This window comes from Alligator mississippiensis, chromosome 1 (genome assembly GCF_030867095.1).
Source record: "Alligator mississippiensis isolate rAllMis1 chromosome 1, rAllMis1, whole genome shotgun sequence".
Classification (NCBI taxonomy): Eukaryota; Metazoa; Chordata; order Crocodylia; family Alligatoridae; genus Alligator; species Alligator mississippiensis.
Window position 1 is genome coordinate 238,746,608 of NC_081824.1, and position 276,061 is coordinate 239,022,668.

General features: G+C 45.9%; 2 protein-coding genes and 1 long non-coding RNA gene across 3 annotated transcripts; 2 read left to right on the plus strand and 1 right to left on the minus strand.

Moving 5' to 3' along the window:
- The first annotated feature begins 19,004 nt into the window (after nucleotides 1–19,004).
- MAN1A2 (mannosidase alpha class 1A member 2) lies at nucleotides 19,005–218,676 on the plus strand. Its single transcript, XM_059720326.1, has 14 exons — nucleotides 19,005–19,664; nucleotides 54,890–55,145; nucleotides 90,051–90,147; nucleotides 128,294–128,412; nucleotides 129,072–129,152; nucleotides 146,358–146,452; nucleotides 155,444–155,567; nucleotides 155,987–156,080; nucleotides 168,237–168,352; nucleotides 171,050–171,269; nucleotides 185,958–186,130; nucleotides 209,169–209,284; nucleotides 214,069–214,842; nucleotides 216,529–218,676. Exons 1-13 carry the CDS (start codon nucleotides 19,357–19,359, stop codon nucleotides 214,199–214,201), a joined length of 1,932 nt encoding a protein of 643 aa, XP_059576309.1. The 5' UTR covers nucleotides 19,005–19,356; the 3' UTR covers nucleotides 214,202–214,842; nucleotides 216,529–218,676.
- Nucleotides 218,677–240,419: 21,743 nt separating this feature from the next.
- LOC132250119 (uncharacterized) lies at nucleotides 240,420–254,383 on the plus strand. The gene is made up of 2 exons (XR_009461689.1): nucleotides 240,420–240,564; nucleotides 252,978–254,383. It is a non-coding gene; the product is annotated as an uncharacterized LOC132250119 (long non-coding RNA).
- Nucleotides 254,384–260,978: 6,595 nt separating this feature from the next.
- Nucleotides 260,979–275,088, minus strand: HSD3B1 (hydroxy-delta-5-steroid dehydrogenase, 3 beta- and steroid delta-isomerase 1). Its single transcript, XM_006275551.4, has 4 exons — nucleotides 274,980–275,088; nucleotides 274,487–274,709; nucleotides 266,146–266,310; nucleotides 260,979–261,939 (listed from the first exon to the last, which is right to left on the minus strand). The coding sequence occupies exons 2-4, from the start codon at nucleotides 274,638–274,640 to the stop codon at nucleotides 261,125–261,127; spliced, it is 1,134 nt and encodes a 377-aa protein (XP_006275613.1). The 5' UTR covers nucleotides 274,641–274,709; nucleotides 274,980–275,088; the 3' UTR covers nucleotides 260,979–261,124.
- Between the last annotated feature and the right edge of the window lie 973 nt (nucleotides 275,089–276,061).

Sequence of the window (276,061 nt, forward strand, 5' to 3'; positions counted from 1 at the left end):
CAATAGCAAAAAAACCCTCACCCGGTACCTTATTTCCGTCTTTAGGACTCTTGTCAGAGGCAGCAAAACAATACAGATAAGAGCTCCAGAAACTCCTGTCTGCTACGCTGTGCTCACTGTCTGTCCTCACCCCACTGTGAGCACACAGGATAAAGAATGTTAAGGCATTCCCCATTCTCATACTTATGAGTTCATTGGAGCGGGCACCCTGCATCCAACAGAACGCTTCCTCTTTCTGACTTCAAATTCCCCTTGTTGCAGACCAAGTTTAAATTCTCTCACGAGTGCTGACTGCTCAGTTATGGCTGGTTTGCTTTAAAGTTTGATCTTCAGGAAAGCTTCTGTTTAGCTTGTTATTATGAGGAAAACAGGCCTATTAAAATAAGGCCTGTTGTATATAAGCTTCAGTTTTCTTGATCTGAAAACTTTATTTGCTTAGTCAGTCAGTCAAGGGGTGAACTTTATCCAGCTAGGATAAATAACATGATTCTTCCTTTCCCAATTCTGTGCTGGTGAACGTCACCAAGAATAAATTAAGAAATGCTGAGAGAATAAAAATATGGCTGCCTGGGTGGGAAGTATGAATGATGTAAGAGATGGTAACAATGATTAAGTTATTGGTCACACTAAGACCATAAAGGAAATGAAAAGGAATGAAAGGCTTTTGCACTCTTTTTCCCACGTGGATACATGGAGGTAGAAACTGCATCTATTAGGTCATTTTTGTTATTGATCTCATAACTACATGAAGAGTACTCTAAGCATATACACAGTATTATAAGATTAGGATTGCTAGTAAAAGTAGGAGATTTGTAGAATGTTATAGACCAGTCTGAGGTCAAAGTACTCTCCTTAACCTGAACACATCCACATTATCAGGATGTGGACTTCTCCTGGGCCTCCACAATACCAGAAATAGCTGATGCTTTTGCTGTCCTGAGACTGGCCCAAAGGAGGGAGAGAACCAGTATCCTACAGGCCAGGCCAGTAGAGATGCCTGCCTATTCCTTATTGGTTTCTACTTTATACTCTTTGAGGTATGAATTTGAGATTGTGTGTGACCAGGTTTAGGAGGGTCACTGGGTATAAGTGATAGCATGCATATGTTTTAATTCTTAGCAAACACTACTTTGAATCATCCCATGTCATTCCTGGATTATTCAAGTGTGTTTGTGCAGGTGTGACCTACCAAAAATAGTATAACAGGGAGCCTTGGGCTCCTGTTTCTTTAATGGGAGAAATGGCTGCAGATAGAACCCAGACAGCGCTAGCCACAAGAAGGAAGATAGTAAAGAAACACTGCAGCCTAGGCAGGAAGCTGCCCTTTCAAGTGAAAGGGCGCACCTGCAATCAGTTAGGAAAAATGCCTAGGGGGAGTTGGCTGCAAGGGAATAGACAGCTAAGGAAATAGGCCCGTTTGATGGAGCCTAGCTCCTGCAGAAGAGGGGCTGCTAGGGTGTAAATCATAAACTGCCATGACAACCAGTTAATTTATTCATTAATTGGATTTAAATTAAATTGCAAGCCTGATTTAATCATTGCATTGTTCAATTTTAGGTTGTTTAGTAAATATTATATTTTATTTTTATTAGTATTTTAATTTAAATATGCTTGATTATTACTTTGCAATAAATCCTATTAAAACATACAAAACAAAATGTTCCTTTCAAAATAGCAATAAGGGTCACTAAGCCTAGAAGATCAGAGGTTACCACAGTGAGCTGTGTTTTCTCTCAATTTTCTATTTGAAAAAGTACTGTTTAGTTTTTTATTAGCCCAGTGTCTGATTTAGTAGCCCCTCATGAAATTATTGAAACTCAGTTCTATATCCATTCCTGCAAGTGAGATCAGCCCAGGAAAAATGTGTGAAGTAGCTCAGACTGAAAAGGAGAAGTAGCCTGCTATGAATGAAAAAGGGGAAGTTCTTATCTTTGATCTGACAAACAGACAGGGAGCTATAATTTGTTTTAACTCTAGCTTCCTGAGAAAACAGCAATAACAATAATTTCCTAAGTTATATTGTTTAAAAATTAATTGGAGGTACTTCAAAATGTTTCCTAAACAAGTCCAGCATAACCTAAGAGTTTTGCTCACTTGGTTTTTGCCTTGAAGTTAGTCTTGAGCTACAGGTTAATGAAAGCAGGGGAGCTGTCACTGCCCGTGAGAGATTTCAAAGACCTGCCATCCAGTGACAAGATGGAAAACTGCTAGAAACTGCACCTGCGATATTCAAGTTGTGAGTGATGGACTTCTTTTCGTTACCTTTCTATCTAGCATTATAATTTGCATCCAGTGCTCCAAAACTGTATAGGATTTAGTTTTCAGTTTACTCAGACCCGTGATCATGAGTCAGGCATCCTGTTTGCAGTGACGTACTACTTCTTTATACCATGTGAATTAGACTCAGTAATAGTGGGATTCAGTCCATCCAGTGGGGAGAGATGATATTACTCATTGACAGAACACCCTCATCCAGCCTGTTACCTTTATACAACTGGTACTCTAATGCACATGGGCAACTGCCGGCAGTTCTGCTGCCAATGTAGCACCGGCAGAGCCAATTTGGGGGGGGAACAAGCCGGAGCACTTGTTGTTGGCGGGGGCACCAGCACTCTCGGGAGGGGGGGGCTAGGCCCGCCCCATATGTCACCTGTGCTTATGTGGATTTTGTTGTTATCTTGCTTATGATTCTGTATTGTTGAATCAGATGTATGTTGAGAAGCAGTGGACAGAAAAATTCACTTCACATTCATGAGGTAACCCATCAATATACACCCCTGCATCCAATTCTTTAGGAAAATTTTGTGCTGGATTGCCTTAATGTTTTCTGCTTGCAGAGCTTAAGTCCATTTTAAAGTCCACTTGTTGCTGACCTGTCCTTCTGATACTTTACTGTGTACTGTTGTTCATCTTTCAAATTCGAAGATGACCATGACATCACTGGTTGGTTTGGTTTCTGTGAACACGTGAGTGGCTGATGAGGCCAATTTGTGCTTTGAACTGTCCATGGTGCACTGAGCAAGAGATGCTGCTTCGGCTTGCTTGATCAATAGTGGATATGCTGTTGTTGCAAGACTTATGCAGTTTGCGATTTGGCTCTGGCTCAGCAGTTCTCCTCCATTCATAGACTGTAGCTCCAGTATGAATGAGGCATCGCCAGGTGAAACAATCATGAGCAAGATCTTTCCAAGACTTCGGGTCAATGTTGGAACTTTTTCAAGGGTGACTTGAGGGAATCCTTGAAATGTTTCTTCTGGCCCCCCTGAGAGTGCTTTCCCTTCTTTAGCTGGCCACAGAAAATATTCTTTGGCAATCAGTCATCTAACATCCTGGTGACATGGTGTGCCTACCTCTGCTCTATTATATGCTCCTGCGTTGCCTTCGCCCCAGCAGTTGATCTTGCTTGCCAGGGACCCACGTGGAGACCCCAGAGAGTACCTCGGCTGTCTTCAGGGAGACCCCCTAACTTTCCTGCCACGACTTTGAATGGTTCTTCAGTAGAGGGGGTCCCCTTTAAGGGTGCCTCCAGGGCCATCACGCATTTTGGCGGGCATTCACGGGGCTCCAACCTCCCCTACACCCTGGCCAAGCGCCCCCCTTTTGAGACGGGCCTCCAAGTCTATTCACGGCTAGCCCCCACTGGTGTCTTCCCTGGTCTCTGCATTGCCTCTCGACGGCGACCACCTTGGGTCCTGGCCAAACTCCAGTGGGAGTGTCTGGAGACCCTTGGGTTTCGGGCTTGTCTTCTCCAGTGCCCTTAGCCTTAAGTGTCTGCTGGCAGTAGCTCCCAGTGCGTTCTCGCGCAGCCCCTCTCTCCCCTTTCACGGGGTCCTAGCCACCCTCGCCTGATGCTAAGGACTCCGCTAATCTACCCTCACAAAGGGGACTGAGATAGATGAGCCCTAAAGGGGACCACTGCCAGTGCCTTGATCCTAAACCCCTTTTCCCTGAAACACCCGACGTGAAGCAAAATGAATAAAACCACCACTGACTACTGGTGAGGTGTGACAGAAAAGAAAGGAGGGAGGAAGGACACTGAAAGAAATGGAACATCCACCGTGAGAGCTCTGTACACCCTTAGCCCCCAACACCCTTAGACTAGAGCACCCTCTGGGTCGGGACCCATGCTTTCACCCCAGCCGGGGTCCCTCTCTCTCTTTCTTTCTCTCCAAGCTCTGCCTCTACTCGGGGTTGCGGCCCTGTTGCTTATGATTAGGGCTGTCCTGCCGGCTCTCCCAGGGGTCGCTACAGGTCCCTCTGCTGGCTCCTTCAATTCCCGCCGGGCTTCTCCGGCTCGGGGTTCCCCGCCGCTCCTGCTGCTGCCTCTGTGGCTACCACAGCCGGCCTCCTTGCCAGCTTCTCTGCCGGCGTCTTCAATCCCTGCTGGTCCTCGGCTTGGGGATCCTCTGCAGCTCCCACTGCTTCTGCCGCTGCAGCAGCCACTGCTGCTGCCTTTGCCAGCCTCTCTGCTGGTGTCTTCGATCCCTGCCAGTCTTCCCCGGCTCGGGGATCCCCTGCAGCTTCCGCTGCTTCCACTGCTGCTGCCAACACCGCCGCTACCATCGCCACCAGCTGCCGGATGCCTTCTGCCCAGTGGTTCCCCGCCGGTTCTCCGGTCCTCGGCGTCCCTCTAGCGCCTTCGGAGCTGCTCTTTATCTCCGCTGTGTGGCATCTCCTCCTGATGTCACCCAGTCCCAGCTGGATATAGGCACAGCTAATGAACCGTGCAGGCGGTTTCCCACCACACGTTTCCTCATTCCTCCCGGCCCCTACAACAGGTATGTTGGGGTTTTCTTTTCTTTTTACTTTGGGCTGGGGTTTGCCTGTGAATGCGGCTTCCCCCTTTCCTGGTCCTGTGCCCCTGGGACTCATGGCCTGCCCATCTCATCTATAATTTAATCAACAGAGTGTGGATACTTGGAATGCCTGTCCATGTGAGAACCCCAGTGTCTGGGACATTGTTTTACCATTTTATACTCATCGGTTTCCTCAGACAGCCCATGTGAAAGTGGTTCAGCTTCATAGCATGGCTTCTATACACTGTCCAGGTTTTGCATGCATGCTTCAGGACTGGAAATACAGTAGCTTTGTAGACCTTCAGTTTTGTTTGTTGACTGATGCCTCTGCACTCCCACACATTTGCATGTAGTCTGCCAAAGGCCACGTCTGCTTTGGCAATTCTGGCATTGGTTTCATAATTGATGTGAACTGCACATGACTAAGTACTGCTGAGATACGTGAACTTGCCTGCTGCCTGGAAGGTTTGGCCATTCACTATAATGGTAGGCTCTACACAAGGCTTTCCTGGTGCAGGCTGATATATCACTTCTGTCTTACTGTTGATTGTGAGACCAAAGCTGTCACAAGCTGAAGAGAAGTGGTCCATACTCCGCTGTATGTCAGACTCAGATTTGGCATTCAGGGGACAGTCATAAGCAAACAGAAGACCACAAACAGAGCCTTTTGTCTCTTCAAATTGAAGACCTTGCCATCAGTCCAGTATCTGATACTGATCCCAGTGTCAGTCACAAAAAGCATCTGTAAGCATGGTAGACAACATCATACTGAAGAGGGTTGTGGCCAACACACCACCATGCTTGACTCCACTGGTGACTGGGAATGGTTCAGATGACTCACTGTCATCCACAATGCAAGCGAGCATGCCAAACCATTGTGATGAATTTCTCTGGGCAACAGACTTTTCCCATGATCTTCCAAAGGCCCTCCCGACTGACTGTATCAAATGCTTTTTCAGGTCAATGAAAGTCATGTACAGGTTGGAGTTCTGTTCCTGGCATTTTCTCCTGAAGCTGATGAGCTGCAGACACCATGTCTATAGTCATATGTCCTCTCTCAGGCAGAAGCCTTTGTTCAATGTGTTGCACAAGGTGATTCAGCAGAATTCTGGTGAGGATTTTGCCAGCAAGGAAATTACATGATAGTTGTTGCAGGATTATCTATTGCTTTTCTGCTTGTACAAGTGGACAATGGATGCATCCTTGTACTCCTGGGGCATAGTTAGTTCCTTGAGTCCACATTGACTGGAAGAGTTTAGTCCGTTTCAGAGCCATGTGCAAGCCTCTGGCCTTGTAGACCTCATCTGTTCTAGGTGCTTTGCTATCTGATAGCAGATTGATTGCTTTCACAGTCTCAATTGCGTTGGAGGATCAGCAAGAGATATGTTAATGTCTACCTGAGGGAGCTGATCAATTGCCTCCTCACTAATAGATGATTGTTGATTTGGGGATGTTGTTAAAGTGTTCTGCCCATCTTTGCAGTATCTTTTTCTTTGTAAATAAGCAGTGTGGTGCCACTAGCACTCAGTATTGGAGATGTTTCTGATAACTGTGGCCTGTAGATTGCCCTCAGAGCATCATAGAAGTTCTTCATATCATTCCTATCTGCATAGGACTGAACCTCCTCTGCCTTGTTGCTCAGCCATGAGTCTTGCATCTGAGTTTGCATTACACGATCCTCTTGATGTTGTTGAAAACTGCCTTCTTAGATGTTGAGGTGCTGTCTTTTAGACAGGCCTTATGGAGCCAATGTTTCTCATTCAGTAGTCTCCCTATGTCAGTATAGTTTTCATCAAACCAATCTTGATTTTTGTGTGTGGTGGGACCAAGGATATTAGAGGCAGCTGAGTCTCTGAAGGATGCCCAATTTTCCTCAATTTTATTGGGGTTTACATCAATTGTTCCTAGTTGGCTGTGTAGTTCTCCAACAAATACCCATTTCACATTCTCCTGTTTCAGTTTGGAGACATCAAGCCTTTTGCGTGCTTCTTTGTTTTGTGGTTGTCTACTAGGATATTCATCTTGGAGAATATAATCCTGTGGTTAGTCCAGCATTCTGCACTTCTTATGGCCTTTGTCACTCTGACTTTCTGTCTGTCTCTTCTCCTGATGATGATGCAATCAGTGAGATGCCCATGCTTGGAGCATGGGTGCATCCAGGACATCTTGTTGCAGTTTGGCAGTCAGAAAACTCTATTGGTGATGAGGCCATGTTCAGCGCATTTCCTCAGCAGAAGGAGCCCATTGCTCTTGCACTTCCCAAGGCCATTTTTACAAGGATGCCTGGGCCATGTCTGGTGATCTGTGCCAACTCTAGCATTCAAGGATGATGAGCTTGTCTGCCTTCGGCTCTTCTGTTATAAGAGACTCTAGGTCTTTGGTGGTGAGTGCTGTCATTTTGTCTTTTTGTGTGATTTTTTTTCAACTGCTATAGTGGGATCCCCCATCATCTGTGGTATGCTGACCAGGGTTAAGGTGAAACAGACAATGTTTAGGGCCCTTTTTCTAGCCCCTTCTTCATGCTACAGAGGTGACCAGTGTGATCCTAAATAGGGCTGTCTGTTCACCCAGGGGGCTGCTGAATTCCACTGCTGCTTTGCTTCACTGAAAAGTGACCCTGTTCCCTGAGCCTCCTGTATGCAGGTCTCCAGCTACAGCTCCCAGCATATCCACACCCACTTCTTTGTTGCTCACCCATTGCCACAGGATTTAAGTGCATCTATGGGGGCATGTAGATGTCATGACTTGTGCGAGTTGGATTTAAGTGAGTGAAAGTTGCACAATCACCCCCACTCTGTCATCCAGGCCTGTCTGAATCCAGTGGCATGACAGCATCAAGATGGAATGGATGGCGATCATGTCCTGCTGTACCCGAACTTATTCCTCACACCGTCCACACAGCTCTTGCCATTGGCCTTCACAGGCAGGAAGATGAGCATATCTGCTCGGCCACCTGATCTGCCAGAGAGCACTTTCCAGAGGGAGCCAGGTGTACCTGTGTATTCTGATCAACCATCTGGCCCTGCTCTTATTTTTATTTCAAGGTCAGCTCCTCTAGCCTTTCCTCACCAAGGGGTAACCTGCACCATAGTGGGAGCTGGGGTTTTTGGGTGCCCTCTCTAGTAGCAATTTAACCACTGTGTGGTGGTTCATTACAAAAAATGTTTCTCACTTGATTAACAGAAATGCAAAACTCTAGATCTCTTAATTCAGAGATGAAACCTTTTATTGGACCAACTAAGAAATTGCAAAAAAATTATCTTTTTCTGCAAGCTTTCAGGCACACGCACCCTTCCTCAGGTTCAGGGAAAATTAAAGATGGTAAAAAGTCCCCATAGATAGCAAGTAAAGTTAATTTTTCCACGGAGGAAGCTGAAGGTGGAAGTCTGTTCCTTTGGGTCCATGACAGTGCCTTTGTGACTTGCTCTTTGATGTGCAGATAAGGAAGGATTCCTTCCCTGGTGGTGTCATCTCTGAACCAAGAGTTCTAGTTTTGCATTTCTTTTTGTCTCAGACCAACATGGCTACCAAATACATCCCTCTTACTTGATTAAGTACTTATTTTATAGACATTAGGGCTGGAAGGGACCACAGAAGAACATTGAGTGCAGCCCCCTGCCCCATGGGCAGGAAGTCAGCTAGGATCAAAGGATCCCAGGAAGATAAGCATTCAAACATTTCTTGCACCACCTCTGGAGGCAGTCTATTCCAGGCCTTGTGGGCTTGGACAGTAAAGTTTTTCCTTATGTCCATCCTAAAACGGTCTTGGAGGAGTTTGTGATCATTGGACTTTGTCATCCCTTGGGGCACGCTGGTGAACAGGCGTTCCCCCAGATCCTGATGCACACCCCTTATGTACTTAAGCACAGATGCTTAAGCATAACCCAATATACTGTGAGCAGTGCTTTTTCACACCAGCCATACTGGAAACCCAGACTCTGTGCTTCTCCCTTACCATACCAGCCTTGTCTCCTATCTCACCGTCTGCTCCTTGAGGTCTTAACTTTCTCTGTAGCTCTACCCTCATTTTCTAGTTATCAACTGCAACCATCTCAGACTACAACCTGAAATCTGGGCTTCAGACTGGCAGTATTACCTCTGATTTGGGCCTTCCACCCTAGGGCTAGTCATACAAGCTGGTCAGAGCTGGTTTGAAACCTCCAGTAGGGCCTAACTCTCCACTCACTCTCTGTCACTGGAGTGGTTGGCTGGGGTCAGCTGACCCTCTACTTCTTCTATATAAACCTCCAACCTGGAACAGGAAGAATCTGATTAACAGGGCAACCTGATCCTAGACTGTTTTGCTGGTCATTTTGGCTTGCCATCTGACTCCACCTTTGCTTGATCTCCTGACTTCTCAAGCTGGTTTGCTTTCTGATTCTGTTTTCTCACTGGTCTTCCAGCTTCCTACCTCAGCTTGTTCCTAGAACCTGCTCTCTTCCTGGTTTCCTGACCTGGCTTGTCTCTGCATTCTGCTCACTTCTCCCAACTCTGGTTGGCACCTTGATCCCCAAGTGGCTTCAGATCCAGCTGCCTATGTTCCAGTGTGACAGTTCACTCAGACCACCCCATTCTGTGAAAAAGGTAGTGCATGGAGCCCAACCTCCTGCCAGTGCCCTTGGACCCATCTGACTTGAATGTCACAACTTGGGGAGAACCACAGTTCAGGCAAGACTGGCTGAATCAGCTTATTTCTGCCCATCAAGTATTGGAAGTCCAGGTGCAGCAGTTTCTGGCTGAAAACAAATCCCTCCAGTCCCAGGTAGCATACCATCAGGAGACCAGTGCTGGTATGAAGAGGCATGCCAGCTTTGCAGTGGGATTGCTGTGCTCCAGGCCCATTCCATGGAGCCTTTCACACCCCTTCTGTGACCTGAAAGATGTGGTGGGAACTGACAGCACTTCAGGGAGTTCCTTATTCAATGCTACTTTTTGTTCCTAGCCTAAGCTGGAACCTAGTGCAGAGACCTGGAGGAGGTGAGCCTTATCATCAGGCTCTTGATGGGTGACACCCTGAATTAGGCTGCTCTGCTGGTGCAGAATAATAGCCCTGTTCTTCAGGATTGGGAGATGTTCCTCTGAGAATTCTCTTCTGTGTTCACTGATCCCCACTAGCCTGGGGATCAGAGGCTGTGTTGAAGAACCTTTCTTTACCAGGGAAAAGTTTCTGTTCCCACCTCTGCTTCTCTTTTTTGCCACTACATGACAGATGACCATTGGTGGCCCAGCATTACCAATTCCAGTGGGGGCTGTGAGAAGAAGTAAAAGATTGACTTATACAAGTGGAACCATCCATAGGTTTCATTGCCAGATCCACAAAGGTGTTGAACCCTATGGAAAAAAGAGGTATTCTCTACCCCGTTAGGGTGTCTATTATACTGTGGTCATGGCCAACATCACACATATTGATTGTAGGTGCTACCACCTTAGCCTAGAGGAACGGGAGCAAGGCCACCAATGAGATCACTCAATGAGCCTCTAGTCAGGGGGAAAGCCAGGAATGTTTGCTATGTTTCCAGCTACTGTCAGCAGCACTGCTGGGAACCCAGGATAGCTGCCTGCCTGTGATTGAAGCAGGGGTTCCAACTCAGCCTCCAGAGGACAGACCCAGCCTGCCTCAAAGATATGATGACATATCTGAGAATAAGAATACAGAGGTCCTTCTCCTAAACTGGGATTATGCCTGCCCTACGGACCTACAGTTGGGGAAAAATGCCAGTAGGATGCATCTACACCATATTGGAGCCTGAACTTCTTGTCCTCCAAGAATATCTGCAGAAAAGCCTGGCCTGGGGATTCATAAGAAATTCCACCTCGCTTCATGGAGCCCCTGTTTCTATTTGTCAAGAAGGATGGGAACCTTTGCCTCTGGGTCAACTATCAGGCTCAGAACCAGGTCACCATCTGCAACCAGTAGTCCTTCAGAGTTGCTTGAATAGTTAAAAGCTGCCCACATGTTCAGCAACCTTGACTTCCAGGGAGCATATGCCTGGTGTGAATCAGGTCAGAATTGAAACCCCTCTTCTAGATATTGTACCTGAAGTTCCTGTACTGTATTTAGTTATGCCTTTTGGGCTCACCAATGCTCCAGCCACATTTCAGCACTTTATCAGTGATGTGCTGTGAGATTTTTTTTGATCAGTGTGTGATTGGTTACCTGGGTGACATTCTAATTTTCTCAGAGGACCTGACCAACATCTATCACATGTCCAGGTGGTGCTGGAAAGGTTGTACCTTTTTGCAAAGCTGGAGAAGTATGCCTTTGACTAAGTCAACACCAAATTTCTAGGCTTAATTTTATCTCCAAAAGGCTTGAAAATGGACCCCTCAAAGGCACAGGACATCTGAGTGTGGAACATGCAATAGAATGTGAAGGAAGTCCAGAGATTCTACCTGTGATTCACTGCCAACTTTGCCCAGACAGTGGCCCCTCTTACAACACTCTACACAACAACATTCAATTTTACTAGGCTGCGGAAGCTCAGAGAGCCTTTGGATACCTGAAGCATACTTTCACCTTTGCCCCTATGTTAACCCATTCAGATCTAGCCTTGCCATTTGTGGTGAAAACTGATACCTACAGCCTGCAATAGATATGGTGCTTTCACAATAGCAGGGTCTGGAAGAGGCCCTGCATCTCTGTTCTCTCTTTTCCCACAAACTCATGTCAGCAGAACAAAATGACAAGATCCTGGACCATCAACTCCTGGCGTGAGTGGTTTCGGGGGGGTGGGGGCGGGGGTGGTGGCAGCACTATCTTATAGGGGACAGGTACAGGTTTTTATGGTACAGGTTCTCATCGACCTGGAAACATAAGAATCTGGAGGGTTTTGGTAAGGCTAAGGTATTTGACCAGGGACAGCTTCAGTAGGCACTCTTCTCCTGCTCTGACTTCCAAGTAGTCTACCAGCCCAAGCCTAGGAATGGGAAAATGGATGCCCTCTCCCATAAGGCTGAGTATGATACAGACTCATCACAAAAACCATCTGAACCCAGTCCCGTTTTAAGGCCTTGCAATGTCATTGTCACTGTGTTTTGGCCAGATCTGCTCTCTTTCTTCCATGCAGCCACACAGGAGGAAATACCCCCAGAAGAAAAGACTACCTCTTCACACAACCACTGCATCGGGTCCAGGATGGGGTCATATTTACCTGGGGTAAGATCTAAGTTTTCCCAGGTCTGCTAGGTCCATTGTCCTTTGCTTAAGTCACAGCTGCCCATTAGAGGCCACCCTGGAACTGAAGAAACCTACCAGTAAATCTCCTCCTACTTCTGGTAGACACAGCTGCTCAAGATGGTGCAGGCCTTTGTCCGCTCTTGCAATGTGTGGGCCCCACACCAAGAAACTCCTCTTACCAACCCTCAGAAGTTGCACAGACTCCTCCAACTGCTTCCTACCCTGCCTCAGCGGTGATTCACAATTTCCCTGGACTTCATTATAGAGCTACCAGTCTTGAATCATTAATCTATGATCCTGACAGTAATGCACCAACTCACTAAAATGGCCCACTTTTGCTATGCATGGGCCTTCCCTCAGCAAAGGTACTGCTGTGCTGTGATTGCACTATGTGGTTTACCTCTACAGAATTCCAGATTGCATAATATCTGACCATGGGTCCCAACTTATCTCCCAGTTCTGGACTGAAGTCCTGAGGTCTCAGACTTCTGAGGTCCCTTCCAGCCCTAACTTTCTATGATTCTACACCTACTGGTAGTCTGTGCCCATCTCATATCAGTCTACCATCCCCAGACAAATGGTTATGCTGAAAGAACCAACCAGGCTTTGGAACAGTACCTCTGGTATTACCGAATTTTCCAATGGGACAACTGATTTCCACTTTAAGGGCTCAAGAGCTCACCTATAGTAACTCCAAATGTGCCTTGACTGGGCAAAACCCATTCATCACCAACAATGGGTTTTACCCCCAAGAACAGCCCACCAACTCCAACTACTCAACTGTACCCACCTACTCCAACAATCCTGTGGCCACAGACTAGGTGCACTATATGCATAAAGGCCCTGGAGGAATTAAAGCACCATACGGAGAAGGCAAGAGAGGCCTATAAGCAACAGGCAAACTAGCACAACAGCCACAACCTAACCTATTTTTAGGAACAAAAAGTGTGGTTAACATCCAAACACCTCGACACAGACCAGCTGTCACGGAAGCTAGACCACTGCTACCTCAACCACTTCCACATAACCCATGCAATCAATCCAGTAGCCTCTGAGCTACACCTGGACACTGCAGATCCAGCTTGTATTTCACATGTCAGTACCCAAGCTGGAGGCAGAGTTGTATTGCTACTCAGCACATCCATTGGTGGCAGATAGCATTTTTCCTCCAGCTGGTGAACTGTTAAGATCATTTGAGTTGTGCCGCTTGACGCCCCAAACTCATACTGAGATTCCGGAAGGAGCTCTTCAGCAAATTTGAGAATGCTCATCAGCAGCAGAGTCTCAGTTGAAAAGGGTTTCAAAATGCTTCTTCCAATGGGCACTAGTTGCTCCCCTTTCCTTGATCAGGTCTCCTCCAGCTTTGGGTCTCAAGGAGGTTGGTCCTTGAGTGGTCAGACTGTAGATGGCTTTGGTGGCATTGAAAAAAACTGTACACTTGGTGGATGTCAGTGAGATGTAGAACCTCCTTTGCCTTGTCTTCCCACCATTTGTTTTTCATATTGTGGGTGCTCCTTTGGACCTCTGCCTTGGCTTGTTGGTAATTCAGTTTATTTTACCTAGAGTTGACTTTGTTCTGCCAAATACAAAAGGCCTTGTGCTTGTGGGCGATCTCCTTGTCACTCTCATCAAACCAGTCTTGATGTTTACTGGTACAGAGTCCAAGTGTCTCTTTGCAGGCACTGATAAGTGTGGACTTGAAAGCACCCAAGCACTGCTGACATTCTCCCATTGTTGTTGACTGGAATTCCTGTTTTGAGGCACTGGTGGAAGAGGTCTCACTTAATTGGGTCCCAGAGTCCTTCTATGTTGATTTTCCATTGGTATTGCTTCTGCTCCAGCCATCATTTGGGAGCCAGTTTGAATGACATACCCAATTAGATGAATTGGTAACCAGTCCAGCAATCATCAGTTCCTAACGTAGCTAGGGACATCTTTGTGATCCCAGGAATGAACAATGATGTAGTCCAATGGTTTTCAACCTGTTGTCCATGGAAGAGGGAAGGCCAGGCATCACCATCTCCATCAGCCTTATCCTACTTATGTCTCTATTATCAATGGGCTTGTTGGCTACAAAGGACCAACTCACAGGTTCATCATAAAATTCTAGTTTATTAGACAGATGCAAAAGTCAGATCATAAACCTTGGGCTGATCCCCTTAAACACACACATATTCATGCATACACACAAACTCACAATAGCTAGTTATGAACACTAAGCACCAATGTTCAAGATATACCTATCCCCAAGTGCTGGAGTCCGCCATCAGTGGTCGAGGCTTCTTTCAGTCTGATGTTGCTTCAGAAGGGGGTCACCGGCTGGTCCTTCTGGCTGGGCAGGCAAGGTGCTGGTCAGGTCAGAAAGGGCATCATTGGGGGTCATTCTTCACTGCCTTTTATCCCTCTCTGGCAGACTTTGGTGTCTCGCCAATTTTTGGGCTTACCCAGTCCAGGGGTCATTGACCTCGTGGGACATCCCCCTTGGTGGTTGCTGGATGGCAGCTATCAACCCCAGGGCTCACATCCCAAGGTATGTGCAGCTTGGGAGTCCCCTGATAAAGTTTGATTAATTCACTGCTGTGATTAGTTCAAACCAGGGCTTCTGTACCTTTAACAGTGAAGTTTCAGGGAGTTCCTGGCTCTGTATTGAACCTTTCCTTTCCTTTGCCTGTGGTTTCTAGGTGTTAATTGATGCTCATTAGCTTGTTATCCTGTCTAGCTACTGTGTTATGCAATCAATCAAGATTCATTCATGGACCTGCTCCATACACAGAAGCTGCAGTTTGATTCCCGCCCTTGATAACATTGTTACATGGTACAATTTACTTTTAAAAATTTAAAGTACATTTGTTACAAAGTTAAAAATCATAGAATATAAAACATAAAAGGGTGAAATGCCAGGGCACATACAACAAATCAACCAAATACAATGAGGGGGATGGGACATACCGATGCAGAATAGTAGTTTATATCCATAAAAGCATCTACAAACTATATTTTTATTACAAGTACACCTTATATTCTATAGAAATAATACTAATATAATAAAAGAAGAGGAGGGAGGAAGGAAGAAGAGGTAGAAAAGAGAAAGCATCCCCAAAAGGGGGCAAACACTGCAAAAGGGTCTTTTTGCCATATGGAGGGGCTTCACATTGGAGGGGGTGGAGGGGGGAGGCAAAAAATGGTTTCTTGCTATAGGCTAAGCCTTACCCCTTCCTGGGTCTCAGTTTTTTTTTGGCCAGAGAGTCTCCCCCTTTGTTCCTGGATTTTTTTTCCCCATCTCTGGTCAGCAGTCCTGTTTTAGTCACACCAGGGCCTCAAACCCTCTAGGTCAACCAGACAGTGGGTTAACCCCCTAAACTATGCCAGCAGGTTCTTTTTCTCTACTGCCCTATTGGAGCCAAGGCCTCAGATCAAGTATACTTTACTCTCTGTTAGAGAGATGCCTGTTCATCATACCTTCTTTCTTGCCACTCGGGTGCCTCCCCCACACCTCCCTCTTGCATGCACAGTCGGTTTTGGCTCCCAGGCTTGGCTTTTCCTTTCCATAACAAGCTCTCTGTTTGGGCCCACTCTTTATACTTGCTAGTCATCCAACCCTGGTGCCACAGACTGGCATAGGAGTCTTTAATCCCTTGATTGCAGTATGACAGGGGTGAGTCCACAGCTTGTCACTAGTTGTTTCTCCTTACATTCCATCTCTGACTTTTCACTCCTTCCGGCCCTAGAGGTTCTAGTTTAAAGGGACCTCACCACTTGGTTAAGTGTCTCAGTCTTTTCCCAGTGACAGGGTTACAACCATTGTTACAAGCTGATTTTCCATTTCCCCACTATAAACCTCTGGCCCTACTTAGCAAGTGTCCAGGCAAGAGGGCAACCTGAGTCTAAACCAGGTTCTCAACTTTCTTTGTACCAGGACCTTTGTAAACATTAATGGCCACTTCCGACCCAGTGTCCCCCACTCCTGATCCGCTGCCCTCCACTCCGCGGCCCCAGCCCCCCACCCCGTGTGTGGGGTAGGGGGTGGGTATGAGAGGCAGGGAGGGTGTATGAAGCATGAAGGCCCCCAAGGAGCCCTTCACAGACTGGAACTCTGACAGCCTGCAAAGGAAAAGTCAGTTTCCCACATTTCTCTCCTTTAAAGGAGAATCTGTTTTTAAACATTTGTTCACGACTCTTTCATATATTCTTGCAACCTACATTGGGGTCATGCCCATGGGTCTAGACTACTTTGCTGCTCCCTCTGGCTTGTGTTTCGACTCTGCTCTCTGGGCTTATTTCTGGACCCTGATCTCAGATGGACCTCCTCCCTTCCTGACCTGGGTTGACCCTGGATTGTGCTCATTCCTCCCAACCCTGGTTGGACCTCAATTCCCCAAGTAGCCTCAGACCAAACTGCCCACCTCTTGGCATGACATTCAGATGAGCAAACTCTTAACTGCTGACTATCTGCAGCTGGGTCTCAGCCCTCTGTAGGCTAAATACTTCCTTACATACCCACGGAAACCTAACTAGATTTTGCTAACTGGGTGTTTTCACTATTAAGTTTACTTTTAGTACAGTTAAATATCAACCAAATCCTTCTGATGAGCCTTCTCTGATGGTGACTGACCTATGCCATCATCTACATACTAAGATAAGCTGGGTGGGGAAAAACGTTAAAGGGCTCTTTCATATAGGAGTGAAAAACAGCTCGGGGTAGTTGCCTACCAGCTCTTGGGAGGGGGTGGGGGGGTGGGGGGAAGAGGAGTGGAGAGGGGAGGGCAGGTTCCCTGATAATCACACTAGGGCTAGAGATACTGATCTCCAGGGATCCTGGTTTTCCCTGATAAAAAATTGCAAATTCTCTGATAAAACCTCCAACATCCATGATTAAAATTAAAAGCCTCCTACAGCCCCCCTGGTGCCCCTCACTCCCCTAGCTCTGCTCATGCCCCTCACTGCCCCCTCAGCAGCCCCCCAGCCCAACCGGTGCCCCTCACTCCCCCCCACAGTCCTCCAGCCTTGCTTGTGCTCTTTGCCCCCCACCCACAGTCTCTGTCCCCCAGCCCTGCTGGAGAGGGCCCCCAGCTGCCAGGGCTATGGGGTCAGGGACCCAGGTCCACAGCTCAGCAGAAGGCAGTGGCTGCTGCAGCAGAAGCACAGATGGCTCAGGTGGGAGCGAGGCTGGCTCCTGGTTGCAGTGCACACTCCTAGGGGCTGGTGGGAACCTGCGCTCCTCAAATCTGTGTACAGGGTGGTGCAGGAGGGGTATGTGCTATGGGCTCGCCACCCTGCTGCCCTCCCCTTGGGCCTCCACAACACAGTGTGCGAGACCCAGCATGGCAGGGCCCAGTGGGGCTGTGCAGGAAAGCTGCTTGCTTCCGCAAGCTCTGCGATGCCCTGGTGACACTTCCCCTGCAGGTGGAAGTAGCAGTGATGGGCATAACCCTGCGCTGCTCTGGTGCACCCAGACAAAGTGTGGACAGGGTAGCACGGAGCTTGCAGCAGCAAGCAACTTTCCTGCGCCACCCTGTTGGGTCACATATGCTATGCTGTGGAGGCCCTGGAGAAAGGCAGTAGGGCAGGGAGCACGAGTCCGCACCTGCCCTGCCCTAACCCTGCGCGTAGATCTGGGGGGCACAATTCCCCCCTGCCCTCTGGGAATGCACACGTCTGAGGATGGGGCCAGCTCCCCATGGCAAAGCCCAACCTGCGGTATGTGGACCAGGAGCTGCATGCTATTAGCTCAAGCCAGTTCCACGTTTCTGTGTGCAGCTTCCCTGAAGGGCCAATAGTGTGCTGCCACTGTTGGGCCCCAGCTCAAGTCTGGGTTCGTGCCCGGTATGCAAAGGCCAATAAAGATACCAGGGGTGAAAGTATAAAGAAGATTTATTGCTAGCAAAAAAAGGTGCAAGCGGAATAATTTCACATAACAAGCACACAGATTTCTAATTCTAAGCAACTTTTATACAGGGGTTTTGGACCTTCATAAGCATCCTTGTTTGCTAATTGGCTATAAAGGAGTGACGCAAGGAGTTCTTTACTGAGCACGTCTCTATACCTGTGTTTTAGCTATGTATCTCATTAACATACACGTTTCGTTAGCATACTTTTTCCCCACCTTGGGGCGTGATTTTTAGTATTTTAATGAGCTCTTTGACCTAGTACTCTGATTCTGCTTTTGTTTTCAAGCCTCCTTTATCTAAGACTGTCTCCTTATCATTGCAGATGGGCATTTGTCACATAACAGAGACTTTTGCTTAGACTTTGCATAGTAGTTTCTAGGTCACTCCTTACACCACCACAATGTGGTGCTCCAGTGTTCAAGGGCAAAACCCCTCTTTAAAAACCAACCTCCCAAGTCCAACCAAAAAATCCCCCAACAACACACACCAAGCCAAACCCCCAGAATCCAGCCTTTCTCCCCACACAACGCAACATAACACACCACACACAATGCAAACTATGTAAGATTCTTTAAACAGATATCTTTTATTAGACCAACGGAGTAGTATGTCTAAGAAACGAAACCACATCCACACAGATGCAGCCAAAACCAGAACAACGCAAACTATGCATCTTCAGCGCAGGATCGCAGGCAGCCAGTCCCTGCGGTGCAAAACGCCTTCCCTGAGGCTGGCGAGGGCCAGAGCAAGGCCCCAGCAGAGGTTCTGGCTGTGCTACAGCCCTGGCTGGGGTCTTCCCCAGGAGACGTGTGGGTTAATTACAGCGCAAGCGCCTCTCCATCCTGCAGCTGGGCCGAAGCAGTCGCTTCTCTGAGCGCTCCTTGCTGCGCCCGGGGCTCTCAGACCCGCCTAGGCCGGGCCAGGCCCGGAGCCGCGGAGGGAGCGCAACTCGGGCCTCCGCTCCTCTACGAGTCACGTGGCAGCGCCAACCGCGCGCGGCGGTAATGACGAGACCGAGCACCGCCGCGCGTGCGCAGGGTCACGTCAGACAGAGGAGCGATGTCACGTCGGAGCACGGGTCCCGCCCCCGGCGCTGGGTGGGGCGTTTATGGCAGCGGCTTCCTATAGCCTCGCTGACGCCTGCGCGCGTGCGCACGCGCTCTGGGCTCTAGGGCAGGATCTGGAGCGGGGCCGCCGTAGCCATTACCGGCTCTGCTCGGCGCCGCGGAGGAATGAGCCGCAGCCTGCCGCGACCTGCGGGGCGGGGCGGGAGCCGCAGGCTGAGCCCGCGTCTGTGTCTGCGCCTGCGCCGGGGCCGGAGCCGGAGCCGGAGCCGCAGCGGAGCGCCCTGAGCGGCGCCGCCCGGGCCCGCGGCCCGGCCCGGCCCGGCCGGCTGGCATGCTGAGCGCCGGGCCCGGGGCGGAGCAAGCCGCGCGCGCCGGGGGCTGAGCGCTGCGGCCGGGCCGGGGCCGCGGGGCCCGTGCGTGACGGGGCGATGACCACGCCGGCGCTGCTGCCCCTGTCCGGGCGGAGGATCCCGGCCTTGAACGTGGGCACCGCCTCCTTCCCGCACCACAGGGCCACGCTGCGGCTGTCCGAGAAATTCATCCTGCTCCTGATCCTCAGTGCCTTCATCACCCTCTGCTTCGGGGCATTCTTCTTCCTGCCCGACTCTTCCAAACACAAACGCTTTGATCTGGGGTTAGAGGACGTGTTGATTCCTCACGTGGATACCAGCAATGGGGGCAAAAACCTCGGAGGCTACTTGATCCACGGGCAAGGACATGACGAGCACCGGCACAGGTAGATGTGCAAGGTTTGGTCTTGCCGGGCCTGAGGCTGCTGTTGCTTAGGCGCTGGGAGCTGGGCACAGCAGCCCGGTTGGGTCCAGCAGAGTCCCTGTAAGCGGCTGGCCTGTGTGTGGGCCCTAGCTCTTCCCTCTTGCTGTTTGTAGCAATGTGTAGCCCTGTCCACATGGAGGATCTCACTGTTTTCAAGGGAAGAGTTGGGGTAGCTTACCAGTTGCCAAACCAATAGATGCCTTCATGAAAGACATAAGGGCCTTTGGATGGGCCCACAAATAGAAGGTTGCAGCCTTTGCTGTTCTCACCACTATCAAATGTCCATAGTCCCGTTCCCCCCCCCCCTGTGCCCTTTTCTCATTTTTTCTGCTTTCCCTCCATTCCCCTTGGTTACTATGCATCATGGTTTCCCATGGATTTCAGAGCCCTGTCCATCATGATTCTACCACCTTGAATCTCACAGCCTAATCCATACTTCTGTGCTTCATGGATTTTTACTTTCTCTTTGCTTAGCATCGGTAAAGGGAGTGAAGTTGCTGCAGCTTTGGGAGTAAACTCAGTTGGCAGTGACTGGCTCTGTAGCAGTGGTTACTAATGGAAGGTGGCTAGCAGTGAAGTGTGGGGACTGAACTCTTAGAGCGCTGCTGCTGCTGCTTCTTGTTCTAGGTGGCCTTTATGGATCACTTGCAGCACCCAGCCTCCCCTGGTGCTGTGCTGGGTCAGATTAAGCTGGCCTCAGACTTGATTGTAATAGGAAAACTAGGCTTCTTATGATCTCTGTTTTACTTGAAATAAATCGGATGAACAGATTTCTTTGGTGTATGATTAAACATGTACTGATATATGGCCCATGAATATTAGAAGTGAAGCTTTCTCCGCTGTTGGAGATATGTGCAATACAAAAAGTGTGGCTGATAGAATCTTCTCCTCAGTATTGTGAAAATTAATAATAATAATAATAATAATAATAATATTCAAATAATATTTTTTGTGTGCTGACAGTGACTTGTTTCTCTGTGAACATTGCAAAATATTTGCCTCTGTACCATGAGAATTTTTTTAAAGTAGTGTTGCTGGATTTTTTTTCTTTACGAGATGACATTTTGTTCTGCTGCCTTTGTGGTGTATAAAAGCAACTTGAATGCCATGAATTGGATATTTTTTCAAATATTATTTCTTTAAAACTATCAGCAATTTAAAACCTAGTCTTTTATGTTTCTCTGCTGCAACCTGCCTGGAAAGGCATATTGTGGCATCTCATTCATTAATTGAAAGGGTGCTGAATATTTAATGAAGACTTCCTTTGTCTCAGATGTTAATTGGCCATTGTAGTTGCATTTTAAACCAAAATTAGGTTTAGACATTCTTGATGATAATCCATGTCCAGTAATTGCCTTTCCTTTTTTGCAAAACAACAGGATACTGAAACTCACAAGTTCTATAACCTTTTTTTGGTGACCTTGTAGTCACTGTAGTGATCTAGTACAAACAAAACCTGAAGTTTTAAAATGGAAAGCAAGCAAGACACAGAGGTCACAGTGGGGAGAGTGGGGAAAAAATTTGGAATTTTGAATGTGCATGGTGTGGTACAGTAGGTGGGCCATGCAGATGAATATGAGCTTGCTGATACCAGGTGCTAAACATTTTGAAGTGATTGTTCTGTGGCATTTGGAACTTACTGACCTAGGTTTTATTCCATTTCTGTATGTGTATAGGATCTTATTTTTATTACAGTGAAGACACTTCAGCCTTTGATTTCAGTATTGTAGAATCATAGAAAGTTAGGGTTGGAAGGGACTACAGGAGGTCATCTGGACCAACCCCTGCTCAAAGCAGGATCATCTCCAGCTAGATCATCGCAGCCAAAGCTTTGGTCTTAAAAATCTCCAAGGATGGAGTGGTATCAAAAAGGGGCTTTCAGTAGCTGTGCACACCTTGATTTTGCTTACCTGTAGAAAGATGCAACTTTTTAATTCTGTTCAGAGGAGAAGTCAGTTTGTTTATGTAGGCTTTGTCTATCCTAGAGGAACTTGCATGTTTACCTTTCAGTTCTTTGGCTTATCTTGCATCTGTAGTTGAAAGTGCTCCCATGCCTTTGTTTGGGTTATGCTTTTGAGTATAGATGGGGTCATCATTCTTGCCAATTTCAACAATGCACTGTTTTCCCCTATACCACTAACTACTGAAGTTGGCTGTATGCACAGATTGGCCATTTGATCCAGCTGGTGGATATGGGGCTTTGACAGCATTTGATGACAGGGAGCTTTGGCAGCAGATGCTGGGGAAAAAAACACCAGCAGTGAGCTCTCTCCCTTTGTTGTCCACCCACCTCTGACTTGAACATCTGACCCCAGCAGTCTTTCCTGCCCTAGTGCAGGGTGGCTGAACCCGATGATCTGTAAGGTCCTTTCTGGACCCAACAACTATGAAACAGGGGCAGTCTGGCTCACAGCCTTAAAATGTTGCTGATTGCTGACTCAATTGGTTCCTTTTATAGCATATTTTGGAGGAATTAATCTTATAAATACACTGTTACCTAGTCTGGGGATGATGTGGTCATTGGTCTCTAGCTGAAGTTACAAACAGTAGTTAATTGTTATTGATTTGCTGACATTTGGGGTGCATCACCTGAAGCTGCAGGTGGTGCGATGAAGAGATGAACAGTCCTGCATAGGCAATTCTGGGTTGAATTATTGTCCCAATTTGGGGTGGAAAGGCTTTTTTTTTTTAATACTGAAAAGAGGTGATACTGAAAAGACCAACCCAAGCATTACTTTGGAAGTTTGTCTGTTACACGACCCTCCTGTGTGTCATATCTGCTCAGGAGGAAGTCTGTTACAGCCCCAAGTTTTTTTTTTTTCAGCTCAACTGTAGAACGAACTGTCTTCAGTTGAAGACACATCCAGTTTAAGTTCTGATTGGTTGGATAAAACTGTAGTTTTTATATGTACTAGGAAACATCTAATTTGTGTGACATGCTGACAGCTGGCAATAACAATACAAATGAAAGACTCAGTTTTTAGTGGCTTCTCTTTCTGTGTATTTATAGATGGGAATTCCTGCTGCTTTTCCCCTTTATTGCTCATAAAAGTCAGCACCTTTATTTATCAAGTTCATACTGTAATTGTTGCGTTAGTCATTGAATAACTATTGGTCAGCAGTCAAACCCTCTGCCTGTTATGGCCTGAAAGCACTTGCTCTGCCATCTTGGTGAATGTTTGGTTAAAATGAATAATGTATGTGCGTGGTTTTTAAATAGTCTCAGGATTCATCTATTTAGTTTATTTGGGGATAAAAGCATTTAAGTAGTCATGCTAAAATTGTGGGCAGAATTGGCTAGGAACAAAGTAAGGATGGAGACAATGCTAGTTCCTGTATTATTCCATGGAAATAGTGTCCCCTCCTCCTCCTTGTCCAGCACCCACCACAGGTTACCTAAAGTAATTGCCATTCCTGTCCTACAGGAGATGGAGCTTATTTTTGTGGCTTGGTGTTGCAGTGTTGGAGCCTACCTTAATACAGAGGTCTGGAAAATTTACTTCATTTCTAGATTTTTCAGCCACTGTAATTTATCCCAGCCCTTGATAACCTGGTCCGTCCATTTTGTGATTTAGTTTCTGTATCCACAATCAGCACTGTGGTGGTGAATGTAATCCTTAAGCACTGGAGGGAGTTGAGTTGCCATCTGCAGATATGGAGGGGTCATAAATATTGTGATGAATGTACTTCTGTCTCTGGATCTTTTGAGATGCTTCTACTAAACACCTCATGACTTCATTTCATAAGTTCTAGAAGAAAGTTTTATTTCTTTGCTTGACTGGAAAACCAGTTTTTCTGGCTTCCATTTTGGGAAGGGTCCTAGGAAGTGAAGTATATGGAGACATGGAAAATTTGATTTCTCTTGGACTCTCCAAAGAAGGCCTTTCAAAATGAGTAGCATGGGCAGGGCATGTAGAACGCACAGGGCAGGCATTAGCAGCCCTAGGCGCTGATTTAGAGTCCCTCCCCGTCCACTGTACTCTGTCTAGTGCACTGAAATTGTTGGTTTTGCTTCGGTTTTAAAATCTCTCATAATCTATTGGTTCAGGAAGTTGTATTGGAGGACTGAGTACCTTGAGGGTTGTTGCAACTAGACTGCTTGACTGGGCTCTGCAGAAGCTTGTGCAGTTGTTGGGTAGCCTGCTTGATGCAAAAATGCAGTTTGTCACTTTATCTACTTTACTTTCTGGGTTACCTTCTAGCTTGTACAGTGGAAGTCTTGGAATCAATATAGTGTTACGTTTTTAAGATCTTTGATGTCTTGTTTTCAGAGCATACAAAGGATTGTTTATTTAAAAATCTTACTTTTTAATGTTTTGATAACATTTCTTTTGCTTAAAGTTTCATAAAAATAGGCTTTTATAAAATCTATACTTTTTCCTTATTAGTTTTCTTTAAGTTTTGTATTTTGGACGCTAGTCTGTCTCATATGGAGTATATTTCAACTTAAAAACAAAATGTATCAGTGTATTTACTCAGTCCTCTTGGCCACTTTTGTTTTTCTTTTTATCTATTCTAAATCACAGTCATAGAGAAGTAGGGCTGGAAGGGACCTCCAGCGGTCATGTAGTCCAACCTTCTGCATGAGGCAGGATCGTCCCTAGCCAAACCATCCATTACAAAACATAATTTAAACTCTACATGACTTCCATCAATCCTGATCCAGCATAGACCTGACACCCTAACCTACCACAAGTAAAGCAGTCCTCCCATGTTTTGTGTCATCTGCAACTTGTTCAAGAAACTTTCTGTGCCAGGATCCAAATTGTTTATAAACATGTTGAACAGTACGGAGCCCAGGACAGGCCCCTGTGGGACTCCACTTGAAACCTCTCACTGTTCTGACATGAATTGGTTAATATTTACCCTTTGCTTGCGGCTATTGAGCCTGCTATCTATCTACCTTATACTAATTTATATAGCCCACATATCTCTAATTTCTCTATTGGAAGGTCTTGGGGCACTTTGTCAAAAGCCTTACTGAAGTCCAGATACACTATGCATGTTTTTCATCTACCCAAGTAGTTAGTAGGGCTGTGCAAAATTTTGATGAGTTTTTAATTTCAAAGCTATTTTGAGGTTGAAACAGCAAAATCAAAATGAAACAAAAGGCTTTGAAATTAAATGAGGGGACTCGAAACATTTTGAAAGTTTGAAAGCAACTCAGTGGTGGGAGGTGGGGGAGAGCCAGGGCTGCTCTCTCCACGGGGCTGAGTCTGGCAGTGAGAGGTGGGGGAGAGCCACTGGCCAGGGCTGTGCTCTGAGCGGCTCCACCACTGGCTCTCCCACTGCAATGTGGGGCTGCTGGGCTGACCTCTGTGGGGCTGGCGTTCAGTGCAGCCTGGTGGCGGGAGGTGGGAAGAGCCTGGGCTGCACTCTGACCAGCTCTGACAGACTCACAGAGCTCAACCTGCCCTCCTAGCACTGCCGGACTCCTCCTAGGGGACAGGCCCCCAGCTCTGCACGCGGGATGACAGGAGGCTGCTGCTTCTGCCAGGGGTGAACGGCAGCTCCAGATGCATGAGGCTGCTGGAGTGCTTCAAACAGTTTGTTTATGGTGGTATCTTAAAATGACTTGCATTATTATTAAATATCCGTTATCAGATTGGCATCGGCTGATATATCTGTGGTTAATAATTGGCTATTGGTATTGGCCAAGGAAATCTTTATCAGTGCACTTTAGTTTTCACCTTCCTTGCTTTAACTATTTTATAGAACAGATTTCACTTAGTACAGCTGAGAATAGGAACGTTACTTGTACACAGCGTGAATGAAGTCCAGTGAGGCAGCACTGTTCTTAAATGTCTTCTGGTCTTAACCTGGAGTCTTTTTTTCTGGCATAAAAAGAAAACATACAGCTAAGGGCTTTCTTGCAGAAGACAACTGGCTCTTCCTCAAGAATGTTAGATTCCCAGGATGAATATTTCTCTCCTCTCAATCTAATTTGAATGGCTGTATGCTTTTGTCAGGTGTTGAGGATCATCAGTATACCACAATCCTTTGCTTTCTCTACTTCCCTCCAAGGGAGAGGGAGGGAGAACTGTGGCTTCCTAATAGCCTGCCCAGGGGCAAGCTGTTTACTGGTTTCCTTGTTGAGCCTGCCCTCTTTCTAGGCTGGGGAGGGGGCAGGCAGTCAATTAATGAGTTCCCCTAAGGGTGTGGTTGGCCCAGGGTCAGGCACCTCATGCTCCTTGGCTGGAGAGCTTACCTGTTTAGTTCTCTTGCCAATGGTCTGGAACACGTGTATGCTTCAGTTTCTGGGCTGTTTTTTTCTAGTGGTTTGAATTTCAGAGAAATTCTTACCATTAGAAATGAATACCTGTCCGTGTCCAGTGTGAGCTTATGTTGAGCTTTTGTGCCACTACTGCTCCTAAATCTCTCTTTTTTTTTTTATTCACTGACTGACCCAATCTCCTTAGTGCCTCCCTTCCCTCAGCCAAAATAAGTCAGGTAAGTGGCAGCAATATCACGGCATACTCTAAAGAGTCCTTACTCTGAAATTGGGAAAAAACCAAAAGACTTTGACATGGTAAGGCACTTTCCCACTGATTTTGTTTTAAGATCTTTGCATACTGTAGAGGTGGTTGGCAGTGTAAACACTAAGACTCAGAACAGCTCTAAAACTGCTGCAAGCCATTACTTGTTCACAGTATGAGTGAAGTCCAGTGAGGCACTATACTTGGGTAGGTGTTAAATAGATGAAACTCAGATTTTTTTGGCTTAAAAATGGTGAATCGAGCTTGTGCTCTGGCATAAATTACATTTTTAAATTCAAATTTAAAACTGTTTAGTCAGTTCGGCTGCTTACAGATGGTTTTTGTTTTTGTTTTTTTTGTTTGTTTGTTTTTTTTAAAGCCCCTGCCACTTTACTTTAAACTACATGTGCCCTGTGCTGAGCCTAGCGCATGCCCAGAAGAAGCATCATGTTAGCTGGACCCAGCTTACCCAGTCTGTATAGATCAGGTACTTGAGCAGGGCTTTTTTTGGTGCTTTCATCTAATAGTTGATTGAATCAACTTTAGATAAAAGCACCAAAAAGCCCCACTGAAGCGCCTGATTTATACAGATGCTGCAGATTCAGGTTGAACTAATGCTCTGCTGCTTTGGATAAAGCTAGTCGTGTCCCGTTTCCCCCCCCCCCCCCCAGTCAGCATCCTTTAATGATATGAGCTAATGAACAAAATGAGATGTGAGGAAAATGATATTTATAAAAATTACATATGATGAAAGCAGTTTGCCATAGAAACTCCTGCACATTTAAAGTTATATTTAATTAAACCTGGTTTTTCTAAGTGTGCTTATAGCAGCTGAATTGAATTCAATACTAGTGTCTTTGGAAGCTAGAGTATAAGATTAAGCTAATTTTCATCCAAAGTTAGTACTATTCTATGGGACCTACGTCACTTATGCCAAGATCCTATTCTGCCTTCTATGGGTGCATCCAGACCAGCATGCCTCTTGCAGCGTCTCAGACCCCTTTGAGATGCTGCAAGAGACATGTGCAGGAACAAAAAAATGTTCTCTGTGCTGCAAATTTGCAGCCCGGGGAAAAATTAAACCCCTGGAGGTCAAACAATACCCTGGGGGGGGAAAAAGTGGGGTAGGGCATGGTCCTGGATTGTGCCCCGAGGCAACCAGAGGGTTGGTTCTCCACAGAGACACTTTGGTAGCTTGCCAGAGCATCTCTGTGGTTGGCCCTTTCCCCAATGCTGAAACAGCTGCCTGCCTGTGCAGGGCAGACAGCAGTGCAAGCTGCAGGGACCTGAACCTGGTTTCATGCCAGGCAAGTAGGGGGTTGGGGGGCTGGAGGAGGGGGGAGAGGAGACCATGAGGGAGGCCCCACCTGGCCCCAGCCCCCATTTGTTTCCCCAACTCCCTGTTCATTCACCCCATTCCCCCTTGCCCCCCGCCTGCTGTTTGTTCCCCCAGCCCCTCCCATACTCATAGGTAGTAGCAGCAGCCTCCCAAGGCTGGAGATGAGCAGGGGAATGAGCGGGAGGCTGGAGACAAGCCCCTGGAGAGGAGCTGGAGACTTCCTGTGCTTCCTGCTTATCTCTGGCATTGTTCAGAGATATCTGAGGAACTTTAGTGTCTCACATGCATTTTCAAAAGTGAGTGAATGCAAGTGACATAACACTTAGTGTGCTAGACTTTCAATGAGACCTTGATTCCTAAATCACATGGGTACTTTTGATTTATTTCTTTTCTTTTCTTTTTTTGTAAGACTGGCCACTATTTTAGGGTTGGAGATAAAATAGACTCAAAAAAACTTTTAGGCACCAGGGACAAAGGACCCAATCCAGTTCTTGTTGAAGACAAGGGTAGGACTCCCACTGATTTTCAGTGGAAGCAGGATCAGGCTCCTATGTGAATTCAAGTAACAACTCCAATATTAAAATATTCTATTTGGATTCGATTTTAAGTTGCATGAAATATGCTTGGGAGGCTGGAGATGAGCAGGGGAAGAAGCAGGAGGCTGCTGACGAACCCCTGCAGTTGAGCTGGAGACTTCCCCTGCTCTCTCCAGCCTCCTGCTCATTCTTGTGCTCTCTCCAGTCTCCTACTCATTCTCCTGCTCATCTCCAGCCTCCCAAGGCTGGAGACAAGCAGGGGGCTGGGACCCTGCAGGCAGGGTAGTCCATGTGCTGTGTGGGGGGACTCTGCCCTGTGTAAGGCAGGGAACCTACCCTTCCTAAGCAGCCCCCACACCCACAGTTTCCCCCACATTCCCCCACCCCCATTCCCACCATTCTCCTGCAAACCCCATATCCCCCCATCAGACACCCACCATGTGATAAGGAAACCAAAAGTAAACATATAGATATTCAGGATTTATTTTATTATGATGCTAGAGACACTGTAGGCTTCCAGATTTCTTTAATATTGTAAATATAGCAATAAAACATTGCTCATCTGATCAATCTCTCTCTCTTTTGTTCTAATTGTGGAAGAATGTGGATTTTGGGGTATTTTAAAAAGTGACTGCTTCAGCAGTCTAGCTGACACAAAGGACTAGTGTCCCCAGATACCAAGTGGCTGGGCCTCTGAAGCTCCTGAGGCCAAGTAGCCCTAAGCTGCTGGCCAGGGCAGATTTTTATACTGCTGGGGCCAGCACAGGTGCTGGCTCCAGGCTCTTGCACTCCCTGGCTACAGATCTGGGAGGAGCCAGGCAGGGTTGTTTTGCCCCAAGTGGCACAATTTGCTCCATAACAAAGTGCATGTCCAGGCACGTGCGCTGAGGCAAAAAGCCCCAGCTCAAATTTTTACCACTTCTATTTTAGCTGCTGCAAGCGCATGTACCCTATATGTTTAAACTCATGCAGCTGCAGGGAATTCTTTTGCATGCCAGCTAGTTGGGATGGAGTACAGGTGGGATAGCAGATATTTTGTGAGAATAGATCTGAGTGTTTAGTTGTTAGTTATGCCTGTCAGAAACCTCTAAGTCCATAGGAGGATAAAAAAATATAATTGGGAACTGTATAATGCTTAAAGCAGTCATTCTTCAAACTGGAAACACAGGTAGAGCTCTTGGATTCGCATTGATGGCTGCAGTAGATGCTTTCATTTTACGTTTAACTAATTAGACCCAAGTGCATGCTAACAAGGTAAATCATGCATTTGCTTTGAGCAATAACCTAATTAGTGGTTATTGAATATGGTAGATTCAAGTATCTTTAAAATTGTCATTTTTGAGCTCTTAACTGATTTCTCCCCCTCCTGCCCCACCCTTGGAAACGTATGTTTTAGGTTAGGATACAAAGTCATTTCTAGCTCACCTGTTAAACTCCAAATAAGTAGTGTCAAAAGTAAGTCACATATAAGGATGGGTGTGAAATGTACTGGTGGGTCACATTCCAAGACTGATTACAACTTCAGTGTTGTCATGTAGTTATTCTTTTTGTGATGCAAGGAAAAGGCCTGTAATGTTTAAAAATGCTCCCTTTTGGTGTGTGTTGTTTGTTGTTTTTTTTTAAAGAAATTCTGATCTTTCTTTAATTCATTCTTGCCAAAAAATCTCTGTGTTCAGCTGGAAAGATAGTATGTTTGGCATCACAGATGCAAGAAAACCTGAGTAAAGATTACCTCTCCTTTGACCCTTCGACTTGCTGTGCTCTGCTGTTTACACCTATGTCATTACTTACGGTGCTGGATCATCACTGCATGTTATCCAGCCTGTGACCCACTCTGGGACTTGTGGCTGCAGTACCTGGGTGAGTCCTGTGCTGGGGGTTGGGCGGTCACTGCCAAGGTCACCTTCACTTTCCCTGGGATCCGCGCCTGGCCAAGGAGGGGCCTGGGGCCAGCCTGGGCCCGTGTGGCTGTGAAGCCATCCGGTGCTGGGTGCAGCACCCCTAGGGCTGATGCCCACCTGTGCCTGGCCACAGAGCCCCAGCAACCTGTGGGTGGGCAGGCCCAGCCCTGGGGATCCCTGGCTGCCGCCTGCCTTGCAGGGGTGGCTATGGCAGAAAGAAAGTGGTGGCAGTGAGTACCCCCAAACTTCCTGCACCCTCTGTGCTGCTCCCCAGGTAGGTGGGGCGCTGCAGCAGGATGCTACCATCTGGCAGGGGACACATGGTGCTCACACAACCTCAGAGAGGGGCAAGAGCACCAGCCTGTCTTGGAGCTTGGGTGGCCCTGGGGTGGGGGAGAGCAGGGTTGGTGCCTTGCCTCCTGGCAGGACGGCTGTGTGCGGGGCTCCCAGGCAGAGCTCCGAGTTCCACGGAGAAAGGCCTCCTCCCTTCTGTTCAGCAGTTTAAGTCGGGAGGCAAGTGCCTCATGTGGGGAGGGGCCCAGAAATAGCTGTTGCTGCAGCTGGCAGTTGGGTGCTCCAGCCAACACTGCTCTGTGCACTGTCCTGGTCCCAGCTGCCCTGCTGCGCCTCCATTGTGCTAGGACAGGGGTAGGCAAAATACGGCCCATGGGCCAGATGTGGCTCATAAGGCCATTCTGTTTGGTCCGCAGGGCCCCCTAAAAATGTAGAAAATTAATTTCTCTGCCCTTGGTTCCTGTCAAAAATGACAGGAACCTAGGGCAGTAGGACCCAGGAGAAGCCCAGCAGGCTCCAACAACAACTGGGCCTGCCCCTCCCACCTCTCCAGCCAGAAACCCCAGCTGGGGCTTCTGGCCTGGGAGCATGTGGCTGCCCCTGCGCTGCAACTGCAGGTAAGCTTGGGGGAGTGGGGGGGACCCCGGGCAGGGAAGGAACGCAGAGTGGGGTATGGGGAAGCAGCTTCTTCCCCACCCTGTGGCTGGTGTCCCGTGCTGCAGCTGCTCGCAGCGCGCCTGTGGCTGCCTGTGCCTGCTCCGGATAGCCCTGTGCGGGCTGTGAACGGCTGCAGCAGGGAGCACTGGCCACGGGGTGGGGGAGGGGCTGCTTTTCCCCCCTGTGCTCAGCTTTTTCCTGGGCTCCTTCCCTGCACGGAGAAAAGCGGCCCCTTGCCTGCCCCATGGCCAGTGCTCTTTGCTGCAGGCGCTCGCAGCCCATGTAGGGCTGTCTGGAGCAGGCACAGGAAGCCCCAAGCTGGCTGCAGCACAGGGCACCAGGCATGGGGCGGGTGAGGGGCTGCTCCCTGCCCCCCCTGTGCTCAGCACCACCTTGTAACCCAGCCCCACTGCCAGGCTGGCAGCAGGGCCGGGTTACAAGCTGGTGCTGAGAGTGGGGAAGAGCGGCCCCTCATTTGCTGTGTGGCCAGTGCCTTGCGCTGCAGCTGCTTGCAGCCCACCTGGGACTGCCTGTACCTGCTCCGGACAGCCCCATGCAGGCTGTGAGCACCTGCACCAGGGAGTGCTTGCCATGGGGTGGGCGAAGGACTGCTTTTCCCTGCGCTCAGCACCAGCTTATTCCCTGCCGGTGAGCAGGGGATTGGGGCTGTGCGCTGCCCCCCACCTGTACCGTGGGGCGGGGGGGCTCTGGGTGTGAGTGGGCGGGGAGCCCAAGACATTGGGACATGGGTCCCAAGATGATGACCAGGGGGCAGGGCACCTGTCAAGCGGTGGGGCTACCCATATAGCCCTTGACAGCTTGCCAAAACTGTGTAAGTGGCCTTCCACCCGAAATAATTGCCCGCCCCTGTGCTAGGACCATGCTGGTTCCTACACTGCCTCCATCCCTACTGACATCCTGCCCTAGCTTGCTCTCCTCTGTTTGCTCACCACGCTTGTCAACACAGAGTTATGGGGGGCTCTGGCAGTTGCTGTCTCTTGGCCTTTCATCCCAGCGTGAGGAATTATTTATACAGTCGGAATCAACATGGTCTATAGTAATATTGAATAGTTGATTTAAATAAAATTAAACAGTTGATTTAAATATGGTGTTTATGGTGACTTTTATAAAAAGTTGGGTATCAGGCCATTGGTCAGGAATGTAACCCCCTACTATAATGTTGTTTCTGTGGGAAAACCGGATTCGACTTGCATCGTTTCGACCTACAGTGCCTTTTCCAGGGACATAACCCACTGTAAGTGCGAAGACTGCTTGTAAATGTATCCTTAAAAATATATCCTTTTTTTCTAATAATCCTTCCCGAAAGTTAAGGGTTGATAGCTTCTAATGATTGTTTGGGTGCTTGAAGATCTTCCTCTGCTCTTCCAAGTACCTAATATTACTTGGGTAAAACAGTAGCCGTGGTGGGTAGGGGAAGGAAACTAAATATTTATAGCCTCCTTTACTCATGGTAAACGCTCTGGCATTAATTTCTCTTGCTTCCTGTTTTCAAAATGAAGCAAATGGACCAGTTATTGGATCTTTAAATAAAACATTCCAGAAAGATCTCATGCATGTGTCATTCCTCTGAGTTTGCAGTTCAAAATACTGCTCTGTACAATCCCCATGCCTTCTGAAAGGGGATGCATTCCTTTTCCAGCCTGTGTTTTGAATTGGGGACTTTTTATTTTGGTTTCCCTAAATCATTCGTCAGAGCACCTGAAGAACTGTTGCATTTATGGAAAGTGGTTTACTTGTAGTCACTTAGAATAGCATCTGGTTTGTCACATTACAGTTAGCTCAGTCTAATGTAACAAAGAAAAATGTGGCTTGATGTACTGGTATCGATTTGGCAAGATGTCTGAATCGTTGTATTCTATTAAATATGTGACATTTTGAGTGATAATACAGGAATGTTTGCATGGAGAACTCATGGCACTGAATTATGGTGGAATTTATATTTGAATCCTAGGAGGTCAAATTTTGATTTTTAAGTTATTTTATGCATCCCCATTCCAGGTCTTCTTCCTCCCCCCCCCCCCCCCCTGCATAGGGTTGTCCACTTTTTTGGTGGCTTGGGACCATGTGCCTGATGGGCCACACACCATGGGGGCCATGGGTCCCCTAGGCTGCACTGGGCCAGTGGGTGGGTCCCCCTGTCCTCCCTTTTTTCCTAACCCATTCCACTGCACATACTGGCAGGTGGTCCCCCACCATGCTGTATCGTGAATGTGGGTGGGCCACTAGGCCTGTGCGAATAGGGAAGTATTCGATTTGGATTCGGTGGACAGTGATTCATTTAGGAGATTCAGATCACTGTCCCGAATCGATTCAGCCAAAGCGGCTTTGGAAGATTTGGCACTGGTTCAGAGATTTGCCGTAGACTATAATGGCGAGTCACTGAAATACCTATAACTTTGTCTTTTTTTGGCAGATTTGGATGAAAACAGCAGGAATGGTAGCCCCTTCTGAGGGCATGAGGCCTGCCAAGTTTCAAGGAGATAGGTGCTGGGGTTTCTGGGAAACTGCACCTCAAGGTGCTGACAGGCAAAACTTGTGATGTGACTGTGTGTGCGTTAAGGCGCAGTGGGTGAAAACTGCAGGGACGGTGGCCCCTGTTCTCACCCTCACAGCTCTACTGCAACCAGTAAGCCTCAGGCCTCTCAAAGAACTTACAGATATGGGCTTTCCCCAGCCAGGACTGTGCAGTAGTTGGAGAGTATATCAGATGCCTTCTGCTCTTACCTGCCTTTCACCTGGCATTTCCTGGGGCTGAGGCTCACGCCACCAGCAGTCCCACCAGGCTTCCCTACCCAGGCAGGGTGCATGCCCAGGACCTGGGGCCTCCTCCTTCCCATATAGCCCTAGCCCTTATACCTCCAAGCTCTTCCTGGCACGGGAGCTCAGCAGGGAGATGTTCTTCCCCTGCTGGCTGGTGAGAAACTAAACTACCGCTTCCAGCTCTGAGAGTGGGGCATTAAATGGCCGCCTTCATTAGCACCTGTCCTGCCACATACATAGCCCCTCGTGCAGGCATGAGGGAGGCATGCCAGGTTTCAGGCAGAGTAGTGTAGGGGTTTCTCTGAAACTGCACCTCAAACTGCTGAAAGCAACTCTTGTGTCATGTGTGTGTTAAGGGGTGTAGGTTGTAGTCATGTTGGTCTAAGGACATAGCCCAGACAAGGTTGTTAGGGTCAGTCTGATATCTTTTATTAGACCGACTGAATAGTTGGAGAAATTCTTTGCGTGCTTTTGGGTTTAAAAAACCTTTGTCAGGCTGAGGAAGCATCTAGTTGGTGTGTGTGCTGTTCCTGAATGGAAGGAACAGTAAAGAAGCCAGAGGCTGGCATGCAATGTAGGCAAGAAAGCTAGTCAGTGAAAATGGAAATAGAGGCATCTGGGGATGAGAGACAGGCTAGTGGGGGAGGGAGATGTAGCAGGTAAAAGTAGAGAGGTACGTGCTGCTACCTGGGGAGTCAGATGTCAGGCAGGTTGTAGGGTGTCATAAACCCAATTTCTATATTGAGTCCATGAGTTTCTGTATCTAGTAGGATGATGAAATGAAGTTCATAGGCCCATCTGTGAAAAGCGGCTTGCTTTAAGATAGGTCGGCTTTGGTTTTTTTTGGACCTTGCATATATTGATAGTATCATTCAGAGAGATGCCAGCCACTCCTTTCCCACAGAATTCCTTAGTAACTGAGTCTGTTTACACTGCATCAACATCCATGAGGCACTTTTTCAGAAACTGGGTTATCCTGGATTTTTTTTTTTAAAAAAAAAACAAAACTGTTTCCCAAATGTTTGTAAATTGGGAATGCAATTTTAGCACATGTTGGAAGTACAATGTAGGTTAAATAACATATGCTTAAAAACACTTGAAGTCTTACCTAAATGTTACTAATGTAGAGAGGTTTTTTGTAATTACTTTCTGGCATTTACATTATATATATTTTGCATTTTGTACTTTAATCAGTTTGGATCATGAAAGTGAATAATTTCCTTTTTTTCTGTAGACTGTAAGACTTTTGAACATAAACCCTACAATTTTTGCCTGAAGTACCTGAGGTTCTTCTCTTATCTTCTTCCATGTTATCATATTTTGTTTTGCATACCAAGCACCCCCAAATAAGAAGCACTTTGTTTGGGGAAGGCAGGCTGAAAGAGAGAAGACTTTTTTTACTTTTTTCCTCAGTCATGGCTGAAACTAACTGCATGGAGCAGCTTGATGACTATTCTAGGTGAAAGCTAGTTTCAATACTTTTGCATCCACTGCCAAATTAGCAGCAGCTTTTGGCTGCTTAGCGAGAAGCTACTGCTATTTCCAGCAGTGGCTGTAAGAGGGTTGAAGCTAACTCTGATGGAGCAGAGTGCACTTGGACCCTTTCTCTCTGAGGTCAGGGAAGGAAACAATCCCGTGGCCGTTATCGTCTCTGTGCGTCAATTCTAGCACAAAAATCAGCTTCCCCCTTTTAGACGGTCCAATTTTGGCTGGCTGATTTTTTTGGAAGGGGGGAAGGCAGCTGTAGGCTGAAAGTAAATGCAGCATTTCTCGCTTGTTCAGTAGCATTTATTGGTGATTTATGCGACATAATGAATGCCCAAGAAGCATCTTTTATCTTAATATAGTTGTTATCCTCTTATTTCTGCAGAGCTGTTCCTGTTGAGGCTTTGCTTAGCACCCTCACCTATTTATTGAAGTATGGCTGATTCCCTTTGTGTGAAATATGCTCTGTGGTATTAATACTTCAATACTTGACTGAAAATTCTTTAGAATCCTGGGGCAGACTGGCTTAGCAGCCTTGTATTCTGGGGAAAACCACACTGTCAGTGTGTGTGTGAATTACAATGCTCTAGAAGTGGGGGGGGGGGGGGGGGAGTAGGTAACCTTTTGGTATTGGTTGTCATAGTGCTTGTAGGGCTCCCCTTGGCTGCTGTATCTCTTGGATGCTCTATTTTGTCCTAATGCATGGGAGTGAGCACTCTTAAGCTTCCCTTGGCCTAAGTGGGCTTCAGGACTCTTATTTTCCATGATGACATGACATGATGCCTAGGAGCACACAGACATGTTGTTTCCTTTCATGAAAATGGTTTCTCCCATCCCCAATTACCTTAGGCACGAAAAGCTAGTTCTGTACCCGTAATACATTAGAACTTGCATGCCCTGTCCAAAGCATCCAACCATGCTCTGGATTTGATGCTCTTAATTTACAGTTTAATTCTACAGTAGGGATATCAAAGATACATCCAGAGAGTCCCATCATTCAACCTTCAGTGCTGCCTCTGGGTCCAGGGGTTGACCCACACTTCACAAACAGTGCATGCTGGACAGGACCAGTGCTGCTGCTCATGGTGCCCACCCCAGCTGATCCAGGATCTGTACTGCTCATAGCGCTGATCCCAGAGCAGGTGCTGCATACACTGGATGTGGCATATGGGGAGAGGGAGAGAGGTGAGATGTCTGTGGACCTTATCTGACCTGTGGGACCAGCCTTGTCCATTCACTCAGTCTGTGGACCAGCATTGCACCACTCATCTGGCCTGCAGACCCAGATGTGCCTGACATCTCTGCTCTACAGTAATGGTTCTCAACCTCACTAAACTCGAGATTCGTCAGAAAATGTTCTCAGCTTTCACTTGTTTTTTTTTTTTACCCCTTGAAAAACACTAGAGCAATTCTTCTATTGCAAACAACTCGGACCACAATAGGTTGGAATGTTTTCAACATTATGAATTACTGTTTGGAATCTTTGTGTTTTTCTTGTTAATCGTGTCACTTTTATATGCCTAATTGTGCGGTGCCATATGGCACCCTTGAAAGGATATCCCTTTTGGAGAATCACTGCTCTGCATCATGAGTATTCTAAAGCAAATTATCCTTTAATAATGAGAAATTTGTGGACCTCAAAAAATAATGAACCCAACATACCTTTTTTTTGCTTCAGCCTCCTAGCAGTTCAGGAACTTTTGGAGAGCTTGGGTCAGTATCTTTTGGGGAATCCAGAATTCTTCTCCTTCAGCTCATAACTGTCCTGCAAATTCTGTGGTCTCTCTTGGCTCCAAATCAATGTCATGAACTCGGTTATTCCTGTATCAAGATGATACTTTTTCAGGAGCATTGCTCAACACAAATATTGCTTATGTTAAGGCTTCTGCTAAACCAGCACTGTCCAACTGGCAGCCGGTGGGCTGCCTGTGGTCCCTGGAGGGTTAGCATGCAGCCCGCAGGTTCCTGCTAGCCCACCATTCCCCAGCAATTGCTTCTGCCATGGCAGCTGGGTTGTTCAGGCTTCTCCTTCCTCTTTCAGTTTTTGCTTCCTGCCCCTGCTTCTGGGGATGAGGCTGCAAACAGAAGGGGACCCAGGTGCCTGGCTGATCTTCATGTATGTTGGGGGAATGTGGGAAGGATCGAGACGACCACCACCAAGAAGCAGTGACAGATGGTGGTGGTGATGGTGGTTGGGAATTTCCTTCTCCAGGGAATGGAGGGATCCGTTTACTGACCAGACCTATTGTCCTGAGAGGTCTGCTGCTTTCCTGGAGACTGAATCCAAGATATCACGGAGGGGTTACCAGGACTCATCTGGCCCTCTGACTGCTACCCCATGATGCTCATCCATGTGGACACCAGTGATACTGCCAGGGAGGCCCTGAGTGTATCAAAAGTGACTACAGGGCTCTGGATGCCAGACTGAAGGGGATGGGTGATCAAGTGGTGTTCTTTTCAATCCTTCCAGTCAAGGGAAAGGGCTCGGGTAGGATCAATGCCTGGTTGCACAGGTGTTGTTGCTAGCAGGGCTTTGGCTTCTTTGACCATGGGATGATGTTCCAAGAAGAAGGATTGCTAAGAAGAGATGAGATCCACCTGACGAAGAGAGGGAAGAGCATGTTTGCAGACAATTTCTCTAACCTAGTGAGGAGGGCTTTAAACTAGGTTCACTGCGAGAGAGAGAGAGAGAGACCAAAGCCCTGAGGTAAGTGGGGAAGTGGGTGACCTGGAGGAAGAGCAAGCAGGAGAGTGGGGAACAGGGTAAGTGCTCTCATTCTTCTTGAGAAAACAGGAGAACCATCTAGTTAGCTCAGGTGCCTGTACACAAATGTAAGGAGCCTGTAAGCAGGAAGAATTGGAAGTTCTTGCACAGTCAGTGAATTATAACATGATTGGAATAACAGAGACTTGGTGGGATAGCTCGTATGAGTGGAGAACTGTCATGGATGGGTATAAGGAGCAGGAGTTGCACTTTATGTAAAAGAGCCATATGATTCTTCAGAGCTCCAGTATGAAACTGGAGATTGACCCTAACCCAGAGACTTTTGACAGGCCTGAAGAGAGAGCAACAAGGGTGATGTCGTGGTGGGGGTCTGCTATAGACCACCAGACTAGGGGAAGTGGTAGATCAGGCTTTCTTCAAACAGCTAGTGGAAGTTTCCAGATCACATGGGAGACTTCAGTCACCCTGACATGCTGGGAGGTCAATACAGCAGTGCACAGGCAATCCAGGAAGTTTTTGGAGAGTGTTGGGGTCAACTTCCTGGTGCAAGTGCTGGAGCGGCTGACTAGGAGCTAAGCTCTTCTTGACCTGGTGCTCACAAACTGAAGAATTGGTGGGGGATGTACTAGTAGATGGCAACTTGGGCAGCAGCGACCACAAGATGATTGAGTTCAGGATCCTGAAGGAAGGAAGGATGGAGAGCAGGAGAGTAAGGCTCGCCCCTTCCATGACAAACTCCAAAGCTCCAGGCTTTCTGCCCCCTGGGGCTTCAGTTGAACCTTAGTTGTGGGGGACTCATTCCTCCCCTATCATGTCCCACTCTCACCAATATCTTAAATCAAACCTTACAGTTTAATGGACGAGAACCCCATAAACTCTTGCAAGTCCCCTCATTTCAAAAAGAAGTCTGTCATTCCTGCAGGAACAGAATTTCTGCCCACTGCTGTCAGAAACCCCAAAATCACTTGAGATAAGAAGCCAAATTGGGTTTATTGCATAAGACAGAAAAATATAGGAAATGGCTTGTTAAAGTATAGAGACAAGTATACAGAAATAAGAACAAAAGTACCTTCTAATGGGAAGCAGCTTCCAGATGCTTTCTTCAGTCCAAACACCTAGTAGCCCACTCAACTCCAGAGTGATCCTCACAGCCTTGTACTGTCCAAGTCCCCTATTTCAGCCTAAGATTCAGGTAATCTTTTCCCTCCAAAGGCCTTTCTAAATCCCCAAGCCTGTATAACATTTTTCCTCCTTTCAGTTTCCAAAAACATTCTGTGTTTGCTTGCAATTGCTTCAGGGATCTTCCCAGTTACCTGATAAGCGTACTAAAGGAGTCCGTTTTGATATGGACTCAGGAATTGTTAAGTGTAAAGCCCCTAATCTTTAAGTCTGCACTTGAGCTGAATATAAACAAAACACTTATTTATTGGGCTCCCCAAACTACCAAAACATTTTATACAGTATACTACAGGGGTATGCAACCCCCAGCACAGGTGCCAGATCATGGCATGCAAAGGCATTTTGCTTTGCATGCACACCTCGGGGCAGAAGGAGCTGGGCCTACACTGCCACAGGGATCAGACCCTCTCAATTCCCAGAGTGTCTGCCCCTTGCATACCAACATCTTACAAGTTGAGGTGGCAGGTGTTTTTGGGACTCTACCCAAAAATGCTGTCAACCCTGAGATACCAACATATAAATGATAAAAATGACTAATCATTATGAGCTCTTGATAAGAGATCAAACATGATGGTAGTCAAACTAATTTGGGGGATACTTGTTAAATGACCAGCTGCATATGGGCAACCTGTGATGAGTACCTTTCACCAATTACAGCCAATGAGACTGCAATATTTTTTTTTCCGGTTTAGATCAGGTCACTGGCATCCATGCTTTTATAACCTTGAGACTAAAATACTTCAAATGCACTACACTATTTCACAACAGCTGGGCCAAGTGGTCCTCCAGGTATCTGGCCACGGAAGGATCATCTTGATCATAGATTTTTACTCTTCACCAAATCTTTAAGCAATTTGGTATCATTACCAATAAGTTGAGTTGTTACCTGGTCCCTCATTTTCTAGTTATGCATGCCATGTATTGGAACGTTTTAATACAAAGTTGGAAGAACAGTTCAGTTAATATGCATATCAAAGCAATTTTGGGTCAATCATCTCTGTTGAAAATAAGATCTAGCTGCAATCTTGCACTCCAAGCCAAATATGTTGTTTCATTGATTTGTATATTGGCATTATTTTCCATATGCTACACTTAATTTCTCCTAACATCTTGTCTGCTTTTTCAGACTGAAGCTACATGTTGAACAGAGGTTTCATTGAGTTGTTTCTAGTGAAACATCACTGAATTGATATGTTCCATTATTTTGTACTAGCCAATTGCCCGTCAAGAATGATGGGTGGGGCAGACGGCATTGGAAACCCATGCCCTGCTTTTGTCTGGGACTGCTCCCCTCTTCCCTCCTTCTGCTTTGGGTCTGGACCCGTTTCCTACCCCCTCCCTGCTGCAGCAGTGGGGGGAGGGGAGGAACAGGTCTGGGCCCGATGTGGGGAAGGACTGGGCCCAAGGGTGGGGAGAAGCCAGGCCACCACGGTGGGGGGGAGGGGAGCAGTGGGCTTAGGGTTAATGTGGGGGAGGAGGCCTGTTCCACCCTTTCCCTCAGCTGTGGCTGCGTCCGGCCGGGTCTGCTGTCGTCCCCCCCTGTATTGGGCCTGGGCCCACTCCTCCCCTTCCCCCACTGCCAGTGTCACCACTGTGGCATGCCTGCTCTTCCCCCCTGTGCCAGGCCCACTGCTTCCCCCCCATGGTGCACCTGCTACCCCCCCCCCTCCCCCCCCCCCCCCCCACCCCCCCGTGTCGGGCCTGCTTCTCTCCCAACCACTGCCAGGTCGGCTCTGCAGGCAGCAACGACAGAAGCGGGGAGGGGCAGGCCAAGGCCAGCGCTGGTGGCCTCACCCCCCTGTGGTGTCCCAACTCTGCTCCCATCCCATGCAGCTGCCCTCTGCCACCTCCAAGGAGCAAGGGGGTGGAGGGGGGCACGGCTCCATTGCAGTCGCTTCCAGGGAGCAGGGCGGCAGCAGGGTGAGGCCAGTTGTGCTAGCCTCGATCCCTGCTCTGTGCCCTGTGTCCTTGCCATCAAGGCGGTATGTTGCCACCTGTCCGAACGCTTCTTCACACTCTGATTGGCTGTTTGTCAGCCAATCAGAGCGCAAATAAACCGTTGTAGACAGACAGACAGACAAAGGATTTTATAATATAGAATTTATTGACATTGAGTTTCCTTGTTATTATTGGTCATTTACATAGCTTGTTTATGGGTCTGTGGAGTTCTTTAGAGTCCTGAGAGAGAGAGAGAGAGAGATTATTAAAAAAAAAAAAAAAAAAGTCTTAGTCCACATGTCTGTCTGTAATGCTCTTGGGTGTGGCTTCTGGCGGGGCCTGGCTCCAGCCAGTGCTGCGCGTGGGGCGAATTGCCTGTCAAGAATGACAGAGGGAGGGTGGGGGGGAATGATGATAGGGACATAGTGCTGCCATAATGGAGGGGATGGAGCACCTCTCCTCCGCACTCCCTGGCTCTGCTCCTTGGAGGCGGTGGTGGCTTGGTGCTGGCCTTGCCCCTCCCTTTCATCTCTGCTATCATGGTGTTACTCCATTTCTGCTGTCCTTCTTGATGGGTAGTTCACTAGTACTCTAATAACTTTTGTTGCCAGCAACTTTCCTTGTCTTGTTGCTGCTTTTCTCTCCTCTCCAAATCACTAATAAATTCATTAAACAGTATGTGAAACTCTTTGGTAGTTAATCTTTTGCCATGTCGTTTGCATTGTTTTTTCTGTATGTTGTTCTGTCTCCAAGCCAGTTTTTAATTCAAGATAATACTTAATTTTCATACCATGATTACTTTACTGTATTTACTTGAATAGAAGAAAACCCTGATTATAAGATGACCCCCAATAATTAGATTTTATGTATGGAAAATGTATAAATTTGTTAAAATTATCCAGGTATAGAATCTAATTATTTGATGTTTGCCTTGCATATGTCTCCCTCCTACTAGTACATCAGGGAAAGTAAATCTGGAGGATAAGGTAGCCCCTCTGCTCTGTTCTTCCTGCATCTCTCTCCTCTGGCAATCCCTTCCCTCTCTCTTTACTGTCTGACCCTGTTCTCCCTGAGCATATGGAAGAGAGGAGCAAGTCTAGTTTAAAAAAAAAAAAAAAAAGCTGTATTCTGTCTGTCTGGAGCACTCTGGTTGTCTTGACAACCAATTATAATGCTTACTGAAACAACCAATCAGAGTACTCTGGAGCATGCCTACTTCTTTCATAGCCTGGGTGTCAGAGGTCGGTGGGTTCTGAGCTGCAGAGGGTCCCAATGCTTCCCTCTGCGGAGGTGGCACACCTCTGGGTAGGGGGTGCAATTCTGTCCCTGGCTGCAGCCCATACTGCCACACCTGCAGGGGGACTTCCCCCTGGTACCAGCGCTGCACATGAGGGGAGGCATGAGGGTGATGCCACTGTGAATCCTTCAGCTTAGTGGCAGTCCTGTGCCCAGCTCCTCCACAGCGCCAGCCCCTGCAGCCCAGTCTAGCTCAGCCCTGTCAGCATGGCGTGCTAGGAGCCATAAAACCGCCCAGCAGCAGTGCCTGCGCGCTGCTGCTCAGGGCAGTGAGTGCTGCTGCTGGGGTGTGTGAGCTCCGGTGGCGGGGTGGGTGGTGAGGGCACAAGCAGGGCTGAGGGGTTGTGGGGGCTGGGGAGTGAGTGGCACGAGGAGGGTCATGGGGTTGTTGGGGGGGAGTGAGGGGCATGAGCATGGCCGGGGGGAAGTGAAGGCCACAGGGTTGGTGGGGGTGAAGTGAGGGGTACGAGGAGGACCACAGGGTTGGGGGGGGGGGTGAGGAGAGTGAGGGCTGCGAGCAGGGTCAGGGGATTGCGGGGAGTGAGGGGTACGAGCAGGGCCTGGGAGCACAATGCTGTTATACTATAATAGTAGATATTCCTATGTCTGTGTTTGCACATGGATAGCTTCGTGTAGCCTTTTTGAGGGTGAGAAGTTTTGGTTTTGTTAAAGTATTTGGTCAAAGGATAACTAAAAAAATACTGTATTTAAAGAAATACTTTTGCAATAAAAATTTAATTGCAAATGTTTTGTTGGTTTCAACTAGCTTGAAAACAATAACTTTAAAATGAAACATGACTAGCAATTTGCATATAGTACCCATATAGATTTCATAGACATTAGGGGTGGAAGGGACCTCGGAAGATCATCGAGTCCAGCCCCCTGCCCAAAGGGCAGGAAGTCAGCTGGGGTCATAGGATCCCAGCAAGATAAGCATCCAGTTTGTTCCTGAAGGTGTTCAATGTAGGCGCTTGAACCACCTCCGATGGCAGGCTGTTCCAGACCTTGGGGGCTTGGACAGTAAAGAAATTCTTCCTTATGTCCAGCCTGAAATGATCTTGCAGTAGTTTATGACCATTTGACCTATACTTAGTTCTTCCAGAATAGATGGATTTTTTTTTTTGAAACTGATGCACTGCTGCAAGTTTTAGCACAGGCACTGCACAAACATACTTCTGAGCAGTACTTTAGCACCTACGTATGATATACAAACAATTTTTTCTTTCTTTTTAATTTTTTTGGCAAAAAAATGTGTTTCTAGGTATATAAATTGTGTGTGTATGCGCGTGTGTGTACACGTACACCTCCCCACCTTTCCCTTCCCTCCCCTCCCCTTCCCTTAACACTCCTGTTTTGTGACCGATATGGTTCACCTGAAAAGTCCATAACAAACATCTACAGTTAATCACAAGCATCACCATTAGAATAACCCTACCTGTGCGCTTGTTGCTGTCTCCCTTACCCATTACAATCACTCCAAGCTGCCTCTGCCCCCTCCCCCCCCCAACTTCCCTAGCCCTTAGTCCATATAGTCTTCGTTGTCCTGTTCCTCCTTGCCATTCTCATTGTTCTCCCCCTCCTCATCACTGTCATTGTCCTCCTCCCCATCGTCACCTTCTCTTGGGGTTTTGTTCCTGAGCAATCTGTGCCGTTCTTTCCTCTTCCGTGTGTCTTCTGCCTTATTCTTCCCTTCATCTCCTTCCATCTTCTTATAGTACAGCTGTAGCTCACTCACTCAAAGCATTTCAAAAGTCAACCCCACAGTTCGGCACTGGTCTGACTTTACCTTATGGAGGGTAGGGCCACACTGATCATATGCACCAGGCTGAGAGAGGGAACAACAGAGGTATTTGAGTGAACTGTTTGGGGCCCTATTTGGTGATGTTTACCAGGCCTTGAAGGCTGGTGAAGAAACAGGAATCATTGGAAATGGGAAAGGAAGGCACAGCTCAGCTGTGAGAGTGAAGAGGAAATCAAAATATATTCCATGTACTGGTTTACTATTACTTGAACAAGAGTTGGCAGTGAGGGGGATTGTGCTTAATAGGCACTATCGTATATCTTATTAGAGGGGTTCCACTAACCTATTTTTACCTGGTAGGGGTGCAGTACCATGAAGTGGTTTTCCTGTGGAGGTCAGATCACCTTGAATGGTATCTTGTAGTGAAATGTGGAGATCTGTCCAATGTGCTGAACACACTCTCCCCTATGAGAGTCTACTATAGCCTCCCAGTGGGAGGATTTTGGCTACATGCGTATTTTATGGAGTTGGGGGATTTCTCCCTAAGTTGGCAGGCTTTTTTGGTCTCTTGGCTAATAGTAAGTGAGACTCAAGGGCATCTGAACCCTAAGACCTCTGGGGTTGGGGCCTGCATGTAGGGTGCTTGCCATGAATTTGGGAGTATCTGAAGCCCCAGGCTGAAGTGTCTGGGGGGGAAGATGCTTGCTGGTAGTAACACCACACAGATCTGAATGACTGGGCTCTGGATGGAATTCGGAACTAATTTGACTGATTCGGTTCGAGAGAGAGAATTAAAGAAAAAAAAGAGGTAGGTTCCCACCAGTATGTTTGCCCAATGTGGGCTGTGTATTTTTATAGTTGTGCTCAGTGCTGATTGCATTTAATCACCTTCATAGTTGGTTTCCATGCTGAGCACATGCTTCTTTTGGTAGCAGTTTAATGATAGACCCTGTATTAAGTGAGGTTTCCTTTTATGTGATTATAAGCCAAGGGGCCCTTTTCCCCTTCCATTTGGGGGAAAAACCCAATTTGGTATTTGAGTAAATATGGTCTTTTCTTTAGTAGCTTTACTTGTGGGACCTTGTCAAAAGCCTTTTAGAAGTCTAAATATGTTGTCCAACAGTTTTCTTTTATTCCTTACTTCCACTCAACTGAAGAATTCTGAAATTAATAAAGCATGATTTTTTTGCTTTGCAGAATGGTCTTGGTTAGATCCTGTGATGCCAGGCCTTCTAGGTTCTGTTCTGTATTTGTGTACCACTTCAACCAGTTTGCTAAATGCAGAATTTTAGGGTGTCCAACCCTGTAATTCCAGCAGCCAGCCTCAAGCCATTTCTAAAAATCAGGGAGTGCAGACACATGATTTCTTTTACTACAGAGTAAAAATGGAGTGGACACAGAATGCACAGCTGTAGTATATAGTAAATCACTTGAGTCCACTTGAAAAAGTTCATACCAATCTTAACCGCATGGGAAATAAACTATGTAGAAGGTGTTGAGTCCATTTCTTCTTGGGATAGCAGCTTGTGAGATACAAACTGACTCTCCCAGTATCTGCAAATGGGTACTGTAGTAAATTTACTACAGAGAAAAATTTAGAGTGAACTATTTCATAGTCATCCTGTCATATGATGTTCATGCCTAGAACTAGACTGTGTAGGGAAACATTTTTTTTCCAGGATGTTTTCCTTTTTTAATGTTTAAGGTGCAGCTGCTCCAAAAAAGTTCCTGCTGTTTATGCCTATCTAAGCTATTCCTTTTTAGAACCGCTGCATCCATGTTTTTGCAAGATAAGTGCACTACGTTATGGGGAAATAACCCGTAGTGTAGTCTTCCACTGTGTGTCTTTTTGCTTTGTAGAATGTTTCTTGTACTGCACTGTGGAATACTAAATGGTACCTACAGAAATACTGAGTTCAAATCCTTCTGAGTTCTTTCTCTGAAATCCTTTATAGAGGGACCCACTTAAATCACAGTTTCACAATTTTCATGGAAACTGTGAAATATGGTGGTTTCTGTGATCATCACAAAAAATGGCATTTCCTGCAACTTGGTGCCAAATTGCCCCCCAAAAATAAAAGCTTACCAGGATAAAAAGAGAGTGCAGCAATCCCTCCAGCCATAGAGCATGTGGTTTGAGAGCACCAATGAGAGGCTGAGCTAGTGAAGTAGACTTGGTGAAGGCATCAGTCAGGAAAGCAAAACGGTTTTAGCATCATCTTTTGAGAAGCCGGAAGCAATATACAGCAGTGAGTGCTGCAGTCTGAATATGATGAGAAATTCAGGAAGAAATTCAGGAAAGCTAAATACACTTCAGCTCAGGATCGTGTAAGGCAGTTCCCTGTAGGAACCTTGCATGCAGATGGTGGTAAATTGTTTTGTTCATCATGCACCGTGACTCTGGATATGTCGAGGAAAAACAGCATGGATTGGCATTTAGAATCTGAATTGCATATAAAGTGAAAGGCTGCTGCAGAGGCTGAAGGTTGGAGCAAGAAACAAGCAACTATGTCCTTGATCTTTAAAAGAACCACTGAAAGCAGTTTGATAAGAGAGGCTACTTTCGTGCTAGTGGAGAGATTCATGGCTGCCAACTTTCCTCTGGAGAAAATTGATAACCCTAAATTAAGAGACTACTTGAACAAACATGTGCTGGCAGTTTCCCACATGCAAGATTATCTACCAGGCACAATTGCTTTGCATGTTCAGTCTACAAAATACAGATTGGCAGAATATAAATTAATCTAGACTGTAGCAGATGAAGCAACAGATGCCCAAGATAACTTCTGCACCTTTTATTTGTATCTGAGAGGTTTTGCTTCTCAGTCTATCAGCAGTGATGGGTAGAGCCGCGAGGATCCCTCAACCAATCAGCGGTGAGGGAGGGCTCACCTCAAAAAGACTGCAGAGTTGGCTGTGCCACAAATGGCTCAGGAAAATCCTTTTATCTTGCTATGATTTAGGTAGGTCCCTACCTGTATAATAGTTTTGTGAGCCAGTGCCATTTTCAAATTATTTGTGCAATGTGGGGGAGCACTTTTAAGCACCTTGATCCTGGCAAGTCTTTAATGTGAAGGGGTTGATATATATGTATTCATAGCTGTGTGGCTGACTAGTGTAGGATGACTTAAGGAGCAGTCATGATTTTGTTTCAGTGACACAGTGCTACTTGAGGAGATACTTGAGTGTATTTATACGTTCAGCCTTCCTAGAATGGTTTTAAATCCGTGGTGCCCAACTCTGTGACTTGAAATAGTGGCGCAGGGCCAATCCAACACATAGGACCACATCATCTGACCCATGGTAAGATAAGCAGTGGTAGCATTAATTGCTACAGGAACTGTGGCAGTGCTGCCACCACTCCTCTGCCACCAAATTGCTAGACCCATGAGGAGCCCTCTGGGTTAGATAACAGAGCTTCCTGGGGCATATCTTTGTAACTGTGGCTGAAATCAACATGCTGATTCTTCAGGGTTTGGGAAGTTAGCACGGACTAGTAGGACAGAATAATGATGTAGAACTGAAATGACTTCCTGGGGCCAGTTTCCTAGCAATTTGAACAGTTTGCTCTGGAAGTCTAATGGTTAAACATCAATATGAATTTTGCTAGCTGGAACCTCCCCACTCCCTTGGAATAGCAAGTGTTTCTAATGAAGCATAGTTTTGTTAGTAACTTGGCTACTTCATACTTGAACAGCTTTAGAATTTGTAGTGTATACCATCCATCCAGGTTTGGTGTTTTAATGATTTTTAAATTGCTCCATCAGCAATTTTCTTATCTCAGTCTGAGAATCTCTTTTTTATTTCAGAGAACAGTGAAGACTTGTGTAAGGAAATCATGTAAGAAATGTCTGTGCTGCACAGTAGGCGTATCTATGTTAGTATAAATTTAGCCAACCCATGTAACAGCAGTGTGCACTGAAGTCTGTAGTGTAGTGTTTTTATTGCTGTTGTTGGTAGATAGGCATATACAAGCCATCTTTTAATGTCTGCTACAAAACATTCCGTTGCAGTGTAGATGTATCTTTAGCTTCTTGTCATTGTCTTAAATTGTTTTCTTATGATCCAGAGGACCCACTGATTCTTTTCCAGACTTGCTTATTCTGACATACTCAAAACAATTATTTGATTTATCTAATATAGGGGTGGCCCAATGGAGATTTTTTTGGGCCGATACTGATGGCTGATTTTTAATGAGCCATATTGGCTGATAACAGTCCATTTGCTGATATGCAGCCGGGCAGCTTGGAGAGCAGTGTCTGGCTGGTAAGTCTGTTGTGGGAGAAGGGACGAGGGAGGAGGGGAGGGGCAAGGGGGGGCAGATCGAGGTCCCTGTGGAGAGGGAAGGAGTGGGGCTGGGGTAGGGGCTGCACAGCTGCGGTGGAGTGTGGGTCGGAGCTGTGAGTGGCTCGTCTGGGAGGCATGGGGGCATGGCTCCCACAGTTATGCACACCCCAGGAGGGCATGGGGGATGTGTGTCCCCGGATCTGTGTGTGGGGTGAGGGTGGGCTGCTGCTGTGGACTGGGGCTGCGGTAACACTGAGCTCTTCCCAGTGGGGGGCTGGGCTGGGCTGTGCTGCGCTCGGGACAGGTGGCAGCAGTGCTGGCAGGAGGGCTACGGGGGTTGGGGTAGCTACAGCCACTCCAAAATTCTCTGTAGCCTCCCACAGCACCCCCTCACAGTGCTCCTGCCTCCTGCCCAGAGTGCAGCCCTGGCCCAACTGTGCACCCCTCCCCGCCTCCGCCCACCGGGAAGAAGCCAGCTCTGCCCCTGGCCCCAGCCCATCTTCACCCCACGTGCAAATCTGGGGGCACATGCCCCTCCCCCCCATGCCCTCCCAGGGTGCGTGCAGTGACAGGAACTGCCTGCCCCCCGAGACGAGCTGCTCACGGCTCTGTCCCATGCCCCAGCCCCACTACTTACCTCACTGTGGGGGCCTCGATCTGCCCTCCCCGCCTTCCCTCACAACAGACTTACCAGCTGGACTCAGCTGCGCTCCATACTGTCGGGCTGCTCTCCTGGCCCCCTGCATGCTGCACTGCAACTGCGCGTTTGCACAGGGCACTTATCAGCAACACTATCGGCTACATCAACTAGATGAAGTTCAACACTAAGAAGTGTAAAGTGCTCCATCTGGAGACAAACAGTCCCCAACATACTTACAGGCTCGGTGGCACCATACTGACTAATACCATGACTGAAAGGGACCTATGGGTAATAATAGACCACAGTATGATATGAGCCATCAATGCGATGCTGTAGCCAGCAGGGCAAACGATACTCTGGCATGCATCAACTGATGCATCTCAAGCAAAACCAAGGAAGTGATTCTTCCGCTTTACTCGGCACTGCTGAGACCGCAGCTGGAGTATTGTGTCCAGTTCTGGGCACTGCGCTTCAAGGATGTGGGAAAGCTTGAGCAAGTTCAGAGAAGAGCCATATGATCAGACTTGCAAGGCAAGCCATATGAGGAAAGGCTGAGGGACTTGGGTCTCTTCAGCCTAAAAAAGAAAAGGCTGAGAGTGGACTTGGTAGCAGCTTACTGCTGTATCAGGGGCTTGGCAAACAATTATTTACCAGGGCAGCCTTGGGGAAAACCAGGAGTAATGACCATAAATGCCTGGAAGACTGTTTCAGGCTTAACGCTGGGAAAAACTTCTTCACAGCTAGGGTGTCCAGAGTGTGTACTAGGCTCCCTCCAGAGGTGGTACAATCACCTACCCTGGAAACTTCAAGAGGAGACTGGATGGTCACCTCGCTGGGGTGACCTGACCCCAGTTGTTTTTCCTGCCTAGTGCAGAGGGGCTGGACACGATCTTGCAAGGTCCCTTGAAAAAAAGCCGATTGCTAATACTGTCAATTTTCCTTATATTGGTGCTGATCCGATATGGGACTATGTATCAGTGCACCTCTAATCTAATAAGCTCTTTGAAATCCATTTTGACCTTCTAATTTCTCACCTACTTAATGCCTAACAGTAACTTGTTTGGATTCATAATTAGCTTTCAAAATTTGAATGTTTTTGTTGCTTGTGATATATTGCTGTCATATATACAGATTTACTTGGTTTGGTCTGTAATACATATGTATTCCAAGACTTGTAGCTAGGACTCAACTGAATTCATGGTGGAAATAGCATGCACTGTGGCTTCTTTAATATTCCATGTTCCCCTGCGTATCCTCCCCCCGCCCCCCCCCCCCCCAACTGATTGGAGCTTGCTCCTGATCAGCAGGGAAGCCAAAATGACTGTTTTAAACATGGCACCATTTTTGTCTCTCCGCTAGTCAGAAGGAAGCAGCAGGGTTGCCAGGGCCCTTGATCAATTAGCGGTGGGAGGCAAAAACAGTGCCATGTTTAAAAATGCAGTCTTTACCTTCCTGCCAATTAACAGCAAGGCACAAGAGGGACCCCGCCACCAATCAGTGGCCAGAGGGGACACATGGGAACTTGCAAGATTAAAGGAACCACAGTGCATTCCGTTTCCACCATGAATTTGGTAAGGTTCTACTCATAGGTATACCTTTTGCAAAATATGTTTGAACCGGGGCAAGGTGTAAGCTTTTCAAAGATCAGTTTGTTCATGCCAAGTTTTCAGCAGATAAATAAAGCAACGATTCAATTGATGTTGACCATAATTTTTCCATGAAAGTAGGTCTGGGATCTGGGCTGTTAAGGGCAATGCTGGATCAAAATCTGTGCATTTTAGCTGAGAAGAGAGCTTCTCATGATTATGCTCACAGACTTAGACAATGTAGAAAAGGAAGCTACCCGATTCAAATATTCAGGGGACTAAACCAGATGTGTTTAGTCCACTGGAAGACAATGGAAAGGGGAATGTGACATCTAGAGGCATGACTGGAAACTAAAATGGTAAAGACTGGATGAGCCAGTGTGGTGGAGGTGCCAAGACTAGAAAAACGAAATCAAGGAAAGGGGACTGGGCCTGCTTATGTGAAGAGTTGAGTATAACAGGTTAGGAGACAATAGACAAGAGAGCCTGCACCCAATCCTTCCAGGGACTGGATTGGAACTCCAGTATTCCTTAGTGTCACCCATAGTTCTTCTACTGATGGCTGTGAAAATCTCTTAAGTGTTCTACTCCTACCGTCCTCAGTGCTGGCCTATGCTGAGAGTAACAACTTACTAATGGTATCAAGTATTCTGTTGGCTCAAATGAGAAGTCATCTGGCAACTGTCATAATCCCAATATTACACTTTGTACTTATACTCCAAGGTCAGTGCATTACCATGTTCTTTTCTCTAGCTAAATTCTCTGTGTGCCCCTTCTTATGATGGAGACATCAGTGCTACTTTTTCCATTACAGAAAGGACACCACTGGATGTTTTTATGTAGCTTTCTGTTCTGTTCCCCCAAAACAGTTTCTCTGGTGGTTGACAGAGTATCTGATAACTATTTAGTACTTCTGGCTTAATTGAGTGCATCCTTTTTTCTGTATCCTTTCAGTCACAAATCACTAGTTCACTTAGATTTGGTTTCTGTTCTCTCCTTATTATAGTCTCCCTCTTCACTGATAGTTTTTCTGGCCTCTCATGTAATGACTTCCCAAAGTTAGTTGTTCAAGGAATTTCATGACTGTAGCTTGCAAGAAAATGGAATTTGTACTTTCAGGACCACACCAGAAGCTTCTGTTCTGAGACAATTTCCCTTCTGCCAAAGAGTAGTTGATTGATCATCAATATCCATAGCCTGGTAAAGTCACTTATTTAAGTGGAAGGAACTATACTGAAACTCCCTTGCTGTAGATATATTTGTTGGGTCTATTGAGATCAATTCCATTTGCAACTTGAAAGCTTTATTAGGCTATGCAATAGCAAAGACTTATTTAGATTAGTAAAGACAATGCCTGCATAGCCTTCGGTTCAGGGGGAAAACGGGTCCACTGGCCAAGCTTCTATGTTCCCCTGGGGAGATGAGCTTCAAGAAACTTCAAATTTAAAAGTCCAAAAGTAGAAGTCCAAATTTCCCTCCAGCCTATGCCCAGTATCTACAGATGGCTGGTCCCAATATTTTAATGAATGATCTATGATTGGTTTTATTTACATTTATTTGTTTCAGTGCGACTTTCAGAACTGGATTTAACTAGATTTCTTATGGACCTGGACGATGTCAATTAGTTGAGATTTATGTTCTTGGAAAAGCAGGGAGGATTCCTTATCTCCTTACCATTTCTGTTTTTGAATGCTGTTAACACTGGTTTGTTATGTCTTTAGTTTATGGTTTGACAAGATGGCTTTGTTTTTACAACTTGCCTAGGCATTTTAACAAAAATACACCTGTTATAGCCTTCAATAAAAAAGCATTCAATGCATCATTTGGTTACACCAGTTACTATTTCTAATTATTTTAAGACAAAGCTACAATATTGAATATTTGGGTTATTTGATGTGTGGTTCTTCCTTATAGTGATTCTTTCTAGGCCTTGTATTCTATTTGATTGTGCCCATTAAAACATGAATGGCTTTCTTTTTGCTTTGCTGGCCAAGCTATCTGTTGCATATGTGAAAGTTTGTGCTATGGTCACTCAGACATAGGTTTCCAAGGCCCTTTGCCTTAGCTACATTTCTGCATCTTAGGCCTAAGCCTTTCAAAAATGGACAATGCCAGCAACAGCACATAGTATTGCCTTATGAGCCATGTGACACTTGAACATGTGATGGCCATATACTGTGGTTACTTGAGAACAGCTTAATTATGCACTTCATAACACTTAGGAAAGAAATGAAAAAATATTTAAAATGTCAGATAACTAAAATTGTGTAAATCCACAAAAATGGACAAGGGATATATTTAACCAATGACAAACTCATGATTGTGATGTGACCTAGTTGTAGTTGAATGATTTATAGGGTGTTTCTGTAGAAAAACCAAACAAAGCTTTTGAGTCTAAAGCCTAGTGGTTAGGCCATTCTCCTGGAAAGTGGGAGGCTGAGGTCTGAACCCAGGTCTCCTGCTTCCTGGGTGGCATTCCTAAAGTCATTGAGGGGTTTATGTTCCTTATGCAGTGAATGGGAAAAGTTAGGCAGCCCAGGCTCCAACCACTCGGCTACTATATAAAAGGTGGGTGATTGATATAAACTATCTTTTTAAAAGTAGCAGGGGTGTAGGCTGTAGCCGTGTTGGTCTAAGGACATGGGCAGACAAGGTTCCTTGGGTGAATCTGATATCTTTTATTAGACCAACCCAAATGGTTGGAGAATAGTTATTAAGCAAGCTTTCGGGTTCAAAAACCCTTCATCAGGCTAAGGAAGTTTCAGCAGTCGGTGTGTGCTCTTCCTGGATGGAATGAAAAGTAAAGAAGCCAGGGGCTGGACTAGGGAGTCAGTTGTCAGGCAGATTATAACGTGTCATAAATCCAATGTCTATATTTAGTCCATGATTTTTAGTATCCAGGAGGTTGATGAAGTGGAGTTCATAGGCTCGTGTCTGGGAAGTGTTGTGTAAGTTTCCTTTGAGGATCAGGACTGAGAGATTGGAGAGAGAGAGTGGTTTTCTTGTGAGAAATGTGCCCCCACCAGTAATTGGGTATTTCTGTCTTTGATAGATTTCTGGTGTGCGTTCATTTCCTTTCCATATTCCCTGCATGCATCTGTACTTACTCTCCTACTCAATCTTTCCAGTGCTGCAGAGGTTGAGCGGTCATGTCGGAGAGCAAGAAGCGGTTTGAGTCTAATGGAGAGAACATGAAACAAAACAGGGCTTGAACTGAAGGGACTGGAGTAGAAGACAGAAGAGTGTACCTTTGGTCAGGATACCAATAATGTCCCATTTTGGTTGGGGTAGAGAGAAAAGGCATGCTGTGGGTGGAAGATATGGATAAGGATATTGAGAGAAGCTAAACCACGTTAGAATGGCAAAGGTTGGGTGAAGACTTTTTACTTGGGCTTTTTTATGGTTGTGTCAATAAGGTTACTTAAGCATATATACCAACTCATGAGCATTAGTGTGGGGCTTTTGGAGTAAAGGTGGGATATTCACAAAGCTCATTTTTGTAAACACTGGCTTTTTGGGTTGTATAGATTTCAGAGTTTTGCCTTCTGCTATTAAACTGTGGCATGGATTAAATCACTTCATTAATTTGATGACAACTAATTTTGGGAGTTTCAAAATGTTATCCAAATATAGCTTTGCAGCTTTCAAAATGTTGCAGTTAGCAGCCTTTGATGTATCTTGAGCAGTGACTCCTCAAATTAAGCTGAAACATGAAGACAGGACTTTTAGCTTTTGAAGCTATAGCCCCCTATTAATGATGTAAGTGACTGCAACCTGTTACATTGCATGTAGAAGAGGAGCAGCATTTTAACTCTGCAAAGGTTGCCAGCACTGCTGTTGTATGGGGCAAAACATGGGGATCAGCCCTCCATTTTTTAAAAATAGATTATTGCCAAATGTAGCATTTTGTGGTGAATGGGAGTGAGAGTTGCATTTATGCAACCATGGTGAAGTACAAGACTGGGGTCTTTTCTCTCGAAACTTTTGAGCAGATAGGCAATTGTACTGGCATGGGTTATAGGTTATTCATCATTGCCTCAGAAAGGTGAATACTGTTATGTTTCATGTACAAATAAAACACTGAGGCAAAATTGAGTTTTGCTTTTAAATTTGAAACAAACTATTGTATTATGAGTTTGGGAGCTGGGATGAAATTCTATACTCTCATGCTTTCTGTGGAATTGAATTTGAGGGTGTGGATTGCCCTTTGATAAACTAGCACAGAATGTGGCCTCTGCTCTCAAGTTGGGAGGGCAGGGGGAGGGGGTAACAGTTGCCATTTCTTTTAAGAAAGCAGCCCCCTGACAAGCGTTTTTTTTTCTTTAGAGAAGAGGAGGAACGTCTGAGAAATAAAATCCAAGCTGACCATGAAAAAGCTTTGGAGGAGGCAAAAGAGAAGTTAAAGAAATCTCGAGATGAAATTCAAGCTGAGATTCAGACTGAAAAGAACAAAGTAGCCCAAGAGATGAAAAAGAAAGATGACAAGCCACTGCCACCTGTACCTCTACCAAATCTCATAGGGATAAATGGTGGAGAACCAGTAGATCTTGACATCCGAGAGAAGAGGAACAAAATTAAGGAGGTAATGGGCATAGCATGGTACTATTGGTGGTTGACTATGATGAGAGTTGCTTTATTTATATCTTCTGTTCGTGGTTTTATAACCATTTTGTGTAAGATTACATCTTGAAAATGAATATGGCCAACTTAAAAGCCTACTTGAAAATAAGCCCATGTAAGGTACTCAGAACTCTGGTTTGCAGTCAGAAATAACATGGGAATATGGATATCGTATTGGACTTTTCCTGCATTGAGTGTTCAGTTCTTTAGGTTTTCTTACTCTCTAAATCAAAAAGTTGCTATAGCATTCAATACCAGACAAATGGGATGTGTCTGTTTAGTCATATATGTTTTTAAATATCTAACATAATATCAAAGGATAAGAGCAAAAATGTTGCTGGACTTGAGAAGACCGGTGGCTTCTTTCGTCCAGTGTCCTGTATCTGTCAGTGGCCAGGACCATGCATTTGAGAAAAATATTCAAGGAGCTGTAAATTGTTGTGGACTAGCCTGTCCATCAGGGAAGTGTTTTCTTAGTATCCTTTATTTAGTGCTTGGCTTCTCCCCTGGAGTTTTTAAAATACTGTTCAGTAAAACAGACACAGATCAACAATATCTAATATAAATATGAATTTGATTTAATCACAGTATATTAATTATGTAACAGTATATTTAACCATACTTTGATTAAATCAAACTAATATTTATATAGATATTGTTGATCTGTGTGTTACTAAACAGTATTTCAGTCTTATCAGGTCCAGCAACACTTTTGTATCCATATGCACACATTTTGTCTAATTTTTCTTCCTAATCAGTTTGTTTTGGTTTTGAGAAATAACTCCTTTTAGCATACCAAGCATGTGTTGATGGTTAAGATTTATAGTTTACTTATAATGAATATACTTGAGTCATAACCATTCGTTTTTAAACAGTCATCAACCTTCCATCCATTGAGGTGTTTTTCTTTATTTGGTATAACAAGATCCAGAACAGTTACCTGCAATACTTTGTGAGGTAGAGGGGCATAATTTTTAGAAACTCCAACAGCATAAATCTCCCACACACAAGTTTGCAATTGCAGTTTCCCCCCTTTGTTAGATAAGGGGTTATGGAGCAACTTAAGGCTGTCCAACTTGCAAGTGGCCAGGGGTTACAAGTTGGTTGGTCAGGTTACCCCTGGGCACTTCTTGCACCTTCCCCCTATCTCACCGCTGCACTGCATTGAACTATGCCATGCACGGGTCCTCCCCCTGCACAGTGCTGCGCATGTGGGACAAGAAACCCTGGCCTTCTCCCCAGCTTCCTGCACTGTGGGCTACGTTGCTATGTCTTGTGCCATGCAAGGCCCATGACAGAGTGGAGGGAGAGGCAACCTGGAATCCTCAGCTGCTACTGCATGCAGAGCAATGGGAGAGCGAGCAGCTGGGTTGGAGTCTGGGAGCATCCTGTGCCTGGGTATTGTTAGCATTTTTTATTCAAATTGGATCTACATCCTGAGGTTCTGAGTTAGTAATTTTAAAATGAATAATGGTATCTAATGTTTATTCTTACTTTTTTCACTTTATGCTTCCTTCCCATATTATAACCATTTTATCTTGTAATTTTCCCAAGACATTTCAGTAATGTCAGTTTTATCAACTTTCTTCTGATCAGTGAAAACTTCCAATTTCTGTTGCTTGCTACTCAGACTCCTACTGTTTTTATATATAAGCATTAACAAAATTTCCTCTCTTCACATTGTTATTTCAGGCTGTGATGTTTCTAACACTTAGCTTTATTTTACACTCTGTTTTCTCATTGGTGCTCTCCTTTGCCTGTGTTATTTTAATACTTTGGGCTTTTCTTGACAGTTTCTGATCTTGAAGAAATGCCCCATTATTTCTTAGATTCAGGCTGTCTTGTTGGTATGACCCCTAGTTAAGGTGGCCTTACTGCTACTTTTCAGCACGGGGATGCTGATACATGTGTTGATCTGGATGCTTTAGCACTGCTCTAATTAAAGTTTCTCTCCCCACCACTCTCCTTCCTAGTCCTGGAGCATGTGTATAAACACCCAGTGGCAGCAAATGGAGAGCACATATCAAACTTATACAGCAGAGAAGGGCAAAAAGAGGAGAAGCATGCTGGGAAAAGCTGTTCCTATTAAGTGGCATGCCACTAAATACAGGTGACTATCTAAGGCTCATCTCCTCAAATGGAGACTACTTTGGAAAAGTTTAGGTGGACACTTGTATAATGTCTGTAAGTGCTACTCATTTGAAATAAAACAAACTTTAACAGTACCTCCAAAAAATTTTGTGATTTTTAGAAAGTAGTTAAAACATTAAAAAAAATTATTTTCCAAGTAGTGTTACCTTTTTATTAATATATAAGCATTTACAGATGTGTTGGGTGGGAACTGGGTATTAAAGGGATTTAGAAACTACTTTGACCCACTGACAGTTGATTTGAAAAAAATATATAAGACTACAGTTGAAAAAGGTATATTGGTATATATACACTATAGACGTCTTCTGGCATAGCTTTGTTTGTTGGAGGGAGGAAGGAAGTGAAGAGGAGTGTGTTGGTCAAAGCCCTTAATGAAGATGCAGTTATACTTACAAAACTGGTTAAAATTTATTTTACTGGTATAACTTGTTCTGTGCTTTGGGGATAATTTTAATAGTGGTATTGAAGTGCAGCTTGACTGGTATAGTTGTCTGCACCCTAAGTATGTGTTACAGAAGCAGAATATCAATATTGCTGTACTGGTAAATAATTTCTAACAGCCTAAATCTCAGAACAAAACATTTTCTTAACCAAGAGTATTAAAAATAAAAAAAAGAAAGTAAACGTGTACTCCAATTATCAATACAGTCTGTATTCAAAATTTAAGGCAGAGAGGGAGAAGGTATATATGTTTCTGTTCTCATGATTATACAGTGCACTGAAGATACAAGTTCCGGGTAGTGTTCGTCCCCAAAATCTTTGTGGTAGCCTGAACAAACATTCTAATTTCACAATTAAATACCAGAAAAGAATAAGCATATACACTTTAATTCACTATTAAAATAAAGGAAAAGAAAGCTTTGCATCTCGTTTCCACCTTTGTGTTCATAAAATCATGCAATTTAATATGTGTAATCTGTTTCAGTTTAAAGCATTTCACACAATGTTTTTTCCATTGTAGATATGTCTGCAGTGGCACTCAACGTATGGCCTGAGGGGTAGATCAGTGGGAAGACTTCCTTCTCTCCACAGCTGCAGCTAGCAGGCAGTTGTGGCCTTTAGTGCTTCTAGGTCACAATCACCCAGGTTGCTGCTTTAAAACAGCGATGCTTAGCCACTGGCTTGCTGGCCAGATCCAGCCTGCAAGGCTCCCCAGGGGTCTGGAAATCTGGTGGCGGAGGCATGGTAGCAGCATTAATTGCTGCTTCTCTGCTGTCAGATTTCCAGACCTCGAAGGAGCCCTGTGGGTGGTAGGATAATGTGGCCCTGTGTGCTAGATCACTGGTGGGCAGTGGGGCCAGTGTGCAGAGTTACTCCACAGTGAGATCTAGCATGTGGGGTCAGTCCAACTTGCGGCCAGATGGTCTGAAAGTTGAGCATCACTGACCTAATCCATTGAATGAACTATGATATAAGTTAAATAAGGGTCTGCACTGGTCTCTTAAGACACCTACAACAGCAGATTTTATGGATCAAGAAGTTTATGGGTAGTAATACCTCTTCCCCTTTAGCTTTTTGCTGTACTGAGTTCTCAAAATGAAAGTTTTCCACGTCTTATCTGTCAGAGATGGTGAAGGAGGAAAATCCCCACTAGATCAGAAATACTAGATTATAAAGCTACAGACCACTTCAAAGCAGTAACTGATTCAAGGAGCTAATCTTTCTAAATTGTTAAACAGTGAAACCAAATGCATTGTAGCATTGCCACATATTGCACTCATTTCAATGCCAAAGCTCCCATCTCCACCTCAACCAACACAGAATTATTCTCAAAGGACACTTATACATGTGCGCCGGGGGGGTGTGCTTTATTTACAGTGGCTCTGAGTGCCACTGATCATGGGAAGCCAGGCATAGCATAATGAAAAAACAGCAGAAGGGTGGGCAGAGTGAATTATCTTATTGTGTAGTTGTGGGTAAGGTTAGACAAGCTTTCAAATGCAAGACATTCTTTCTCAGGCCCTGAAGAATGCTGATTACTGGGAGATCAGAGCCTATCAAAGGTAATAGGGTCATTCTCACCTTTCTTTTTCATACTGTGGAAATAATTCAGGAGCTGGATAAAATATAATGTACCATGAACCTGGTATTTGTGTTTTAGTTCTTGGTTTTTAGTGTCCAGTTAGCTTATGAATTCACAGCACCTCCCCTCTGCTATTTTTTTTCACTATCCTGTGCTTAGCTTCCTGTGATCAGGGAGACCTGGTGAAGAATGTCCTGTATTTGAAAGCTTGTCTAACTTTATCCCAACTACATAGTTGGCCCAGTAAAATATACCACCTTAAGAAGTCCTTACCTCTTATCACATTATTGAAGTTATTGGAACATACTTCTGAGGTAATAATTATAGTCATTTTATAGGTGGGAAACTGAGGCACAGAGGACCTGTTCTTACAGCTCTGTCTGGATGTTTTCTCCCCTCTGCTCTGGGTTTCTCTGCCCTCTGGTGCTGAAGTTTTATTCCCTCACATCTAGCACCTCTCAAATTCTCTGCTTTAGTCTCACTCTCCATGCCCTCTGTGTTTTAATTTCTTCAACCCTTTACTTTTTTTTATTTAGTGTTGCTTTTTAATTTCCATTCTGTATTTCGTGTTTCCCTTTTCAAATAATCCTTTTCTAATAAAACACTACAGAAAGAATAAAAGAGAGATCAGTCTTTCTTTTCTGTGGTTCCTATCTCATTCATGAAACCCTTTCTAACTGTTGCAGCAGGTGAGGTAAAGGTCTGATAGCCCCCTGGCAGATGTTACAATTGAGATGCAATTACCCTTTTAATTTCACCATAAATAGTAACCCTGCCACATATTGCAGGAATTAATGGGGCAAGAAACAGGAAACCAGCCACAAAAATATTCCATAAAATATATGTAATATTTGTCAGGCTTCAGGCTTGCAGTTGAATGTGTGGCAGGGTACCCAGAGCTGGCTCAAGATTCCAATGTAGTCCTGGCTTTGGGACCACCAGGGTCACACCAAACTGCTGCTGGCCAGTGTGTGCCAATTTGCTTTGGCACCCTCTACCTGGGAACTGCACACGGAGGTCAAATTGACCTGGTAGGTGCTGGCCAGGCATGGACCGGACCATCCCTGGGTTTCTGGCCAGCATGTGCTGAGTCACTCTGAGCTGCTGCCTCAGGGTGGGTGCTAGTGGGGTCCCTTTCTGTGCGGTGGGTTGCTTCCGCACCCACTGCTTGAGCACTGTGCTGGACAGAAACACTGCACACTGCAGGGACGGTGGTGCCTGCCAGGTCATTTTGAGCTGCGTGCGTGGTTTCTAGCCAGAAGGTATGGACCTAAGTCGATGCATGCTGGCAGGCAGCAACTTGGGAGTGACCCTGCACCAGCAGGACAGGAGCCCTTCATGCAGCTCGAAATAAGGCAGCAGGCACCAACAAGGCAAGAACCATTCATGCTGAGGGGAGCCCAGCACCCTATGCTGGCTGGCTTTGTGCTAGGTGCCTGACTGCGATGCCTCTTCACTAACCTTGCCGTTGTCTGTGCGTTTTCTGATTCAAGGTTAGTTGTACGGACTGTAAGATGAGACTTGCTTCTCCCCCCACCCATGTTGACTGGGAGGAAAAAAAAATCTTACCTTATAATTGAGTATATTTACCAATTCTGAATTAGTGTCACATGACAAATAGTGGCAGTGAAGACGTGATTTCTTTTTTTTTAAGTTCTTGGTGCAGAGTATGTTGTTCTGCATTTGGTTTGAAGTTCATGTTGAGATTTTCTTGAATATATTTTATTTTTACTGTCCATTGCTTTCTGTGTTGATGTTTTGAAGGAACTGCTCAGTTTTTTTTTTTTTCTTGACCAAGAGCCATATTACGGACTTCTAATATAGACTGAGCAATACATGATCCTTACTACAATGTGTACGGATGCAATTGATAGATATTAGTGATCCAAGCACGCATTACATCAGCCACCTGGATTGAAATGGGGTATTGCATGCAAAGGTTTGTCCTATCAGGCTCCACGTGAGGTTTTAACTTTTAATGGTCAAGCTTGGAAGACCTGCCAGTGGCCTAGCAGGAGACAGGAAAAATAATTTTTTTGGCTAGGAGTATGTGAGAAAACACTGGATTACTGGAATTTGTAGGAACAGACTTTGTTTACTTACTTAAAAATATGTCCCCTGTGTGGGAGCGAGGAGGATACAAATTTTTTGTAGGTAGGATAAAACATATGGGAAGGGTGTCTGTGTATCAGATTTAATAACAAACCTGTGCAGGGCTTTCTAACATAGGTCTCATTTTAATGAGGTTTTGCATTGCATTATTTTTTGTACAGCACGCTGCAGGGTATATATTAGTATATAAAGGATTTATTGATTATTTAAACTGTTTGTCATAACACGTTATTTTTTGTCCACTGAAGGAGTACTGTGCTCTTGTATAGGATCTTTTTTTTTAAGCCAAAGCTTTTCAAAGCCTTTTAACTAACATTATCCCTGTTTTATATGTAGGAAAGCTCTTATGTATATACTTGCCCTAGGGCCTAGGCCATGCAAAAAGCAAAGAATGGAATATGCATCTCCTGATTCTGTCCTTGACTAATTGCTGTGCTTACTGCTTTCAAAATTCTGTAGTCTTCCAAGCTATTAGAGTGATAAGATTAGCTGCTTGTTATCATAGCTATGCTTTATCTGTTTTCTTTTTTCTTTTTTGAATTTGATTGATAAAAGCTTTTCAACTCAATGTTTGAGACTTTAGGATTATTTTGCCACTCCTACAGATGAAAGCATTACTTTTCCCAGTTTAAAAATGTTTACATGCCCACTCCCTCACCTGCTGATCGCACCATTGCTTACCTTCCCTTTGCAATCCCAACTCTGGTTGGGGTCTTGGTCTGGCCGTGGGCAGGGAGCACATGCTGCCTCTGACCTCAGCTTGGCCATGTAGTGGTGGCAGCAGCTGTAGCCCCGGCTGAGGCTCAAGCTATCATTGCCATAACAGCTGTGTTGGGACTGGAGGCAGCATGTGCTCTGTGCTCCCTGCCCCTGCATAGAGTAGGGCATCAGCTGGACCTAGAGTTGCAAGATGGGTAAGGTAAGCAGTGACACTTGAGGGGTCGTGGGAGCAGAGACTGAAGGGACAGGGGTTGGAGTAGGAAGGGGGGAAGTGGCTCTGACTCCACAGTTGGAGTCCCTGCTCCCCGTCCTCTGGCTTGTACTCGAATCTAACATGGGTGGCTTTTTTCCCCACATTGAATGAGGGAAAAAAACTGTCTTGGATTCAAGTAAATATGATAAGCATATTTTGAATGTTCCAAATAGCTGAAAAATAAATAATTACCGTATTTACCTGAATTTAAGACAACATTGTATTTAACCTCCCCCCAATAATTATACTGTATACATGGAAAATTATGAATTTCTTATAACTTTCCATGTACAGAATGTATTTAATAGAAGGTGTCTTAAATTTGCCCCTGATGCCCCCTTTCCCCCTGCTGCTCTGGTAGGGAAAGTTGTGGTAGGGGGCAGAGCCAGACCACTGGTTCTTTTTTTCTTTTTTTCTCCCCTCCACCATTGCTGCTCCTTGCTGCTTGTTCCCCATGCCTATGCCTTCTGTCACTATCTCCCCCCTCTCCCCCCACCTGTATCTTCTGCTGAAGCTCTGTTCCTCTGGGGCAGCCAGCAGTAGTGGTCCAACCTTGCCTGGCCATGGAGAAACAGTGGCATTTCCTAGTGGGCCAGGTTGAGGCTAGAGAGACTGGAGCCTGAGCAGAAGGTAAGAGGGGTGGTGGGGGAGCAGGCTGGAGGTAAAGGCAGGATGCAGGTTCCTCCCTCCTATTCCCCACCCCTACACTCTACGCTGTCCCCTGTGTTCCCCCTCCTCTGCCAAACAAGACATTCCAGACTGGGGCAGGCAACAGCTTGGCTCCAGCTTTGCCCCCAAATCCATGGCCCAAGCTGGAGCTAATATTCCAGGATACACTTGAATCCAAGATGAGGCTATTTTTTCTCCATGCCAATTGTGGTATAAGACTTTGTCTTGCATTCGAGTCAATATGGTACATAAAGAAAACAACAAATATAGGTTCACAATTTACCTGGACACGTTAAACACCCCCAAAGTTGCATTGCTTAAACAACATAGTTTGTATGCATTGTGATATACTTTTAAATTTCATGTTGTTTCTCTGGTAGACCCCTGTTTTATTGAGTACATAGGATTGGTGGTACAGGAACAAAACAATGTAGTATAGCTCAGGGATTTCAAGCTAATTTGGCCCTGTGGGTTGGATGAATGGCTGGTTCCGTACGGCACCCTTGCTCTTGCTCTCCTATTCCCCACCCTTTCCTCTGACAATCCATTACATATAGCACTTGCTCCCCGAGCAGTCAGGACAGGTGCTGCTTGTAGCATGGTTCCCAGACCGTCTGGGGCAGGTGCTGTGTGGCACATGGGTCATCTCCAGACCCGGGGGCAGCACTGGAGGCCAGATGATGGGGCTCTGCAGGCTGGGACTGGCCCGCAGGCCATATCTTTGAAACCCCTAGTATAGATGCCAAGGCTCTTGTTGAAAGAGAGGTTGATTTAAAGTAAGGGACAGAAAGCAGACAACGCATAGTTTTATAGCGAAAGTAAGTGGATGTAAAACAAAGAACTTAGTTCTGTCCCTGGCTCCATAGTTATCTTAAGTGATTTTTCTCAACATCACCCAAACCAAACTTGTTTGTTTGGACTCCTCATTTTCTGGGTGCCTGTTTTGAGATATCTGACACTTGAAGAAATACTGAGCACAAACAGTTGCACCTGAAGCCAGTGGGAGTTGTAGATGCTTAGTATGTTTGGAAGTAAGGCTTAATATATTTGGAGTTCTGAAGAAATTAGCATCTGCTTCAGGATTTTGGATGGTTCATACTTACAGTCCTCATTCTGTTGGTGTGTCGTTGTCTGGCTTTAGGCAAGACTTTATTTCCCTGTCTGTCGATAGGAATTACAGTGTATTCCTATGACACAGACCAGAGGTTCAGATGAATAGCTCAGAAGCATTAACCAAATTTAGTAACTTAAGTAGCATGTAGTAAAAGCTGTGATTAAAATGTGATTAATTGTGTATTTGTCGCAAACTATAGATGGTATGCAGTAAGACAATAAGTAAATTTTAATGAAGGTAGATCAAAACAATTACTGTAAATAGTTATCTTTTCATTTGTGCTATGCTTGTCCCATGGAAAAAATATGCAATCATGTGAATAGAAACTACATCATAAGGTATATGCAGAGTGGGACCAAATTTAAGATTACATGGGCAAACCTGTATTCTGACAATGATTAACTTTTGAGGGCTTGTGTGCAAACTTTTTTTTTAACATTGACTTCTACTTAAAAATAGCTGAGTCTTTGTGTGTTTTACTTTTGTGGCCTTACAGTTTGATTTTGTTGTCCTTTGTACTTAAGTTGTAGGAGAGAATGACTTAATTGTGCTTATTTTGCCTTGCCATTATTATTTATACACTTCTACAATACCCTTTCTAAGAATCTCATTGTAAGATGGGCTTACAACTTTGGATCATTCTTGTAGTTTGTTTCTGAATCTTCATTTTTAAGCACCTTTTTGATGTCTGAACCTCAGAATTGGAGGATACAATGTCACAGCATGACTTTCAAGAGGCAGTGCCATTCTTAAGGCCTGCCCTAGTAATACACTATGTGCATTAGTGACATCTTTGCCATGCCAGTCTTACATCTGGTTGCTGATATTTCTCTTGCCTCAGTATATTTTAAGTATTTCCATTTGTTTTTAACCGTATCTGCTATAACAGTGGTTCCCAAACTCTGACACATTGCACACGACCAATTTAAAACTATACAACCTTAAGTACCACCAGCAAATTTTTCGGTTCAACCTTAAGTACCACTAGCAAATGTTTGTCATATAAAGTGATTATAATAAATCTGTTAATGCATACCACTGACAGGTTGTCTGCGTTCCACTGGTAGTACCTGTACCACAGATTGGGAACTGCTGTGTTCCCAGTCTTTCAATAATATTTTAGCTTTCTTTATTAACTGTCTGTATTTCATAGCTTCTGATTTATGGTAATTTCTGTTAACTTTTTGTTTCCTCGTTTAGGATAGTGATGGTGGTGATGATGTACTTTTCATAGCTGGTTTCGCTTATCTTCTCTATCATAATGTGTGTTTAATTAAAGCAGCCTTCATGATTTCAGAATTATATATGTGGCACAACTGTTGTCAACATTTTTCAGTTTAAATTTTTTTCCCAATCAGTTTTGTTCACAGTTGTTTTAGCTTTAGAACATAGGCTGTTTATAAAGTAGCAGCCAATTTATGTGATTACTAGTTTTTTGTTGTTGCAAGCAGTCAGTTTGCAGATGTTCTGTAAACTGCTATGCTTGTCTTTTGACTTTATTTTAAGTGAGGTATTAAACTGCGAATTTTGTAAGTTTTTCTTTTTCAATGTCTTTGTCTAAATAAAGCAACACTGATTCAGAGATGCCACTAGAGAATAAATTATTTTAAATTTTCATGCTGCCCAAAGCTTCATATTTCTCCAAATAAAGCATGGGGTGGCCAGCATGTTTTCCTGTAGTTCTGAGGTCCCTACCGTGTCTTTATTGGAGGAATGATATCTGCAGAGGTGACCGGTTTCTAATATGCACATCATCTTTTAGTATCCTGTCCAAGACAGGCAGGTAAAAGATGGCTGTAGACAAAATATTGGGCCCCTATAATGTATTGGGAATAAGCTCACTGAGGACATACATTTCGAAGGTGTTTTATACAAGATATATTTTCTCATTTAGTTCCGTTCCCTTTCTCCCCTCTCCCCTACTTAAAAAAGGGGGTGGGGGGAGGGGAAAAAAGAGCCTGGCTAATTATCTGTAACTGTGGGAAAATCATGATCTTATGTGCTAGTTTAGTATGGCGATTGTTCAGAAAAAAGTAAAGACAACTTGTTTTCTCACAATATGGCTGATGCTATATTTCAGATAAAGCAGATAGGTTTCTTATGAAGTTTACCTCCCTCCCCTCAACTTCATAAGTTATAGCCTAAAGCCCCCCATAATCACTCTAGGCCTACAAATACTATATTTTAGATTTGTGTGCCACCTTGCCCCCTCCCTCCCACTAATGGTTTGGCAGGTAGGTTTAAAAATTGGCCCACCTAAAGCATCCTATTATTCCACAATGTATCTTAGTTGCGTTTAGAGACGGCCTTTATTAGTGACTTGAGTGGCTCCAGCTCCTCATTTTAAGGGACCGGTCTAGCACTTGACTTTGCTCCACGTTTCACCGAGGTTCTATCTTCCTTGTCTTATCCTGGTGGTGATGTGGGAGGTCCCCAACCAGCCTAAGTGCTGATCTCCCACTGCCTCTGGGTGTGCTGCCTGCCTCTCTCGTTTGCCATGACTTGCTGTTAAATAATTGGTTGGTAATTAGGTGAGAGGCTGCCCTTTGAGGGCCCTGATGTCTAAGGTCCAAAAAGTACATGCTCCTATTATCCCTTAATGTGTCCCATGCCTTGCAGATGTTGCTCACAGCTGTGCTAAGCTCCAGCCTGAGGCCAGTCCCAACTCGTCACAGCATTCAGTCTTTTTCACTTGGCCATGGTAGGGCCGCACTCATACCGTCTCCCTCTCACAGAGGCCTCTTGCTCTCCAGTGGCTCTCACCTGGTCTCTTTCATTGTGCTCTTCCTGAGCCTCCCATATATCGCCCCTTTTCTTCCAGGGGCCACATTCACCCTGTCCTCACCCAGAGGTTCCTCAGGCTTACTACTCTTCACTCCCTGGCCAACAAGTGCTCAGCCTTTTGGGCATTTCTCACTACCCTCATCTGGGTGAGCGCTGGGTGGTTGACAAAATGCTGTGCTGACTCTGCCCCAGGTTTCGTAGTTGGGTAACTCTCCCAGCTATTCTCCATCAAGGGGCTGATAGCTCACCCCTTGTTTTCCTCACAGCTCCTCCTCCAAAAGCTTACCTGGGCCTAACTCAGGCCCCCCATGCCAGCAGGGCCTCCACTCAAGCCCCTGACTTCAGGGCCCTAATTCATGCCCCTCACCAGGCTTCACCCCTGCCACTCTCTACTCTGCCCTATACTCTGGGGTCTGGGATTGAACACCCCCAGAGACTCAGGTGCCACTTGTCAGTGTGCCTGGCCTGGAACTTGCCCCCTCTCACCAGGGCCTTAACTGCTGCTGCCTTCTCTCAGGGCCCTAACTACTCCTCTCATGGGGTCTTCCACCCTTTCAGGCTCAGGCACTTCTCAAAGCTTACCTGGACTTCACTACTCCCCTTCAGGGTCTTGCACCCCCAGTGGACTTGGGTATCTCCTATGGACATCTCTGGCCCCATTACTCTTTCTCCAGTGTTATCATGTAACCCACTGGGTGGTGGGGGCAGGGGTTTAGGTGCCCCAACCTGCCTCCTCGAACCTGGTATTTAAGTGGCTCTGCCTGCCACAGGCAGGACCACCAGGTCTCCCTGTCCTGGCAGGATGCAGTTTTAGGTCATGCCCAGGAGCAGGAGCCTCTAAGCCTTCCCCATAGTTCCTGCCTTTACCTCCTAGTTGTTCTCAGAGCAGCAGCTCCTCCAGGAGATGTTGCTTCCACAGTGTCTGGCAGCAAACTGCTACCTCCAGCCCTGCTGGCCTAGGGCTTAAGATGGCTTCTTGTCAGGACTCAGCTGCACCTGGCTGCTGCCTGATCCAGGTCTTAAAGTGGCAGAGCACTCAAGGTGTTCTGACACCCCCCTCCCCCCTTAGAATGTTTACCAGGGAAAGCTTTTCACTGCTGCTTAGAGAAACAAGCTCCCTTAGAGCCTGTGATAGTCCTAAAGTGGTGAGCACCCCACTGGTGCTCTGCCATAGTCCTGTTCTCCTCTTCCTTGTTTTGGCTTTTCTCTGCCCTGGCTCCTTGTCCTTGAGTTCTGGTTTGGCTTGTCTCTCTGCTTTGTGACTGGCTTCTAACTTGAACTTGTCTTGGTTTTTAGTCTCTGGCTTAAACCCTTGGCTACTTATCTCAGCTCAATAACATTGGCACCTAACCTTGGCCCGGCCTCTCAGATGCGACTCTTACTCCTGTTTCTTCACTTGGCAACTTAGCTCTTGACTCCTTGTTTGTAGTGAGACTACTCACTAAGGTCCCCTCTGTCTAGCCACTAGTTTGAACTACCCAAAATACAGTGGCCAGTGTTCTGAGGCGTGTGGAGTATTTTCTTGGCTGGCTTCTGGTTGCTGTTATGTTTGATATATAGGCTGTGTTCTGGAAGGCCAGTGCTAACCAGCTGTCTTCCAGACTGCAAAGGTGACCCAGAAAACACAACTTGGATACATGTTTAGTGGTGAAAGCTCCAAAAGGTTTATTGTTATCAGACAGCACACCAGTTGGTCTGATTAACAGTCAGTCCAACTTTGTAAAGCTTATCTTTGACAGGTAGAAACACCGTAGGTTGCTCATGTTTCCCTAGAACTCTACAAGGCACAGGTCTCCCAACCCCTGTATTTATACTTGCTTGCCCCTCATCTCATGTTCATCTCTATTTGTTTTGTTTGCCAAGTTTACATACCTGCACTTGTTATCTTGGTCTCATTAGCAAGTTCTACATTTTTACATTTGTCCTTGAGTTGCAGTTGGAGTTTTTTTCTCCCCAAGTCCTGACTCTGGTGCTGCTCTTTTTTGCTCCCTGTCCTATCTACCACTGTATTCCTTGCTCCCTTGTAATCTGCTGCATGCTACACTCATAGGCTGCCCATGCCACTTGCGGTAAGCATGCAGGTTGGCCATCCTGCAGGATTTTGCATATCCTTGTTGGGGCAGGGGGTGGGAAGTTTAGTTTTAGGTAGCAGTTTTTGGGTGGCAGTGGTTTTACATTTCATTTTTTATGTTTTAAAGCAAAAATCAGACTCTCACACAGTGTGAGGCAAAATAATAGCAAATATGAACCTTCTGTCTCTCTATTGCAGCATAGCTCTTAAGAAAATTATATATGCAAAATATGGTTTTATAAACAATTCTTAGATTGAGCAAATTTTTACCAGAGTCAGGATATCTTGGGTTTTTGATTCAGATCCAAGCAGTGTTGTGCTGGCAGGGTTGTCCTGGCTGGCAAAGCAGTCTGCACCTCAGGGTAACTCAGAAGGTAAAAAGTAACACCTTAGTGAGATAAGGGACTGGATCCAGATGCCTAATATTGCAGGCAATTGCTTTGTATATAATCCTTTTCCTAAAACTACCAAGCTGTACCTTGCAATACGTGTGTTTTGCTTCCACTACTCTTTTTAGGAGGCTGTTCTGGAACGTTGCTCCTCCATTAGTTAAAAACCTTCTAATTTCTAACACAAATTTATTTATGAACAGTTTATACCCATTTGTCTTTGTGCCTGTGTTGGCTTTTCACTTAGCTTTTTCCCAGCCATGGTCATTGCTAAATCTTGGATCTACAGTCAGAAATCAATACCATATGCAGCTTTTGTTTTGTTCAACTAAACAAGATGAGAACTTGTCTCTTCTAGTTACAAAAATTTTTGAGCCCCTGCCCTTCTCTGTACCTGTTGTAGTTTGAGTTCATCTTGGATGTAGATGAGCAGAATTGTGCCAACTATTGCAGATGAGGTCTTAATGGTACCTTATACAATGGTATTAATACTCCTGTCTCTACTAGAAACCCTTCATTTGATTCATCCTAGAGTCACATTTTTCTTTTATGATAACCATGTCACGTTGGCTGAGATGTTCTGCGATATTCCTTGGTGCATTAGTCATTCTTCTATGTTATTTCCAGATTACATTTCCTCCCATTTCTATTACTCTAGTATGCAAAATATTCCTGTTCTTCCTGTATGATGATCTGATCCTCTTCCATGTTTGTGCTGTCTCCCGACTTTTTGTCATCATCAAATTGCATCAGCATTAGCAAATTGCTCTGTGTCAAAGTCATCAATGAGATTATTATTAAAGGGAAAAGAATAATTGTACTCTGGCGGAGGTAAAAGCAAGAACATTACATTTATGTTGCATATGCTTACAGTATAACACTTGCTGGAGGTGTTGAAGTTGTCTGGTTCTCCTTGCATACCGGGCCTGGTCAGACTATCTTTGTTAAGTAGAATAGAGACTCAGTAGTATTGTACGTTGTTCTGAGCCATGTGGAGTGATTGCACTGGTGGTATCTGGTTGCCGTCACTTTTGATATGTAGGCTGTGGAAGTTGGTGTGTTCTGGAAGGCCAGTGCTAACCAGCTGTTTTCCGGATTGTAAAGGTGACAGAAATGCATCTCAGATATGTGTTCGGTGGGGAAAGCTCAGTCCAGCTTTGTCAAGGTTGTCCTTGACGGGTAGAAACACCATATATTATTTATACTCCCCTAGGTCTGTACAAGGCATAGGTCTCCTAACTGTGTATTTATACTAGGGGTGTACTGATAGAGATTTTTGGGGCTGATTACTGATATCCGTTTTTTAAGGAGGCATATTGGCCGATACCCATCTGATTTCTGATATAGCACGGAGAACTGGTAAGTCTGTTGTGGTGGAAGGGAAGGGGGGCAGATCAGCCCTACCCCTGTTGTGAGGAAGGGGGCAGGGGCAGGCGCTGCCCAACTGGGGTGGGGCAGGGCGTGAGACAGAGTCATGGCTCGTTGAGGGGGTTGGGGTGGCTCCTGGTGCTGTGTGCACCCTGGGAGGGCAGGGGGAGGGGTCTGTGCCTCTGGATCTGCATGGGCCGAATGGACAGGCTGCAGCTGTGGGCTGTGCTAGGCTGTTCTCGCTGGGGGTGGGCTCAAGGTGGGGGCTATGGAGGGAGATGCAGCCACCCCAAATTTTGCTGTACCTCTCTCTCAGCGCTGCTACCACCGTGCACCCACCCGAGGTAGCCCCGGCTCTTTCTGGTGTGTGGGGGGAGGCAGGGGTTGAGCCGGGAAGAGGTGGGGCGGTGCTGGGTGGGTGGCGTTGGGAGGGAGCTACGGCAAAATTTGGGGTGGCTAGCCCAGCCCCCCGTGAGAACAGCCCATCTCCAGCCCACAGCTGCAGCCTGCCTGCTTACCCCGCGCAGATCTGGGGGGCTCTGGCCCTGGGCCCCCTGCTCCTGCCACCCTGCTGGCCCTGGCCCTGGCCCTGGCCCCGGCCCCAGGCTCATGCTCCCTGCCCCTTCTCACTGCTGCTCCTCCCCACCTACCTGCTGGCTGCTCCAGCACCATGTGCTGGCACAGACACCTTGCTCCTGCCACCCTGTCCTGGGCCTTCCAATCCTGACACTGGCCTGGGCTCCATGCTTATGCTGCCCAGCCCTGTACCTGCCCCTTCTTACTGCTAACGCTCCTCCCCATCTGCACCAGCACCACTTGCTGGGGCAGACCCTGGGCTCCTGCTGCCCTGCCCTGGGCCCCTGCCGGCTGTCACTCACCGCTTCACTCAATGCTTCTGCTGCCACTACCACCACCACTGCTTATCCCCACCCCTGTCTTGAGTGTTATAACGAAACGTGCTGAGTGCTAAGTGAAACTGGGTACATAGTTTAAATGAGCGCTATTAACAAAACCACGATAGGTGAAACCGCATTAATCAGGGATTGCCTGTATCAGGTATAGCATGGGTTTGGTGCAGTTCTTGAGGAATTCTAGGTAGGTCATAAGAAGGTCATTGTGGGGCCATTTTGATGCCCATAGCTGTGCCCATGGTTTGGAGAAAGTGTTGTTTATTGAATCTGAAATTGTTGTGTGTGAGGATGGAGTGTATAAGGTCAATAATCTCTTTAGGTCTTTACGCTGAGTTTGTAATCCTGCTCCTATAGATCCGTAAGGCAGACTTGGATGCTGTCCTGGTGTGGGGTGTTGGTATATAAGCTGGTAACATCCATGGTGGCTAGGAGGGTATTGTTGGGAAGCTGGTCTTATGTTTTTAAGTTTTTGTAGAAAGTCTGTTGTGTCTTGGACAAAACTCAGTCTTTGGGTGACAAGAAGTTTTGGGATGGATTCAGTGAAACCTGATATTTCCTCAGGGTTCTATTGTTGGAACTGCCTGCATTCCCTTGTTTGTGGATGTTAGGGAGCATGTGAAAAGTCCCTGGATTGGATAGTGGGGGGGATTGTAAAAAATTATCCATTTAATCTTCTCTAATTATATTAGTTAAATGGTTAACCCATAACACAGCAGCTCAGATGCAGTTGCTGATGGGAGCTGGCTCCAGAGGCCTCTTGACAGGTAGGGAGGAGATGGCAAGCCCCTGGGCTTGTATGTGGGGCGGGCTGTCATTGCTTCGTGGCTGCATGTGACGCCATGGGCCTTCCATGCACTGGCTGACCAGTAACAGGAGGCACATGGCATTGCATGCAGCTCCTGAGGCACAGAGCCCAGCATGCAGCGGCAGCTGCTTCCGCCCTGCACATTAAATCCAGGGGGCAGGTGGCCCCCGTGCCTACCCCGGGGTGCGCATAGTGGTGGAGCCCTCCCCACACCCCTGGAAAGGCCCAGATTACACCAGGAAGGGCCGTGGCGGGTGGGGGTGCCCAGTGGCACCTGAGGTGGGGCCTGGCTGGGTTTGCACAGCTCTGCAAGGAAATGCTGCCTGGCTGAGGCAGGCTTCTGGGGGGGAGTGTTTGGATCTGGGCTTGGGCTCCTTAAGCACCAGGCACAGCGCGAGTGAGGCAGAAATGCCCCCGTTGCAAGGGCCTGGCTATGGAAGCTCCTGGGAATAGCTGCCCTGGCCTTGCTCACCTGCAGCTCCCCTAAAGGGGCTGGGGCTGAAGTAGGTGCTGCGCAGGGCGGCTGTGCTGTGGGCTCATGGCAAGCTCGGCTCTGAGCACCACCTGCAGCTACTATTCCCAGAGCCCAGGGAATCCCTGATGCTGCCTGCAGGGCTGCCCTGCTTGTGCTACACCTGGTGTGCACAGGCTGAGCTGGGAGCCCCCCAAACCCAGTGTCCTGCCTCGGCCAGGTGTTGTTCCCCTGTGGGCAGGGTGGCTGTGCTCCAACCCCATGGAGCTGCACGGCCTGGGCCCCACCTCCTATGCCGCTGAGCACCCCCACTGTGGCCAGAGTCTCTGGAGCCATGGGGCAGCCCCGCTTCTGACCCAGCTCTTGCTGTCCTCTGGCTGTTGCCTTCCCGAGGGCCTGGCCAGGCCAGCCTGCCCACAGTGCCTCCCTCCCCCACTCCCCCGCCTGTTTCTCCCTGTGCCTCCCTCTTTCTCACCCCCGATCATAACTTGCTTAACAAAAAAGAACACACAAGAACAAATGTAGTATATGAAGTTTTATTTGTCACCAGGTTTAGAATTTTTAGAAAACCTGGTATTTACTGTTAAAAAAAAAAAAAGCAACATTTATGATGATTAACTATATGAATATGCAGTGTGTCCTGCCATGTACCCTTTGCCCTAGCTTTGTTTTTTTTTGGGTTGCTGGCACTCTGGCACCTTATAGGGTACACACTGTGATTTTTTTCAGTTCTCTGGCTAAAAATGTTGCCTACCCATGGTTAACACTGTTTTTTTTTTTCTAGCTTTACAATTGTTTTATATGCCTACCATAACTGATAAAACAATGTTTTCTGATAACTGAAGGTTTTAATGTTATTTTCATACATAGACAAAATTGCTGGTGGTACTTAAGGCTGTATCATTTTAAATTGGCGGTACTCAGTCTGTCAGAGTTTGGGAACCCCTGGCTTAATTGATGAGTCATTATGCTGCCTGCTGTTTTCCTCTTTAACCTCATAGGCTATGGGTACTAGCCCCCCTCCCCTCCTTCCGTCCTCCTGTCTTCTTCTCCTGCCTGCCCTGCTGTCTTCCAGTTCCTGATGGTGCACTGCCTGGCTTCCCTTCCCTGCTCTTACCTGCCAGACTGCACCCTACCCCATGCTGACCAATAGCCAGTAAGCTAACCAGTTATCACTGGGCTTATTGGTTAAGCAGTGAATTGTTTCACATCCCTAATACATTACTGATCCAAATATCTAAAGTGTTGTATAGGATACAGCCAGGTCACAGGACAAAGCCCAGAGTCCACAAGGACCATTTGAAAAGTTAACAGGGGACATGGTCTAAGTGTCAAGTCAGTCCCAAGCCCACTGCGACTGGTGGGGCACCTTATATGCTATGCATCACTGGCAAGTCTTCGGGCAAAGTGACTTGGTGGCACCCATCTTTTCTCCAGGTATAGATGCAGTTGGCTCACAGCGAGTTCATCTGCCCTTTGACAGGTCTTGTTTTTAGTCCTGCTGGGTGTCCACACACCCTCTTCACCTAGGCTAGCCCAGGTGGGGGTGCCGATTTAGTTGCCAACAACCTGACCTTGAACAGGCTGTACTGGTTTACATGGTACCAGATAGCAGACTGAGAGAGGCCTGGCTTGATAGGGGGTCTAAATATGGTTCCTCCCAAAACTGAGAACATATTTGTAGAAACAATGAGTGGAAGAGTTGTGACAGGCACTAGAGGCAAATGGGCAAAGTACATTGACTACATTTCTTCAGGAAAAGGATAGGCATTCCGTATAGATTCATGAAAAGAAATCCATTGCAGGTGGCAGGCAGGAAATTTGGCAAAGGGAGAAAACCCCAAGGAATTATGGATAGGAGTAACAGTATTTGAGGTGATTTTTTTTTTTAATGTCCCATTGCATGCTTTATGTACGTATTCAAGTTCCTATTATTTGTAGATGTGTACACTTAGCTCTGTTTTGAGATGGATCCTAAAGGAGAAGGAGAACTTTTTGGGTGACTACTGCCTGTAAAAGGAAACTTGGAACTATGAGCAAAGAAACTGCCTCCTTTTTGTTTCCTATCCTTCAGAGAAACTGGAGCATTTTGTATCTTTCTGTCAAAGCTACCTGAATCCACTAGTTTGTTCTTATAGTCATGATATATGACCCCAAGTATTGGCTAGCCACTTAAGGCCAAAAAGGTATCATTGTCCCTCATGATATTGCCTTACGTATACTATCTGCACATCATTTGGGTAATTCTTATTTGCTGCTGCTGTAAATTTAGGCTAAGTAGTTTTAAAGTATTTTAATTTGTGTGATAACATCAGTTGTCCTAGATTCCAAGTCTGCTATGTCAATAAGGTTTCCTATTGTATTGCTAGTGCTCTGCTACAGACTTGACTTTAGTTTCATTTGCCAACTGACTGAAAAAACCTAGCTGTTCTTTGTATATTTCTAAAACATGTCCCTCACAAATGTTTTAATTGGTATCATAAAGTCTTTTAATCCCTGGCTGTTTAATCCATGATAAAACCTATTTATGGGTCTGCAGAGTGCATTCTGATTCTCTGCCATTGTGAAACTCTTCCTGCTGGATTCTTACCAGACTGCTGTTTCAACCACCACACTGGGCCCATGTGGTGTTAAAGTCCTTTGTGGTCTGGAGAGGCTCAACATGTTCTCTCTTGGTCTCTAGGGGCACTTGTACATGTGATACATGTCACAATGTACACACAACACATTTTCCTTTGTATGGCTTAATGGTGTCGCACACTACACGTACACAAGTTTTGGGGGTTTTAAACGAGTTTCTATTGCTTCAAAGTAAAGTTTGCAATGTTGCAACTTGGAATGTTGCAACCATTAGTCAGCTCGCCCCCTGGCCACAGGAGAGGTGGGATGGTTCTGCAGAAAAAAAAATCCCTGTTGCCTTCTCCAGCTGCCAGCACACTCTGCTGCCTCCCTGTGCTGCCCCAGACATTCCCAGGTGGCCTGGGGCTACCCAGGTAGTCCATTCCTGGGTGGCCCCAGGTGTCCTACCAGATGCAGGAGCCTGCTGAAGGCAGAAGTGGTGAGGGACCTGATCCTGTTCTTTTGCTGAGCCTGTCTTCCTCCTGCAGCCAGGGGGCAAGCTGACAGAATGGCAGAGATTAATGGTCCCCTGGCGGTGGGTGACTGAAAGACTGTGTAACCTCTGCTTTAAGCTGAAAGATGAGGTGTCAGCCAATAGCAGAAAGTCTACAATGGAGGCCTTTTAATACTTGATGATTATCCATTTAAACAAAAACATGCTTGGGATTCAGAAGCAGGTTACCCTGGAAAAACAGCTTTAAGTCCAAACTCAGGTGGATGGTAAACAAGCAATATACCACTTGAAGGGTTGCTAGCTTCACCATGAAGTCACCTGCCCAAGAGGGGCTAGAAGGCTTGGTTTTTTGAGAGCAGAAACCAGAAGCAGAATCAAAGTTGTACAGGCAGAGAAAGGAGAGAGACGGTATCCCTTAAGGGCTCTGACCAATCCTTAAGACTTTTGAGGGAAACAGGCAGGGAACTGCATACAGGTGTTACTTACTTTGCATGCGCTATCACTCCTTTCTGGTCTAAAGACTAGAATGAATTCCTGAAGAACCTGGGAGCTTCTCATTTCAGCATCATCATGGATAATCATCAAGTATTAATGGCTCTCCATTGTAGGCCTTCTGCTATTTGCTGACACCTCATCTTTCAGCTAAAAGCAGAGACTTGCACAGAATTTCAGCCAAAATGGTGCTCCAAAACCAAAAGTATCTTAAGGTTTGATGCATATGCGACACCCCCCCCCCCCCCCCCCACAGACACCTGTACCCACAACCCTTCACACACCGCACTCCCTCATCATACCAACATATCCAAGTCCCACACACCCCATCCCCCACCATACCCACACACATTCAGCAGTCCCACACACATCCTGCACACACCCCACAAACTGTAACTGCACCATACCCATTCCCCACACCCCTCCACACGCAATATACAAGCAAACCCCACCCCCAAAAGGAGTACTTCCTGGGCAAGGGGAGAGACTTCCTGTAGAAAGGTCAAGGGGGAGGGACTTCTGGTCACAAGATGGAGACCAGGGGGCAGGACACCTGTCAAAGGGTGGCGCTATCTGTGTGGTCCTCAAAGCCTCAGCAAAACTTGTTAAGCAGCCCTCCAGCCAAAATAATTTCCTGCCCTTATGGTGGAGCAATAGTAAGTAATAGTGCCACCATAGGTGGAGGGAGAAATTTTTTTGAGGGGGGCTGAGTGCATGCGCACATGCCCCTTCCCTCCTGACCGGAAAGTCTGCAGGGGAAGAGGTTGGGGGGAGGGAGTGTGGCTGGGGCTGGGATTGGGCAGGGATGGGGAGGGAGTGGAACCAAGCTCTGGTCATTGGCCAGCGCCGGCACCCCCTACGCCAATGAATTCACCGCCCCCTAGCCCTGTACTGGCCCTGGCCCAGCACTGCCCAGGGGGCCCTGAGGCTGGGGGCTAGAGCAGAGCCAGCTTTGGCTGTGCTGCTGGGCCAGAGGGATGGAGCCCCCAGGACCACAGTGCCCTCCTTGCCCCGAGTCAGAAGAACCTGGCGCAGCCCTGGCTCGAGCCTACAGCGGCAGCCTGCCCTACCCTGTGCAGATCTGGGTGCACACACTCCCCCGTGTCTCCTGGGGTGTGCGTTGCAGCAGGAGCCATGCCCCTTGGCTGAGCCACTTGTGACTCAGTCCTCAGTGCCCTACCGGGTGTGTAGCATCTGCCCCTCCCCTAACCCCAGCCCCAGCCCCACTCCCTCCCCATCCCTGCTGCAGCTGCTGGAAGCCTTCAGCTGGGCTGCCTTCTGGCTCTACTGCTGCCCTGTGTTGGGGGGGGGGGGGGTTGGCTAAGCCCCATTAGCCCTCTCCTTCTGCTCCCTATGACAGCCACCCTCCCATGCTGCCAAGTTGGGCTAGGCCATGCTCCCTTCCCCCCCATGCATCTGGATCAAGGCCTCACTGCTATACTGGGGCCAGGCCTTGCCCTCTTCCTCCTCCCTCCCCCCCACATGGCCAGACTGGGGCCTGCCTTTTGGATCTGGCCCACAGACTGACTAAGCACTATCCATCTGGCCCAAAAGGGGGAAAAGGTTGGGCACCACTGCACTACTTTATTGATCTATTCGAAGCTTCAATGAAGCATGCTCTTGGTTGCAGATGTTCTGTTAGTCAGATTTGTGTCTTGTTTAGGACTCAGTTTACCAGGTACTGATTTAAAGCTTAGTGTTCTGTGCTTTTGAGATTCTGTATTTTTTCCTACTTTAATCTAATTTTTTGCAAAATCTGAGAAAAGAGACTATGGATTGAATGAATAGTAGTGGAGAGCCATCCTTTTACAAAGAAAGTACCTTAGGCTTTAAACAGAAACATATTTTGTGGTGGGGAAACTGCCACAGAAATTTATCCTTGAGCCTCTTGTTCTATACTTACCCTGTGGACAGAAGACATCATTCTCTAGGGGCATCAATCTGTTATCTTCCTTTATGTGAGAGAGAGCAATGTTGCATCTTAAGTGGGATAGAACTTGATATTTAACTGTCTAAAACTTGGTTTATTCATATAATATTTGCTGATGCCTTTAGAAGAGCCTGTTGAAGGAATTTATAAATACTCTGTCTGAAGTTGTATTACTTCATGCCTTTATGCATGTTTCCCCATCCGTAAAAGGAATAATGTTCCTTGTTAAGTTTTGCTTCTTGTGGATATTATGACTACTTGTCGGCTAACGTATGTAGGCCAATTGGAATATGTAAAACATTATATAAATGCTAAGTATTAGTAGCATTTGGCTGTAAGATCTTTGGGTTAGGGGTCTCTTTTTGTTCAGTGCAGTTCACCTGTGGTACAGGATCTGGTGTGTCTGAGTGTGATACGCAGAATACTTAACAGGAAATATGTACACTAGTAAAATAGTTCTTCTCTTTTTACTTTGATACATTATCCACGTGCTTTTTCCTGATATTATGGAATTAGGGAGCTACAGATGGAAAAGTTTTTCTGTATTAAATCACCTAATTTACTTCTCAGGAGTCAGTACAGGGTTGTACCCTATATAATATTATTAGCAGTGTTTCTCAGATGACTTCTAATTGGAGCATTTCTTGAGTTTATGGAAAACTTCCCTTACAGTCCTGGGCAAGGGGAGAGACTTCCAGTAGAAAGGTCAAGGGGGAAGGACTTCTGGTCACAAGATGGAGACCAGGGGGCAGGACACCTGTCAGATTTGTGTCTTATTTAGGACTCAGTTTACTAGGTACTGATTTAAAGTTTAGTGTTCTGTGCTTTTGAGATTCTGTATTTTTTCCTACTTTAATCTAATCCCTTACTTACCTATGACTTTGTTAGAGTCCTTGTTTTCTTTAATACACTCGGGTCTCTCTTTATACAAGGGTTGCATTCCGAAAAAACCTTGCATAAAGGAATTTGCATAAAGAGAATCCATTATTACATGTAATTAATAGGCATATGTACCAGCCCCACTCTACTGTTCCCCCAAACCATGGCAAATTCAAATAGTAACACACAATACAATAACTGCTGCACGGAAAGGCTGTGAGCTCCGTGCTGCAAGCTGCGGCATGCGCAGGGGGTGTGTTGCCAGGGCAGTGCGGGGTGGGTTGGAGAGGCACCTGGGAGAAGGAAGCAGGGTGGCAGGGAACACCAGCTGTTCACCGCTTCCGACTCTGCCCTGCTTCCTTTCCCCGGGTGCCTCTCCAGCCTGGCAGGCGCAACCCAGCGCGGCTGGGAACAACAGGGATGTGCGGAGAGGCTACAAGCTCCCTGCTGCACTGGGTCATGCCTCCTGGGCTGCAGAGGCACCTGGAGCAAGGAAGCAGGTGTGACGGGTTAGCTGGCAGTGACTTAGCCCAGTGGTTTTGAAAGGGCAAAAGATGATTGAAGGACTTGGGGTTCCCTTTGCTCACCAATCAGGCCTCAGAGACTCACCCTCCATGTCCCCTGATTGGCCCCTTGGGTCACTTGGAGGGGGATAAAAGGGGCAGCGTGGCTGACTCAGGGGGGAGACCAGCGAGGGACCACAAGGAAGGAGCTTCAAAGAGCTGAGCCAGTGGGGCAGGAACAGTTGTCCCAGAAGAGCCTGAAGGAGTCGGACCTGCAGGCAGCACTGGGGTCCTCAGCAGTGCGGTGTGTGGCTGGCAGGAGAGGCTCCCCACTGGGCTCCAGGATTGCCTATGAAAGGCTGCAGCCAGCTGGAGAGGCTCCCCAGCTCCAGCAAGGATCTGAGCAGCGACTTGAGAGGTTCCCAGCTCTGCTTCCAGCTCCTCTAATCAGAGGTCAGGCAGCTCGATGTGAGGCGGCTCCAGGAAGGTCAAGACCCCTAGCAGCTTGGAGTAGCACCGGCACTGGTGGCTGTGTGGCAGAGTTTCTGCCTACCATGTGGGAGATCTGAGTTCAAGTCCCAGTGACTTAGGGTGGGTGAGCTAACAAGGAGAAATTCCTCTTGCAGTAGAAAGGGGCCATTGTGTTTTTCCCCCTTTCTCCCCCTCCAGGTACCCAGGCCCTATATTCCTTGTCATTTGACATTTTGTATTTTGTGCCTTTTGTATTTTCAGCAATACCAACCAGTATTGTTTGTTCTGCTGTTTGTGTTTTACATTTTGGTTAACCCTGTCTTTTGTCAACCGGATGAATATGTCTATGATTGTAAATGTCTAACCTTTGTTGAATCCTGCCCCTTTGGGGCATTGTAGTGTTCCCTATATCCCCCTGGTTTATACTGGTTATGTTCCCAGTATTGTTCCCTCATTAAAAGGTATATGGTTAAGTCCCCAGTGGTGGTCTGGCTCTGCTCTATAGGGGGAGGAGTATCCCTATACCTCTCACAGCACTTGTGCACCTGCTTTGGTCCCTTCAATTGGTGAGGGGTACCTCGTGGAGTACCACCTGGGTTACACAGGGAACAGTGGGGCCATGCAGAGAACTTTCCTGCTCCACGCTGCAAGGAGTGGAATGTGCAGCAGGCATGTTGCCAGGGCAGTGCAGTGCAAGCACCTTCTCCATGTGGCCCTGCTGTTCCCTGCTTTCCTGCCCCCGAGCCTTCACAGCCCGGTGGGTATGACCCAGTGCAGCAGGGAGCTCGTAGCCTCTCTGCAGAGCCCTGCTGTTCCCAGCTGCGCTGGGTCATGCCTCTTGGGCTGGAGACATGCCTCCTGTGCCTGTGGCCAGGACCAGATCCAACAAGGCGTCTCCCCTGGTGGGGCTGTGCACCTCCTGGGTTAGATGGAGGTCCTGTATCTCGGCTAGGAACCTATGTGAGCAGTCAGACCTGGCTGACTGCTTTTTCCAGCAGATGTCTAGAAAGTTTAGGTCACCCATGATGACCACATTCTTTGACCTAACTACCTCCGTGAGCTGACTTAAGAATTCCCAGTCTAACTCTTCCCCTTGGTTGGGTGGTCTGTAGTAGACACCCACCGTTAAGTCCCTTTCCCCTTGACTTCCTTGTATTCTAACCCAGAGCACTTCAGTGTGCCCCTCCTCTAACCCCATGCTACTCGTTGAGGATGTGTATTTCTGTTTGATGTAGAGCGCCACACCCCCACCTTTCCTCCCTGTCCTATCCCTCCTGTACAGCTTATAGCCCTTAATATTCACCGCCCAGTTGTGCGTTGGGTCCCACTATGTCTGGGTTGATATCAGCTAGCAAGAGGGTAAGTTCCTCCTGCTTGTTCCCCATACTACGGGGTAGAGGCATTTGAGGCCTCCTGAAGATGTGTGCACTGGCCCCCTAATCTCAGTACTACTTGGGCCCTTGTTGCTTACCTGGGTATTTGTTCTGCTCATCGTTGGTCTAGGCTGGACTGTTCTTGTGGGTGACGCTTGGTTTAGTGGTCCAAGGCTTCCTCTACCCTCGTCTTCCCCTTCTCCCAACGAGCCTAGTTTAAAGCCCGCTGGAGGAGATCCTCCAACCTAGAAGAGAACACACACTTACCTTTGGGGGAAAGGTGAAGCCCGTCCCACCCGAGCAGGTCTCTCGTCCTGATGTGTGGATTGTTGTCTAGGAAACCAAAGCCCGCCTCGAGACACCATTCCCAAAGCTGCAAGTTGACTTCTCTGATGCAGGTCTCGTGTTGTCTTCTGAGTCCGCTCACTGGTAGGACAGAAGAGAATACCACCTGTGCTCCTATCTCCTTCACCATGCCCCCCAGAGCATGGTAGTTTGTCATTAGGTGATCAGGGCTTCTCCTGGCTGCATCATTAGTGCCCACATGGATTAGGACCATGGGGTAGTAATCAGTCCCCTAGTCCGGATCATGACCTGGATCATCCCCGTCACGTCCTGAATCTTTGCTCCGGGCAGGCAGTAGACCTCATGTGTCAAGGGGTCCTGGCGACAGATGGGATCCTCTGTACCTCTCAGGATGGAGTCACCTATGATGATTGCTTGACTTTTCGTCCTCCGGGTCTGCTGATCTCCTTCAGCCTATGGAGAGTGTGGAGTTGCCTCCTCTCCAGAGGTTTCCTCCTCACCTTCCTTCTCCTGCAGTGTTTCCAGGGCCCTCGTACCTGTTCTCCAGCTGGACTGGAGGAACTGGTACTGCTTTGCTGCGAGCAGCCCTGGTTCTGGAGGTGACCATCTGCGACTCTGCTGTGGAGGGCACCTACTGGGGTGCTTCTTCCTTGGGTGCATGGCCCTGAAGGGAGAGAAAATACGCATCAGTTTCTTCCTCCACCACCCTGATTCCCCTCAGCCTGCTAACCTCCTCCTGGAGCTCCCTCACCTGCACCTCCAGGGCCCTAAGACGGGCACCTGCAGGACAGGTGTGGGGGCCCCCAATACCCCCCCCCCCAGCCCTGCTGGGCATCCCCCACAGGCTGGGGGGCAGGGGGACACCAGCTCCCCTGTGGGCTCTGTCTGGGTGGAGGTCTCAGACAAGCCCTGGGTAGGTGGTGCCCCCCGGGCAGGGGCCCTAGCAGCACTCTGCATCGACACCATTATATAAGTTGCTATTTATATATAATTTTTATGTGGTACCCTTGCTGGAGTTTCCCTCCTGGCCCTTCCTGCCTGCCCGTCGGCATGAACGCCGGTCCAAACGGCAGCACGCTCTTACAGCTACCGGCTCGGCTAAAAGGGATCTGGGGGGCTTCCCCTCTGGATCTGGCTCAGCTGTGCCAGCTCCCTCTGCCCCATTTACCTTTGGGGGATCAGCTGTAGCTGCCCCTGCTGCTGGCTCTGCTGCTGCTGCATCCGCCTTTGCCTCCAGTCAGGTAAAGGGACACACGTGTGTGCAGAGATGCACATGTGCCAGTTCCTGCCTCTCCTCCCTGCTCCTGGCTCCCGAGTGCCGGGGGCTACGTCAAACCGTGGCTTTTAAAGGCCGTGGTTGGAAATTCCCGTGGCTGTCCCAACAGCCAATCAGGCACTCTGGTCTTCCCAGAAGTGCCTGCTGGCAGACCCGCCCCCTACGTTCCTCCGCTGGTGGGATCCGGTGCCTCTGGAGCCTGGTCCCCAAGGTCTAGCCCCGAGGGTGCTCCCTACCTTGGGGGGACAGTCCCCCCTAGCCCTCCCCCTGTTTGCACGCTCTGTTCGCGCCGCGTGGTTCGGGAGTGTGGCTCCCTACCCGCTCAGCTAAAAGGGATCTGGGGGCTTCCCCTCTGGATCCGGCTCAGCTGTGCTGGCTCCCTCTGCCCCACTTACCTTTGGGGGATCAGTTGTTGCTGCCTCCGCTGCTGCTGCGTCCACTTCTGCCTCTGGTCAGGTAAGGGGGCACACATGTGTGCAGGGATGCTTGTGTGCCCAGTTCCCGCCTCTCCTCCCTGCTCCTGGCTCCCGAGTGCAGCCCATTCAAATAAGATATATAGCCCCCCTCACTGCTGACTCTTTTTTCAAATCATAGTGAGCCTCTGCATTGAATACATTTTGACTTCTTCATTCCCCCTGAGCTGCACCTTTCTTTCCCATTTCCATTGATTCCTGTTGCTTCATCAACCTTAAACATCTGGCAAACACCAGCAAATGGGGTCCCAAACAGTTCACCTAGAATCCCTCTGTCACCCACTCTCTCAGGCTGTTGAGTCTGATTAGCATGACCCAACCCTCTGAGGTGGAACTTGACCAGGTTGCCTTGTGCTTCATCTACATATACATTTTTGGAGGATTCCAGGACTCATGGCAAGAACACTCAGTTCCAGACAGGAGTTGGGGCTAATTAGTAGTATGGATCCTTTTTTTTTGGGGGGGGGGGCGGTATATGGAGTACACACATACTGAGCATTGCTGAGCTGTGGAGTCACCGTGGCTTAAAATGCTGTTGACTCTGGTGGAGCCCAGCTCAGTGAGTTACATGGTAAATTGTGAGCTTTTCGGCTTTGGGCTCATATCATGCATAGTTTATACCAAGGTTGGGCATAATATGGCTCACAGGCTGGATTCAGCCTGCAAGGCCATTCTGTCTGGCCTGCAGGGTCCTTAAAAATTTAGAAAATTAATATTTATCTGTCCTTAGTTCCTGTGAAATATGTGAGGAGCCGGGGCAGTAGGACCCAGGGGAAGCCCTGGTGGGTTCCTGCAACAGCAGGGCTCACCCACCCCCCCAGACGGAAGCCCCAGCAGGGGTGTTTGGCCTGGGACCCCATGCCTGCACTGGGGCCAGAACCTCAGGTAAGTGGGGGGAGGGGAAGGGCAGGGGAGGATCCTGGGCAGGGAAGGAGCTGGTGCTGAGCATGGGGAAAATTGGCCCCTTATCCGCACTGTGGCCGGCACTCCCTGCTGCAGCCGCTCACAGCCCATGCGGGCTGTCTTGAGCAGGCACAGGCAGCCCCACGTGGGCTGCGAGTGGCTGCAGCATGAGGTGCTGGCCACAGGCCGGGTGAGGGACTGCTTTTCTCATGCTCAGCACCAGCTTGTAACCCGTCCCCGCTGCTAGCCTGGGCCCCGTGCCGGCTTTGGGCTCGCCTATTGGGGTTGCGTTGCGGCGGCAGCAGCTGCTTGGCCTGGAGGAAAGCAGCACCCCCGCTTGCTGTGCTGGGCAGTGCTTGCTGCTGCTACCTGCCCAGAGCTCACATACTGGGCAGCACAGGCAGTGGTGGCAAACACTGACTGGTACAGCAAGTGGGGGGGCCGCTTTCCTCTGCACCAAGCAGCTGCTACCGCTGCGGCACAGCCCTGACGGGTGAGCCTGGAGCCAGCTCGTGTCCCAGGCTGGCAGCGGGGGCGGGTTACAAGCTGGTGCTGAGCATGCAGAAAAGCGGCCCCTCCTCCGCCCCCTGGCTGGTGCCCCACACTGCAGCTGCTTGCAGCCTGTGTGGGGCTGCCTGTGCCTGCTCAGGACAGCCCCGTGCAGACTGCGAGCAGCTACAGCAAGGAGCATGGGGCGAGGGAGGGGCTGCTTTTTCCCATGCTCAGCACCAGCTCCTTCCCTGATGGCAAGCATGGGGTTGGGTCTGCATGCTCCCCCCACCTGTACCACAGGGTTGGGGGGGCACTGGGAATGAATGAGTATGGGAGTCGGTGGGAGCATGGGGCCCACACCGGTGTCCCGGGGCCACTGCCGGCGGGGCCCAGAGCAGGGCAGCAGGAGTACAGGGTACTGGCCAGCAGGGACTTTATGGAGCTGAGCCAGCTCCCCCGTCTCCTTGCTGATGCAGCCCAGTTCAGCTGCACAGACCCCTGCCAGCCTGCACTCCACTCTGGGCCCTGCTGGTGCTGGCTCTGAGACATTGGTCCCAAAGTGGTGACCAGAGGGCAGGGCAGCTGTCAAGGGGCGGGGCTACCTATGCAGACCTTGACAGCCTGCCAAAACTGGGTAAGCAGTCCTCCGCCCAAAATAATTGCCTGGCTCTGGTTTATACTATGTTTAAGGAAGTGCAGAAGCATTGTTTGAAAGTGTGTTTATGGAGAATGTGGTAGAAGGCCACCTTTATTTCTCCCCCAAAATTCTGCCCTGTGACAATTTGATTAGGATGGGTCCAGCAGAGGAGACACACCTTTACCCTATCTCTAGGTAACCTGAGCTGGATACATTCCTGAGGGAGGGGGGTAACCTGCTCTCTCTGCCTACTTGACTAGTATCACATACCTGGGTGAGGGGCTTTCTCCCTGGTGGGCTAGAGACTGCCAGTCTGCCTGGCAACTAGTGATGTATTTCAAATTGGTTGGCTGACAGCCAACAGGTACTGGCCTCAATTGGACCAGGTAAATGAGGTCACAAGGGCTATATAAGTTAAGGACTGCCCAGGAGGTGGGGGCAGCAGCCATGAGGGAGACTCAGAGACAGAGAAGAGCTGGACCATCTGAAACTTGCTCTCTTTCTCAAAACTCATGATTAAGGAACTACCTGCCTCCAGAGGGAATCTCCAACTGCCTCTGGATGATACTTGTGAGTAAGCTACCTGAGATCTAACTAGATCTTTAGCTTGCAGTTACTCAGATGCGTGATCAAATGCTACACAGCCGGGGGAGTTTGCTCTATGGGATTTCTCTGATATTGCTCTACCCTGTACCCTATTGCAACCCTACCCTCTGTAACCAATAAAGTTCTCCTTTGTACCTAGTGTGGGAGACTTATTGGGAGTGGGTCTAGATTATGCCTTGGGGTCCCCTTGGTTTGGCTGACTAAGGGAGACCACTACTTGTGCTTCTGACTGAGGGAAGCATCCCAACTTCTTGAAGCGAATCAAGTACCCTTGAGGGCTACTAGGCCTGTGTTTCCCAGGGTGCACAGAGCCAGAATCAGTCCAGAGCCCTGGGTAGTGGCAGTAGAACCCCCAGGCTTGTGGGTGTGCTCCAGGAAGGGGGTCGGCCAGACATGAGGCATCCTCAGGGAAGCACTCAGAGCCTGGAAGGTGGTCGGGCACAGTGAGGTGGGTGGCTCAATGCAGGAGCGCCCTCTATTGGCCTGCCACAGAGTACCAGTGCTAAAACTTGGGGCAGCTTAAAAAGAGAGAAACTGCATCAATTCTGGATGGACTAAGTCTAAGGGAACCTGTAGTAAATTGCCTATATGGTAAATTATGTTTCTTATAACAAATTTCTAAATTTTCCATATTTAAAATCTCAATATTGGGGGGGCCATGTTTAGGGACCTACCTAAGCTTCAGCAGAAGCTCAAAGTGCAGCAGCACCTTTAATCTCATTCTTTTTGCCATGTCCTCCATTCACATGCAGATGAGTGGCTGAGAGGCAATTAATGCGTTTTTTGCCTCTCAGCCACTTGGCTGTGGCAGGGAACTCCTGATGAGAAGAGCAAAATTAAAAGTACCACTCTGCTGCAAACTTCTGCTGTTATTTAGGTAGGTCCCTAGTCATCTTATAACTCAGGATCATCTTATATTCAGGTAAATTCTGGGCACCTCAATTCAAGAAGGATGTGGACAGCCTTGAGAGGGTCCAGTGGAAGGCCACTTGTATGGCTGGAGGCCTGCAGGGAAGGCCTTATAGGGAAAGGCGTAGGGACCTGGGCCTTTTCAGCATCTGCAAGAGAAGGCTGAGGGGGGATCTCGTGGCAGTATACAAATTCACTTGGGGTGGGGGGCAGCAGGTAATAGGAGATGCTCTGTTTACCAGAGAAACCCTTGGAACAACCAGAAACAACAGCCACAAACTGGTAGAGAGTAGGTTTAGGTTGGACATCAGGAAGAACTTCTTCCTGGTAAGGGTTGCCAGAATCTGGAATGGGCTTCCAAGGGAGGTGGTGCTCTCCCCTACCTTAGGGGTCTTCAAGAGGGGAGCACCTGGCTGGGGTTACATGACCCCAGCACTTTTTCCTGCCACTGGTAGGGGGTCTGACTCGATGATCCTTTGAGGACCCTTCTGACCTTAGCATCTATGAATCTGTAAATACAGGACTACATTTTCTGGTGTAGAAGATGCATTTGGCTCTTCTGACTCACTACCCTTTTTTTCCCCCATCCCTGCGTGCTGCTGCTCCCCCCCCCCCGCCTCCCGCAATACGCTTCTGCTGGGCTCCTGGGTGCCCCAGGCCTCCCAGGGAGGTGGTGGTGGTGGCGGCAGTGGGGGGTGTCCTGGTTCCATGATAGTGGTGGAAACTCTCTTCCATGCCTTTTAAACTATATCCATCTGCAGCAACTCTTTGAACTTATCTGAGATTGTGTATACAGGCAGTCCTCAGACTTCCGACACAATTGGTTCCTGAAAACCGTGTCTTAAGTTGAAATGTTGTAACTCAGAACCAATTTTCTCATAAGAAACAATGTTATAAATGGGGGATTGGTCCTGAACCAAGGCCCGATACCCTATTTTCACCAAAAATACCCCAGAATTTTGTACCCGATCAATTATAGATGTGTAATATAGCTACATTAATGTACTTATATTATAAATAGCAATCGTATTGATTTCGAAACGTAAGTCAAGGACTGCCTGTATTCTTTTCTTTCTCATACCAAAGAGCCAAGAGAAGCATGCTCTGTTTGGCCAGTTTCCTGCTGGGTCAGACCAGGATGGCAACTCTGAAAAGGCACAGAAGGGCTGGCTCTGATAATACCCTCCCACTTTTCTGCTTCTTGGTTTGGGTGTGTCACAGTTGCATTTGGACACTTCCCCTTGCAACAAAACATGGACCAGTTTGTGTTGTGCTTGGGTCTTGAGAGGGCGCTCTGGAAGATGGATAGCTAGTCCTACATGCATAACCCATAGAGGGAATGCATGAGGGTTGCTGACAATGCTCAGCCGCTGGGAGGGCCATATATATTTTGCACTTTGACCATCTTTTTTTATAATATGTATAATAAAGTTTAAAACAAGTCACCAACTGCCCATCAGCCCCATCTCTTCCCACTCCCCCTGCTTGGCTAACTTCTTTCTGGGTCAAGCTAAGATGGTGATGCTGAAGAGCCACTAGCACCAGTTCACTGTGTCTGGCTCTGATTCCTCCCACTGCCTCTTTGGGTTTCTATTTCGGATGCATCTGGTTTTTGAGTTGGAGCACTTTGTTCTAAATCAAAAGGGGGCCAAGTTTGCATCCTACTGGGCCATTTAGAAGGGCACTGTGTATTGTGCAGGTGGGCCGCCTAGTCCTTAAAATGTTATCACGGGTATGTGGGAATGGTGGTGGTACAAGGACTTTTCCTCATTGTCAGTTTATTTGAATTGTTCTTTTTTGATTGTTGTTTACTTTCATGAGTAGCCCCATATGGGGTTCTGTGCTTTTAATCAGCTGCTTTTAACTGGTTGTTTTATAAACATCTTTTAACTTTTTTATAATAAGGGTTGTTATAACTGTCTTCTTTCCCTCTTCCCTCTCAGCGGCATTATATTAACCATGTAATAGAAACAACTGAACCTATTTTGCAGACCACAAGGCAAATGTGAACCCATTTTCTAGTGCTTTGTCTAGTATAGTTTTTGGGTTTCAAGCTGTGAGGCTTGTATTCTTTTTTTTTTTTTTTACTCATTGGAGACCACCCTACAGCTAAGTATATCTGAGTCAAGTAAATTTTAGCCTAAATTTTACCTCTTCACTGCTAGCCATATAATATATAATATTAAATAGTTCCCCCTCATACTTTTTTGAAATATGCATCCTTTGGAGATTTTGGTGTTTTCATTTAGCCAAGTTAGAATTAGGCCAACATTTTTCAGAATAGACACACACAAGAAATTTGTTTCTGTTTAGGCAGCAAAATCAATGGGTTACATTTAAAAAAGGTTGAATATTCAACAGCTCCTATTGCAGTCAAATTGGTTTGAAGCTACCATCTGTGTTTTCAAAAATTTGTGCTTAAAAGAAGTAAACTTACATGCTTTGTAAGTAACAGTATGGCAACAAACCAATTAATTACTTCCCTTAATTGGTTTATTTAGATATTCTTGAGACTTTTTGAATTAAAGAGTATTCATATTATATGGTTTGCCTACCTTAACTTATGGAAATAAATGCAGAATAGCCATTGCTGTTTTAGGTTGAGGGTGAGACATGGGAATTTTCAGATTAGAAAATGTTATAAATTGTGTTGGGTAAATAAATGGTATTAACTATATCGGTTTTTGTTTCCCCTTCCCCAGATGATGAAGCATGCCTGGGATAATTATAGGCAGTATGGATGGGGACATAATGAGCTCAAACCCATTGCCAGGAAAGGACATTCCACAAACATATTTGGTAGGTTATACATTATAATTGTTTTACTGGTGTCAGCAATTTTTTCCTTGTATTTAAAAAAAAAAAAGAAAAAAAAAAAGGCTTTGAAATTCCACATCAGTTTGTGGAACCCCTTCATAAATTCTACATTATTGCAAATGTTTGAAATACTGTGTCACAGAAAACTATAAACTCAACATTTCAATGACCATTTTACCACAGAAGCTTATTTAATAGTTTGTTTGATGGCAAGAATGTTCACTGTTGCTTTACTTTTAAGTAATATTGCAGAATTTGTTTTTAGGAACAAAATGTGCATATTATTAACAATAATGTGGCGGTGATGTTTATTTACTGTGATTTTACATTGTTTGTGAAATGTATAAATAGATAGCTTATATCACATTGCTTCACATGTAGATTTACTCAAGGCAACTTTCGTTTAGTGAGCTCAGGTATGTAGTGAAGCTGTGCTGTTCTAGAAGTGCAGTGAAGAACCTAAGTACTTGGATGCCAAAGAGTGTGTATTGCACCTTTGTTGCTGTGGGTGCCCAGGTTATCTGAGTGTGTCAGTCTATGAAGTCCTACTTCTGATTTGTAGTATAGACATAGCTTATTGCCATATTATGTCTAAAAGGAGATTTTTGGAAATATACAGGATTGGACACAGTAAGAGGTCAAATTTGGGAAAGGTTTTGAAGGTCTTTGGCTTGGAAGTAGTAACAATAGGAATGGGCAGAATTAGATAATCCAGGATGGAAGGAAAGAGGAAGATGGAGCTAAGGACAAATCAATGGCAACTTCGCAACAAAGGAGGAAAGAGAAGTATCAGAGAAGGATTGGAAGAATAGATAGTGGAGGAAGAGGATTTTAAACTCCCGGAAAATTGAGGGAAGCCTACTGGCACCATGCAAGGACTTGATCATCTTTGTCAAAAGACAAAAAATTGAAGGAAATGTTAAGTAAGAAGGAAAGCCAAATTATAAGGAATTTAACAGAATTGAAGGAGATATTCAGACATCTTGGAGTCTTTTATTCAAGAGAGGTCAAGAAGAGAAGTGGCAATTTGAGATAATAAAGTATGTGGGGTTGAGTATTTCTGGGATAGGGAAATAGCAATGTGTTTGCAAATGAAGAGAAAGGACTAGAAAGGAAATGGGGGATATACAGAGGAAAGGAATTAGGGATGAGATGGAGTCAAAGCATAAAATAGGAGAGGGAAGAAGAGAATCTCATTTTATATGCGTGTAGAACAGGGGTGGGCAATTATTTTGGGCGGAAGGCTGCTTACTGAGTTTTGGCAAGCCATTGAGGGCCTTATGACAGGCAGCTGGGGCAGATAAATATTAATTGTCTATATTTTTTTAGGGGTCCCGCGGGCCAGATGGAATGGCCTGGCGGGACGCATTTAGCCCGCAGGCTGCAGTTTGCCCATCCCGATGTAGAATGCTGGGTATAATGGACGTCAACCTCATTTAGAGCTCGTTTGTAGACTTATTATTGGTTGTCACCTGTGTAACAAAGTCTGGGAAGGATTTTCACATTAACCTTTTGATATCATTAAAATAATTGCAGATTGATTTTTTTTTTTTTTTTAAATCCCTGGGGCTCAGTACTAGTGTATATATTTTATGGACTGGATAATCTTATTAGACGGCTTGATTTTTGTTTCCACCCAAGTGAGTAGAAAGACGTCCAGTGGGATGTTGGTGTAGAAACTGCTGAACAGTGGAACATAATGGGCACATGTATATGAGATGCTTAAGTGTGCAGTTGGCTAATCTAAAATAGGTTAATGTGCAGTAAATCAACTACCTGTATTTACAACTAGTAGATTTAATGCGTGTTAGCTAATGCACAGTAGTGCACGTAGAGGTGCTGACTGGGAGTAAATGTGTTCCTGGTCAGTCAGACCAGCAGGGGGCCAGCTTCCTGCCAGGGGCAGAGCAACGTGGTTGGGAGTCCCCCCAACCACTGGGCAGGGACAGCTCTTTAGTAGTCCTTGACTGGGCTTTAGACCCCTGGCTTGACCCCTGGGGTCTGGGCCAGCTGATGCCTGCCCCTGGCCACTGTGTGCTGGTGTGGGCATGTGCTGACTGCAGAAACACTGTAGAACCCCAGGCTTCTGTCAGCTGCTTCCTGCGCTGCGGGAGTGTGCTGGCTTCAGCAGTCGCACAGGCCCTCAGGACCTGTGCCTGAAGCTTCCTGGCCTCTGGGCACCATGACCCTCTGTGTGCAAGTGCCTGGGCCTGATGACACCCAGAGTCCCTGCCAGCCTGGGCCTGTCCCCCTGTGAGCCCCCTGCCACTGTCTCCCATTAGCCCCTCCTGGAGACTCATGCCAGGCTGAGCCTGTCCTGGCCTTCGTCACCCTCCCCTCTCCCCCCTGCCAGGCTGAGCCTGACCACCCCGGGAGATCCCTGGCACCTGGGTAGCTGCATTCAGAGCCTTTAGCTCCCCCTGGCTACTGCAGGAGGTAAGTGATAGCTAGAAAATGGTGTCTAGAGGTTTGCTTTTGAGAATTGCCTTGTGGGTAAAGTAGATAAGCATTAGAATAATGGTTCAGGGCTATGGCAAGGGTTAATTAATTTCTAAAAGCCTGTTTGTGACAAGTCTCCTTCAAGGTACACTCCAGCACAGGCAAGCAACAAGCAGACACAGGCTGGGAAACTGAAGACGTACCACACTGTTCCATAACATGAGATAAGGACTCTGCAGCATTGGCACCAGGGCACAGTCCCCAAGTGCAGAGCCCTTGGGACTTCTGGTTTTGGGGAACAGACCAAATTAGGAGAAGACTGGTAATGTCCAAATTAGGATACGTGCATGTGATGGGTTTGTGAAACAAAGAAATATGCTGACAGGGCAGAACGTGGACAGTATGACGACCACAGAGAGATCAATCGGAGATGCTCAAAGATGAAGAGTTATCAGAGGAGGGATTTTAGAGCAGCAAAGGGTCCCTGAGAGGGGAACCAGAGGCCACCATGGACAAAGGGAACACCATCAGCCCATCTCATCTACCCCATGGGGTGGATCAGGCACAGGTGGGAGTGCAGTGTAGGCTGCCCTGGGTGGGAGTAGGTAGGGCTCTGCCCCATGCAGAATGCTGCAGGGGCAGCTGTGGGCTCCTAATCAATTAGTAGGTGCCTGCCCACAGTCTGGATCTAATCAGTTCATAGATTCATAGATGCTAGGGTTGGAAGGGACCTCAATAGATCATCGAGTCCGACCCCCTGCGTAGGCAGGAAAGAGTGCTGGGTTCAGATGACCCCAGCTAGATGCCTATCTAACCTCCTCTTGAAGACCCCCAGGGTAGGGGAGAGCACCACCTCCCTTGGGAGCCCATTCCAGACCTTGGCCACTCGAACTGTGAAGAAGTTCTTCCTAATGTCTAAATCCACTCTCTGCTAGCTTGTGGCCATTATTTCTTGTAACCCCCCGGGGGCGCCTTGGTGAATAAAACCTCTCCAATTTCCTTCTGTGCCCCCGTGATGAGCTTATAGGCAGCCACAAGGTCGCCTCTCCTCCTTCTCTTGTGGAGGCTGAAGAGGTCCAGGTGCCCCAGTCTCTCCTCATAGGGCTTGGCCTGCAAGCCCTTAACCATACGAGTGGCCCTTCCCTGGACCCTCTCCAGGTTATCCACATCCCTCTTGAAGTGTGGTGCCCAAAACTGCACGCAGTATTCCAACTGTGGTCTGACCAGCGCCCGATAGAGGGGAAGTATCACCTCCTTGGATCTGTTCGTCAAGCATCTGCTGATGCATGATAAAGTGCCATTGGCTTTTCTGATGGCTTCGTCACACTGCCAACTCATGTTCATCTTGGAGTCCACTAGGACTCCAAGATCCCTTTCCACTTCTGTGCCACCCAGCAGGTCATTTCCTAGGCAGTAGGTGTACTGGACATTTTTCCTCCCTAGGTGCAGCACTTTGCATTTCTCCTTGTTGAATTGCATTCTGTTGTTTTCTGCCCATATGTCCAACCTGTCCAGGTCTGCTTGTAGTTGTTCCCTGCCCTCCGGCGTGTCCACTTCTCCCCACAGTTTTGTGTCATCCGCAAATTTGGACAGAGTACACTTCACTCCCTCGTCCAAGTCGCTGATGAAGATATTGAAGAGTATCTGTCCAACGACTGAGCCCTGCGGGACCCCACTGCCCACACCCTTCCAGGTCGATACCGACCCATCTACTATGACTTTCTGGGTGCGACCCTCTAGCCAATTCACCACCCACTGGACTGTGTAGTCATCCATGTCACAGGCTCTTAACTTGTTTACCAGTATGGTGTGGGATACCGTATCGAAGGCCTTCCTGAAGTCTAAGTATACGACATCAATCCCTACTCCTGCGTCCAGGCGTTTTGTAACCTGGTCATAAAAAGAGACTAGATTAGTTGGGCATGATCTACCTGCTACAAACCCGTGCTGGTTTCCCCTCAGCATAATTTGTCCCGCCGGGCTCTCGCAAATGTGAGCCTTGATAATTTTTTTGAAGACTTTGCCTAGGATGGAGGTGAGACTGACTGGCCTGTAGTTGCCTGGGTCCTCCTCCTTCCCCTTCTTGAAAATGGGGACCATATTGGCCCTTTTCCAGTCCTCCAGGACCTGGCCCGTGTGCCACGAGTGTTCAAATATTCCCACCAGTGGCTGTGCAATGACTTCAGCCAGTGCCTTAGGTACCCTCGGATGGAGCTCGTCCGGGCCTGCCGACTTAAAGGCATCCAGTTCCTCCAAGTGACTCTGCACCATCTCAGGGTCTACGCTTAGTAGTCTGGTGCCTTGCTGCTGCCTCTCTACAATCTCAGTGAGAGCCTTGCCCTGCCCCTCACTTAGGAACACTGAGGCAAAGAGCTCGTTGAGGAGTTCAGCCTTGTCCCCCCTGTCCGTCACCAATTGCTTCTGCCCATTTAGTAGGGGTCCTATTCCACCCTGGGCCTTCCTTTTACTCCCTATATATCTAAAAAAACCATTTTTTGTTATCCTTTACTTGGGATGCCATCCTCAGCTCCATGGTAGCTTTGGTCCGTCTAACTGCCTCCCTACAAGCGTGAGCAGAGGAGGTATACTCCTCTTTGGTAATCTCTCCCCGTTTCCACTTCTTATATGCTCCCCTTTTAGTCCGCAGGCTGCCCTGGATTTCTCTGGTCAGCCAAGGAAGCCTCCTGGCCCCTTTCCCTCTTTTTCCTCGCATCGGGATTGTCTCCCTCTGTGCCCAAAGGATCATTTCCTTAAGGTACAGCCACCCTTACTGGGCTTCCATCTCTTCAAAACTCCTACTCTGCAGTGCGTCCTTGAGTAATCACCTGAGTTCATTGAAATCAGCTTTCCTAAAATCTAGCACTTTCACCCTACTAGTTCTCTTACCCACTCGATGTTTTATGATGAATTCTGTTATTTGGTGATCGCTGTCCCCCAGGTGACTACCAATTTGTAGGTCCCCTACCATATCATCCCCTGGTTGCCAATACCAGGTCCAGTAAGGCATTCCCCCTAGTGGGACCGTGTACCTCCTGCGTCAGGTGGAGGTCCTGTACGCAGGATAGGAACGTGTGTGAACGGTGAGACTTTGCAGTCTGCGTCTCCCAGCAGATGTCTGGGTAGTTTAGGTCCCCCATGACTACCACCTCTTTAGTTTTTATGGTCTCTGAGAGCTGCCTCAGGAGCCCCGAATCTAGTTCTTCCCCTTGGTGTGGGGGTCTGTAGCAGACCCCTACTACCAAATCCTTCTCCTTGCCCCCCATGTAACTTAACCCACAATCCTTCTACTTTCTCCTCCTTCGATTCCATCTTGATGAGGGTCGATATATATTGTTCATTGACAGAGCGCAACCCCTCCTCCTTTCTTCCCCACCCTGTCCTTTCTGTACAGCCTATAACCCTCAATATGTACTGCCCAGTCGTGGGAAGAATCCCACCTGGTTTCAGTTAGCTCAACTAAGTCGTAGGTGTTTTGTGCAAGCAGGAGTGCTAGTTCATCCTGCTTGTTCCCCATGCTCCTAGCATTAGTATATAGGCACTTGAGCCCTGTGACTGGTGCCTTTTTTGCCCCCCAGCTCCGATTCCCAAAGGGCCCCTTATTGCTTACCTGCTTATTGCTTACCTGCGCTGTACTGCTGGCCGCCCCATGGATTGCAGGTTCCCAATGTTCTCCTTCAGGCTGGGCTGTCTTTGTGGGTGCCACATGGTTTGGTGGTCCACGGCTTCCCCCACCGTCATCTTCCCCTCCCCCCGACAAGCTGGTGGGTCTGTGTCGTTCTCCCCCTCCCCTGCTGTAGATGCTGAATGTTGGTGCACTTGGTACAAAGAGCATCTTAGATTGTGGGATACATGGGCAGTATGCTAACCTGGTGCAACAGTTGATGGTATCTGATGCCATAAAGAAGGTTACACAGCATTTATATTTAAAACGTATTCCTGACTGCTCACAATTTGATGATTGCCAAGTTATACCATCTGCCAAAAGCAAGGGTGGGGGGACTGAGTGAAAAGAATCCTTCCATTAATGTTATGCTCAACTTTTATTGACATCTATTGCTGCTGGTATTTCATTGCTGGCAATTGTAGAATAACATGGTTAAAATATTTTTTTATTATGATTTTATCTTCTGTTTCTGAAATTTTGTGATTAGTATGCTTGGATTTTCCATTTTTCTTACAAATCTTGTTGCTATGATTTATTTCTGTAAAGCATTCTCTTAACAGTTTGGCAGCTGTGTGAAAGCAGCTGAACATATCGTAGAGTTGATGTTTCTTGGGTGCACATGGAGCACACTTAATACACAGCATATTACACAGTAAACAAGTCCTTATGTCAGTTTTCTGGCTTTGTTTTATATTGATGATTTAAAATAAAAGTCTCTACTAGTGGAATTTTGAAGGTGCTGACTTGCTGCTGGTTTTTGTGAATATTGACTCTGCTGGTTAACCTAGTATTGGAAAATCTCTAAATAGCATAGCCATAAAATGTTGAGGTCTATAAGAAAGATTTTGACAGAATTTATACTGATAAGTGTGTGTGTTGGGCACCCAAAAAGCTAGGATGTTAATAAAATACTTGTCTAGTTTTGGAACAATTCATAGTTGAATATAACCTGAGACTTGTCAAGTCATAACTGATGATCCCGTTATAAAAACTGCCATTACTTTTTTATTAAATATACTGAAGCAGAAAAATGAATAAGCAATTGAAACACTATTTTAAAGCAGTGTTTTAATTTTAACAATATATCTCATTTCCCTTTCCTTCACAGATATATTGTTCTTTTGGGAAAAACAAATAGGAACTTTTTGCGGGCAGCAGCAGCTTAACTGTCCCCTTCTATCATCCCCAACTCCTTCCCCTAGGAATGAAGTCTTGTCTTCTTAAAGCTGAAAGAAGACACGCATACAAAGAGACAGAATGTAGCTTTACTTGGGTAGGGACTTTCATTTAAAGCTTTGCTGGTGCGTAAGCCTAGGCCTAGAACAAGATGAACTGATTGTCCTTTTTGAATTGCTTAAAGTGTTTTTAAGTTGCCTCTCGGGTCCCAGACTTCTAGTACTCTTCCACAGGTGGAGTTTTCATGGTAGTTAAGTTCATTAGAAGGAAAAAGATGGAGAAGGAAATTGGCATATGTGAGAGAGAGCATGTGTATGACAGGCTTTAGCCAAACTGGTAGAGATGATAGTCAGCTGGTTCCCTCTATCTGGCCACTGTGCTTGGTATCCCTTTACTATCAGAATTCATAGATTCATGGACATTAGGGCTGGAAGGGACCTCGGAAGATCATCGAGTCGAGCCTACTGCCCAAAGGGCAGGAAGTCAGCAGGGGTCATAGGGTCCCAGCAAGATAAACATGTAAATGTCTCTTGAAGGCGTTCAAAGTAGGTGCTTGAACCACCTCTGGCGGTAGTCTATTCCAAACCTTGGGGGCTTGGACAGTAAAGAAGTTCTTCCTTATGTCCATCCTGAATCAGTCGCGGCAGAGTTTGTGACCCGTTCAATCTTGTCATCCCTTGGGGCGCTCTGGTGAACAGATGTTCCCCCAGATCCTGATGAACAACCCGGTAAACTTATAGGTGGTCACCAGATTGCCCGTGAGCCTGCGCTTTTTCAGACTGAAGAGTCCCATGGCTCTCAGCCTATCATCCTAAGGTCTGTTTTCCTGACCTCTGGTCATGAGCGTGGCTCTTCTCTGGACTCTCTCAAGCTTCTCCATGTCTTTTTTAAGTTGTGGAGCCCAAAACTGGACGCAGTACTCCAGCTGCGGCCTCACTAAGGCCAAGTACAACGGAAGAATGACGTCCTGGGATTTGCTTGAGAAGCATCTATGGATGCAAGCCTGTGTTTTGCTTGCTTTACTAGCTGCAGCATCACATTGAAGGCTCATGTTCATCTTGTGGTCAATCATGACCCCGAAGTCCCTTTCCTCTGAAGTGTGAGCCAGTGTAGCACTGCTGAGCCTATAAGTGCTACAGCATGAAGGTCCAGCAGCATGTGGCAATTGTATGCTAAAACTTGCTTTTTCCATTCTATTTGTTGCCTCTACTTACATTTAGTGATTCCTACAGAAAGTGCCTAAGAAATCGTGAATGACAATCATGTTCCATTTAAAATTAACCAATCCAAACAGGCCTCAGGGATTTTTCACTTTATTGTAATATGGACTTGTGTTGTTAGCCAGAAGCTTGGAAGACCTCTTATCACAACTTTTAAGTTAAACAGTCAGGTTTGAATTAGTCTGTCTCTGAACTTTGCTTATTTTTATAAAATAGGAATATGTAATGGATTCAGTTGGACCTTTGTTATCTTGGACAGTTTAGAGCGATTGTCTTCTTCCAGACTATAATCACTGTTCATAAAATTGATTTGCACCTTGCTGATGTTTGACAGTTTCTGAAAGTAGAACCCTGAAAATTCTGACTCTCATTAATTTGTCTCCTGATTTTCAGTTTTTACCATGTCGAAGAGTAAATTGAATTACCAGAGAAAGTGTCAAATGAATTGTTCTTTTCATTAGGTCAGAGACTGCTGTGAGATTTGGGTGTCAGTTAGTTAAACAGAATGTAGTAATAAAAGGCAGTTAATGATTCTGTAGAAAAGATGCTCTTTAGTGGTACAGAAAATTGATGTTCAGATCCTATCAGTGGATAAGAAGCCTGCTTTATTTTTCTAGGCTTTGCATTTGCATGCACACCCTGTCTGGGGATATGTTGTGTTAAGAAAAGTTGGTCTGATTCGGTTTTTTTTAATTTGCCAGAAGGATCTTTCTTAGTAGATGATGCATTTTATAATTGTTGGAGAATACACTAGGTTAAAAAGTAGGAGCTCATATTGAGGAGACCAGGATTCAGATTGGGTTAGCTTGGTAAGACAGGACTTTTCACTTGGCAAAACACCATTTCGTTTTCATTTTCTTTTCCACCACTCTGCAGTTTATCAGAACCACTGGTAAATTGGAGAGCTCAAGATGCCTGGTACAAAGATAGTGGAGCTTTAAGGCACTAGATGTGTTTCAGAGGGAAAGAATGATTCTGCCTGTTGTACAGAGCTGATTACCTGGGATCCTGGTTGTCTCTAATTAAAAGAAAAAAAAAATTCCCTGATTTTCAGATTTAAAAAAAAAATCCCCAATTCCCCCCCCCCCCCCCAAAAAAAGTCACCCAAAATCCACATTTTTCCGTGATGAAAATGAAACGCCACTTTTATATATGTGGCATTTCATTTTCATCACAGAAAAATGTGGATTTTGGGTTACTTTTTTATCAGAGAAAACCAGGATCCCTGCTGATTTACCCACCCTCAGTGCAATAGAGTGCGAAGTGTCTCTAAGAGTGGAAACAAATATTTTTATAGTGACACAAGGACCAAACAGATGTTCATATCCCTTGTCATGCTACAAGTTGTGGCCATAACAAAAGTGGAATCAATCTGTGCTGCTATTTAGTGGTGGATTTTTGTTTACTTCATGGCAGGAAAGTGTGCAGAGCCCAGAGCTGCTCACATTCTCCAACTGTCCCAGGCAGGTGCTCCAGGGGATTGAGGGCCCTGATTCTATGCACCCCATGATTTCCATGCAGGATTGGCTTCTCAAGCCCAGGGAGTGCCTGCCTGGCTTTTCCCATTTACCAAGGTGTGTCCCTGGGATCTCTGAGTGTCTCAGTTAGCAGAGAAAGTTGGGGTTTTCCCACTTAGAGACACATCCCCAGGGTCTCCAGGATGTATCTTGGTAAATGAGGAAGGCTAGGCAGATGCTCCAAAGGCTTGAGGGGTCTGATCCTGCATGGGAATTCCTGGGGTATACAGAGTCAGGCCTCTCATCTCAAACCTTGGTGTGGTAAGTCCAGGCCCTAAGGGTGGTTGTGATGCCCCCTGCTGGCTGACTGGTTCCTGCCTGGCCCGAGCTTTACAGTAGCCCTCCCTTGATTACTTGCCCACTTAATGAAGATTAAGGAAGGGAGGCTACCCATGAGCCTTAGATTGAGCCTTAGTCTGTTCGACTTGCCAGCTGGTCCTTCTGTACCCCTCTAGTCTCCTCTCAGTACTCAATATAAATGGGCTGATTTGTCCTGTCTATGCCCCTCCAGGCCAATTAAGGGCCAATTTTGTGGCTCTGTCCGTCCCTACACCATGCCCCAAGTTATCGCTTCTGATGTTCCTTCCATACCTAGCCCCTTCCTGGGCTCTCAGACCTCTTGGTCCCACACTCAGCTCTCCCACTCTCTATGTTGCTCAGCCCTCTCTCTGGACTCTCAGATCCCTCACTCAGCTTCTCTCTCGGCTCTTGGGCCACTGGACCCACTGGTCACCTATGCAACCCACCTTTGGGCCACTGGACCTGCTGGTCACCTGTGTAGCCTCTCTGGGCTCCTGGTACCTTTCCCTTGTTCCCTGGCCTGTTTATGAGAGGCCAGGGAGACTTATTCAGTCTCATTGTCAATTTAGGAGTCCTGCTGCTCTGCTGCCAGGAGCTCATCACTTCATTGCTTTCAGGGCTAGACTGCCTGACCCAGCTCAGGCCCAGGGCTTATATGGCTTGAGCCTGGCCCTCTTTCACAACCCCACCCTCTACCGGCTAACATGTCACCCATCTTCCTGCAGCATCAACAGGCAGGAAAATGGGTGACATGTATTTTGTCCAGTGAAACAGGTCAGTTTTTCTGGGATGCTTTATTTGGAGACATTTATTTCTAGTCTTAGTCCTTGCCATAGATCTTTGTTTGTTACTAATCTTTATTTGTTACTCAGCAATGCAAAACTAACAGCTCATGCTGTGTCTGAAAGTAGGAGCAATGCCACTCTTGCAGATGTTTGGTCTGTGGTGTGCCAGGCTTCGAGGTTATCAGATCATACTAAGAATCAGCTGAACAGAATGGAGTGGTGTCTTATTTTGATGTCATGTGCATGCAGTTTGGTTTGTGGATAAAACTTGGACGGGTAATTTTGCTTTTACAACTTTGCTACTTGGTAAAAGAGAGTTGGAACATTACATGCATATGCTAAAGGAAATAGAAAAGTGTGGATGTCAAACGTGTCATGGAGTCTTGTTATGGAGTCTTTTCCTCCAGCCTATACTCCTGGTGGGATGGGATGGGAGGAGGAGGGGGAGAGGGGGGTTATGGCAGAATTCAGGGCCCTATTGCAGATGGCATTTGGTGGCAGGGAGGTGAGCAGTGGCTGTGCTGACAGCACTGTTTGCACTGCTACTGCTTTCCCTGCCATCACCGAGTCCAGATTGTCCCTGGGAATAGGGTAAGTTTGACATTATTGTGAAAAAGTATAAAATTACAGGGAAAAATGGACTTGGGTGTATCAGATTTTTGGTCACTTTTCATGGTTACAGTTCTTTAAAGAAGTTTCTTTATTTGGCCAAGCTGAGTGGAATTTCTCCATGTGGGCATTAATCAGATCTACACCATAAAAACTAATGATGTTAAGGTTGGTCTGTTACATAGGTCTTAACAAAAGTTGCTTTGAGTAAAGGCCAAGCAGTGTAAATGATCAGTTGGAAGGTAGAAAGACTGAGGATACACCATCTTTTCTCATATGTAGCACACTTCCAAATATAACATATATCTTGTTTTGGAAAGGTAGAGTGAAGAAAAAAAGATTCTTTCCTGATAATACCAGTAAGTATTTTAATATAACATGTTCTAAAATGTACACCACCACAAGTAAGCTTTGCATGCACCTCCTCCCTCATTGCAATATTGCTGTTGTCTGCAGTCCCTTGATTCAAGGATGTTTTCTACCATAGCTCATTGATGAGTCTTGAGGTGACTTAAGAGTCCAGTCCTTCAGCCACAGACCCATCCATAGAAGTTTCAGGTCTTTCTGCAGGGGAAGGTAGGCTGTAAACCAGGATTTTTTTCTCGTTCCTTCCTCTGCTCTCTCTTCACTGCTTTGAGGGTCAGTGGCTTTGTTGAGGTTGCAGTGCCATTGCAGTTGGTTGGCAGCCAGCTTCTCCCAAGTCTTACTGTTGGCATCCATTTTCTTGAGATATGCCTTCAATGTGTCCTTGTAGCCTTTTCTCTGGCCATTGCAAGATCTCAGGCTGTTACTAAGCTGGGAAGTAGAGCACTTGTTTTGGGAAGTCAAGAATGTGGCATCCACACACACAGTGCTTTGCCCAGTGAAGTTGGTGCTTGAAGATTCAGCAAGGATGTTGGTATTTCTGTGGTGATCTTCCAGTTTGATGCGGAGGATTTTCTGGAGGCATCATTGGTGATAACCTCTCCATGCTGTTGAGAAGATGACAATAGGTCACCCGTGTTTCGCATCCATAGAGAAGAGTGGGGATGATGACTGCATTGTAGACCTGGATCGTGGTGTCTTTCCTGCCAAAGCAATATGTCAAAGTGATTTCCCACAGGAGGCATTTGTATGCTGGATCTTCTCATCAATGAGGAGATCCACACATTGTATTGGATTTCCACATCATTGTTCACTCTCTGATAGAGCACTTTAGTCTTCTCGATGTTGAGAGAACAGGCCAAAGTTTGGTAGGCTTCTCTGAAAAGATCCAGTGTGATCTGGAGGTTTTCCGCAGTGTATGGAAGGATGACACAGTTGTTGGCATATTAAAAGTCAAGGATGGGGTTGTTTGGGTTTTTTTTGTTTTTGTTTGGTTTTTTTGAGTACTTTGGTCTTTGACTGAAAATGTCTCAGATTGAAGAGCCCTCCATCCATTTGGAACTCGGTGTCAATTCCAGAAGGAAGGTGGTCTTTAATGAGAACCAAGATGACTGTCAAAAAAAGGACAGAGTTGGGGTGATGACGCATCCTTTCTTGACCTCATTTTGGAAGGCAAACAGATCTGTCTTCAATGTACTACATAGAATGATTGCAGCCATCTGGTTATGGAGAAGCCTCAGGACCTTGATTTACTTTCCAAAGACATCCAAATCTGGCCAGTACTTTCCACAAGGTTTTGTGATTGATAGAATCAAAGGCCTTCTTAGTGAGGTTAATGAAGGCCAAATACAGGTACAGGTGTTGCTCCTGGCATTTTCTTGGTACCGGTTGGCAACAAAGTTTGTGTCAGTTGTCCCACAGGATTGTCTGAAACCACACTGAGATTCTGGAAGAACTTCCTCAGCAAGAGGTAGAAGATCGTTCAGAAGCACATGGACAAGGATTTTTCATGCTGTGGAAAGGAGGTCAATACCTTGATAATTCCCACTCACAGACTTATCTCATTTCTTGAAGATGGTCATTATGTTGACATTCTTCAGGTCCCCAGAGATCTCTTCATTGTTTAAATTGGAAAAACAAATTTGTAGAGTGACAGTACCAGTTCCTCACTGCTAGCCTTGGAGATTTCAGCAGCTATGCCTCCTGTTCCAGTTGTTTTGTTCTTGGTTTCCCATGATGGTGCTCCAGACTTCTAGGATAGGAAGCTTGACGGGGGATCCCCTTTCAGAGTGGGGGATGAACTCAGTGGTGGCATCTGCCACAGTGGACTCATGGTTCAGGAGTGCCTCAGAGTGTTCTTTCCATCTAGCCTGGGTAGACTTATTGTCTTTGAGGAGCATCAAGTCATCCTGTGATCACAGGAAAGTAGGACCATGGGAAACTGGGCCACAGATGGCTTTCATTGCCCAGAAAAAGCTATACAAGTATTGCAGTATGATGGTCTGCACAACAGAACAAAACAATCTTATATTCAGGCTAAGTACAGATAGTCAAAAAGCCTGAGGCTGAATTAATTCAGACTTTGCAGGTTAGTCTAAGCTGAAAAGATTGAACCAATAAGCAAATGAACAGACATTCACTTGTAATTCAGGAAATGCAGTCATATGTCTGCAGTGGCTCAAGCCAGAAACTGGGGGGTGCTAAAGCATGGGTCTGGCACAGCCAGCATGGGTTGTATGTTGGATTCCTCTTCCTGCTGCCCCCAAGATTTGTGGGATTTGCAGTCCAGACTCACAACAACAGAACTCTGTGGGGTTGCTAATCACTTCCTCTTTCTGCTTCTAGGGGCTTCTGGGATTTGTAGTGCACAGTTGCAGCCAGGACAAAATAAGCAGGACAGGGCAAGGCAGCGCCATACCTGGGGGAAGGGAAGTTTAACCCCCTTCCCTGGCCGCAGATCCCATCAGGGTTTGCCTGGGGGTGGGGGAGGGGGCAGTGAGTCAGTGAGTGAGGCCAGTGAGCCAGGTCTCACTGCTTCAGCTAGGGAGCAGAGGGGTGGAGTGAGCCCTTCTCTCTGGAACAGACAGCATAGCTCAGCCCAGGGCAGCAAAATGCTGGGATGCTGGGGGACTCTGATTTAACTTCAACCAGGAAGGAGTCTGGGAAAGAAGTTTCATAAACTGGCTTGACTCAAATTAGTTAAGTCTGATACTACATTCAACCAGGTTCATCTTAAACCAGTTTCTGATCACTTAAACCGGTTTATGTATAACCTCTGTCCCTAGCCCAGAAGTTCATTAAAACAATAAGATATTTTTTAAGTTCCAGATGTTTTGTTCCTGGGTCATGAAATGCTTATCAATCACCATTGCTTAGAAGTAGATGCTTCTTCCTCCCGTCTTTTATACATGCTTTTTCATGCCATGCTGCATTCCAGCAGCACAGTTTCCAATTTCTGCTGCTTCTCTCAGCGTTTCTCTCAGTCTTTCGTTAATAGAGAACGATCAGTGCCTTTTCCTGTTTAAGTATGCACATGCTTGCTCTCTCCTGTTCCCTATTGCAGCCAGCAGTGAAACACCAGCGGCTGCAAGGGCGTAGAGGAGTCTCACTGCTTCATTAACTCCCTAGCTGCTGCTGCTACTCACTCAGCAGCAGTTTTGCCAAAAAAGCAGCAGAAGTAGCTCTGTAAGTGAAAGGATGGATGCTGGGGCTTGGGAAGACTCAGAGGTTATGTAGCCTTCTCTGATGCTCTGGGCACATTGGCAGAGGGTTAAGTTAAGTAGAATGTAATAAAGGAAGGGAGGGGAATATTATGTGATTATTGGAGGGGGTGAGGGACAGAGTCTCTTACCCATTTGTACCAGGGCTTTCTGCTCTCTGAACTGGTCTGCTATAAGGAAATGGCAGCCATGCCAGGAACAGACAGTTTCCTTTCTGACCTGGGTTGCTGTGAGCCAGCTGCAGCCAGGGACAAACTAGATTCCCTGCAGTAGCCCTGCTGTGTGGGCTCTCCAGGGCAAAGTGGGCTAGTGCCCGGCTCATCACTCTTTACTTTGGCTGGAAGCTAAACAACGTTGTGCGGGCCGGGAACGATCCGAGGCCCTTTTGTGCACCGCGGGTTGTGACCAGCAGCCCAGACACGCCGGGTCGGGGAAGGCAGGCGGCGCGCTAGAATTAGGCACGGACGCTTAATGGTTGTTTAAGATTATTTACTTACACCGAAGATGGTCGCGGTGTAGGCTGGAACGTTTCCAGGAATACTTCACATAAATCCTAGTTTAAGGACTCTGAAAGAACTCTGATTCACTCACACGAAGTTTTCGAGGCTCCGTGGAACTTTTGTGCGCAGGGAAGGTTACGTCGAGGGATTGTTCGGCGATGGGGAGAAGAATCAATAGGTGATCAGTCTATCGATCAGCTAGCTGCAAGTCAAATCTCCTTAGAGGCACTTTGCAGCGTGCTCAAAGTTCTCCAACTTGGGCAGAAACCACTCAAGCCTCTTATATGGCTAGCAAGCCAATCGCTAGCTGCCACGTAGGAATAATTTAGAACTGACCAATAGTGGGGCACGAATTTAAATACAAATGGCGGGAACTCTTTGCAATGTGCATTTCTGTGCTGCAACGAAGAAATGCACCCTGCAAAGAAAGCTACAAACGGCGGGAAAATAATTTAGCAGTGCCGAAGCGCGCACAAACAAAAAATCACACCCTTGGGTTGTGACAAACGTTACTGTATTTGCTCATATAATGCACACCTAAGTTTTCAGCAGTTTTCTTTTGGAAAATAGGTATGGGGTATATGTTTGAAAAATACAGTAGTTAAATGTAACTGTCAAAGGTGCCTATTGGAGATTAAATAACGTGTTGGCTATCTTGATCTGACTGTAGAAACATAATGGAAATGAGACTTATTTTATTATTAGGTAAAACAGATGAGATCAACCAGAAGAGAGAACATAGTGCTGACCTTGCTACACTATTGTATGGTAAAATACAGGTTCATCGCCTCATTAGAATTTTATAGTAAGACGGCTAGCACCTTAATTCTATGTGAGTCCATGTCTAAGTAAGTTAGAGAAAGGAAGAATGGTTTAGTTAGCGATGTGTGCATATATATTTGTCTTATTTTACAAAAATGATGTATAAAAAATATTTGGTAAGCAGAGCTGTGAACAAAAAAGCAGCTCATCCATCACTGAACTTTGTGGTGAATTGAGAAGCAAGTGTCATCTGTTTATTGATATGAGTTATACCAAATAACTTATTCTTCCTGATTATTCTTCCTGAGGGACAAGCACAGGGATGGGGGGAAAAGAGACAAGGGATGAAAGGGTGGGACCTGCCCTTCTCGTCCCTTTTCTCCCCCTGTCACTGCTTTCCCCACTATAACAGTAGGGGGGACAAATTTAAGATGACCTTCCACTAGTTAAATTTGATATGTGGCAAATTATAACAAAGGTATAATTTTCCATGTATAGGATCTAATTATTAAAGAATTCAAAGTAGTCTTGGATTTAGAACTCTGAGAAGTTGTGATCGGAATCTATGGCTGTTGGTGTTAAAAGGGGTCAGTGTCATGTTACATATATACAAGTGAACTAGACTTAACTTGTAGTAGTAGAGATGTATTTTATGAGACTGTAAATCTGTTTTCCATTATGCAGGCCAGTGCAGGATGGGTGAGAGGTAGGGATGCAGTGTTTTTATCTGGTTGAATGTTGCTATCATGTAGAAAAACCTCCTTTAATTACAGTTTAACAGTTAAGATTCTTACATCTTTCTGAATTGTAACAAGCATACAGCACAAACATATAAAGTCCACATGCACATGCATATTCTGCTATTCTTAATAGTCCATTCTTACATTTACCTGATCCCAGTTACTTCATCCACACTCTGGATGAAGTCATGGCACTTGTTTCAAGTAACTACATTAGCTTACTGATTGTCATGCAGGGTGCCATGATACTTCTGAGGGTGTTACAGGGTCCTAAGCAATATTAGCTTTGTTAGATGTGCAAACACATATATACACGATTCAAAGATAAACCCAGAGAATTCAAATCTATAGTGGGAATCTATAATGTCAAAACCATTCTGACCTGTTACGGTCTTTGAGTTCTTTGCATAGTAGAAGTGCTCTATTATTTTTCCACAGTCAAAAAAGGAGTGAAAGCTAAGAGTTGACATTTTCTGAGGGGCGCCTTCAACTGAAAAAGGTTGAGAACCACTGTGTTAACCATGAAAATGAATCCTTGATATTATTCAGAGAATGCAATCTTGAATTTTTGTAGTTATTTATAATTAGGTAAACTTAAGGAAATAAAAAGGATATATCTGTGAACAATCTTCCATTTGGACCATGAAGAAGGAATTTAGGTTAGGGTACATTTAATGTGGATCTTGGATACAGTTAATGGAAAATTATTAGTTCTTCCTTTGTGAAATTCCCTCTGTAGTTATTCAGTAAAGGAATTATTTGGCTGCTTTAATAGCCTTAGAACTATGAAGAACAACAACTTTGCTGTACATGAATATATATTATAAATCAAAAGGTAAAAACAGGATATACATAGACCCTCACTTTGTCCCCCTCATTCCTATTCTTGATTCCCCTTATGATAATCTGATCCATCCATGCTCACATCATTCCTGACGTTGTTGAGGGAGATTTTAGTTGCCAGAATATTGCAAACTTTTTTTCCCTAAGGTGTGACTGCCACAGAGAAAAGATTTGTTTTGTGTGTGTGTCCATCAGGCAACTAGCAGAATGAAGGAATCTTTGCAATCAGGCTTTTTAATTGTTTCCTGCCTGAAGGAGTTGGTACCTCAGTTTAAGAGGCCATCTTGGGCCTCATTGAACTCCCAGACTTCCAGATGGAGGGAAAAGCAAACAACATACACAACTATCAGAAAATTCAAGCCTGGCAGGAGGAGAAAAATAAGAGGTGAAGGTTGACTATGTAGATCAAGAGAAAATTGACCCTGCTCCTAGATCTTTCTTTGGGTTGATATTGGAGCAAGATATACCAGCCAGATATCTTAGAAAGGAAAAAAGGATTAATGTGATCTTTTGTTTTCCCCATCTTTCCTTTTCATAAAACCCCAGGAAGCTGTTCCTTGAACACTGAGACTGTTTAGTGCTCACAGTACGAAGATCTGTTAGTTATCAGAAAGCTGTTGAAGAGCCAAGTTTTCTTGTTTTTCACGATTGTTCCAGGGATTCCTGATATCTCTTCTCCTGTGTTCAGTTTAAGAATATTTTAACACTAAAACTATTTGCATTTTTCAAGATGTGGTTGCAATATCTAATTTATGCTTTCCTGACACTAGCCATAAATGTGAAACAGTAATACTGTGTGTATACTTGTGTTTTTCAAAAAAGTTTTAGATTTCTCTGTTTTTTTTCAGAAGTATGTGTATATAAACTCCTGCATAGTTTTAATATCACAAGATCTGAGAAATTCTTAACCGGTAGTTCCGAAAAGTCCATTTGTTCAGGACTTTGCTCCTTACCTCTTGCTATCTTATTTCCCATAGTGACATTAGTAGAATTTTATAATTAAAATAGCTGCATCCTGGCGTGCAGTAAGCTTCACAGGCTTTACTAACAGCTTGTTTGCCTATATTATATAGGTGATAAATGTCTTTGTGTTAAAGAGTGCTTATGACTCCTCATAGCAGATAAGAATAAGGAAATATGAAGGATTTTGTAGTAAAAGGAACTGTAAATATGGAATACATTGTTTGTTATTTGAATAGTGTATGTAGATCATGGGCATCAAACACATGGCCCTTTTCTTTGCCTTATGTGTTTCTGGTGGATCAACAAATTTGGGAGCAGGGCCTGCCACAGTATCTGGAGCTATGAATCTCTATTGAGTGCATACTATTCTAGATGAGACCTAATCAGGTCTGAGTGAAGAGACACCATCATCTCCAGTGTCTTTTACCTATGACTGCTTGTAGACTTGAAAAAAACCCCACGCTTTACCAGAAGAAGCAGCATGTTAGTTTAACACAGCTGCGCAGCATCTGTATAGATCAGGTACTTCAGTGAGCCTTTCTGGTATTTTTATCTAAAGATGATTCAATCATTTATTAGCTAGAAACACCAAAAAGCCCTGCTAAAGTGCCTGATCTATACAAACTGCAGAGCCAGGTTGAACTAACATACTGCCTCTTTTGGACATGCACTGGGCTTGGTGCAGGAGCGCTTTGACTTTAAAGTAAATTCGGTTTTTCCCCTCCGCACCCTCCCATGTCTCCAAGCAGCCAATGTTCTTATTAATGCAACCAAAAATGATATTTGCTTTTTTTTTTTTGGAGTCATGTATACCAAGCTGCAGACTCCTTGGGCATTTTTACATGTGTTCTGGGACGTGGCACTGGGCGCTTTAATTAGCAAGCTGTGCTAATTAGGAGTGCCTGTGTGTCACATGTATCAGTGTTCCCACATTGAAAAAAATGGCGACGGGGTGCTTTGAACATGCTTTATTTCAAGTGCCCTGCCACCATTTTTCATTGTGGGGGATGCACGGGGATGCTGATAACCATGAAATGGAAGGCTGCCAGAGTGCATCAGTTTCCATGCTCCAGCAGACTCAGTTGAGTCTGCTTTGATGTGCTGGATTTCCAAGGCATCAGAGCAGGCTCCCTGCATGTCTGTAGGAGCCCATTGGGTCTGAAATCCACCAAGACTTCTAGATATATTTCTGTAGTGCTGCCAGCCAGCCAGTTGTCATCCATTTTTTATTTTGGTTTTGATTAGTCTTCCTGAGGTACAGGACTTTGCATTCTTAGGATTGAATGTCATTCTGTTGGCTGTAGCCTAGCTTTCCAATCTGTCATGCTCAGTGGCAGACCTGAGGGTGGAGGTGCAGGGGTGCAGTAACACCCGTTCTTCCAGTAGTGCAACAGAGATGGCATGAGCTGGGGCACTAAGCCTGGGCACTGATGTAAAGGGTGGGGATAGGCAGTAGCATCAGCAACGCTCACCCTGTTGGCCATGTTAGTCTCAGGCCACACAGGGAGAGTTAGTCAGGAGTCTCCCTCCTACTGAAACTGGCTGTGTAGGGCTAAGTGGTGCTCCCAACAACCAATTGAGTGCACATTCTCCTGTGAGTGCTTTCCTGGAGCAGGGCAGGCCTGGGGTGTAGGGACTTTTTCCTGTCCTCAGAACCTGGATTGAATGAGCCGGGTGCTAGGTTCTACCTGGGAGTAGTGTGCGTTTGCAGGGGTGGCAGGGGAGCAGGAAGGGAGCATGAGAAATGCTGGGGTAGGTTGGGGCAATACAGGTAGGACCCTGAGGGTGTTAAGATACCACAATGAGATTGTCAGGGAGCAGCTCAAGAAGAGGAGCTGAGTAGCTCAGTTCCAGCAGGATTGGGTCCTCAGGTGACTGGTCCCTCTTTCTGAGCTGAGGGGGCAGCCAACAATGCCTCTTTCCAGCCTCTTGACTTCACCGCCCTTTTTCAAGATCCTAGATCCGCCCCGATCAAGATCCTTTTCCAAGATCTACTCCTTTCCTCCAGTGCGTTTGCAGTCTTTCCCAGTTTCAGGTCTGCAGATTTGCTCAAGAAGCGACCTATTCTAGCATCAAAGTAAGTAACACGTGGAACAGCATTAGGCCTAGGACAGACCCCCTGGGGCTCCACTTGAAACTTCCTGCCATTCTGACATGGATTCATTTATAATTACTCTTTGCTTGAGGCTATTGAGCCAGTTGTCTATCTGCCTTGTAGTAGGTTTGCCTATTCCAGATTTCTCCATTTGTTTATGAGCAGGTCATGTGGGACTTTGTCAAAAGTCTTGCTGAAGTCCAGGTGTGCTGTATACACTGCATTCCCTTTATCCACCCAGCTAGTTATTTCTTCTTTCTTTATCTCCTTTGCTTTCCCGCTCATTACATCTCTACTTCTCTACCTTTTACTCCTCTTCCCTTTCCATATATTTAAAAAATCATGTTCTTATATTCCTCCAATAAATCAAAATCCCATACCTTTTTTTTTTGCGCTTCTCTCTCCTTGTTTCTTGTAAAATTTATCCTAAACTTGTTGCCTCCTACCTGCCCCCACCTCCAAATCCGTATCTGATTTTTTTTTTTTTTTTTTTTTTTTTTTTTTTTTATATACATCTCCAAAAGTATGCAAGTTACTAGTGGCAAGTTTTTTCTTGCTGGCTTCGGCTGTTTCTGACCCCCATGACTCTCAGTCCTTTCCGTGTTCCTTTCCCTTCTCCTTCCCCTTCCATGCTTAGCATTAATGACTTCCATATGGTGACCTCCTTCAACCCTGTAGCTGCCTGTCTCATCACTCTTCTTCCTGATTCAACTCATCACTTACAAAAATGGTCATAGTCTTCCCCACAGGCTTCCCACTCTTCCCACAACTTCACACTTTTTCAGTGTTATACTTCTCCCTTTCCCCTATCCTTTTGTGACTTATTGTTTAGCAGTGTTGGCTTCTCTCTCTCTTGTCTGCATTTCAAGTGCCTACTCCAAATTTTGCAGGTATTAGAATTGATCAAAAAAATTGTATAACCAGTTTAAGATGAGTAAAACAAAGAGTTTTTCCTCCAGACTCTTCTTTGGAAATAACTGAAACTTTCAGGCTATTTCTTTGAGCTAGAATACCCAGCATGGAAAATCTCAGCCTGAATGGTGACATTTTGAAAAAAATTTAAGCAATGAAAACTGTATTCTTTTAACACCAAATGCCAGATAGTATTAATTATTGGTGTTGCTACATGTGCCATCTGTAATATTGTAAAATATTATTTTTCTCTTATATGTACAAAAGAACTAAGAAATTCAAAGCTATTTCCTTATCTTCGTCCAGGTCACATTGCTTATCAGCAATATCTCATCATATTAACTTTTATAAAGGTACATTGTAATTGCCAAGGGTGCCAACATTTTCTTGGGTTTTTTTGTATCTCTTTTTCCATACAACATCTCAAAGTTGAAATTACAAATTTTTTTGCATTTAGTGTCTCTTTTTTTCTCTCTGAAAAAGAAAATAAGGGCGGAAGATAGAGAAAAAACAAGAAGAAAATACAAAAGAGCTGCAGTCTAAAACTTCTAAAAATCACAATCTAAAACTTTTCATCTCAAATTTTGATCATGCTTGGGCTGAGAATTGAAATAAGTGCCAAGAGTATGAAATTTAACTGAAGAACCACATGAAAATTGGCAGCACAGAAAAGCTGTTGTTCTTCTTTCATATAGTGTCAGATATCAATTTCCAAATTTGTGAGCCACTCTGGTATACTCGCTCAATGTGCAGTTTCCATCTACCCTATCTGGGCATTTGTAAAGATTGCAGCTTTTGATTAAGTACAGTGCTGTGCATCAGACAGTGCATTCACACAAGGAGTTGTCCAAAATATTCATCTTGTGAAGTATTGTTTTGAAATATCCATATCGTGTTCTCAGTCTTTTCAGCTTGACCCATGTTTCTATGTCAAAATTGTGTCCAATGGGGAAGCTGGTGTTAGTATAAAACAGGAGCAGTCAAATTACACCCCATGGGCTGGCCTGCCAGGCCATTTTATCCAGCCCATGGGGCCCCTCCAAAAAACAATTATCATCAGCCCATGGCTGCCCCTCTGAAAGCCAGCGAGAGGTGGGTTTTCAGAGGCCATGCACCATTGGACTGGGCAGGCTCTATGCTTCCACCTCTGTGGGGCTCTCAACACTTCATCTGGAAGTCCCTTGTGGAGGAATGGAGTACAATGGTGTGCAACTGGACAGCTGGTGAAGGGGGAGGGGAGCTTCTGCCTGATGGGTGGGAGTGAGGTTTGTGGGGGTGCGTGGGCCTCCCTGTTGTGGCACAGTCCCTGCTGCTGGTGGCACTAGCTGGCAGCAGGCCCTCAGGGTGCTCCTGGTTCACTGCAGGCAGAGCTCCCCAGTGGTGTGTGGCTCTGCCTGAATCCCAGGAGCTGCATGTAGTGGCATAGAGTCTGCATGGCCCACTGGCATGCCCCTTCAAACCAGATCAGGCTGGCTTCATGCCAGCACGTGGAGGTCCCAGCACTACAGGTGGGAGTTGTGTATCATTGGGCCAGACTGGGCCAACTTTGTGTCTCCACATGGAACTTCCAGCACTCCAATGGGGAGTAGCATGTGGAGGCACAGAACCCATCTGGCCCGATGGCTCACAACCCCCTGTTGCTTGGTCTGTGCATCACTGGGCTGAGTGATCTCCACATGCAGCTCCCTGCTGGAGTGTTGGAAGCCACATGTGGAGGCACAGAGCCGAGGCAGCCCAGTGATGCACAGCTCTCTCCTGTAGTGCTGGGAGCCCCTGTGCTGGCACGGAGCCAGTCCGGTCTGGTTTGAAGGCATGCGATAGCAGACCAGGCAGGTTCTTTGCTGCCATGTGCTGCTGCTTCTGGGATTCAGCCAGAACGGAGCACCGCTGGGGGGCTCTGCCTGCCGTGGACCAGGAGTGCCCTAAGGGGCGGCTGCTGCTGCTGGCGGTGGGAGCTGTGCGCTATGGGCGGGGGGGTGTGTGGCAAGGGAGCTCACAGCCACCCACAAACCCCACCCCTATCCCCCACAAGCCCCACACTCCTTTGCAACAGCTCCCTATCCCCCCACACACCAACACCCCTTCACAGACCCCACATACCTTTCCTCCCAAAATCCCACACAACCCCCCACACAATGTACAAAAGTAAGATTTTATTTTGAGCTATTATGCGAATGCATGTAAATAAGGACAAAAATATTGTAAAAAAAAATTAAAATATGTTATAGGAGAAGTTTGATTTTGAATATATGATTTGCTTTTTTCTGATTCCAAGATGGCAACCCTTCCTCCAAAAAGGAGTACTTCCGGGGGGAGGGGAAGGAACGAGACTTTCAGTGGTAAAGCTTAAGAGTTAGGGATGGGACTTCTGGTCCTAAGATGATGATCAGGGGGCGGGACACCTGTCAAGGGGTGGGGCTACCCTTGAGGCCCTTGACAGCTCAACAAAAGTCATTAAGTGGCCCTCCAGCCAAAATAATTGCCCACCCCTGCTCTCAGGGCTCCATTTGTTTGGGTCTTCAGTTAACAGTTGATGGAGCAGGTGATTTTTCATCATCTCTTCCCTTTCTTGCCAGTAGTGATGTTAGAGTCTGTTGTCTTGTATCACTTGGTTTAATGCCCAAGAGTAAAGGGAGTACATCTGCATGTGTATAAGTTGTGCAGTCTGTTATGGGTCTCAGTGCACTGTTAAGTACAGTGTCAAGCTTTTCAATGTGACCACTTCTGGACTGTACGGGAGCACAATATTCTGCTGGGACATATAACAATGGCAAGTGCAGTAGATCTGAGCACTTTGAAATTGGCACCCCATGTTGTGCTGGCTAAACATCTTAAGGCAGCTACCTGTGCAGAGACCTTACTGCTGACCTTCTGAATGTAATGTTTATATGTGCGGGAACAGTCTAATGCGACTCTTAGGTAGGTTGGGTTGTGCTCTTGAGGAAGGATTTGGTTGCCTACCTTGATATTCCGTGTTCCCTTTGCTCAGTGATTGTCCAGGTGGAAGAGTGATGATGCTGATTTATTGATGCTCAACTTTAAGTACCACTTATGGAGAAGAGTCAGCATTGAGTTCCATGTCAGTACTCAGTGTCTTTTCCAGTTCTTTCATTTCTGTTCCTTGGGCTACTATGGCAACATCGTCAGCGTATATAAATCGCTTAGATCAGGGGTCAGCAATGTTTTTGGGCAGGGAGCCAAAAACACCTGCAACTTCAACTTGTAAGATGTTGGCATTCCAGGGCAGATGGCAGGGGATCCATGAAGAGCCTGGTCCTTGTGTCTGTGTAGCCCCAGCCCCTTCTCCCCATCCATCCAGAGCCATGCGTGCCAAGCAAAATGCCTTTGAGTGCCACACTGGCACCTGTGCCAGAGGTTGCCTACCCCTGACTTAGATGCATGTGGGAAGTTGGAGGTCTATACATTGAAAAATATTGGTGACCCTTGGGGGGCTCCGTTCTTCAATTTATACTCTGCTTTTTTTCCTTCTTAGCTAGTACTGAGTTTGAACCATCTTCCAGAGATCATGTTCATGATGAAAGCACGTAGCTTTCAGTCAGGTATCATAGTGCGCAGTTCATATTTGAGGCCTTGGTACCATACAGTGTAGTAGGTGGCTATAAGGTCTGTATAGACCAGGCTTGTTTTCTGCCTCATTTCAAATCCATTTTCTATGTCAGATATAAGTAATGTAACTTGGTCAGTGGTACACTGCTTTTTTTGGAAAGCCAACTAGGTCTTTTGAGAGCTGGGCATCACTAATGTTCTGTATTTTATTACAGAAAAAAATATTACATTTTATTATTGTGCTCCATAAGTATGTATGTAACACAGAGTAGTGAGATGGGTCAATAGCTCTTTAGATCCTCCAGTAGTTTGTTGGGTTTTAGGATTGCAATGATACCAGCTTTTCTCCTGATTTTTGGAAGTCTGTTGCTTTCTGGACATATGCGTGAATTTCTGAAGCCATGTTTTCATTGTGGTTTTGAGCTTGGTAACAAATTCTGGAAATATCTTATCTGGTCCAACAGCCTTCCAAGTTTTGATTGCTTTAATAGCTGTGTTGAACTCATTGTCAGAAATGGGGGTGGTTGAATTAAGATTGGCATTGGGTGATTTAAATTGTTCATGAGTCAGGTGTCTAATCATTTCTGTGTGTTGCTTGCTTGGGTTACTGTGCTTACTGTTGGCAGACAAGGTTCTTTAGGTGAATCTCATATCTTTTATTAGTCCAACTTAAATACTTGGAAAAAATATTTAAGCAAACTTTCAGGTTTAAAAACCTTTTGCCAGCAGGGAAGTAGCTGGTGCCGAGTGCTAGGAAAAGTGGCCCCTTCCCCGCCCTGTGCTCCCTGCTGCAGGTGCTCACAGCCTGCACGGGGCAGTCCTGAGCAGGCACAGGCAGCCCCACGTGGGCTGCGAGCAGCTGCAATGCGGGGCGCCGGCCACGGGGCGGACAAGGGGCCTCTTTTCCCTGCGCTCAGCACCAGTTTGTAACCTGCCCCTGCTGCCAGCCTGGACCCCGCACTGGCTCCAGGCTTGCCCATTGGCGCTGTGTGCGGTGGCAGCTGCTGCAACACCCTCTGCCCCCCCCCCCCCCCCCCCGGCTTGTCACGCCGGCCAGCACCAGCAGGGCCCAGAGCAGGGTGGCAGGGTGGGGCACATTATCTGTGGGGACACATTTCTCACAAGAAAACCACTCTCTCCAATCTCTCAATCCTGATCCTCAAAGGAAACTTACAAAACACTTCTCAGAGATGAGCCTATGAACTCCACTTCATCAACCTCCTGGATATTAAAAATCATGGACTAAATACAGACATTGGATTTATGACGCATTATAACCTGCCTGATATCTGACTCCCCAGGTACCTCTCCACTATTTAACTGCTACATTCATTCCCCTTCTCCCCCCACACCCAGCCTGTCTGTCACCTACTGACTCCTCAGTTTACATCTTCACTGACTGCCTATCTTGTATGCATACCAGCCCAGCCTCTGGCTTCTTTACTTTTCATTCCATCCAGGAAGAGCACACACCAACTGCAGAAACTTCCTCAGCCTGACAAAAGGTTTTAAACCTGAAAGTTTGTTTAAATATTTTTTCCAAGTATTTAAGTTGGTCTAATAAAACCTATCAGATTCACCTAAAGAACCTTGTCTGCCTGTGTCCTTAGACCAACAGGGCAACAACCTACATCTCTGTGCCTACTGTTGTTGCACAGTATTGGTGGAGTGGTGGAGTTTGCTGACACAGAGAAGCTGTTGAACCTTTCAAGTACCATCCAATGTGGAGAGGAGAATAGGGCAATTATGTTTGCCATAAGTGCTAGCATAAAAGAGGAGTCCAAATAAGGTTCATATTTGGATATCTGCATAAGTAGCTCAGTTATAAAAATAGTGAGCACCTATGTCTCCTAGTGAGCTCAGTATGCTTCATAGGATCCTAGAGTTTAGACTGGAACATAAGAACATAACATAAGAAGCGTTATACTGGGGCAGATCAGCAGTCCACCACCCCACTTTTGTGTTTCTGATAGTACTAGTAGTGGATGCTTTAGAGCAGGGGTTGTCAACTGGGTTTAGAAGGCTCTAGGAGGTATGCGTGGGTGAGTGGGGACAGAGCGCCGCTATGCCCCGCCTGGCCATACGCGGTGGGTGGGGGAAGCTTGCACGGGGTGGCTGCCACTGCTTCACATTTAGCTGTGTGCCATCCACCTTTCCCCCCACTCCATGTCTGTCTGTGCCCCCTCCCTGCTTCATGTCCAGCCACCGGGGGTACACTGTTCCAAAAATGTTGAAAACCCCTGCTTTAAAGGGATAACATATGAACAGGGCATATAGAGATTCCATCTTAACTGTAAATTTTCATTTGAACTTTGGCTTTGTCACGACTGGAAACTGGCCTAGATAAAATTTAAAAAAGGCAGCATACTACAGAGTTTAGGATACTAGATCTGATTTTTTGATCAAGGTTCTGTCATGCAGTTTGCTGTGTGTTATAGTAATAGTTTTTTAGTGCTTCTTAAAAATGAGACACTTGTCGAGTCTCATATAGAAAATTAGGCCTTCTCTTCCTTGTTGCTTCCATTATTGGTATGTTAATAGAGATGCCAAGCAAGTAACAGTTATGTTTTGTTCTGCTTCTTTTAATTGATCTAAAATGCTGAAGACAGTATGTTTCATTGTAGTTTAAAGGTTTACTCATTGCATTTAATAGCTCTGCTGAATCATGTATGGCAGTTTATATAAACTGCATGTTTTTGTTGGCTGATTTTTGAGCTGCTTATTTGCACATTGGAATTAAGTTCCATTCTTCAGTAGTTCATTAAACTATTTTCTTAAGCATTATCTTAGTAATTGTGAGCCATTAAGAGTTTCTTTAAAAAGTGTTTTTTGGCAGCTTTATTGTCAACACCTCATTAGAGATAGGAAAGGAAATGGGTGGATAATTGTTTCCTTTTAATTTTCATGTTTTGTAATTTATTTATTTATTTATTTTTTTACTGGGGCTATAATATCCTGTCTGTATCACTGTTCAATAGTTCTGCTTTGGTAAATAGAGGAGTTCTGAATTTGTTGTACATTGTTCATGGAAATGACTTCCTTTTCAGAATGTAGTGAGATGTTTTATAGAATCGTAGAAAAATAGGGCTGGAAGGGACCTCAGGAGGTCTATTTAGTCCAGCCCCTGGCTTAAGGCAGGATCATCCCAGTCTAAACCATTTCCTCCAGATGTTCATCTAACCTGCTCTTATAAAACTTCCAATGATGAAAATTCTACAGTTTTGTAGGTCATCTATTTAAGCGCTTAGCCAACCTCATAGTTAGGAAGAGTTTCCTAATATCCAGCCTATATTTCCATTGTTTCAATTTAAGACTTACTTCTTGTCCTGTCTCTTGGAGATGGAGAACAGTTGAATACCATTCTCTTTTATAACCACACTTTAGGTATCTGAAGACTATTAAGTCATCTCAAAACTTATCATGGAGCCTTGGTAGAGATGATCCTCAAATCGAGGGACTGCTGTTGATGATAGCACATAGCAAATTAGAGAAGCACTAGGCATCATAGTGGCAGATAGGCAAGGAGTAGAAAGCAGAGCAGCAGAGCAGACCAGGAGAACAGGGCAGGGAGTAGAAAGCAGAGCAGCAGATTGGGCAGGGAACACAAAGCAGAACAGCAAATTGGGCAGGGAGAACAATTCATGGACAAAGCAGAACAGCACATCAAGCAGGGAAAGGGGATTAATGCGTCACTTGGGGAGAGCACAGGATTTACTTTGTGGCAGGACTGCCAAAAAGTTTGGCCCACATTAGAACATTGCTACCTCTTGGAGGCTCACCTGCAGTTTGAGTATCCATGGGCATAAAAGGGTGTGTGACATAGGACTGCTAGGGGCTTCTCAGCTTCTCTAGTCCTTGTTCTTACATTCCCAGCCAACTATTTTATTCAAAGAGTCCTAGTCATTGGCCACTCTAATCCCTCATGCACACCAGAGCCAGGAAGTACCATTAAGTAGTAAACAGATGTTGCATTTTTCTTGGGACAATGCCTTTGTCCTTGGATCCTTCAGACATTCACACTCATTGTCTCACTTCAAGTACCTATGAAGTAATCCGGATGAAATGTGCTAGCTCTTTTTTTGGAGACTCTGTGCTTACGTAAGTTAGTTGAAGTTTATTAAAGTACTGTTCTTTCCAGAGACAAGCCTCTCGGGCTGTGTGCTCTCCCTGGCTACCTACTGGCAGAGGAACAGCAGCAGTGCAGTTTGGAAAGGCTACATGTATAAAGGACTGTGCTGCTTTTGTTTTGATCAAAGTCAAAAAAGTCTGGACAATTAGGATTGCCTCAGATGAAAAGTTTGTCTACAGCCTTAGAAAACAAAACCAAAAACACCCTACAATAAGTCACAGGTAAAAAACAGGGGAAATAAGGTCATTGCTAATGCCCTGCCAATGACCTTTTGGTAGAACCTTTAGAAAACCTAAATAAACTGCTAACCAGTTTCCGTTATCTGATCTCTTATTGACCCATTCAGATAATTCAAATAGGTTAGTAATATGCACAGGGGCCATATTTGTGGAGTGTCAAAATGGGCACTCTGCCCCTTGCCCTCTAACATAGACTCACTCAGTTATGGGAGGTGGGGGTGAGGAGTGCCAGAGGACAGTGCCATTTTAAACATGTATCTTGGGTGTCCTGCTGAAAACAGGACAAAAGTGATAATTTGATCAAACCAATGTGTGATACCCAGTGCAAGAGTTTAAAACAAGACTGTCCCAGTAAAAACAGGTATATGGTCACTGTAAAAATGCACTATTCTTTTTCTGAAACCATGCTGTTTAGATGCTGTTATGTGATCTATATGGTATTCTGGGTAATTATTTCAGCCAACGTTGAGTATGCAAATGTGACTAGTCTAGATCACTCCTGAAACCTTTTTTAAATAGTGGTAAAACATTCACTATTTTCCAGTCCTCTAGAAGATCATCTGTCTTTGTTAGACTGTTTTTGTTAGTATCTCATTTAGTTCAAATAATTAATGAAGATGTTAAACAATATTTCTGGACACACAGCGTTGCCTTGGGGAACCCTACTGATACTTCCTCCTAACTAAGACATTTAACATGTTGATCTGAGCAGTTTGGTATCCACCATACAGTACTTTCATCTAGTCCGTATTTCCTTAGCTTGTTAATGTGAATGTTATTGGAGACAGTATCAAAAGCCTTGCTAAGTGTCATCGTCCCATAGAAGGAAATCAGGTTGGTCAGGCATGACTTGTTTTTGATGAATCCATGCTGGCTGTTTCTGATCACCTTGTTCTCCTTGAGGTGCTTTACCTTGTTCTCCTTGAGATTTCTTGAGGAACTGCTTTATTATCTTTCCAGTTATCAAGGTCAGGCTGACTAGTCTGTAATTCTCCAGATCCTCCTTTTTCCCTGTCTTAAAGATGGGCACTATATTGGGCCTTTTCCAATCATATGGGACCTCATCTGACCTCTACAGATTCTCAGAGGATGGATGGATAATGCCTTAGCCAATTCCTGGAGTATCTTAGTTCTACCCAGTCCTGCCAACTTGAAACCATTCAGCTTTTCTAAGTAACTTGTTCTGCCTTTACCCAAGGTTGCTTGACTCATTCCCTAGTTGTCCTGCCTATTGTGCCTGATATCAGCACTCATCCTGGTTTTCCCCGATTTAAAAAATCACAAATTCTCTAATAAAATACCCCAAATTGTGATTAAAATTAAAAGACCCCCACAGCCCTTTGACCCCGCTCCACCCTGCGGCCTACTGTAGGCTTGTGTGTGTTGGGAGGGGTTTTCCCCACCACCACCATGCACACTCCTGGGGGGTAGGGGGGACCTGCGCCCCCCCAGATCTGTACACAGGGCAGACACTGACTGTGGGCTTTTGCCCTGCTTCCCTGCCCCAGGTCCTCTGTAGCCCAGTGGGTATGGCCGGGTGAAACAGGAAACAGCAGGGCCACATGGAGAAGCTGCTCGCCACTGCGAGCTTTGCTCTGTCCTGGCAATGTGCCTCCTGAGCCCAGGACCACAGTGAGGACAGCGGTGTGGGGTTGCGCACCTCAAAGCAGCAGCATGTGCACAAGGTGCGTTGCCAAGGCAGTGCAGAGCTGTCAGCGTTGGGGAGATCCCTGCACAGTCCTGCTGTTCCCTGCTGCACTGGGTTGGGCCCGTTGGGCTGTGGAGGCCCCAGGGGAGGGAAGCAGAGCGGGAGCCCGTGGCCTGTGCCTACCCCATGTACAGATCTGGGAGGTGCAGGTCCACCCTAACCCTGGGAGTGCATGCGGCAGCGGGGAGCTGGCCCTCTCCCCCTCCCATGGATGAGCCACCCATGGCCCTGTCCTGCTCCCTGCTGGGACCCTGCAGCTGCGCATTGTGGCCCTGGGCCCAGGCCCCAAGCACTGCCCAGCTGGGCAGCGGTCCCAGCTTCCTCCCTCTTTCCCTACAGGGGCCTCAATCCCCCTCTTGCCCCCCACTTACCTGCTGGAGTTGCTCTGCAGGCTGCCTGGGGCCATGTGCATATACATGCATGTGGTGCCCCCTGTCTCACAGCTTTCCTCCCGCTCCCTCCAGGCTAGAACTCTGCCAGTCTTCAGGGAGCTCATTGCAAAATTGCAAAATCTGCAGGTTTCTCTGGTAAAACAAGAAATCCATGTTTATCTCTAGTAAAAGGTAAAATCTATAGTTTACTTGGTTTTTCCGTGGGAAATGGAAAACCTGGATCCCTGATTATCAATACTTGTCCCTGTTTGTGAAGATTGAAGTAAAGAAGTAATTATGTAGTTCAACCTTCTCTGTTTCCTCCATGGCTAAGCTGCATTTTGCATTCCAAAAGGGACCTACAGTCTCTTTGGTCTTCCTCTCAGTCTTGATATACCTATAGAATCCCTTTATATTGCCTTTTATATTCCTTGCCAGTTTTATCTCAAATTGTGGCCTGACTTTCCTAATTTTCTCCCTGCATGCCCATATGGTATTTTTATTCTATGGATGCACTGATAAAGAGTTTTTGGGCCAATACCAGTGGCCAATTATTGACCAGCCATATTGGCCAATATCGATTCAATTGCTGATATGCAGCCTGGCAGTTTGTAGAGCAGCGTCCAGCTGGTAAGTCTGTTAGGGGAAAGGAGCGTAGGGGAGGGAAGAGGCTTGGGGTGGGGGCAGATCGAGGCCCCCGCAGTGAGGGAGGGCTGGGGCAGGCATGGCTCCAGCACCCTCCGTAGCCCTTGCCCCTCACCCAGACCCTAGTGAGAAGAGCCCAGCGTAGCCCTGGCTCCAGCCCGCAGCTGCAGCCTGCCTGCCCTGCCCCACCCTGCATAGATATGGGGGCACATACAGCTCTGTGTCCTCCTGGGGTGTGTGCAGCAGCAGGAGTGCCCCTCCCCCCTGGATAAGCCACAGGTCTATCCTGCACCCCTCCCCGCCCTGGCCGAGTAGTGCCTGCCCCTGCCCCCCCCCCCCTTACCGCAGGGGAGGGATGATCTGCGCCCCCCACATCCCTTCCCTCCCCTTCCACCACAGTGGAGTTACCAGTTGGAGGCAGCTCTTCATGCTGCCTGAATGCTACACTGCGGCTGTGTGCACGTGGGCATTTATGGGCTAAATTATTGGGCCGATTAAGCCGATGTCTGATACAGCCAATTTTCTTTGTATCAGTACCAATCTAATATTGGACTGATGTATCGGGGCATCTCTAGTGAATTTACCTCGCATATAACAAATTTTTGGTATAAAAGGGTCATCATATAAGAGTGAATTTGCACATATAGAATCCACAGAAAGAGAGGGAAACCTATATCTTGGACCTGAAAAGTCTCTTAAGGACTGTGGCTCCGTTATTCCCATTCTGGATCCTTGCAAAGATTTCCCAGGTAGTCTCATTTGTGTCAGTCAGCAATGATCCAAGATGCTTGAATTCTTGGACCATCTGGTAGCTACTGTTTCCTATGTCAGGGTCTTTTTTTGTTCTTCCAGTTCCATTCTTTTGAATGACCTTTACATATTTGTCCAGTATCTCCTCTAGTTCCTTACAATTCAAAAGCTCTTCAAAGTATTGCTTTCATCACTTTTATAACTTGATCCTTTTCCATGAATACATTCCCTTGTTTGTCCTTTACCTTGCTTACCTGTGCTTTAAAACCTTTTTTCCTGTTGTACCTTCTGGCAAAGGAGGCTAAGTAAACTGGAGTCTAGCCTGTAGTTCTGGTAGGGAGCACTTTGGGAGGCTCAGTGTGGGCAGGCTTTACTGTAAAGAATGCTTGTAAATAGTTCCCTAAGTAGGACATCTAGATACCCCTTTCATCTTGGGGCCAGATGGCAGTCTGGGCCTTGACAGCAGGCCACAGAGACTGCTATTTGATTGTTTCCTGGTGTCATAATGTTTCATTGTATTGGGTGATATTGTCCTCATGTTAAGACTTGTAACTGTTTTGTTGCAAGTGTGGTTGACTAACCCTGAAGAGAATGAGCTCGGAGTGACCTGAGGATATAAGGTGCCAGGGTGTACCAGGAGAGAAGGTCCCAGGGTGGAGAGAGGGAATTGGAATGGCACAATAAAGACTGGTTATTTTGAAGCAGAGTCTGCTGTGCTGTTTGGGATGTTGGCCTCTGATCCTTCCCCTTTAGAAGAAGAAAACCCTTCCTGCTTTCCAGGATCTAATTGTGAAGAAGGAACTTCCAGAGGTGGGGATGCTATGGATCATGGGGAAAACCAGGGACTGAGAAGAGTCGGGGTCTGAAAGCCAGAGGCTTGCTTCTTGTGAAGCCATGCTAGGAGTGGCTGGAGGGGGTCTTCTCAGGAGAGGGAGACTGAAAAAGGCTGTTGCTTGGGGGAGTCTCAAGGAAGAACTTTACCTTTCCCCTCAAAAGGGTCAGGTTGAGCAGGCATAAGCAGCCCCAGGTGGGCTGTGAGTGGCTGCAGCGCGGGGCGCCGGCCACAGGGTGGGCGAGGGGCCGCTTTTTCCCCTGCCCGCACTTAGCACTACCTTGCAACCCAGCCCTGCTTCCAGCCTGGGCCCCATGCCAGCTCCAGGCTTGCCCATCGGGGCTGTGCATGGCGACAGCAGCTGTGGCCCCCCCTTGCTTAATGCTCTGGGCAGTGTTTGCCACCACTGCCTGTGGGCTGCCCAGTGTGCAAGCTCTGGGTGGGCAGGAGCAGCCAACATTGCCTGGTGTGGCAAGCGGGGGGGCCACAGCTGCTGCCACTGACAGGCGAGCCCGGAGCCAGTGCAGAGCCCAGGCTGGCAGCGGGGCTGGGTTACAAGCTGTTGCTGAGCACCGTGAAAAGCGGCCCCTTGCTCGTCCCATGGCTGGTGCCCCACGCTGTAGCTGCTTGCAATACGTGGGGTTGCCTGTGCCTGCTCCAGACAGCTCCGTGTGGGCTGTGAGCACCTGCAGCAGGGAGTGCTGGCCATGGGGTAGGCGAGGAGCCACTTTTCCCACGCTCAGCACCAGCTTCTTCTCTGCCGGCGAGCAGGGGGTCGAGGCCCCACCTGTACTGTGGACCTGGGGGACACTGGGAGTAAGCAGGTGCGGGAGCCAGCAGCAGCACGGGGCCTGTACTGGTGTCCCAGGGCCCAGAGCAGGGTGGCAGGAATGCGGGGTCCCAGCTGGCAGGGGCTCTATGGAGCCGGGCCAGCTCCCCCCTCTCCCTGCTGGTGCAGCCCAGCCCGGCTCCACAGACCCCTGCCAGCCTGTGCCCTGCTTTGGGCCCCACTGATGCTGGGCCTGGGACATTGATCCCAAGACATTGGGACATTGGTCTCAAGATGGTGACCAGGGGGAGGGGTACTTGTCAAGGGGCGGGGCTACCCACGCGGCCCTTGACAGCCTTTCAAAACTGGGTAAGTGGCCCTCCTCCTGAAATAGTTGCCCGCCCCGATGTAATCACTAGAGTATGATCTGTATCTCACTCAGCTCCTCTAAAGCACCTCACATTCTTGATGCTATTATTATGCCTTTTATCTATATGGACAGTATGATTTGTTGTGTGCCTATCTGAAGAAATCCATGTCTGCTTGTGTATATCTTTGTGTGAGAAGTTCATACTGCATGTGTTCATGTTCTTGGAGATTGTGAAGCTTTGAAGTCTTCTTCCATTTTCATTTGTTTCTTCACATAGACTTTTCTTTCCAATTGTTAGCCAATACATTTTTTCCTGGTTTTTTGTTGTTTTTTTTTTTTAAATGCTAATTTTAAGAAATTGCATACCAATTGCTAATTTTATATCATGTTTTGGGTATAGTTTTTGACAAGTTACCAGTTCTTCATAAAATAAAATCTTTGCTTTGTTCCTCGGGTGCATGTAAATCACATGTGCATTAAATAGCTTGCATCTAATTCAAATTGCATATAATCTCATTAATTGATATAAATCCATTGCAGATCACCAGATTGTTTTATTTTCTTGTTCACTGCAAAACCACTCCACACTGATGCTTGTTTTCTTCCCCACTATAATACACTGTTGAATCATTCGCTCCTATTTCACCGCTTCCTATCCCTCTTATTTCTTGTACCAGACATAGTCCCAATCTGTATTTACAAGTTCACTGACTACAGTTTGCTCAGCTCTGGGTTGCTATAGGCATTGTATGTTCCACATTCCAGTGTTCATTTTCCAATGCAACAGTTGTTGATGGAATACAGGCAATTGGGCATCATCTTTAAGTTTCATAACTGCTACGTTTTTATGATGCTGGTCCAGCAGTCAACCTTCTTTTGGTCCATGGCTGCATATTCAAATATTCAAAGCAATCCCACATGTAAGACAAACAACTTCCCCAATCCAGCCCCCAGTGGATGCGCTGTATAACAATTTAGGCTTTGCTCACAGAACAACATAATTAATCAAGTAAAATATATTCCCAAGTGAGTCATGCTTCTCATAAAGGATAAAAATGTTTTAACAATCTGTTTAATACATGGGTGTCAAAGGTACAGCTCATGGGCTGGATCCTTCCTACAGAGTCAAGTTATCTGTCCTGTGGGAGGAACTGGGAATGTGGGGGTAAGGCCCATTGATGAAGAGCATGGAACCCAGTTGGGGCATGACAAGCCATGGCTGCATATTAATCCTTATTGCTCCCTGAGCTGACACAACACTGTTAATATTACTGCTGCTTCCACAGTGCCATTACATTTTACCCTGTTGCTGGAGATGGGTCTGGATCTTGCCTGTTGGAAACTATGGTCTAGATTTGGCCTGGTGGGGTCAAACAAAGTTAATTCTAATTTTATAGTTATACTATGTGTTGTATTTTAGGGCTGTTTCACATCTTCAGAACTGTGACTTGCCATTACAGGGCCAGTGAGCAGTGGCACGGACAGGAGCCAGGACTCTTGTCCATCTGGGGTGGGGTAGGGTGGGTGTTGTTGGCTTGTAGCTTGGAAGTAGAGCCAGAGGGAGGTGAAGGGAGACTCAGCAAGGAGCCCTAGAGCAGCGTTTCTCAGTCCATGGGTCACGACCCAAAAGTGGGTCATGAGACTATATGAAAGGGTCATGAGTGAACTTTAAAAATGAATCAACAAACTTTAAAAAATGAATTCTGTAAAGGAGAAAAACACGGGAAACCATGGCTTTTCCCTTGCAGGCTGGCAGAGTTCCAGTCAGTTAGGGGCTGATTGAGGGCCCCCATTCCCCACACACCCACCTCTTGCCCCAGACACTGGGGGTGGGAGGCAGTGGGTCAGGAGTGAAGGACACTGGGTTAGGACTGGCTATTGATGTTTACAAATGGGTCCTGGTGCAAAAAAGGCTTAGAACCACTGCCCTAGAGAATGAAGTCCTTCTCCACACTGAGAGAAGGTGAGGTGTCCAGAGCATTTTACCTTGCCTGACCATTCAAACAACATCCTGGAATGATGGAATGGCTAAAATGTTTCAAAGAAACTTTGTTTTGAGTGGCTTATCGTTAAACATTTTGAGGGTACTTATGACAGGTTAACACCCTTTAACAGGTGAATGCTCCCATTTTAAATGCCTTTTTGGTGGTTTAAGGGTAACCTGTAACATGGTCTTAAGTTGTGCAATTTGCAAATTCTGAGGTTAGCCAAATTCAGTGCAATTTAAAGTAAGCATTGGCAAATGTAAGATATTACTGCAGATATTGGTTACTGTATCTTACATAGGTCACTCTGTCCCTAGTCCTGTCCAGGAATCTCCTAGTGCTATTTGAAGCTGAGTGTTCCTACAGATCTTATGTGTGTTGAATAATATGGTTGCTCATCTTGTGGTGAAGGAAAGCAGATGATGGTCATTTTAAGTTTTAGTCTCCCCTTTTCCACAAAACCCAGGTGCCTTCAGCAGTGTACCTAAAGTCTGCAAAGAAAAGTCTATAGTTTTCAGGAAACTGCTAAATTCTAGTTTACTGTGCGACTGTTCCTGGTATTCTCATGTTGCTACTGATCTAACCTCTAATACCTCTTCAAGTAATTTCTTTTCCTTGTCACTTGTAATAGAAGTTCTATTTTTCTGCTTGTAGGAAACTCGCAAATGGGTGCTACCATAGTTGATGCATTGGATACTCTCTATATTATGGGGCTTCATGATGAATTCAGAGAAGGACAAGAGTGGATTGACAAAAACCTTGATTTTGGGGTGGTGAGTAGTACTTGTACTATTCTTTCACTAATCCCTTTAAAGTTATATTTCAGAAAATGTGCAATAAGAATTTAAAAATATATCAAATTTCTAAGTACTCCCTCTTAGAATCAGAGCCTTCTTGATTTAGAACAGTAGGGATGACTGACTGACCTTACCTTCCATAACTTTGGTTCATTTACCTTGTAAATCAACTTCTGGGGTAAACGTATTTTCTTTTTGTGTGTCTTTTTAAACTTAAATATAATGTATATTTAATTATAGCCTTAATACTGTGGCCAACTTTTAGAATTTAATTAAAGATGGAAGCAATGCAATTTTATAATTAATATTTCCACATAATTCTTAGTGTCCCATGTTTTTCAGTGTAGTTATGCCTCATAAATTAATTAATAGTGATAGACCAAATCTATTTTAGAAGGTTGTTGAGTACTTCCTAGGGGTTATCAACATCCTGTGGATAAGAGTACCTCATGGTGGTGTTACTATGAAGACTTGGCAGGGGTCCTCTGAATGAATCCAAATATCTGGTATAATGCAGCTCTTTGTAGGCATGTTGGTTTTGGATGCAGTTCATCCCTCCCATAAAGTTGTTTCTTTTGATAAATTGATTATTCTGTAGGGAAACATTTCAATATTTGTTTTTTTCTGTCTTCCAGAATTCAGAGGTGTCTGTTTTTGAGGTCAATATACGTTTCATTGGTGGACTTTTAGCAGCTTATTATCTTTCAGGACAAGAGGTAAGGAAAGCATAAATAAATGAATATGGTCCTCAGATGGAAGTTGTAAACTGGCAGGTTTAAACTTCTTGGGTTTTCACCTGTTTTGGAGCCAATAGGATGAGTTGAGTGAGGTAACTCTTCAGGGAACATGGAATCTAAACTCAATTTTTGCATAATATCTTTGTGTTAACGGAGGTCCCTTTATCAGAACTTTGAGCATGTTGTACCATCTCTAGTTTTCTTTGCTTCAGGTCATCTTCAATGTCGACTCTTGAGTCCAGTAGATGTTGCATCCACTTCTATAAGTGGTTGCTTCAGCCCCTAGTGCTCAGTCATGAGATGTAGGTGCTTATGAATACATTATTTTCAAGATGTTCCACAAAGATTTTTTTCTCAGCTAATCAGAGTTAATCACCTCCCAAGGATATTGTGTTCCAAAGACAGAAGCTCTTGATAATCTTCTCAGAATCTTTTCTGTAGAGAACTAATCCTGCCACAGCAGTTGGATAAGAATGAGAAATGCTGGATTAAATTCATTCCACAGCTGCAATGGGAGTTGCAGTTATATATCGTGAATTATACTTGTTTTATGTTAGGCTTCATCTAAATCACATTCCCACACCTTATTTCTTTTATCCTCTTCTCACCAGACTTCTGTGCTAGCATTGGTAGGTAAATTATATTGACACAGCCTGGACTGAATTGACATCACCTAACCTTATACACAGTTACATAGCTTGCATGGTATATTGAAAAACAAATTTTTTAAATCAGTTCAGCATTTCACCTCTGATTTATGCACATCCTGCCTAGGTCAAGCAGTGAATGAGTGTTATATGGTGACATGTGTTCTGGTTTGTTTTTCATGTTTAATACATTTAGAGCTGGTAAAGGAAGGTGATAAAGGCCCCTCTTCATCCATGAAACAGTATTGGTGGTAGCAATTCAAATGCCTTTCAGCCTATTCTACACTGGGAAAATGTTAAGTGATGTGTTTTCTTACATGGTTTTACTAATATTTTATTTACTCTCAGTTTGGAAAAGGACAGTTGTTTCAAAAAGGTGTTAGCATAGGTGAACCACAACCACCAAACCCACTTGCATTTCTCAGTGTGACTTTAAACACAACTTAGCCTTATGTTGTTACTTAAAACATAATAGTTAACATGTTTTCATAAATTATATGTTTTCTTAGTGTAGATAGGGATTGTATTCTCAATAGCTTGTTTCAGTCCCTGAGTCTGCTGTTATTGCCCATAAATATCAGCCATGGCTGTGAAAGCAAGCATTTTTTGGGTAGTATCTTTTATTGGACCAGCTGCATGATTGGGAGAGATCTTAGTCAGTTTTCGGGCACAATGTACCTTTCCTGAACTTTGTATTGTACCTGTGGGAAGGTACCTTGTGCCCAAAAGGTCGTCTAACAGTGGGCACTTCCGGTTTCGCTTTTGCCTTACAAGCCGGCATGCCGGTTAATAGAGCATGCTGGCTTGTAAGGTGCCAGGTAACACAGCTTTTACTGTAAATAAATGCAACCCTTTTCCTGAGCACAAGTACAGAGAAATCTGGTTAATAAGTCACCGGGCTAAGTGGTTGTTGCTCTTGTGGTCTTAGCCAATGCACAGGAATCCCCACCACAGTCCTGTTGATTTATATTAAATCATAATAAAATATGTCCTGTTAATAAGTTGCCTTTAAAAGATGCTGATGTTCAGAGGCAGACTAGGTTCTTTGGGTAAATGTGATATCTTTTATTAGACCAACTAAATAGTTGGAAAAAATTGTTTTTTTCCAAGCTTTCAGGCACAAATGCCTTTCTTCAGGCATAGGGAGAGTTGCTTATGATGTTCATAGCACCTGTCAAGCCAACTAATCTGTCACAAAACAGTAGATTCTCTGTAGCTTTTCTTGGCTCAACAAGACAGACAGTCAACTGTTTCATTTTTTATTTTGAAGAATTGTCCTCTATTTTATTGATGAGTGCATATAAAAATGCAAAGCAGAAGCTTTTTGATTTATTTTACTTCATAATCATGCAATTCTTATATGGCAAGCATCCTGAACTATTTTAGTAAGAAGTTGTACATTACACATTTAACGGTATAATCGTACATTCTCATATAGTGAGTCAGAGAGCATATAATTTGCTCTTGGACTTCTTGTTTTTACACACACACACACACACACACACACACACACACACACACACACACACAGTCAAAAAAATTCTGTACTATGTCTTGTAACATACTATGAGAAGTTGAAGATGTCTAACTACTGATACTTACTCAGTCATCATCATTATCAATCCCTTTGGAGTGTTAAATTAAACAGATTTTTCTGTACATCAGACTTGGTAATTGCAGTCAGGGAGACTTCACCCATTGCAATCACTTTGCTTCCTGTTGAAAAGCCAGTAGCTTGTTGCGTCATTCATGTAGGACTGGGAGTTATTTGCCTTTGGTTGCATGCATAAACAATAGGAAAATAATTTAAGGTGTGCATTGTTAGCCTCTTTTTAATTCTGATTGTGCTAATAGAAACAGTGGAGAGATGCAATGTGTATATAACGCATTTTCTACAAACTTGAATCAGTACTACTATACAGGGTGTTTATAAAGTCCTTTAACAATTTTGGATATACACATGATAGAAGCAAACTTGTAAACAGTGATTGAAAACATAATTAATTAAGGTTTTTACCATAATGTAAGCTATGAATGGGGCAAGGATCACAAGTGCAATTCATTAAATTACTCAGCAGCATCTAGAAAATGTTTTGTACGAGTTGAAAAATTGGATTGAACGATGCATCTCAAAAGATGGTGGTTATGTGGCAATCTAGAAATTTGACCTGTATTATGTTAAAACTTTAATGAATTCTGCTTTCAGTTGCCATTTACAGTTTGCTTCTGTCATGTATACATCCAAAGTTATTGAAGTTTAAAGTTGCACAAGGACTTTATAAATATCCTGTATATGGGCCAGGCTGATGGTTCCATTAAAATGTACGAACAGGAGTCCTGATTAAGGGTAGTGGGACATTGAGAAAGTGGTAGTTGCCTAGACCCCATCTAGGAAGTGAAATGTTTCCACGTTCTCTTAGTATCCCATCAAGGTCACAGTTCAGGTTATATTGTATGGGATGCTTCCGCTTTACACTGCTCTTCCAATTTTTATGCAGTTGGGAAATTCAGATGTCATATATTAACATGCTGTCACAGCGGGGTCCTTCAGGGGGGCCGTGATCTCCTTACGGCCCCTTCACTGTGCCAAATCGGCCCAAGGGCACCCTCAAATTCTCGCCCACCACGTGTTTGATGACTAGATAAAGTTGGGAGGCTGCTGTACGACTCCCTGGGCACGGTAAGCTGGGACCTCTGTCCCCGTGTGTTCCCGGACCCCCTTGGGGTCTCCCGGTATGATGGGTGCTCCCCAGGCACCCTAGCCTTATGGGCTACGCGTGGCTCCTACCAACCCCTAATATCACACCCCAAGCCTCGCTGATGGGATAGACGCTGGTATGTCTCTCTATATGTACACGGCCCGTCTCTCTGGGCCTCCTCTATGTACTCTTGCCCCGCTCTCTGGGGCCTCCTCTTCTGTGCTGCCCTCTCTTGGGCTCTCCGAGCCCCCTCGGGGCCTCCCTATAACGTTGCCCCTCTCTGGGGCCTTCTCTGTAGTGTTGCCCGAACTCAGGCTTCTAAAATACAGCCCCCCGTCTGGGGCTCTCTGCGCCCACTCTGGGGACTTCTCGGTAACGCCCCGACTCTCGGGCCCACCGCGCTGCTACCCCCTCTCTCCCAGGGCTCACCGTGCCACTACCCCCTCTCCCTGGGGGCAACCGCAGCACTCTACTCTGCTCTGGGGTTTTCCGCAGCACTAGCCCTGTTTCAGAGGCTCACCGTGCCCACACTGGGCTTCCTAATAATATGGCCCCCTCTCTGGGGCTTGCTGTGCCCCTACTGGGCTTCCTAATAGTATGGCCCCCTCTCTGGGGCTCATTGTGCCCGCGCTGGGGCTTCTCAAAGCTGCCCCTCTCTGGGGCTGGGGTCTATGCACCTCGCAAGTTGTGCCCTCACTGGCACCGGGGTTCCCATACCACTGGGGTTCCCCCTTAGAATACTGCGCCCTCACTGGCAGCGGGGTCCCACCCCCTGTGGGTCCCTATGAGGCCGCCTCCAACCCCTACAGCCTCACCCAAACCACCGGTGTAGTCTCACAACCAAACATAAACTCAAGCCTCCTGGCTATAACTCAACACACACCCTATGGCTATAACAACATTGCTCCATGTCACAGCGGTACTTGCTGTTAGGCTTCTCTCCGCGTCCTAACTGCAGGAGCTCCTGCCCCTCTGGTTGCTGGCAGGGAACTGCTAGCCTGGCTTCAGCCCTGGGCTTTATAAGGGCTCGGCCCTGCACCCTTCTGGCCAGCTGACTCACATTAGTTGCCCCGGCAACCCACAGCTGTACTTGTTATGTTCTGCCAGGGCGCTCTCTCCCTGGCAGTTTCCACTCTCTAGGAGCAGAGCATCAAGGTGCCCTGCAACACATGCACTCAGTAAACTTCATATTTAACAGTTTTTGTGTTTAAGATTGTGATTTCATTTTTGTTAGGAATAATGAGGCGCATCAATTAAGTAGTCCATTCAGTCCTAATTATGTGCCCTTCTCCTTATGTATCCTGCTGTTGTGTTGCACTTTTTCCTTACGTAATCGCACATTATTTCTTCTGCAGAAAATCAGTTTGATTCACTGCATAGTTTGGGTAATGTTCACATCCTTGAGTAATCAATGCTCAAAGACTTGCTGATTTTAGTGTTTATTTTTTATTTTTATTACTCACTCTGTGGCCACATGCCTTGCACTTAGTCTAAGACCTTTATTCTTTGCCTTGTCTGTGGTATCCATCAGAGTAGTGTCTGGGCACCTCACAAACATTAATGGATTTATCTTTGTAACATCTGCGGGTGGAAATGGACCCAGGTGACAGCTGATGCAGATGACAGTTCTGACTGAGCAGAGAAAGTGGAAAGATTGCATTGTCCCTTGTCCTAGACCATCAAGGGTGGAACAAGGGGTGATGTGTGTTTCACCCAATGAAGTGGATCAGCTGTGCTATGACATCATAGCACAGCTGATCTGCCTCATTTGGCAGTATTTTTTTTCTGGCCCAAGTGAGAGGAAAGGTATATGCATTTTACACATGGAGAACTGTGTAATGCATAGACTTATGGACAAAATGTTCAAAAGCATCCATTCATTTTGGGTACCTCACTGACTGGAAGCCAAGCTTGACTTGCCTAGCAAGTGATTCCCTCCCCCTCCCTGCCCAGAGATTTGGTAATATTATCTTTGGAACTTCCTGTGGAGTGACGTTAACTCCCATCATACTGCATAAGTGACCATGGCTCCAGCTGCCACTGCATCACAGCTACTGATTCCAGTGCTGCTGGGTCCGAGACCTGGGTCACCATCAGAAAGACAGATGTCTTTTACTTGATCATTTGGGAGTTCGTTGCACTTTTCTCATGGCTCTGAACAACTAGCTAGCATCCTCCTCCTCCTTTCTGCTGCCAGGTCATAGTGCATATTCCCCAGATGCCCTCTGTCAGTCTCATGCTTAGAGCTGCAATAAAGAAACAGGAAATTATATAAACCTGTACCTTTAGCTGGTACTCTTCCATTCTTTTAACTGTGATGAATGGAACCATCTTTTTTATCTTCCTTTTGTTACGGTTAATCTCAGTGACATGTACGGTGGGACTAGCTTTATCAATAATGTAAGCCAGTCCTAGCCATAAAGGTGAGAGAGCATGGTTTCTCTCTGCAAATGATTGATACATCACTCTGTCACCTATGTTCCATTTGATGATATTCTTCTGCCTCACAAAATATTTGTCCATCTGTAAGGTTTCCACACCTAAAGTGTTTGCCACTTGCACTTGTACCGCTTTTATTTTCTCCATCAGTTGGTTCACCCATGCCTCGGTGAGGATTTTTGGTTGCCAGTCGCTGGAGATGTCGCAGTCGACCCATCACTTTTCGGGGAGTCTCATATTGCAACCTGTCAAGGCCAGATGGGGAGTTACCCGATGGCTGGCCTTTGAGCCATGGGGGGCCATCAAGATGAGTGGCAGTCACTCATCCCAATCCGGTTCAGATACATTTACCATTTTCCTCAGGGTGCTTTTAATGGTCCAGTTGCTGCATTCGACTAATCTTGAACTTTGGGGATTCCCTAGAATATGAAGCTTTTGTTTTATATTGAATGCCAAACACACTTCACTGGTTACTTGACTGACAAAGTGGGGTCCCTGGTCACTATCCAGGACTCTAGGGGCTCCTCAGTAGGAAAATATTTGTTCTACTATTTTTGCCATGGTTTTTGCCATGCAATTATGAGTGGGGATGGCGTCCACCCACTTCATAAAGCAATCTATAATGACAAGTCAATATGCATTACCTCTTCTGCTCTTTAGGTGTGGCCCTATATAATCCATCTGGAGGTGTGTCTAGGGGCCATCAATTCTTTGGTGTTTTAACACCCTCTGTTGAATTGTACAATCAGGGTTGTTGAAAGCACATGGCAGGTAATTCTGACTGAAACTCGTTACATCCTTTCTCAACTCTGGGCACCAACCAAAACTTGCCACTCGGTTGATGTTCTTTTCAAGCCCGAGATGCCCCTGTTCGTGGACTAGTGCTGATCCAGAAATTATGCGAGAGGCAAGGATTTTTTTAGACCAAATGCTAAGTTGGGATAGACAGACAAGCTTTCACATGCAACCTGATGAGGAATCTGCTCCATCTGAAAACATTTCTAAGTCTTTTCCAACCACGCAGTTGGTCCAATAAAAGATACCTCCCACAAACATCCTTGCCTCTTACCTTTCTAGTTTTGCAAATTCTTCCTGTTGCACTGCCCCTGAGATCTAGGCAAGTAGAATTCTGGATAACAGAATTCTTGAGTTTTGTTCCTAGTTCAGCGTTGTCTAGTACAGTCGTTCTCAACCAGGGTGCTGTGAAACCCCCTCAAGGGTGCTGTGATGCAGGCATTGCTGCCATGGCTGCAGCCAGGTAAAACTGCCTGTTGTACGCTCCTCTTTTATTAAGGCTCTCTGATCAACCTAAAGAAGACAAGAGAGATGGCTGGTGCTGTAGCCCTTCTCAGTCCCACACCCTCCCTCTCCCCTACTCCCTGTGTTCCTCCTGGAAACAGAGGCACGCAGGACAGTTCTACCTGCATGAGTATTTCCAGAAAGTGCTTTGGAGGGGGGGGAGAATGAGAGTGGACTGGGAAGGGCTACAGCATGAGGAAGCTCCTGCCTGCTTTAGGCTGATTAGAAAACTAATGCAGCAGGATCATGTGCATGAACCAGAGCCCTTCCCAGGCTGGCTGTGCAGCAGGCATGTAGAGCAGTTTGAGAAGCACTGAAATAAGTTGAGGCAGCACCAACACTGGTTCTCAACTGGAGGTAGTGCCTCATTTATAAAAGTGTTTGAGGGGTGCCCTGGCTCTAAAAAGATAAACAGAGGGCTGAGAATTTAAAATTCCTTTGTGGTATTTATTTTTATTGGTGCTTTGCCTCAGCACTTAGCTTATTCACCTGTAAGCCTCAAGGTGCTTTGTGAGGGTGTATTGTGCAGAAGTAATCCAGTTTTGCAGACAGCATAACATTGTCTATTATAAACAACTACTGTACAGAAAGATAAAGGACTCTTTCTTCTGACCACTCCTCAACTTGCACAGCTACTTAATTCTCACAATGTGGGTGTGTCTATATGTTGATTAATGTGCAGTGCCTACTGCATATTAAGTTTAGCACTTGCAAAAGGAAGTACTATATAAATGCACAGTAGGCTGCCCTGCTATGCATTAGTGCAATCACATGCTTTTTATGTGACTGTTAATGTGCAGTAGGCTAATTACTGTGCATTAGTATAATAGTGTGGTTTTTGCTGCGACACTAATGCACAGTCAATCAGTCTGCTGCACATTAAGTGTCTCTTGTAGACGTGTCCTGTGAGACTTAACCAGTAATTATTGAAGCTCCAAGTTTGATTGGTAAAATCAAATAAAAAATCCTCAGCAGCAGCTAACAAATAAAATGCTTTAAAACATGCATGATCTGGAATGACAAAATTCTAGTGTTGGGTACCAGGTCAGTCTTTTCGTATTAAAGAAGCCTGAAAAACCCCCATTAAACGTACTTTGTGATGTTGCTATGCCTTGAAAAATTATAGCATGTTAGAAGAACAAAGCAAATTATATTCTAATGGCATTTGCAAGCTGGGAAGAAGAATGACATTTATACCTTTTGTGACAGTGTTTTCATCTACTGTTAATTCATTAATATAATAGATGTGTTTATAATTTTATTTTCTCTGAACAAGGCTATGTATATATTTAATATTCATGGAATAAATACTCATTGATTTATTGCATTTACCTTTACCAGTCTCAAATATAAGGCAGTCCTTTAAGATGAATGTCTTCTCATTTTTATAACCACCATCAATGTGACATCTCTGAGTGAGATGATAACTTAATTCATGTGGATAAATTTATTCTGAAATCTGTTTTTTAAACAGGTATAAATCTGCAGAATACCTGATACCCTATTCACAGTTAATCTAAATAACCTGTTCCCAGAAAACTGATAGGGAGCATATTCAGGAAATTTATTTTATAATAAACCTATATTGATGTAGGCCAACTGAAATAGAATGAACATTTTTCTTACAATTGACTTAAATATATAAAGTACAGGTTTCAGCTAGTGAAAGATGTTTTATGAGCTGTTTGCAGAAAACAGGCCTTGCTGTGCCTTAAAAAGGGTTCATCTGTTGTAATAGTTTACCAAGAAGTAAAACTTAGTGAAAAGAATATTGTGGCTCTCCTATCAAATAAAGATTTGAATTCAGTTTATTATGAACTAATACATTTTCTGTTTATAAGTGGTTAGAGCTCTGTGACTCTTCACAATTTCATTTCCCAAAGGCAAGGTCAGTTTTCTTTCTGAATGCAAACTGCTAACACACATGTGCACAATATAGTATAGAGCAGCACTGAAAGGTTCGTCTTAGTGCATTTTATATTTAGTGGATTTCTGATAATTGTCATTTGTCACTGGACAGACTTAATTGCTTCATTTAAACTCTAGTCAGCATCTAAAGTTTGGAAAGCGAAGGCAAACATAGTTTTATATCAACAGCATCACTCCTTTTTTGGCCCCACTGCAATAGAAGGGCTTTAAGGGGCTGATATTGTAACTGGGTTATATTTATGTTTATTCTGCATGATGGGTATTTTCTGGTGGCTGCATCCACCATGTCCTTTGCACCAGGGTATCTGTCATAAAGGGGCTAGAGTACCAGTGACTCAAGCTAAGTGCTTTGTGCTTTATTTTAGCATATTTGATAATGCAGAAGAGTTTTAACTCCTTTTCAATATAGTAATCTTCTCAACTGGAATTGTCTGTGCCTGGTCTCAGTCTGACACCGTGTGGAAATATTTATTTGTTATAGCTGATGAGTCACCCTTCATTCAGAATGTTCAGTTGCATAGATTTTTGAAAGAGTCTAATTTGGCTGCATTTAAATGCAACAACTTGCAATTTGTTTCAATACAGTATTCACTGAATATTAGTTTATTTGCTAAAACAAATTGGTTTTAGTTTTAAAAAGTTTTAAGTGTTTAAAGATTGTTGTTGTTCCATGATACACAAAAGCAGTTGCCCCTGAAACTTAAGGTCTATACCACTGGTTTAAATAATAGCTTAGTGGCACCGTTTGAGTGGGGGAAGGAATGGTATATATAAACTAACAAAGCCAGTCGCTAAAAGACCTAATGAAAGGTTAATGAGTCAGCCTTTGAGCATATTTATTTGCATTACACTGTGATGGTGAACTATGTTATAATCCATTAGGAACCAAGGAGGGTGATAACTGTGAACTTTTACGGTTAAATGTTTTTCACTTGGTGGATATGAGCCTAAGAATCCTGAACATTAGCTGAAGAGATCTATGGATTGTTGTTCATTCTTACTGAATTTTGGAATACTGGGAAAATTCCTTGAGTGAAAAGGTGCAAGTGTGCCACTTGAAAAAAGGCAAGTTGGACAATCCAGGTAAGTATAATGGATATCAATTGCAAACCAAACAAAAAACTGAGAAAAGTTATGGAATTCATTGAATACAGAATTTGAGAATGGCAGTATAATTAAGAGCAATCAACAACATTTTATGGAATATAGATTTTGGTCAAACTGATGTCCTTCTTTCAGGAGAGTACAAGGTTGGTGGAGAAGGATTAAAAATGATTTATTAAATGTTTGTAAGGCTTTTGGTTTAGATCCATGATGTTCAGCCTCCAGCCTGGGGGCCAGATCTGGTATCATCTCGCCTGTGGGGCTTCCAACAGGTCTGGAAATTGGCCGCAGGGGAGTGGTGGCAATTAACATTGCCTCCATTTACTTGCTGCCAAATTTCCAGACCTGTATGGAGCCCTGCAGGCAGGATGACATGGCCCCATGTACTGGATCCTGCTGACATTCATGGTCCATCCACAGCCAGATCTGGCTGCTGGAGTTGGGCCAGTGGGTGGGTTCAGGCCATGGCCAGATCCTGTGCATGGAGCTGGGCTGGCAGCTAGATTGCACCTGCAGACTGACTTGTGGCCTGACTCCACACTGGATCCGTCCTGCAGACCAACCCCACCCAAATGATCTGGCTTTGCTGCCTTTATCCCCCCTACAGGGCTAGAATCAATTTAGTAGCACAAGCAATTATTTAAAGCATTAGCACTATACAGTATCAATAATGCACAAGCTAGATGGGTTAAAACTGAATGACTGATAGATTTCAAAACTAAGGGCATCTATACACGTGCTTCTGGGTGTGGTGGGGGGAAGGTGCTTTAACTAGCTTTGAAATGTGGGGACACTAAATACACGTGATGCAGAGGCTGCTGGAATTAGCATGCTCAGTTAATCAAGTCTGCTCCGACACGTGCTAATTAGTTGTTAGTGGCATATCATTATCGCATAGGAATGTTCCTAGTGAGCTTCTCTGAAGGTTAGTTTTAGACCTGGTGCTATTCAGTGGTTGTCAGCTACCTAGTGATAAGTACATTTAATTTCTTATAACATTTGCAGATGATACTTTAGATTGACAGACTGGTGTGTAATAACAGAGAATGAGGATGATCATGCTGAGCAATTTGAATCGATAAACTGGGCCCATTTGAAGAAAAATATATTTTAAAACAGCCAAGCACAAGATTATGCATCTGAAAACAGAATGTAGATCACATCCACAGAATGGGGACTCTCTTGGGTAACAGTAGCACTGAAGAGGATTTGAGGCTCATGGGAGACAAGCAACTCGGTATAAGTCCTCAGTGTAAAGTGCCATGGCAGAAAGACCAACGTAAACCCTTGGATTTATTGTATAAACAAGGAAGTAGCAGGTAGAGATAGGTGATGTTTACCTATATAAACAGTATTGGTAAAACCAGTTTTGGACTACTGAATTTAGTTCTGGTATCCACTTTTTAAAAGGATGTTGAGGAATTAGTGAGGATGCTGTAAACTGACACAAAAACTGAGGGCTGAAGAAATGTCTTGAAGCAAGGAACTTAGCACTTAGAGATGGAGATAAGATTTTTATGATGTGAAGATATCTTTTCAAAACCAAGACTAAGTGTTTTGGAGATTTGCTTTAGTTAGACACTATTTTATGGTGCTAACTTCAGGGGTCCTTGCATAGCTGTGACTTGCTTTATATACCAAGTCAGACAATATGATCAAATGGTTTTACTCTATAGCCTGATGATAAGAGCGAGGACACTTAACATAAATGTCTCGAAGCTAAATCAGACTGAGCAAGGCTATTCCCCCATCCCTGGAATCTGTTCTTGTCGCAGCCACCCCTGTACTTCTGTTTCCACATACCTTTTTATGCTGTTGTCATTTGTTTTGCCTTCAGCCTGAATGGCTACTGCAGTTTCAGGCTGTCTGTGGGCATGTGTGTAGTATGCTTTAATATGAAAAGTGTTATAAAACATTAAAACAATGATACCATATCATTTTCTACTTTGCAATTTATCAGGACTTGGCCAAGGCAACTGAATTAGACTCATGACAGTGAATGGTAATTGTTACAAGCAATCTACTGAGTGTAAAGTAGTAAAAAATGATTTTCCTAGTGTTCAATACAGGTTTCCTGAGATTTATGCGGTACATGTGTTCCCGGAGAACGGCACATGAATCAAATTTGCATAAAGTGAATGTACTTTACAATATAACAAATAGGGATAGGTCCCCATGCCAGGGAGGGAGGGAGGGAGCGAGGCTGGGACTAGGGAAGGGGTGGGGGGGAGGGATGCCGCTACCAGGGCTGCACAAGGCAGCAAAGAGGGGAACAGAGCAGCGCTCACCTCAGCCCTGGCGCCAGGTGCTGGCAGCTGCTGGGCTGCACTGTGCTCCACCTGTCGTGTTTAGTACCTAGTGTAGAATTTTAGATTAAGGGCTTCTGTTTTCCTAACAGCTTGCTGCAGAGCTCAATATTTTTCCATTAGTAGCTAGTGAGCAGTGCTCCGCAGGCTCCAGGGAACTGCTCTGCTCTCCAGCCCTGATGCCACGTGCCTCTTCGCTCTCTGAGGCGATGTGGGGATGCGGAGCAATTGCCTGGAGCTGGCAGAGCCCGCATCAGGCCCCATCCCCTGTCCCCATCTTGGGGAAGAGCTGCTGCCTGCCTTGCAGTGAGGAGCTTACTTTTGGTAAGTGTCCCACGCTGGCCCCAGTGCCTCCACCGTGCCCAGCTCCTACCTGGGCAGGTGTGCAGCCTGAAAAAGTTTTGTGCGTGGCAAGATTTTTAATTGTGCGTGGCTGCCCACGTGTGCACCTTAGAGGGAATACTGCTCATCACTTTCTTTTGCTTCTTCCAGGTGCCTCTGGGATTTGTAGTCCACGATTGAAGCCAGCACTGAGTTAGCAGGGCAGGATAGCTCCGTTCTCAGGGGAAGGGGAGTATACCTCCCCTCCCTGGCCCCAGACCTCAGCTTGCCTGGGCCAGTGAGCCAATCCACACTGCTCTAGTTAGGGAGCAGAGGGGTGGAGCCAGCCCTGCTGTCTGGAGCAGACAGCCCAGCCCAGGGCTGCAAAATGCTGTGATCCTGGGGGACTGTGAATTTAACTTGAATCAGGAAGGGGTCTGAGACAGTTTCATAAACTGGTTTGACCTAAATCAGTTTAGTCTGAACTACATTCAACCAGGTTTATCTTAAACCAGTTTCAGCCGTTTTGAAACTGGTTTATGTGCGCTGAACTCCTATTTTGTTACAGGTTTAAACTAGTTTCTTGATCACTTAAACTGATTTATGTGCAACTTCTGTCCCTAGCCAGGGACTCTTGTGAATAGGGGCAGATCCAGAGGGGGTACAGTGGCATGGCTGCACCTCCCTTTTGGGAAGGAGCCTCTGGGGAATTTTAAAAAGTCCCCAAAGCAGAAGAGAATCTCTGCTTCCCCTCTGTCCTCAGAAGCAGGACTCCTCCCCACTCCTCCCCTTCAACCATCTCCCACACTCTCAGCACAACAACAGCAATTGGAGAAGGAGAAACTGAAAGGGAAGGAAGGAGACAGAGAAAGGGAGAGGATGTGCATATGGGCGCAGAGGAGAAGGTAGGAGTGCTTACTTGCCTTGGGAACGTTAAAAAGTGTTCAGCAGCTCCTGCAGCATGGTCTGCCTGCACCAGTGGTATATGCAAGGAGGATGCTGACAGCAGGGATGCAGCCACCCCTGCAATGCATACATATGCATACATACTGATATGGGTAGCTGCTCCTGTACCTTCTTTTCCTAAATACTGGATCCACATCCATCTGCAAGTTTGCCTGTCCACCCCGCTTTTAGGTGCAGTGGGGGATTCTCCCACTCCCCAACATAATGCAAGCAGGGTTTTTTTCCCCCTAGCAGATGCACCTCAAGTTGGAGTACAGCAACCAGGAACATCTGCATAAACTTACATCGCAGCCTTATTGTTTTCCTTATATTACAAAAAATTGAGCAGCAGTTAGGCAGCTGTTGTGCTGTGACTGCTGCTTTTTACCACGTTGACCTATATATCATCTCTCTCCAGTCTGTTTTATCCATCTGCTGAATGTAGTGTTGTGCTTAGATGTGATTTCTCTAGAGCAGAAACCCTTTCTTTTCTGGTTTGTTTTGACAGCATCTAGCACAATAACAAGTGAGACAATTAAGATGTGTGCTGGGATTTTTTTTTTTTTTAAGATACTTTTGTGTAGCCCTGGTCCTACTTGTTTATAAGTCCTTTCTCTGACAGTAGCCACTTGCTTTGCTTGCCAAAGCCAGGGTGTTAATAATAATATTGTAGACTTCCATGTACATCCCTTGAATGTAGTGGAGGTTTTATTTGGAAGGGAAGAGAAAGGGAATTTGATGTTTCAAGTCTGAAACCTCTGCATAGCAATGGTTATGACCATTTCTTGTGTTTAAACCAGTGCTTCCAAATGGTGCCTACTAATACGTGTACTTCCAGCTTGTTGTTACTGTTCCTCTGGCCTGGTCTTCCTTTTGTAATGAAATCTTCCCTGCTAGGCTCAAGAACATTGTTGTTGGCTACTGTTCTATTCTGCCAAGTGTAGGTTTGTTGGGTGTTTTTTTTTTTTTTTTAACCAAGAGTGGAAGTTGGGCTTCTCCTACCCACCTACATTTCAAAGAACAGCCAAATTGCTACGGTTACTTTAGAACAGGATGAGGCTGTCAGTTCTGGCTGGCACAGTCAAGAATGAAGTCTGCCAAACTGGGTAAAATTGTCTAAAATCTCTGGGAATTACTGATTCAGTATATCTGTACCCTGTGTTATATAAAGCATGCAAGCTTAATGCTATCTGATAAATAAGAGTGGGCTTCTGGTTGTCTGCTTTTTGGAATTGGATATGAAATGGCTATTTTTGTCATTACAGGATTATTTACTACTTAATGTGAAATTTATTATGCAGCCCATGAAAAAAGGAAGTTGTAGTTCTGCTGTGAATAAATGGAGCAGGCTCTGTCTGATGATCCATATAAGTTGCAAATGAACTGAAAATTAGCATCCAATGCGGGGGTCAAATATCCAGACTCTTATGGATATGCTCTGAGGCACATGGTCCAGGCCCTCCAAAAATGACCATTTTATATCTTACAAGGCAAGATTGTAGCTGAAATGTCACCTGGGAACAGGCTATCCAAAGAAAGGGTACGTCTCAGTGGGGAAATGGTCTTTTGGATATGTCTGAAAGGATGCAAATATTCTCCTGGTCCTAGTTACATCAGGAGGGTCTTCTGGTCTGCTAAAGTTATATGCATAGTATGGGCTCCCCACAAATGCAGTGGATAATGTACATAAATGGCCAAATAAGACATTATACTTAAACTTTGCCTTGAGTGTTTTGTCTCGGCCTTCCTGGGCATCAGGTGCTTTGATTCTTCAGCTACCAGGCTGAGTAGAAGCTGCATTCTTGGGTCTAAAATACAGGATAAGATCAGCTTATTCTGATATTTTGTTTAGTTTGTTTATTCTTATATCTCTGTCTGTATTTTAACATACAGTTACTGACTTCTTATGTTTGCTCTTGTTCTTATAATAAATCTTTTTACACTATTTTCTTTTATAACACATTTATTGTCAGTAATAACTCTGATGTCAGAACATTTGACCATACAGGCAGGCCTCTTCCAAGGAAGGAGGTAATCTATCTTTTCTGAGCACTTTACTGGACAAGGGTGGGACTCTTCTAGCTTGCAAACTCCCCTCATCCAAGACCTAGATGAGATGGGTAAAGCTGAGGTGCTACAGGCCAAAGGCTTGGCTCCTAGTTCATCTTGGTTGTTCTCAGTGGTTAAGCAGCAGATGGCAGGTAGGGGTTTGGGGGTGAAGGGCAGCCCTGAAGGAGTGAGAACACCCCAGGAGTACATCTCCAGGGCTCTCCTGATTTGCATCTGAGGTTAGGGCATCACAGACACTCCTTTAGAACTTCGACAGCATTTTTAGGCAGTTAAGTGCACTGACAGTACGAGGTCTTGTCAACTCCAAGAAATTGTTGGTAAAAATGCTTACTGTTGCTATAACTGGTTCATTTCTATGAGTGGGAACTATAGTGGACAGTTCTAGACAGCCACTGGTATTTTAAACATCATGCTATGTGCAGACAACATTGTGTATAAAAGACCGGATTTTTCTGTGCATGAAGTTTACCTATTTTTTGCTTACCACCAGTGGAACTGAAAATGATGTAGGAAGATTCTGTTGTTTCAGTGCTGGTAGAATACAGTACAGTACAAAACAATTATAATGTGCAGTATAATCTCCATGGATGGCGCTGTAATGTGGTGGCAGGTTCCAGGATCTTCTGTGTGAGTCACCTAAATTCAGATGCTAACACCCTGCATAAAAGATGCAGATTAATTACTGTTGGCTGCTGATAGGTGGATCCTGTTTGCCACAACTATGTACAAGTCGTATTGGATCATTTTTTCTGTAGCATGAGGTTTTTAACTAGAGGTTGACTAGAACTTCAGGGAAATTCTAAGAAGAATCAGAGTTGGAGAGAAATATTAGAGAGTCATTACTTATTGTTTATAAAGATGAATTTCAGGAATGGGTTAAATTGGGACTGTATATAGTGTGATTATATTTAAAAAAATATAAAAACCTTACCTGCTTATAGTATATATCATGGAAAGGTGGGGAATCTCTAACGTTGAAATCTTTAATATTTCTATGCTAGTTTCTTCACACAAATACTGCCTTGCTTTTAGGCCCAACATATGTACTTGTAAAGCTGGTTTCAGAAAGCATCTTGACATACTTAGTTTGAACTGGTTTTTTTCATAGTCATCTTTAGTGGGAACCCAGGCAGTAGATGATGATGATGATTGTTATTATTAAGCCTAAAAGTTAGGCTTAGAAGTGAAACTGACTGGTCACACTTCCATATTTAAATGTTAGTGAAATATGAGAAGTGAATAGAAAATAAATTTAGAATTTCTGAAAAGCAAATCAAATGTTAATATATTCCATTTTGATAATTGGCTCTTGTACTAATAGAACAAGAGGGGAAAATGTAAGTTTTACAGTGACAGCCTTTGTACTTCGTACCTCATTTAAGGAAACGTGTGTTTGTAACTGAGCAGCTCATCTTTCTATCTCAGGTTTTCAAGATTAAAGCAGTGCAGCTGGCAGGAAAGCTCCTTCCTGCCTTCAACACACCCACAGGTATACCTTGGGCAATGGTGAATCTGAAAAGGTAACCAATTTTCTTTTGTAATATTTTAAACTAAAAGTCAGAGGCACAGTTGTATCTTCTCTAGGGAAGGGAAGTGAGGAAGGCGCAGTCGAATGGCATTTAACTGCCCTTTAGAATAAATTTACTAGGAGTTTAAAGTCTCTACCTAATATACATTAAAAATAACTAGCGTGTGTCTGTTCACTTAGCATAAGAAGCACATGGGTACATGTTTATTATACAGTGCTCTCTGTTGGCTTGGGCCTTTAGTCACTCTAGACAGCATGTTAAAAATGAAAATAGCTACAGACAACATAAATGTTATGAGTTTCATATGCTATATGGGGTGTTCTTTTGTTACATCAAGAAATTGAAATGCTATTACTACTACTATATTTCTAAACAAAAAGTACATTCAGATGGAGCCTAGACTGGAGGTATTTTTAAATATGGTATTTACTCAAATAGAAGACAACCTTAATGATAAGATGACACCCAGCAATTATATTTTATATATGGAAAATTTATACATTGGTTAAAATTTTTCAGGTATAGAACCTGATTATTGGAAGTTTGCCTTGAATTTCTCCCTCACCTAAATCTTCAGCAGGGAAAAGAAATCTGGGGTGTCAGGTAGCCCCTTTGTTCTTTGCTTCTCCCCAACTTTTTCCCCTGGCAGCCCCTTTCCCCTCTCTTTAATGTCAGACCCTGCTCTCCCTGAGCACAAGGAAATAAAAGAGCAAAATTAACAACCTTGAAATTAAACATGGCTGTAGCAATTTGCATATAGTACCCATGCATTTAGTTCATCCAGAATTGATGCATATTACCTTTTTTTGAAACTGTTGCAAGTTTTAGCACAGGCACTCCATAAATACACTTTTGGGCAAAACTTTGGCATCTACTTACATATAGTACAAACTATGCATGATATTAGTCCAAAGTAAAAATATCATAATTTATCACATACCAGTAGTTCATTAGGCTAGACCCTACCATTCAACAGCATTTCAAGCCATGGTGATCCCACAGCTCAGCTCAGCACTGGTGTGTGTGTGCGTGCACGTGTGTGTACACACTCCAGATACCAGGCACAAAAAATCCATGTTCTAATTAGCCCCATTCATAACTGGAACTGGGTATTCTTGTCATGAGTCCTTGGGTGCTCCAAAAATTGATATAGAGGTGATGTGCTGGGCAGCCTGGTCTGGCTCCACCACATGAAGGGTGGGATCACACTAATCTCAGGCTGAGAGAGAGGGTTTCTGGGAGAACTGTTTGCAGCTTCATTTGGTGATGTTTGCCAGGCATTTAAGGTTGGTGAAGAAACAGGAATTGTCGGAAATAGGGGGAAAAAGGCACAGCTCAGCTGTTTGAGTGAAGAGGAAATCAAAATATATGTAGGGAAGAGGCTCACCGTGACTGGAAAAAGAGTTAGCAGTGAGGGGGCCTGCACTTCATGAATATTTCTATGTTATATTCAGTGGTTGCACCAACCTGTCCTTGCAGTAGGTTTCTGGCAGTATCTCAGTCTTTTAGCTAAGATAAAATGTAGCAGCACTTTTTATTTTTATAGGTTATACTAACTTATCTTTGCTTAATATGGATGAAGACCAGGTATGGTCCTGGACATCCTGAGACATTCTAGACTCTTAGAGGGGACTGTGGAGACCTTCAGAGGGAGATGGGCGAGCAGAACACTGGAAAGTGACAATGGAGCCCAACATAACCCTGGTCAGTGAAGGTACCCTGGATAATGATGACAGACCCCCAGATGGCAGTAGACCCCTGAAAGGATAAGGACCCCTGGACTCCAGTCTGGGCTTCAGTGATGGGCCCCAGGATAGTGGAGGGCTCTCTTCCCCACCTCCCTCTTGGCAAAGAAACCCCTCCCCCCCTCCCCTGGACAACTAAGCAACTAAGGCTAACTCCCCTACTTCCGCTAGATGACAGAGGACCACCCCAGATAACAAAGGAACCCCAAAATGCAGCTATGCCGGATCTCATCGCTGGCAGCCCAGGTGACAAAGTAGATTAGACTGGGATCTGGTCCCATCTCCTTTTCCCGTCCCACAGAAGCTGGTCTGCCCAATCAGCTTCCCGCCCAAGGAATACAAGACGACAAACCCAAAGAAGCAGCTGTGGTGCCACTGCCAGAAGTTGCCTTTTGTATCCTCTATGGCAGTGCTTCTCAAAGTGGTGGTCCGCGGACCACTGCTAGTCCACAAGCCACCGGTTGCCGGTCCACAGCAAGTTGCCAGGAAAGAAAGAAATGTATTCGCCGGTCCACAGTGAGTTACCAGGAAAGAAAGAAATACATTTTCAGAAGCATAACATTGATATGGCATAGTGCCACAGTTCATATATTCCAACACTCCAGGTGACGTCACTTTGTGCGAGATGAGGAAAGAGAAAGAAACAGCCGGTCGCGCATTTCTGTAGCGCTGTTGCACGCAGTTGCTGCCACCGGCTGAACCGGGCACCGGTCCCTGGCCCACTGGAAAAAAAATTGCCGGTCCGCCACATCAGATAGTTTGAGAAGCACTGCTCTATGGTACATACTTCAATGTGCTGAAACAACTGAAGATACATCAGAAGATGTGCCAGGGCCAGGAAGCAGCAAGGAAGCCCACTGCAGCAAAGCATGCCTTGCTGGCCCCACCAGTATGCTGGAACGTGGCCTCGATGAAGGAGCCTGCAAAGCCAATAGCCTCGCTAGCGGCCCCAGACAAGACAACAAGGGATCGTTCCTGCATCAAGGCCTGCTCTAGCTACACTGCCACACAGACCGCTGACTTGCCCACCCCAACCAGACCTGACCACTGGTAGCAGCCCAGACCTTGGACCACCTGGCACCACCAGCTGGCCTCCCCAGGGTGCCTCTGAGCAGCCAAGAGAGCCTGGCCCTCCACAGAAGCTGGCCATACCCTGGCAGGTCATCTGGGTGAAAGAACTCTCTGAAGCTACCACCTTCCAGACCTTTGAGGCCTTAGTAAACAGGTTGACCAAGGAGAACTTGGCAGCTGCCTGACCCAGGCAACCCCAGGGGATTGGCGGCCTGGCATCCAGATCAGCACTGCACTAGAACTGACCCAGGAGAAGACCTCAGTGCCAGTGATATGACCCAGCAGCAGCCTCCAGGATCCAGAAGTTTTACTGGTCCGACCACTCTGAGGCAGTGTGGGAGATCCTAAATCTGGTGTTCTGCCAGATCCCCTGGGAAATACTTTGTGGAGGGGCTCAAAGCGAACTTCACACCAAAGGAAGTGGAGGCCCATCTGACTAAGACAAGGGACATTGCACCTGGCAAAGACAGTGTCGGGTACAGCCTACTAAAGCAAGACTCAGGCTGCCTTATCCTGACACTGATCTTCAACCAGTGCAGGGAGTTCTGCTGTAAGCCCAGCTCCTGGAACAAGGTGATAATGGTCCCGATGCCCAAGAACGGCAAGGTGGATTACCCAAGCAACTGAAGGCCCATTGCCCCACCACCTATAAGCTGTATGCCAGCTGCATGGCAGCCCGGATTACCAACTGGGTGGTGATCTTGGAAAGCCATCAGCCTGAGCTGAGGGCTTCCTCTTGAACAAAAGATGCTACAAATAGGGTTGGCAAGCCAGTCAAATATTGTCAGTTGACCAGTCAATTGATTATTTTTTAACTAGTCAAAGATTACAGCAATTTTACAAAAAAACCTGTATATTTCATGTAGTTTTCTTTACAGAAATATGATTTTTTAAAATTGTTTTTTGACACATTTAATAGAAAATTTGTGCTTTTTCTGTGTATTATTTGGACCTATTGGAAACATTTTTTACCTATATTTGGCCAATCAGTAGACCAAACTTCATTTGATCTGTCAAATATCCAACCCTAGCTACGAACATAACTTTGCACTCCTGATCACGCAGGACAATGCTTGGAATGCAAGAAGACACTGTGTGGTGGTGTGGCTGAACATCTCCAATTGCTTTGGCTCCATGTCCCATTGCCACATATTCAACACCCTCTGGGAACTCAGGATGCTTTTCAAGACCATCAGGGCTGCCCACTCAGGCAATCAAACAGGGCTGCCTACTCAGCATTCCCATTATCTTCAACTTGGCCATGGATCTGTTCCTCCAAGCAATGGTGGAAGACCTTGGCAGGTCAGCTTCTACGGATGGAGACTGAGTCTCCTGGCCTACAGCAATCACCTGGTCCTCCTTGCCAGCAATTCTGAACAGCTACAGAAAATGTTGGACATCAGCTCCAAGGCAGCTGAGTCGATTGGGGCTCTGTTTCAACACCTCCAAGCATGCCTTCCTGCACATTGACTGCAGGACGAAAAGCACTATCCTGGACTTCACTGTCACCATCCAGAGCAAGCAGATGAGGCGAAGGAGATGCCAGAAGAGACCATTCATGGGATCATGCAGGATGCCTATCAGCTGGATTTGTCCCTGCTGGTCCCCTGGAGAAGATTAATGCAATGAATATTTTTCTCACCCCCCTCACTGTTCATTTTGAGAGGCTTAGCAGTCCCCAAGAGCTCCCTTAAAAAGGCAGGTTAAGCATCTGCTGAGAAAGTGGCTGCACCTGCCACTCCAGGCTAGCAAAGAGATCCTGCATGTCCCTTGATGGCAGGGAGGTGCCAGCATCCCTTGTGTGGGTGATCTCTGCAATGTTGCGGTGGTCACTCATGCCTTCTGCTTCCTGATCTGCCCAGACAAGATGGTAAGTAGCATCACCACCAGTGTCCTGAGGGAGATGGCCCACAGAAGAATCGCTAGACAGCCCACTGACAGAGACCTGGCCGCTTTCCTGAACAGTTCACTGGATGGTGAGTTCAGGCAAGCTGGCAGGGACTTTGCCTCACCGTGGAGCTGAACCTATAATGCCACTTACCACCTCAGGAAGTGCATAGGCAGCACCTGGACCAGGTCTAAGGAGTGCCAGGAGCTGGGAGTTTTGCTGCTCCCAGTCCCCAATGCCAGTTGCATCACCATGACCCTCCACCTGAGGATCTGCCTGGAGAGGTTCCTAAAGGATGCTGTCTGAGCCACATATGCTGGCAACCTGAGGGCAAAACCTGACAAGAGCTGCCAGAGATATGGCTATGAATCAGAGACCCTCCCAAAGCATGGCAGCTCCGCCACAATGCCATCTAGGATTGGTTGATGAAGGCCACCCTGGCTTCAGCAGGGACCATGTCCAACAACCACAGTGTCGAAGGCTGCAAGATCGAGCTGTACATCCACATAGTCATGGCCAATCAAGAGAACAAGTGCATCGTGATAATAGATGACACAATCCCATTTGCCTGTGAGTGGAAGCTGATGAAGCATCGGCTGCTGGTGGACGTTTTGAGGAGCCAGGAGTACAAGGTGATGGTTGAGATGCTGATTGTCAGGGCCCTTGGAGCATGGAGCCCCAGCATTGAGACTGCCCTATGCGTCTGTTGAGTATCCCATAGCTGAGGGACATCTGTATGGAACACATCATGCGCAAATGCCAGTTTGCAGACCTCAATGGACCATTGCTTGGAAGCACCCAGAAACGATTGTCTGACTGTCCCCTCCAATGGACTGTGACTGAAAATACTTAGAGCTGGACTCTCCCCAACCCCTACAACTGTACTCTGAATACTGTTACTTGTCTGTCCTTTAAAACCCATACCTTTTGTAACAAGGAGCCTTCTTTGTGTAGGACTTTTTGTATCTTTTCTTTGTAAGGGTCATGCCCAATACTGCATATCTCCTCCCTCCCTCCCCCCAGGCTAAGCAGGTTATGTTCTTACTATGTAACTTAGTTGTGTCCTCCCCCCACCTGTCTCTAGTGGGTTATGGAATAGAGAAAATCCCACACAATACTATAAGAATTAGTGTTACAAAAACAACTACAATTACAACTAAAAGTTAAATTTGAATCAATACTATTATTTTCATAATATACTTACAATCCTAGAATTCCAAGAAGCCAAATACCAAAATATGGTTTCATTCCTCAGTAGTATGATTTAATGGGTTGGCCTCAGTAGTACGGTTCAATGAAATGGGCTCGCCTCAGTAATACATTTCAATAGGCTGGCTTCAGCAGTGATAGGACTAAGTCCCCTTCCTTCAGTCCCTTTCAGGTACTCCGCGGCTTCAGCGTGAACTAAGAGATTCGTGTTCACGGAGAGGGTAGTTCAGGTGATCAGTCTGAACCGGGCTATACTTGCGATTTTTCCTTCGTTGTTCTACAAGTATAGTCACCTCCAAATTGGGACAGTGAGTTACAGTTTTTGAGTGAGCTGCCGTCAGTGGGCTCCTCCTACTCAATCTGTCATTACCCCCAAATTTGGGCTCGGATCTTACTCAACAGATTCTTTTGCCTTTGTTGAACATTTTAAATTACCTTTGGGAAACTTCCATATCACTGCAAATGCCCTTTTCTTACCAATCTGGTTAAAAGGCCTTAGGGTTTGATCTCTTGGAATTCAGGATATTTGCTCTCTTTGTAAAAGGCTTCTAAAAGATTCAAATTAAGACTTTAAGTGAAGTCAGGACCTTTTGCACATAGTCCCCAAAACAATGAACTAGATAAGGAGATAAATCTTATCTTCTTCCTGAAACTGGCTAATGGGCAACCTTTACAAGCATTCAAACTATTTCATTCAATATGACACCACCCACTCTGTACTATGTAGCCACAGTCTTCCAGGTCCTTGTATTTCCTTCTACCCCATCAACTATGTAACTCTCTTTTTAAAATTTATTAATAAAGGTGCATTTTTGGCACCAAGGGAAGGGTGTCAGGTTCTTTCAGTGCCGGCCAGGTATTGCAGCACAGTACCTCCAGGCCCAGTGCCAGTTCCTTGTGGAGGAAACAACACCTTTTTTTTTGAAGGCCAAAAAAAAAGGTACCATCAATATGTTTGTCTAACATGGGCCATGTGTTTTTTCAATAGTTGGTTTCCATTACTGAGCACAGCTGCTTCTGGCAGCAACATAATAATAGACAATGTATTTAGTGAGAGTTCCTTGTGTGTGATTATCAGGGATCTGGGTCTTCTGTTTCCCATGGAAAAATGAAAAAAAACTCACAGATTTTCCCTTTTAACAGAGAAAAATGTGGATTTTTCATTTTACTGGAGGAACATTTGTATTTTCCACTTTTGCAAAGAGCTCTCTGTAGGCTGACAGATTTCTAGCCTACAAGGAGCAGAGGAGAGAAGTCAGATAGGGGGCAGCATGTGCACATGTGTGCTCATATATGCACATGGCTACCAGGGAGCCTAGTAAGTCTTGAGGGTGGGGGGGAGGAAGGGCGTTGAACAGGGCTGGGGATGCTGCCCAGCCAGATGATGCATGGGACTTATGGCTTGGGGCTGGAATGTATGGCTGCAGGAGCCCATTGGGGAGCTGGACAGAGCAGCAGGTGGTTCCTTTGGGGGCGGGGGAAGCTGTCTAGACCTTAACCATTTTGAATTTCTTTAGCTTTAATTCTGTTTTTTAGGTTTAATCTTTATCTTCTTGTTATCAAAAATAAAAGGAACAGCAGATTTCATACAACTAAGATATTCTGTGTCTTTTGTTATACTGCGATTGCCAATTATTTGTGTACAGTAAAAATGTATCATGTGCCAGGGATCCCCAGCATTTCTATTGCCACACATTTTCTTATGTCAGTTATGTCAAGGGAAGCTAATTCAATACCAGTAGGCAGTTATTATTTTTAAGAGGGATATGTACCTTGCTGCTTTATCATTTAGCTAGATGGAGTGGCATCTTACGGCCTGTGAGCAGGATCCAACCTGAAAAGCTTTTTTATTTTGTCTGTGGGCCTGGAGGGCTTTAGCAGCGTTTCAGCAGTGGGGGTCTTGCCTGTGCATCAGCTGGGTAGTGGCGGCACTGAGGGAGGAGTGGTGATCAGCTGAGTCGGTGGTGAGGCTCAAGTTGGAAGTAGTCCACACTTGTAACTAAGTTCTGTTAAAGCATCTCCTCGCTCCAAAACATTGTTGACCCCAGAGCTAAAGTAACACGATCATTTTGAGAGCTATTCTTAGATGCTTTTATGTGTTGAGGAGTGTTTCATATTTTGGTTTCACTTATTAGATGAAGAAGAATGAGGGGATGCCACATACTCAAATCCAAGATGAGATATTTTCCCATGAGCAATATAGTGGGGGAGCCTCATGTTAGATTCAAGTACCAGCCCAGGGCAGAGAGTGGCTCAGGTCTGGCTTTGAAGATTCAGAGGCACAGGCAGGGTACGTGGTAGCGATAGAGGCAGCCGAGGGGCAGGGAGCAAGTACAGGCAGAGGTGGGGACAAGTGGTAGGGGGTGGGCGCCATTGGCATCAGTGGCAGGCACAAGGAAGAGGCAAAGCATGGGACAGCAAAGAGTAGGGGATGCTAGGGGCGGGGGTCTTGTCCCTTGCCCCCTGCACTCTGCCTTCTGCAGCTGTTTTACTTCCTGCAAGCAATGGGGGTGGGGTAAATTTAAAACAATTCCCCCCCCCCCCCCCCGCCCGAGTAAGTGAGTTCTGTACGTGGAAAAATTAGAAGAAATTTCTAATTTTCCAAGTATAGAATCTAATTATTGGGACAATGTCTTAAATTCAAAGTTGTCTTGGATTTGGGTAAATAGGGTATCATTTCTCTTCTTTCCTTTTCCCTAGTATGGGTTTGATCTGCTGTGGGAAACTCAGCTGAGGAAGCAAAGAACTGACACCTGCAGTTAAATGTAATAAATACAGAGAGATTAGAATTGGATACTGTAAAAATCATATGGAGAGTCTCTTTATTTCAAGGTGTAGTGGAGATCTTTTATTGCTTAGTTAAGCAATACTCAATACTTTATCAGGTTGTAAAGTGCTTTTTCAAAGAAATCCCTTGTCATTCTAGGTGTGGGGTGATACCAGCTTGCTGTGAACTTACTAATAGGTTCTCTAAATTCATGAGATTTACTGCACGTGATTTGAATTCTAATGACGCCCTTTTGTGTCTTGTTCTCCCGCCCCCGCCCCCCACCGCATGCTGGAACTCAGTGGTGTAGGTCGAAACTGGGGCTGGGCTTCTGCAGGCAGCAGCATCCTGGCTGAGTTTGGTACTCTTCACATGGAATTTGTCCACCTCAGCTACCTGACTGGGGATCCTGTCTATTACAACAAGGTTAGTCTGCTTGCATTCTAGTCTTGTAAAAAGATTTGAGATGTATACTGTATGTGTTTGCACAGGAATGAGAGTGGTCTATTATATTACATAATATGTTGCATTCTGTTACCATTTTTCCAGTAGCAGGCAAATAATTTTAGTATGTGAATTTGCACTGCCGAAATGCTTTAAATTAAAAATAAGTGGGGTTTGTTTTATTATTCCCTAAATACATATTTTAGGAAATCATACTTGTGGTGTCGATCTAAGTGAATAGCTACTAAATGAAAGTGCCCAATTTATGAATGGCTCTGAAGGATCCTATTTAATTAAATTATGAGTATTTATTATTAAAGAAGAAAGATGACATTTAAACAAACATTGAGTGCAGCCGGAAGTCATTTGGGGGTGATCCTGATTTTTTTCCTTTAATTTAGGTCATGCACATTCGGAAGCTGCTTCAAAAAATGGACCGTCCCAATGGGCTTTATCCAAATTATTTAAACCCAAGGACTGGACGTTGGGGTCAACGTGAGTACTTATATTGCATTTATTTGTAATTTAAAGGTTTTTTTTCCTAGAACCTTTCAAATTTGCTATTTGGAAGGGTAAAGAAACATTATAATTTAGTTTTGTAGAGACTACACAGCATCATTTGTGTATTTGAACTGTAGGAAGATTTCCAGGACTTTAAAACATAGTTTTAGTAAATATCTTCATGGATGATCACTGATCTTGATCTGTATTGAACATTTTTTATGAATAAGACACTGTCCGTTGAACTTAGCATCTGTCCCTTACTTACATGCATCAGAAATGTTTTCAGTAATAAGTATCAGAATGGAATTCTTTTCCTTTTCTGTTTTCGTATGTGAGAATTACTAGCATATCTTTCCATAAGTCAGCTGGTAAGTAGGTGTTCTAATTTTTGAGAGTCCTATTTGTACAGCTACTTATAATTAATTGTATTGGTGATGGACTAGTGGGGCTTCACTTTTAAATGACATCTGATTTCTGTTCCATGTCATATGTAAATTGGGTTGATGAATCTCAGTTTAGTTCCAATGGATAGGTATGCACATCACAAAAATACCTTTGAAAAAGATTATTATCAGTGGTGTCTTTGCCAGCAATGTCAGCAGAGAGGTCAGGTATTGACAGGCCAGATAGACAGGCATGATTCTGATTAAGTGGTTCCTTCAGGACAAGTAAGTCAATTATATTGGTACCTGTACTTGTTCTGTGGGTATATAAAGTTATTTTTCTGGAAGACTGTCAATCTAGTACAGGGGTGGGCAAAATATGGCCAGCCAGCCAGGTCTGGCCTGCCAGGCCATTCTTAGGGGCCCATGGGGCCCCTAAAACACTTAGAAAATATTTATCTGCTCCTGGCTGCCTGTCAATGGTGACAGGAGCCAGGGGCAGTAGGGCCCAGGGGGAGCCTCAGTAGGAACATAGCAGCCCAGCCCTGCCCCACCATCAGCCATTTCCCTGACTTCCTGCCCGCATATGGCTCCAGCACCATGTGATTTCTGGCTGCATCCCTGTATGGCAGGAGCACGGGGCTGCACCGGTACCCTGGGGGGGTGGGGGGGGTGTGCATGTGTGTATGTGTGTGTGGGGAGGAAGGGACTAGAGGCAGAGAGGAGTGAGTGAGTGTTTGTAGGGTAAGTCCCACATGCACCCCCCACCATACACATGCACCCACACCCTCTCACACACCCAAGCCACCCTTCCCCCACACACTACCCCCCACAAACCCCATAGCCACCCACACCCCACATCCACGCACACATCCATGTACTCCTTCACCCCACACACCTGCCCTGCCCCCCCTGCGCAGATCCAGGGGCATATGCCTTCCCAGGCCCTCCCGAATAAGCAGCAGGAGCAGGGGCAGGAGCTGCTGGACAAGCAGCTCCCAGATGAGTGACAGCTCCCCCCCCTCCCTGTGCCTCCTGGACAAGTCACAGCTCCGTCCCATGTCCATGCGCCCTGCCGCAGCTGGGCAGCCCTAGCCCTACTCCCTTCCTCACCACAGGGGATTTGATCTGCCCTCTCATGCCCCTTCCCTCTCCCCTCCTCTTCCACCATAACAGACTTACCATCTGGGCACTGCTCTTCAAGCTGCTGTGCTGGTATTGGAAATTGGGTTGGTATTGGCCGATATGCCTCCTTAAATTGGCTATCGGTATCAGCCCCAAAAATCTCTATCAGTGCTCCCCTAAGTCTAATCATTCCAATAGATTTGGACCAACACCAGTTAAGTCTCTGTCCTACAGACCAACCAGTGATTTTCCTATTAGTGTTTTCCCTTTCCTTCCCAGCTTCACATTCCTCCTATGGTTCCCTTGACTTACGCAAGCCTGCACTTTAGGAACCTGTAGAAGCAGCTGAATTTGGGAGGAAAAGGGAGCTAAAAGCTTACCTTCCTCTGTTTAATGAACCTTGCCCATTATAAACGTTTGCACTTCCGTTTCATCTTAAGGTACCAGCCATTCGTTGCATAATAGTGCACAAACCGTTAACCCAATTGCATCCTTTAGGTCAGTATATCCTATATTAAGTATATTCTCAAAATTCTTCTTTTGAGTCTTGAAAATCACTGTATAAGATGACCCTGAATATAAAAATGACCCTCCAATAATTAGATTCTATGTATGGAACATTTATAAATTTGTCATAATTTTCATAATTAAAATGGCAAATGATGCATAAAAATGTTCTATATATAATATAGAACATTTTTGCTGCTGGTTGGTATGGTGCCTTAAATATTAAATGTAATATATGCCTAGGGCTGACAATCAGGTGATTGATGGTTTTGGGGTTGGGACTGTACCAGGGTCTGGATATTGCCCCAGCATAGTTCCAGCCCTGAGATTGATAATCAGCTGATAGTTGGCTGTAGCCCAAGACTGTCAGTAGGCTGGGGTTGAGCCAAAATGCTTCTCCTGCTAGGGACTTTAAATCATATGCCTGGCAGTTCTGGCCAGGCTGCCAGCTGCAGGAAATAGAGGCTCTCAGTGGGGTTTCAAGTCCCCAGCAGAGGGAATTCTTTTGATCCTCCTGCTAGGAGCCTCTGATCTGTCGCATCTGACATTCCAGCCACTGCTGCCAGGCATGAGTTTTGGCAGCCAGCTTCTTGTCAACCCTGGGCCTGACAGCTGAACCCTGGGGCTCTCTGGGCCAGTGTTGACAGTCAGCTTATTGTCAGCTCCAGTCCCAAGACTGCACTTTCATCCACACCAGAAAATTTTCCCTAAGGTGGTAACAGAATTCTGTTATAATGAGTCCATAAGTCAATGAATATTTTTCCTTAGGCTTTACTGGGGACTTCTTCTCAGACAGTCAATTTGACCCCATTATGTACCGATTAAGGCAGGGGTCAGCAACCCCTGGCATGCATGCCGAGCATGGCACTCAAGGCCATTTTGCTTGACACACCACTGCCATCCCAGGCTCTAAGTAGCTGCTGCCAGCCATGGAGCCCAGGCTGCTCCAAGCAGGTGGCTGGGAGGCTGCAAACCTTGTTGCAAGCAGACCGGGCTCTATGGGCCAGCTGAAGCTGGGAGGCTGCAAACAGCCGCTCCAGGGCTCTGACATGTCAGCACTCCAGCACCTTCCAAGGTAGACATTGTGGTTGTTTCAGCACTCCAGCCAAAAAACGTTGCCTACCCCTGGATTAAGGTATTGGCAGATGAACTCTTTACTGCAAGCTTAAAAGGGGCCATTTATTTACTCTGCCAGTAGCTCTGCTATAACTGCCTGTGGGGGCACAGTAGGTGAAAGTTTAAACCACTGTAGTTGGGTATTCTTTCATTGAGCCTTCCGAAGCCTCTTAGAACTGCCACCCAGAGCTTGAGTCATACTGTTGTAAACGGTTATTCCTTTGTGTGTAGATCCAATACACAGTAGGATAGGGCAGTATTGCAGCCTCACTTTAACTAGGTCTTTGCCCCACCATCCAGGGGGAATAATAGTATTCTCCCAACTCCTAAGAAAGCCAAAAAGGAAATAGTTACTTACATATAAGCAGAGTTTGAGGTGTGGGTTCTGTACATTTATACTCCCTGCCTGCCTTTCTCTACTTCCTTAGTCCTGATTTCATTTTTGTATATAGAAGGCAATGAGTGTGTCCAGGACGGCTTTCTCAGTACTGGCTGCTAATGTTCTGAGCCACAAGGGCACAGGCAAGAGGTGTGAGGGGTCTTGAATGGGGACCGCTACTGAAAGTTTCCAGCAGTCAAAGATGACTAATCAATATAACTCAAAAGTGTAAATGCACAGAAAACAGTGTTGAGACCTCCAGTTACAGGAAAGTGACCCTCATTTTTTCATATTTTATTTTGAAATGACAGTCGGACTTTCAGGATGAGGGTGGTGGCAGACCAAAGGAAATGGACAAAGATCTAAAGAATGGAAATTAGTGAATTAGGGCAGGAGTTGTCAACTGAGGGAACATGTACCCCTGGGGCTACTGGAGAAGGCTCCAGGGGGTACGCGTGGGCAGGCAGGGATGGAGCACCATCACGCACAATCCCGTGCTGCTGTGCAGGCACCGCCTGCCCAGCCAGACGCAGGCGCCGCCTGCCCAGCCAGACGCAGGGGGTGGGGGAAGCTTGCACACTGTGGTTGCTGCCACTCCACGTCCAGCCGTGTTATTACTAACTGCTTTCACTCAAGATAATCTTAGCTGGTTTTTGTAACCGTAGCACCATATCAGATTTTAAAGTAAAAGTATATTTTAAATAGACTGGATCACTTAATATAATATCCGGGAGTATGGGCTTAAATATAAAAATGGGGAATGAAAAAAATATGTTACTGTGCACCTCTCCCAATCCCATTGAAAGGACTGCATGCCTAAAAATATTCTGTAAATTGATAAAATGTGACCTCTAGCATATTGACAATGCTTTTTTTTCTTCCTTTCTAGATTTGTCTAGCTGGAAATAAACCTGCATTAAGAAGTTATTATGAAACGCTTTTCACTTATTTTATAGGAGAGGCAAGATTTTTTTTGGTGATATCTCTCTCTTAGTAGACCAACTGCATAGTTGTGATAAAATTAGACAAGCTTTTGAATGCAACTCATTCTTCCTCAGGTCTGAGGATGAAGGCAAGCACAGGATTTGTAAAGAAAAGTGGGGAGAGCTGTGAAATTGGAGGGGGGAGAAATTCCCAGGGGTAGCAGACAAACAATTAGTAGAAGAAAAGAAGCTTGATTACTGGGAGATCCAGATCTATCAAAAAGGCAGAGATTATCAGACTTTCAGAGGTAGATTATAGTGTCAAAATTAATATTGGCAATTCAGTCCTTGGTTCCTAGTGTCCTAGTTCCTAGCTTTCTGAATTTTTGTTCCTAAGATTGCCTTTTAAAGGTGCTTAATAGATTTCCCTTTAGCACAAGGATACTGAGGTCAGAAAGGGAGTGGTTGTTCTGTGAAAAATGTGCTGTATGACGTATGTGTATCGCTGTCCTTTATATTTTTTTCTGAGTTCATTCTGGTGGGTAGTTGCAGTTCACATAGTTCCCGTGAGGCATTATGCACTGGATCAGGTATATGCCTGTCCCAAAATGTGATGTTTTAATGATGTGTCAATTATAGAACTGGGTAAATAGTATTTGTAAACATAATGTATAACACATTTGATTCCTTTAAAATGTACAAAATGTCTATGAACAACTTGATAATATTTTTTTGCAACAGGCTAAAGGAAAACATTTGGGCAGTAGCCAGTTGCAGTTTATATCACTGGATAATCCCTAAACACAGCTAGTATATAACTCTTAAGATCACTCTTTTATTCCATCAATAATTCAAAAGATATGACTGCCTCTGATTCAGTAGAATGATGTACAAGACAAGTAGAATTAGTTGTGCTTGAACATTTTCCAATGAAACATTTTCCTGTGAAAAAGGTATTTTTTTTTTCATTGAAGCTTTTTCCAAGTAAAATGTTTCAGTAGAATTTTCTTTCAGGAAAATAAAAACAAAACATTTTAGTTTGGGACAGCCTAAATCTCTCCACCCATTTGAGCCACAGCTTAGTCGCAAGAAGAAAAATTGCACCAGAGAATGTGTAGTCTTTCTGGGGATTGGTAGCAGGGCAGCCTGGGAGCTGGATATCGCTACTAATGCTGCTCCCCTATTTAGCAAGCCCCTTCCTGCTGAAACCCTGGAGACATTTGTAGGGGAGGGGACTTAAGCTCCTCTGTGCCACGGCACTGCTGCTTCTCTTGTGGAACCCCGAGTTCTCCTTCAAGTGCTTTTTTTCTCATATGCACATCCTCACTAGGAGTAAACAAGTGCCTCAAGTGCTCAAGCTCAGAGACATTTAAGCTCTAGTAGTACCCATACTTCTTACCCTAAGTCCATCTCTCCTCATACTGTACTACAGGGCTACAAATGGCAGTCTTCACTTCCTGCCCTTCAGCTGCTTGGCTTAACATGGAACGCACTCTCCTGTTGATGTATGCTTCTTGAAGCCTGCAGACCTCTCAGAGCCCTTCTTTTGAGGGGTTATTTTTTGTTATTGCCTTTCTTTTTCTCTTCCTTTCTTTTGTTTTTTTTTTCCCCTAAAACAAAAAAAAGAGAGAGAGAGCAACATAGGGGCTGTCCTGTCTTGCCTTATACCTTCTCTCCTGTCCCAGGCATGTTTTTTGTCTGCACCATGTGGTATCACCATCTTATAGACTATCTTCCCATTCTTGACCAGTGGACCTTCCTTTGCTTCTGGGCGAAGAGGGGGAAAAAACCATAGACTTTGCTTCAGGTTCACCTGATTACTGTTGTTTCTTCTCTAGACTCCTGGAATGTTAAGTTTATTCTGCCTGTGACAGTGCTGTGCCTTCATCTTCTTGACATGCAAAATGTCTGTGCAAGCTAGGTAAATCCTGCATACCTAAAAAAAACACTCCTCCTTCAGATCCCCTGCCTTTCCTCCAGGAAGGAGGGCAAGACTTTATTTCCTGTCACCCATGCATAGACTTATTTAAGAGTGGCACACAAATGAGCCTGGTAGAATATTGACTTATTTTGAAAGAGTCCATGACAGATGTCACCTTTATGCCTCCATAAAAATGTTTATGGTGGCAAAAGTGAAAGCAAACAGATGTCCATACTTTTTGTCTTGTCACAAATCCTCAAATCTTTGGCTGCAACAGAAGGTAGTAATAAATTAAGCTGGTTTATAGAGGCCCACATCTGTTTGCTTAGGGTAGAAGAGGTTGGGCAGCATGAAGCTGTCTGGGCTCTCCAGCTTCCCTGGGGCATGGGCCTTTCAGGTTTGAGGGGCCTGGTTCTGTACACCCCAGGAATTCCCAGGCAGGAATAGTCTTCTCAAGCCTTGGGAGTACCTGCCTCACTTTCCCTATTTACCGAGGAACACATATCTGGCATCACTATGGAGCATGGGCTACAAATGCAGAGGAGGACTTATGATAAATTCCCCCCCCCCCCGCCTGTGAAAAAAATCCCTTAATTTGTTGAAGAGGGTCATTGCAGAAGGTGGGTTTTTTGGAGGAAAAATACCCCATTATTTGGTAATGGTAAAAAGTAAAAATAAAAAAATAAAATAATAAAAATTAAATTAATGTAGCCCTAATGAGGATCCAGAGAAGTGTTGCTAGGTCTTGTAGTTTAGTCATTACTCTTGTGGTATTTGATGTTTTTCTTAAAGCACCAGCTCTTGGTTTGTGTGATTATGAGAACCTCAGTGTCTATTAAAAGAAAAAGTAGTTTCTAGTCCACGCGGTGGTTGAGATTTGAAAACATGACCTGAGCATAGTTTGATGATTCAGAACTAGATGGCAAATTAAATAAATCCAATATTACTTGACTTTTTTTTTTTAAATGACCTGAGTTTTGACAATATTGCCTAAGGGATAGTGAGAGAGAAAAGAAGAAATAAAGCAGGGGTTGGCAACTCCCCGGCACGTGTGTCAAGCAAAATTAACTCGTGCACCATGCTTGGCATGCCACCACCAGCCCCAGCTCTGGGTAGCTGCTGCCAACCACAGAGCCCGGACTGTTCTCAAGAGGTGGCTGGGAAGCTGCAAGCTCTGCTACAAGCAGCCCGGGCGCCATGGTTGGCAGCAGCTACCCAGAGTCGGGGCTGGGTGCAGCAGGCAGGCTGCAAATAGCTGTGCCAGGCTCTGGCATCAGCTGTGTACCGGCGCGTTTACAGGCACCTGGGAGCGGGCAGTAAGAGGGGTCTGAGGCAGCGCAACCCTGGTCTTTCCCCTGGGGTTCTCTCCAAAGAAGAGGTGATGGTGGGGCTCCGGAGCCCAGCACAGCTGTTTGTAGCCAGCCTAGGCTCTGGGCAGTTGCAAACAGCTGTGCGGGCTCTACAGCTCCGGCATCAGCTCCATGCCCGCGGTGACTGCACGCGCACCTCGGAGTAGACAGCAGGAGGGCTGCGCTGCCTCAGGGCCAGGTCCTATCCCCACTGTCCACTCCAAGGTGTGCGCGCAGTCACCGCCAGCATGGAGCTGATGCTGGAGCTGTGGAGCCCAGCACAGCTATTTGCAGCCTGCCTGCTGCTTCCTGAAGTGGCCCAGAGCCCAGGCGGGCTACAAGCAGCTGCTCCGAGCTCCGGAGCCCAGTCATCAGCTGTGCTGGTAGCAGAGGAGGGGCCAAGGTTGTGCTGCCTCAGGCCCACCCCCCGCCTGGGCTCTGGGCCACTTCAGCAAGCAGCAGGCAGGCTGCAAACAGTTGTGCCCGGTGGGGGGGAAGATTTGTCATAAGTCCCCCTCTGCATTTGTAGCCCATGCTCCATACTGCTGCCAGAGACGTATTCCTTGGTAAATGGGGAAAGTGAGGCGCAGGTACTCCCAAGGCTTGAGGAGACGAGCTGCTTGCGTGCAGCTGTTCGCAGTCTCCTAGCTGCAGCCAGCCCCAGCTCTGGGTAGCTGCTGCCTGCTACGGAGTCCAGGCTGCTTGCAACAGGGCTTGCAGCTGAGCCTGCCTGATTCCCACCCACTCCAAGCTCAGCATTGGCTCAATCCCCGTTTTAGGATGAGGCTGGCACTGCCCCTTGCCAGGAGTGCTGCACCTTTGCGGACTTAGCTGTGTGGAGTGGGTGGGTGGTTGGGTTGATGGGCAGGCTCTGAGCTGGGGCCTTGGCTGGCCACGCTGCAGCCTGGGGGCTGGCTCCCCAGGGAAGCACAGGGGCTCTGGCAGGCCCAAGGCATTGTTGGGTTGGACTTTATTCGGTGGCCCAGCAGCCCAGCTCTGTGCACCCACATATCTGGTTCTGTGTGCACACGTGTCTGGTTCTGGATGTGTGAGTGCATGTGTCTGTTCTGGTTCTCTGTGTTGGTGCACATGTGGTTCTGTGTGTGTACGTGTGCATATGTAGTTCTCTCTGTGTGTGTATGTGCCTGGTTCTCGCTCTGCTCTCCTTTCTTTCCTCTTTTTTCTTTCTCTTTCCCTCTCTATTCTTTTTCTTATTTCTCTTTTTCTTTCTCTCTCACTGCAACATGCTTAAGAAAAAAAGTACACAACAACAAAGGCAACATTTATGATTATTAAATATACTAATATGCAGTGTGTCCTGCCATGTACTCCCCCCTCCCCCCAATTTTGTTTTTCTGGCATGCCGGTACTCTGGCACCTTCGGAGGTAGACACTGGTTTTTTTGGCACTCCGGCCAAAAAATGTTGCCTACCCCTGAAATAAAGCATATACTGTCACTTTTATCAGTCAGAGAAGGGGAGTCTAGAGACCTTTTTCTGCCTGTCCTCCTTGGTTTCAGTGACCCACTAAGAAGGGTTAATGGAAGTAAGGCAGTGGAGACCAGGGGTAGCAAAAGAAGCAGAACCACTAGAACACAGGAAATAGGAGCAGAATAGGAAGACTGCCTGAGGCTCCTCTGTTCCTTTTGCTGTCCAAGCCCCAGAAGCCTTTCTTTTTTTTGTTTCATTGAGGAAGGGCAAAAAGACCATCTTAAATTACTGAGAAATGTTTTGTAGTAAGCTGTACAAAACTGGCAGTGGATACATCTCTGTACTTTCATCACAGAAGCACCATTTTCCCAATCTACAGGAAGCCTAAATACTTGGAGGGGTTCTGGTCAGAGTTACCACCATTGAGAGCTAGAGTCAGCTGGTAATTTTGAGGAATGGTAGACCCTAAGGGCTGTTTTGGTTTAAAGAGATCATAGGGGTTGGGAAAGCAACTGCCTCTATCAAGGTGGCTAGGGGGCAGCAGCTGATATCACAGTTGAGTAGGGTGTCTGGGTGTGATGCTTCCTTCCCTCTTCAAGATCTTGACACTCCAGCAGAGGCCTGTGGTGGAAGGTCTGCAGCTTACTGACCCCAATGATTGTGGCAGAAGGTGGTTGTCTCCAGATGCCTGTACTTTTTACTTGCAAGTGCATATTAGGGTTGCATATCAGGGATCATAAATTTACAGACAGCCAGTAAAAAAAATTTTAAAAAAGGTTGGGGGCAGTGGACTAAAGACATCTATCTGTACAGTTTTACAAAACAAACAAGCAAACAAAAAAACTAAGCAACTGGGAGCTTGACTGACTATCCGTCTCTGAACAAGCCTGAATGTTGAAGGACAGACGGAAAAGAGCAGTGTCACCTAGTGTCTGAACAAGAGTGCAGCACCCTGCAGGGAACATTCTTTCAGGGCTTAGTAGCCACATAGCCTGTCCCCCCACCCCCTAAGCCATGTGGACTGCCTGTAACACTGCTGGATTGTAGATGGGCAACCAGTAGTCCTCCTTTGGGGGTCTGTATCAGGAAGTTGTGGGGAGCTGGTGGGAGTAAGGCTTGTGGGATTGTGCTGAGGGGAAAGTGGTATGGTCAGGGCATCAGGGTATAGGGGTGAGTGTGGGATCCCTGCGGTACAGGCAGCATGGTGTAAAGCTGTTGCTGCAGCCAAAGAGGGTTGCAAACCGAAGAATTTTTTTAACTGATAATCTACAAACGTTTAACTTTTTTTTTTACCATGGTTCATGTTAAATCCCTAAATTTGAGCCTAGCTCTTGTTTGGGGCCTAAAAGAAGGATTGTGTTCACATTATGTAAAATATACGTCAGTAAGAAAGTTTGGTAAAAAGTTTGCAGATTATCGTTTAAAAAAAAGAAAGTGTTAGGTTGGCAACCCTGGTGCATATGACCAATATATTCATGATGAATGTGGCTTCTGATGTGAAGCAGCTCTTGTAATATGTCACAGTGACAAGGATGTATTTGTCTTAGGAGATCTGTTTTGGTTAGTCTAAGGGTATGGGCATATATAATAGTATGGTTTAAATATGATTTAAACCTGAAGTGGACAGGCATACAAGCCTGCTAAACCCATTTAAAGTGGTCTGCAATGATTCAGAAGTGTACCTGGAAAATCAAGTACTATTTTGAAGAAGTTTACTGTGAACTGATTCACAGTGATGTGTGGATATCAAGCATGCTTTACCATGGGTCTCATCAGTCTTCCATGAATCTCACAGCGCATTGCTTATCTTCTCCCTCCCATCTCTCACACACTGCTGCAACTGGCCACTCTGGTATTTAGTCAGAACTCTGGAGCCCAGCCTTTTGTTTTTGTTGGTACTTTTTGTTATATTTGTGTGTTCCCTTCGACTGCTTGTTCAAGAAAAGCTGTTGTTCCAACAATTGGCTAACAACTTTTTTCTAACAAGCTAACTTCCTTTCGATTCATTGGGAACTAAAAAGTATGGCTCTAAGCACTCCTTTCCCCAATACTCCCCTATTGTCAGGAGAGCATACTGCAGATTGGTCATTTGCAGGCTATTGAAATTTTATTGAAATCATGTTTAGGAAACAAAAGCAGAAAAATGACAAATTCACAGCCACAGGTCAGATACTCCCAGGACTCTCAAAGCATGGTTGCAAGCATTTACCCCCTACTCAACCACTGTGAGGCATGTGGGGCAGAGTGCTCACTACCACCCCCTTATATTGGAGCCACAGCACTTCACATGATTGTGAACCGATCCTAATTATGAACCAATCCTAATTCCTAATGACTGACATTTTGGAATGATTCAGTTATTACATCTTTCTCTACCCTAATAATGGGCAAGACGCACAGCTAAGTGTACAAGTGAATGAACAAGGCTTACAGTTTACCCTACAAAAATTGCCTCCTTTCTAATTATGAAAGAATTAGAGACTATATTGTCACATTTTCTCTGTTCTGTAAATAACTATTCTGTGTGAAATGAAGCCTTGTGGAAAGACCAGATTCCATATGGTCTGTGGCAATTTATCCAGCCATATGTTCTAATTACATCTTGTACGCTGAATCAAAGATGTCTTTATTATTATCCATTTTTATTTATTAAAGAGCTGCCAAGAAAAAATGTCTTGTGTAATAGAGCCAAATGTTGTTTCAATTAAATCTGTGACATGGGAGGAGTAACTTTAGTAAGTGAATTTTGCCATGTGATGAATATTAAGCATACATAGTAGGAAAAGTGTGGGGGGGTTTTTGTTGTTGTTGTTTTTGTGGGGAGACATTCTTAGAATATGAAATGAAAGTTTGGACAGGAAATGGTTATTACATGCTGTGCTGGAATAGATTAAAATAATGATGGTTTTAAAATGTTCAGGGTTTAAACAAAGTACAGAATTTTTCTCTCAACAAATGCAAGGTGATATTGCATTAAAATGTCTGACTGTTTATCCTTCCTTTCTCTGTTACAGATCACACATCTGTGGGTGGGCTAGGAGACAGTTTTTATGAATATTTATTGAAAGCTTGGCTGATGTCAGACAAGAGGGACACCGAGGCAAGGAAGATGTATGACGATGCAATTGAGGTGATTACAATCCACTCACTCTTTCTGTATAATGAAATAGTCACTTTAGAAACTGCTTAGAACAGTGAAGATGGTGAAGATCACTTTTTGTAAGTAAAGAGCACCGCAGGATCTACCACTCTGCCCCCCGCCCAGTCCCCCCTGCCTCCTGGACAAGCCACCCAGACTCTGACCCCACTCACCCAGCCTGGCCCAGGGGGCATGGCTTAGCCCAGCCACGTGTGTCCTGCTGCTCCCGATTGTAGGGCCTCTGACAGACTGAGATCAACTGTCAGAGGCTCCACAATCAACTAGTCAAATTGGGATCAACTGGTTGGTGACCCCTGGTTTAGAATAACCAGGAAAGCACAAGAATTTAACTGTTCTATTATGTGTATGAAGGTAAGTAATTTAGCTGTATAAGGAAGCGAGTAAACATTATCAACCATGAAACCTTTCCTCGTTTGTAGCTTTAAAAGAATACTGTTGTAAAATTCATTTGGCTTGGATTATTATAGTAAAAATATTAACTTCAAAATGCTATGACTTGGAACAGGGATGTCAATCATATAGCTCACAGAGCTAGGTCATCTGGCTCACAGACTTTTGCCCTGGCTATGGTTGCAATGTGAGATCTCCTTACAGCAGCAGCCAAGCTCCTGAATGAGACCCACGGCGCTGGAGCCAGAGCAGTGTGGTAGCTTGTTCCCACAGCTGCAGCCAAGCACCTTGGTGAGAGCTATGGTGCTGGAGCTCCAGCAGCACTATGGCTTGTTCCCGCAGTGGTAACCAAGTGTTCATAATGTTGGTCTTTTCTCCACAGTGCTGCTGGAGCTCCAGTGCTGCAGCTGTCACCCAGGAACTTGACTGCCACCATGGGAAGAAGCAACAGTGCTGCTGGGGCTCTGGCATTGCTGCTCTCTCTTGGGTGCTTAACTGCAGGAAGAAGCTATGGTGCTGCTTTGGCTCCAGTGCTGTAGCTCTCACTCAAATGCTTGGCTGCATCCACAGGAAGATGCTGTGATGCTGCTGGGGCTCCAGTGCAGTGATTCTCTCTGCTTTGACTGCCGAGTACCTGGAAAAGAACAGCAGTGCTGCAGCCCCAGCAGCACCATGGAAAGAAGCTTGTCACTGTGGCTTGTTCCCACGGTGGGTGCCAGGTGCCAGGATCCTGGTCCTCTTCTTGCCGGGTCCTGAACAGGCTGGAGTGGATCCAGCATGGGGCAGGGAGGGAGGGCGCCATGGGCTCTGTCCCACACTACTTGGCCCAATCCCACACTACTTATCCTGCCCATGAGGCCAGATGAGTTTGACACCCCTGATTTAGAAAATTAAGGTGAAGTCTTTCATCTCCTGATGCTTGTTTTGTGTCACTTGTCCTATCCTAGTTTGATTTATGGCTTAATCTTATCCTTCAGGGTCCTGTCAGGGGAGGATAGTACTTCTTGTGAAGTTCATTACAAGTTTCTTTAAAAATTGTGAATGAATGTTTAGGTGGTTCACTATGATGAATCCAGTCACCACCTACGTGTCCTTTTAGAACACAGAGTTTCATTAGTTGTCTGTTAATCTTTGAAATATCTCGAGGGAGGCATAGTATGCTCTCAGGCTTCTTAGTAATGCCATAGCACATTCTGCCCCTAATTTGCAGAATGGCACAAGCTGAACAATGGCACAAGAATAGTGTACATGTTTAATGTGTAATATCAGTCTCAGATTTTCAGCATAATATGAAACATTTATTGAAGAAAATACTTTGTTACAGTAATGACTGTTAGTGAGCTTGCTAACAATCATGACTAGACAGTAATACAGATGATATTCTACAAAGAGTCTTTCTTTTCTGCATCTATTCAATACCAGGTGGAGCCAAAAGTGTAACCATTTCTATGACTGGTTTAGGGGCTCTGATCACCCCCAGATGTGTTCCTCCCTCCACGGGGCTCTGAGATTTGGAGCTTCTGTTACCATTCCTGTAAAACCCAATGAGTCCTGGAATTATCAGAAAGCTAAAACAAGATCAGAATGTAGTTTTGTTATTTTTATCTTCAGACTCTGCCATGCCATGCCATTGCTCCTGCCCATAATCTCTGTCTCACAGCAAAGTTCTGCACCTCCGTCTGTGCAGCCACCATGTTGAGTGGATTCTGGTATTAGAGACTCTATTCACATAGTGTCAAACTATCCAAATTAACCCCAGAAAAGATTCGAGTAGCACTACTAACATATTTTTGTAGGGAACGGTCTTAATTTGGGCCTGCCAACATAAACTGTCTCCATCCAAGCCACAGGTCCAAGATATTATGGGATAAAGATACCAGGCCTTCTTAGTGTGTTTACAAAGAATAATCTTACAGTTTCTATTTACGCTTTTTTTCACTATTTTTCGATTTACTCTTCTTCTCTGGGGATGTTCTTTAATCCTGACCAAGAGGATGCTAGTCTTTGTCTCCTTTCAGTGACTGGTCTCCTTAGAGAAGTCTGTAATTTTTCAAGTGCTATCAAAACCTGTGCTTTGGGAATGTTGTGACTCTTAACCCCTTGATTTCTAAAGTATAGAGCACATTTATAAATAAAATTTGGCAGGGAAGAGAAAAAAATATTCTTGTTCTAAAATTGTATTTAACATAACATTATATATCAGCTTTAAAGCATAATATGTTAGCTAATATGAATTAGAAAAAAGAATACTTGAAGGCTTTCCCAATCTCCTTTTAGGCCATCGAAAAGCATCTTATCAGAAAGTCCAATGGAGGACTGACCTTCATTGGAGAATGGAAAAATGGGCATCTTGAAAGAAAAATGGGCCACCTCACCTGCTTTGCTGGGGGAATGTTTGCACTTGGAGCAGATGGTTCCAGAGATGATAAGGCTGGGCACTATTTGCAACTTGGAGCTGAGATTGCACATACATGTCATGAGTCATACGACAGAACAAGTAAGAGTCATTACTGATCTAAAAATTTCACAGGAAAGAGAGGTGGTGGGATTATTCAAGATGCATGTGCCTGATCTTTGTCTCACTTGCACCATATTTATGCCAATTAATGTCTTGACTTCAGTGAAGTTACTCCTGATATTCACCAGTATAAACAAATGTAGGATCAGACTTGGTAATTCTTTAACATTTGTTCATCTTCTTGTGTCTATCCCAAACTAATTCTCCATATGTTTTTCATTCAAGTCCCTTAGTTTTCACATAGTGGCCACATCAACATGGAACACTTACTGTGCATTCGCTTGTTACTACTGTGCAGTAGTGTTGCATGGCATGAAGCATGATGCGACGCCACTGCACAGGAGTAACGAGCTACTGTGCAGTCAGCGTCGCGGGGATGCTACTGGGGATGCTATTGCAGAGTCATTTAGTATTTGGGTATGTAAGTACTAAATGACTATGCAGTAACAAATGTGCTGTCACTGTCTTGTATAGACACGGCCACTGTGTGTTAGTGAGGCACTGCTCAGTTTAAACACACTGTACATGGAGTACAAATTTAAATGTGGAATGTATATTACTTTTATTAATGATATTATGCCACACAGGAAATTATTAGGTCATTTGGAAAGGGGGTAGAATAGAGGTCCTCACCAAAGATGAGAAGACAGATTGTGCTGAAATAGAAACTGTTAGACTAGAGAGGAGGTAACAAGGTGTGCTGCAAAAGTTGCTAATTAGACAAAATTAGGAGGCATTGTCAATATAGAGAGGATAGGGATCATAAGATCGTAGGAAGGTAGGCCTGGAAGGGATCTCACAAGGTCATCTAGTCTAGTCTCTTGCTCAGGGCAGAATCATCCCTAACTAACCCATCCTAGCCAAGTATCTGTCTAACCTGCTCTTGAAAATTTCCAGGGGTGGAAATTCCACAATTTTACTAGGCAGCCTGTTCCAGTGCTTGATTACCCTCATAGTCAAAAAGTTCAGCAGTTTGTGGGCCCCAAACTGAATACAGGGCTCCAAGTGAAGTTTCACCAGTGCTGAATAGAATGTAAGAATCACTTCCCTTGATTTGGAAGTGACACTTCTGATGATACAACCCAGCATGCTGTTGGCTCTTTTTGTCAACAAGAGCACAGTGTTGGATTGTATGGTCAGCTTCTGGTCTACTGTTACCCCTTGTCCTTTTCTGTAGTAGTGCAGCCTAGTAGTCATTCCCCAGTCTGTTTGCACATGCAATTTTTCTGTCCCAAGTACAGGACTTCACACTTGTCCTTTCTGAATTTCATCTGGTTGATTTGAGGACCATTTCTCTTGTCTGTCCATGTCATTCTGGACTCTCTCCCTCACCTTCCAGGGTGTCTTCCACAGATTTTCTAAGTGTACACTCAATCCCATTGTTCAGTTGATTAATGAAGATATTAAACAAGGCTGGACCCAGGACAGAGCCTTGGGGAACCCCACTTGATACCTCCTTCCAACTAGACTTTGAGCTATTGAAGACTACTTATTGAGCATGGTGATCCAAGCAGTTATAATATCTACCCTATAGTACCTTTATGTAGTATGTATTTCCTTAGTTTGTTAATGAGAATGAAGACAGTATTAAAAGCCTTGCTAAAGTCAAGGTATATCACATCCACTCCTCTCCCCTCATCCACAGAGCCTGTCTCTCTATAAAAAGGAAATCAAGTTAGTCAGGCATGACCTGCTCTTGATGAATCCATGCTGGTTGTTTCTGATTACCTCATTCTCCTCTAGGTACTTCACAGTAGATTCCTTGAGGACTGACTCCATGATCTTTCCAAATTTCAAGGTCAGGGTGACTGGTCCATAATTTACCAGATCCTCCTCCTCTTTTTTTAAAGATGGTTATTATACTGGCCCTTTTCCAATCATCCAGGACTTCTTGACCTTCACAAGTTCTCAAAGGGGATGGATAAATGGCTGTGAGATTACTGCAGTCAGTTCCTGTATGACTATCGGAACTGATCCATGCTTCGTACCACTACCCTTTCCTGCTTGTACACGTAGGCACCAACAATACTTCCAGGAACACAGTTGAGCAGATCAGAGAACACTACAGGACTCTGACACAATGAAAAGCCATAACACCCTAGCCTGCCACAGGCAAAGCAGGCCAACATCCTGCTGCTGCAAAGGTTAAAATATGTTTGAGAGATGCAAGGAACAGGACCACACGTCCTACAACAGAGGAAGGCAAAAAACTCTCACAGCACATACCAATCTGACCATGGGGTAAAATTCCTTTCTGACCCTAAATATGGGCAGGAACCTCTGGGTTTAAGTCCCAGCAGGAGAGTGGCACACCCCAGTCAAAGTCCCCAGCCTTGGCTACAGCCAACACCCAATGCTTTTGAGAAAGGCAAAATTCCTCCTTCCCTCCCTCTGACAAGAGTAGCAACAGGAGGGGGAAAAAAGTCCTTCATGGCCCCATGTGGCAATTGGCAAAGCTCAGAAGCAAGGGAACTACCCAAAGCAGAACATAGGCATAGCTAGATCATGCCTGACTAATGCTTATCCAGCCTCTTCTTGAACATCTTGAGCGATAGAAATTCTGTAACTTCCCTAGCAGTCTGTTCCCCTGCCTCACTGTTCTAACAGTGAAGAAGTTTTTTCCTGATATCTAGTCTAAACCTACTTTGCTGCAACTTCAAGCCATTGGTCTGCATCCTACGCTGCAGCATGAGAGAAAAGGTGCTTTCCCTCGTTTTAATAGCTGCCATAAAGAAACTTAAAGACTGCTATCATGTCCCCTCTTCTGTGCCTTTTCTACAAGCTGAACCTGCTTACTACTTTCAACCTCTCCTCATTTGGCTTGCCTTCCAAGCACTTTATCATTTTTGTTGTCTGCCTGTGGACCCTCTGTAACTCCCTTCCTACTTTGTAAAATGTTGAGCCCAAAGCTGCACACAGTACTCTAAATGAGGCCTAATCAGTGCCAAGTAGAGCACTATCATGTCCCGTATGTTGCCCCTAATGTTTCTATTGATGCATCCCAAAATCACCTTTGCCTTTTGTCTAGCTACACCACACTTCAGACTTTCTGAGTCTCTGATCTATCAGGACTCCCAGATCCTTCTCCATAGTGCTGCCATCCGGCCATCTGTCACCCATTTTGTATTTTGGTTTTTGATTATTCTTCCTGAGGTTTTAGTGCCTTGCATTTGTCAGCATTGAACTTCATCCTTTTAGCTCCAGCCCAGCTTTCCAGTCTGTCAAGATCCTTCTGAATTGCGGTCCCATTCTCCAGTCTGTTCACAATCCTTTCATTTCATGTCTTAGATTCATAGATTCATAGATGCTAAGGTCGGAAGGGACCTCAATAGATCATCGAGCCCGACCCCCTGCATAAGCAGGAAAGAGTGCTGGGTCTAGATGACCCCAGCTAGATGCTCATCTAACCTCCTCTTGAAGACCCCCAGGGTAGGGGAGAGCACCACCTCCCTTGGGAGCCCGTTCCAGACCTTGGCCACTCGAACTGTGAAGAAGTTCTTCCTAATGTCCAATCTAAATCTGCTCTCTGCTAGCTTGTGGCCATTATTTCTTGTAACCCCCGGGGGCGCCTTGGTGAATAAATACTCACCTATTCCCTTCTGTGCCCCCATGATGAACTTATAGGCAGCCACAAGGTCACCTCTTAACCTTCTCTTGCGGAGGCTGAAAAGGTCCAGTTTCTCTAGTCTCTCCTCGTAGGGCTTGATCTTCAGGCCCTTAACCATACGAGTGGCCCTTCTCTGGACCCTCTCCAGGTTATCCGCATCCTTCTTGAAGTGTGGTGCCCAGAATTGCACGCAGTACTCCAACTGCGGTCTGACCAGTGCCCGATAGAGGGGAAGTATCACCTCCTTGGGCCTATTTGTCATGCATCTGCTGATGCACAATAAAGTGCCATTGCCTTTTCTGATGGTTTCGTCACACTGCCAACTCATGTTCATCTTGGAGTCCACTAGGACTCCAAGATCCCTGTCCACTTCCTTGCCACCCAGCAGGTCATTTCCTAGGCTGTAGGTGTGCTGGACATTTTTCCTCCCTAGGTGCAGCACTTTGCATTTCTCCTTGTTGAACTGCATTCTGTTGTTTTCTGCCCATTTGTCCAACCTGTCCAGGTCTGCTTGCAGCTGTTCCCTTCCATCCGGCATGTCCACTTCTCCCCATAGCTTTGTGTCATCTGCAGACTTGGACAGAGTACACTTCACTCCCTCGTCCAAGTCACTGATGAAGACATTAAAGAGTATCGGTCCAAGGACCGAGCCCTGCGGGACCCCACTGCCCACACCCTTCCAGGTCAAAACCGACCCATCTACCACGACTCTCTGGGTGCGACCCTCCAGCCAATTCGCCACCCACCGGACTGTGTAGTCATCCAAGTCACAGCCTCTTAACTTGTTCACCAGTATGGGGTGGGATACCGTATCGAAGGACTTCCTGAAGTCCAAGTATATGACATCCACCCCTCCTCCTGTGTCCAGGCATTTCGTAACCTGGTCATAAAAAGAGACTAGATTGGTCAGGCACGATCTGCCTGCTACGAACCCGTGCTGGTTTCCCCTCAGCATAATTTGTCCTGCTGGGCTCTCACAAATGTGAGCCTTGATAATTTTTTCAAAGACTTTGCCAAGGATGGAGGTGAGACTGACTGGCCTATAGTTGCCTGGGTCCTCCTTCCTCCCCTTCTTGAAAATGGGGACCACACTGGCCCTTTTCCAGTCCTCCGGGACTTGGCCCGTGCGCCACGAGCGTTCAAATATTCCCGCCAGTGGCTCTGCAGTGATGTTGGCTAGTGCCTTCAGCACCCTCGGATGGAGCTCATCCAGGCCTGCCGACTTAAAGGCATCCAGTTCTTCCAAGTGACTCTGCACCATCTCAGGGTCTACGCATGGTAGTCTGGCGCCTTTCTGCTGCCTCTCTACAACCCCAGTGAGAGACTTGTTGTGCCCCTCGCTTAGAAACACTGAGGCATAGAACTCGTTGAGGAGTTCAGCCTTGTCCCCCCTGTCTGTCACCAATTGTTTCTGCCCACTTAGCAGGGGTCCTATTCCTCCCTGGGCCTTCCTTTTACTCCCAATATATCTAAAAAACAATTTCTTGTTGTCTTTTACTTGGGTTGCCATCCTCAGCTCCATGGTAGCTTTGGCCCGTCTAACTGCCTCCCTACAAGCACGAGCAGAGGAGGTATATTCGTCTTTGGTGATCTCTCCCTGTTTCCACTTTTTATGTGCTCCCCTTTTGTCCCTTAGGCTGCCCTGGATTTCTCTGGTCAGCCAGGGAAGCCTTCTGGCCCCTTTCCCTCTTTTGCCTCGCATGGGGATCGTCTTGCTTTGTGCCCGAAGGATCGTTTCCTTAAGGCACAGCCACCCTTCTTGGGCTCCCATCACTTCAAAACTCCTACTCTTGCAGTGCTCCTACTCCTTGACTAATCGCCTGAGTTCATTGAGATCAGCTTTCCTAAAGTCTAGCACTTTCACCCTACTAGTTACCTTACCCACTCGACGTCTTATGGTGAATTCTATTATTAGGTGATCACTGTCCCCCAGGTGGCTACCGATCTGTAGGTCCCCTACCATGTCATCCCCCGTTGCCAATACCAGATCCAGTATGGCATTCCCCCTAGTGGGACTGTGTACCTCCTGTGTCAGGTGGAGGTCCTGTACACAGGTTAGAAACCTGCGTGAGCAGTGGGACTTTGCTGTCTGTGACTCCCAGCAGATGTCTGGGTAGTTTAGGTCCCCCATGACTACCGCCTCTTTAGCTTTTATGGTCTCTGTGAGCTGCCTCAGGAGCCCCGAATCTATTTCTTCCCCTTGATGTGGGGGTCTGTAGCAGACCCCTACCACCAAATCCCTTTCTCCTTGCCCCCCATGTAGCCTAACCCACAATCCTTCTACTTCCTCATCCTTCGATTCCGTCTTGATGAGGGTTGATGTATATTGCTCATTGACATAGAGTGCAACCCCTCCCCCCTTTTTCCCCCCCCCGTCCTTTCTGTACAATCTATAGCCCTCAATATGTACCGCCCAGTCGTGGGATGAATCCCACCAGGTTTCTGTTAGCCCCACTAAGTCATAGGTGTTTAGTGCAAGCAGGAGCACTAGTTCATCCTGCTTGTTCCCCATGCTCCTAGCATTAGTATATAGGCACTTGAGCCCTGCGACTGGTGCCTTTGCTGCCCCCCTGCTCCGAGTCCCAAGGGGCCCTTTGTTTCTTACCTTCTCGTTTCTTACCTGTGCCGTAGTGCTGGCCTCCCCATGTCTTTTAGGTTCCCAATGCTCTCTTTCTTCAGGATGGGCTGTCCTTGTGGGTGCCGCATGGTTTGGTGGTCCACAGCTTCCCCTGCCCTCATCTTCCCCTCCCCCCGACGAACCTAGTTTAAAGCCCGCTGGAGGAGATCTGCCAACCTAGAAGAAAACACACGCTTACCTTTGGGGGACAGGTGAAGCCCATCCCAGTTGAGCATGTCCCTCGTCGTAATGTGTGGGTCTTCTGCAAACTTGCTCAAGAAGCTTTCTATGCCAGCATCCAAATCATCAATGAACATGTTGATGAAGTTCATCAGGCCCTGCTGACTTGAATTCATTCAGACCCATCAGAAGCTCTGTTTCTCTTGTTATCTCATTGCTCAGCTTGTTCCCCTTCCTTATTAGCTGTCAAATTGCAGCTAAATACTTCCTCAAGACTGAGACAAAGTAATCATGGAGTTCTTTGCATCTTGTTAAAAGTTCACCCTGGCTATTGTTTACAGCAGACCCACAGCTTCCTTGGTTTCTCTCTTTTGCTCAACATAGTTATAAAACCTCCTCTTATTGTCTTCTACCTCCCTTACCAGGTTCAGCTTTCTTTTTTTTCTTTGCCTTCTTGATTTTGTCCCTGTAGCTTCTTGCTTGGTGACCAGCCCATTTTTCTATTGCCTATATGAATTCCTTTTACAATGAGGCATCCTAGAAGCTCCATGTGGAAACACGTTGGGCTCTTACTATTGTTCTGGTGCTTCCATTGTATCAGAACAGTTTTTTGTGGGGCTTCCTACAGTGTGCCCTTTCTTTAGAAGCTTCCATCCTTCTTGGTTACCTTGATCCCTCAGTGGGCACATCTATATGTTCATTATGCACTTTTACTATTGTCCATTAAATTTAGTATGTCTAATGTGAGGTACTAAATACATGCGCATTAGGCTGCCCTAGTGCACAGTAGAAAAAGCACTTTTTTTATTTTTACTGACAGCTAATGCGCAGTAGTCTATTTTACTGCATATTAGCATATTAGCATGGTTTTTGATGTGAGGCTTTTATGCACAGTAAAATAGGCTACTGCATATTAAAGTACATGTGTAGATGCACCCAGTCTTCCATCCCATGGCATCATGCTTATTAACTCCTTGAGTCAGCTGAAATCCACCTTTTTAAAATCTAGCATTTTAATTCTGTTGACTTTATGCTTTTCTGTCTCAGGATCATGAATTTTGTCACATTGTGACCACTTCTTTAAGTTTTCCATCACCTTCACATCTTTTACCATTTTTTCTTTATTGGTCAGGACAAGATCCAAGATAGATGATCCCTTATTTGGACCTTCAATTGTCCGGAACAGAAAATTGTCCTCTGCACAAGTTAGGAACTGGCTCAGCATTTTATGTTTGACTGAACAGCAGATGTCAAGAAAATTGAAGTTTCTCATCTGTACCATCCCATAACTTTTTGATGATTTTGTCACCTACTTGAAGAGTGCCTCATCCACTTCTTCCTGACTTTGTGGCCTGTACTAAATCCCTATCATTATATCAATACTCTTTTTGTCACCTTTTATCTTCACCGAACTACATCCTGATTTATTGTCATCTTCCATCCTCCTGAACCAGGGAACAAGTGTATGGGTGTTTAACATACAAGGCAGTGCCCCACCACCTTTTCTCCCAACCCCGTCCTTCCAAAAAAGTGTGTAGCTCTCAGTGTTGCCATTCCAGGCATAAGAGCTGTCCCACCAGGTCTTCGTGATACCAGTCAAGTCATAGCTCTTTTCACAGGCTGCGGCTTACTGTTCATTTTCTTTATTCCCCATACTTTTCACTTTTGTATACAGAAGTCATGTAGGATCAATGTCCCTCTTGTGGGTAAGGGCAAAGCTCTTCTTTGGGACTCCCCAAGAAGCGGCCTTGTTTGGTCTTCCCCTCCTGAGAGAACCTCTTGCAACCAGCCCCAATGTGGCTTCACGCTTTAGGACCTGGCTTTTCTTAGTTCCTGGTTTCCCTGGCAATCCATAGCACCTCCAACCTCTGAGAGCTCCTTCTTGTTGGTCACCTTAGGGGGAGCTTTTAAAGGGGAAGGGTATCAGCATGTTGATGTCAGAAACAGCATGACAGACTGCTCAAAAATAACCAGTCTTTATTGTGCCATTCCAGGTCCTTCTGTCCTTCCTCAGACTCCACTCTGTCCACCCTGGGGTCTTCTCTCTCCCCAGCTCTCTCAGGCTCCCTATTTCTTCTTGGGCCCAGTCAGACACACTAGCCATAAAACAGTTACAAAACTATAGTAATAACCTGGGAACAATACTTGCCCAATACCATGAAACAAAATTATGGGGAACCAATTGGGGAGTAGTCTTTGGGCCCTATTGATAGGCTCGACTGCCATCTGCCTGGAGTTAAAAGGGCATGTAGGTGTTCTACTTATGGAATGATCTACTACAACTATTTACAGCAAAGGCCCCCCCCCCCCCCCCAGTGCTCTCCACTGGAACTGCAGGCTAGATCTCAGCCCACTTAGTCTTTCATCACAATGTATATCAGATGTATTTTGCATTGTTGTCTGTTTGTTTCCTTTTGTTACCTAAATATATATTTATGTGCTGGAATAAATGCCATAATTTTACCAGTGCTAAACACCCCTGGGTCCCTCTGTATAAACTTTAAATTGACTATAAATATTGAGATGTCAGTATTCTTGTACTTAGCTACAGTACTGTGTGATTTCAGAAACATTCTCCATTTGCTCTTTCTGCTTAAAGTAGTGGTTCTCAACCATTTTAGAATCAGGGCACCCCTCCATAACTTTTCTGAATTTGGCAGCACCCTGGTTGATAACCACTGTTCTAATGTTTCAGCTTGCTAACTTTATCTCCAAGCTGCTGTGCCTCCACTACTCTGAGGAATTATCTCACATGCTACTGTTTCCAGGAGGTACCTGTGGAGCTGGACTCGGAACTGGGTACTCCTGCCTGTCTGTATTAGGCTTACAAAGCAGCTGCTTCTTCATTGAGCTCTGCAGGTACCTGGAAACATAACCACACAGGGCTGTTTCACCTGGCCACAGCAGCATCAGCACCAGTTCCACCTCACCCTTCAGAAGGGTGCTGTGGCACCCTAGTTGAGAACCACTGGCTCAGACTGAGGCTCCTCAGTTCCATGTGTACCCAGATAAAACATCTGGATTTGAACAACGTGGCGTGTGTTAGAACGGGGATAGAATGTCCCCAGTGGACCACCAAACTAGAAGTTTCTTTTTCTAGGAGAAGAGTGCTGTCTGAGCGGGTTATTGCTTTGCCCTGTCTTGAGTGAAAAGCAGTGGCTCTGATTTTTGGAAAGGGCCTTGAAAGTCCAGCTCATAGACTGTGTCCTTTTCTTCTGCAATACGGGAATGCTGTGATCTGTTTGAGTCCTTGGTTCCAGGTGTGTGTTTATTGTATATTCTATACCAGATTTGTCTACTCTGCCTTTAGAATAGGCATGCTGCTCAGACCCTGCGCTCAGCTTCAGTGGCTTCCACATCAGGAAAGTGAAGTTTTCAGTCTGCTTCCTGAGACAGTATTGCTTCCCATATTCTTGCTACTCAGATAATGATACTTCTGTGAGAAGGCATAGACAGAGCAGGAATATTTTTCTGGAAGGAAAAAAGGGGGATGAGGAGGCTAAGGAGAAGACGCATCCTACAAGGTGTATGTGTCTCCATTTTCTGTGATGTCTAGAGGAGGAAACTGGAGAAATAGCTATTCATAGCTTCTGTACACTCTGTCCAAGACAGCAAGGTCCACAGATGCACAGTTCAAGGTGCACAGCTTAAATGGTATTAAGGTCCAGTTGTAAGTTGCACTGGGCTTTTAAGACTCCTTTAAAAAATCTGGAGAACTGCTACTTGTGGGAACCAATTTGACTGGACATAAGCCCTCAGCATATTTTCTAGGAGGAAATTGGACCGCATGGAGGTGTATGCACAGATTTATTAATCACCTTGTTGCAAGAACACAGGACTTTTTTTTTCATCCCTTTTTTTTTTTTCATTTAATAAAGCAGTTTAGTAGATAATTAACTTGTACAATATGTAGTTATCTTGTGGAATTCATTGCCACAGAAGGTGGTGGAGGCAGATAACACAGTCAAGTTCAAAAAGGGACTGGATAAATTAATGGGTGGTAGATCTATTAATGGTTATTGAACAGAATGGTTGGCGATGTTTCCTCTGGTATCTCTAACCCAAATAATGGTGAATGCCAGGAAGGGTATTGAATAGGGGATCCAGTTCTGTGCTTTTCTTCTATAATGTTCACTTCTGCCATTTGTCAGAGATAGGATACTAGGCTAGATGGACCATTGGGCTGACCCAGTATGGAACTTTTGTTCTTAATTATGGTGGGATTGTGCTGTGGGCCACAATGAAGTCCATTCCTAAACAAGAGGGAGTCTTTAGAACCATTAATGTTACCATGGGAGGGAACCAGATATCAACAGGACACGCGTCCTTCTGCAGAATTGTGATAGAATTTCTTGGGATGTCCATTAAAATTAGAGGTAGGCCATAAGTTAGACCCCTGGCAGATATATAGGTAAAAGCATGATGGTATCTGATGCACAATCCACACAGTCATGCTTCCTGCCGTGCCGCATGTGCATGCCAGGAGGTGCGATTGTGGGATCGTGCATCGGATTCCATCATGCTTTATTGCCAGTGCAGGAGGAACCTGAGCTGCACTTCCATGGCTGAGAACCCCATCAGCTGATCTGGGCTCCCAGCTGCAGGGTCACAGCATCATATATAGTATGAGCATAGTGTGCTCCTGTGACCGGGAGCCCAGATTAGCTGATGAGGCTCCCAGCCATGAGAGTGCACCTGGCCACACATTCAATTAATGACATGATAGGAACCAGCCACAAAGCTGGTAGAGAGAAACAAACCTGTTGCACTTTTTTTGTGGAATAACTTTGTAGCTTGTTCCTTGTTTTATGATGTCATGTATTGCATTAATGTCTGGCCAGATTACAATTTAAGATACGACTAATTGATTTCTGCAAAATGTATGAGCCAATTCCTCAGATCCTCCTCCTGGTTATATAATGGGTCTTATCCATCTACAAGTTCAGCTCCAGAGAAGTCACTGGTATCTGGTAGAACTGCATCTACTCAAGACCCTGAATGGTCATTAAACTGAATACATCTGTTGCTTAGAGGTCATCCAGGAGACATTAGGGGTGTACAGCAGGAGACCAGAATTGAACATAATATTTCATCAGTGCCACACACAGAGGAAAAGCTCCAGGATCACTGTGATCCCAGGGTCTAGGTCATGAGTTATCCCACCCACCTGCCTAGGGCAGTTTGCCGTGACTCGCCTGTCATGATTTGAATGTTATCATGATATATTAAGCGTGAGGCTGCCCATTCACTACCCCAATGCCAGGGGGTGCTATCACTGCTCTGTATCTTCCCTACACTGTGGCCCATGGCTTGCAAATGGCATCCAGAATAGTATTATTGCTTCCTGGCTTCAGGCCACATTCAGTCCATTGTTGGGCCTCTTCCACATTCACACTCACTCTGCCCCCCTCTCACAGGGGCCTTTTCCACACTGCCCCTCACTGGACCATATATGACCTGCCCTGCTCCCCTGAGTGACCTTTTGGCCATCAGGCTTGCCTGCTAACTCTCTGGCACAGTACACTCAGCACCTTTGGTTCACTCGTGCTCCCCTACTCTATGTGGCATCAACTTGTGCTGAACACTGAGCCGATTCTGTCCCTACCCTTCACCAGGCAACTTGCTCCTGTTCTAACTTGTGGGGTTGGCCCATGTACTGCCCTTCAAACCACCCTTGCAGCTCTACTCAGTACACCCCCGGTGCAGCCCTTCAGGCTGCCCTCAGCAGCCCTATTCTGCACCCCATATGCTCAGTCCTTCAGGGGCCTCTCATTGCACTCTACTCTGAGCTGGTCCCTGTATCACTGCTGTCCCCCTCTGGGGTGTCCAGGGTCTTGCACCCCTGCAGGGCTTAGGTGCCTCTCCAGGTGTGCCTGGCCCTTCTCACTCTCTCCCCAACTCATAAATACCCACTGGTGTGTGGGGGCTGGGGTTGAAGTGCCCCTACCCACTTTCACTGGGGAGGTAACTGGACTAGCATTTCTTGGGGACTCCCTCACCACAAGGAGTCCCACCAGGCCACCCTTCCCCAGCACAGTGCAGTTTCAGGTCATGCCCAAAACCCAGGAGCCTCCAACTATCCCCCTGGCTCATGCCCTTACCTCCAAGATGTTCCAGGAGCAGTAGCTTGGCCAACTGATATTACTGCCTCAGCTGTTGGCAGCAAACTGCTACCCCTGCCTGGCTTGCCTACCTTTGAAAATGGCTGCCAAAATTATCAGAACCCTTCTTAGATCTGAACTATGAAACCCCAGGTTACTGCTTCCTCTAGAAGTGCATGGTTTTGTTCAGACAAGTTTCCTTGGGTGAATTTGATATCTTTTATTAGACCAACCCAAATGGTTGGAGAATAGTTATTAAGCAAGCTTTCGGGTTCCAAAACCCTTCGTCAGGCTAAGGAAGTTTCAGCAGTCGGTGTGTGCTCTTCCTGGATGGAATGAAAAGTAAACAAGCCAGGGGCTGGGCTGGGCTGGGCTGGGCTGGGGAGTCAGTTGCCCAGCAGATTATAATGTATCAAAAATCCAATGTCTATGGTTAGTCCCTGATCTCTAGTATCCAGCAGGTTGATGAAATGGAGCTCGTAGGCTCGTCTCTGGGAAGTGTTGTGTAAGTTTCCCTTGCGGATTTGGACTGAGAGATTGGAGAGAGAGTGGCCCTCCTGTGAGAAATGTGCCCCCACCGGTTTTGTTCACTAGTTTATGCACTCATTTGACACTCATTCATAACTAATTAAAGGGCTTTTTGAGCCTATGCAATTTTTTTATGTCAAATTTTGTATCTGATTTTGTATCAACTATTACTAAATTTTAGTGCAGAGCTGGTTAATTACATCTTAAGTGTAGTGTGCATCAGGGATCTTAGGGTACTCAGGGATATAAAGTGTGCTGTCAAATGTATGGCAGTTGTTAGCAGCAGTATATAATCAGAATGCAGGCATCAGAAATCCAGTTTCTTTGACAGGGGTGGAGGTAGAGGCAACATTGTTGGAGGTGTAGTTCTTGGTTTTAAATTTTCTAATGTTATAGTAAAAACTGCACACAGCATTTTATTAAAATGGAATAAAATGAACAGCAATGGATGATTTTTTAATTAAAAAAAAAATAGGGTATTTCTTGATGAAACATTCCTTGCTGGGTGTCATGCTGAGTGAGGATATCATGTTTTTCTATTCAAGTTTAGAACTATGATCTCCTGGATATCCTGGGGTGTTAGAAGTTCTTCAGTGGTTCCCATGCTGTGGGACTGTAATGCTCTGGTTGGGATCAGGACTCCATTGTCCTGGTGACTTTACAGACTGTCATAGTAGGAGGCCATTTCTACCCCACAACCCATGGGAAACTTATGACTGCGGTGTGACTTTTCCTGCCTGAACTCAGATATGCAGCATTCAGCACTTTAGGAACACTTCGGCAAAACACTAAATCTGATGCAGCCACAGTTGCAGGAAAGGCTGCTGACTTATTTTAGAAATAGTAAAATATTTGTGCTAATTCTTGGGAACCCACCGGATTACAGAGTACTGTCTATGGGCCACACTTTACTGAGTTCTATGCTGTTGCCTACTACCATTTGATGAAGGTACAGCATGGCACCCAGAAACCTATAGTAACGTATTCGTATTAAAGACAGTGCTTCAGTAGACAACACCATTTTGTGCAAATTCAGTCCTTTAAATCTTGGCAGGATGCCATTATAATCTCCCTTAGTGAAAAAAACTGCATCAATCTAGTGCATTTTTCAAACCTGGCAGAGTTCTTGTTGCATACTTGAAACCCTTGGAAGCAGGCTGAAATTGTCATGTACAGTAGCTTCACCACCACCAATGCCATACATCCAGGGAGTCTAGATAAAGTGTTACCATCTGGGATGCTGCCTTCTAACTCATGTTCTAAGCCCTTTTCCCTGTCCTCCTCTTCAAATGGGATGTTGAAATTTCTCTTGACCATTCTCCTTTTTTGCTGTGGTACAAAACCCCCATATAATCTGCATCATTTTAATGTTACCCTATATTGGAAGGTGTTTTATTAGTTTCCAAGAAGGTTTACCATATACCTATCACGTGAGTAGCTTTAGCACAGGACTTGTATACATTATTCATTAGAAATATAATAAGCTGCAATAATTAAAATATTTATGAAACTGTTCAAAGAGAAGCTAAATCCTATTGTACTCGTATTACCTGTTGTACCTGTTGTATTCTGTGTGCCCCACTCCCCCAAGTATTTGAAAGGAATAAAGTTTTCTTTTTCTTTTTTATCTGTAGCATTAAAACTGGGTCCTGAAGCATTCAAATTTGATGGTGGTGTAGAGGCAGTGGCAGTGCGACAGAATGAAAAGTATTACATTCTGAGACCAGAGGTGATTGAGACCTATTGGTACATGTGGAGATTCACACATGATCCCAAATACAGACAGTGGGGCTGGGAGGCAATGCAGGTAAGTACTGATTAACTCAGTCAATAGAATACCTCTACTTTGTTCTTCTGTAGCCCTTTTATCCCAGGATATGAGGACACTTTCAAACATTAATGCACATAGCAGGGCAGGATGGTTGTCACTTTTCCTGATTTACAAATGAAGAAACAGATCCATAGATAGGTGACATTTTCAAGGTGACCCAGCAAGTGAGCTGGGAAATGAATTCTGTACTAAAATCAGTATGGAACTCCTAGTCTTGACCTTTACTTTGTAGGCCACAGACCCTGCATTGTGGTAAGCATTTGCTGTGTTAATGCTTACTGGACATGAAAGCTGTGGCGTTTTAAAAATCATCTTAGAATATTTGTTCTTGAAATATAAGTAGGTACTCAGCTGGCTGTCCTCAAACAGGCTGCAGAGGATGTTGTGTATAAATACATGTCCATTCATGCACACTGGCTTTCATTGCTCTATGTGAGCGATAATCAAAGTTAGTTCTGTTTGTTGTTAGGGATAGTTAGTATGTCTGATTGCTAGACTGGGTGGACCTGCTCCACCATTAGACCAAAGTCTTTTAGAAGCAGAACATAAACAGCATCAAAAAGAAATGGGAAGGGTGGAGGAAAAGAGAAGGAATAATATTACTGTGATGCTTAAAAAAGTTGTTGCTTTTCTATGTACTAGTTGTTCAATTCGTATTTGGTTGTTGAATCCACCTCTTGAATGGGAAAGTCCCTTAAGTTTCAAGCTAATCTGTCCCGTTGGAAATATTGTAACTAGGCTACAGAAATTTAGATTCATAGTGTAATCCCAATATAGATCAATAATTCTACTTGTCTGTAATCCACAGACAACTGTCCCATCCTATCTTTCTGGGTTATGAAGTATAGAAAAAAAAAATTATGTGCATCAAAATGAAGCCTAAATTCTTATTGCAGATAGTAAAATAAGATTTCTATAAATTCCTGTTTTACATGCTTCCAAGAGCAAAGCTGGAAATATTGCTAGCCTGGGTGAATTCCATTGCTGCCACCTACTAGCCTCATCTTGAGTCTTACAAAACTGATAGGTGGGGCAACCTGGACACTTCCCAGTTCCTTCTTCATGGTCTCAGAGCATAAAAATTAGTCACTGCTTTTCACTTCTTTCACTTTGCTGTTTAAGTTTTTTTTCACCTGCCTGGGCAGTACATCTAATAGCAGCTATCAGTAGGTGTCTACCCAGATTGCAGGGGGACTTACCAATTTTTGCAGGTTGATCATGGTGTAAAGTTCCAATTCTGCAGTCATTTTGTGGCAGCCCCATCTCTTAGTACTGATTGGAGAGACCTAGGAGCGGGAAGGGGGTAGCCACTGTCTTGATTGCTGGCTGTCCTTTGTGCATCCCTGCCCTTTGTACATTCCAGCCCTTCAGTACATAGATGCCCAGGGGGGAGGAGGGAAAGGGGGCTGCCACCATCTTGTCTGCTGCCCTTCCTGCTGTCCCACCAGCCAGCACCTTCCCTTCCCAGCAGCGAGAACCACTGGCTCCCACTGGGGACACAGCATTTTATTTCTATTAAGTTTTTTTGTTGATGTTGCAGGTTTTGCAGACAATCCTGGATTTCCCGAGTTAAGTAGGTCCCTAGTGATCAGAGATGAGAATAAAAGATGAAGAAACCAAGGGAGTTTTTGAAGTCTTGTGACATTAGCAAGGCAAATAGCATGATGAGAACAGTGAGCTGGGCAGGAACTAAATAAGGTCTGAAAGCAAGGCACTAATGTACAGAAGCTAAGAGAGTGCATACAAGTATTTGAAGCAGAGTGTGATTTCCTGCAAAAAGTGGGTTTAAGAATGTTTGTGCATGTGATATGGAGGGAAAAGAGCTTGGTTAATTGGGCTTGTTTTCTTGTAGCATTTTGGAAAAATTGAAAAGGAACAAAGTGGGAAATCATCAACCTGGGAAGGAACCTGACATTATTGTAAAGAACTAGCAGAAATGTAAAGAACTAGCAAAATTTAGCAAGGGCAATGATGTAGCAAGCAAAGGAGGCAGAGGCATGAAAGTTGGGAGCTTGTGAGATGAGACTAATACAGGTATTGCCAAAGATGATCAGGAAGGGATACACAGATAGATTTGATGATGGAGCTAGACTGTTCTCAGTGGTGGCAGATGACAGAACAAGGAACAGTGGTCTCAAGTTGTAGCAAGGGAAGTTTAGGTTAGATATTGGGAAGAATTGTCTCACTAGGAAGGTAATAAAACACTGAAGCAGGTTACACAGAGGTTGTGGAATCTCCATCCTTGGAGGTTTTCAAGACCCGGCTAGACAAAACTTTGACTTGGATAATCTAGTTGGGGATGGTCCTATCTTGAGCAGGCGGTTGGACTGTTAAAATAGTTGAAGGGGCCCATTTCCTAGCCATTACTTAGGATGCTTGCTGTCATGTTGTCATGAAGAAATCTGATGATGGTAACAAATTTTGGCGGCCATCCAGATCTCATCAGGATCTTCCATAGGGCTTCTCTGTTGAATCAAAGGCCTTAGGTCAATGAAAACCATGTAAAGGTCTTTGTTGCTCATGGCACTTCTTCTGCAGCTGTCTAGCAACAAAGATCATGTTTGCTATACCTCTGACAGTCTGAAACTGCTTTGGGACTCGGGTAGAATTTCCTTGGCAAGGGGAATGAGTCTGGCAAGGAGAATGCAGGTCAGGATCTTCCCAGATATGGACAGGAATGCAATTAATTGTTGCTATCTGATTTATTACCTTTCTTGAATATGGTTATAATTCTGGCATCTCTCAAGTTACTGGGAATCTGTTTCCAGATTCTCAGAATAACAGCAAGGAGTTGGTAAGAGCTTTTTTTCTTTTCCACCATGCTTATAAATTTCAGCTGGCATTCCATCAGGAATGCTTTGTTATTGTTCATCTGTCCAACGGCTTTCAAGACCTCTTGAGAGGTTGGTGGGTCTACAAGGTGGTCCTTAATGGGATGTTGTGGAATGGCTTTTATGGTACTATCTTCAACATTCAAATCTTGGATCAGAAGCTCTTGAAAATGTTCTTTCCACTGTACATTGATGGTGGAGCTGTCTTCAAAGACTGTTATTCCATCCTCAGATTTCAAAGGGATGGCTTCTTGGTTGCTTGGCCCATAGATAGCCTTGGTTGCACTGAAGAAATTATGCATATCATAGCTGTCAGCAAACTTTTTGATCTCTTTTGCTTTATGTTCCCATCACTTGTTCTTTCACTCTCAAGTTCTGTTTCAGGTGGGCTCTGTTTTAATGTGATGGTAAGAGTCTTGCTTCTGTTTGGAGTTAATGTCATTCTGCCAAATTTTGAAGGCTCTTGGTTTTTTTTTTTAATCACTGCAAGCTTGAATTTCCTTATCATTCTTATCAAACCAGACCTGATGTTTCTTTGTGGAGAAGACTAGAGATTTGCCACATGCCTCACAGGTGCCTTTCTTGAGGGTTTTCCAGGGTCAGTCGTGTCAAGATCATCAGGGAGGCTGGAGAGTTTCTCACTAAGGTATTGCTGGAAATGGTCACTTTTAGCTGGGTCTTTCAAGCACTTGATATTAAACCTCTTCCTTGGTTGCCTCTTTTACTTGCACCATTTTGGAGCGCTACAAATGAACATGTACGTAGTGCCTGTTCAGCTCAGGTGGTTAGAGTGTGGTCTAATAACATCAAGGTTGCAGATTCAATCTCCCGTTGATGTACCCACAGTGGCCAGTCTAGAAGCAAGGGGTCTCCCGGCTGGTCGACAAGCGGGGAGGGGTACCCTGTGCACAGCAGCAAAACCAGAAGCACAAGCAGCGCAACTGGAAGTGCCTCCTGCTTCTTCATGCCACTGCTGCATACCTCCTGGGGGCTTCTCAAGTACCCCTAGGCATACATGTACCCCTGGTTGACAACCCCTGGACTAGATGATCTCTTGAGGTCCCTTCCAACCTTATTTCTGTAACAGAGACTTGGTGGGATAGCTCACATGACTGGAGTGCTGACATGGAAGTGTACAAACTGTTCAGGAAGGACAGGCAGGGGAGAAGAAGAGGAGGAGTTGCTGTTTATGTAAAAGACTTGTATGATTGCTCAGAGGTATAGTATGAAATTGGAGATCGGCTTATTGAAAGTCTCTGGCTTAGAGTCAGAGGGGAGAGCAACAAGGGTGACTTTGTGATGGGTGTGTGCTGTTGACCACCAAAGCAGGAGGATGAGGCTTTTTACAAATAGCTAACAGAAGTTTCCTGATCACAGGCCATGTTTCTCATGGAGGACTTCAGTCACCCTGGCATCTTCTGGGAGGGCAGTACAGCAGTGCACAGGCAATCCGAGAAGGTTTTAGAGAGTGCTAGGAACAACTTCCTGGTGCACATGCTGGAGAAGCCACCCAAAGCAAGAAGTGCTCTTCTTGACCTGCTGCTTGCAAACAAGGAAGAGTTGGTGGAGAATGTAGAAGTGGATGGCAACTTGGGCAGCAGTGACCATGAGATGGTTGAGTTCAGGATCCTGAGGAAAAGAAGGAAGGCGAGCAGCAGAGTAAGGACTCTGAACTTCAGAAAAGCAGAAGTCCTGGAGAGCTGCTTGTATTTTAAAGAAACCTTACTTGAGGGCACAGGAATGAACCATTCTAATGCACAGAAAAATAGCAGGTATGACAGAAGACCATCTTAGCTTAGCAGGAATCTCTTTAGTGAGCTAAAACACAAAAAGGAAACTTACAACAAGTAGAAACTTGGACAAACAACCAGAGAGGAGTATAAAAGTATTGTTTGGGCATGTAGGGATGAAATCAAGAAGACCAAAGCACATTTGGAGTTGAAGCTATCAAGGGACATGAAGGGTAACAAGAAGGGTTTTTACAAGTATGCCAGCAACAGGAAGATGATCAGGGAAAGTGTGGGTTCATTACTGAATGGAGGGAGGCAACCTAGTGACAGATGATGCAGAAAAGGCTGAAGTACTCGATGCCTTTTTTTACTTCAGCCTACAAAGATGAGGTCAGCTCCCAGATTACTGCACCTGGCAGCACAGTTTGGAGAAGAGATGAGAAACTGACAGTGGTGAAAGTACAGGTTGGGTACTATTTAAAACAGTGGTTATGTACATGTCCATGGGGCCAGATGCGATGCACCTGAGGGTGCTGGGAGATATGGTTGCAGAGCCTCTGGCCATTATCTTGAAAACTTGTTGCAATTGGGAGAGGTACTGGACAACTGGAAAATGTAGTTCCCATCTTGAAGAAGGGGAAGAAGGAGCATCCAGAGAACTACCAACTGGTCAGCTTCACCTCAGTTCTTGGAAAAATCATGGAGCAGGTCCTCAGGGAATCCATTTCTAAGCACTTGGAGGAGAACTTGATTAGGAACAGTTAGCATGAATTCTCCAAGGGCAGGTTATGCCTGACCAACCTGATTGCCTTCTATGATGAAATGACTGGCTCTATGGATGTAGGGAGACCAGTGGATGTGGTGTACCTTGATTTTAGCAAGGCTTTTGATACGGTCTCCCACAGTGTTCTTGAAAGCGAGATGAGGAAGTCCAGGTTTGATGCCTGGACAATAAGGTGCATAGGAAACTGATTGGATCGTTAGGCTCAAAGGTCAATCAATGGCTCAATTTCTAGTGGCCCCTGGCATGTCCCAGGAGTCAGTCCTGAGGCTGGTTTCATTCAATATCTTCATCAGTGACCTGAAAGATAGAATGGGGTGTACCCTCTGAATGTTTGCAGATGGCACCAATCTGGGGGGAGTGCTAGATAGGCTGGAGAGTAGGGCTAGGATTTAGAGAGACCTCAACAAATTTGGAGGTTGGGACCAAATAAATCTCATGAGGTTCAATAAGGAGAAGTGCGAAGTCCTGCATTTAGGATGGAACAATCCCATGGACTGGTACAGTCTGGGGACCAACTGGCTAAGTTGCAGCTCTGCAGAAAAGGACCTGGGGGTTACAGTGGACAATAAGCTGAATATGAGCCAACAGTATGTCCTTGTTGCCAAGTAGGCTAATGGCATACTGGGCTGCATTAGTAGGAGCTTTGCCAGCAGCAGATTGAGGGAAGTGATTATTCCCATCTATTCAGTGCTGGTGAGGCTACATCTGGAGGACTGTGTCCAGTTTTGGGTCCCCCACTACAGAAAGGATTGAGAGTCCAGTGGAAAGCAATGAAAATGGTTAGGGGAACTTGACTTAGGAGGCAGAGGCACTATGGACCAAGCTACAAGGGGGGCATGGCTAAAGGGACCTTACAGTGGGTGTCTACTACAGACCACCCAACCAGGGGGAAGAGCTGGACCAGGATTTCTCCAGTCAGCTTATGGAGGCAGTTAGGTCAAGGAATGTTATTGTCATGGGTGACCTAAACTACCCAGACATTTGCTAGGAGGAGCAGACAGCCAGGTCTGACTGCTCGCATAAGTTCCTGGCTATATTACAGGACCTTCACATTATCCAGGAGGTGCACAGCTCCACTAGGGGTAACACCTTGCTGGACCTGGTTCTGGCCACGGGGGATGACTTGGTGAGGGGACTGCAGGTCCTTGACCACCTGGGCAACAGCAATCATCACCTGCTGGATTTCACTATCCAACGCAGGGTGTCAAGGGCTTACACCAAGGCTATAGCCCTTGACTTCAGAAGGGCCAGCTTCAATGAGCTTAGGAGACTAGTGGGGGAGGCACTGGGGGCTGAGAAGGTAGAGGAGATGGGAGTCCACAAGGGATGGTCGTACCTTAAGGGAGCGATCCTCCAGGCCCAAAGGATAACAGTCCCTGAGAGAAGCAAGGTAAGAGTGCTCAGAAACCCCCTTGGCTCAGCAAGGGCATTCAGGAATGCTTGAGGACTAAAAGTACAACCAGTGGAAGGGAGGAGCTGTCACCAAGGAGGAGTACTCCTCCTTGGCCTGTGAGTGTAGCAGGGCTGTTAGGAAGGCCAAGGTAGAAATGGAACTCAGGCTAGCATCTAGGATTAAGGACAACAAAAAGTCCTCTTTCAAGTACATTGGGAGCAAGAAGAGGGCACCAGGCAATGTAGGGCCCCTGCAAGATGCAAATGGTAATCTTGTGGCTACGCCAGACAAGAAAGCTGATATTTTTAACAGTTTCTTTGCCTCTGTTTTCTGGTAGGGACAATCTTGGAAATAGCTCTGTCAGGCCTTCAGTCAGTGCAGATGTAGTTAGGGATCTTTTGGAAGGGCTAGACATTTTTAAATCTACAGGTCCAGATGCCCTCCACCCAAGGGTGTTGAGGGAGCTGGCAGGGGTCATTGTGGAGCCCTTGGCCCGGCTGTATGAGCATTCGTGGTCATCTGGCCAGGTGCTGGGGGATTGGAAACTGGCTAATGTGGTCCCAATTTTCAAGAAAGGGAGGAAGGAGGACCCAAGCAACTATAGGTCTCTAAGCCTCACCTTGGTGCTCAGGAAGATCTTGGAGAAAATCATCAAGGAGCATATCTGTGGGGGGCCTGCAGGGGAGATCATGCTCAGAGGCAATCAGCATGGGTTCATCAAAGGCAGGTCCAGACCAACCTGATTGCCTTTATGACCAAGTAACTAAATCCTTGAATGATGGTGTCGCCGTGGCCGTAGTCTTTCTGGACTTTAAGAAGACCTTTGACGCGGTCTCTCACCCCATTCTCATCAATAAATTAAGCGACTGTGGCATTGATTCCTACACATTTGAATGGGTAAAAAATTGGCTGATGGGGCGCACCCAGAGAGTAGTAGTGGATGAGTTGTTCTGAACCTGGTGAGATGTGAGCAGTGGGGTACCCCAGGGCTCAGTCCTCAGGCCTGCACTGTTTAACATCTTCATCAGCGACTTGGACGAGGGGGTGGAAAGCACACTGTCCAAGTTTGCTGATGACACTAAGATGTGGGGCGAGGTGGACACACTTGAAGGGACAGAGAGGCTGCAAATAGATTTAGACAGACTAGAAAAGTGGGCAGACAAGAATAGGATGGGGTTCAACGTAGACAAATGCAAGGTGCTGCATCTTGGGAGAAGGAATCCACGGCAAAGATGCAGGCTAGGGAGTTTGTCTTGAAAGCACAAAGGCGGAAAGGGATCTTGGAGTCATTATTGTCATTATTGACTCCAAGATGAACACGAGCTGCCAATGCCAGACCACAGCCAGCAAGGCCAGCCATACCTTGTCATGCATCCAAAGATGCATCTTAAGCTGGTCCATAGAGGTGATCCTCCCCCTCTATGCGACATTGCTCAGGCCTCAGTTGGAGTACTGCATTCAGTACTGGGTGCTGCACTTCAAAAGGGATGTGGCCAGCCTGGAGAGGGTTCAGAGGAGGGCAACCCGCTTGGTGAGAGGGCAGCAGGACAGGCCCTATGAGGAGAGACTGAAGGACCTGAACCTGTTCAGCCTCAGCAAGAGGAGGCTGAGGGGGGACTTGGTGGCTGCCTACAAGCTCATCAGGGGAGATCAACAGCCAATAAGCAGAGCTCTTTTCTCCCCAGCATCACCTGGGGTGACGAGGAACAATGGTCATAAGCTGATGGAGAATAGGTTTAGGTTGGAGATCAGAAGGCAATATTTTACAGTTAGGGTGGCCAAAATCTGGAACCAACTTCCCAGGGAAGTGGTCCTTGCCCCTACCTTGGGTAAATTCAAGAGGAGGTTGGATGATCACCTGTCTGGGGTCTTGTGAACCCAGCATTCATTCCTGCCTGTGGCAGGGGGTCAGGCTAGATGATCTGTTCAGGTCCCTCCTGACCCTAGCTACTATGAAACTATGACTGAGGGAACTGGGTTTACTGGGCTCCTGTATATATGCAGGGAGGCTGATCTGGCATGCTATATATTCAGCGTGTCGGACCAGAATTAATCAAGTCTGCTGGAGTGTGGTAATTACCAGCAGACTCCAGTGTCACGTGTATGCGTCATGTGCCACCACTGAGAACAGTCTAACTTCATCTTCTTTGGAACTACCCTTCAGGTAGTTGAAGGCTGCACTGCTATCAAATCCCTCCTCAGTCTTCTCTTCTCCAGGCTAAATGGGTGTTTATCGACATGCTCCAGGGGTAGGGTGGAGGGGTGGGGCAGCACTTGACTTAGTGCGGCTCTGAGAGCTATGTTTAATATACATGATGCTCTGGGCACTTTATTAGTGTCCCTGCACTGATAAGTGGTGGTGGGGCATTTTGAACTAAAACACAAGCTTTAGTTTAAAATGCCCTGCTGCTACTTTTCACCATGGGTATGCTAATACACATAATGCTCTTGGCACTCTATTTAGCACGGCTCTCAAAGCTGTGCTAATTCTAGTGCCCCCCCTCGAGCATGTCTTTAAACACCCATTTAGTCTGGAGAAAAGAAGACTATGGGGGGATTTGATAGCAATGCAGCCTTCAACTACCTGAAGGGTAGTTAGAAACATTCATGGAATCCTTTAGGAATTGCACAAATTACAGAAATTACAGAATGACATAGCTTTGTGTAAAGTGGGTGGTAGTGTACCTTGTGTACACCTTCCTGGTGTAGCAGGAGGTGCCTGCTGCCTGCTTTCTCTCCCACACTGTCTTCTGGGATGTCACACTAGGTCAGGCTCCAGATCTTTGCAAGGGCAGTAGTAAGACTTAATTTGTTACTGTAAGTAGTTCTTTATATTAATAAAGTGTCTCCACATTACCAACTGTATCAGCATATTACCAGCAGCTCACATAGTGCTTTCAAGGCACAAACTGAAGTGCTCAGGCAAGAACTACAGCTATGAGAGGGTTAACACAGAATGCTGACATTTTGGCAGCTGCATGGTATGCAAGGTGTTTCCAGATGTATACACTACTTTTCCAGCACAGAAAACAGCTTTCTTGATTCAATATATGCACCCTAATTTGGGGGGGGGGGGGGGGGGGTTGATTTTGGGTTGTATGGGAGAAAATACAGTATTGAGCTAACCATATATCTTTACATTTTTTTTATAATACTTCACAGAAAATCTGTCACTACTGGGAGATTTATTATTTTTCATGTCCTTTATAACCAAAGTTACTTCATCTAATGCCAAAAACCCTCCAAAATTTATTTCTCCATCTCTAAAATTTGTTTTATGACTATAAAATGCAGGAAAATATCTGTTTCTTCTCTTGTCATTCCAATTTTCAGCGTACAAACTGGAGTGCAAGGTACTAAACTGTCAGTTGATTTGTCTGTGTCATATGCATATTCCCCAGAGAGTCTCATGGCTGATACTTTATTATGGTTGCCACGTGCATGATTAGAGGTCTGGAGAGCAGGTCATACAAGGAGAGGCTGAAAGACATGAGACTGCCTGGAGAAAAGAAGATTTAGAGGGGACTTGGTGGCAGCCTATAAATATATGAAGGGCATAAATCAGGGCCTGGGGGAGCAGCTGTTCACCAGTGCACCCCAGGGGAAGACCAGAAATAATGGACACAAACTGCTTGAAGATCACTTTGGATTGGACATAAAGAGAAACTTCTTTATGATTCAAGTACGTAGGGTTTAGAACAGACTCTTCCCAGAGCTGGTACAATCACCTACCCTGGAGATCTTTAAAAAAACGACTTGACATGCACTTTGTTGAGGTTGTCTGACCCCAGCGGTCTTTCCTGCCCAAGTGCAGGGGGGCTGGACCTTGTAATCTTGTGAGATCCCTGCCAGCCCGTAACACCTGTGAATCTACTCACTCCAGGAGCAACAAGCTTTTCAAGCCTCAGTCCAGAACTGTCCAACTCCATTCAGGCGCAGCCTGGGTGGCTTCAACAGTATGTCAGCAGCAAAAGGGCCACCCATGCTGGGGCCAGTCAGCCAATGCTGCTTCTCCCAACGACCTGGTTGGGTTGTGAGTGAGTGCAGTTTCTAACCAGGGAGCAGCACCCATGCTGCACCCAGGAGGTGGGGAAAAGTGGCAGCAATGTGGGTGCAGTTTCCAGCTGCCCAGACCTAATACACCTTCTCACTGCCCAGCCCCAGCCCATATGCGGGCAGAATCAAAGCCTTATGGTTCTACCAACCAGATCCAGCTGACCTTATGTTGCTGATCCTTGCCTTAGTCTATATGCTAGTCATCTTCCCACATGTTCTCTCAATTCCCAGTTACCTTGGTGTAATCCATATGAAGCATACTCTACCGTCTGAGACAGCAATTTATTCAATTCATATCTTATATTGGTAAGACTGTGTAGTTTATGAGGCAAAAGTTAGGTGACGTAATCCTCATCTAAAGACTTGGATAAGAAAAATTGAGTATTTATTTATATATCCCATTTTTTTTCTGTTTGGCAGAAGCATAGGCTATTATACACCCTCATAAGAAGGCTTTTGTAGTTTCCCATAATATTGAAAGCAAGGAAGCAATAGCTTAAGTTCCGTAGCATTTTTTAATCTCCTCTAGAACAAATGCTTCAAATTGATAATCATTCAACAGGGAGGTGTTAAGTTCCCCGTAATTATTTACAGCTGGGAGGCCTCCCCATATGAGGCCTTGATGAGCTGCCATAGTTCTACCAGGACCTCTTCATTGTCTCTGCCTCCAGATCCCTATATATAGTGGCCCAGGGCAGACCCCCAAGCTGAGCTTCTGCTGAAAAACCTTCAGCTGGTAGTGCTTGCAACAGAGGTACCCTTGGTGTGCCAGAGGATGGTCCTGTCCAACATCACCCATATAGAGGACCATCTGAACTTAGCCAGTCAGGGGTGGGCAGATCCTTCTGTGCTGGTCTGGCACATGGAGCTACTCATACTGTGTGCACCCTCCAGGTCATGGCCACTGTGCTAGATACTGCCCTTGCCTACACCCAAAAGGTCCTGTGCCAGAGCAGTTCATGCCCACTGTTATCCCCCACCCTCTGGAGCTTGTGGGACTCCTGCCTCAGCAGGCCCTGTGTCACTTCCCACCACCCCACCTCAGCAGACTGGCAGATACCAGCCTGGTCTGCTGTCAACATCCCATCAATGCCAGCTCTACACACTTCTGGTCCGCATGCTCCACAATTCCATCCTTGCATCCTACCCAGACACCAAGGGTTGGGACACTCTCAGTGAGGGTAAGGGTCCCTGGTGGGCTAGTCTGTATTGCACCCTGATCCCATGAGCCAACTTCAGTTAGCAGCTCCTATAGAGAGCCATCTCCATGGGCATGCATCTTATGCAATTCATGGACACCTTTGACACCTGCCTCTTCCTAAAATGGATGGAGACCCTGGCACACACCTACCTGGAGTGCCCCAGGCTACAGCCACTCTACCACCTCCTTAAGAACCATTTGCTGAGGTTTTGGTTCCAGTTCTCCCTAGACCTTTTTTTTTTTTTACACACTCCCCATCCACGGCCCCACCAAGTCCTAGCACATCCTGGTCAACCTCCTTCTGGTTCTGGCTAAACTTATCATCTATCACAGGGGTTTTCAACTGGCAAGGTCCCTCTGACTCCTCAGCCACAACTTCCCTCAGCTCCAGGCTGCTCTGTATTCTACAAATCTCATCCTGCTTCCAGGAGGGAGAAGAGAAGGGGGCCCAGAGATTCCAGGGGCACAGCTAGAGATCAACAAATAGAGCGGTACCTAGACCAGGAGCCCAGGGGCTGCAATTTAATCCCTTGGGGACCACAAGAAGCTCAGGGGCCACCAGATAGCTTGGATTTGGAGATGTATCCTTGACTTTTATTTAATAACTGTTAATGGATTTGTCTTTGAATTTGTCTAGTCTCTCTTTAAACCTTGCTTTGCTATCTATCTCTACAATTTTCTTTGGTAATGAGTTCCACAAGTTAACTATGTCCTGTGTAAAAAATGTACTTTATGTTAGTTTTAAACCTGTCTCCTGCTAATTTCAGTCCTATAGTTGTAGTATTCTGGGACTTGATGAATAACAGTTCTCTACTCACTTTGTCCACAGCCTTCATGATTTCACAGACCTCTATCTCAGCTATTTCCTTTCCAAACGGAAGAGTTCTAGACTTTTTAATCTCTTTCCCACACCTGTGGCTGGAATAGTTTATTTATGAAAACCTTGGGACATTTAGGGACAAACATTAATTCCAGGTTATTGATGATGAACAAAATCATACCCAGCAGAGATCCATGCATGACACTACCATATTTACCTTAATCCAAGGTGACTCTGTATTTAAGACAACTCCTGAATAATGAGATTCTGTACATTAGTTATAATTTTCCATTTATAGAATCTGATTATTGGAGGGTTGTCTAAAACTCAGTCAACTCACTCCAGTGGTGGGGAAAGCAGCAATGAGGGTTGCAGGGTCAGACCCCCATCCCTTGCCCTCCCTGACTTGCGCCCCCCACCCCCACACTGCTTGCCCCTGCCCATTCATGCCTGTACCCACCTTCCAGTGCTTGCTTCCCCTGCCACATACCCCACCCCCAACTGCTGTGTGCCCCTCTTTGCCTATGCCTACCTCCCATTACCTTTCCCCGCTTGGATGCTTGCTGCCTGCTTCTCCCCACCACTGGCATCCACCCCCAACCCTTTCCCCCACCTTCTGTGGTGGCTCCAGCTCTGGTTCCAGTTGCAGGGTAAACAACAGTGGTGGCTCTAGCCCAGCCTGGCCAAGCAGAAGCAGTGGCAGCAACTCCAGGGCTGGCCAGGTCAGGGGCAGAGGGGCTGGAGCTGAAGGTAAACATCAAGGGGAAACAACAGATGTTTAGGGGGTGGAGGTGGGGGAGCAGGCCATGTGGTTTCCCCCTGCACTTCCCCCCAGGCCACACACCATGGGTCTTCTCTTTATACCCCTTACTCTCATCATGCAGTTTCCTCCACACTTTCCTTGCCATGAGCCCCCTCCTCTGCGGCAAAAACTACCCTGGTGCAGGGCAGATGGTAGTTCAGCTTTGGCTTTGGCCTTGGTTCTGGGCTGAAGCTGGTGCTGAGCTATCACCTGCCCAGTACTCAAATATAAGGCAAGGTGCCCCCCATGTTGATTGTAGAAAAAATCCTCATCTTGGATTCAAGTAAACGCAATATTGCCAACAGTTCTGCAATTTCAAATTTGAGTTCCTTCAGAACTCTCAGGTGAATGCCATCCAGTCCAATTGACTTACTAGTGTTTAAAAAATATTGATTATTTTTACCACTTATTCTGCTGTCACTTCAGTATGATCCAATTCCTGAGACCTATCTGCTAGGAAGAACTGCACTGGTGTGGGAATTCCCCCAATATCTTTTGCAGTAAAATGTGATGCAAAGATTTTATTTAGTTTATCTATGGTTGTATCATTCCTGGGTGCACCTTTTACTACTTGGTCATCTAATAGAGCAGTTCTCAACTGGGGGGTCCACAGCCCAGGGTCCACTGGTGCACAGGTACCTGGGTGAGCTGCCTGTAGCCCTGCAGCCAGGTGGGACCTTGGCAGCTGCCCTAGGCCAGCTGGGCTGTCCCAGTGCCTGGCCTTGGCCCAGATCTGGAAGGCACATAGGGCCAATGGGGAGGTGCGGATGGGACTCACCACATAAGCCTCACAGTGCAGCACTGTGATCCACCATGAGCCCTACACCTGGCCATGGTCCTGCTCTTCTCTTCCCAGTTATGTGGCAATCATAGCCGAGAGCTAGAGAGCAGCTTTGCTCAGGGATGGCAGGGATGAGAGGTATTAACAGTGCCCTCACCCATGTGGCCTGATGCTGCACACACTCCTGCAGTTTGTGGGGGGGCTTAGGGAAGCCACTTCACTGCATCAGGCAACCCAGCAGTTCTTGGCCTACTGCACACCTATGGCTATCTTGGGAATGAGAGCCTTAAAAGGGAAATGTTACTAAATATATATAGTTTTCCTCCTAGACTGGGTGTATTTTTAATCACTGAGTGCCCTAGCTGTACAGAGAAGGCTGTGTCCAGAGGGGCTGGCAGTAGACAATCAAAGTAAACCTCTGCTTAAGATCTGTTGGGGGAAAGCATCCGTGCCCTCCACTGGTCTGTCTGCATGTATCAGCCTTCATCAGTTCATACAGAATGAACCATCTCAAGTGGTCTTAGCTTTGTTAAAGGCTTAACTGGCTTTTTTTTCAACCATAGTAGAGACATGGCAGGTATCATCTTGTGTCATTTGGTCAAGGTTTTCGTAGCCTTGGTTTTAGCAACATTGATTTTAATTTTCCTTTTACACTTATTAAAAAGAACAGATGTTGTGCATGTGCACAGCTATATTTACAAAGCAATATTCAGATTGCAGACTCAAAACCCTCAAAAGTTAGGAAATGCCAATTAGGTTTGCCAGTGCAACGTCAATACAGGTGCCATGTGTGCCTATGAATTAGGCTATCATCTGTAACTACACAGATGCATACTGTTTTTCCAAAGGATGCCTATCCCTTATTAAAGGACTCCTTGTCTCAGTCGATTGTCATTGTTTGTACCTATATTATCTTTCTTTTTCTAGTATGCACTGTATGTTTAACTATCAATTTAATACAGTTTTTAATCTGCTGGATATGCCGAAAAATAGTTGTTGTAGCACACATGAGTCGAGGAGTTTTTATAGCATGCTGGGGTTGGGTGGCTGAGGAAGAAAAAGGTTGAGAACCCCTAATCTAATAATCCTAGTTTCCTCCTCCTGATGTATTTTTTTAAATGTTATTGTTAGCATCTTGTGTAAGGCACTCCTTGAATTCTTTTTTGACCTGACGTATTTGCTTTTTCATTTGACCTGCCAGAGCTTGTGAGCTTTCCATTTTTTTCATTTGGGGACACCTTCCATGTTCTGAATATTAATCCAGAGATTGCTAGTTAAACAGCACTGGATTAACCGGCAGGCCATATGCAACTCCCAAGGGTTTAACCTTCATTCCCCTTTCCTTCTCCACGTCCTTTTCTTTTTGCTGCTGGAGTCTCTCTCTTTCACCTCCTTCTGGCTTCTGCTCCCTGTCCCCACCCCGGGACAGCCTGTGGGGATGAGGGAGCCTGTGGCCAGAGGGGTTAGAGGAATCTGAGGACCCTCCATGGTATTCATACTGGTCTAGTGCAGTGGGAGTTGCCAACTGTATGGCAAGAGTGGAGTTGTACCACCATGAGGGGTACTCATGGCATGCCTCTCTGTGTAGTGCATCTCCATAGCACAGTTAAGTCTGGGGAGACTCATGCAATGCATTGGGGCCTTATGCACTGAAGAGAGGGGAAGGCTGTGCAGTGCAGCGGGGGGCAGAAAGGGGGCCTTATGTGGCATGACTTGCAGTCCACATGTCCTATAGCCTGGGGGTGTGCAAACTGTGTAGTGTGCGACTGGGAGTTCTGTGGTCCCCAGCCACTCAGAAGTTGGACAGCCCTGGTTTAATCTATAGCTGCAGCTTCTTCCTAAAATAAAGTTGATTTACTGAAGTGTCTTATTTCCTTAGGGTAAAGAGAATCTTACTTTTTTTCCTTTAGTATTTCACTAAGAATTAGACCTAGTGTCATTCAGATTATTCCATAACTTTGCCCCCTCCTGATGATAAAGGATGTAAAAGGCTTCTGCTTCCTTAGAGTCAGAGAAATCAATGTTAGGGTATTTCAGGAAGTTTCTTATTGGCTGGTAGTTTTGCTAGTTTATACAGAGTTTGTTTTTAAGCTGTTTCAGAGGCAAGATCAGGAAGCAGCCTTATATGAACAAAAGGCTTGCCCCATGTCAGCTTTCCTAGATCTTTGGGAGCTTTGAGTACCCTCTTTTTGGCAGAAAATCTCAGAAGCCTGGCTATGAAGGTTTGAGGTTTTTCTCCAAAACCAGACTTCCTTCAGTACAATCTGTGGGCCTTCCTTGTCCTTATGTCAGTTTCTGAGGGGAGTTTTAAAATGCCGACAAGTAGTTATGTCACAGACTTGGTAGGATTACCTTTTTCGGACCCCTCAGGCACCCCAGTGATACTAATGTTATATCTCTTGGGTCTCCAAGTCCATAAATTTGTCTCTCTGAGCCTGAAGTTCCTTGCTGTGAGTACCTGTCTGCCTGGTCATTTTCACAGTCACATTTTCACAAGTTTCATAGGCAGAAACTTGGTCCTCCATTCCCTGATCCCATTTCACTAGCCTGTTCAACAAACTCTGAATATTCATAACAGATTCTCGAGTCTCATCCAATATAATCTTAATGTTAGACCTATCTAGCAATCCCCTGTATTAAAGAAGCCAAATCCTCTCTCTTACTACCACTGGTATAGTAGAGACAAAATCTGAGAGAGGAAGGGGCCTTCACATGTAAGATACAACGTAAAAATAGAGAAAAATGAAGCAAAAACAAACAAGAAACTTTAGTAGTGAACTCAGTGAAAGATATGGCAGGTGTGGCAAAAAACCAAGCCACCACTGGCAACAATATCTAGAAATCAATACAGAATGCAGGAGATGCCATAGGAGGGAACATTTTGCAAGGGACTAAAAATCATCCAGGATAGTAGAAGTAATTCTGGAAGGGGGAGTGGCATCAGATGACAATGAGCTTATGCTGCTAGGAACTGTATCCTCAATAGAAGAATCTGGTACATAGATTCACAGATCTTAATGGTTAAATCATTAAATTCAAAATAGACACTGTAGCTGCAGTTACTGCCATTTCTGCAGAAGATCCTGGGGCAGAAATCTGCAAAGGTCAGATAAAGTTCTCAGAAGGGTAAGTAATACTACATTAGAAGTGTGTGGCCAATTCAAGGGGAAATTGGAAAAAAAGAGGAAACATTTTGTCACAACCTATCTTTATGGTACAAGTGTTAACAGTTCCCTTCCTGGGATTGCCAACAATACAAGGACTATGCCTAGTGGGGAAATTAGATTCAGTTAATAGCAAAATACAAACCATAAAAGAGATGTATCCTCAGGTCTTCACAGGGTTAGACAAGCTGTCGTGGTATTCTAAAAAAATAAATAAATATATTGGTGCCATCACCAACTCCTTTTTCTCTAACAGATCCTTGGTGCATCCCCATTCCTTTGCAACAAAGTCAAGGAAGAGTTAAAGAGGATAAAAGCAATGGGGGTTATTTCTCAAATCGATGAACCCATAGACTGGTATGCAGGAATAATTTTAGTACTGAAACTGAATGGAAAAATTCACTTTTTTGTGGACCATACTCAACAAAAGTGTTTCCTGCAGTAGAACAGACATTGGCTCAGTTATCAGAGGCTAAAGTGTTGAACAGCAGGGTTGTGACATATCCCTCTGGCTGAAGAATCTAGGCTGTTGTCTATATTCTTTACCCCATTTGGGAGACATTGTTTCAACCAGCTTCCTTTTGGCATATCATCAGCACCAGAACATTTCCAAAAATTAACTTCTTAGATTGTGATGGGGCTTCCTAGCATCCTTTGCCTTACAGATAACATATTGGTATATGGAAAAAGTAAACAGGAACACCATGAATATCTACATGCTGTTTTGTGATGCTTCCAACTATCTGGTCTCACCTTGAATGGGAGAGATGAATTTGAGAAGGAACAAATAAAATATGTTGAGATATCATTAGCAAAAATGAATTCAGCCATACCCAGACAAAATTAAGGCATTGCATGCCCTACCTGAGCCCCAAGACGTTTCTGCCATGAGATGATTGCTGGGTATGGCCAACTAGTTTGGAAAATTTTTGCCAAATGTATCACATCTAATGAAACCCTTAAGAGATCTCCTTAATGGATGCAATACATGGGTCTGTAGAGTTGCACGGGGGGAGGGGGCCATTCAATACAATCAAAAAACTACTGGCATCATCTGTTTTACCATAATATTCACTAAATTATCCCTTGATAGTCAGAGCAGAAGCATTCAAACCAAAATGGGGGGGGACCTCCAATTCACCCACCCCACCCTTCAACACTGCCTGCAGAGCCCCAAGAATGAGCTCCCTCTGCTACCTTTTCCTCCTCCCATTCTGAAAACTGGGAGCCCTGGCCATTGCTATGGGAACTTGGCTGCCGGCTCCCATCCAGCAGCTAGATTCTCCTCCCCCCTGGAACCAACACTGACCTTCTGTTTGGTCTGGGGTAATATTGTAACTCAGAATGCTTTGCAGAAATAGTTCTGAGTTACAGCTGGGAGCTGCACTTGTGTCTGCACCCTTATTTGCTTGCCCTGAATGTTAAAACAGAAGCAAATCACAAACCCCTGGTAGCATTGCTGGTACCCAAAACCTTGGATGACCTTCCACCCAGAATGTAAGAGATTTAGACTATGACTAACATTTTTTTTTCACTATTGAATTTTTACCAGGGAAACTGCTCATAGTTGGAGATGTTCTTTCCAGTGCACCAGTTAGACAGCAACAGAAGGAGAAATAACTTTTGAAAAAGATGTTTATATATATTGACTATGTTCTGATAGCATTGCCAGTGTCTGCTACTTGACTTAAACAAATTAGAAATGAGCAATAGAAGAATGACACTTGGCAGAAGCTAGTTCATTTCTGTGGAAACAGATGGGGCTACAGGACACAACTTCCAAAAGACCTACAACCATATTGGCAGGACTGAAATAACCTCCACATTAGTCAGTGGTATTCTCCTTAAAGGAAGATGCATTGTGATCCTTCAGGCAGTTTGGAAATAAATGCTTTGAAAGATATATGGTGGACACAAGGGTATAAACAAATGAAGGGCAAGTGTACAGTAAGCTATATGGTGGCCTGGTCTGAGTAAGCAAATTCAAATGTTAGTAGAAGGTGGTGAGGAATGCAAAAAAAAAAAAAAAAAAAAAAAAAACTGCCTCCAGAGCCATTACTTTCCACAAAGCAGCAGATAGACCTTAACAGACTAGCAATGGATTTATCTTTCTGGATACATTATTTTAGTAGATTATTGACTTGGTTTTACTTGCACAGACCTCATCAGCACAGGTCATCCAACAACTGAAGTCTCTATTTGCAAGGCACAGCATTCCTCAGGTCCTCATAACAGACAATGGACATCAGTGTATCTCTGAGTTAATCTTACAGTTTGTAGAGAACTTCAGTTTTTAGTATTGCACTAGCAGTCTTCACTATCCTCACAGCAAGAGAAAGTCTGAAAAAGCAGTACAGATTCCGAAACAGCTTCTACATATCTGGCACTCCTGACATATTGGTCTACACCACTGCCACTGGCATCAGGACTCCCTGTAGCTGAACTGTGCATGGGATGATGACATAAGATGCCATTACCTATGGCACCAATCCAGCTTAACTTGACATAGCCCAACTTGCAGGAATTTAAGAAACGAGATGCTATACTAAGACTTCAACAGCAAAGAAACTTCAATATTTGACATGGAGAAAATCGCTACCAGAGCTTCTGTCAGGGGACAGAGTTTGGTTCAAAAGTTTCCAAATGTTTGGAACTGTCCAAAATGCAGCAAACACCCCCCAAGATCCTACTTAGTGGAGACTCCTAAAGGCCTTGTCCAGAGAAATAGGGTTCATTTTCAGTATATTCCACCTCAACATAATGAGGATCAGCCACTGACAGGGCCGGGGTCAGAGCATGAAAATGAGCCTCCTTCTCATGGAAGTTGGGGAGAAGGCTCAGTTAGAGATGGGAGCTATAAAGAGGTTAGAACAAGGTCTGGAAGACTAAGCAGTCCTCTGCAGACTTGACCTTTAAACATCCATTTATAGTTTTAGATATGTATACTGGTTGGTTGGTACAACAGTGTAAATAGTTTTTAAGAGGTATAGGGACCTACCCAAATTGCAATTGTACATTTTCATGGAAATTGCAATATTGGGTGATCTCTGTGAAATCCTCAGGGAAAAAAAAAACTTGCTCAAAAAAAGTGGTGGCTTCCCAGTGGTAGCCAGCAGTCCTCCCCACCATGCAGCCTGTCACAAAAGGAGCTGCTGGCAAAATGGCTGCTCCCTTCACCAGAGATTGGCTGAGGGGGATGCCTGTCATGCGGCCTTGCTTCTCTTCACCAATCAGTGGCGAGGGGTGGGGCCACATGATGGACTGCCCTCTCAGTTAATCAGCAGTGAGGGGTAGGGCTGTACAATGGACAGTCCTCTCCACCAATCATCTTCAGGGGGTGGGGCCACTGGGACCCCTTGGCCAGTCAGAGTATCGGTGGGGCCCACGAAGATTAGCCCTCAAAAATGGCAGCCAGCTGCATCATCTGCCTGTGAAATCGGCCAGCTGCCTCGTTGAGTTGAGTAGACCCCTAGTTGTAACTTATTATTAGTTATTTATAATGTGTTGTGATCTGATCTTCCTCTTTGCAAAGAAAGGGAGATGTGGAGTGATCACAGAGCCCTGGTCTACACACCCGCTAAACAGGCTGTACCAGGGGGACTGTAATACCGGTTAGAAACTCCAGGGGCAGGGCAGATTACAGCTTACACTGTGATTACGTGCGTGTGTGTGTGTGTCTCCCTCACACCACGGAAACTACTTTGTTTTGGGAAAGAATGACAGTTCATAGCAGTAGTTCACCCTGGCTTCACAGTGGCTTCAACATGGAAATGTAATGCAAGAACTCACTGCGTCTTATGCCACTGCATTTAACCTCCATTTCCATACTTGCATAATGGGAACAATATGCAGCTTCTCCCAGGTGTCCTCTATGTGTTAATTAGCTGTTGTTGCTAAGGCACTAAAATGTTATTTTCAACCTACATTATTTATTTTGCTATTACATTTTTAAAAGTTAAAATCTGTCAGTCCCAACCAAAGTGACTAATTTTATCTTCCAGAGATGTATAGGGGCTGCTCTCATCATGGATAGAATTGCATCCACCAGAAATGAAAGACTCCAGCATGCATAATGATAAAGATAGTCAGTGCATGCTGAGACCTCTCCTCCCCCCCCCCACTCCATACACATGCACACTCCTATGTGTCCTCGTTTCTTAAGAAACAGAATGTAATAATGTTCTTTGTAATAGTCATAAACTTCTGTTATGCAGCTATTCGTATTTGATTAATACTGCTGGATGTTGTCTTTCTTGATATGGAGAGTCCTAACCTACAGGTCTGCAACATAAGAGGAAGCTCATCCCTCCCCCCTGCCCAGTTTCACTGGTATCATTTGCTGACATCGCCAGTTGCAAGTTCCATCAGAGAATTCTCTTTCATTTCTAGCTTTTTCCAGCATTCAGAGGTTCACTTATAGATTGTGAAGAGTGCATTTTGACTTAATTTCCTTCTCTACATATAAAAGCATATGGTTTCTAAATTGTGTTTGCCCCCCTGCTTCAGTTCCCCTTAGCTTCTCTTGAGAACAGCAAAGCAGAAATTGCAATTACCAGAAAACCAGGCCTAAAGCATTCTGTACAGAGATCCTTCATATAGACTAATGGGCCAAATAGATTACTAAGCTACAAGTAGCTGTTTTCTGGAGTTGATAATGACAAATATTTAAAGCCAAACAATTGTCTTGATCACTACACCTGCTTCTTTCCTGCATGGGCCTATTAGAAGAGCTGATGTCTGCTGAGGAGGCACTGGAGAGTCAGCAAGGAAGCACAACTTGCCTGTGAATCCTTCCTAAATGATTTATTTGGCACCTGTTTTTCATGGTTGACATTTTCTTGTGCCATACAATTATGGATGTTAGTAGAATAAGAAATGGTCAGGCCAGAGATGTCCTGAGCTGCCAGAACTCTCCAGTCCCTGCTTCTTTCTTTGTGCTTTTTGCAGAGTTAGGTGGAAATGGCCCACTGTTGAGCTCTGTGGTCAAGCTGTGATTGGCAAGACCTAAGTAGAGATCCACCAGACCCTTTCACCTCTCTGTATGTGTGGTGTTAGGTATGGACTGCATCCTTTCAAAGACCAAGGACCCAGTGCAGTGCAGATGGGATCCAGAGTCAGTTTTCTGAGGAGGAAAGGGAGAGGCTGCTATAGAGGAAGAGACGATGCTAGTGATAATTCAGATGTGTGTGGGGGAGTTTGTGCAGTGCAGTAGGCGTTTACCGTTTGTGCATTCCCAGTATACAACAACACCATAACAAACTATGTGATGCTTTCTAAAACTCTTCCACCTGCCCAAGCTCAAAACTCTGATCTGGTTGTCCCCTTCCCTTTATTTCAGTTATGTTTCAGTTCCATTGCAAGCACCTGTTGTTGTTTCTTCAGTTAGTATATGCTAAACCTTGATTTGGATTAGGGATAATGCCTCTTCTGTACTTTTCTTTTCTCAATACAGGCTATTGACAAGTATTGCAGAGTCAGTGGTGGATTTTCTGGGGTCAAGGATGTCTATTCCTCATCTCCTGCATATGATGATGTACAGCAGAGCTTTTTCCTCGCAGAAACTCTCAAGTGAGCAGACATCTCTCTTGCATGTTCTCCTGTGAAGCAGTATGAGGGTACTGTGTGGTTTCCTGGTGCCTACAAGAATAAGTTATTAACACATCAATTGCCAGATTGTCATAGGATATTTTCCTTTTTTTTTTTTTTAAATTAAGACTCCCCACATTTTCCCCACCTTCCCCATAGAAACTGTAATTGGAATCTCCCACTCCAGAGTAGCCTGTATCTCTAGTTGCAACTGTGGGTCTTATTGTCTCAAGATTGCAGTTCAACTTCTAGCATCTCTTGTCAGAACTCAATCTTTCCTCTGCACTGGCAGTTTATTTCCCCTAAACAAATTGCCAAATTCCCTTCACAGAGAGATCGTTTTATCTTGGCTACACTGAATAGATGTGTTTTATGTCAGCGTTTCTCAACCCGTAGGTCTTGACCCAAAAGTGGGTGGTAAGAATCTATGAAACGGTTGCGAACAAACTTTAAAAATGGAGAAAAATGTGGGTTTTCCCTTGCAGGCTAGTAGCGTTCCAGCCTGCGAGGGGCTGCTTGGGGCCTCCCATGCCCCCCCCCCCCCCCCCCCCCCATGCCCCACACACCGGAGGGCTGGGGCCTGGGCACAGCATATTGGGAGTGCGGGGCTCTGGGTCAGGACTGGCCATCAGCACTGGCCATCGGTGTTTACAAATGGGTCCTGGTTTTAAAAAGTGTTGAGAACCACTGTTTTACGTGACCACATGCCAAGTTTGTGATCATTCTAAATCTATTCTAGCAATGACCAACCTGACAGAATGGGAAGGAGGAAACATAGCCTAGTACAAAACTCCTCCCTACACTTGAATTATTGGATATGTTTCTTGTATTTTTCCTAAAAAATGTTAGTGGAAATGTTTTTTTTAAATTGGAGCCAAGATTGAATATATTTTTTAAATTTATGAGTTCTAAATGTTTTTAGTTCAGTTGCATTTATTAACTAGGCTCATGGCAGATGTTAAAATAATGGTGCAATGAGATCAGATCCCCAATCCCTACAATTACGTGGTCTTTTATACTATACATTTCAATGGGAACCTTGCACCCCAGTTGTAGCTAACTATGTTCTCTCCCAGGGTAACATAAGAACTTACATTTACTGGGTCACTCTGTAGGTCCATCTTGCCCCGTGTCCTGTGTCACACAGTGGCAGTGAGTGAATGCTGAAAGGGAGAGTGAACAGGGTATGACCAGGGATTTTCCACTGTTCCTTTACCAGTTGTATCCTCCATTTAAGGTCTAGAAAGCTCCAATTCAGAGGCATTTTCCCTAACTTCCATGCTCAGGAGCTACTGATGGACCTTTTCCCCCAAGAATTTGTCCAATCCCTTTTTGAATCTGGTCAAATGTCAGCTTCCACAACATCTTGTGGCAATGCGTTTCACATTTTAATTATGCACTGGGTGAAAAAAGAACTTCCTTTTGTTAGTTTTAAACTTACTGCCACTTGTTTCATTTTATACCCCCTAATTCTTGTATTGTGAGAGACAGTAAATAATCAATCCCTATTAATTTTCCTTTCATCATTTAGTACTTTGTAAGCCCTTATCATGTTCCCTCCCTCAAATGTCTTGTTTCCAAACAACCTTTTTGTTCTCTCCTCAGATGGAAGCCCCTTCATACAACTAATCATCTTTGTTACCCTTCTCTGGACTTTCTTGGGTTCTTCTTATTCTTTTGAAATGTTTGGAGAAAAACTGGGGCACACCATAGATTTATAAAGGGGCATAATAATACTTTGTTTTGTTTATAATTCCCTTATTAATAATTCCTAACTTTTTGTTTGCTTTTCTGATGGCTGCTGAGCACTGAGGTGATTTTTTAGTGAATTGTTCACAATGAATTCCAGATCTCTTTCCTGTGTGGTAACAGCTAACGTAGGTAGAGCCCATCATAGTGTAGGTATAGTTTAGGTTATTTTTGCCTGTGAGCATTAGGGCTGTGCGAAGCTTTGGTCACTGATTCGATTTGAGGGAGATTAGGCTCGATTCAGTGGCTGAATCTCCAAATCCAAATTGAATCAGGAGACCCTTTAATCTCTCTGAATTGAATCGAAACCCTCCTAATCAAGTTGGAGAGATTCGGAGAGATTCAGCAATTGGGACTAGGTGGATCGTGAATGCTGTGATGGTAGGGCAGATGGAGCGTCCCACAGGAGCGTGGGGGGGGTGTCCCCAGTGCACGTGGCAGCAGACCTGAAAGTGGACCAGAAACACTTCCAGTCTACTTCTAGGTTTGCTGCCAAGCACACAGGGGGCCCCTGTGCTCCTATGGGATGCTCCATCCACCCCACCATCTCAGCATTCATGAGCTGCACCTAATATCTTGAGGTATGTGGAAAAAACATTTAAAGCTGTGTCTATGGCCAAATCGCTGATTCTCTGAATCAGCATCAAATCTTCAGATTTGGATTCGGCTGAATTGAATTGGGGCAGTGAGCTGAATCAACAAATTGAATCGCTGTCCCTGATTTGGTCCAAATTCGAATAGAATACACCCTGTTTCACACACTCGTAATGTGCATCACTTTACACTTATCTACATTGAATTTAATCTCCCATTTAGTTGTCCATTCTCTCAGTACTGTCAGATCCTTCTGTAGTTCCTCAAGTCTACCTTGGTCTTTAGCATTTTGAATAATTTTGTGTCATCAGCAAATTTGGTCACTGACCTTTTCCAGATCATTTATAAATATGTTAAACAGCAGAGGTCTGAATACTGATCCCTGGGGAACCTCACTATTCACTTCTTTCCATCCCCAAAACCTAATCATTTATACTCACGGCCTTGCCCTACTGGGGAATTTAACTCTTCTCCCATGCCTGTCAACCCAGGAAGGTAGAGACAAGCTGAGTTGTTTTGCTGGCTGGCCATGCAACTCCCTTGGGAGCTGTGGAGCAAAGCATGATCAGGGGCAGGTTAGGGTGGGCCCTGCAGCTCACTGTGACCTGGCCCTGAAGGAGCTGCAGGACAAGGCAAGCAGCATGCCAGTTTGTGCTGAATCACAGTGTTGACTCTGACTTGGCACCTGATCATGCATTGCTCCAGAGCTGCTAGGCAAGGTAATAGCATGCTTTGCCCTGCAATTTCTTTGGGAGCTGTAGGGCAAGGCAAGCAGCGTTCTGGGACACAGTGAGCTATGAGCCTCATTATGACCTGTCACCCTGGGCCAGATGATGGTACTCTAAAACCCACTTTTTGTAAAAAGAGTAACAAATATTGAAAATGAATTCCTGAGAAGTAAATGTTTCTTCTGTCAAAAATAAGGAAAGGGGAAACATCCTGAGTGAGGGCAATGTTTTGTTGAGAGATGCAGAAAAATGGAGACACTCAAAGATGCATTTTCAATTGTGAAAAATAATGGTAAAATGACCTTAATCCTAACTACTTGTTTTTTACAATAATTGGTGATTGCACCAGGCCTGCAAAATGGAGGGAGAAGACAAAAAGAAGGGGAAAATTGTGTGCGTGTATGAGTGCATGTGTCTACACATGCAGGTACAGAAGGTGATAGCTGGAGACAGCTGTGAAGAGGAAATTGGGATGTGTGTGAATGCTGCAGAGGATTGGGGAAACTAGTGATGGGTGGAGGGAATAAGTGGGATGCAGGAAGGAGAATATTTGGAGGGGGCTGAGTGGCAGGAAGTATTTAAGAGGTGTGCATGAAAGGAAATACAGAGAAAAGGAGACCAGCTTAATTAGCCAGTATGTTTTGTTGCTTTGTACTTCTCTGGAACGTAAAGCAGTCAGGTCATACTGGTGAATCTGTCCTTAAAGCTAAAATTATGTAAGATTTATGCTACATACTCTAATATCAATAGAAATTTCACATGACCACATTCTCTTTGGCTGTATTATTTAGGATCCATATATAAAGATTATATTAATTTTTAAAAACAAGAACATGTTGCTTGTTGAAGTTGAAAGTATATTTCAATATTGGAGGATAAAATACATTTCTGAGCAATCATAATTATCCCCCAAACATGCATAACAAGCCTAAGAAATTCAGTTACTATTAACTTTAAAAATTTCAAATTTATGAAAGCATGAAAGTGCACAGTAGGGCACCCAGGAAACCGCCACCCCACTGCAATCACACTTTGAGGAAAAAGAAAATGTAACGTATAATTACATGCATTTATTAATATGTTAACCAAGTAAATGCTTGTTTGTTACACGGCAAAGGGCAGAGTTGCTTTTTGGGTGCATTTTTTCTCAACCAAGAATTATCCAAAGAATAAAACAGAAGTAAACCAGAGCAATATTGTGACACTAGGAAAGAAAACACTGAAGGCTTAGTATTGGAGGAAAATTGCTATCTTTGGAACTTGGATCTTTTGATTGGATTTGGAGTTTTTTCCTAACAAAAAGCTCTAAATCCTACCAACAGGTCCAAGTCTGCCATATTTTTCAACATTAGATATTGGACTTGTGCTACAAAAGCACTAGAAAAAATATAAAGCCATCAAGAAACTGTTTATTTTACACTTTTTTTATAGCTCTTTCCACAAACCACAGTTTTCCAGTTGCTATAAAGATCTAAAAAGTCTTTTATTCTTGAACGACTCCTTACCTGAAATACTGTTCTCATGAGAATATGATGGCTGGCATGATCCTTGAGGTGCAAGAAGCAGTTCAGATAACTGATGTTAGGGGTAGTGTCACAGAGCTGTGGCTGTTGAGGGGGTTGGGGTGGTTTGTGGTCCCACCACTTTTTATTGCTGCCATCCTTTAAACATTGTTTTTCTCTGTTTTCTGTCCAGGTATTTGTATCTGCTCTTCTCCAATGATGACCTCCTACCTTTAGACAACTGGGTTTTTAACACAGAAGCTCACCCTTTGCCTGTTTTACATTTAGCTAACACCACACTGTCAGGACACCCTGCGTATCAATAAAAGCAACTCCAAGAAAAGGAGGAGAGACTGTTCTCCACTGTGTTTTGTTTACATGGACCATTTGAGATTCTAGGCTGGAGAAGAAGGAAATATTTCATTAATCTAGACCTCAGAGTCAAGACCCAGGCTGGGAAAGAACCTCTGCCCCTGAAAGCTCTTCAGCCTGTAGATAAGTAACTCTGAAATAATTCCTTTTTATACATGACCAAAACACACTACTGTCGTATGTGCAGGACAGAGATCTCATGTGCTTTGAATCCTAACAAGAAATTGGAATCTGCTAGTAAATTTGGAGCCTGACAGGCAAAGGAATAACAGCCTTCCTAGCCTTCACTGCTGCTGTGCTGCTGGCCTTTCCCAAGGAACTGCACACTTGTCTCCAACATGGATGAGATGGATTCCAGACATGAGTTTTCTTTCTTTTTTGAAGATGGCATGAGTAAAACAACAATAAAAAAGCAACATAATTGCACCAGCAGCACCAGGATTTGAAATCTTTTCTGTACCTGTCTGAATTTTCTAATCCCATAAATTTGCCCAGACTGGCAGCCATTTCCAGTTCCTCTTAGGCCTTTGCCTCCTATCATTTACTCCTTCATAATGAAGTCTATAGGTCTGTGGAGCATGACTGCAGCCAGAGAGTAAGTAATAAGCTGGTATTTGCTTTTGTAGTATATGAGTAGCACGCTGGGATTAGTTTATCCCACAAAGTTTAGGCAATGAGCATGGGACGCACAGCCTCATTCGTTTTCCATATCCAGGTGAGATAGCTTCAGGTTCCTTTGGTCAGTCAAAAAAATGGAACATGGAAAACCCACATTTCCTCATAACAGCCCTCATTCTTCCTTTTTTGTGACAGAAAATGATCTGGTACAGTGTAGTTTGTGCTGTTGCTTTACATTTGTCCATTGTCCCTTTATACTCATGTTTTATTAGTTAGGAAGAATTCACAAGTCCTGCTTTGAAAATCTGAAGTCTTGCTGTGTTTGATTGAGGTGTGTGGCAGGAGACAAAAATCAGAATGTTCAGTATCTGGTTTATGGAAATAAATTTCATCTGAGTCATGAGCTGCCTCAGTGCAAAGCCAGTGCATGATCCTTTATGGAAACAGCATAAAATCCCTTCCACACCAATGGAAGAAGAGACCTGACAAGAAACTGAAGGTCTCTTCTCCCATTAGTGCGTAAAATTTTATGCACATTGCACAATTGTCAGGAAGGCTGTTCCTGCATGTTCTTTCCTTTGGCATTGCTTTCTGGAGCAATGTTTTGAATTTAAGCACACTCTTCACAAGCAGGTTATCATCTCCATTGCACCTGCCCCAGCATCCTAAAAGGATTTTGCTCTTTTCTTTTTAACTTTTTCTTCACAGCTCCCACATTCTTTCCCCATAAAGGCTATCTTTTTAGCTGAGTTAGGAGTTGGATGTTGATCACTTTGAGGTGTTTCCTCAGGGGGTTCCAGGATTTTCTGAATGGGAGTGAGATGTGGCTGGAGCTACCAGGCTGGCAGGGGACGCCAAGAAGCTGGGCAGGGAGAAGGTGTAATGGTGGGGAGAATCTGCCTTCTGTTCCTGCTCACAGCAGCTGGGCAGCATGCACATTCCTCCTTCCAGAGCCTTCTCCCTCCATCTCAACTTTTTCCCCATCTGGCCAGGAGCCAGATGCTGGAAGGAGGAACTTGTGTGATGCCGCTGCTGTCCCTGACCAAGCCCAGAACTCTGTGCAGCTGATTCCTGCAGCCCATGGCTAGAGCAGGATAGGAGCAGTTCTTGGATTCTGCCTATGCCTGCATCAGCCAGAGACAGCAGTAGCAGGAAGCAGGTTCTTTCCAGCACATGTTCCTGGCCAGTGAGGAACATGCGGATGGAGGGCAGCAAGAAGCAAGTTCAGGATGAGTAAACCTGTCTGCTGCCACTGCTGTCCCCAGCTAAGCCTGGCCTCCCTTGCAGCCTGAAGCTGGAGTGAGTTAGGAAAAGATCTGGGACTCCCCTCGTACCCCAGTCAGGCAGAGAGTAGAGGCAGAAAGTAGGTCCCCTACCAGTCCAAGGGTTCCAACAGCAGTGGGGTTGTCAGGCTTGGCTGGGGACAGTGGTGGCAATAAGAGGGTGTGACCACACCATGGCATACCCCCTGGGTCTGCCCCTAGGTGTTTCTTCATGTCAGTGCTTACTGGTACAATGTATCTGCCATATTTACAACAGATTTGCTTTAGCTCTGTCAGCTCATAGCAGGGAGAGTGTTTTTACTAGACAACCAACTGTGAAAGCAAATTTTCATCAGATTCCTATGCTGTTCATCAACATGTTTGGTTTTTTCCCTTTCCAGGTTCTTGTGCCTGTATTTGTTCCAGCATAGAGATTGTTTGCTGGTTCTGACTGAGTTGCAAGACTTGAGAACAAGAGTTTCATTATAAGGATGTTGCCTCAACAGAACTTCAGGAGGGAAGGGACAGAAAAACACGCAGCTCTGCATCAGACTTCCTGCCCCCCCCCCCCCCTCCCCCGCCCTTTGCTATGTAGAGCAGTGGCTTGCAGATGTTATGTGTCCCACTGTGCAGTGCTTCATCTTGATCTGAGTGTTCTGGCTCCAGTCTGTTTCATTTTGCCCATCTAAAATAGCTTTTATTTTTTTCATTTTTAGGCCCCAATTAAAAAAAACCAAACCCTTACATTTTATGGCCTTAATGCACAAAACAAGGTAAATGCATGGAGGAAGAGAATGACAAATTGCAATTTCTAGGGCTTGATTTTTTTAGAGGTTTTGAACATCTACAAATTCTGTTGACTTAACTGGAGTTGTAATTCTATTCCTACTCTTAGGTGCATAAATGAACTTAAGCACCTAAGTATGAGCCTATTCCAGCCTGGCTTGAGTCCCTGGAAAACTCAAAAAATACAGAAGTGGGACCCATCGCTGTAAAGTAGTGGTTTCCCTACCTACAGAGACGTGCCCTGTCAATCTCTGGGACCGGGAGCATGTTAGTGATTGTCCCACAAAATCAGTGGGTGGGACAACAGGTGATGCATTTAGTCTAATGAAGCTGATCAGCTGAGTTCTATTTTTAGCTTTGGTCTTAAGGGTGAAATGATAGTATGTTACAAATGTAGATGCATTAATGGATTTTCAGGACTTGAACAGCTTGGACAGAACTGCACTTAGAACCCTAAGTCCACTTAGCTGCGCAGTAGGTGGAATAGGATCTGATCTTCACTGTTCAGCATATCTGAAAGTCAGCTACTTGTTTTTGCCTTGTTAATTCAAAAAAGCCACAATGACATTCCAGCAGCTCACAGCACTGCACAATCAGCCATTGAAACTGAACACTGCAAAAATTGTGTACAAGATTATACCTATCCTGGAGATGCAGAGAACAACACTGAGATTGGGAAAAACTGGGGAGCGTAATGTGGTTCCCATGCCATTCAAGTGTTTGAAGACATTGTAGGCTTCCCTTCTTCAAACCTTAATGTTGATACACCTCATACATCTCTGCATACAGCCTCTGTTACCTCCAGTTCACTAATGCACCTTCTCACCCAGTAATTTCCAAACTTAAGCACTAAGCTATACATTTCTGAGAAATGAAAAGCAGTTGCCCTTTCCCTGTGATGCTGCCATATAATGTTACCGTCTTCACTTTTCATAGTACTCCTGGGTTGTCTTATCCTCTGCCATTTTGGAAAATTCTGTCATTAACCTTCATAATACACTTCTTCCTTTTTCTTTTATGCTTTGAGATGATAAATGGTTAACAATATTGACAGCATCTAAAGAACAAGCGTTTTAATCTGAGTTAGCACCCACTAGAATAAATGGGGCAGTTTATATCTCAGGGCTATCATTTCAGACTTTCTGCAAACTCAGGCCAACAGCTACATTAGTTACACGTTCTCTGTGGTTTTAAGACTTTTTTTTTAAATCCTAAATAGAGCAACTAAAGATTTTTTGTTTAAAAAAGAAATCTGATCCTCTACATGATAGTTGAAAGGTCTGTTCACAGTTATTCTATTTCCCTTCCCTCTCTCCCTTGCCACATCCTGGGAAGTGCTACCCTACCTAGCAGTGGTGCCCCAGCCATCGTGGAGAAAGAAATTCATGCTCTGTTACATTTTAATGTATGTTCCATTGCATCAGGGATGGTGAGCATTGGCCAACTGCTCTACAATTGTCCAAAAAGTTTGGGAACCACCAAATAAGAGAGAACATTGCATGGCTTGTTTCAGTCAAGCAGCTGCACTTATAATCTCTGTCACTTTTAGTGGAAGTTGGACTGTCATTTTGCCTTTATTTTCACTCTTCCTAAAATTCACAAATTATTTTCCTCTAAAATAACAAAGGGGCAGGAGTCAATCATCTGACTACTTTAGAACCTTCTGGCTGCCTCCAACCTGGTATCCTGCATATGTACTTTTTACAGAATGAAAGTAATATTGTATATAAAAAGATCAATAAAGAATGTCTTTAAGTGAAAAAGGCATCTGTTGTGTCCTTATTTTTCAATCATAACAGCAAGCAGAAGCAGTGGGTTGTAGTATTCCACTCACTTCTAGGATGGCCAAGAACTTCCTCTCTGGTCTTAAGCATGCTTCAAAATCTGTCATTTTCTAGCCTGGATTTGCATGTCTTCTGGCAATCATTCATAGAAACATAGAAAAGTGGCCAAGTCAGGCCACCCAAGGTGTTGGGGGTAAGGGGGGGGGGGCTTGGATTGAGCCATCCAGGGGATCATGCAGAGTTGGGCCAACTCAGCCTGAATACTGGCCTGTTGGCTGGGTTGGCCTTAATTGGTCTGCTTAAATCCCTGGTGGTCAGGCTGGCCTGATTCTACCCAGTTAATTCCTTGATGGCCAGGTTCATCTGACTAGGCAATATTAAACCCATGGTGACTGGGCTAGCCTGACTTGGCCCATCTGACTTGTCTTGATGGTGGCCTTGGTGGCCACACTGGCTTGACTCAAACCAATTAATCCTTTGGTGGGCAGGCTGGCTCAACTTGCCCCAATTAAACCATCTTAGTGGCCAAGCAGGCATACTCCCCATGATAAATTAACCCCTCAGACCTGAGTAATCCATTGATGGTCAGGCTGGCATGACTTTGTGCAATTAATCCTTTGGAAGTCATGCTGGCCCGACAGACCAACTAACCCCTTGGTAGCCAGGCGGGCCCAACTCTGCCTCCTCCTTGATGCTAGGCCAGCCCAACTTTGCCCAATTAACCGCTTCTTACCTGCATAGGCCAGACATGGTCCAATTAGCCTCTTGGCAGCCAGGTCAGTTGGACTTCGCTAGCATGATTAACCCCTTGGTGGCTATACCTCCCCCAACTCAGCCCACTTACCTGCGACGTGGCTGGGCCAGCCCTACTTGGGTTGATCAATTACTTTGACTGAGCCTGTGGTAGGTTAGGGTGTTATATTTTGTATTGTGTCAGGCTTAATTAGTTTTGCTAAGAGGTTAGAGAGGATTTGTGCAGCATGGTTTGGATAGGGATGATCCTGCCTCAGGTAAGGGATTGGACTAGCTGACCTAGTCCCTTCCAGCCCTACTTCTCTATGATTCTATGACACTGCTGATTTAACCCCTTTGTGGCCAGAATGACTAGACTTGGCCTGATTATTCCCTTGGTAGCTGGGCTGACCCAACTCAGCCCATTGAATGCCTTGGTGGCTGAGTTGGGCCAAATCAGCTTGACTCACACTTTGGTAGGTGGGCCAGCCCCATGTAGTTGGATTAATTATTTGATAGCCAGGCCAGCCTGACTCAGCCTTGTTAACCCCTTGCTTGGTGGCTACCCTGGTCTGAGCCAGCCCAATTAAAGTACTGATGGCTGGGCTGCCCTGACTAGGTCTGATTAACCTTGTGGTGGCTGGGCCAGTCTGGCCTGGTGGCTGGGCCCAGCCAGTCAAAAGTAGCCCATTTAACCATTTGGTGCCCAGGGTAGCCTGACTTGGCCTAATTAACCCCTTCCTGGCTGGGCTGGCCTAACTGAGACAAACTCACATGTTGGTGGCTGGGCCAGCCCCACTTGGCCTGATTAATTACTTGTTGGCCAGGCCAGCTTGGCTTGGTTTTATTAACCCATCAGTGACCAGGCTGGTCACTGTAAACACAGCAGCTGAGCAGGCCTGACTTGCTTAATCACCTAGGTGGCTGGACTGGCTGGACTCAGCCTGACTAACCCCTTCCTGGCAGGGCTGGCCTGACTAGGCTTGATTAACTCCTTGGGGATTGGGTCATCTTGGCTAGACCCAATTAACTATTGCTCTACTGACCAACCCAATGTAGCCAGATTAAGACATTGCTGTGCAGGCTGATCCAATTTGGACCGATCAACACCGAATGGCTAGGTTTTGTCTGATTATCTCCATAGAAACTGGGCTGACCTGACTTAGCCCAATGAACCCCTTAGTGGCTAGGATGACCTAACTCAGCCCAATTCAAACCTTGGTGACTGAGCAGTCTCAATTCAGCCTGCTTAGTCTGAGGTGGTGGGGCTGGATTGACAGGGCCAGTTTAATCCTTTGGTGACTGGGACAACCTGATTTAGCTCATATAACCCATTGATGTTTGGCTTTGTTTGACTTGACTTGATTAACCCCTTGTTGGCCACGCCAGTTCAACTCAAACCAATTAACACCATGGTGGCCAAGCTCCCTTGACTCAGCCCAATTAACTTCTTGCCAGCCAGGTTGGCCTAACTCACCCTGATTATCCCTTGCTGGCCATGCAGGCCTGACTTGACCCAATGAATGCCTTGGAAGCTAGGTTTACCCAGACTTCCTAACTGGAGGAGGCTGGGCTGTGTTGGACCAACTTGGCCCTATTAAGCCAAGGTGGTCACGCCCTCCCAACTCAGCCCTATTGACCTTCAACTCAGCCACCCAGAGATCAAGTGGGCCAAACTGCCAACTCAGGGAGGTGGGGTTCAATTAAACCAACTTAACCCCAAAAGGGCAAATAGGGCATAATCAGCCACCCAGGGCTCTGTCCAGTTGACTGCCAAACCAGTCAACTGGGTTCACATGGCCATTCTGGGGTCAACTGGGCTGATGTGGCCTCCCAGAGGTCAATTCTATTGCCTCAACAAAAAAAGGCAAATTGGGCAGACGTGGGTACTCCATGTCAATGAGGCCAAGCCAGTGTGGTTATCCCATAGTCCGGGATGGACAATTATTTTGGCTGGATGATCACTTAATGAGTTTTGGTGAGCTGTCGGCAGCATGCATAAAATTCTTCAAAAGATATTTTAACAAATTATAGATAAAAAAAAATTGCTATATTAAAAAAATCAAACATTACTATAACATATTTTAATTGTATTAAAAAAAAAAAAACATTGTCCTGATTTGTTTTTAATGGTATATATAGAGATGATTGCATAATAGCTCAAAATAAAATCTTACTCTTGTACATGGGGGCGGGGGGTTGCTGTGTTCTAGGTCCTGGAAGCTGGTGGGGGTGGGGTGGGGGTGAGGGGGAGGGAGTAGAGGCAGGGGGCACATGTAGCAGAGGTCAGCTAGCAGGTGTATGTGCAGGTGTAGTCCACCCTCCCTCCCCCACCTACACATGCACCTGCCCCACACCTGCCAGACAGCACTACCCTAGTCAGCATGCACAGCTTCCTGGCAGGACTGCTGCCACAGCCACCTGGATACTGCTTGGCTCCCCCCACCTTCAGTGGTTCCTTCTCCTCCTCCTCCTCCTCTTCCTGTCCCTGCTGCGCCACTCTGGGCAGCAGGTAATGTGGAGAAGCAGTGGGGATGTATGCCAGCTAGCAGATGCTCAGCCAGGCAGGGAAGAAGCTACAGCCAGGTGGCTCCTGCCCCACCACACAGGGCTCCAGCTCTGACTGCCTTCCACTCAGTCTGCTTGCCCAGTGCAATGAGTAGGCACCTGCAGGCAGCCAAGTGGATGGAAGGCAAGTGGGAGGTGGAGCTGGAGCCCTATGTGCTGGGTAAGGACCTCCTGGCTGCAGCTTCCTCCACACCTGCCTGGGTGTCTGTGACCCAGCTCACATCTCCAAGGTTTCCCCACTTCCACACACTTTCTGCTGCCCAGAGCAGTGCAGCAGAGGTAGGAGGAGGAAGAGTACCTTCTGGAAACGGGGAGCCAAGCACTACCAGGGTTGCTGCAGCAGCAGCCCCTCAAGGAAGCTGCATGCTTGCTGGGGCCAGGCAGGGGTGGTGCTGTCTGGTGGGTGTGGAGTGGGTACAGGTGGAAGTGTGGTACTGGCTGGCCTAGGCAGGAGTGGAAGGGGCTCAATCCCATGCAGAGTGCTGCAGGGGAAGCTGCAGACCAGATACAGTCATTTGGCAGGTGCCAGCCCATGGGCTGGATGCAATCAGTTGGTGGGGCAGATCCAGCCTGTGGGTCATATTTGGTCCATCCCTGCCATAGTCAGTTGAAACAACTTGTCCATCCTGGGGCAAATCAGGCCAGTGTGGGCACACTAGGGTAAATCAAATGCTTTGAGGTAAATCTGGCTGGGGTAGACACTGAGAGTCAATCAGGCTGATGGGGCTACTTCAGGGTCAGTCGGGCAGACATCGCCACCCTGAGATCAGTCGTGACAACTCAGTAAACCCAGTCAGTCTTAGCAACTTCAACCACAAAAGGATTAATCTGTTTGATGTATCCACCTCAGGGTCAATCATGATAATAGGCCCAGCACAGAGGTAATCATGCATTTCAGCAACAAAGATAAATCAGACCAATATGACCACCCCAGAATCATTTGGTCCAACTAGGCCATCCCACAGTCTATCAGGTAGGCTAGACCACCTGGGGTCATTTGGAATGAATCTTACTATCTGGGGCCAATCAGGCCAACCTGACCCCCCTGGGATAATTCAGGCTGGCTTGACAACCCTAGGGACAACCAGGCCCACTTAATAAACCTGAGGTCAACCTAATGGACTCAACCACCATGGAAACATTCAGGCATATTCATCCATCCAAGGGCCATGAGACTCGACCCAACCACCAAGGCATCAATGGTGCTGACTCAATCTCCCCAGCATCATTCAAGCCAACTTGACTTGCTGGGTGATATTTGAGCTGACTCAATCAAGCTGAGGTTATTTTAGCTTTGTCAATCACTCCAGGTCCAGTTGGGTTGACTTGAGCACCCTGAGAGTCAGCCCCCATGGGGTCACACAAGCTAACTAGACCACCCTGGGGCTTATTGGGCAGACATGACCATACCAGGGTCATTTGGCTACACTCAGGGGATGTTGGGGTCAGGCTCATCTACCCCAGGGACATTGGGGCTGAGTTCATAGATTGTAAGGGACTGGATGGGACCTCACAAGATCATTGGGTCCAGCCCCTCTGCACTAGGCAGGAAAGACAACTGGCATCAGGTGACCCCAGGAAGGTGACCCTCCAGTCTCCTCTTTAAGATTTCCAGGGTAGGTGATTGTACCACCTTTGGGCCCGCACTATTCAACATCATCAGTGACTTGGGCAAGGGGATAGAAAGCACCCTGTTCAAATTCGCAGATGACACTAAGATGTGGGGTGAAGTGGGTATGCTAGTAGGAAGGAACAGGCTGCAAGTGGATCTAGACAGGTTACAGGGGTGGGCTGATGAGAACAGGATGGGGTTCAACATTGACAAGTGCAGGGTAATGCACCTAGGGAGGAAGAACCAGCGGCACACCTACAGGCTGGGGAACTCCCTTCTCGCCAGAGTCGAGACAGAAAAGGATCTTGGAGTCATCATTGATGCCACAATGAACATGGGCTGACAAATTGGGGACGCGCTCAGGAAGGCCAACCATACCTTGTCGTGCATCCACAGATGCATCTCAAGCAGGTCCAAGGAGGTGATCCTCCCCCTCTATGTGACACTGGTCAGGCCGCAGCTGGAGTACTGTGTCCAGTTCTGGGCGCCGCACTTCAGGAGAGATGTGGCCAATATGGAGAGGGTCCAAGGAAGGGCCACTTGCATGATCAGGGAGCAGCAGGGCAGGCCCTACGAGGAGAGGCTGAGGGACCTGAATCTGTTCAGCCTCCAAAAGAGAAGGCAGAGAGGGGATCTAGTGTCAGTCTACAAATTAGTCAAGGGGGACCAGCAGACATTGGGGGAGTCCCTGTTCCCCTGAGCACTCCTGGGAGTTACAAGAAACAATGGACACAAGCTAGCAGAGGGTAGTTTCAGGCTAGACATTAGGAGGTGCTATTTCACTGTCAGGGTGGTTAGGACCTGGAACCAACTTCCAAAAGAAGTGGTGCTGGCTCCAACCCTGGGGGTCTTTAAAAGGAGGCTGGACGAACATCTGGCCGGGGTTGTTTGACCCCAGTACTCTTTCCTGCCATGGCAGGGGGTCAGACTAGACGATCTCCTCAGGTCCCTTCCGACCCTACCAACTATGAAACTATGGAGGGAGTTTATTTCACAGTCTGGACACCCTAACTATGAATACGTTTTTCCTAGTGTTAAGCCTGAAATGGTCTTCTAGGAGTTTGTTGCCATTACTCCTGGTTTTCCCCATGGGTGCCCTGGTGAACAGTTGTTTGCCAAGCTCTTGATGTACTCCCTTGATGTCATGGTAAGCTGCTACCAAGTCCCCTCTCAGCCTTCTCTTTTTTAGGCTGAAGAGGCCCAAGTCCCTCAGCCTTTCTTCATATGGCTTGCCTTGCAAGTCTTTGATCATACAGGTGGCTCTTCTCTGGACTCTCTCAAGCTTTCCTACATCCTTGTTGGAAGTGTGGCACCCAGAACTAGACACAGTACTCCAGCTATGGTTTCACCAATGCTGAGTAAAGTGGAAGAATCACTTCCTTGGTTTTGCTTGAGATGCATCAGTTCATGCATGCCAGAGTATTGTTTGCCCTGCTGGTTACAGCATCTCACTGATGGCTAATGTTTGAGTTGGTATACTGAAAGTCATTTGGACTGGCTCAATCATCCCAAGACGATTCCAGCCAGTCAACTCAGCCACCATGGGGACATTCAGGCTGACATGATCACCCTGGGGTCTTTCAGGCCAACACAACCAGCTTAGGATCATTTGGGCTGTCTCAGCCACCAACGGGTAAATTGAATTTGACTCACCCACCCTGGGGTCATTGAGGCCCACTCCACCACCCCAGGGTCAGTTGAGTCAACTTGACCGCCATGGAGCTATTCAGGGGCAGTCCGCCATCCCAGGGTCATTTGGGCTGACTCAATCACCCTAAGATCATTATGTTTGACTTGACTTGAGGGTTCAGTGGCACAGACTTGATCACCCTAGGGTGATTCAGGCCAACTCTCCCACCAAAGGACATTCTGGCCTTCTCAACCACACTGGGGACATTTGGACCCACTCAACCTACTTGAGATCATTCAGGCTGACTTTACCAAGCTAGGGGGTCATTCAAGCCCTGGGGCCAAATGGGCTGACTCAGGCACCTGTGGGTCAGTCAGGCTGACTAGATTGCCCTGAGGTCATTTGGCCTAACGTGACTGCTTTGGGACATTTAGGCTTACTTGGGGTCATTCAGACCATCCTGAGACCAGTCGGGTCAACTCTACCACCCACTGGGGTCATTTAGGCTGACTTGAACAACCCCAGGTCATACAGACTTGATAATCCTGGAGACATTTGAGCTGACTTGACCACCCTGGTATCTTTCAGGTCAACTCAGTCTACCTGGTGTCATTCAGGCTGGCTCAACCAAACCAGGGTCATTCAGGCCTCATTGATTACCCTGTGGGGCCAAATTAGGCCATTTGGCCTATTGAACTACCTTGGGGTGCAACCTGGAAGCAATGGAGGTTACTTGATCACCCCAGGGGGACACTGGACTGACTTGAGGACCTCTGGGTCAGTCAGGCTGACTAAACCACCCTGAAGTCATTTGGGCAGACTCAAACAATCCAGGCTCATTCAGGCCTTCGAAACCACCCCTGGATATTTATCCCAATAGACCACCCTTGTGGGGGGGCATAAATTGGGCCAACTCACCAACTTCAGGATCATTTCAGCTGATTTGACCATCCTGGGGTCATTTAAGCCAGCTCAATCACCATGGGGACAGTCAGGAGGACTTGACCATCCTAGGGTCATATGAACTGACTTGACCTTCCCAGGGTTATTAAATTTGGTCATACGAGGAGAGGCTGAAACACTTGGGACAGTTCAGCCTGGAGAAGAGAAGGCTCAGAGGGGATATGGTGGCAGCCTATGAGTATATTATGTTAGGGGTGTACATCAGGGCCTGGGGGAGCATTTGTTCACCAAGCCACTCCAGGGAAAGTCAATAAACAGTGGGCACAAACTGATTGAAGATTGCTTCAAACTACACATAAGGAAAAACTTCTTTACAAGTTCAGTGCTGAGGGTCTGGAATAGGCTCCCCCCCAGATGCGGTAGTCATTCACCCTGATGATCTTCAAAAAGCATCTTGACACTCACCTGGCTGGGGTCATCTGACCCTAGCAGTCTTTCGTGCCCAAGTGCAGGGCAGCTGGACCCGATGATCTTATAAGGTCCCTTCCAGCCCCTAACATCTATGAATTTAGGGATCATTTAGGAAGTCTTGACCACCCCCAAAGTCATTTGGGCTCACTCAACCACCCAGGGGTCAGTCAAATCTGACTTCACCACCCTAGGATCTTTCAGGCCCATTTTACCATCCTTAGACTGACTGACTGAGGCCAACCTGAGACCGTTTGGGCTGACTTGACAACCCAAGCATCTTTATAGATAACTCAAAGACCAGGGTAACAGTCAGGTGGACACAACCACCCCAGGGTCATTCAGGCTGACTCAACCTCCCTGGCGTAATTCATCACACTGGCACCCACTGAATTTGATTCACCCACCACAGACTCCTTGGGCTAACTGGACCATCCTGGGGTCATTCAGGTTGACAGGCCACCCTGGGGTCATGAGGTTTGACTCAACCAGCCAGGTTTCAGTGGCCTGACCTCCAGGTCTTTTGGGACTATTCAACCACTCAAGGGGCATTCAAGTCAACTTGGCCATCCTGGGGTCATTTAGGTCAACTCAAAGATCCCTGGGTTATTTGGCTTATTCAACCACCCTTGGGACAAGCAATCTGGGGTCATTCGGGCTGACTTCACCACATGGTGATTATTTAGGTCTAGTTGAACTAAATGCGGTGAATTGAATCTGACTCAACCATCCTGAAGCTAACCTGAGCACCATTGGGTAAGTCACTCAGTCAAACTCACTAAATCACTCACAGTGACATTCACACTCACTCAAACCCACACAAATTTACACTGCAATACACACTCACTTACAATCACTGACTCAGTCTAACCCTTACATTGACTGACACTCACTCACAGAGATGCTTTCACTCACATTTGCAGTCACACTCACTGATTCACACTCACACAGACTGACTCAAGCACCATTACACTTTAACTCGCACTCAAACTCAGGCACTCACACACTCCCACACAATCACTCACTCCCACTCACTACCCCTCATACTCACCTTCACTTCTTCAGTCACATTCATGCACTCACTCATATTCACTCACACTCAGTCTCACTCTCACTGAAACTTAATCACAGTCTCACACTAACTGACAATCACTTGCTCAAGCCCAGTCACTTATACTCATTCACACGTGCATGCATTCAGTCATTCACACTCACATTCATACTCAGTTACACTTATATTCACACATATTCACTCACACTGACATTCACCATGCATCCACTCACACTCAAACTTACACACACTGGGTCACCCATACTCTGAATCACACTTATAAACATACATTAATATTCAACTCACATATTCTCACAGTCAGTAATGTTACCAATAGGATTTCTTTACCAGAGCCCTAAAGGATTGACATGGCAGCTCAACCAATTTGGTATCAAGTGAACTTTATTAGTAACCTCTAGACAATATTACAAGTTACATTCATTCATTCAAACCTAATCTCACATGCTGTCACTCACTCATGCCCACACCCCCATCTCCCTCTCTCACTCCTACTAGCTTACAGCTAGACTCACACTTAGTCATTCACAAACACATGAGCATTGCTTCACTCATGCGCTCACTCATTCACAGCTATGACCTCAAAGTTACACTCTTACAAACATTCACACATACATTCACAAGAATTCAATCACTCATGCACTCTCACTCTGTCTCTGTGACATATAGTAGCTAACAATAATAGTCTCACACTCAGTCTTGCACACTTACACACTCATATGCATGACTCACTCAAAAATTGGGATTCAACGTAGACAAATGCAGGGTGCTGCACCTTGGGAGAAGGAATCCACAGCATACATACAGGCTGGGGAGTTCCCTTCTTGAAAGCACAGAGGCGGAAAGGGATCTCGGAGTTATTATTGACTCCAAGATGAACATGAACCACCAATGCCAGACCTCAGCCAGCAAGGCCAGCCATACCTTGTCATGCATCCAAAGATGCATCTTAAGCTGGTCCATAGAGGTGATCCTCCCCCTCTATGTGACTTTGGTCAGGCCGCAGTTGGAGTACTGCGTCCGGTACTGGGCACCACACTTCAAAAGGGATGTGGCCAGCCTGGAGAGGGTTCAGAGGAGGGCCACCCGCTTGGTGAGAGGGCAGCAGGACAGGCCCTATGAGGAGAGACTGAAGGACCTGAACCTGTTCAGCCTCAGCAAGAGGAGGCTGAGGGGGGACCTGGTGGCTGCGTACAAGCTCATCAGGGGAGATCAACAGCAAATAGGCAGAGCCCTTTTCTCCCCAGCACCACCTGGGGTGACAAGGAACAATGGTCATAAGCTGATGGAGAATAGGTTTAGGTTGGAGATCAGAAGGCGATATTTTACAGTTAGGGTGGCCAAAATCTGGAACCAACTTCCCAGGGAAGTGGTCCTCGCCCCTACCTTGGGCATATTCAAGAGGAAGTTGGACGATCACCTGTCTGGGGTCTTGTGAACCCAGCATTCATTCCTGCCTGTGGCAGGGGGTCAGGCTAGATGATCTGTTCAGGTCCCTCCTGACCCTAGCTACTATGAAACTATGAATAGCTCACAATCACACTCTCAGGCTCACTCATTTGCAAACACAAACATTTGCATGCTTTCATTAACTCATGCACTCTCACCCTCCTTCACTCACATGTACTAGCTCACAGTAGCACTCTCACATTAACTCCTTTGCATGCAGGCACTTGTGTGCACTTTCACACTCCTAAACTAGCTCACATACTAGCTCAAAGTTGCACTCTCCCACTTATTCACACACACGCAAACATTCACTTGCACACATTCACCATCCCTTACTCACTCACACCTACTAGCTCAGAGTTACGCGCTTACACTCACTCATTCACAAACACTCACAAGCATTCACCAGCTCATGCACTCTGACCCACTCACACACTCAATTATCTGTACAATAACACACTCATGTGCAATCACTCACTAATGCACTCTCACCCCATCACTCAGTCACACTCTCCCACTTACTTATTCACACACACACACACTTGCACACATTCAGTCATTCATGCCCCCCATAATTTGCTCACAACTACTAGTACACAGTCACACTCACACACTGAGTCATACACACACCATTGTGAATGCATTCTTTCACTCATGCATTCTTATCTGCCCTCCAACCTACTAGCTCTCACTTGTGCTCTCACACTCATTCTTTCACACACACACACACACACACATTCACTCAAGCATACTCATCCCCCTCACTCACTCACACCCACTAGCTCACAGTCATACTCTCACACTTGCACTCATTCACACACTTACGCTCACATGTATTCAGTTACTCATGTTCTCTCACACCTACTAGCTCACAGTCACACTCTCACACATTCATAGACACAGGGGTGTAGGTTGTAGCCATGTTGGTCTAAGGACATAGGCAGACAAGGTTCCTTGGATAAATTTGATATATTTTATTAGACCAACCCAAATAGTTGAAGAATAGTTATTAAGCAAGCTTTTGGGTTCAAAAACACTTCGTCAGGCTAAGGAAGTTTCAGCAGTCGGTGTGTGCTTTTCCTGGATGGAATGAAAAGTAAAGAAACCAGGGGCTGGGCTGGGCTGGGCTGGGGAGTCAGTTGCCAGGCAGATTGTAATGTATCAAAAATACAATGTCTATGGTTAGTCCCTGATCTCTAGTATCCAGCAGGTTGATGAAATGGAGCTCATAGGCTCGTCTCTGGGAAGTGTTGTGTAAGTTTCCCTTGAGGATCAGGACTGAGAGATTGGAGAGAGAGTGGCCCTCCTGTGAGAAATGTGCCCCCACCGGTAATTGGGTATTTTTGTCTTTGATAGATTTCCGGTGTGCATTCATAGACACACACATTCACTCATTCACATTCTCTCAGACCCCCTTCATTCTCTCACACTGACTAGCTCACAGTGGTACTCAGGCACTCACTCACACCCATACACTTGCACTCACTTCTATGCATTCATGAACTCTCAGCTTCTCTCAGTCACTGACAATGAATAGCTCACTGTCTCACTCACAGCTACTCATTCACACCCAAGCACTCATGCACACATTCACTCACTCATGCACTCTCACCCTCCCTCACTTGTTCACACAGATTATTCATAGTCACACTCACTTATTTGCACCTGTACATAATTGCATGGGCATTCACTCACTCATGTACTGTCACTCCCCCACTCACTCACACCTACTAGCTCACAGTCACACTCTCACACTGACTCATTCACACACACACACACTTGTGCACATTCACTCTTGCATGCGCTGTCAACACCCATTGACTCACTGACCTGCAAGCTCAGTCTCACTTTCATTCACACAAACACACTCATACACATTCACTCATTCAGGCACTCTCATGAGCTTGCCCATTTAATTGCCCTGATGCTAAGGGTGTATACATAGCTCAAAACCTCCCTTTATACCAGCCTTGCAGCTGGCATCCATTGGCAATGTGTAGAGGGTGCACATGGGTGCACATGCAACCCCTGAGATTGGCGGTGCACCCCCTGCAATTGGCCACTGCCGACGCTACCAGCAGCGCCTGCAGGAGGTCACCACTCGCTACACCCCCCTCTTGCTGCTGACAGCGCCGATGGCATCTGTGGGCAGTCCTCGATCGCTGCTGGCCACTGCTGATGCTGCCAGCAGCATCTGTGGGTGGTCGCCAATGACTGGTCGGTGCTTGCAACCCCCTGCCACCGCTATGGCCACAGCTGGCTGTGGGAGCTCCCCGTTCACTGCCACCACTGCCTATGGGTGGTTGCCTTGTCCCCCCAGCCTCTGGGAGCATGCAGCGTTCATGCTGGCATCCATGGCCTAACACCTGGCCTAAGCTTACTTGGCCTATCACCCGGCCTACATTCCCATGCCCCCACACTAGAGTTCTCATTCCCGTGCCCTCACACTGGGACACTCAGTCCAGTGCCTCACATCAGGACTCTCACTCCCATGCCCTCACACTGGGGCTCGCAATCCCTGTGCCCTCATGTCGGGACTCTCAATCCCCATGCTCTTGCACTGGGCTCTCAATCCCACCCTTTGGATTGGGACCCCTCACTGGGACTCTCTATCCCACGCCCCACACTGGGGCCTCATCCATGTCCAACACTGGGCCTCAATACCCCTACCCCTGGAGCCTCTCACATCCAGCTCCTTCTTGGGGCTCAGAATCTCACCCCCCTAAAACCTTACACCCGGCTCTTTCATAAGCCTCAGCCCTCACTGTGGACCTAGGCCCTGTCTCAAGCCCCTTTACACTATCTTACAGCCACACTTAGTTATTCACAAATGCACGAGCATTGTTTTACTCATGCACTCACACACTCGCTCGCTCACTGCTCCTACCTCAAAGTTGCATTCTCACACTGAGGCATTCATGCCTGCATACATTCTGTTTCATGCCCTTTGCTTTTTTCTCAGGGTGTGCTCCCCTAGCCTTTCCCCTCCATGGGGTAGCCCACAAAGCAGTGGGGCTGAGGCTTTCTGGCACCCCATACTCACCCTTCGCTAGGGAGGCACAGGTGTGGCATTTCCTGGAAGCTGCCTTGCCATGAGCAGCCCCACCACACCATGAAACCCCAGCAGGGTGCAGTTTTAGGTCATGCCTCAGGACCAGGAGCCTCCAACATTCCCATAGCTCCTGCCCTTACCTCCAAGAAGTTGTGTAAGCAGCAGCTCCAGCCAGGCAATGTTGCCTGCGGCAAAGTGCTGACCCTACTGCTCTTATGTCTAGCAGCTGGGCCAACTTCCTAGGCAGCCTCCTGCTGGCCGTGTGACTCCTGACTGGGAGTGCAGCCACCTGCAGGCTGCTTTGCTGCTTACCCACACCCCTTTTAGTGACAAGCACAACCTGTACATTGTCACACTTACTAGTTCACACTTACTAGTTCAGTTATATTCGTACACTTACTCATTCACAGACACACAGATTTGTACACATTGACACACGTATGCACTTTCATCCCCTCTTGCTCACACCTGTTAGTTGACATGTGTACTCACATTCACTCATTCACTCAAACACTCATATGCGTTCATTCACTCATGCATTCTCACCCCCATCACTTGCTACAAACTGCTATCTCAGTCACACTCCCATACTCACTCATTCACACATGCATGCACATTCACTCACACACTCTCAATCTCCCTCACTCTCTCACGCCTACTAGCTCACAGTCTCTCTCTCCCTCTCTCTCTCTCTCACACACACACACACACACACACACACACACACAAATAGAATTGCTCACATACTCTTCCTCTCTCACTTACTCACACCTACTAGCTCAGTCACTTTCTCAATCACTCATTCACAGATACACATTCGCACACATTCACTTAGTAATGCCCTCTCACACTGCCCTCACTCTCTCAGACTGACTAGGTCACAGTGGCACTCAGACACTCACTCATTCGCATCCAGACACTTGCTCTCATATTCACACACTCATATACTCTCACCCTCACTTGCTCATAAACACTACTCACAGTTGCATGTACACTCACTCATTTGCACACACACACACACAGCGTGATATACACATTGACTCACTCATGCACACTTACCTCCCACTCAGTAACATATAATAGTCAGACTCTCACACTTACTCATTTACACACACATATTCACTCACCCACACAGTCTCACTCTCTCTCAAAAACTCTCACCTACTAGCTTAGAGAGACAATCTCAGGCTCACTCATTCACCACACACAATCACATGTGCATTCCTTTACTCATGCACTCTCAAGCCCTCTCACTCCTACTAACTCAGTCACATTCTTACACTCAGTCATTCTCACACACACACACTCACCTGCTTTCACTCACACATGCACTCTGACCACCCCCTGACTCACTCACATCTATCAGCTTACAGTTGTTGGCAATGGATTTACAAATCAGTCCTCATACCTTTTTCTGCATGGGCCCAACCATGACACTGTTCAAGAACAGACAAATTTGATTGATACATACTGAAAGCAAATAAAACTAATGTGAGCAATAATACTTATTTACTAGTGCTAGGGTTTCACAAGACATGGTACACCTGTTAGGTACACAAATTCCACTTTTGGTTCTTTCTTGAAGAACATCAGCAGTCTTGGAGGTTTGGGGACAATTCTCCGTGACCCTCCCCCCCGCCCAACAGGGATGGTGAAATGGGCCATTGGTGCATTCTCCACCCCCAGTGACCTCAGGATCCCACCTTTTATATTCTCTTTCTCCTGATCACTTCATTTCTGAGTACTGTTGATTGGTTTTCCTGTGGTCATCATGCTGTTCACATTTTGCTCTGTCAGCATAATCCTTTGTTTTCCTAAACCATCACATGCATACATCTTAATTTGACCTTTTACTGGTATCTCAATTTGGGCATTTCTAGTCTCCTAATTTGGTCATTCCACCAAAAGCAGGATTTTTTCAGCAAGCTACAGCTGGTCATTGTGACCTGATGCTAATTCTGCATGTTCATATCTTGTTATGAGTTTTCAGGGAACATAGTGCTGCATGTTTTCAATTTCCCAGGCTATATATGCCTGTTTGTCTGATACAATGATGTGAATGTGAATCTTTACCACAAACAGACTTTAGAAACCCATTCACTCTTGCCATTCCCCTGGACCATTAACCTAATGCAAGCCAGTTTCTAAAAGCAAATTTCCAAATGTCATTCTTTATCCATCAGTCCTGTCCTTGAAGGTATTAAACCTTCATATCAAAATTAGAGCATAATCAAGAAAATTACCTGGAATGTTTAATGGGATTATGGGAAGGACATCTACCAGTCATCCTGGGAAAAGTATGATGGCATTCATGATCATGGGTTCCAATGAGCTGGACATTGCGAAGAACTTTTAACCATAGTTGAATGTTACCCATGCTCCCTCCAATTTGGCCTTTTGCCTCAGCATCTTGTAACCCAGCAACTGGGGAAGCTGGCTGGGGCCTGAGGGCACAAGGATGTGTTGGAGGAAGACCTGGAGTGCCTGCTGACTGATAGGCATTCCTGGTGGGGCTTCCCCCAATACCTTCCCCTCCCTCAGTCTGGGCAGGAGGGTGGATAGGTGGGGAGGTGGGGGGGAACAGAGCATGCCTGGGGCACAGCAGTGGAGGGGCACTGCTGGCCCCCCACCTCAGCTCACTCTGTGCCCACTCCCAGGAGCAGGGTGGGGGTGGGGCAGCAGTGCCTCTCTGTGGGCCGCACACGTGCCACCCACCCAGGAAGCAAGGGGAGCTCACATGTGGCAGCCACCACCACCACTGCACCGCTGCTGCTGCACCTTGCACCACTTGTCTGCAGCCGGTGGTGGGAAAGCCACACGGGATGTGGGGCATGGTGGTGTGGTGGTGGCTGCTGCATGTGAGCTCTGCCTCCTTCCTGGCCGAGCAGGCATGTAAGGCCTGCAGAGGGGCACTGCTGTCCTCACCCCTGCTCTGGGTAACTGGCACAGGGCATGGTGGCGGTGGTGTAGTGGTGCTGGTGGCTGCCACTGTGTGTGAGCAGAGGTGCAGTGTGGGGGCAGCTGCCAGCAGCAGTGTGGTGGCAGCGGGCGGCAGTGCGGTGCCAGCCACCACCAGCAGCAGCAGCGTGGTGGTAGTGGCAGCCACCATGTGCCAGCACCACTGCACTGCCACTGCCACACCCCACACCACTTGCTGGAGTAGAGCCAGGGGGTGAGGGCAGTGGTGCCCCTCTGCGAGCTGCACATGCCCACCCAGCTGGGGAGGAAGGGGGGCTTGTATGCAGTGGCCACCACCATACTACTGCATCCTTTGCAGCTTTCCTGCCGCTGGCTGCTGGCAAGCAGCGTGAGGGGTGGTGGCAACAGTGCAGTGGTGGTGGTGGCTGCTGCATGCATCCCCCCCATGCCTTCCAGCTGGGCAGCATGTGTGTGGCCCAGAGAGGGGCACTGCTGCCCTCACTCCTGAGCTCTGCTCTTGGGAGCAGGCACAGAGTGAGTCAAGGTGGGGAACTGGGGGGGGGGGGGGGAAGGGGGGGCAGGGTGCACCATGGTGTGTCCACCCACACACACCTGCCTGCTGGGGGCAGGTGTATGTCTGTGTGTGTGTTTTTGTCTGTGTGTCTGTGCCTGTGCCTGCATGTGTGGGGCTGGGGGGCTGTTGTGGGGGGAGTAAGGGGCACGAGCAGGACTGGGGAGGCTGTATGGGGGAGTGAGGGGCACTAGCAGGGCTGTGGGGGGGAGGGGGCTGTGGGGGCCTTTAGTTTTTATCACAGATTTGGGGTTTTTTTATCAGAGAGTTTATGACTTTTAATCAGGGAAAACCAGGATCCCTTCTCATCACCAGGCCCCCTGGCCCCTTTGTACTCAAGCTGTGGCCACACATGGACCTTTGGCTTATCCATTCCAAGACTCTGGCCCCACCTTGGGCCAGTTCAGATCTCCAGACACTCCAGGCTTTAGCAGTCTCTGCAGTGGTTTCTCCTGTACCTTTTGACCCCTGGCCCCACGTCTGAATTGCCAGGCCCCTTGGTCTCTCAGGGATCCTCCAGATCCTTTCTGGGCTATGGGCTCCTGGGCCCCTTGGTCTCCAGCTGTGTCCCTTGGATTTTGACCCCTCCCTGGGTCCTGGCCTCACTCCTGGGCCAGTGAGACCTGGCCCCCTGGCCCTGCTAACACTTGCCCCTCCTGAGCTTCAGACCTCTCATCTGCTGTCTTCCTTGGCTTCACTCAGAGCTTCTGGACCCATCTGGTCCCACTCTTTCTCCTGGCCTCTCTTTTGGCCTCAACATTTATTCTATAGGTCTCCCTTAACTTGTAGCCTTTCTTCCTTTTAAGAGGACTTTCATAACTTTGATGGCACTGCCTTAACCATGTCCTTCCCAATCCATGCTCATCTCCAGCAGTGGTCCCTTCTGGTCTTTCTTTATGAGCAACCAATTTGCCAAAGCTCTAACTTTTCTTTGACAACAAAGCTACTGTCTCTGCAGCCTGTTCTACATTTATCCCAGTGAACCCTGTTTTTCAGGGTTCCTTTTCATAACAACTAGATCCATCAGCAAACCACATGCAATCTTTTGGGAACCCTGTTAGTTCTAAAAAGAACTTCAAAGTCCTTGTGTCTGAAAGAGCAGGTGACTCAATGATAAGACCCATTTTTCCCCTGGGTTGAGACTTCTCCTGCTTAAAATAACTTCTAAGAAAAAAACACCCTTTGTTTACACAGCTGCGCTCTAACTGCCTCTAAACACTTCCCTGCTTTAAAAATCTGTTAATTGTCATTGCTAAGCTTTCTTCTACTTTCTAGGATGTCCACTCTATTCTTAGGAGGAGGGGTGAGGGCGGTCAAAAGCAACCTTCTGACACTAGCATTTTCAAAATACTTGAAAGTTGCTTCCACTTACAATTATAGCAGCCTCTCTGTCTTATTTACTTACTTATTTTTCTCCCGAAGGGGTAATAGGATGATCTGACCACCTTCTGGTCGCACAGTCCCAGCCAAGCACTTGTATGTCAGTCAGTATTGATGGCTTGAATATGATATTTAGAAGTTTGCTTTTAGGAATTGGCTTGTAGGTAAAGTAGATATTGCAGGGGAATGGTCCAGCAAAGAGACAGGACATGGACACCAAAGAGGTTGGGAGCTGGAGGCTTGTGAATTCTGGCAGCAATCAGAGATCTTCACCTTCACCTGCAGTGGTTCATCTGGAGAACAGATATGCAGCCCTAACAGCAGAGATGGAGGATCATGTTCCAACAGCAGCAGAAGATAGGTCAGGCCTCATCAAGGTGGGAAGGACTGAGATGACCACCACCAAGAAGAAGTGATGGGTGGTGGTGGCTGGAGACTCTCTTCTGCAGGGGACAGTGGGAGCCATCTGCTGACCTGACCTGTTGTCTCAGGAGGTCTGCTGCTTGTCCAGATCTGAGATGTCACAGAGGGACTACTGTGGCTCTTCCAGCCCTCTGACTACTACCCCCCTCTACTCATTCATGTGGGCACCAATGATACTGCCAGGAGACACCCTGAGTGTCCCAAAAGTGACTATAGGGCTTTGGGTGCAAGGGTGACAGGGTCTGAGGCTCAGGTTGTGTTCTCATCAATCCTTTCAGTCGAGGGAAAGGGCCGAGGAAGGAGCAGGTGTATCCTGCAGATCAACACCTGGCTGTGCAGGTGGTGTTGGCAGCAGGGCTTTGGCTTCTTTGACCATGGGATGTTCTTTCAAGAAGAAGGATTGCTCAGAAGAGATGGGATCCACCTGATGAAGAGAGGGAAGAGAGTCTTTGCAGACAGGCTCACTGTGAGAAGGGCTAGTGAGGAGGGCTTTAAATTAGGTTCACTAGGAGATGGAGACCAGAGCCCTGAGGTAAGTGGGGAAGAGAGAGATCTGAAGGAAGAGCAAGCAGGAGGGGGCAACAGGGAAGGTGCACTCATACTTCCTGAGAAATCAGGACAATCAACTAGTTACCTCAGGTGCCTGTACACAAATGCATGGAGCCTGGGAAACAAGCAGAAAGAACTGGAACTCCTCACACAGTCAAGGAACTATGACATGATTGGAATAACAGAGACTTGGTGGGATAGCTCGCATGACTGAAGCACTGCCATGGGTACAAACTGTTCAGGAAGGAGAGACAGGGGAGAAGAGGAGGAGGAGTTGCACTTTATGTAAAAAAGCTCCCGTATGAAGCTGGAGATAGGCCTGTGGAGAGCCTCTGGGTTAGTGTCAGAAGGGAAAGCAACAAGGGTGATGTTGTGGTGTGTCTGCTATAGATCACCAGACCAGGAGGAAGTGATAGATGAGGCTTTCTTCAAACAGCTAATGAAAATATCCCAGTCACAGGCCCTGGTTCTCATGGGGGACTTCAGCCACCCTGACATCTTCTGGGAGGGTAATAAAGCAGTGCTCAGGCAATCCAGGAAGTTTTTGGAGAGTCTTGGGGACAGCTTTCTGGTGCAAGTGCTAGAGCGGCCAACTAGGGGTCATGCCCTTCTTGACCTGCTACTCACAAACAGGGAAGAATTGGTGGGGAATGTACTAGTGAATGGCAGCTTGGGCAGCAGTGACCACGAGATGACTGAGTTCAGGATCCTGAAGAAAGGAAGGCTGGAAAGCAGCAGAGTAACAACCCTGAACTTTAGAAAAGCAGACTTTGACTCGCTCAGGGAATTTATGGGCAGGATCTCCTGGGAAGCCAGACTGAGGAGAAGAGTCCAGGAGAGCTGGCTGTACTTTAAAGAAGCTTTACTGAGAGTGCAGGAACAAACCATCCTGATGCACAGGAAGGCTAGTAAGTATGGCAGAAAACCAGATTATCTTAGCAGGGAAATCTTTGGAAAACTAAATCACAAAAAAGAAGTTTGTAAGAAGTGGAAACTTGGACAAATAACTAGGGAAGAATATAAGAGTATTACTCAGGCATGCAGGGATGAAGTCAGGAAGACCAAAGTGCAATTGGAGTTGCAGCTAGCAAGGGATTTGAAGAGTAACCAGAAGGGTTTCTACAAGTATTTTGGTAGCAAAAGGTGGATCAGGGAAAGTGTGAGTTCCCTACTGAATAGGGGAGGCAGAAAAGGCTGAAGTGGTCAATGCCTTTTTTGCCTTAGTTTTCACAGGCAAGGTCATCTCCCAGACTACTGCACCAAGTAGCACAGTTTGGGGAGGAGGTGAGCAGCACTCAGAAGTGAAAGAACAGGTTAGGGACTGCTTAAAAAAGCTGGACGTGTACAAGTCCATGGGGCCAGATGATACATCCAAGTGTTCTGAGGGAGTTGGATGATGTGATTGCAGAGCCATTGGCCATCATCTTTGAAAATTCATGGCTATCAGGAGAAGTCCTGGATGAATGGAAAAGGGCAAACACAGTGCCCATATTTAAGAAAGGGAACTTCAGACCAGTCAACCTCACCTCAGTCCCTGGAAAAATCATGGAGCAGATCCTCAGGGAATCTATTTCTAAGCACTTGGAGGAAAAAAAGTTGATTAGGAACAGTCAGCATAGACTCACCAGGGGCAAGTCATGCCTGACTGACCTGATTGGTGAGATGATTGGCTCTGTGGATGCAGGGAGAGTGGTGCATATGGTGTACCTCGATTTTAGGAAGGCATTTGATACAGTCTCTCACAACATTTTGCAGGCAAGCAAAGGAAGTACTGCCTGGATGAATGGGACTGTAAAGTGGATAGAAAACTGGCTAGAGCATCAGGCTCAGAGAGTAGTAATCAATGGCTCAATGTCTAATTGGCAGCCCATATCAAGAGGAGTGCCCCAGGGCTCGGTCATGTCCCAATGTGCTCCAGTTTTGTTCAATGTCTTCATCAACAACCTGGAAGATGGCATAGAGTGCACTCTCAGCAAGTCTGCAGATGACACCAAGCTGGGGGGAGTAGTAGATACGCTGGAGGGTAGGACTAGGATTTAGAGTGACCTAAATAAATTGGAGGATTGGGCCAAAAGGAATCTCATGAGGTTCAACGACAAGTGCAAAGTCCTGCATGGAGGACAGAATAATCCAATGCACCAGGAAAGGCTGGGGATTGACTGGCTGAGCAGCAGCTCTGCAGAAAAGGACCTGTGGGGTTACAGTGGACAATAAACTGAGTATGTGCCAGCTTTGTGCCCTTGTTGCAAAGAAGGTTAAGGCTGCATTGGCAGCTGTGTTGACAGCAGGTCAAGGGAAGTGATTATTCCCCTCTCTTCAGCACTGGTGGGGTCACATCTGAAGTATTGTGTTCAGTTTTGGGCTCCTGTAGCAGGGCACTGTTTGTGCCTGCCTTTTTAAGACCTGAGCCAAGCAGCCAGCCAGTGCTTGATTGCAGCAGCCATTTTAGATCCCTGGCTGCCTATATAAACAGACCAGTTTCCTGTTGGCAGGCAAGGCAGCAACATCTCCTGGCTGTAAGGCTTCATGTATTATCCTGGAGGTAAGGGCAGGAGCTGTAGGGCATGGCTTAGAGGCTCCTGGTCCTGGGCATGACCTAAAATTGCACCCTGCTGAGAGTGGGCGGCCTGGTGGGGCTGTCAATGGCGTGGGAGCCCCCAGAATATGCCAGGCCAGTTACTACCCTGGTTAAAGGCTGGTCAGGGTGCCTTAACCCCAGCTCCCACAACTGTGTGGGTCACTCACTAGTAGGGCCAGAAGGCAGACCCAGGAGCGAGAGTGGAGCTAGAGGCTCAGGGGCCTGATGTAGAGTACCCTCAACTGATCAATGCTGGGGTGAGGACCAGAACGCTCAAAAGGGCTAGGGGCCCACTGTGAGGGGTGCCCAGAGCTGGAGGTCTGGGATTCTGACTGGACTTGAAGGCAAGGCCAGGGCCTGTATGGACAAAGGTCCCGGGGGGACCATGCACGACAGGGGAAATAGTTTCAGGGAGCTAGGCAGCCCCAAATGAGGGCAGGGTAGGCTGCCTGAGTGGAGGGATCCAGTTGAGGTCTGAACTGGAGGATTCTGGGGCCCAGTGTGGGGCCAGTGAGATTAACATCAGTGGATGCCATCTGTGAGGCTTGGGGTGCAATGTAGGGGAGGAACGGAGACACAGATATTGCCCCCTGGCATCAGGGCAAGAAATGGGCAGCCTCCCACCTAATTAAGATAATTAATTAGATAACAATAAGGCGTGGCAGCTGAGAAGGCCGGCAGTTGGCCCAGAACAGGTGGGTGTTACAGGTGGGACTTACCAAAGTCAAATCGGCCCCAAGAAGGCCTCCTGTTACAGCCCCCCACTACAGAAAGGATGTGAACAAATTGGAGAGAGTCCAGCAGACAGCAACAAAAATGGTGAGAGTGCTGGGGGACACGACTTAGCGTATAATGGGATGGATCACTCAAGATGTGCCCAAATATTCTGTCAAAAGCATCTGCGACTTGATACCACTGGAGTCAGGATACTGTGTTAGATCATCTGACCCAGTATGACAATTATGTTCTTACATCAGAGGTGGCCAACCTGTGTGGCATGCAACAGATCTGAGAGAGGACAGGAGGCAGCACAGCAGACAGAACAGGAAGCAGAAAACAAAGCAGATTGTTTGGGAAGCAGAAAAGGGCTTGGCAGATATGGCAGAGCATGGAGCAGGAAAAAGATCAGCACATCTGGCAGGGGAAGGGGATTGGAAGGACAGTAGGGGATGGTGTGGGCTGATTTATGACTCTCACTGTCTTACATAATGATCTTCATTCCCCCCAAAATCACTGGAGATGAACTGTGCTGAATGCAGGGGTGCTGAAGCCTCCCTCCCACCTCTCTGTTCAGTCAGACTTCAGGTGCTGCCTGTGAGCTGAGCCTAAGCCGTGATAAACCAGCTTTCTACATTCACTGCAAGCCCATGGGTGTGTAAAATTTCTTATGCTGTTTGCAGGATTAACCCTCCACAAAAACTTACCAAGTAAAGGAAAAGAAAACATCATCCTAACATTTTTAAAGTATGTAATCCTGTACCTAATTTCCCTTTCTATCTGATTCTCCATTGTGGCTGATGGAGGCGTGGGGGCAAATTTCACTCATGCAAACACAAAACACCTTTCATTTCTTGTCTGTTGCTCATAATCCTTACCTATTGTCTTGTTTATTTCCCCCTTTGTCTATTTATGTGGCCTTTCTGGGTCTTAACCTTTATTATTTTGTCTAGGCTGGCTGGAGCTATGTTCAGTTTGCAATGGCTGTTGGATCAGCGCTGCACAAGTATTTAAAATTTGCCTCCTTTTTTCTTTTTGGCAATCACTATTAAATCTTGTAACCCTAGTTGCAATTTTAGAAAAGATGCAAGCCTTCCCCCACCCCTCTCTGTTTTCTCCCTCAGTGCCTGGTTGGGGTAGATGCTCTTGTGGGCCCTGCCAGCCTGACTTCTCTGTGTCAGTCAGGTTCAAGGCCTCTGTTCTCCAAACCACCTCTGCTGGTCGTTGAATCGGGGCTCTTGACACTTTGACAATGATGTCTGCAGCTGCAGGATTGCGGGGAGGGATTTCCTTTTTGTTTAACCTTTGCCTGCCTGAAAGGTGTCTTTTTCAGAAAATAGCCGCTGCAACCTGAAACCAAATTGCAGAGGGGGCTCAGCCAGGGCTCGCACGTCTCCCACCTGTGGGGCAGCCCCCAGCATTTGGAGTCACTTCCTCTCATGGGAGGGAATCAGGAAGGTGCTGGCACTGCCCTGGGACATCCTTGAGGGCAACTGGGCAAGTGGCAACTAATGGCAGCCACCTATGTGGCCAGCTGTGGCCGGGGGGACGGCTCCCTCCTGCTCCCCTGCCCTGCCCTGCCCTGGCCGCCCCAGCACTGCAGGCCGGTGCCTGGGCTGAGGCAGGGTCCAGCGGGGCAGTGGCAAGGGCCCTGGTGTAGGAAGACAAAGGGCCAGAGAAGAGAGGGCACAGCTCCATCCCCCGTGCTTGGGCCACCCTGTGGGGTGCTGCTTTCTAGTGGTCGCACATCTGAGAAGGACAGAGCCGGCAACACTCCTGGCTGAGGTCTCCACAGCTCCTTTTGAACATGTTTGGGCTTTAAGAGGACACAGGTGGGCAGTCTGAGCCGGGATGAAATTGCTGCCTGGGCCAGGAGATCTCTGGCAGGCAGAAGATGGCCCTGAAGTGGGGCAATGGGGAGCACTCCTCCTCTGCCCCCTCTCTCAGCCTCACCCAGGGGCAGCTTTCTTGGCTCTGATTAGGGAGGAGAGTTTACGCTACCCACGTAGTGTACAGTTTCATGGTGGTAGGTGATTGCAGAGACATCCTTTCTCTAAAATACTCACTGATGGCTGGAGTTAAAGTGGCTTTTAAAAAGTACTTTGTCTTCAAGGGGGAACCCCACTTCCCTCTCCCCCCCCCCATTCTCTCTCTTTCCTTTGTTCAGATATCAGTTTTGAGGTCACCCATAAAGTCTTCCCAAGTAAGCCAGTTTTTTTAATGCTAAACAAAACGAAGCTCCACCTCCCCTCACTTATTTTTTTCTAACTTTCTAGGCTGTCTTTATCCATCATAAAGAAGCAAAAAGAGCCAATCTCCTTTTCCATTGGTGGTCTTCAGTAATGAATATAAAGTGCCTTGATGTAAGGTACTATACAGAGTCAATGCAATCACAGTGTAACTCTCAAGTTTCAGTGTCAGCATCCCATTAAAAATTCACCTTTTACTTGCTTCTGTTCCTCCCTCCCTCCTTCTCTGGCCCTGGTAACTTGCTAACTGGAGCCTGCAAAGGGAAAGACAGCTCTCTGGTATCATGGGTTCCAATGCATCTGTAGGTGTATGTCTGGTGCCAAAGAGCCATTTGGCATTTAAATATATCATAGGAAACTGATAGCAGGATGAAAACCTAGCTTAACAAACCAGTGAGCTTCTCAATTCACACCTGTGTACTAATCAACTACCTTGTTGCATGCTTGGTGTCTGGTAAGAACAGTGCTTCTTAACTACTAGAAAGATTTAATAATATTGATTGTCAGTAGCCTTGAACCTTGTATAGTTGTTAACACATACAAAAAAGGGGCCATAAAATGTCACCAAACCAGAATGGTATCGTGTTACAACTTGACGCTTTGCACAGATGCAGGTGACAAGGGCAAGGGGATTCTAGCCACTTTTGTTTAAAGTCCCAGGCTCTTCCTCTTTCCCATATTTCTGTCCATCACCCCTGCTGGGATGATAACAGGAAAATGGAAAGGCAAGGACATCTTTAGAACGACATGTTTCTGTCTTCTTCCCTCCAAAATTACTTCATTGACTGAACTTATCTTTAATATCCAGATATCTTTGTGATGGATCTTTTATATATATTTGAATAGATGTTTCAGGGCCAAAAGAACAATTATTTAGCTTGATTTCTGGCTAAGGAGGCTGTACATTTTCACCTTGTGCTTTTTGCATCAAGCTTGTGACTTCTGGTTGAGCTTGTGCTTTATTGATGCATCCAAGCTTGATTTAAAGTTTGCAAGCAAGGGAGTTAATAATTACTTTTTGGGCCCTATCAGTTAGTCATTTAGTATATTACACTGGCTGTGTAGCAAGCTGTAGAGATTGTGTAAATATGCAGTAGTAAGTCAAATGCAGAAGTCTCAGCTGAGCCCCAGGAGAGCGAGAGAGCAGGTCTGGGAGAAGAGACAGCACCCAAGTGTGGGTACAGATGGAGGGATGGTGAATTCCACTGCTCACTTCAAGAGCCCCTTTGTGGGAGAGCTTCCCCTATTTAGAAGAAATGGGGTTTGTCTTCTTTCATGGGGAATGCCTCCTGTTTCTGTCAGGAGGCTGATGGATCTTTTAGCTTGTCATTTCTACACCTGGTTCTGACATAAGGAAAGGGGATGCTGCCCTCACAGACCCCTCACCCACCTGCTGTCAGGAGGAAGAGTGGGGAGGTATGATAATCCTCATCACCCTTCCTCTCCATTTCTGCCACCTTCATTTCTATCTGGAATAAGAGGCCGTGTTCTGCTTTATACAGACATTTTTGTCATAGGCAATGCGTAGGGAGTCAATGGAGGGGCATGTGTCCCCCCCCGAGATTGGCTGCTGCTGGCTTCTGTGGGCAGTCACCATTTGCACCCCTCATCCCCGCTGCCAATGCGGCTGGTGGAGTTTGCAGGTAGTCCTCACTCACCACTTGCCACCCGCTCCCCCACTGCTGACACCGCTGCCAGTGGCTGCAAGCAGTCCCTGCTTGCTGTCACAGTGTCTCCCCAGTCTTGGGATGCATTAATTGTTCATGCGTTTTGTATCAGAAGGGTGAGGGAAATGGCTTCACCACACCTTGTGTCTGCTCCCCCTCAGTTTCTGACAGGAAGAATCACAGAATCATAACAAAGTAGACTGGAGGGGACCTCAGGAGGTCATCGAGTCCAGCCTCTGGCTTGAGACAGGATCATTCCTCTCCAAACCATCCCATACAAATCCTTGCATAACCTATTACTAAATCTATACAGGCAACCCTGTCACATAGCCACAAATCATAGTACCTTGACCTGCCACAGGTTAAGCAGGGGGACAGCAGTGGCCAGTGTCATGCTGCTATGAGGTTTGTTAAACTATGCTTGAGACATCCAAGTGGGCCACGCCTCCCACTACAGCAGAAGGCAAAACTCCCGACAATCTGTACCAATCTGACCATGGTGTAAAATTCCTTTCTGATACCAAATATGGCAACTGGTTTGACCCTGAGCAGAGGGGCAAGGCCCTCTAGCCAAGAACCTCTAGATTTTAGCCCCAGCAGAAGCATTGGCACACCCCACTCAAAATCCCAAGCCTTGGCTGCAGTCAACACCCAATGCTTCTGAGGAAGGCAAAAACTCCCCCTCCCCCCCAACCCCTAATATGTAGCCAAAGAAGGGGGAAAAAATCCTTCCCATCCTCATGAGGCAACCAGCAAAGCTCAGGAGTATGAGAAACACCCATAGTAGAGCATAGGTATTATTGCTAGATCATCCCTGACCAATGCTTGTCTACCCTGTTCTCGAGCACTCTAACAATGCAGATTCCACAGCTTCCTTAGGCAGTCTATTCCACTGCCTCATTGTTTGTAACAGTGAAGAAGCTTTTCATGATATTCCATCTAAACCTACTTTGCTGCAACTTCAAGCCATTGGTGTATATCCTGCTCTCTGCAGCAAGAGACAGTGCTCTTTTTCTCCTTTATAGCAGCCCTTCATGTATTTGAAGGTGACTATCATGTCCCCCTATAAATGCCTTTTTTCCGAGCTGAACTTGCTTATTTCCTTCAACCACTCCATCTATGGCTCACCTTCCAAGTCCTTTATTATTTTTGTTTCCTGCTTCTGGACCCTGTCTGATTTCATATCATTTTTTAAATGTGGAGCCCAAAACTGCACACAGTACACTAGAGAAGGCCTAACCAGTGCCACATAAAAAGGCACTATCATCTCTTGTGTTTTGCACCAAATGCTTCTACTGATGCAGTGCAAATGCACATTTGCCTTTTGTGCAGCTGTGTCATTGCAGGCTCATACTGAGTCTCTGAACCACCAAGACTCCCAGATCTTTCTCCATAGTGCTGACATCCAACCAGGTGTTACACACTTTGTGTCTATACTTTTGATTATTCTTCCTGAGTTATAGCATGTTGCGTTTGTCAGCATTGAACTTCACCCTGTTAGCTCCAGCCCAGCTTTCCCATCTGTCAAGATCATTCTGAATTGTGCTCCCATCCTTATACTTGGCTTTATTATTCTCCCCTCAGGTATCTAGAAAGTGAAAGTCTCCCATCAGTGTCTTCTCATAACTTTTGGATAACCTTGTCACCTTCTGGAAGAGTGCATCATTGACCTCTTCTTCCTGCCTTGGTGATCTGTAGTAAATCCACATCATTATATTGGTGATGTATCTTTCACCTTTTATATTTACCCAAATACATTCTGATCCACTACCTTCCTCCTGAACCAGGGATCAAGTGTACTTATTTTCAACATACAGGGCAGTGTGTTAAAAGTAAGTATACTTGCTCCCTGGTTCAGGAAGAAAAAGGTAGTGGATCTGAATGTATTTGGGTAAAGATAAAAGGCATTGGCAATGCGTAGGGGGTGGTGTGGCCACCTGTGGAAGCTCCCCACTCAGCCTGCCATGGCTGCCTGTGGGAGCTCCCTGCTTGCCACTGCCATGCCCCTGCTGACACCACCACCCCCTCCTGCTGGTGGTTACCGTGCCTGCCCAGCCTCTGGGGGCACATGTAGTTCATGGTGAAAGGTGAAATATGAAATGTACCCGAAACACACATGCACAAGCAAGGGAATAAGGTAAGTATACATCAACACATTTTCTCTCAACCCCATCCTTCCAAAACAAAGTGTAGCCATCTGCGTTGATGTATGCTTACTTTGTTCCTCTCCTTGAGCCTGTTCCTGTGTGTTTTGGATACATTTCATATTTAATTCTCATCTTGTACTGCATATATACTATCATATTTACTCAAATATAAGATGACCCTAATTATAAGACAACCCCCCCAATAATTAGACTCTGTATATGGAAAATTTATAAATTTGATGGAATATTCCAGGTATAGAATCTAATTATTGGAGGTTTGTCTTGAATTTGTCAACCTCCCACTGCTACAGCCGGGAAAATAAATCTGGGGGTCAGATAGCCCCTTTGCCCTCTCTCCCCAACTTCTCCCTGCAGCTTCTCCATTCCTTACTGTCAGACCCTGGCTTCCTTGAGAACATGGAAATAAGGAACAGATTTGAAAAAACTGATCTAGAAATGAACATAGCTATAGCAATTTGCATATAGTACTCATATACTTCGTTCTTCCAGAAATTATGCCTTTTACCTTTTTGAAATGGGTGCAAGTTTTAGTACATATACTCCATAAACACACTTTTTAAAGTAGCACTTTGGCATCTTCTTATATATAGTACAAGCTATGCACAATAGTAGTCTAAAAACAAAAGGCTCAGGATTTGTCACAGCCCCTGTAGAGTCAACAGCATTTCAAGCCATGGTGACCCCATGTCTGAGCGCTGTCAGTATGTGTGTGTACTCCTGATATCTCCCACAAAGAATCCACATACTAATTAGTCCCCCAGGCATGACTGGAACTAGGTGTTCTTGTCACGAGTCTTGGGATCCTCCAAAAATGTATTTGTAGATGAGGTGCAGGGCAACCTGGTCTTGCTTCACCTCATGGAGATGCACTAATCATATGCAACAGGCGGAGAGAGAGGCTAACAGAAGGATTCTGGGTGAACTGTCTGGGTGAACTGTTTACCCCATTTAGTCTAGCAAACAACATTTCTAAGGCTGGTGAAAAACCAGGAATGATTGAAAATGGGAAAGAAAGACATAGCTCAGCTGTGGAGTGAAGTGGAAGTCCAAATTCCAAATATATATATATATATATATATATATATATATATGCAGTGTAGTGGCTCACCAGGAACGGAAAGAGAGTGGGCGTGGAGGGGGACTGCACTCAAGGAGTACTACCATTTCTCTTATTTAGTTGGGCTGTACTAATTTATCTTTGTGGTGGGGTCCCATTAGTGGCATAGCTTCTTGTCCATCCCTTGGCTAAGATCAAGTGTAGTGTGGCTGGATGCAGACCTGGTCTACTGCTTGGATTGATACTAGGAGGTTAGTAATGGCAGTATCAGGATGGAGAAAGAGGAGAAGTTCTTGGAGCCCGAAACAGCGTTGGCAGCAGTTTTGGGGAGAAGACTGACAGGTATGGGAGGGAAAGTGGACCAGGAGAAGCAAATTGGAGAGCAGAAGTAAAGATTGAGAGTCTGATGGAGGATGCACAAAGGTGAGGAAGAAGGAATGAAAGAAGGTAGGAAAGTGGTGTGGTGGGATTGGTAGTTTTGGACAAGGCTTTATTGAAGAAAGCAATGAAGGAAGAGTTCAGTCAGCAACAAGAACAGAAAAAGAGGAGGAGTGTAGGTCAGGAGGGTGAAATGAGGACTGAAACTGTGGTTCAAGGGAAGAAGATGAGTAGTAAGAGGAATAAGTCAGACCCACAAAGGGAAAGAAATGGGAGGAAGTGAGAGATGGAGCAACAGGTCATCTACAGCTGAGAATAAGAACAGTAGTAACAGTGGAAGGAGAACAGAGAAGTCGGATGATGAACAGATATGAATTTATAGAGAAAAGATTATTTGAAGTTTTGGATGTTAAATAAGAACATTTGAATAGCCTTGTCACCTTTCTTAACCAGAAGTCTTGGGAAATTTGTATTGGAGCCAAGAAGGTAATGAGGATTTTTCAAAAATGTATGCAGCAGTAGGTGAAAAAGAACTTAAAGGGATAAGTTCTATTGTGGAAGACAAGACAGGAGAGAGGGCAGTAATTATTCAAATGTACATGGACATACTTGAGATGGGTGTGGTAGAAAAATGGTTTGAGAATTATGTACAAAAAATTATGTATGTTAAGAAGATACATGGTAAATGCAGTATATGGACAGGATCTGACACTGGAGTCAGAAGCGGACTGGCCAAGTTTGCCGATGACACCAAACTTTGGGGCAAAGCATCCACGCCAGAAGACAGGCGGGTGATCCAGGCTGACCTGGACAGGCTCAGCAAGTGGGCGGACGAGAATCTGATGGTGTTCAACGCTGATAAATGCAAGGTTCTTCACCTTGGGAAGAAAAACCCACAGCATCCTTATAGGCTCAGCAGTGCTATGTTGGCTAGCACTATGCAAGAAAGAGACTTGGGGGTCATCATTGACCACAAGATGAACATGAGCCTGCAGTGCGATGCTGTGGCTAGTAAAGCGACCAAAATGCTGGCTTGCATCCATAGATGCTTCTCAAGCAAATCCCGGGACGTCATTCTCCCCTTGTACTTGGCCTTAGTGAGGCTGCAGCTGGAGTACTGCATCCAGTTTTGGGCTCCACAATTCAAAAAGGATGTGGAGAAGCTTGAGAGAGTCCAGAGAAGAGCCACGCGCATGATCAGAGGTCAGGGAAGCAGACCCTACGATGACAGGCTGAGAGCCCTGGGGCTCTTTAGCCTGGAAAAGCGCAGGCTCAGGGGTGATCTGATGGCCACCTATAAGTTTATCAGGGGTGACCACCAGTATCTGGGGGAACGTTTGTTCACCAGAGCGCCCCAAGGGATGACAACTAGGTCGAATGGTCATAAACTACTACAAGACTGTTTCAGGCTGGACATAAGGAAGAATTTCTTTACTGTCCGAGCCCCCAAGGTCTGGAGCAGCCTGCCACCGGAGGTGGTTCAAGCGCCTACATTGAACACCTTCAAGAGCAAACTGGATGCTTATCTTGCTGGGATCCTATGACCCCAGCTGACTTCCTGCCCTTTGGGCGGGGGGCTGGACTCGATGATCTTCCAAGGTCCCTTCCAGCCCTAATGTCTATGAAATCTATGAAATCATGAACATAGTAGCTTAGGGCAACATATCAATTTAGAGGATATTGAAGCATATTGAGGACTATTGTGAAGCATCAGGGGCGAAATTAAATAAGATGAAAAATATGTTGATGATTGTGGGGAATTTGGAGAATTTACAAAAGTTTGGGCTGTGGGTGGTAGAGAGTGTAATCAAGATCTTGGGAATTCCAGTGGATGCCAAAGGGGAAGGAACAAAATCCTGTAGGAGGAGAAATTAGAAATAAGAGCGAGGCAGATCTTGGGATTGTGGAGCTGTAGAATGTTATCTTTCAAGGATTAAAGTGGCTGCAGTGAAAATAGTACTCTTGTAGATCATCTTTTACACAGGAGTGGTGTATCCACCATCATGGTGACAGATAAGGAGGATACAGAGGCAGATGTGCATTTTTGGGAAGGGAAGTGAAAGAGAAAGGGTAGCCAGAATGGAGCCATACAAAGCCAGGAAATTAGGAGGTTGGATAATGCCAGATTTGGAAAGCTTTTGTGTATACTTAATTTATAAGTATGTTCTGTAAAGAGACAAAGGAGAGGGTGGGAAAGACTGCATGTTTCTGTTGTTACCTGGCGGGAAGAACATTAAGAAGATGGCGCGTGTATGGGGGAGATTGGAAAACGTTGTGGGCGTGGCAGCCACCAGCCCACTATGCAAAGATGGAGAGCTCTGTAAAGGTAAACAAACTTGAGGGAGTGGGATTAGAGTACTTGAAAGACAGTAAGAAGGTGATTAATATGATAAGAAAGAAAGACACAGTACAATAGTTGGGGATCTGATGGAAAGATGGGTGGCAAATGTGTGGAAAGAAGTGACAGATAATAGAGTGAAAGGAGAACATATGGATATTATATGGATGATGATATGGAATATTCTTCCTGTGAGGGGCTATCAGTATAAATGGGATTTGATAAGATCAGCGGTGTGCCTGTGAGAGTTATGGGGGCTGAAGAATCTGTACCACATGTATTTTGGGACTGCCCTTTTGTGCAAAGGGTATGGGAGGAGTTGTGTCGATTTTTGAGGGCAATCATTAAGAACTGTGATATAACATATGAAATGGTGCTGTATGGGTTAATACCCAAAGGGCTGAAGACACAGAGACTGAGCACTGTACTACTTTGTGCAACAGTAGTGGTATGGAATGTGAGAAACCTGTCATTGGTCAAGGGACTGGCTTTCACCAGAAGAGAGTGTTTTGAGTTGGCAATATACAAATTGAAATATTATGTGGATCAAGATGCAGACAAGATGGGGAAGGAGAAGGCAGAAAAGAGATACAGGAAAGAAGCATGGTGGTATTTCTTCCAAAAGGAGAAAGGGACAGAGTGAATCCTGGGTTGGGGAGTTTCATGAGAGGTTAGTGTGTTAATGGTGAAATGGGGTGTTTAATAAGAACAAGGTATTGTTGTACGTGGAGGTTGCCAAGTTTTGCGTTGATGTAGTTTCTTCTAGTTTTGTAATAAAAATAGGTTCCTAACAACATTTTTGGTACCGGGGGAGTGTTGGAGCTTGCTCTGGCCTCTGAGCGTCAGCCTGGTATTGCAGTACCTCTTGGCCTGGTGCTCCTGGGGGAGCAACTGCCTAGTTTTTTTTTTAAGGGCCACAACAAAAAAAAGTTCCCATCAGCATGTCTGCCTCATATGGACCATGTACTTTATAGTCATGCTCAGTGTTGGCTTTATTTAATAAACGTCATAGTTGGTTTAGATTACTGATCACATGCTGCTTTTGGCAGCAGTTTAATAATAGACACTGTATTTAATGAGGTTTCTGTGTATGCAAATGTAAGATGAGTGCCTTTCCCCCCATGTTGATTGGGTGAAGAAACCTTGTCTTATATTCAAATAAATCCAGTAGTTTATGTGGTGTAGGAGGAGATGTAGGGTAGTTTTTCTCTGGAGACAGCCACAGGGCAGATCACCAAGAAATATGTTCTTTCTTAACTAGTTACATAGTCATCAAGTGTTTGATGAATACAAAATGGCAATTTCACTAATTGTGATACTGACCCTTTTCATTGGTATGAGCAGGATTTCTAAACTTGTGCCCTGGATGGAACAAGCCACAGAGCTGTGCACCCCATATCTCCAGGACTCTGAGGAAAGGGAGATCCTTCTTGGTGACTACACAGGAAAGGAATAGGACAAACGTATCCCCAAATTGAGTGAAATAACATGCATTTCCTGCAGAGCCTCCACAACACTTCCTCACCTTTCCAATGGGTTTAAAACCAATAGTTTCCCGATCTGGAAACCCTCACTCCTGATTTTCCACCAGTTCTGGCTATCTTCTGGCCAGAGTTCTTCCTCTTAGCTTATCTTTGAGCATTCATGTGTGACATTAAAGCAGAATTGCTCTCTTCCTCAATAGGTTTACTCCCAACATCCAACCTTAATGTTTATTTAGTTGAGGCATGTACCTTTTGTTATTTCCTTCCCTCAGATTTGTTTTCTACCAAACATTTATGTTTGGCTTCTTTTTTTGTTAAGGAGATTATGAGATTGTGAGTGAGAATGAGGAGGAGAATCCCCTGGAAGACTGTCCTGAGAACGTGGAACAGCATGGTGTATTACCAGGGGAGTTTTCAGACTGTGTTTTCCAGAGCCCTGATGAGGAAGAGGCCTATGAGGGTCAGTGCATGTCAGAAGAGCAACTGGAAGATCTTCTGGATAAGAAACAGGTTGTTAATCCCATTTATCCTGAAAGAGGTTTCAAGGATCTACAAGGTATCATCTCCACCCAAGGATTCCTCTCGGACAGAGTTCCTTTGTATTTCCTCACTGGGGGAGAGCTTTAGTCAGAACCTGAGCCTAGTGCCCCCTGAGATTGCTCAGATTGAGGAGAAGTCTCGCAAATGCCCAGAGTACCACAAGGGCTTCAGTTGGTGCTTGGACCTCATCAAACACCAGAGAACACACACTGGGGAAAAGCCCTACATGTGCAATGAGTGTGGAGAAAACTTCAGTGTGAGTTCCCACCTCTCCACCCATAAGAGAACCCACACCACGGAGAAACCCTTCCACTGCAGAGATTGCAGCTACAGCTTCCACCGCAACTCACACCTGGGCAACCACCAGTGAACCCACACTGTGGAGAAGCTATTTGAATGTATTGCCTGCAGGAAGAGCTTCAGTGACTTCTTGACACTTGCGCAGCACCAGCAGACTCACACAGGTGAGAAACCCTATGTGTGTGTGGAGTGTGGGAAAAACTTCATCCAGAGCTCCCATCTTGTCTGGCACTGGAAGATCCACACTAAGGAGAAGCTGTATAAATGCACTGACTGTAGCAAGGGTTTCCTGTACAAGACCCATGTTACACAGCACCACAAACCCCACCTGGGGTAGGACATAGGGGCAGGTCCTCCTGGGGCCCTGCAAACCATGGACCTGCCCATAAAAATGGAGGTCTAAGTACATGCTAGTGATAGATACAAAGAAGAAACCACAAGTGATGGGGTCACCCTAGTGAAAGTTGATTGTTCTAAGATTAATGGGGGGTGGGGGCATGGGGCTTGGGAGGAACAGCAGGTGTGAGCTTGTTCTTGGCTGGAGTTAATTGTTAATTGAAGTCAACGAGGACTGGAAGGTGGTAGCAAGAAATGGGGAAGAAGTTGGGTGCTCTGGGTATTTGGTGGTAAGGAGTTCTGATTGTTTGGATTACTGCCAATGGAAGGACAAGAGGGAAAGTATTGTTATTATCATTTTAGGAAGACAAAGATGACAAATTAGTCACTGGAACTTGGAACCAGTACCCTGGGAAATGCCTTACTTATTGAACTAAGGTTTCTTTCTTAGTTCAATAGGTGCCCCTAATTCTCTTTGGCAGCACCTCCAGCAATTGCATCCACTTTTGTTGTCGTTGTTGTTATTATTATTAAATCATATTTATTGTAGCTGCTGTTTCATAGTTTAATAGTAGCTAGGGTCAGGAGGGACCTGAACAGATCATCTAGCCTGACCCCCTGCCACAGGCAGGAATGAATGCTGGGTTCACAAGACCCCAGACAGGTGCAACCTCCTCTTGAATATGCCCAAGGTAGGGGTGAGGACCACCTCCCTGGGAAGCTGGTTCCAGATTTTGGCCACCATAACTGTAAAATATTGCCCTCTGATCTCTAACCTAAACCTATTCTCCATCAGCTTATGACCATTGTTCCTGGTCACCCCAGGTGGTGCTGGGGAGAAAAGGGCTCTGCCTATTTGCTGTTGATCCCCCTTGATGAGCTTGTAGGCAGCCACCAAGTCCCCCCTCAGCCTCCTCTTGCTGAGGCTGAACAGATTCAGGTCCTTCAGTCTCTCCTCATAGGGCCTGTCCTGCTGCCCTCTCACCAAGCGGGTGGCCCTCCTCTGAACCCTCTCCAGGCTGGCCACATCCCTTTTGAAGTGCGGTGCCCAGTACTGGATGCAGTACTCCAACTGCGGCCTGACCAAAGTCACATAGAGGGGGAGTATCACCTCTCTGGACCGGCTTGAGATGCACCTTTGGATGCATGACAAGGTATGGCTGGCCTTGCTGGCTGTGGTTTGACATTGGCGGCTCATGTTCATCTTGGAGTCAATAATAACTCCGAGATCCCTTTCCGCCTCTGTGCTTTCAAGAAGGGAACTCCCCAGCCTGTATGTATGCTGTGGATTCCTTCTCCCAAGATGCAGCACCCTGCATTTATCTACATTGAACCCCATCCTATTCTCGTATGCCCACTTTTGTAGTCTGTCTAAATCTAGCTGCAGTCTCTCTCTCCCTACAAGTGTGTCCACCTCGCCCCACATCTTAGTGTCATCAGCAAAGTTGTATAGTGTGCTTTCCACCCCCTTGTCCAAGTCGCTGATGAAGATGTTAAACAGTGCGGGCCCAACGACCGAGCCCTGGGGTACCCCACTGCTCACATCTCGCCAGGTTGAGTACAACCCGTCCACCACTACTCTCTGGGTGCACCCCTTCTGCCAATTTTTTACCCATCCAACTGTGCAGGCATCAATGCTGCACTCATGTAATTTATTGATGAGGATGGGGTGAGAGACAGTGTCAAAGGCCTTCTTAAAGTCTAGACAGACTATGTCTACAGTGACACCATCATCCAAGGATTTAGTTACCTGATCGTAAAAGGCAATCAGGTTGGTCTGGCAGGACCTGCCTTTGATGAACCCATGCTGATTGCCCCTGAGCATGATCTGCCCTGCAGGCCCCCCACAGATATGCTCCTTGATGATCCTCTCCAAGAGCTTCCCAAGCACCGAGGTGAGGCTTACAGGCCTATAATTACATGGGTCCTCCTTCCTCCCCTTCTTAAAAATAGGGACCACATTAGCCAGTTTCCAATCCCCCGGCTCCTGGCCAGATGACCACGAATGCTCATACAGCTGGGCCAAAGGCTCCGCGATGACCCCTGCCAGCTCCCTCAACACCCTCGGGTGGAGGGCATCTGGACCTGCAGATTTAAAAATGTCTAGCTCTTCCAGAAGATCCCAAACTACATCTGCACTGACTGAAGGCTTGATAGAGCTACCCCCAAGATTGTCCCTACCTCTGGTAGGTGGGATATCCCGGTCCCTGTTCAGGAAAACAGAGGCAAAGAAACGGTTAAAAATATCAGCTTTCTTGTCTGGCATGGCCACCAGATTAGTGTTTGTGTCTTGCAGGGGCCCTACATTGCCTGGTGCCCTCTTCTTGCTCCCAATGTACTGTTTTAGGAGCTCAGTTAAACCTGGGCAAAAATGCCCAGGTTTTCTAGTGTATGTTGTAGTACTTCAGATTTCTGCTGCAGCCAGTTTCTTTCCATATAAAATAAAACACCTTCTCCCCTGCCCCTCCCTTGCCCTTTCCTTCTCATTAAGAATGCTATTTTCTCATTTCTTTTCCTTGATTCATTTTTCAATGAATCCTGTATACCCTACCATTAATTTCACTACAGAGAAAAACAAAGCAGCCTTACTATGTGCCCCATCTGGAACAAGAAAAAAAATTACAGGGATAACTAACCTATTTATTCAACATACCTCATTTTGCTAGGTGAGATAGGACTTTAGTGACCATCCTTCAACTTGGTGACTTGTCTAATGTACACTGAGTGCTGTACCTAACTCCAAGTCAATTAATAAACTTAGGGCTCAGTGTATATTTGTAGCTGCTCTGAAGTGCCAGGAGTCTCACACTTGAAGTTATTGCTCTTGCCCATGGGTTTTCCAGTTCACAACCACATACCTATGATCTAAAGGTTTTAATTATTGGCTATAAGGCCCTGTGAAGTGGGTCCTGGTGAGAGTGCCATGTCTTTTGGTGAGAGAGGACTATGATTTGTGGGCGCTTTTTAGACTGGTTTGAAGTCAGTTCCCTGCCTGTTAGTGAAAGGGGTATTCATGTTCTCAACCACAGGATGGAGCCTCCAACTCAGGCATTCTAAAAGTACTCAAGCCTCTCAACTCAGGTTTTACTAAAAGTAAAGGCCATGTTTATAAGATCTCTAAAGAGTATATTAGGGTTGTTTATAAAGTAGTGTGATGTGAAAAATGTCCCTTATTTGGGTACAAATTCCTGAAAGGAAACTGTTAATATGAACTTGAAGTTTCCACAGTTTTGGCAATTGGGGAAACACCCTGCCCTGTATCCCATGGCATTACCCCTGTAAAATGTAATCATTCTTGCTGGAGTATATGAGTAATTCTGAAGTGATATACTTTACATTTCAAATTTACTTTGCACAATTTTTGATAATACCACAAGAAGCCAGACAGTGGAGCCAAAGACTCTTATTGTTTCCTGTGTCAAACAGACTGGCTTCAGGTAAGTCTAGTGCTAAACAACAACAGCAGATCATTCTGGTCCTTCCTGTAATTTAGGACCTGCTGTGTTAGAAGACCATTTTAAAGGATGTTTTGTTTTAAAGCATGCTGTTTCATTGGGCAGGGCCTTATTTGTTTTTCCACAATGATTTGGTGAAAACTATCTTAACAAAATTATGCCCAGACCACAACAATAATAAAATTATAACTTGCAAAGCAACATCATTTTGTGTAAGAGAAATGAAAGATCTATGCATCTGATTTACATTTGCCAAATTCCTGATTTCTTGGCCTATTGCTAGCAGTTTACTTCACAGCCTAGATGTTGTTAAAGACAAAACCAGGAAATTCTGTCTTAGGAAATATTTATTCAAAATAATTTTATTTCTGAGTCTGATGAAAGGAGCATGTGTGATCACTGAACATGTGTTGCAGGTATTCAGTAGTTCTACTGGTGTTCAGATGAAAATGTGCGTGAAAATATTATGCCTAATATTTTAAACTTATTTTAAAATTTGTGTGGAACCTAAGAACATAAGTGCCATACTGAATCAGACCAACGGTCCATCTAGCTTAATATCCTGTCTGACAGTCACCGGAGTGGATGCTAGAGGGAGAGCATTAAATTGGATAGATCTGGAGCAGGGGCAGGCAATTATTTTGGGCGGAGGGCTGCTTACTGAGTTTTGGCATGCTGTCAAGGCCTGCATGGGTAGCCCTGCCCCTTGACAGGTGCCCCACCCCCTGGTCACCATCTTGGGGCTGGAAGTCCTGCCCTCTAACCCCCACCCTTTGCCACCAGAAGCTCCTCCCTTTACCCCCGGAAATACTCATTTCAGGAAGGGAGTTTGCCATCTCAGAATCAGAAAAACACCAAATTATATTCTAAAAATAAAACCTCTACAATATTCATTAATTTGATTAAAAAAAATATTTTTGTCTTGACTTTCATGTGTTTGTGAAGTGTACACAGAGGTGATTGCACAAAAGCTTAAAATGAAGTCTTATTCTTGTTTACTGTGGGAGGTGTGGGGGTGGGTATAGGTTTGTGGGGGGCTGTGGGTGTGTGGGTATGTGGGAGAGGGTGTGGGTATATGGGGGCTGTGGGGGGTGGATAGGTGTGTGGGGTGTGGGTGTGGTGTGAGGGAGCATGTGGGTGTGTGTGGATATCTGGGGTGTGGATAGGTATGGAGTTTGTGGGGGGATGTGTCTGGGGAGAGGGTGGCTGGGGTGTGTGAGGGGGTGTGGGTATGGGGGTCTGTGTGTATGGCAGTGCAAGGGGAGTATGGGTGTCTGTGTATGGTGGGGGGTGCTTGTGGGACTCACCCTATGAATACACACACACTCTCCCTATTCCTCCCTCAGTGCACACACACACTCTGTGTGCTTTACTCACTACACACACACTATATGCTTTGCTCACTATACACCAGGCCTGGGCAATTATTTCAGCTGGATGGCCATTTAACAAACTTTGGTGAGCTGCCGAGGGCTGCAAGGGTAGCCCCACCCCTTGATGGGTGCCCTGTTGGGGACGCCATCTTGGTACCGGAAGTCCCACCTCTAACCGCTGACCTTGTCCACTGGAAGTCCCTCCGCTTGCCTCGGAAGTACTCCTTTTGGAAAGGAAGGTGTTGTCATCTTGAAACTGGAAAAAGACCAAAATCATATAATAAAAAATTCAAACATTTACTATAACTTATTTTAATTTTATTTAAAAACAAAATTGTCCTGATTTATGTGTGCTTGCATAGTGTATCTAGAGGCGATTGTGTAATAGCTCAAAATACACTCCTACTCTTGTATATTGTGTGTGGGCAGTAAAGGGGTGTATGGGGGGGGTTGGGGAGTGTGTGTGCGTGTGTGTGGTGGGAACATGGGGGCATAGGTATGGTGTGTGGATGTGGATGTGTGTGGGGTATGTGATTGGGGTAGGGATGTGTGTGGGAAGGTGTGTTTGGGGGAATGGTGGGGGATGGCGGAGTGTGTGTGGGGGCTGTTTGAGGGTGTGGGTGTATTTGGGGGTATGGTGGTGGGTGATGTGTGTGGGTACATGTGTGTGTGGAGGGGGGGAGGTCTTTGGAGTCACTGGAGAATGCCAGTGTCTGGAGCTGCATGTGATGGCAGCGAGCAGGGCCAGCCCCATCTGGCTCCATAGCGTGCAGTTCCCCATGCTCCCACCCTAGTCCCTGGCTGCAGGTGATGGCAGTGTGTGGGGCCAACCCCACCAAGCCCTGCATGATGAAGCTGGCAGTGCAGGTCATGGGGCTCAGCCAGGGCAGCAAGGAGAGGGGTGGAGCTGGCCCAACTCCATAGCATGGAGCTCTCTGCTGTTTTCCATGACCTGTGCATAGCAGTGAGTGGGGCTGGGTTGCTGGCTCCATTGTTCCTGGCTCTCCCTAGAGGCACATGGCTTGGGTCGACTGCATGTGAGCTTTGTGCAGTGGAGCCAGGCACACCCCGCACCCAGGCTCTGTGCTCCTGACACCCACCCTGGTTCCCCGCTAACCCTGGGGCACTGGTGTGGAACCCATGCTCCCACCCTCCACTGCCGCCACACCCCCACCACTGGCACTTCCCCTGCTGCCACCACTTCCCTTGCCACTGCTGCTGCCCTTTCCCTGCTGCTTCCCTACTTTCCATCTCACGTGTCTGCCCACCACTTCAGCCACCGCTTTCCAGGCACTGTTGCCACTCCTTCCTGCCCACCACAACCTTTCCCCCCGCCTGCCTGCCTGCCACTGCTTCCTGCCCTCCCCTCCCTCCTGGCTGGGCGGGTTCCATGCTGCATAGTGTGGTTCCTGCCATGCAGCCGGGAATCATGTGGTGCTGGCTGGGGCAGGTTGGCTCTGGCAGGACCCAGTTCCTGGCTGCATAGCTTGGACAGCGTGGCATGGCATGGAGCCAGCTCGGCTCAGCCTGGCCCCGACGGAGTGGGGCGATCACCAGTGATTCTCTCCTCCCCCCTCCCTCTGCCTGTTCTTATCTGAGTTTCTACTCTTGGATAGAGGGCAGGGGAACAGCCCCATGGTCACCAGGCCAGAAGCTTCTGCTAGGCAGAAGCTTCCAGTTAGGCGCTGGGTGTGAGGTGGGGCTGGGTGGACCTTGCTCTTGCCGCCCCTAGTTCCTGCCACCACTGGGTCCCGGTGCCAACTCCTCCTGCCACTGGCACCTCATCAGCTTTGACAGGCAGCCACTGGCAGGTAATAATTTTCTAAATTTTAGAGGGGCCCCGCATAGTGTGCAGGCCAGATCTGACCCGTGGGCTGTATTTTGCCCACCCCTGGTGTAAACAGACATCACAGGTCTCCCTAGAGAAAGCTTTTTGTCCTGGTATTCTACAGACAGAAGAGTCTGTTGTCTCCTACTTCAAATACCTGTGAAGTACACAAGAGAAAATGTTCTAATACTCCCCTCCTTCCCTCAGTCTCTTCCATGACATGACTAAGTTAATCATGGCTTCTTCAAGTTAATTACCAGTCATTCTAAGACCAAGCCTATGTGATCTCCCTGGCCATTTACTGGCAGAGGGGCAGCAAAGTAGCTTGAACAGCTACATGTGTAAAGGGCTTTGCCACTCCTCTTTTGTTCCAGGTTTTGACTCTGATGAGTCTAGACTGTCTCAAATGAGATATCTGTTTACAGCTGGACAGAGATGTGTGTGGATCATGCACTTTTACCCATATCCGCTTATATACCACAAACAAATGAAGTTTTTCATATTTTTTTATTCATTTAAGTTGTTCATTGCACAGATCTCACATTTTAGTTCTTTGTCATTGTCTACTGAAACCCATTCAGCTCTTCTATTGCTGATGAGCCTGTTTATCTTGCAGAGTCTGCTTCTTTCATACTTAGGCAGTTTTGTTTTTCAGGTACTCTCTCCTCTGTGGAATCAGTGAGGCAATCCACTGACCAGTGCGCTGCTTAGCCTCTTCCCATGTGTAGCGGGGTACATAGCCAAAATCCCTCTGTGCTTTCTTGTAGGAGAAGGTAAACTGTGTGTTCATCAGATTCACAAGGTGACGGTTGGTAGAGGGGATGTATCTGAAAAAGGGCCTGAACAAGAAACTCAAGCTCTCCAGTAGCAATGCAAAATAGTACAGCATTACCAGTGGCATGGGCAGCTGGGGCTCAATTCCAAAGCCCAGTTCCTTTGTCAGCTCATAATCTAGGTCTGCATAGCTCATGGGGGGAGTGTCATCTGAGATATAGTAAAATTGCCCTCTGATCTGCTTAGCTTTTTCTGGATCTTTCAGGGCTTTGGCGATTTGAATGTGAGCCCAGGCAATGTTTCCCACATATACAGGATTCACTAAAGCTTCTTTCCTGGAAGTACGCAGGTGGATATTTTTGTTCAAGAGGCTTTGATCCAGGTGATTCTGGAGAAATTGGCTTCCTTCTCCAAAGATGTACATAGACCGTAGGGCGCATGTCTGCAAGATGCCACCTGCCTTTAGTGCCTGACCATCTGCCTTCAGGACATGTTTCTCTGCTTGTCTCTTTGTCTCGGCATATGGAAATGTTAGTGAACTCTCATAGGCTGTTTCTTCATCACCATTGCAGATGGGATCACCTCTGCAGTTTGGGCCTGTCACTTCTATGGAGCTGGTATAAATGAAGTATTGGACGTTACTGTGGACACACGCCTCCAGCAGTAGCTGAGTACCTTCAAAAGAAGAAGGTGTTAAGGCAGCAATTTACTGGATTGGCTGACAGATCTTGGGTTCCCCAGCTGGGGGAAAGTATGTTTTCCATTTTAAAATCACATATCTTGAAACAGGTATGCCAGATTCCTGACTAACCTCACTCTGGAGGCTACCAAAACCCCATCTCAATTTAGACAGTATGTTTAATCAAACTGTAGTTATTTTAATTTGAAAATAGAGAGTCAGCACAATTGCTTGAACATATGAATGAAAAAATATGAATATATAATACTTGCTAGCTTGTTTTTTCATACTGGGTGCATCTACATATGCTGTGCATGCAACACAATAAAGTCCAGAGCCATTTGAGCTGGAGCGAACTGCTCCTGGGCTCAGCGTTTATATGCGCACCCAGGACTGCAGCAATTTGAGCCAGGACGGAGCAGCCCTGGGCTATCAGGGGACAATGGGGGGGGGGGGGAGGGACGGACACAACCCTAGGCTCCGGGTAGCAGCATCAGGTGGTGGAGGGCCTGGTAGGACCTAAGGGTCTGGCCCCCAGCTGGCTGGGCTAACCAAGCACAATTTGCACCCAGCGGTCACTGTCTACACACGTGTTTGATTGCACTTAATGACTCAGATGAAAAATAGTACTGTCCCTGACAGTACTACCTTACAATGGAGTTAATTAGTTTACTGCACCCTAATAGCGGTGCATGTGTAGATGGCGACACTTTACTGTGTAGATAATTAGTCAACACCACAGTAAAGTGTACATGTAGATGCACCTGCTGGGTGTGTCCCCATGAGTGTGCATGTGTATTTCCCCATAGACAAATAGCAGTTGTACATAGATGTGCTGCTGCTACTTGTCCCCAGGGAACACCCTGCACGGGCCCTGTGGTATGTGGCAAATTGCCCTGGGTGGGGTAGGGGAGGCTGGGGCCAGCAGCTTTACCTGGGGGCCTCTTGGGGCTGCAGCAGCGATGATCCTGGCTGGCAGCTGAACCATGGCTCTGGCTGACCAGGCTCCAGTTTCAGGTGGCGCACACTGTGTGCTGCCTGGCTTTTTTTTGGACAATTTTTTTTTAGGTACTGGGATTTCCTGCTATCTAATTTTGCCTCTACACTACAAATATGCAGTATGGTGAACCTTTTCACATGAGCCATGTGCATTTTGTAGCACCTCAAAAGTCTTTGGGTTGCCACAAGGTGCAAGTTCCTGCTTGTGGGGATGTAGACACTGTATCTGACTTGTTCAGTGAGAGTACAATTTGATCTTATAGCAATTTAATTGACTTCATGTTCACATTGCTATTGTAAGATCAAGTAAAATCTGACTTGGGTTGAAGCAAAGATCCTTAAGATAGTGCCTCATTTATTATCTGTCACTTATATTGTGTACCAAAGACCCAGTTTCTTAGTCCATCCTTTACTGGGTATGTCTACATGTGCATTAATGCACATTTTCTATGCACATTAAATTCAGTACCTCCAATGTGAGGTACTAAATTAATGTGCATTAGGCTTCCCTAATACTCAATAGTGCATTTGCACAGTTTCTAAGTTACACTCCATGCGCAGTAGACTATTTTACTGTGCATTAGTATAATGTCACTTTTTTATGTGATGCTTTAGTGCACAGTAAAATAGTCTACTGTGCATTAAAGTGCAGAAGTTCTGGTTGACGATCTGGAGTTATAATTAATAACACAGAAAACAAAACAGGGAAAAACACAAACAAGCAAGTCCTTGCAATCTGTTAAGGAAGAAGGTGAAGACAGAAAAATATAAGCAAAGATAGAAAATGGGTTAATATTGTCCAAGAGAATATGGAGAATAAATATGATTGTGTCAATGGAAAAAAAAATAGTGATTAAATTTTGATCCACTAAATAAATGAGAAGTAGGGGGAATTACTGATTTTAACATGGTTGGTACGCTGAACTCCTTTTTCAGTCCTTAACAAGAAACCAAAAAGAGGCTTAGATAACTAGGAAGTAATGAAAAAAACATGATTGTTAAACATCCAGGAATAAAGTCAACATTAAAATGTAGATGTGTATAGGGCAAATTGCAAAGGATGGAAGCCAGGATCCTATAGAAAATTCTTAACCCATATTACCAATGAAGTTTCAAAAACTAGTAAGGTTTTGGAGGACTCGATATGATCAAATGAGACTGCAAGCTCCCATAAGGTGAAAACAGGAAAAAAATATCTTGGCAGTTAGCCTGTGTTCAGTATCAACTGGACTCCTGTAAAAATGAATACATAAAACTGTGTTATGATTTTGGATTTAAATAACATACTGTAAAAATATAAAAGGTAGATTACTCATCTTATTTCTTAGGTAAATATTTAATGGACCAGCCCTGCAAAGGACTACTACATGAGCAATCCTAATAAGTCTGTTTTATTTTGAATCAGGACTGAATCAAGACCGAAGGACTTAATTCAAAGGACTTCCTTGTATTTAACATTTTAAGAGAGAAAAATAACAAAACTTGACATACACATCCCTGAAGAGTTTAATGCAATTCTTACAACAGAGGAAATCATACATCATTGGTGCATCTACACAAGATGCTTAATGCACAGTAGACACATACAAACACACACAGACAGACACACAGACACAGACAATGCCCAGCAGGTAAGTGTGTGGAGGGGAAGGGGCAGGGGGAGAGGGAAGGGGGTGGGGGAAGCAGATTGAGGGAGGGAGTGGGGCAGGGGCAGATGTTGGGGTAAATGGGGCCCTGGGGCCGGAGCGGGTCATGGGACGGAGCTGCGGGCAGCTCGTCCAGAGGCACGGGGAGGCATGGCTCCCCACTGCTGCGCACACCCCTGGGGGAGTCATGGGGGGCATGTACCCCCTGATTTGTGCACACGGTGGAGGCAGGCTGCCTCTGCAGGCTGGGGCTCTGAGCCCTGCTGCCCTTGCTCCAGGAGCTGCATGCTGACTGTGCTGCATGTCCCCTGCCTGCCTGGTGGCGGGAGGCACAACATGGCATCACGCAGCTCTTGGGACAAAGGCAGCAGGGTGCGGAGCCCCAGCCCATAGCAGACAGCCCGCATCTTCCCTGTGCACAAATTCAGGGGGCATGTGCCCCCTATGCCTACCCTGGGGGTGCGCATAGTGGCAAGAAGCTGTGCCCCCTGTGCCCTTGGATGAACCACCCACAGCTCCGTTTCATGGCCCGCTGCAGCCCTGGGGCCCCATTCACAGCAGCCCCTGTCCCTGCCCCACTCCCCACCTCACTGTGGGGACCTTGATCTACCCTTTCCCACCCATCCCTTCTCCTCCCCTCTCACACTTCCCAGACTTACTGGTGTGGAGTTTCTCTACATGCAGCATGCAGGCTGCAGCTGCTCATGTGTGTCTGTGTGCATCTCCCCACTCCTGCTGCAGCTACCTAGAGCCTGTGTCTGAGCTGCCCTGTAGTCCTCTGCACTGTCACCACTGCCCACTGGGCAGCCTGGAGGCGGTGGAGCAGAGCCCAGGTGTGGGCTCCAAAACTACATGTGTGATTAACACATTAAAAAATGAAGGCAAGAACTGATTAACACATTAATTCTGTTAATGTGTTAACTGTGATTAATTGACAGCCTTAAATTTCATTCATTTTAAATATAAATCCTTTCTCAAGACCTTAACCAAAGAGTACAGGCACAATGACTTAGCATATAACCTTGTACTGAAGCTATGGATTTCTAGAAATTATCTGTGTACTGTGAAACTACAGTTGGGGTTCGAAGTGTAGTTTCAAGTGAGGAAAGTGGTGAGATATGGTGGGGGCTTGGGAAAAGTCAGTCTCTTTTCTTTAAGAAAAGTATTGAAACTTTTCTCTGCCTGATGAAGGGTATTTGTATCCACAAGCTTGCAAGGAAGAATTTTTCCAACTATTTGAGTTGGCCTAACAAAAGATATCAGATTTACCCAAAGAACCTTGTATTGGAACACTGGCATTCAGAGGAGACTTCTGGCCTCAGGGCCTGGCTCTTCCTTGCCCTGTCTCTGCTGGTGCAGAGTGAGTGTAGGATATAGAGAAATCAGAATGGCAATGCTTTGTGCATCCTTCTCACTTGTGTAAGTTATGACACCAAGTGCAGAGTAGTCATATGAATCACATATTTAGTCAGGGCAAATGCTCACTTCCCTATACACGTGATCAACACTATAGACACAAAGCTTGAAACAGTACAGAAAATCCAGCCAGCAGCTCACCTGTAACATTGACTTCCCAGAGCAGCTGCTTTTCTACATGACCCAAGATATCAATGATGGAAGCTGTGTGGATGATCAGGGAAATGCCCTGGCAGGCGCGATGCAAGAAGGCAGCATCTCGGATGTCCCCCTCCAGGATTTTCACCTCAGCCTTACCCTTGTACCCTGCCAAAACAACATGAAATGAAGAAAAGGACCCTTGTTGACATGGCTAAGAGAAGTGATAGAGTGGTGAAGGGTAGGACCCTGTGAGGGTTTAGAACTGCAGTTAGGAATCACCAACAGCCCAAACTTGGGTGGAGGCATTTTGGGGCAGGTAGAACAAAAGGCATTTTTACAGAAGCAGTAATTGTCAAGTGATAATAACAGCTTTGTATAGATGGGTATGATTTGGTTACCGTGGGGAATGATTTTGCAGCAAATATGCAACATGACTTTTTTCTTTAAAAAAAACCTTCTCCTAGTGCCAACAGGTCCCAGAAAATTGCCTACAAGCTGAATACAAATCAACCTTTATATTCATACTGGGGACAGTTAGAAACAAATATTGTAGTGATTTGCTAGCAACTTGAAGGTGTCAATTATCATATGAGTTTTCTCTAAAAATGAGCCACAGACCTCTTCCAGTCATGAGACTGTGTACACACAGCTGTGCAGAATCACATGGTTCTTGCCCAACAATCCTCCTTGTTATGCCAGCCCTCCCTCTGCTAGGGTGGTTCTCACATGTCTTCTGGTGCACTGCAGTTACGTTTACAACACCTCATGCTACTCCTGGCCTGGAACCTCTTATTTTCCTAGCCTCTCGACACTGATTATTTGAGTCCTGACTTGCAGTACCACTTGACATTGGCGATGTGTATGGGGAGCATGTGGGTGCATGTGCACCCCCTGAGATTGGCTGTTTCTGCCCTGAGAAGTGCCACCGCCACTGCCACCGGGTAACCTGGCTGCAGACTGCTGCAGCAGGGGGAGTGGCATGCCTGGCACAGCAGGCACAGGCAGGTAAGTAAAGTTTCTTTGTGTGGGGGGAGAGATCAAGACCCCCACAGTGCAGGAGGGAATGGGGTAGGGGCAGGGGCAAATCATTCACCTCAACCCCTGCCCCACTCCCTGCTGCACTGTGAGGATTGTCCTGTGACCCGGCCGGACCAGGGCCCCATTCACCGTAAATGGAGCCCTGGCTGGACCAGGTCATAAGGCAGTTGGAGGCCGGTGGCTCCTGCTGCTGTGCACACTGCGGGGGAGCCAGGGGAGGGGCATCGCATTCCCCCAACCCCTTGGCTCCAATACACCACAGCTCTGGATAAGCCTCTGGGCTCTGATTGCCCCACGACATGACCCGGTCAGGGCCCCATTCACAGTGAATGGAGCCCCAGCTGGGCCAGGTCATGGGACAAGCGGAGTTGAAGCACTGGGGAACCAAGGGGGGCACATGGCCCCCCTGATATTTGCACGGGGCAGGGGTGGCTGCAGCTGTGAGGTAATCTGGGCTCTGCCTGCTCCATGCCTTGCTACAGCCTTTGAAAGCGGTGCAGCACAGCACAATGTGCCTTGCTGTCCAGTTCACCCAGTGGTGGGACACACATGGCGACGCACTGCTTTCAAAGGCTGCAGCAAGGCATGGAGCAGGCAGAGCCCAGCTCACCCTGCAGCTGCAGCCCACCCTTTTCCCATGCAAAGATTGTGGGAAGAGGGCATGTGCCCCCCTTGGCTCCCCAACGCAATGCTGCAACTCTGCAGGAGCTGCTTGGGACAACTTAGACAGGGTGGGGCAAGGGTCCCCAGGGGCTCCATCTCCTTCAGCCCAGTGGCACAGCCAAGGCTGGCCCTGTTCCAGCTCTGGGCACCCCTGGGCAGTACGGGTCTGGGGCTAGATTGAGGCCGGTGCAGGGAGGCAGGCAGGGTCACTGCAGGGCTGCGGGGCAGTGGATGCCAGCACCGGGCAATAACCCCTGGCACAGGGGAAGGGGCAGTCTCATGGGTGCAGCAGACCCTGGCCCCAAGCCCAATCCCTGCCCTGTGCCGGCCCCAGCCTCATTCCCTCCCCCTGGCCTTGGCTCTTTTCTCCCTCCCCTCCATGGCCCTTTCCCCTCCCCCTGCATGTGAGCGCATTCAGGACTCCCCCCCATTTTTTTTTCTCCCTCTGCCCCCGGCCCCCTGATTGGTGATCGGCTGCCGGGGAACTCATCAGCTGCCCATGCCACTTGCTCTTTTTAAGGCTTTGGCCTCACACACCCGTTAATGTACTTCCCTCCATCCTGGTCTGGACCATTCCCATGGTTTTAGCACTGGGCTCCCCTCATTTCAGTCCAGTTCTGAAGCATTTACTACCATTCTAGTCATGGTTCCTGCACCTCTGCACTTCTGCTATGCTGCTGCATGCTGTTTCAATCTTTTTCCATGTGACAGGTATAACACTGATGTGAACAACAACAACCCCCACCCGGTCAGGGCCCATTCAGTTTACTTTGCTGGCAACATGAGCTACAATTGAAATCCAGAGTGACATGCTAGGCTACGGACAGACATTCAAAAAGCCTGAGCCTGAATTGATTCAGTCTTTTCAGGTTAGTCTAACCTGCAGAGTGAACCATTTTGCAAGCGGATAGATGTTTTGCACATGCCTGAAGTGGCTCAAGCTAGAAGCCCAGGGGTACTAGAGCAGCCCTCCCTTCCACAGGGAAGCTGAGGAGTGTGATGCATGGCCAGGCCTGGGCAGGCCCACCCCAGTGGCTCACTGACAGCTGGGAGCAATCTGGGCACACAGGGCCACCAGCCCCAGAGTGGAACTCTTCCCCCTCCTCCCTCTCCTGCACTGCTGTGGGGCCAGGAGGGGAGCCTTGTTCAGTGCTGGGGGGCTTTTCTCTCTCCTCCTCCCCTCCCTGCAATGGGGTGGGGAGGGGGTGCTCTGTGAGGCTGCCTGGCCCCAGAGGGGGACTCTTCCCCATGCTTCTCCCCTGTTGCTGCTGCAGAGGTGTGGCTCTGTGGGATGCTGCCCAGCCCCCGTAGGGGAATCTTCCTCCCACTCCTCCCCATCCCAGGGCAGGGGGAGGCTCTGTTCCATGCTGGGGGGAACTCTTCCCCCTCCTCCTCCTCCTCCTCTTTCTCCTCCTCCTAGAGGGACAGCAGGAGCATGAAGCTCAGCTGGGCAGGGAGTGTAGTAGGGTGTGAGGGAGGGCGGGAGGTGTAGGGGCCTCCACACACTCCCCCATAGCATGCAGCCCCCACAGCTTGGCGGCAGCTGCAGACATAGGGAGGTCAGGATGCTTGTGCCTGGTGCAGGCACAGTTCTGGCCAGTGCTGCACAGGGGGAGGGAGTGGAGCCTGCCTAGTCCCCCTGGCTCTGCTCACTGAACCTGAGCCTGCAGCTCCAGCCCTCGCAGCAGGGGATACCCTGTGCTGGAGTCAGCTGCTTCCCCCTTCCCCACCACACAGGTCCCCGCACTCTTCAGGGGGTGCAGCAGAGTCCAGCACGGGGCTTCCCTGCTGCCAGTGCGGAGCTGTAGGCACGGCATAGAGCTGCGGGGATAGAAGTGGCCGGGCAGGATGTGTGGGGCTGTGCTCCTCATCCCCAGCGCAGTGCTGGCTGCCTCTAGTGTGTCTCTGCTAGGGCCAGTCCCTGCTCCAGCTAGAGAGCCAGAGGGGTGAGGTCAGCTCTGTGGCTGGAGCAGAGAGCCATGCCCAGCTCAGAGAGCATGCCAGGATGCTGGGGGTTTATCTTAAACCAGCAAGGGGTCTGGGACAGACATTTGCATAAACTGGTTTAAGCCAAATCAGTTAAGTCTTGATTCTGCATTCAACCAGGTTTATCTCAAACTCCTTTCAGGCATTTTGAAACTGGTTTATGTGCACTGCACTTCTGTTCTGTTACAGGTTTAAACTAGTTTATGATCAGTTAAAACAGTTTATGTGTAATGCCTGTCCCTAGCCCTAGAATTTCACCAGTGGCTATAATACAGTCAAGGGTTTCAGGGTTTTTTTTAGTGAAAGAAAGATACATACCTGTTTACTATGCTTTTAACAGGAATGTATATTGCTTTAAGGAAGTCTTCTATTTGGATTCCCAATTACCTGTTCAACAGGTTAGAACTGAAGCTTTTAGTAATTCAGAAATATTCTCATGCTACAGCTTTCTGGTGTCTCTTTCTGCTCTGACTGTTGGCATATGACTTGAAATGAAATTCTAAGTTCCTGTTAGTTATAAAAATGTCAGTTATCTAGCAATAGTGAGTAGGACATTTACCCTCATTATTATTTAGCATATATTATTACCCAGGCTTACATTTTCAAAAGGCCTACTATCTGGTTTCTAGACTGTATGTGTGTACAAATGGGCCCAAGCTTGACAGGCACAAAGCCTTGTGAAACTTTTGCAAAGAATCTGCAATTTAGGCTTGTTCTAATACACGTGCTACTGGCAGCATTTTCACATACAACCAGCAATAGGTATAGAATCCATGTCTTTGTAAAGTGTGTTTCTGGTCTGTGGTGAGAACGATGAGCTACTACAGTTACACAAGGGATGCATATAAATATGTCTTTTTAGGCATAAATTCTCATACTTTTTGTGTGCTCATATCAGACTACTGAAAAGGCATGTGAAAGAGTTGAGCAAATGAAATTAGTTACTTTTGCAAATTCCAATTTTTTTTTATGTGTATGTGAGAACTCTCCCTTGAAAACTGATCTACACAGTGCAGTTGTTGCAGGATCTACTGCTGCTATCTATTTGCTTAGCTGTTATAAGCCTACTTGGTGTCAAAGATTTTAAAGCAGTTGTGTATAATATGATAAAATGCAAGAAAGCCTGTTCAAAAGGCCCCTGGCAGTGACATAAGCAGAACTGGTGTCCAGGGCAAACCCTGCAGGATAGTAGGGGTGCCCAGCTCTGAGAGGTGGGGTACATGTTCTAATGCAGGGAGCAGTTCCAAGGGAGAGGTAGGGGTGCAGCAGTCTTACTCATGCCAGAAATGCCTAAATATTTGTCTGCTGAGTTGCAGCTGCCACAACATGCTCTCCCCACCCCAGTTGTTGCTCTTAAAGCAACCATAGCAGCTGCAGCCAGTAGCAGTTTAGGAGTTCCTGGCATGGGTATGCTGCCAGGGCAGAGATTCTGAAGGGAAGTGGGGGTGATTCTGGCATCCCTCCTAGCTTGGCACCCAGGATGAGTATCACTCTAGCCCACCGCTAGTTATGCCCATGATGTAAGATGTCCCATGAGTACAATGTGGACCTGATGAACCTTATTCATACCAGTTTTCATTCTGCTTGGTCTGTCCAGTGAGTTGCTCCTTATTTAACAAACGAAACTTACACATGCAGTCTTTGTTGTGCTAACAGAAAAGTGTGTGTTGAAACTGGGAAGAAAGGAGAGAAAATTGTCCCATCGCTCTTGGCACACACCAACTGCAGATGCTTCCTCAGCCAGACAAAGGGTATTTATATCCGAAAGCTTGCTAAGAAGAATTTTTCCAACTATTTGAGTTGGACTAATAAAAAATATCACATTTACCCAAAGAACCTTGTCTGATCTAGTTTAGGCATTCAGAGCAGAACAATAATATTTTATTTTCATTTGTAAGGAATCAAGTGACCATGATCTGGTTTATTATTAGGAAACTCAGTCATTTTTACTCTTTCTATGTTTCTACTGGTCCTACTTCAGACATATTTTGATGATGTTCTGGGAATGATCTGGCTGTCTCTTGTTAGTGCAGCTGTAGAGAAAAAAAAATATAACCTCAGCGCTAAACTGTGGTTATATTTTAAAAGTCTAATGCTGCAGTGGAATCTCCCAAACAAATATTCTTCAACAGCAAAACAATTTTGCAATCTTTTGCAGCTGCCAAAAAGTGAAACTATACTGTCAATCAGTAGAGGAAGTTGGATACTTATTTGAGAAGTATGCAGTATGATGTCAGGCAAATATGGTAGAAATGTTTCTATCAGTATTTATCAGTTATAGATATGTATCTTCTTTCCAAGAGAAACACCTAACACTAAAGTGGTCAGGGTGAGCCATGACCCTGGGGTGCTATGATGTAGCTTATTATATTAGTGTCTGATAAAAACTTTTATTCCAGGAGACCACAGGCCTCAACCTGCAAGACTATTTTTATTAGAACATGCTGGGAATTGAATCTTCCATAGACTACACCTCCAGAATGCAAATGTGGGAGACAAAAAAATCTATTTTATCCAAATAAAATGTGACTTCAGGGTCCCAGCAAGAGGCCAGTGGTTATACAAATGATAGTGTTTCCAACTTAAACTGATACAAAGCAAGAAACTGTTAAATGCAACAATGCCTTCATTTTCTGCTATAGAGCACATACTGTCAAGGACACTGAGATCAAAAGAACTCAAGGATTTTAGACAAGAATGAGTTGCTGTACTCTGCACGTGGCTATGTCAGTGCTGCCTTCAAAAACCTGCCTTAAATCAAGACACATAAATGTGCCAGCCAAGTACCTGGAGTTACACTGGGGTAAGACTAATAGAGATAAAGAGGAATCTAGCCCAATAGCTGTGCAGCAGTTGTAAACCCAGAATAAGAACCCGAGTTAGAAATGGACTGGGAATGATACTAGATTGAAATATTTCAGTTTCTCCTGAGACAGGTGATTGTGGCACAGTCCCTAAATGCTGTATTTACAGACATGGGGTGTAGAGGATATTCTAAATGTTATTCTCAGTTCCTGTATCAACCAAGGATTTCCTATATCATCAAGATTGGTTATCATAGCTGCAGACAGAGTATAGGGAACTTCAGGTGTATTTGGGGCTTTCTGGAAGGCCATTCACTTATCCCCCTTTCTGTTTGCAAATCAAAAAATCTGGTGTGTGACCTGTTGCACACTCCAGTCTCTGGGCAGCTGGGCAAGGGGCATGAGGCTGTAAGGGGATGAGGGGGTAAGAGAAGGTGTCTGGATCTGTGGTATTTTTCTTGGGGGAGTTTAGGAAAAACTGGATAGAGCTTTGCGGACTAGCTAGGATTGAATTATACAAACAAAACATAACAAAACAAAACAGAACAACCCCCCCCCCCACCCCACAAAAAAACCCCCAAAACACTCATTCCTCCCAGGGGAATTATACCTCAAATCTCCTAGTTAATACAGAGGAGCACATACAATATGCCATGCTGTATTGTAGCATAAGTAGGGAAAAACAAATATTGGTAAGGCTCCATAATGTTAATCCCACTTGTGGTTGCAACTTTTGCCTTGGAAGTAGAATAATAGAGGCTGCTGAATTCCAGGAGTAAAGATACATTAAGTGAGCTGCCAAGGAACCTTGTAAAATCCTCAGTGAAATATTCAATGGAATTTAGTTGGAAAAAAACAAATTCTGAAAATGTTCCTAAAACTTCATGCAATTAAACAGAGCACAGTAATTCTGTAGAACTCTATATATTGGCTTAAAATTTCTACAGAAAAATCGGTTCTTTATCATATTGTGTATCATTCTCTGTGTAAGTGCTTATATGGATAATCACTACTGAGAAGAAAATGGATGTGTGCTTAAGGAACTGGACTAAAGGTAACATTTTCCAATGTGTCTGTATGAGTTAGGAGCTGAAGTTTTATCAAAAGGCAACAGGACTTTTACTCCTAAGGACTAATTTCAATTTTCAAATGGGATTGGGTTTTTTTTTTAATGTTATACTCAGTTCCTGGATCAGCCAACAGCTTCTTATGTGATAATGAGCAAATCATTCAATCAGGTTTCCCATCTAGGAATACTAGAACTCTCTTCCTGTTGACAGCAGGGACTCTCTCTTGTGATATGCTGTCTGTACAGTGCACACTATGAAGTAATTCTGATTTCAGCCAAAGCTGCAGGGCACTACACTAATAAAAATAATCAGTAATAACTGCACTGGTGGTTTTGCTTGATTTGCATTCCAGTCTTGGACTCTGCTATTCCAGTCTTGGACCCTGCTGCATAGCTCTTCCAATGACCCTCCACTCTGAACTACAGCACCTCTTGCTACTCCAATATGGGGCTTTGTTCATCTCAGTCTTAACCTAAAATTACTTACAAGTCTCAGTGTAAACTGAAAGTTGGTTTCTCTTCCACTAACTGATAACAGATTTTATAATGAAACTGACCTGGGGGCTTTAATCTAATGAAAACTAGTCTGATACACTCCAATAAAATAATGAATAGTCCTCTAGACCATATGGCCTTTGAGGTTTCATGATTAAAATGCGTCCCAGCTCTACAAAACTATTAAATGGGCAAGCGTTCCAAGAGTTTCCTCTGGAGAATGTATTGTAAAAATCCTTTTTCTACACAGACACATGCACATGCCATCCTAAGGACATTCACTTACTTGCAAAGTTCATGAGTGTCTCAGAGCTAAAGACTTTGTCTAGAAGTCGGATCTCAGCGAGTGCCTCCTCCTCCTCCAGCAGTAAATGGACAATTCTCTGGCCAAGAAATCCCCCTGCTCCTGTCACCAGACAGGTCACTCCAGCCAAAGACATTGCAAAAGCTTGCTCTTCAGTTGCAAACTGGCCAGCTCTAGAACATGGAGCAGATATTCTTTGCCCTGACTGAAAAGAAAAACAATCATCATTACCTTCAAAAAGCTTAAGAAAATCAGTGATCATACCAGAAAGAGATTGCAAAGGGAAAAGAATATAATTTCAATAACCAACCCAAATTCAACAACTTTAAAACTATTATCTGATTATTAATATTCAGAAGTTGCCCATGCATTGTTACCATGCAAAAATCACTAAGCATTTAAGAATTAGATACTATAAACTGAACACATTAAAATTAAAATGTTAAAATAAATGTTATTAGTAAATAAATCCTACAGTTATCTGCCTCTGGCCTGGATTCCTACTTCCTTGGGTTTATAAGAAGGAACCAGACAGCTCTTAGTATTTATATGCTTCACATCTGCCACCGTTCTTATCTTGCTTTCCCTCCCTTCCTCCCTCTTCAATTTATGATGAAACTAAAGCTCCCCCTAGCCACTGCCCGCCCATTTGGAGAACATCTTTGAAGCAAAAGATTTCTGAGCGCATATTAAAATGTAGCCCCTTTTTTCTAATTCTGATGCAAAAAATAAATAAATAAATAAATAAATAAAAACAAAGCAAAACAAAACCTTGTGTAATTTCTGCTGCAACCAGTACTGAGTGTCAAAGTTCTGACCATTTCCCACCATCTTAATCTCAGGAGGGAATACGGCAGGGTCCAAAAGTGTCTATCTGTTGGCTTCATATTTCCTTTCAGTCTCTTCTCAGGACTAAAGGAATTAATTATTCTTCAGGAGACCATACTTAACCCTGCTGATATTACCTATGTTCTGTATGATTAACTTTGTGTATCCTTTATCTGTCTCTCTCTGTTGGTATTCACGTTCATCAGTTTGAGAGCTGTTTGTGTCAGTTTTAGCTGTGTTGAGGTAAAACTGCTTAAACACCAAAAGCCAAATTAACTTTGCCTTGCTTCATAGCATCAGAAAAAGTAGACTGTTGCCTATGAAAGCTTATGACTCTCTGAACTAGTTAGTCTCTAAGGTGCCACCCTGCCCTGCCTTGTTGTGTGTCTTCGCTGTCCCTCCCTTCCAAAATTATAAAGTTTGAAAGGGTACAAAGGCTATAAGAGAAAAATAGGCAAAGGTTGCCAAGGGGTCAGCAGCTGTGATGAATCCCTGCCATGGTTGGCAGTGGAGAGACCCTCAGATCCAGAGTGAAAGTAGAGGCTGGGGAGGACTCCAAATAGGAATCATTCCTGGGATGGCATTGCAATCTGTTGTCGACTCTCAAAGAGCAAAGCATCTATAACTACAAGTCCTTACATTGGGTTCAAATTGAGATCTAGTAACCACCTGTTTCTGAAAAGAGCTGAAATCTCTTAAGTGCCTGTGGGTAAAAGTCCCTATAATCAG

Bases quoted from the DNA above. Each gene is read 5' to 3' on its own strand.
- MAN1A2 (XM_059720326.1), top strand. From the start codon at position 19,357: ATGACCACGCCGGCGCTGCTGCCCCTGTCCGGGCGGAGGATCCCGGCC. The intron at 146,453-155,443 runs GTAACCAATTTT...GCTGGAACTCAG, and splicing joins GCAATGGTGAATCTGAAAAG to TGGTGTAGGTCGAAACTGGG. The intron at 156,081-168,236 runs GTGAGTACTTAT...TCTCTGTTACAG, and splicing joins GACTGGACGTTGGGGTCAAC to ATCACACATCTGTGGGTGGG.
- HSD3B1 (XM_006275551.4), bottom strand. From the start codon at position 274,640: ATGTCTTTGGCTGGAGTGACCTGTCTGGTGACAGGAGCAGGGGGATTT. The intron at 266,311-274,486 runs GTAAGTGAATGT...TTGTTTTGGCAG, and splicing joins GACACTCATGAACTTTGCAA to GGTACAAGGGTAAGGCTGAG. The intron at 261,940-266,145 runs GTGAGCTGCTGG...CTTCTTTTGAAG, and splicing joins CTGGGAAGTCAATGTTACAG to GTACTCAGCTACTGCTGGAG.